We start from the raw sequence: 213,414 nt of genomic DNA, 5'->3' as shown, positions 1-213,414 counted from the left end.
AGTGGTGTTGGATGGGCTGTTGGGTCTAAAGGCTGATAGGTCCCCGGGACCTGATGGTCTGCATCCCAGGGTACTTAAGGAGGTGGCTTTAGAAATCATGGACGCATTGGTAATCATTTTCCAATGTTCTATAGATTCAGGATCAGTTTCTGTGGATTGGAGTGTGGCTAATGTTGTCCCTCTCTTCAAGAAGGGAGAAAGAGAGAAAACAGGGAATTATAGACCGGTTAGCCTGACGTCAGTGGTGGGAAAGATGCTGGAGTCAATTATAAAAGATGAAATTACGACACATCTGGATAGCAGTAACAGGATTGGTCTGAGTCAGCATGGATTTACAAAGGGGAAATCGTGCTTGACTAATCTTCTGGAATTTTTTGAGGATGTACCTATGAAAATGGACAAGGGAGAGCCAGTAGATGTAGTGTACCTGGACTTTCAGAAAGCCTTTGATGAAGTCCCACATAGGAGATTAGTGGGCAAAATTAGGGCACATGGTATTGGGGCAGAGTACTGACATATATTGAAAATTGGCTGGCTGACAGAAAAAACGGGTCCCTTTTGGAATGGCAGGTGGTGACCAGTGGGGTACCGCAGGGTTCAGTGCTGGGACCGCGGCTGTTTACAATACATACTAATGATTGAGATGAGGGAATTAAAAGTAACATTAGCAAATTTGCCAATGACACAAAGCTGGGTGGCAGTGTGAAATGTGAGGAGGATGTTATGAGAATGCAGGGTGACTTGGACAGGCTGGGTGAGTGGGCAGATGCATGGCAGATGCAGTTTAATGTGAATAAATGTGAGGTTATCCATTTTGGTGGTAAGAACAAGAAGACAGATTATTATCTAAATGGAGTCAAGTTAGGAAAAGGGGAAGTACGAGATCTAGGTGTTCTTGTACATCAGTCGCTGAAAGCAAGCATGCAAGTACAGCAGGCAGTGAAGAAAGCTAATGGCATGCTGGCCTTCATAACAAGGGGAATTGAGTATAAGAGCAAAGAGGTCCTTCTGCAGCTGTACAGGGCCCTGGTGAGACCACACCTGGAGTACTGTGTGCAGTTTTGGTCTCCAAATTTGAGGAAGGACATTCTTGCTATTGAGGGAGTGCAGCGTAGGTTCACAAGGTTAATTCCCGGGATGGCGGGACTGTCATATGTCGAAAGATTGAAGCGACTGGGCTTGTATACTCTGGAATTTAGAAGGCTGAGACAGGATCTTATTGAAACATATAAGATTATTAAGGGATTGGACACACTGGAGGCAGGAAGCATGTTCCCGCTGATGGGTGAGTCCAGAACCAGAGGCCACAATTTAAGAATAAGGGGTCGGCCATTTAGAACGGAGTTGAGGAAAAACTTTTTCACCCAGAGAGTGGTGGATATATGGAATGCTCTGCCTCAGAAGGCTGTGGAGGCCAAGTCTCTGGATGCTTTCAAAAAAGAGATGGATAGAGCTCTTAAAGATAGCGGGATCAAAGGTCATGGGGATAAGGCAGGAACTGGATACTGATTGTGGATGATCAGCCATGATCACAGTGAATGGCGGTGCTGGCTCGAAGGGCCGAAAGGCCTACTCCTGCACCGATTGTCTGTTGTCTATAAGATCAACTTAATGCTTCACTCCAACGTAACCCGCCATTTTTCTTTCACTATCGGTTCACTTAAACCCCTAACGTATCTGTCACTACCAGCACCCCTGGCAGTGCATTCCACACACCCACTGCTCTCTGTTGGGGGTGGGGGAACTTACCTCTGACATCCCCCCTATACTTTCCTCCAAACAACTTAAAATTATACCCCCTTAAATTAGCCATTTCCACCCTGGGAATAAAGGTATCTGGCTGCCCCTCTATCATCTTGTCACCTCTAATCCTCTTCCACTCCAAAGAGAAAACCCTAGCTCACTCAACTGGGCAGTTTCCTGGTAAAACTCCTCTGCATTCTCTCTAAAGCTTCTACCTCTTTCTAGTAATGAGCTGACCAGAGCTGAACACAATTCTCCAAGTGCGGTCCAACCAGAATTTTATAGATCTGCAATATTACCTTGTGGCCCTTGAACTCAATTCCCTGACTATTTGAGAAGCTGGTGACGATCACAAGCCCTGTTTATGTGGCCACTGACACCAGGCAGGCAATCTCTGAAGAGTATTGATAACGGCTGGGGTCACCCATTGTGTAAAGACACTGCCCAGAAGAAGGCAATGGCAAAACTCTTCTGCAGAAAAAATTGGCTAGAACAATCATGCTGAAATAGACCATGATTGCCCCCCCCGTCATACAACATGGCACATAATGATAATGATGATGTATAATTGAATTACATTATGTAGTGCAAAAGAGAGCAAAGAAACACTCAGGTAGTGTACATGGGTTCATTGTCCATTTGTAACATCGATTGAGGAGTGGAGGAGCTGTTCCTGAGACTTTGTGTGTGTGGCTTCAGGCTCCTGTACCTCCTCCCTGACGGTAGCGATGAGAAGAGGGCATGGTCGAGGTGAATGGGATCCTTCATGATGGATGCCGCCTTTTTGAGGTACCACTTTTTGAAGATGTCCTCGATGCTGGGGAGGCCGGTGCCCATGATGGAGCTGGCTGAGTTTACAACTTCCTGCGACTTTTTCTAACCCTTTACAGTGGTCCCCTCCGTACCAGACAGCGGTGCAATGGACAGAGTGTTCTCCACGGTACACCTGTAGAAATTTGCAAGGGTCTTTGGTGCCGTACCAATTCTCATCAAGCTCCTAATGGAATATAATCACGGTAGTGCCTTCTTTGTAACTGCATCAATATGTTGGCCCCAGGATAGACCCTCAGAGACAGCAATACCCCGGAACTCATTTATTAACCCTGGCCTTTACTGGCTCCATATTGCGGCAGACTAATTTCCTTCCATCTACAAACTCCTCTATAACTTTGTTGCCCTTACCCCTGTAATTTCTTCCACCCTTGTAGTCCCCTGATCAAACGCAAGTCTGGCTCTTTGGCCTCTGTATTTCCTGCACCCTTCTCAGCCATTGTTGTCATTGTAGTCTGAAAGTCTCTCACTGAATCTTTGCACAAAGGCCAATGGACCACGCACCTTCTTCACCACCCTGTCAACCCGTGCAGCATCTTTCAGGGATTGTTGAACCCCTAGCGAGGCCACGGGCCCTTTAAGCCCAACTAAACATTGCTGCCGCAATGCCCAGCCAAGCTATCAACCTTTCTCCAAATACCACCAGTGAAGAAATGTCTTTTTTTAAGAAAATCTACAGTATGTTACAGGCCCTTCGGCCCATAATGTTGTGCTGACCATGTAACCTACTCTAGAAGCTGCCTAGAATTTCCCCACCGCATTGCCCTCTATCTTTCTAAGCTCACATACCTATCTAAGAGTCTTTTTAAAGACCCTATTGTATCTGCTTCCACCCACCACTCTCTGTGTGGAAAAACTTACCTCTGACATCCACTCTGTACCTGCTTACAAGCACCTTAAAACTGTGCCCTCTTGTGCTAGCCATTTCAGCCCTGGGAAAAGCCTCTGACGATCCACACGATCAATACCCCTCATCATCTTATACACCTCTATCAGGTCACCTCTCATCCTCTGTCGCTCCAAGGAGAAAAGGCCAAGTTCACTCAGCCTATTCTCATAAAGCATGCTTCCCAACCCAGGCAACATCCTTGTAAATCTCCTCTGCGCTCTCTCTATAGTATCCACATCCTTCCTGTAGTGAGGAGACCAGAACTGAATACAGTAAGCCATCTGAACAACACAGAAGCAAGAAGCTGCTACAGTGGATAACAAGGTGGGTTGCAGAGCAACATCCACATACTCATACACCGCTGGAAGGCACTACTTCCTGGAGCGGAGGCAAAGGCTAGACAGTGTCAGTCTGCACAGCAGTGACAGGAACAGCCCTCCAGTCCGATAGAGTATCAGACATAGAGAGGTTCAGTAGCATTAAGTTCTTTGGTGTTAACATACCTGCCCTGGTGCAGGTTCAGGAACAGGAACAGGAACAGGAACAGTCATTACTCTCTCAACTATCAGGCTTTTGAATCAGAGTGAACAACTTCACTTCCCCGTCACTGAACTGTTCCCGCAACCTATGGACTCAGCTTTAAGGACTGGTCATCTCATGTTCTCAATACAGTGCTTATTAATTATTATTCTTTTTTTCTTTTTGTCTTTGTACAGTTGTCTTTTTTGCAGATTGGTTGTTGGGTGCAGTCTTTCATTGATTCTATTGTGTTTCTTGGCTTATTGTGATTACTCACAAGTAAACGAGTCTCCGGATTGTATATGGTGACATATATGTACTTCAATAACAAATTTACTTTGAACTTTGAATGTATCTGCCATCACAAGGAAGGCAAGAATCTATGCTCTGCTTCTTAGAAGTTTGTGTAGATTTGGCATGTAATCAAAACTTTGAAAAACTTCTGTAGATGCACAGTGGAGAGTATCCTGACTGGTTGTATTACAGCCTAGTGTGGAAATATCAATGCCCATGAATGGAAAAGGCTAGAGAAAATGGTGAGTACAGCCCTGCCCATCAGAGCTAATGCCCTCCAGACCTGGAATTCTGAAACTAAAACAGAGACTGTTGGAAACATCCCAGGTTGGGTGGCATCTCATTGAGTCACAGAGTCATAGAAAAGTACAACATATATACAGGTCCTTCAACCCATTTAGTCCATGCCAAAACAATTTAAACTGCCTACTCCCATCAACCTGAACCTGACCATAGCTCTCTATAACCCTACCATCCATGTACCTATCCAAACCTCTATTAAATGTTGAAATCGAGCTTGCATGTACCATATTCTCTGGTAGCTCATTCCAGTCACACATCCCTCGGAGTGAAGGAGTTTCCCCTCGTGTTCTCCTTAAACTTCTCAATTTTCACCTTTAAGCTGTGACCTCTGGTCGTAGTCCCACAAAACTCCAGTGGAAAAAGCCTGCCTGCCTGCATTTACCCTAACTGTACCCCTCATAATTTTGTATACCTCTATCAAATCTCCTGTCAGTCTTCTACATTCCAAGAAATAACCTATTCAATCTTCCCTATAACTCAGGTTCTCCAGTTCCAGCAACGTCTATGTCAATTTTCTTTCAACTTTATTTACATCTTTCCTCTAGGTATATGTGATGCCTCTAGGTATATGTGATGCCACAATTTTCTTTCAACTTTATTTACATCTTTCCTCTAGGTATATGTGATGCCACTTTCTTGATTTTCTTTCAACTTTATTTACATCTTTCCTCTAGGTATATGTGATGCCACTTTCAATGAATTATGGACCTGTGTTCCCAGATCCCTTCGTTCTACCACACTCCTTAGTACTCTACCATTCACTGTGTAAGACCTACCCTGGTTGCTCCTACCAAAGTGCAAAACCTCACCCTTGTCTGCATTAAATTCCATCTGACATTTTTCAGCCATTTTTCCAGCTGATACAGATCCCCCTACAATCCATGATAGTCTTCCTCACTGTCTACTACATCCCCAATGTTGGTGTTATCTGCAAATTTGCCGATCCAGTTAACCACATTGTCATCCAGATCGCTGATATAGATGACAAACAGTAATGGACCCATTACCACAAGTCACAGGCCTCCAGTCAGAGAGGCAACCATCTACTACCACTCTCTGGTTTCTCCCACAAAGTCAATGCCTAATCCAATTTACTACCTCATCTTGAATGCTGAGCGACTGAACCTTTTTGACCAATCTTCCATGTGGGACCTAGTCAAATGCCTTACTAAAGTCCATGTAGACAACATCCACTGGTTTATTTTTAGAGCCTTTCTTCAACAGTGGAACAACATCGGCTAACCTACAATCCTCTGGCACCTCACCTGTCACTAAGGATGATTTAAGTATCTCTGTTAAGATCCTGGCAGTTTCTGCACTTGCCTTCTGTAGGGTCCAAGGGACACCTTGTCAAACCCTGAGGATTTATCCACCCTACTTTGCCTCAAGACAGCAAACACCTCCTCCTCTGTAATCAGTATAAAGTCCAGGAAGTTGATGCCGCTTAGCCTCACTTATATAGACTCTGTGTCTGTCTCCCGAATAAATACAGATGCAAAAAATGCTTTTAAGATCTCCCTCATCTCTTTTGGTTCCACACATGGATTATTATTCTGTTCTTTAACAGGACCAATTTTGACCCTTGCAATCTTTTTGTTCTTAACATGTCTGTAAAACCCCTTAGGATTCTCCTCCACCTTGTCTGCTAAGGCAACGTTATAATTTCTTTTTCAAATGTTGTCTTGGAATTTTTATACTCCATAAGCACCTCATTTGTTGTTTACCTGTGTATACCTGCTATGCACCTCCTTTTTCTCTTAACTATGGACTCAATATCTCTTGAAAGCCAAGGTTCCCGACACCTGTGTCTTTACCTTTTATTCTGACAGGCACATAGAAGCTTTCTACACTCAAAATTTCACTTTTGAAGGCCTCCCACTTTCAGTACACCTTTGCCAGAAAACAGTCTGTCCCAATCCACACTTGCTAGACCTTTTCTGATACCATCAAAATTGGCCTTTCTCCAATTCAGAATCTCAACCCACAGACCAGACCAATCTTTTTGCATATTTACTTTGAACCTAACAATATTGTGATCACTAGATGCAAAGTGTTCCTCTACACAAACTTCAGTTATCTGCTCTGTCTCATTCCTTAATAGCAGATCAAGTATTGCATACTCTCTCATTGCGACTTCTATGTACTGATAAAGAAAACTTTCCTGAACACATTTGACAAACTCTATCGCATCTAGTCCTTTTACAGTGTGGGAGACCCAGTCAATATGTGGAAAGTTAAAAATCACCTACTATAACAACCTTATGTTTCTTGCAACAATCTGCAAACCCTCTACAAATTTGATCTTCTAAATCCCTCAGACTGTTGGGTGGTCTGTAATATAGCCCCATTAACATGGTTATACCTTCCTTATTTCTCAGCTCCACCCAGAATGCCTCATTCGATGAGTCCTTCAGCTATCCTCACTGAGCACTGCCATGATTCTTTCCCTGACGAGTAACGCCACTCTCCTCCCGCTCTGTCGCGTGTAAAATGACAGAACCCCAGAATACTGAGCTGCCAGTCCTGCCCCTCCTGCAGCCAAGTCTCACTAATGGCTACAATGTCATAATGTTGATCCATGCCCTGAGTTCATCTGCCTTTCTTATGATAGATACTTCTTGCATTGAAATATTGGCAGCTCAGGACACAAGTCACACCGTGCCCGACCTTTTTATTCCTGATTTTGTCTGACATCTTACCAACATCTGCCTCCACGACCTCTCCATTAACTGTTCTGGCACTCTGGTACCCGTCCCCCTCCTCACCCCTGTGCAGTAACAGCAAACCTTCCCACTAGGATATTAGTCCCCTCCGTTTGAGGTGCAAATCATCACTTCTGTACAGGTCTCACCTTCCCTGAGAAGGAGCCCAATGATCTAAAAATCTTCTGCCCTCCCTCCCACACCAACTCCTTACCCACGTGTTAAACTGTATAATCTTCCCGTTTCTGGCCTTTCCAGTATGTGGCAATCCTGTGATCGAAACCCTGGAGGTCCTGCCCTTTAATATAGCATCTAACTCCCTGAACTCACTTTGCAGAACCTTGTCACTTTTCCTACCTGAAGTACCTACATGAACCATGACCTCTGGCTGTTCACCCTCCCACTAGAGTATCCTGAGGACTGGATCTGATGCTGAGGACTTGATTGAGCACATCTACATGGAGCACTACCACAGAAAAGCAGCCCCCATCATCAGGGACCCCCACCACCCAGGTCATGCCCTCTTATCACTAATACCATCAGACAATAGGTACAGGAGCCTTAGATTCCACACCACCAAGTTCAGGAAGAGTTATTAACCTTCAACCATCAAGCTCCTGAACCATCGTGGATAACTTCACTCACCTCAACTCTGAACCGACTCTAGAACCTGTCGCTTCACTTCCAAGGCTCCACAATTCCTGTTCTCAATCTCAATGACACAAAAGAAATGTGTCTCTTTGGTTGTTTAACAGTCTTTGCTTATGTATAGCTTTTTCATAAATTCTATTCTATTTCTTTATTTTCCCATAAATTCCTACAAACTATATATTATAATATTATATATTATGTATGTGATATATGATTAACATAACATTTGATAATACATTTTGATCATTTATAATAAATGCATACTAAATTTTATAATAAATTTTATTTTGACTTTATAATCCAGAATTTCACATGCAATCCCGGTAAAGCAGCCTTAATTTCAGTTAATAAGCAGTAATAGAAACTTGGCATGACAATTTCACTGCCAGAAATGCTCAGATGGATAATTCGGAAAATGCAGCAAATTCAAGGGATGTACATTGTCCTCCTTCTCATTCTGGCATCTTTCCTTTCCAGTCCTGATGAAGGATCTCAGACCGAAATGTCAGCTAATCATTCCTCTCCGTAGATGCTGCCTGACCTGCTGAGTTCCTCCAGCACTTTGTGTGTGTTGCTCTGCATTAAATGTTGGCCCTGCCCAAATCTTCAAACAATGAATAGGTTAAAAATATAAATATATAAATAGCTGAAAAAAATGTTTCCTGGTGCTCAAGGCAATTTACCTTTGTTCAGCTGCGAAAGCTTTTGTCTTCAGTGAAACTGTCAAAACATCTTAACTTCAGATCTGGGGTTTCTGCAGTTTTTGCATGCTTCCAGACTGTGTGTGATATGAGTGCAGAGAGTGATAGTGTGACTTTCAACTCAGATGTCTCCGAGCTCTCTGCTGGCCAAAGGCACTGAGCTGAATCCAGAGCAGCACACACAAAATGCTGGAGGAACTCAGCAGGTCAGGCAGCATGTATAGAGGGAAATGAGTGGTTGATGTTTCAGGGTGAGAACCTTCAACAGCACAGGGTCCCATTTCCCTCCACAGATGCCTCTCCATGGCAGAAGATTTAAGCAGAAGCCACGAGTTGAATGCAATTGGGAAAAGATCCCACAGTGGGGAAGGGGGTGGTGCAGGAGGTTGGGATGACCCAGAATTCACTGCCTGGGGGAAGGGGATTGACATTGACTTCGCAAAGGAATGAGCTCAACATCTGAAGCAAAGCAAGATGAAGTGGCAGAACCAGGGAACTTGGTCAACGACCTCAGAACCTGTTGGCCTGTTATGTGGTTTACACTCAGTGGCCACTTTATTAGATCTACTCATTTATACAAATCTCTAATCAGCCAATCATGTGGCAGCAACTCAATGCAGAAAAGCATGCAGCCATGGTCAGGAGGTTCAGTTGTTGCTCAGATCAGATGTCAGAATGGGGAAGGAACGTGATCTAAGTGACCTTGACCATGGAATGATTGTTGGTGCCAGACAGGGTGGTTTGAGTATCTCAGAAACAGCTGATCATGCGCAGCAGTCTCTAGAGTTTGCAGAGAAAGGTGCAGAAAACAAAAAAAATCCAGTGAGTGGCAGTTCTGTAGGTGAAAACACCTTGTTAATGAGAAAGGTCAGAGGAGTGGTGTGATGAAGAGCTCGTCTCAGTGCACAACATGCCAATCTTTGAAGTGGACGGGCTGCATCGACGGATGACCATGAACATATACTCAATGGCTACTTTATTAGGTAGAGGAGATAATTCGTAAAGTGGCCACTGAGTGTATTCCTCTCCATAGGTCCTGCTGAGGTCCTCCAGCATTTGTGCATTGATGTATTGTGTGTTGTGTGTTTCGTCGAGCTGGATCTGTAGCTCAGCCTACTGAATCGTTGCCTTGTGCTGTGGAGGCTGGTTTCTTCACTAACAATGTAGTGTGATTTATAAGAAGGTCAGACTCAATGGCCCACAACTTCCTCTTCCTCTAGACAGTGCTAACCCCCTGCTGGTTCTGTTGTTAGTGACACAAGCTGCTGCTTTGTGTTGCAACCCAGTTGTAATCGGGAAGCTTAGACAATTGTGAGCATGGTTTCAGTCTCAGGCAGAGCTTCACTTGAACCAAGCAGGCATCCTGCATTCAAAAGCAGCCTCCCCAAGGCCTGGCCCATGGGCTTGTATCCTTTGGCAGTCAGCATAATGCTCTACCGCACCAGGGACCCAGGTTCATTTCCCAGCCCTCTCTGTGAGGAGTTTGTACGTTCTCTCTGTGACCGTGTAGATTTCTGGGAGATCAGGCTTCCTTGCCCATTCCAAGGGTTAGAGTCAGTAAGTTGTGGGCATTGGGCAGGCCAGGATGCCACTTGTGGGCTGCCCCCCAGCACACCTTCAGACTGCGTTGGCATAAACAACAAATGTTTCAATATACACATGACAAATCGGGCTAATATTTAAACTAAGCTCTAATTAGTTTAAATGTACATAATCTCAATGTACAGTACATGTGACAGATAAAGCCAATGTTTAAAGTATTCTTTATATGAACAAAAGAACCCAGGGTCCTGGAGTTGAGAGGGAATGGCTTCACCCACTGTGGTGCCAGTGACAGGGACTCTGAAATTGTAAAAAAACACAGTCTAAATCGACCATAACCATCCAGTCTGGGCCTGTCTGATGCACCAGCTGTTGATAGTCGATGTGAGAGTTGGTAAATAAGGGCATTAAATTGCCAGTCTTGCCTACGTCCTGTGCAGAAATGATCTCCCTGTCCACCCCACGGCCCCTTTATCCACAACACTCCTCCTCCCCACCACCTTCCCGGCGATGTGGAGCTAACGGCGCACTTTCAAACAGGGCAGCAGCTCCATGAGAAACTTTGAACTTTACTGTGCTCACGGACTTCTTCATCAAGTTATGGTATTGTTACACTGTTGGTAACTATATGTTATAATTATGTGGTTTTGTCAGTTTTTTCAGTCTTGGTTTGTCCTGTGTTTTGTGATATCACACCGGAGGAAATAATGTATCATTTCTTAATGCATGCATTACTAAGTGACAATAAAAGAGGATTACGTGTCTTCATAATCATCATCATAACCATTTTGAAGTACCCTCACCATCGGGAACATCTAAACCCTTCTGTTGCAGCAACTAAAGGGGACTCAAAACAACAGCTCCAATGGAAACGATCAAATATTCCCATTTCAGCCTGCTACAACTAAGAATAACAATTACATCCAAGGTCTGTACAGTTGATAATGTGATTAAAGAACTTATCACTGATCTAAACTGACAAAAATAGATCGGACTCTGGCCGGCGGACTGCCCCTTTAAGATGGTGGTGGAAACAAGGTTGAAGCTAATGGTGTGTTTAAAAAAACGAGGTTTTTAAATCCCAATGCCGACTACCTTGCTGGCAAACGTACAGTCTCTGGTAAATAAAGGTGAAGGCCTCAGTGGTTGGGTGCTGTTTTCCAGAGGCACGTTAAAAGCTGTTGCGTTTTTTGTTTCACGGAATTTTGGTTAACCCATTCTGTTCTGGACACAGCCATTCAGATTGGTAGGTTCACAATACACAACCAGGTAGGACTGCTGAGTCTATTAAAGCCAAAGGTGAGGGGCGAGGGGATTTGCTTCATGGTCAATTCCTCGTGGTGTACAAAGGTAGAGGTGCTATCCCAGTCTTGTTCACCAGAACCGAAACACCTCGCAATCAAGTGTCGGCCATTTTACCTGTCGCAGCAGATTTCGGTGATCATTTTGGTGGTGGTGTATATTCCACCTCAGGCCAATGTCAAACAGGCTCTAGACGATCTGAGCGATGGTATCATTTTGGGGGATTTTAACCAGGCCAGCTTGAAAAAGTCTCTTAAATAATTACCATCAACCACTCACTTGCAGCACCAGAGGAAACAGTGCACTGGACCAGTGTTACCTTAAGATCAAGAATGCCCACCGTGCATTTCCACGCCCTCACTTCGGGAAGTCTGATCTCCTGGCTGTACTTCTACTGCCTGAGTGTAGGCAGAGACTGAAGACTGCAGCACCAGTAGTGAGGACCAAGAAGGTATGGACAAGGGAAGCACAGGAGAGCCTACAGGACTGCTTTGAATCGGTGGACTGGACTTTATTCAGGGATTCATCTTTGAATCCGGATGTGTGTGCTGCAGTTGTTACTGACTTCATTAAATCCTGTGTGGATGAGTGTGTGCCTACAAAGCCTTGCTGTACATTCCCAAACCAAAATCCGTGGATGAACCAGGAGGTACATTGTCTGCTGAAAGCTAGATCTGTGGCATTCAATGCAGGGGATCCAGGTCTGTACCAGAAAACCAGGTAACACTTGTGCAGGGCTAGTTCAAGAGCGAAGAAACAATTGGAGGTGAAATCAGATGCATGTCAGCTCTAGCAGGGTTTACAGACCATTACTTCCTACAAAGTGGAACCAAATAGCATGAATGGCAGCAAGCTTCAGTCCCAGACGAGCTCAGTGCCTTTTATGATCACTTCGAAAGGGAGAATACAACTACAGCTGTGAGGACCCAGTGATCCTGAGATCACTATCTCAGAGACCAATGTTAGGCTGTCTTTCAGGAGGGTGAACTCCCGCAAGGCATCAGGCCACGATGGAGTACCTGGTAAGGCTCTGAAAACCTGTGCCAACCAGCTGGCGGGGGTGTACAAAGACATTTTTAACCTCTCACTGCTACAGTTGGAAGTTCCCACCTGCTTCGAAATGGCAACAATTGTACCAGTGCCCAGGAAGAGCAGGGTGAGCTGCATTAATGACTATCGTCCAGTAGCACTCACATCTACGGTGATGAATGCTTTGAGAGGTTGGTCATGGCTAGAACCAGCTCCTGCCTCAGCAAGGTCCTGGACCCATTGCAATTTGCCTATCACCACAATAGGTCTACGGTGCACATATTCCCAATGGCTCTCCAGCAGCCTTGGACCAGCTGAACAATACGAATACCTATGCCAGGATACTGTTCATTGACCATAGCTCAGTGCTTAACACCATCATTCCCGCAGTCCTGATTGATAAGCTACAGAACCTGGGCCTCTGTACCTCCCTCTGCAAATGGATCCTTGATTTCCTAACCGGAAGAACACAATCTGTGTGGATTGGTGATAACATCTCCATCTCGCTGACGATCAACACTGGCGCACCTCAAGGGTATGTGCTTAGCCCACTGCTCTACTCCCTCTACACCCACGACTGTGTGGCTAGGCATAGCTCAAATGCCATCTATAAATTTGCTGATGATACAACCGTTGTTGGCAGAATCACAGATGGTGATGAGAGGGCGTACAGGAGTGAGATATATCAGCTGGTTAAGTGGTGTCACTGCAACAATCTTGCACTCAATGTCAGTAAGACCAAAGAGCGGAGTGTGGACTTCAGGAAGGGTAAGATGAGGGAACACAAATCAATCCTCACAGAGGGATCAGGAGTAGAGAGAGTGAGCAGTTTCAAGTTCCTGGGTGATGAGATCTCTGTGGATCTCACCTGGTCGCAACATATTGATGCAGCTATAAAGAAGGCAAGACAGCGGCTATACTTTATTAGGAGTTTGAGGGGATTTGGTTTATCACCTAAAATATTTGAAAACTTCTGCCGATGTACCATGGAGAGCATTCTGACAGGCTGCATCACTGTCTGGTATGGGGAGGGCGTTACTACACATCATTGTGGTAAACAGCAGGGAGTGGTAAAATTAGTCAGCTCCATCATGGCTACTAGCCTCCGAGGTAGCCAAGGCATCTTCAAGGAGCAGTGCCTCAGAATGGCGGCATCCATCATTAAGGATGCCCTCTTCTCACTGTTACCATCAGGGAGGAGGTACAGAAGCCTGAAGGCACACACTCAGCAATTCAGGAACAGCTTCTTCCCCTCTGCCATCTGATTCCTAAATGGACATTGAACCCTTGGACACTACCTCACTACTTTTTAAAACTATTTAACATGCATATGTAAAAATTTATCACAAATATGTATTTATATTAAATATAGATATAACTATTCAACATACATATGTACATACCTACTGTAATTCAGTTTTTCTTCTATGTTTATCATGAATTGTGTTGTACCGCTGCCACAAAATGATCAAGTTTCACGATATATGCCGGTGATATTAAACCTGATTGTAAATCTGACGCCCTCTTCCCATTGCTACCGTCAGGGAGGGGGTACAGGGAGTACAGGGGGTACAGGGAGTACAGGGGGTACAGGGGGTACAGGAAGTACAGGGAGTACAGGGGGTACAGGGAGTACACAGAGTACAGGGGGTACAGGGAGTACAGGGGGTACAGGGGGTACAGGGGGTACAGGGAGTACAGGGGGTACAGGGGGTACAGGGGGTACAGGGAGTACAGGGAGTACAGGGGGTACAGGGGGTACAGGGAGTACAGGGGGTACAGGGAGTACAGGAGGTACAGGGGGTACAGGGAGTACAGGGAGTACAGGGAGTACAGGGGGTACAGGGAGTACAGGAAGTACAGGGGGTACAGGGAGTACAGGAGGTACAGGGGGTACAGGGAGTACACAGAGTACAGGGAGTACAGGGGGTACAGGGAGTACACGGAGTACAGGGGGTACAGGGGGTACACAGGGTACAGGGGGTACACAGAGTACAGGGGGTACAGGGAGTACAGGGAGTACAGGGGGTACAGGGGGTACAGAGAGTACAGGGAGTACACGGAGTACAGGGGGTACAGGGAGTACAGGGAGCACAGGGAGTACAGGGGGTACAGGGAGCACAGGGGGTACAGGGAGGGGGTAAATCTGACGCCCTCTCCCCATTGCTACCGTCAGGGAGGAGGTACAGGGGGTACAGGGAGTACAGGGGGTACAGGGAGTACAGGGGGTACAGGGAGTACAGGAGGTACAGGGAGTACAGGGGGTACAGGGAGTACAGGGGGTACAGGGGGTACAGGGAGTACAGGAGGTACAGGGAGTACAAGGGGTACAGGGGGTACAGGGGGTACGGGGGGGAGTACGGGGGGGTAAATCTGACGCCCTCTTCCCATTACTACCATCAGGGAGGGGGTACAGGGGGTACAGGGAGTACAGGGGGTACAGGGAGGGGGTAAATCTGACGCCCTCTCCCCATTGCTACTGTCAGGGAGGAGGTACAGGGTTCACAGTCAGGTTCAGGTTTACTTATCACATCTACATCGAAACACAGTGAAACGCATCATTTGCATTAACAACCACGTTAACGCAAGGATGTGCCGGGGGCAGCCTGCAAGTGTTGCTGCACGTTCCGGTGCCCACATAACAAGCCCACCACATTCCATAGAACAAGAGGAGAACAAGCCCCACTTCCTTTCCTGCTGAAGGGTCTCGCCCCGAAACATCAACTGTTTTTGTTTTTCCACTGATGCTGCCTGGCCTGCCAAGTTCCTCCAGCATTTTGTGCGTGTTGATTTGAGTTTCCACCTTCTGCAGATTTTCTCCTGTTTGTCAAGACAAATAAGCCTCTTTCCCACCCTCCCACACACAGACAGGACAACATCCAACCCCAGGACAGGCTGCCCCTGGTCCCCCCATCCTAGGCCCCGTATTTTCAGACTCACAGACATCAAGCCTCCGGTCACAGGCTCAATCAGGCCCCTGCCTCACGCAGCTCTGGGCTTTGACCTTCACTTTGCTGACCTCTGGGTATTAACTGCAGGACCTGAGTTTGAACTTCTGGGCCTTGACCCTGGGAGCCTGAAAACCCACACTCGACTATTCTTCCTCTCTGCCATCAGATCTCTGAATGGTCCATGAACCCACGAACAGAGAGGCCCTCTGATGGTCAGGGTTGACCATTGATGTTGCATCATAGCTGCGTACACAAGCCAAGGCAGTCCAATATGGAGAGCTAGCTGTTGCCCAGGCTGTCTGCTCCTCTTCTCCACACTGCTGATGAACCCAAAGGAATGGCAGAGACCGATACGGTTTATCAGCCGTGGCTTTGCTGGAGATGTCAGTCAGCAGTGAACTCAATTTTGGACTGCCTTAGGAAATCCAGCACTAGATATTTCCTTGAGGTTTACTCCCAAAGCCTTCCCCATGAGTGGGTATAGGCACAAGGCAGCAGAGGTTTGAGATCAGAGTTTTCCTTCTAGATGAGCTGCCAACCACAGCTGATGAGCCCCATTTGCCCGGAGCAACTAGTTTTAAGGTGCCAGTAACTCACCTTTGCCCCTCCTCCTGCCAGTGGAAACAGTTCTGCCGGGCTTAGTAGCTAAACCACACGTGAAGGCCAGGAGCCAGACTCGGTGGTCAGAGGCTATTTGAGATGCACACCATTGAGAGCACTTAACAGGTAGTGGGGGCTTATTCCTACTACACCCCCAGGTATGACAGCCTTAAGGAACCAAATCATGAACACAATCTTGGTATTCCTTTTTTGCCTATTTTAAAATTTTAACTTGGAGTAATGTTTATGTACCGCATTGTACTGCTGCCACGACATTTATCAGCAAAGAGAGACCTGATCCTGATTCTTGTTGCTGGCATGAGTTTACCAGCTACACAAACCAGAGACTTTGGTTATCCTCAAGGGTTCTGCTCTGCACAGCTGGATGTGACCTGTGCTTCCCGCTTCCCCACGCTATTGTAGTGGCTGCTGCAGATTTAGCTTCTGTCCCTTGAGTAATTAGCACACAATCACTGGGGAAACTCACCGTGAAGAAATTCAGAGGAAATCAGTTTGCCAAGAGTCAATGTTATCTGCAGCACTCTCTGAATAGTGATTTGTTTTGAATGTTTCATACTTAACATCAGAATTTCAGCACAGAATAGTTCCTGTCCTAAAACTTACCCAATTTAGTAGCTCAGTACATTCCTGTATATTCTGTGTGAAAGTGAAACTACAAGTCAAAGCCACTGGTTACCCTCCACTGTTAACGGGCGAGACGACCTCGTGGCTTCTGTCCTCAGACTGGGGTGGTTTCTGCCCAGGGCAGCAGCGCACACTTGGCTTGGAATCAGGTTTATCATCACTGACATATGTCATGGAAAGTGTTGTTTTGCAGCAGCGGGACAGTGCAATACATATAGTTATTTCCGTAAACACGAGGAATTCTGCAGATGCTGGAGTTTCAAGCAACACACATCAAAGTTACTGGTGAACGCAGCAGGCCAGGCAGCATCTCTAGGAAGGGGTACAGTCGACGTTTTGGGCCGAGACCTTTTGTCAGGACTAACTGAAAGAAGAGCTAGTAAGAGATTTGAAAGTGGGAGGGGGAGGGGGAGATCGGAAATGATAGGAGAAGACAGGAGGGGGAGGGATGGAGCCAAGAGCTGGACAGGTGATAGGCAAAAGGGATACAAGAGGATCATGGGACAGGAGGTCCAGGAAGAAAGACAAGCGGGGGGGGGGGGGGAGACCAGAGGATGGGCAAGGGGTATAGTCAGAGGGACAGAGGGAGAAAAAGGAGTGTGAGAGAAAGTGTGCATAAAAATAAGTAACAGATAGGGTACGAGGGGGAGGTGGGGCATCAGTGGAAGTTAGAGAAGTGGATGTTCATGCCATCAGGTTGGAGGCTACCCAGACGGAATATAAGGTGTTGTTCCTCCAACCTGAGTGTGGCTTCATCTTTACAGTAGAAGAGGCCGTGGATAGACATGTCAGAATGGGAATGGGATGTGGAATTAAAATGTGTGGCCACTGGGAGATCCTGCTTTCTCTTGATGCAGACTGAGAGATCGTTTTGCGACGCAGACTGGGAAATCATTTTGCTACATGCCCTTACACTTCCTCCCTTACCACCGTTCAGGGCCCCAAACAGTCCTTCCAGGTGAGACGACACTTCACCTGCGAGTCGGGTGGGGTGATATACTGTGTCCGGTGCTCCCGATGTGGCCTTCTATATATTGGCGAGACCCGACGCAGACTGGGAGACCGCTTTGCTGAACACCTATGCTCTGTCCACCAGAGAAAGCAGGATCTCCCAGTGGCCACACATGCCGTTCCAGAAGACGAAGCAACCTGTCAGAACGATCTTCACAGTACAGTCGAATCTTCGGTGACATACCCATCCAAATAGCAAGCCAGCCAATTGATCGCCTAAGCTGAGAAAACTGTGTTGGTCAAACCTCTCCCCTAGGGACAGGGTTGAAGAGTGCAAGGTAAATTGGGAGGTAATCAACTAGAATGAGAATTGTGAAAAGCTTCTAAATCAATGGAGAAGGAATTGTGGTGTTGTACCCGCGTGAAATACTGGCACAGAAGGGAGACAAGGTGGGAAACAAAGGGAGGGGAGAGCTTCTGCTGAGAAGGAATATTTTAGATAAGAAGCTGGAGTTAATTTTTATTTAGTTGCTCTTTGCCAAGTTGAGTCGTAACTCCTAAAACTCAGGCAGGACAATGCTGGGGTCAACTGTAGGACAACAATCTACAGAGTAGGGCTCTGAGGAAGAGGTTTCCTGTTTGGCTTACTCTATCTCACCACATCTGGTTGAAAAGTTCACCTGAATTTAATAGCAATGCACTGATGCCTGAGAGGTGTTGCAAGCAGAATCTCTCTCAGTGTTTAATAAGACCATAAGACACGACATAGGAGCCCATTGAGTCTGCTCCACCATTCCATCATGGCTGATTTATTATCCCCTCTCAACTCTATTCTCCTGCCTTCTCCCCATAACCTTTGGTGACCTAACTAATTATATAGATATCAATCCCCGCTTTAAATAGACTCAATAATTTGGCCTCCAGAGCCGTCTGCGGCAAGGAATTCCACAGATTCACCAACCTCTGACTAAAGAAATTCTTCTCTCATCTCTGTTCTAAAGGGATGCACTTCTATTCTGGGGCTATGTCCCAGACTATCCCACTATTGGAAATGTCCTCTCCACGTCCACTCTATCTAGGTCTTTCAATATTCTTCTCTTCCGAATTCACTACTTTCAATATTTGGTCGGTTTCAATGAGATATCCCCCTCATTCTTCTAAACTCCAGCCAGTACAGGCCTAGAGCTGTCAAACGCTCCTCATATGCCAACCAACCCCTTAATTCATGGGATTGTTCTCGTGAATCTCCTCTGGACCCTTCCCAATGCCAGATTGGAAGATTCAAACTCCATTTATTATCAAAGTATGTATACAGAACACAACTCTGATATTTGTCCTCCTGCAGGCAGTCACGAAACAAAGAAACACCTTGGAACCTGTTCAAGAAAACATTGAACAACCAATGAGTGAAAATTAATAAATTTCGCAAACAGCAAAAGTGAGCAAACAACGCACAGAATATCAACGCCAGACCGGGAGTCCAGCTGTATTCAGTTTACTTAGTTCAGCATCACACCGCTAGTCCACTGCGCACCAGTTTGTGTCAATCTCCCAGTCAATCCACTCAAAACCTGCAAAAAAAAAGAGTAACCAGAATCCAAGAACACGTACAATATGAATCTCAAAGTTCCCCAAAATGAGAACACAGCCATGAGCTTCACCAGTCAATCCTTCCCTAGAGTCCTGCACTTCCCTCTGATGGCAGCTACTGAGAGGGAGAGAAGTCCGGTCAAACGCAGGCTGACGACGCTGAACACATGCTGTCCTCCGCTCTCAACCGCGTCGGCTTCAACCTTGCTCGACCCCTCAGTCAGAGAGAAGCAATGGAGTCGATCGTGGGCTCGTGCCTCGTCACCGGGCGTCCAGGCTGTGTACTCCGCTCCAAGCCTCATCGAACTCCCTTGGAGCCAGCAAAGCATCAAATTGCTCAATCAGCTGAAAAACACACCATCAAACTGTAAGTCACAGGTTCCAGTGGCACGCAGCTTCGTCGTGGAATCATATTTGAAAGAAGATGAAATAAAAGAAGTAGCTTCCTGAACTGTCTGCAGGACGTCGCCATTGATTGTGTTGTTTGCTGACGCCATCTTGAAGGACAGCACATCCTTTCTTAGACTTGGGGCTCAAACCTGTACAGTATACTTGACCAGTGCCTCATAAAACCTCAGCATTACACCCTTGGGATGTCCATGGCAAAGCACGCTAGGAAATGGATTAGTGGGGGACACAAAAGACTCTATGGATGCAGGAATCTGGAGCAACACACACAAAACACTAGAGGAACTCAGCAGGCTGAGCAGCATCTGTGATTGGTTGATGTTTCGGGCTGAGGCCTTTCTTCAGGGTTAATGGGCTTAGATGGGTTCCTTGGGGTCACAGATGCTGAAGTCTGCAGCAACAAGCAATCTGCTGGAGGAACTCAGAAGGTCGGGCAGCATCTGCGGAGGGAGAGGAACTGTGAAACCATGCCTCGGTGGGCACTGTGGGGTAAGTTCCTGTGTTGTTTGATTCTATGATTGCAATTAGGAAGTCTGGAGTATGAAACATTTGTGCAGATACATCATTGAATTGAAAGGTGTTGTCCAGAGAGACAGATCCGGGGCACTCTATGTGGAAGGGATAACTCCCGGTGGACAGAGGAGCAGGAGGCCGCATCCTATTTATTTATTTAAAGGGACCGTGCAGAAGAACCCTTCTGGTCCTTAAAGCCATGCTGCCCAGGGATCCCTGACAACCCGATTTAACCCTAACCTACTCACAGGACAATTTGCAATGACCAATTAATCTACTACATGGTACGTCTTTGGACTGTGGGTGGAAACCGGAGCACCCGGAGGAAACCCACACATTCCAGGGGGAGGACGTACAGACGCCTTACAGACAATGCCGGGACTGAACTCTGATTTCCAGAGCCCTGAGCTGCAATAGTGTTGCACTAACTGCACCATTGCCTTGGCACCTCCCCCTCCCCCACATCAGAAAGAACACAGAGGCTCGAGATGCTGGACAGTACAAGACAGCTGGAATTCTGATGGAAAAGCAGGAGGTCTGCTCTGGCTGTGTGGCTGATAATGGAATGGGAATCATCTCTCCAGCTCAACAGTCCTTCAGAAATGTGGGACAATTGGGATAGCCCGAGTCAGAAGATGCAGAGAAAGGGGGGGGGGGGGGAGAGACTGACATTGAGGGTCTGTGAGGGGGGGAGAAGGGTAGAAGAGGTGAAAGCGGAAACAAGAGTAGTGAGGCAAGTGAAGCCTCCAAGTGGCAATCCTGGGGTCGATACACAGAGGCTGCTGAGACCAGGAGTCGAAGTCCAGGGATTGGCAAGTTCAAAGGTTGAAGCTAGAGGTTAAAGTTCCAGGGATTGGTTAAAGCCAGATGTCAAAGTCGAGGGATTGGCGATTCCTGGGATCAGTGAGTCTGGAGGTCAAAGTTCAAGGATCGGCAAGTTTGGAGATCAAGGCCTGAAGATCAAAGCCCCTGGGTCGGTGTGTCTAGAGGTCAGAGGTCTGTGAATCTGAGAGTCTGGGGCCTAGACTGGAAGTTGGAAGCCTGGAGGTGGCCTGTGCTAGGGTTGAAGGCCTGTCTATGTGTGTGAGCGGGTAGGTGGGAAATGGGCTTGTTTTGCTGTTGTTGTCTTGTTTTGTTTTTTTTGTTGTTGCTGCTGCTTGTGTTGTCCCATGTGGGCATCATGGGCATATTCTGTTGGTGCTGGCATGTGTGGCAACACTTGCGGGCTGCCCCTGGCCAGTACATTCTCGGGTGTGTTGTTTGTTCAGGCAAAGATTGCATTTCACTGTATGTTTTGATGTATTCAAATCTGAAGGGTCTGGTAAAATGGGGATAGCAGAACTGTGTTTAGTAAATCCCAAGGCAAAGGGCTCTAATCAGGATACTCAGCACAGTGACATTAAAGTTCACATGAAGCAAACTTGCACAGAATTTTAATGAATAAGATAACCTTGTTAAAATTACATAAACTTTGATCTGCAAACAAATAGCTTTTCTGTTTTTCTTTAATCAAGGTTGTCAGCGAGTTTCTGGCTAGCCGACCTTTCAAATGATACAAAAACATTAGAGTTCAGGTCAAGCAACTTTCTCCCTAAATAAACTTTTCACAATAACCAACTATACTTTTCTACTTCTGGTCAATCTGTGAGCAGGAGGTGAGAGATCACATTCACATCTTACAGCATCCTCCTCTTAACTCAATCTTTTGCAAGGCTAATGAATTTTTGGAACCATTGCTATGAACCCACTTTTAATAATGCTGTCACCTGACGACAGGACAGGAGGCCCTGCCTCAGAAAAGAGCTGTGGCTGGCTGTGTTCAGGAGAGCGGACAGGTGGATGAATTTTAACGTGGTGAAGGAACAGCTATCTGAAGTCAGGGTCCAGTACAAAAAATCTGCTGACTTTAGGTCCAAGCGACTATAACACTTTCGATTCTCAGGGAAGTTAAAGTGTCAGCAAGACCAGAGCCCGTTTTATTTTTGTTCTACAGCCAACTTCCCTTTCATTCTTAATCACCGAAACACGTGTCAGAAGCCATCTCTATATCAGTCACTAACTGCAGTACTGTATCTCAGAGCCTTGCAGTCTTCCTCTCATTTGTCACTGGGCTCGCATAGAAGTTAGCGCAATCACTTTCGCCGGAAGCATGGCGGCATTGCAGGCTGCCCTCCAGTACACCCTCGGACTGTGCTGGTCATTGACACAAACAGCACTTTTCACTCTATGTTTCAATGTACCCGTGACAAATAAAACTAATCTTAATCTTCAGTCAACACACAACAAAGTTGCTGGTGAACACAGCAGGCCAGGCAGCATCTCTAGGAAGAGGTACAGTCGACGTTTCAGGCCGAGACCCTTCGTCAGGACTAACTGAAGGAAGAGTTAGTAAGAGTTTTGAAAGTGTGAGGGGGAGGGGGAGATCCAAAATGATAGGAGAAGACAGGAGGGGGAGGGATGGAGCCAAGAGCTGGACAGGTGATTAGCAAAAGGGATATGAGAGGATCATGGGACAGGAGGTCCGGGAAGAAAGATAAGGGTGGGGGGAACCCAGAGGATGGGCAAGGGGTACAGTGAGAGGGACAGAGGGAGAAAAAGGAGAGTGAGAGAAAGAATGTGTGTATAAAAATAAATAACAGATGGGGTACGAGGGGGAGGTGGGGCATTAGCGGATGTTAGAGAAGTCGATGTTCATGCCATCAGGAAATCTTCAGTCCCAGGATAAGGAGTGGCACGTTTATGAGTGAGATGGTAAACGCTAGGAACTCCCCCATGAGATGTTGAACTGAGTACAGGACAGAGATAGAGACCTGGCACAGCAGGGAAACGTGCAGGAAAATGACCTGTGACCTTACTGAAGGACCGAGGGGCAGTGTCCCTCCCAGCTTCTGTTCCCGCACTCCTTACCAGAACATGGGCTTGTGAGGACTGACTGTTGCACACACCAACACAACAAGTGGCCGCACCAGGAGGAACTCATTAGCTGAGGAGCACTCACAACACGCTGGAGGGACTCAGCAGGTCGGGCAGCATCCGTGGAAACGATCAGTCAATGTTTCGGGCTGGAACCCTTCGTCAGGACTGAAGAGGGAAGGGGCAGAGGCCCTATCAAGAAGGTGGGAAGGAGAAGTTATTTTGTGTTCATTAGCTGAGGAGCCCTTTGGTTTGAGGGGGAGGAAGGTGTTGATAAGGTACAAATTTCCTTGCTATATAGAATGTGCGAGAAGACAGAAGAACACAGAAGCAGGAGAAATCGCTCGACCCTGCCTCACCAGTCAACACAAACTGCCTCATTCCACCTGACTGCATGCAAGGCAGCGGTTCAGGTTTCTGGATCCTTGGGAACTCTTCTGGGGGAAGGTAGGACCTGAACAAAAGGGATGGGTTACATCTGAACTTGAGGGGGACCAATATCCTTGTGGGCAGGTTCACTCGAACTGTTTAAACTAATCTGGCAGAGGGAAGGGAAACTGAGTGTTCAGGCTGAGGGTGGGGCAGTTGGTATACAAGTGTAGTGAGGTTGTCAAGAGTGACAGACAGATGATAGGAAAAAATTACAGTCAGTGGGATGAGTCAAAGTGTAACAAGGGGACAAAATTGAAATAGAACTGAAGGTGTTATATTTAAATGCACACAGTATATGCAATAAGGTAAATGATTTTGTGGCACAGTTAGGGATCACAGGTGTGACATTGTGTGCAGAGTTGTGGCTAAAAGAAGATTATAACTGGGAGCTAAACATCCAAGGATACACATTATATCGAAAGGACAGACAGGTATGCAGAAGGGATGGAGTGGCTCTGTTGGGAAAATCAGAGTACAGTATTGTCAGCGGTTGTGGGCGTCTTGTCTAAGAAACAGTGTGCTGGCATTGGAGAGAGTTCAGAGGAGGTTCGCAATAACGATTCCGGCAATCGAAGGGTTATCGTATGAGGAGCATTTGATGGTTCTGGGTCTGTATTGACAGGAATTTTGGGGGGGGGGGGTGGAGATCTCATTGAAACTCATTGAATGTTGAAAGGCCTCGATAGAGTGGATGTGGGGAGGATGTTACCTATAGTGGAGGAGCCTAGATCCAGAGGACAAAGCCTCAAAATAGAGGGACATCCATTTAGAATGGAGATGAGGAGGAATTTCTTCACCTGAGGGAGGTGAATCGGTGAAATTTGTTGCCACAGGCAGCTGAGGATGCCAGGTCATTGGGTGTACTTAAGACAGAGGTTGATAGGCACTTGATAAGTCAGTGCGTGAGAGGTTACGGGAGAAGGCAGGAGAATGGGGTTGAAAAAGAAAAGGATCTAGAAGGGCCGAGATGGCCTGTTTCAGTGCTGTAATTGTTATATAGGATCAGCCATGATCAAATGGTGGAGCAGACTCAAAGGGCGAATGGCCTAATTCTGCTCCTATGTCTTATGGTGTACATTGCACTTTCTCTGTGGATGTCCATTTTATTCTGCATCGGGATATTCCTCACCTTACTCCAATACACTGATATGATGAAATAATCTGTGTGGATAGTTTGCACCTTTTCCCACTGTACCTCGGTACCTGTGACAGTAATTAACCACTTTACACATCCTCTCACAAGTACCTATGCCCGATTTTCTCCCCACCCCATTCGGTCTGCCCATCAACCACACACTCTGGGTCCCTTTAACTGATCCCCCTCTCCCCTTATCTGGTTCACTCTCTCCTCCCTTTCTCACCAGATTCCTAAATTTTCAGTGTCTTGTCTCCTCTATTAATCGCCTCCCAGTCTGTCTCTACCTCCACCCCTGCCCCTCACTCATCTCTCGCCAGTTTCTGCCTCACCCCTACCTCTTCACGCTGCCCATCCCCTCTTCTCACTCAGAGCTGATGCAGGGCCTAGTCCAAAGCATTGGCCATCTCTCCACCTACACACGTGCTGCTCGATCTGCTCAGTTCCTCCAGCGGCTTGCTGTGTCTTCCATTTCCCAGTCTCTTGAGTGTCAGTCTTATCTCTTCTGTGCCAGCTCCCAGTTCCCCAATCTTTCAAAAACACATTGACTTCCTTTTTAAATATCCCCAGTGATCTGGCTTTCACATCCCATCAGGTCATAAGACACAGGAGCAGAGTTAGGCCACTCGGCCCATCGAGTCTGCTCCACCATTCCATCATGGCTGATTTATTTTCCCTTGCAACCCCATGCTCCTGTCTTCTCCCTGTAATATTTTACTGTATTGCCCTGATTAATCATGAATCTATCAACCTTTGCTTTAAATATACTCAATGACTTGGCCTCTACAGCCAACAATGGCGATGAGTTTCACAGATTCGCCCCCCCTCTGGCCGAGGTCTGAAGGGACATCCTTGTATCCTGGTGCTGTTCTTCTGGCCGTAGACTCCTCCAGTGGAGGAAACTTCCTCTTTCTACCCACTCTATGTCATCCTTTCAGCATTTGATAGGTTTCAAACAGACCCACCCTCATCCTTTTAAACCCCAACAAGTACAGGCCCAGAGCCACCAAACACTACTCATATTTTAACCCTTTCATTCCTGGGCTCATTCTTATGACAAGCAACACACATCAAAGTTGCTGGTGAACGCAGCAGGTCAGGCAGCATCTCTAGGAAGAGGTATAGTCGACGTTTCAGGCCGAGACCCTTCGTGAGGACTCACGAAATCCTGACGAAGGGTCTCGGCCTGAAACGTCGACTGCACCTCTTCCTACAGATGCTGCCTGGCCTGCTGCGTTCACCAGCAACTTTGATGTGTGTTGCTTGAATTTCCAGCGTCTGCAGAATTCCTGTTGTTCTCATTCTTATGAACTTACTCTGGACCCTCTTCAATGCTAGCATGTCTTTTCTTACACGAGGCCCAAAGCTGCTCAGCATATTCCAAGTATTTTCTGACAAATGCCTCAGTATCGCATCCTTGCTTTTATTGTCTAGCCCTCTTGAAATGAATGCTAACATTGTATTTGCCTTCCTCACCACCGACTCAACCTGCAAGTTAACCTTCAGGGAATCCTCTTCTAGGTCTCCCAGATCCCTTTACGCACCTGATTTCTGAATTTGCTCCCTGTTTAGAAAATAGTAAGTACCCTTTAGGGCAAAGATTTACCACCTATAACACTTTCATCCATTCTAAAGTGGCACAATTCTGCAAGTTGGAAGACATTAGGGTAGGAAACCAAACCTGTGGCCAAATGGTGTTGTGCCAAACTTCAGGAGCGTGTCACTTGTACATCCTCATGACCACAAGATTAGAAGGTGGCAGATTGGACGATGGTAAATGATTTCCTTTGTTCAAGAAAGATAATCAGGATAATCCTGGCAATTATAGACCAGTGAGTCTTACTTCAGAGCTGGGCAAGTTATTGGAGAGAATTCCTACAGCCATGATCTAGGAGTATTTGGAGAGGGACAGTCTTTTTCTTTATCAATCTTTTTACTGATGTGAAAGGAACATAAATACAAACAAGAGGAGAATTATCTCAAATATATATATCAAAAACAATACAAACCGAGATTAAGATAGACGTTATCAAAATCATACATATTGTTAAGCTAGTATAAAATATCTAATAAAAAAAGAAAACAGCAATTCTCCTCTTATCAGTTCATGAAGAGGAAAGGAAAAACTTTGAGTTTTAAATGAAGGAAAAAAAAAATCCACTACACTATATAAAAAAAGAAACAAAAAAAAAGGGACTGGACAGTCCATTTTGAGAATAAGACCAGAAAAAAGAAGAAAGACTTTTTGATCAAATCTAAAACTTCGAGAAAAAAAAATTGGAAGAGTAGTAAATCAAATTAAATGAAAATATTGGATAAAAGGTCGCCAGATTTGCTCAAATTTAAAGGATGTATCAAATGTCTGACTTTTATTTTCTCTAAACTTAAACAGGACATAATGGAGGAAACTCCGATTAAAGACCGTAGGTGGATTAGAATCCTTCCACCTCAATAAAGTGGCTCTCCGAGCCAGTAAAGTCGAAAAGGCTATCATACGTTGAGCAGAAAGAGGAATATTTCCTGCTTCAGATGGGATAATCCCAAAAATTGCCATAAGCAAATTAGGTTGTAGATCCAGATCCAAGACTTTTGATAGTATTTAAAAAACATCTCTCTGAAAGTTATTTAGCTTTATACAAGACCAATTAATATGAGTTAAAGTGGCCAGCTCAGTATTACATCTGTCACAAATGAGATTGATGATGGAAAAAATATGTGCTAATTTATCCTTTGACATATGGGCCTGATGCACTGCCTTGAATTGTATCAGGGAATGACGGGCACAAATAGATAAGTTATTAACCAAATGAAAAATTTTACTCCATTGATTATCCGAAAATGACTCTTGAAATTCCGATTCCCAAGTGCGTTTAATTTTATCATTAGATATCACTCATGAGTTCAATAACCATTTATAGATTATAGCTATCAACACTTTTTGAAATGGTTTAAACTGAAAGAGAGCATCTGTCATATTAGGTAGATAAGCAGAAGGGTAATTTGACAACAAACTACGTAAAAAATTCCTAATTTGTAAATATCCAAAAAAGTGCACATTAGATAAATCATATTTATCCACTAACTGAGAAAAAGACATTAAACAGTCCCCTAAAAACAAATCTGAAAAAGTTATCATTCCCTTGGTTTTCCAAATTAAAAAGGCCTTATCCAAAATTGATGGTTTAAAAAAATAATTAAGATGGATATTGCCAGAAAGAATAAAACTACTTAACTCAAAAAATCTACGAAACTGAAACCAAATTCTTAATGTATGTTTAATAATGGGATTAAAATCTTGTCTATTAATCTTAGAAAACAAAAAGGGAAGAGGAGCTCCCAGTAAAGAGGCCAAAGAGAACCCCTTCGCCGAGTTTTCCTCCAAATCCAACCATGAAGGACATTCATGTATATCTGAATAGTGAATCCAAAAAGTAATATATCGAATATTGATTGCCCAATAGTACATTCTAAAGTTAGGCAAAGCCATACCACCATCCTTTTTTAAATTTCTGCAATAAGGGTTTACTCAATCTAGGATTTTTATTTTTCCAAATATAAGATAAGATTATAGAATCTATTCCGTCAAAGAACTTTTCAGGAACAAAGGAAGGAACTGCCTGAAATATATATAAGAATTTTGGTAAAACTATCATTTTAATAGCATTAATTTGACCTATTAATGATAATGTCATAGGTATTTAGAAAGCATTTGTTTGGTGTAGCCAATTAATGGAAAAAATTATATGTATAGAGATCCTTAAAACTTTTAGTGATTTTAATACCAAGATAGGTAAAGTAACTTTTAGCAATACTAAAAGGTACTTGATGATTTGGATCCAAGTAATTATTAATTAGATTAGATTAGCTTCAACTTTATTGTCATTGTGCTGAGTACAGATACAAAGCTAATGAAATGCATTTAGCATCTGACCAGAAATGCAAAGAGTAGAGTTATTTACAAAATAACCGCGAATCAAAAAAAGTACTACAGCACGCAAATATAAAAGTACTGAGACAGTACAATATGGATGCAATACTGCTTAGCGCTGTGACGTGAGGTTCAGCAGGGTTACAGCCTCAGGGAAGAAGCTCTTCCTGTGCCTGCTGGTGCGGGAGCGGAGGCTCCTGTAGCACCTACCGGATGGGAGGAGAGTAAAAAGTCCATGGTTAGGGTGAGATGCATCCTTGATAATGCTTTTTGCCCTGCCCAGGCAGCGTTTATGGTAGATGTTCTCAATGGTGGGCAATTGGGTGCCGATAATCCGCTGGGCAGTTTTCACCACACGCTGGAGTGCTTTGTTGTCCAATACGGGACAATTGCCATACCACACTGAGATGCAGTTGGTGAGTATGCTCTTAATGGTACAGCGGTAAAAGTCCGTCAGTATCCTGGGACAGAGGTGAGCTTTCTTCATGCTCCGCAGGAAATAAAGGCGCTATTGCGCCTTTTTGATCAGGATGGAGGAGTTCAGGGACCAGGTGAGATCATCGGAAATGTGGGCACCAAGGAATTTGAAGCTTGATATATGATTATGAAGACACGCAGTCCTCTTTTATTCTCATTTAGTAATGCATGCATTAAGAAATGATATAATATTTCCTCTGGTGTGATATCACAAAACACAGGACAGACCAAGACTGAAAAAACTAACAAAACCACATAATTATAACATATAGTTACAACAGTACAACAATACCATAACTTGATGAAGAAGTCCATGAGCACAGTAAAAAGTTCGAAGTCTCTCAAATGTCCTACATCTCACGCAGACGGGAGAAGGAAGAAAAACTCTCCCTGCCATGCCTGACCACAGTCCGACTCTGAGTTGTCGGAAAACTTGGAACCTCTGAACAGCTCTCCGACACCGAGTACCGAGCACCATCTCTATCCGAACGATTCGACCTCAATCTCGGTCACCAATAGCAGGCAAAACCGAGGATTTTGAGGCCTTCCCTCTGGAAGATTCTCGATTGCGCAGTAACAACAGTAGCAAACTGGCATTTCAGAAATTTCTCCAGATGTTCCTCTGTGCTTTCACGTCTTGTCTCCATCAAATCAGAATTGTCCACGGCCCCTATTTAACGGATACGATATCAGCAGCCTCAATGACTACAGACCGGTGGCATTGACCTCCCACATCATGAAGACCCTGGAGAGACTTGTTCTGGAGCTGCTCCAGCCTATGGTCAGGCCACACTTAGATCCCCTCCAGCTCGCCCACCAGCCCCGACTAGGAGTTGAGGATGCCATCGTCTACCTGCTGAACCATGTCTATGCCCACCTGGACAAGCCAGCGAGCACCGTGAGGGTCATGTTTTTTGACTTCTCCAGTGCGTTCAACACCATCCACCCTGCTCTGCTGGGGGAGAACCTGACAGCGATGCAGGTGGATGCTTCCCTGGTGTCATGGATTCTTGATTACCTGACTGGCAGACCACAGTACGTGTGCTTGCAACATTGTGTGTCTGACAGAGTGATCAGCAGCACTGGGGTTCCACAGGGGACTGTCTTGTCTCCCTTTCTCTTCACCATTTACACCTCAGACTTCAACTACTCCACAGAGTCTTGTCATCTTCAGAAGTTTTCTGATGACTCTGACTCTAGTTGGATGCGTCAGCAAGGGAGATGAGGCTGAGTACAGGGCTACGGCAGGAAACTTTGTCACATGGTGTGAGCAGAATTATCTGCAGCTTAATGTGAAAAAGACTAAGGAGCTGGTGGTAGACCTGAGGAGAGCTAAGGTACCGGTGAGCCCTGTTTCCATCCCGGGGGTCAGTGTGGACATGGTGGAAGATTACAAATACCTGGGGATACGAATTGACAATAAACAACTGGACTGGTCAAAGAACACTGAGGCTGTCTACAAGAAGGGTCAGAGCCGTCTCTATTTCCTGAGGAGACTGAGGTCCTTTAACATCTGCCGGACGATGCTGAGGATGTTCTACGAGTCTGTGGTGGCCAGTGCGATCATGTTTGCTGTTGTGTGCTGGGGCAGCAGGCTGAGGGTAGCAGACACCAACAGAATCAACAAACTCATTCGTAAGGCCAGTGATGTGGTGGGGATGGAACTGGATTCTCTCATGGTGGTGTCTGAAAAGAGGATGCTGTCCAAGCTGCATGCCATCTTGGACAATGTCTCCCATCCACTACATAATGTACTGGTTGGGCACAGGAGTACATTCAGCCAGAGACTCATTCCACCGAGATGCAACACAGAGCGTCATAGGAAGTCATTCCTGCCTGTGGCCATCAAACTTTACAACTCCTCCCTTGGAGGGTCAGACACCCTGAGCCAATAGGCTGGTCCTGGACTTATTTCCTGGCATAATTTACATATTACTATATAATTATTATGGTTTTATTACTATTTAATTATTTATGGTGCAGCTGTAACGAAAACCAATTTCCCCCGGGATGAATAAAGTATGACTATGACTATTTTCACTAGAGGGTTGTGCACGCATAGCGTGCTGCTATCTCTCCTCCCACCTTACACGCTCCACTACAGTTCCGTTGATGTAGATGGGAATGTGAGTGTGACTCCTGGCATGCCTGAAGTCCACAATGATCTCCTTGGTCTTCTGGGTGTTGAGGGCCAGATTGTTGTCAGCACACCACATGGCCAGGTGCTGGACCTCCTCCCTGTAGGCCGTCTCGTCATCCCCTCTGATCAGACCAACCACCGTGGTGTCCTCTGTGAACTTGATTATGGAGCTAGAACCATGTAGGAAATAACTCACTTTTATGTAAATTTAATTTATACCTAGAAAAACCTCTGAATTCAGAAATTATAGATAACATAGAAGGAATAGATTTCCTAGGATCTGAAATATAAACTAACATGTCATCTGCATATAACGAAACCTTGAGTATTTTGTCTCCTCTCTTAATACCCTGAACAGTGTTAGAATCTCTAAGAGCAATAGCAAGGGGTTCTAAGGCCAAATTAAATAATAAAGGGCTAAGGGGACATCCCTGTCGAGTATCCCTCTGTAATCTAAAATAGGGAGATTTTTGATTATTAGTTATAACAGCAGCCATGAGCGCTTGATTGCTCAGTTTGATCCAGGAAATAAATCCCGGGCCAAGATTAAATCTTTCCAAAACCTCAAATAAGTAAGACCATTCCACCCTATCAAAGGCTTTCCCTGCATCAAGAGAAACAACACATTCAGATTCTTTAGATGGAGAAGAATGAATAATATTTAATAATCTTTGAATATTAAAATGTGAATATCTATTTTTAATAAATCCAGTTCGGTCATTGGAAATAACGGTAGGTAAATATTCTCAAGTCTATTAGCCAAGATCTTAGAAAGAATTTTAAAATCCACATTCAATAGAGAAATTGGTCTATAAGTAACATATTCAGATAAATCTTTATCTTTTTTAGGAATTTAAGAGATTGAAGCTTCATAGAAAGTTTTTGGGAGAGTCCCAGAGGATATAGAATCAGTGAAAATTTGACATAAATGAGGTATATCAGTAAAAGTCTTATGAAATTCCACTGTATATCCATCGGGTCCCGGAGCCTTAGCTGATTGGAGAGAAGATATAGCCCTTGCTATTCCCTCTTGTTTAATAGGTGCATCTAATGTATTCATATCTTGAATAGAAATTTTAGGTATATTCAATTTTTGCAAAAAGCTATTCATAAAAGTAATATTGTCTGAAAATTCAGATTCATAAAGATTAGAGTAGAAATCCATAAATATCTTACTAATTTCATAAGGATCTATGAGGTCTTCGTATCTTCAGGATCTGTCTTCTAGCCATATTTGCTTTTAACTGACCAGCTAATAGTGTGCCTGACTTGTCTCCGTGTAAATAGGATTGGCTGTTGGATTTAAGAAGTTGCTGTTCAATGGGGAAAGTCAAAAGCAAATCATGCTGTGTTTGGAGTTCCACCCTTTCCTTACCGAGAGGGACAGTCAGTATGGCTTCGTGAGGGGCAGGTTGTGCCTCACGAGTTCGACTGAATTCTTTGAGGAAGTGTCAAAATAAATTGACGATGATAGAGCAGTGGATGTGGTGTGTATGGATTTTAGTAAGGCATTTTGATTGGAGTACTGCGCGGACGCAACAGGAGCGTTCCTGCGCAGGTCCAGCCAAAAGCATTTAAAAACCCAGTCTCTATAAAAGAGGGATTCCGCCTGGCAGAGCGGTCATATAGGAGAGGTCATCGTTGGAGTAGTCTTGAGTCAGAGTAGTAAGACTTTGGCTCAACAGGCTTCAGCGAGAACAGACGGAGGCAAGGTAAGTTCATCCTTTATTTCTTATTTAACTCTACAGAGAACAGTGTCTACAGAGCCGGTGTTCTGTTCTGGGTGTCAGTTGTGGGATTTCCAGGAGACTCCCAGCCTTCATGATGGCCACATCTGTGTCAGACACATTGAGATGCTGCTCATTTTAGACTGTGTTAGGGAACTGGAGCTGCTGCTCGATGACCTTTGGCTTGTTAGAGAAAGTGAAACAGGGATAGATGTGTGCTACAGGGAGATAGTCACCCCAAGGCTACAGGAGACAGATAAATGGGTGACTGTCAGGTGAGGGCAGGGAGACCAGCAGATAGTGGAGAGCACGCTTGTGGCCAACCCCTCAACAATAAGTACCCCATTTTGAGTACTGCTGGGGGGGGGGCGGGGTGTGACCTACCTGGGGGAAGCTACAGCTTCCTGTGGCTCAGAAGGGTAGGGAACTGGCAGTAGTGATAGTGTACTCTATAGTCAGAGGGAGGATAGGCAATTCTGTGGACACAAAAAGGAAACACTGATGTCCTTTCCTCCAGGTGCAAGGGTCCACGATGTTTCTGGACATGTCCACAATATCCTGAAATGGGAGGGTGAGCAGCCGGAAGTCGTGGTACATATCAGTAACAACAGCATAAGTAAAAAAAGAGAGAAGGTCATGAAAAAATGAATATAGGGAGTTAGGAAGGAAGCTGAGAAGCATGACATCAGGGGTAGTAATCTCGGGATTGCTGCCTGTGCCACGTGACAGTGAGGATAGGAATAGAATGAGTTGGTAGATAAATGCATGGCTGATGAATTGGAGTAGAGGGCCAGGTTTCAGATTTCTGGATAATTGGGACCTCTTCTGGGGCAGGTTGCACTTGAATCTGAAGAGGACCAATATTCTTATGGGCAGGTTTACTAGTGCTGTTGGTAGTGGTTTAAACTAATATGGCAGGGGGATGGGAACCAGTATGATAGAACTGAGGATGGGTCAGCAGGCTTACAAGTAGATGATGGGTGTAACATGAATGGAAGGAAGGACAAGCCAATGATTGGGTACAAACACAGACAGAGCAAACAGTTAAATTGTAATTTAGTGGCAAAATTCAAAATGGCAAAAGAATGCAGGACTGAAAGTTTTGTATTTAAATTTGTGTAGAATAAGATGGATGAACTCGTGGCACAATTAGAGATTGGTTGGTATGACATTGTGGGCATCTCTGAGTTGTGGCTGAAAGAATGTCATAGTTGGGAGCTTAACATTGAACGATATACTTTGTATGAAAGGACAGGCAGGAAGGCATAGGCGGTGGTGTGGCTCTGTTGGTAAGAGATGGAACTACATCTTTGTAAAGGGGTGACAGAGTCAGAGAATGTTGAATCTTTGTGGGTGGAGTTAAGAAATTGCAAGGATTAAAAAAAAACATTTGGGAATCATATATAGGCCTCCAAATAGTAGCCAAGATATGGGGTTGAAATTGCAAAGGGAGCTGGAAAAGGCATGTAATAAGGGCAATGACACAATTGTAATGGGATCTTCAATATGCAAGGGGATTGGGAAAATCAGGTTGGTGTCAGATCGCAAAACGGGGAATTTGTTGGACGTCTATGAGATGGCTTTTTTTTGGAGCAGATTGTGTTTGAGCCTACTCAGGGAAAGGCTGTCTCAGATTGGGTGTTGTGTAATAGCCCAGATGTTATTAGGGAGCTTAACGTAAAGGAACTCTCAGGAGACAGTGATCATAATATGATTGAATTCATATTGCAATTTGAGAGGGAGAAGCATGACTCACATGCATCAGTTTTGCAATAGAATAAAGGGAATTACAGAGGCATGAGAGAGGAGCTTGCCCAGGTGGATTGGAGGGGAATATAGGCAGGGATGATGACAGAGCAGAGACAGCTGAGATTTCTGGGAATAGTTCACAAGGTGCAGGATAGAAATGTCCCACAGAGGAAGAAGTTTTCAAGTGGCAGGGGTAGGCAACCATGGATGATAAAGGAAGTTAAGGACTGCATAAAAGCCAAGGAAAAGGCATTTAAGGTAGCAAAAGTGAGCAGGAAGTTGGATGACCAGAAAGCCTTTAAAATCCAACAAAAAGCAACTAAAAAGCTATAAGAAGGGAAAAGATGAAATATGAGAGTAGATGAGCCAATAATATAAAGCAGGATACCAAAAGTTTTTTTTAGTTATATTAAGAGGAAGGTGAGAGTTGATATTGGACCACTGGAAAATGATACTGCTGAGGGAGTAATGGGGGACAAGGAAATAGCAGATGAACTTAATAGGTACTTTGCATCTGTCTTCACTGTGGAAGTGTGTGGGAATAAAGGGAACTTTTCTAGTTGGCTGTCGGTGACCAGTAGTGCTCCTCAGGAGTCAGTATTGGGACCGCTACTTTTCACATTGTTTGTCAATGATTTGGCTATCAGAATTGATGGCTTTGTGGCAAGGTTTGTGGATGATTTGAAGATAGGTGGAGGGATAGGTAGTGCTGAGGAAGCAATGTGATTGTAGCAGGACTTAGACAAAATTGGAAGAATGGGCAAAAAGAGGCTGACGGAATACAGTGTTGGAAAATGTATGATAATTTCATTTTGGTAAAAGGAACAATATTGCAGACTATTATCTAAGTGGGGAGAAGGTTCAAACATCAGAGGTGCAGAGGGACTTAGGAGTCCTCGTGCAAGACTCCCAGAAGGTTAATTCACAGGTTGAGTCTGTGGTAAAGAAGGCAAATGCAATGTTGGCATTTAGTTCAAGGGGAATAGAATATAAAAGCAAAGAGATAATGCTAATGCTTTATGAGACACTAGTCAGGCCGCACTTGGAGTATTGTCAACAGTTTTTGGCCCCATATCTCAGAAAGGATGCGTTGTCATTGGAGAGAGTCCAGAGGAGGTTCATGAGGATGATTCCAGGAATGAAGGGGTTAACATATGAGGAGTGTTTGGCAGCTTTGGGCCTGTACTCACTGGAATTTAGAAGAATGTAGGGGGATCTCATTGAAACCTTCTGAATGCTGAAAGGACTAGATAGGGTGGATGTGGTGAGGATGTTTCCTATGGAGGGTTTATTCAGAACTAGAGAGCACAGCCTCAAAATTGAGGGGTGACCTTTTAGAACAGAGGTAAGAAGGAATTTTTTTTAGCCAGGGAGTAGAAAATCTGTAGAATTCTCTGCCACAGACTGCGGTGGAAGCCAAGCCCATGCGTATATAGTCATAGTCATACTTTATTGATCCCGAGGGAAATTGGTTTTCGTTACAGTTGCACCATAAATAATTAAATAGTAATAAAACCATAAATAGTTAAATAGTAATATGTAATTTATACCAGGAAATAAGTCCAGGACCAGCCTATTGGCTCAGGGTGTCTGACCCTCCAAGGGAGGAGTTGTAAAGTTTGATGGCCACAGGCAGGAATGACTTCCTATGACGTTCTGTGTTGCATCTCAGTAGAATGAGACTCTGGCTGAATGTACTCCTGTGCCCAACCAGTACATTATGTAGTGGATGGGAGACATTGTCCAAGATGGCATGCAATTTGGACAGCATCCTCTTTTCAGACACCACCATCAGACAGTCCAGTTCCATCCCCACAACATCACTGGCCTTACGAATGAGTTTGTTGATTCTGTTGGTGTCTGCTACCCTCAGCCTGCTGCCCCAGCACACAACAGCAAACATGATAGCACTGGCAACCACAGACTCGTACAACATCCTCAGCATCGTCCGGCAGATGGTAAAGGACCTCAGTCTCCTCAGGAAATAGAGACGGCTTTGACCCTTCTTGTAGACAGCCTCAGTGTTCTTTGACCAGTCCAGTTTATTGTCAATTTGTATCCCCAGGTATTTGTAATCCTCCACCATGTCCACACTGACCCCCTGGATGGAAACAGGGCTCACCGGTACCTTAGCTCTCCTCAGGTCTACCACCAGCTCCTTAGTCTTTTTCACATTAAGCTGCAGATAATTCTGCTCACACCATGTGACAAAGTTTCCTACCGTAGCCATGTACTCAGCCTCATCTCCCTTGCTGACGCATCCAACTATGCCAGAGTCATCAGAAAACTTCTGAAGATAACAAGACTCTGTGCAGTAGTTGAAGTCCGAGGTGTAAATGGTGAAGAGAAAGGGAGACAAGACAGTCCCCTGTGGAGCCCCAGTGCTGCTGATCACTCTGTCGGACACACAGTGTTGCAAGCACACGTACTGTGGTCTGCCAGTCAGATAATCAAGAATCTATGACACCAGGGAAGCATCCACCTGCATCGCTGTCAGCTTCTCCCCCAGCAGAGCAGGGCGGATGGTGTTGAACGCACTGGAGAAGTCAAAAAACATGACCCTCACAGTGCTCGCTGGCTTGTCCAGGTGGACGTAGACACGGTTCAGCAGGTAGATGATGGCATCCTCAACTCCTAGTCGGGGCTGGTAGGCCAACTGGAGGGGATCTAAGTGTGGCCTGACCATAGGCCAGAGCAGCTCCAGAACAAGTCTCTCCAGGGTCTTCATGATGTGGGAGGTCAATGCCACCGGTCTGTAGTCATTGAGGCCACTGGGGCGCGGTGTCTTCAGCACAGGGACGAGGCAGGACGTCTTCCACAGCACAGAAACCCTCTGGAGACTCAGGCTTTAAGAGAGGAGCTAATCTAATATTTAAGAGAGAAGCTAATCGTTTCTTGATTGGTCAGGGCATCAAAGGATATGGTGAGAAGGCAGATGTATGGGGTTGAGTGGGATTCAGGATCAGCTATGATGAAGTGGCAGAGCAGACTCAATGGGCTGAATGGCCTAATTCTGCTCCTGTGTCTTATGTTGAAAAGGTTCCCCATGGAAGGCTTATTCAAAAGGTCAGGAGGCAAGGAATCCAGGGAAACGTGTCTGTGTGGATTCTGAATAGGCTTGCCCACAGAAGGCAGAGGGGTTTGTTTTTGCAAGGCATGGTGGGTACAGTATGTGGAATGTGCTGCCTGGGCTGGTGGTAGAGGCATTTACATTAGGGACATTCTGCATTTGAAAAGGAGAAGCTAAAGTCAGATATATCAGTATCACAGTGGAGTATTACAGTATTACAGAGGCATGAGAGAGCAGTTCGCCAGAATTGATTGGAAAGGCACAGGAGATGTACATCTCAAAGAGGAAGTAGTATTCTAAAGGCAAGATGACACAACCATGGCTAACAAGAGAAGTCAAAGCCAACATAAAAGCCAGAGAGCAAATAATAGAGACAAAATTAGTGGGAAGTTAGAGGATTGTGAAGTTTTAAATGCCAACAAAAGGCAACTAAAAGTTATTAAGGAAAAGATGGAATACAAAGGTAAGCTGGCCACTAATTTTAAAGAGGATGCCAAAAGTTTCATACATAAAGAGTAAAAGAGAAGTGAGAGTGGGTATTGGACCACTGGAAAACAAAGCTGGAGCGGTAGTAATAGGGGATAAGGAACTGATGGATGAACTGAATAAGTATTTTATATCAGTCTTCACTATGGAAGACACTAGCAGTATGTCGGAAGTTCGAGAGTGTCAGGGGGCAGAGGTGTGTGAAGTTGCCATCAGAAAGTTCTTGGGCCCCTTATCCTGAAAATAATTCCAGGATTGAAAGGCTTGTCATGTGAAGGGTGTTTGATGGCTCGGGGCCTCTATTCACTGGAGAATGAGGGGAGACCTCATTGAAACATATCAAATGCTGAAGGACCTTGATAGAGTGGATCTGCAGAAGGTTTTTCTCTGGTGGGGGATCTACTGTATAATCAGAGGACACAGACTCAAAATAGGTGTCCTTTTAGAACGGAGATGAGGAGGGATTTTTTTAGTCAGAGGGTGGTGAATCTGTGGAATTTGTTGCCACAGGCAGCTGTGGAGGTCATGAAATTGGGTATATTTAAGGCAAAGGTTGATAGATCCTTGATTAGTCAGGGCATGAAGGGAAGCAGGGAGAAGGTAGGAGATTGGAGCTGAGAGGGAAAATGGATCAGCCATGATGAAATAGTGGAACAGTCTCTATGGGCCAAATGGCCTAATTCTGCTCCTATACTTTATGGACATTTAAGGGACTTTTCGTTAGGCACATGATGAAAGAAAAGTGGAGTATTATGTGAGAAGGAAGGTTAGATTGATCTTGGAGTCGGTTAAATGGTCAGCATAGCATCATGGGCCAGTACTGTGCCTTTGTTCATTTCTGAGAAATTCCTACACACATCAGTTTTTCCCTGCCCTTTTAACTATCTTCCTTCGTTCAAGATTCTCCCAAAGCTGTCATGATCCAACAGACCCTTTTATTTTCAATAAGATTATTCATCTTTCTAAACTCTGCCTGTAACAATATAAACAAGATGCCCCGACAAATGGCACTTCCATGGTATCTTTCAGATGAACGCAATTTGGCCAATTCAGTCATGTGTCTAATGGCATTATCTGCACAAAATATTTCATAGTGGCTCTTCAACAGCTTGAAGTATCGGCCACATCCTACAAATTATAAGGAGATAAAGGCTCTGATACCTCTGATAGTGAGAGCAATGTTGGTTCTGAATAGTTGCCAAGAAACTGGTTTGGAATCAGTGAAGAGGTTGGTTCAGAATTATTGCAGTTACACAATTAACTGCAGAATTCGTCAGCAGTGACGCAGCTTTGAGTGCATCCCTGCACTTTGTCGCTGGAACTAACTGTATGCGAATCTTGTAAAGGGGCTCTTCATTTTCTTTAGTCACAGATTAGCAAGTGTGTCAGCACATTCCATGGATTGCTATAATGGCATCTGTTGTTATATTTCAGGGGGCATGAGGCCAAGTGGTTAAGGCATTCGACTAGCAACCTGAAGGTCGTGAGATCAAGCCCCAGCCGAGGCAGCGTGTTGTGTCCTTGAACAAGGAACTTAACTACACAGTGCTCTGTGACAACACTGGTGCCAAGCTGTATCGGCCCTTGCCCTTCCCCTTCCCTTGGACAACATTAGTGTCGTGGAGAGGGGAGACTTGCAGCATGGGCAACTGCCTGTCTTCCATAAAAAACCTTGCCCAGGCCTGCGCCCTGGAGAGCGAAGACTTTCCAGGCGCAGATCCGTGGTCTCGCAAGACTAATGGATGCCTTAAATGAGGGTCAAATTCATCTGCTGTTGTACTGCAGATACCTGATGGACACAGTGGTACAGTGGCAAGTATAATGCTCAACAGTGCCAGTGATCAGGGTTCAATTCCCATCACTGTCTGGAAGGAGTGTGTATGGTTTCCCCCATGAACATGTGATTCAATTTCTTTTCACATTCCAAAGACGTATGGGTTAGGACTGTGGGCATGCTACGTTGGCACTGAACTGTGCAGCACTCGTGGGGTGCCCCCAGCACAACCTTGGACTGTGTTGGTCTCTGGTGCAAAATGATGCATTTCACTGTATGTTTCAAAGTACACGTGACAAATAAAGCTAATCTTTTACAGAAGATTCTGAAGATGCTGGAAATCCACAGTCGCGCACAAGAAGCTGGAGGAACTCAGGTCAGGCGGCATCTATGAAGAGCATTAAAGAGCCAACGTTTTGGGCAGAGACCCTTCATCAGGACCAGGAACAAAGAGGGAAGAAGCCAGAATAAAGTGGGTGGGGGAGGGGGAAGGAGTACAAGATGGCAAGTGAGAGGTGAAACCAGTAAGAAAGAAAGTGTGTGTGTGTGTGTGTGTGTGTGGGGGGGGGGGGGTTGGTGGAAATTAAGTTAAAGCTGGGAAATGATACATGGAAAGGGTGAAGGGCTGAAGGAGGAGGAATAGGAGAGGAGAATGTGGGAGAAAGGGAAAGTCATGGACCAACATGTTAGAATGGGACTGGGAAGTGGAATTAATCATTTTAATTGTTGAGATTTATGCAGTTTGAAATGAAGAAGCTTCCTTTGTAGGTGGGTGGCATGGTATGTTAGCACAGCGGCTAATGTAACACTTCACAGAGTCAGTGATCGAGCTTCAATTCTGCCACTGTAAGGAGTTTATACATTCTCCCTACAGTGTAGGTTTCACCCAGGTGCTGATTTCCAAAGATCAGGGATCAACTGCATTCACCATATACACTTACATATATTAAGAGAATTTGATGTTAACATTCAACAATTATCAAAAGAATTATATAAAAATAAAGTTAGAAATTGAAGTACAGATATGGAATAAAATATGTAGAAATATATGCTAGCAAGGGTTAGTGACTGAAAGCATGGTGACGCTTGCGGGCTCCCCCAGCACATCCTCTGTGTTAATTGTTGACGCAGATGACAAATTTCATTGTAAATTTCTATGTATGTGACAAAGCTGGTCACTTAAGTGCACTGTAACACAGTGTGCAGTTGAGTTCAGTGTTCAGGATGCTCATATCCTTCACACATTTTATCATCTGCTGATCAGATTCAGCTTGCATTGATTGGAAAAGGACACTGGCAGGGATGATACCAGAGCAGCAATGGCTGGAATTTCTGGAAGCAATTTGGAAAGGCACAGGATATATACATCCCAAAGAGGAAGTATTCTAAAGGAAAGATGACACAACCATGGATAACAAGAGAAGTTAAAGCCAAAGAGAGGGCATATAGAGCAAAAATTAGTGGAAAATTAGGGGATTGGGAAGCTTTTAGAAACCAACAGAAGGCAACCAAAAAGTCATTAAGATGAAGATGGAATATGACAGTAAGCTAGCCAATAATATTAAAGAGGATACCAAAAGTTTCTTCAGATACAGTATATAAAGTGTAAAAGTGAGGCGAGAGTGGATATTGGGACTGCTGGAAAAGAATTCTGAGAGGTAGTAATGGCGGACAACAAAATAGCATATAAATTGAGAAAGTATTTTGCATCAGTCTTCTCTGTGGAAGACACTATAACTAGAGAGGATTCTTGGGAAACAGAGGTGGCTGAAGAGATCTTAGAGGCATTAGTAATGATCTTTCAAGAATCACTAAATTGTGGAATGGTCCTGGAAGATTGGAAAATTGCAAATGCCACTCCACTCTTCAAGAAGGGTGAGAGGGAAAGAAAGGAAACTATACGTCAGTTAGTTTGACCTCAGTGGCTGGGAAGATGTTGGAGTTGATTATGAAGGATGAGGTCTCAGGGTACTGGAGGCATATTATAAAATAGACCTTAAGGGAAAATTTTGCCTGACAAATCTGTTGGAATTATTTAAAGCAATAATGAGCAGGATAGACAAAGAAGAATTGGTTGATGTTTTGTACTTGGATTTTCAGGAGGCCTTTGACAAGGTGCCACATGAGGCTGCTTAACAAACTATACTAGCCCATACTATTTCAGCAAATATTCTAGCATAAGGCGTTGGCAGGAGGCAAAAAGTGGGAATAAAAGGAGTTTCTTCTGGTTGGCTGCCAGTGACAAGTGGTGTTCCACAGGGGTCTTTGATGCGTTACATGTCAATGATTTAGATGATGGAATTGATGGCTTTGTGGTCAAGTTTGCAGATGATATGAAGATAGGTGGAGAGGCAGGTAGTTTTGAGGAAGTAGAGAGGCTACAGAAGGACTTAAAACAGATTAGGAGAATAGCTAAAGTGGCAGATGAAATAGTGTTGGGAACTGCAATTTGGTAAAAGAAATGAAAGGGTTAACTATTTTCTAAATGGAGAGAAAATACAAAAAACTGAGGTGCAAAGGGACTTGGGAGTATTTGTGCGGGATTTCCTAAAGGTTAATTTGCAGGTTGAGTTTGTGGTGAGCAGGCAAATGTAATGTTAGCATTCATTTCAAGAGGACTAGAATATAAAAGCAAAGATGTAATGTTGAAATTTTATAAAGTACTGGTGAGGCCTTAAGGAGTATTCTGAGCGGGTTTGGGCCCCTCATCTTTGAAAGGATGTGCTGAAACTGCAGAGAGTTCAAAGGAGGTTCACAAAAATGATTCCAGGATTGAATGGCTTGTCATATGAAGAGTGCTTGATGGCTCTGGGCCTGTATTCACGAGAATGCAGAAGAATGACAGGTGACTTCATAGAAACGTATCAAATGGTGAAAGGTCTTGAAAGAGTGGATGTGGAGAGGATATCTCCTATGGTGGGAGAGTCCAAGACCTGAGAACACAGCCTCAGAATAGAGGGGCGTCTATTGAGAACAGAGATGAGCAGGAATTTCTTTAGCCAGAGTGGTAAATCCATGGAATTCTTTGCCACAAGCGGCTGTGGTGGCCAAGTCTTTATGTATATTTAAGGCAGAGGTTGATACTCTTGATGGATCAGGGCATGAAGACAAATGGGGAGAAGGCGGGAAATTGGAGCTGAGAGGAAGACTGGATCAACCATGATGAAATGGCGGAGCAGACTTGATGGGCCAATGGCTAATTCTGCTCCTATATCTTACGATCTAAATGGAGAAAGAAAACAATACATTGTTGCTTTGAAAAAGTCTTTAATTTCTTTAAGTAGATCTATGACAATATTTCCACATCCATTAAATAATGAGTAATTTGTTTTAAGCCATTTTATATTACAAGAAAATTACTGTGTACTATATAATATTGTACAAAAATATGTCTGTTTACTTATCTTAGTAAATCATCCAGAATATCAGCATTATAGCAATAGGACTTCACATCACAGCAAGCAGTCATCATCTGTATTTTAGTGCAATGCACTGTGGAATAAGACTGGAACTGAGTTTATGCAGCCCTTTTAATTTAGTATCTGTGATTTATTTTGGGTTCTAATTTTTCTCTCCCTCTGCAACCCAGTATCTCCCCAATTTTCTTCCCATCTCGACCAAAGGCTTGACACCAAGTAATGAGCCCAAGTGTCTATGTACAGTGTATGAATAGGTAATTGACTACACAAGGCATCACAGTGTAGCCCAATAACCAACTTGTGCACTTTAAAATGGCAGTCACTGAATTACGAGGATGTTGCCAAGACACCAATGAATTGGTGATGGGAAGAGGTTGGACAGACTAGCTTTCTCTTGGAGCACTAAAGAGGGAATGAGGTTAATAAAATAATAAGGGGCAGAGACAGGGTGGACACACAGTCTTTTCCCCCTAGGGTTGGAGAACTACAACTCATTCCTTCCAAGCCTTTGGTCAATCTTTCAACAAGACCTGATTTTGTGACTGCTTTATGGGCACTGCAGTTAATGTACAAGACAAGATCTGGAATGATTAAATATATTAGTGCAATGCAACCACACTGGAGTGGGGAGAAGGGGGAGAGGAGACCAGAACCCATTGAGGTGCTGTCATTTAGAATGAATTATAAACCATCTCAATGTGCAAATATTTCAGCAAATTTGTTTTTATCTAGCTCGGGCAAAGTGTAATGGTGACTGAGCAACCAGCAGGAATGCGAAGAACTAATGATTATTTGTAAATTTCCAACTAATTATGGAGATACTGGGGTAACTAGCATTTGCACAGAATACTGCCACAGGAGCTGTGCAGAAAGGTCAGGAACCACATTGATCTATTCCTTAATTTTTGCATATTCTGCTGCATCAATAAGTTGTTCAGAAAAATCCAGACAGTATGAAATATTTTATCAGCTCTTCCTTCCAACTTAGTACGACGATAGATTTGGGCTTGTGTTTTAACCAAATGCTGGAACAAGTTTCCCAGGACAATGCTGACCTGTTGAGCACGGTATCCGGGGTTGATCAGTAGACTAAAGTGCATTGACAAATGTCAGAAGGTGGAGCTGTTTAACATTTGACAGTGAAAAGCTATGTTGGGGATGGACACAATGGAGCAGAGTCTGAGGTAATTGCTCTAAATGTGGCACCAACAATGGAGCGCAGGTCAGGACTTGGGCAGCAAGACACCTCCACGAGTTTCGAGGAGTACCCGCACAAGATGGCTGCTACACCATTATGAAATACAGCTCTGCTCCCTGTCCGTCCATATCCCCACCTGGGTATCCCACAACACACTGCAAAATATAGCAGATTAGGCGATGTCACTCCATCTCCTTACCCAACACAGCACTGGGACAATCAACTCCCCTGACGGACACACACACATATACTTTGATTCTTTTACACTTTAAGTTGCATATTATCAAATCATGGTTTATAATATATATATATACATATATATATTACAATTTACAACATATACCTGCCCCCACCCCAAGGCCTGTAATTATATTGCTTTTATTAAAATAATAGTTACATGGTGCCAAGTTCAAAGAAGCCACAGTGACCCAGCTTAACCAGGATTTCAGTAAGGGTGCCACACATTGATTTTAGTGCCTGATATTGACATAGAAAGAGAATTGTGCATATGAAAATAGTGCAAAGTCAAGAGATAACCTAATGATTTGCAAGGCTGTTATACGACACATGCCTGAACTGTCTCTTCCAACACTCTTAAACCCTCTGTCTGATCTGTGTGTTAGCCAGCTACTCAACAGGGTTTGCACAAATGCCAACAAAGTGGCTTTCATCCTCCAGTGTAATGCCAACACTTGTCACTTCTTCATAGGTTAAGGATATACAACTGGACATCCCTGCTGAACACATTATGAGAACCTCCTACGCGTGAGACAACTGTCAGCCCACTGGGAAAGAGCCCCACTGCCAGGTTGGGACCCATTGCTCACACGTACACATTTAAGCCAGAATACTGATACCAACCCAGGAGCAGGAGCTTTTGAAAATTCTTCACTTTCCCTGGCTTTGGTCAATAGAGGACAAGACTTCTATTGCACAGTTCATAGTTAGCCAGGGTCCAATAGAACCCCTCTCACAGTACCTCATTTGGCTTGTCAGAACAGTGGCAATACAATTACAATGTTTCACTGTAGACATGCTTCACAATTTGCAAAGTTATCCTGCAGAATAAAATTTAATTCCCCACGTGCAAAAACATTTCACTAGCCCAGTTAAGTACAGGAAAACACCCAGTTTTTCAAGGTTCAGCTAAATTCTCTCCATCCCAAGTAACTTGTGCTTTCAATTCTTTCCCCCATCACCTTGACAATGAATTTGAAATTGGTTAAATGCCCAATTAACACAGTTGGAGATGTATCATAAGAACTCAATGATATTCCACTAACTATTCCTGGCAGTAACCATTCTGTAATTGAAGCTCAATTCAACTTTCTTGAAGCTCTCCCGGAACCTGTGATATGCTATGAGCTGTATCAATGCTGCCTAGAACTTTTATCTGATCACCACAGCTGTGAAAATGTGCAAAGCAGCTCAAGGGTCAGAATGCGGCCTTCCTGCTTGTGTCAATCGTTTCCTTAATCTTTCTAAAGATTGAAGGTGCAGTGCTATGGGAAGTGTCTTGGTTAATCGTGAAAGGTCATGAATTGCAGGATTGGTCAAAGTTTGATTTTGTTCTGCACTGTACCAATGCAAGTATATTAGACAAGCCAAAAACAAGAATGACCAGAATCTCCCCTGAAAACACAGCATTAACTACATTTCATGTTGGCAGCTACAGCAAAGCTCTGAGTAAGGATTGGTGACCAACTCCTCCAACTTGTAAATAATTTATCGGTCTCATCCATTATTATTGATACATGAGAAAAATAATGTAAATTCTTGAAAAAATTCTGAGACAATGCCCTTGCTTCACTGAGAGAACTGTTGGTGTCAGTGAATCACCCTGAGACAGACTCGATGATTTGGGAACGCCTTTGACCCAAAGTTCTGAACTCCCACTTTGAAAAAGACTTATCCTTACTCAAACCCAGTGATGTTTTGTGCTCATTGTATTTGCTCAGACTCTGAGGATCAACATTTTTCACAGCTATTTGTCACAACTTTAAGCACGTTCTCTCAGGCCAGGAGGCACGAATGGTAAATGGGGATAAATAAACCTTGTTTAAACTGAGCTAATGAGGTAGAAACACTACATAACTGTACGGGACATTTCAAGGCTTCATTTCATGACTCAGTCAGCAGGTACAAATTTGTGAACTTCATGTTCAGAATGGGGAGAGAGGTTCCCAAGTGGACAGTTCTATATCACAGGTGGTTTTTGCCAAAATCATATAGTGAGGGCAAGTACAGCACTTAGACATAGGATAAAGTTTCCTGTTTTCTGTTAAACACTCTTGGTACGTAGAGTGCAGGTCAGACACTGAGGAAAATTCCACTGTTTCGTATACTGCTAATTTACTTCTGCTCCAGGTACAACAGCTTGCGACCTTCAAACCATATTGCCAATTAAACAAATTAAGAGTGCTCTGTATGCTACAGGTGTCCACTGGAATTAAGTGGAGAGCAGACTTTACATTAAATCAGATTTTTGGGACTAGAGGAGAACTCTGATCTTTCCAGATAGACCTGTGTAGGGTACCAAAAGAAGATTCTTAGTCACTTTGTCACCCATTGGGAATATTTCCACTAAATGGTAGAGACAACAGTGTCTCCTCAGCACATGGAATACTTTGAGGAGTGTGGCTCAATGAAGAAGAAACGTGTATCAAATATACTGGGAAAGGTTAGGAGAATGGGAATCCCACTGTTTTAATCACATGAACACTGGATTTAAGCCTGCCTGACTTTGCTCTTTTAGTCATATAAACAAGCATTTCCTTTCCCATGAAGAATGTAAGCCACGTGCTTACAACCAGTGCTTCAAATAAAATAATAAAAGTTCGATCTGAAAATTGCAAGCCAGGTAGGAACTAACATCTATATAAAGTGCTTTTGAGGAGAGGTGTACATCAACACCTAAATTGCACGGTGTGCAATGAATAGGGAGGTGGCATCCTGGGTATCCAAAGTGGTACACTACTCCGTAAGAATTAACAAGCCCTCTCTCCCCCAGCACTATTCTCAAAACCATACACCCACTGCATAGGTGATAAGTTTTGATTTACCGTCCATCCCTTTGGTCACCAATTCAGTCACAGGTTTTGCCTCTTAGAGTCTGTATGGACAGCTGCACAGCCAAGGAATCTTGCAGAAGAAAGGAAGCTGTTGCCTGGATTTGATACCAGACCTTGTCTAAGTATGGGACATGACAATCTCCCTGGGAATACCAAAGATTGCACAGCAATGAGCCACAAAATGAGCTCCATACTTAACCTCTGATAATTTTACTCCCCCAGAACTGCCTGTGCCCAACCTCCGCTGGAAAGCAAAGGTGTTATACAGGAACACTCCCCACGTCTCTGCTGACAGTGTTGGTCTTTGGGTTTGGGCTGCAGAAGGAAATGCCTTTGGATGAACGGGATCAAGATCAGACTTGACTTGCATCCATATGCACTTTCAGCAGGAACAGTTTTGACAGCCCCCACTCTGTCGAGCCTTAATCCACAAAGTTCCAATGCCTCAACACTACAAGTCAGAGAAAGAAGTATAAATTACTTCCAACTTCAGCCACAGTTCAGTGAGGGTTTTAAGGGATGGAAGTTTTAATTTTTTTTTAAAGTGCAAAAATGTTACCCCTTGAAACTGTCACTACTGCTACAGAACTAAATCACTATCAAATATTAGAAAGGCTTCAATTTTCAATCAAAGTGATTAAAATAATTTTCCAATAATTTTCTAAACTGCAAGAAAAAGTCCACTTAATTAAATGACTTCAATGTAACCAAATCACTTGTCAATTTTATACACAATTTTGGGATTTCCTACCATTACTATTCAACCATTCTGACCATATCCTGCAGAGAAATCTGTACCTACCTCAGTTAAGAGCTGTGAAAAATGCCCAATTTCCAGTATTAAACAGTTCAGCTACAAGGGACCATGCCCAGATGTTTCAAATACCCATGTTCCAGATAAAAGCGAGTGTGTGGATTTCTTGTCCATTAGAGACACCTTTCCCTGAAGTCTATGAAAATGATAGATAGGTAACCCTTCATTACTTAGAGGATACTTTTGAACAAAAATATTAGAGGACACTTTGTATTTTCTTTAAAAAAGCCATTCTCTCACTTTGGCCCTCAACATCAAATTCGTCGCAATCCGATTCGGATAAATCCCCGTCCTTCCAGGTGTCAGGAATTCCTTTATAAGATATAATCCCTTTACCATTCTGAAGTGTGTAGACCTTCACCTTGCTAAACTGGAATCCTGATCTCACCTGAAGAACGACAAATATTATAAAAAAGACCATTATAATAAAGGCACAGATGGTTAATGCAAACCATATTGGTACGTGGGAGCCAGTCAGAGGCTCCACAACTTCCTCATCTTCCAGGGGCGACTCTCTGCTGACTTGCATCTGAGGCGAGCAGTTCAATTCAACTTCATTGTAGTGTGAATGAGGAAGGCAGGAAAGGCAGTGATTGGCAGTTAAGCCGTTGCATGTGCGGCAAGAAGAATGACAAGGAAGGCAGGCCAAGACTTTTGGAAGTAGTTCGTTGTTTACGAGGGGACCGTCGATGATTCCTTTGTGAAAACCAGGTGGGCAATTTTCCACACAGCTTTGTTGGTGCAGAAAAAATGCTTCATTACATTCTATGAGAGAAGAGAAATAAATACGTCAGGAATAATTTTAGTAGAGACTGCTTTGTAGCTACTGAAATGGGACAAGACAGAAGAATATAACTACTTAATGCTGGACTGGATATAATGCAAGATCATTCATTAATTTGCCATTCATTTTGGTTCAAATGATCAAAGTTCAAAGTCTGGGGCGTCTCTAATCTTTTCACACCGTAAGATGTAGGAGCAGAATTTGGCCATTTTGTCCATCAAATCTGCTCCACCATTCTATCATGGTCTGATTTACTATCCCTCTCAACCCCATTCTCCTGCCTTCTCCCTGCAACATTTGACTAGTCAAGAATCTATCAACCTCCACTTTAAATATAGCCAATGACTTGACCTCTTCAGTGTCTGTGGTAATGAATTCCACAGACTCACCACATTCTGCCAAAGAAATTTCTCCTCATCTATGTTCTAAAGGAATCATGTTGGAGTCTTTTAAAAGTTGTGATTCAACCAGAACTGTACCAGGCACAGCAAAGGGGATTTGACTATAATTCTGTATCACAATCTTAAATAGCCAAGATTTCAGAGGGTGTTTGCACTTACTATTAATTCTTTGCACTGCTTGAAATAGCAGTGAATAGTAATTCAAGCAAAACCAGTGTTCAGCCTCTGGTGCACATCACTAAAGTAACACTGGGCTGATTAACCCTTTAATCATCATCATGAAGGATCTCACCTACCCTGCTCACGGACTGTTTGTCCCACTCCATCAGGGAGAAGGATACGTAGCACCCATGCCAGGACCACCAGACTCGGACACAATCACCTTCCCCAAACAAGGCTGATCAACCCCTCCACCTACGAACCCATGCCTCCACACCCCAACAACCACTATTTTATCATTTTGTGTCAGTCACCTTACGTACAGACACTCCTGAATCCATGTGCATAAGCTATCTTAAGTATTTATATTTATTGTGGTTTTTTGAAAAAAATGATTGCATTCTTTATCTTGTGCTTCATCAGATCCACAGTAACGATTATTTTGTTCTCCTTTACACTTGTGTACTGGAGTGACATTAAACAGTCTTGAAATAGTATGCTGGAGCATGCATACTTGTCAATGAACAAGTACAACTAAAAGCTGTTACTAATGTAAAACACTGGTCATTGCTCCAATTTATACCCATTAAGCTGGCTGGTTCCCTTTGATGTTTTCCTGCAGTGGTTGCCTTCTCCAGCTCCCAACTTCTGACATTGGCATTTAGAAAGGAAAATAATTAAACCAGTCTGGGACATCATCCAAAAAAAAATTATCAGCATTTAGTTGAAGGATCATTGACATTTCAAGGAATATTGATTTTTTTAATTAAGTGCCTTATTATTTGTTTTTGGGGTGTGGGAAGCTCATTTTGATAAGGATAACACTTCAGGCTTCAGCAATTTACAGACATTCTGCACAAACTTTTAACAAGCCATTTCTCATACTGGAGATAACATCTGCATTTTAAGGCAACACGCACAAAATGACAGAGGAGCTCAGTAGGCCAAGCAGCATCTATGGAAAAGAGCAAATAGTCAATGTTTCAGGCAGATCCCCTTCATCAGAACCGAAAATGGGAAGTAAAATTGAAATGGATGGCCAAAGGGAGATCCTGCTTTTTCTGTTGATACAGCATAGGTGCTCGGCGAAGCGGTCTCCCAATCTACGTCAGGTCTCACTGATATACAGAAGGCCACACCAGGAGCAAAGGATACAGTAGATGACCCCAACAGACTCACAGAATAAAGGCTGATTTATACTTGTGCGTCAAATGTACACCGTAGGGTGACGTGCACCTCCTCAAAAATGTAACTCACGTGTTGCGGCGACGCAGACCGTAACAAGTGTGATTGGTCCACTTGGTAGAATCGCATTCGCGGTTGCTTTTCTCCGCCATGTCTGTACGTTGATGCAAAATAAGTGGTTGGAGACGATAAACCAAATCGTCAAATCTACCTGCCGACATCCGAAAATATTTGAAATGCACTTCCTCGTCCATGTCTCTCACGAAGAAACTCAACACAGTGGCATAGAAACCCCACCGCCAACTAGTGTTTTGGCGGTGAACTGCAGAACAACGCAGACACAACTATACATGCTCGCTACAGCACAGGGCTACGCAAAAGTATAAATCAGGCCTACGGCGTAGCCCATACGCAAAAGTATAAATCAGCCTTCAGTGTTGCCTCACCTGGAAGGACTATTTGGGGCCCTGAAAAATGGTAGCAAGGGAGGTGGTGTAGGGGCAGGTATGACACTTGTTCAGCTTGCGAGCGTAAGTACCAGGAGGGAGGTGTGCTTAGTGGTGGGATCCCATTGGAGATGGTGGAAGTTACAGAGAATTATGTGCTGGATGTGGAGGCTGGTGGGGTTGTAGGGGAGGACAAGAGGAACCCTACCCCTGGTGGTGTGGCGGGAGGATGGAGTGAGGGCAGATATGTGCAAAATGGAAGAGATGTGGGTGAGGGAAGAGTTGATGGTGGAGGAAGGGAAGCCCCTTTCTTTGAAGAAGGAGGACATCACATTAGTTCTGGAATGAAAAGCCTCATCCTGAGAGCAGATGTGGTGGAGACGGAGGAACTGAGAGAAGGAAAAAGATTTTTACAAGTGAGAAGAGGGATAGTCCAGGTATACAAGTGACAGGGTGGGAAGACCTATAGTGCAGGTAATATTAATCACAAAATTTTAATCCCACTCTCAGACTTTTCCCCCAATTAAAAAAAAATCAGATTGAACATGTTTGTTAATTCAGTCAGTGAGTGCTGTCCCGAATCCAGGGTTGGCAGCTATGCACCTCCATCTTCTTCAATCTTGCGATAGCACTGAGTACAGCCTCTCCTCCAGTTTGTTCTCGCTGGCCGCCTTGACACCGCCCGCCGCCGCCCCGCTGAGCTCGAGCCCAAGGCCGTACCGGCCTCCAGCCACGGCCGCTTCTTCAAGCTCGGCCCTTCCTTAGGCGGAGGCCTTGGGCAGGTCCAAGCACACCGTGCAGCCCCCAAGTTCATCATGTCTCTTCTAACCAGGTGCATAGCATACGATTCGTAGATACGTGGTGAGGCTTTAATCTCTTCCACGGAAGATGGCCGTTGGCTCACAAGGAGCTCACTCGCCCTTTGTCAGGTTTTGTTTTTTTTAGTCCTGCTGGGTGTCCTCACACCCGCCTCACCAGACTAGTCCGGTGGGGGAGCCGGCCCAAGTCGCCGACCACTCGACCACAGACCCCGGCCGAGCACCAGGCACCCGCCCCCTGCCAAGTGTTAATTCATACTCCTTTAAAAATGCCTGAGAGCAGAGTAAGGTGTGAAACAGAAAGTGAAAGAAATTAAAATGACAAAAAGGAACCAGTTAACTTCAAAGAAATGTAATCCATATTTAAGGTCACCTTTTAAAAAGCTGCCCCAGCCAAATTTGGCTCAAAGGGATTTATAAACACCAGATTACCTTTGCAAAATGTCTTATCATAGATCATTACAGTGCAGTACAGGCCACATGGTCCACATTTTAACCTACTACAAGATTATCAAAAAATAATCTGTGGGATTTAAAATCTGTTTACAACCCAGTAGTCAGCAGTTTAAAAGAAACTAACAAAGCTATATCTGCAAAGCAAATTCATGGTGGTCAGAATTTTTTAAAGAATGTTAACAGGGTGCACAAATAAAATGAACTTTGAAAAAGATTTTCAAACCATTTTTTCAATTATTTTCTAATGATAAAATCCAGATGTCTCAGTCCCCAAGACTTAGCACAGCTCCGATGTCTGGCTGTGGAAGTGACATAAAATGGAGCTACCTTACTTAAACTGAGGACACTGACACCAGGCCCAGCGTGACCTTAGCACGAGAAAATCTGCAGATGCTGGAAATCTAAGCAACGCACAGAAAATGCTGGTGAACGCAGCAGGCCAGGCAGCATCTATAGGAAGAAGTACAGTCAACGTTTCGGGCCGAGACCCTTCGTCAGGACTAACTGAAAGAAGAGATAGTACGAGATTTGAAAGTGGAAGGGGAAGATCCAAAATGATAGGAGACAGGAGGAGGAGGGATGGAGCCAAGAGCTGGACAGGTGATTGGCAAAAGGGATACAGAGCTGGAGAAGGGGGAGGATCATGGGACAGGAGGCCCAGGGAGAAAGAAAGGGGGAGGGGAGCCCAGAGGAAGATGGAGAACAGGCAAAGGAGTGATTGTGAGAGGGACAGAGAGAGAGAGAAAAAAAGGGGAGGGAATAATAAATAAATGAGGGACGGGGTACGAGGGGGAGGTGGGGCATTAGCGGAAGTTTGAGAAGTCGATGTTCATGCCATCAGGTTGGGGGCTACCCAGACTGAATATAAGGTGTTGTTCCTCCAACCTGAGTGTGGCTTCATCTTTACAGTAGAGGAGGCCGTGGATAGACATATCAGAATGAGAATGGGACATGGAATTAAAATGTGTGGCCACTGGGAGATCCTGCTTTCTCTGGCGGACAGAGCGTAGGTGTTCAGCGAAACGGTCTACCAGTCTGCATCAGGTCTCACCAATATATAGAAGGCCACACTGGGAGCACCGGACACAGTATATCACCCCAGCTGACTTACAGGTGACGTGTCACCTCACCTGGAAGGACTGTCTGGGGCCCTGAATGGTGGTGAGGGAGGAAGTGTAAGGGCATGTGTAGCACTTGTTCCGCTTACAAGGATAAGTGCCGGGAGGGAGATCAGTGGGAAGGGATGGGGGGAACGAATGGACAGGAGAGTCGCGTAGGGAGCAATCCCTGCGGAAAGCAGAAGGGGGGCGGGGAGGGAGAGATGTGCTTTGTGGTGGGATCCTGCTGGAGGTGGCCTTCACACATTGACATGAACTGGAATTTGATCACTGCTGCCCAATCCTTCACTCTACCTGCAGAAGCAGACTACAACCCTCCTACTGCTGACCAGTCAACAGGCAGAGCCTAGTCTAATTTAAATAAAGTGCACTGACCATCAAGAGGCCAGAAGCTGATGATTTTTAAACATGTTAACAACACATCTAGGGATAGGCAATGGGAGCTTGCAGTGTAAATTGTTCTTACATTTTACCAATAGAAGATTTATGTTTGATCAGTTCAACCGAGTCACTTCATCTATTTACTATTAATCAACAACTTCACGAGAACTCGCACCATTCACACCCCTCTTTGCATTGGCAGCACAGCAGTGGAAACAGCGCAGTTTCAAACTCCTGGGAGTAAACATCACGCACAAATTCTCGTGGTCCCAGAACACATTATACACAATCAAGAAAGCTCATCAACACATCTACTTTGAGGCAGCTGAAGAGAGCTGGACTCTGCACATCTATGCTCACATCATTCTATAGATGTGCAGTAGAGAACATCTTAACATGCATGTTAGCTCCTTCAGTTAGTCCTGACGAAGGGTCTCGGCCTGAAACGTCGACTGTACCTCTTCCTAGAGATGCTGCCCGGCCTGCTGCGTTCACCAGCAACTTTGATGTGTGTTGCTTGAATTTCCAGCATCTGCAGAATTCCTCGTGTTTACGTTTTTAAAGTAACTTATAGAATCACTTGGCCTGGAAACGATGACCTTTTGTTGTGCTTAATGGGGCATAAAATAACCATTGTTTTTTCTTGTTTCTTTTTGTAAAGTGTTTTATAAGAGGTGTTAGATGGAGCAAGTTTGAGACCCTAATCCAACACATTCCAATTTTTCCCAGTTTCTCCTGTAGAGGGCACTCCCAGGCAGTGAAATTCAACCTGTTATTTTGTTTACTTACCCACACACACATGCTGAGAGTTCAGTGTTTTGCAGTTGTCTGGCAATGTGATATTTGTAGCTTTCAGCTGGTCATAGTTAACTGGTGCTGTACCATAAAGAACCAGGGTAAACTGCCTCAGCGTACCTGAATAAAGTAATGCACAAAGATTTTAGGTTGCAAAATAACAGCCAGACATCTTTTTAAAAGTACACACTTAAGAAGTTTATAAGAAAATAAAAGAAATTTCAAAAGATTTTTCCATTTTCAAGAAAATAGTCATTAAATGAGAAAGCAATGGAATTGCATCTTGAACACTCATGAAATGTCAGGCAAATCTCAAGCAAGACTTCCTCATCTCACGTTGATGAACACTAAACATTGCATTCAGGATTTTAAGTGCAAATTCAAAGATAGTTCGATGAATTAACATAACCAACTGGGGTGTGGGTTTTTAGGGGCAAGAGGGCGAGAATTAAGTGTTTGGAAGCACGGCAAGGAAGATAACAAGTGAATGCGGATGGGCAGAATGGGTGAGCAAGTAGCAGCTGAAATTAAACAGAATTGTGTAGTGATAGTTTGGCAGAAAGAACTAAGAGTGGCTAAATAACAGCTGTAAAGGCTGAGGAGTAATAGAAGGGTGGGTGGGGGGGTGGGTGTACAGGTGCCCAAAATTCCCATACACTAACACTTTCCATTCTAAAATCAGACAGACTGAAGATCATCAACAGATACACAAAGGTGGGTGGTTTAAGAAATGTTTTCACATGACAAATTCATACAATGTGACAAAAGCCAATTAAGACAAGATTATTTGACAGCAAATTACATAATGGAAAGAATATCAATGGACATCAAGAGATCAGCAGGAAGGGTTGTAGTAGATATCAGTCACAGGCACCATTGTCCCTCGAAATAAGTTATACAGAAGAGACATGGCCTTTAGGGAAGGATTCAGAGACGATACAATGCCTGATTTTGGAAGCACAAACCATAATTATTTAGACCAGGCATGCTCTCCAGTTCTAGAACCCATTCACCAGATGGATTTTCATCCCATGAATGTGTCGTCATGAATGCCCAATCTGTGAATCCTTCAGGTGAGTAGTCACGTTGTCTGCAGGGGATAAAAACAATGCAAATCAATACTTCAGAAACAGCTCCGTCACTCCACCACTCCTTAGCCCTTCTCCACGACCCGTTCTTCCATTTGGAAACATTAAATACCATGTAAATTCTGCAGTGGAATAAACTGTTGACATTTTGGGCTGAGTCACAGTCCTGATGAGAGGTCTCTGCCGGAAAGGTTGACTGTTTATTCCCTCCAATGATACTTTCCGAGTTACTCCAGCACTTTGTGTGTGTGTTGATCTAGATTTTCAGCAAAGCAGAATCTTGTGTTTACATTAAACACTGTTCTCTCATCTCATATCCATTTCCCCTCAATTTCCATCTTGAAAAATTTGCAAATCCAAGAACAAGGAGTTTTATCCTCATCCAAATCCTACATGGCTGCTGTATCGGGGTGTAGAATTGTTAGTTTTGTTGGAGTTTACCTTTCCTTTGCTTGTCTACACCTACCTAAGTAACAAGTCTACAGCAGATGCCATCTCACGGGCTCTTCACACAGCCCTGGAACATCTTGACAGCAAAGATGCGTGCATCAGGATGCCATGCATCAATTACAGTTCGGCATTTAACACCATCATGCCCTCTAAACTAATCAGTAAACTCCATGACCTGGGCATCAATATCCCTTGTGCAAATGGATCCTGGATTTCCTCACTGCAGACCCCAGTCAGTTTGGACTGGCAAAAACATCTCTTCCACAATCCCCATCAGCACAGGAGCACTGCAGGGATGCGTACTTAGCCCCCTGCTCTACTTGCTTTGCACCTATGACTGTGTGGCTAAGCACAGCTCCAATACCAAGTACAAGTTTGCTGATGACACCACTGTTGTGGGCCATATCTAAGGTGGTGGTAAATTAGCATACAGGAGGGAGATTGAAAATTTGTCTGAGTGGTGTAATAATAACAACCTCTCAATGTCAATAAGACCAAGGAACTAATAGAAGACTTCAGGAGAGGGAAACCAGCTACCCATTGGAGAATCAGAGGAGAGGGTCAGTAACTTTAAATTCCTGGGCGTCACCATCTGAGAGGACTTGTCCTGGACCCATCATATAAATATAATTGCAAAGAAAGCACCATAGCGTGTCTACTTCCTCAGGAGTCTGCGGAGATTTGGCATGTCATCAAAAAGCTTGGCAAACCTTTTGATGTGTGGTGGAAAGTGTGCTGACTGGCTACATTATGGCCTGGTATGGGAACACCAATGTCTTTGAGCAGAAAATCCTACAAAAGGTAGTGGATTTGGCCCAGTACATCACGGGTGAAGTCTTCCCCAACCATTGAGCACACTGACATGAAATGTTGCTGTAGAAAAGCAGCAACCAAAGTTCCTCACCACCCAGGCCATGCTCTTTTCTCGCCACCGCCATCAGGTAGAAGGTACAAGAGCACTACCAAGCTCAAGAACAATTACTACCCCTCAACCATCAGGCTCTTGAACGAAAGAGATAACTACACACTCTCCCTTCTGGTGTTCTCACAACTGATGGTCTCATTTTAGGGACTCCTTGTTATTTTATTTCATGCTCTTGTTATTTATTGTCATGTAGTTATATTTGCATTTACACCATTTTTTCTTCATTGATCATGTTTACAGCTACTTTTCTATGGATTTGCTAAATATGCCCACAGAAAAAGAATTTTAGGGTAATTGTGATAACATGTATGTACTCTGATAATAAACTTTACTTCAGACATTTTGAACTTTGAATTCGTAATTTTATATCATCATTACATGTCATTGTTCAGTGAATTTTCCAGTAATTTTGGTACAGTTGCTTCTGTATTTTTCTAGAAATTTGCTGATTTTCAGTAACAGGTGCTATACCACTTGAGCTAACTACTTTGGAATTTTGGATCTCTGGTCTGAGTATGAGATGACCATGAATATATTTTCCTTTGTCTTTCTTTGTTCATATAACATAATAAAATTGCTAGCAATGAATTTTATGCTCATTCTTGACTTCCAAGAACACTTGGCATTAGGATCCAACACCATTTTGATTTGGAAATGGTTCTTTATCGCTGTAAGATTTCAATCCAGGAAATCCATACTCCATGTAGTGGGAGTTTCTTCTCCAAAGTTACTGCTGCACTTCAGCTTAGCTCATCATCAGTTCTCAGAGGCAATTAAAAGTGCCCAATAAGTGCTAGCCCTGTAGTGATGTCCGTAACAAAATGAATATTGTTCAGCCTCTCATTAGAAATCATAGAGCCAAATCCCCTTTGTCAAATGGGCAAACACATTTTAAAACTCTAGAAACTACAGTACAAAATGACAAGATTTTCATTATTCACAGCACTACTGATTTTATGCAATTGCAAATTCATACCTTGGTGCCAGCAGCGTTGACTTCGTTCCCATTGGGCTGGTGAGGTATATAGCCAGGTCTCCACGCTTGCTATAGGATAGTGTGATCCTTGCCTGCACATGCTCCAAGGACTGAATAAAGTTTGGTGTTTGACGGCATGCATCAATACTCTTCCGTATCTCCAATCGGTTTTTAATTTCCCTAAAATGGCAAGCTCAACATCAGACCATGAAATAAAGGAAATGTCACAATATCCTCTGTACCCTTTACACAAGTTGTAAAGAGTAATTGTGGCCCAGTCTCTTGTCAGAGCTGCGGAGAACTATTTACATGTAGGTTGCCTCACCTAGTATAACTCTTGCCTTAAAAATCAGATGGCTGTGGTTTCAAGTCTGAGAGAAGGATGCAAACACAACTTAGGCTGACACACAAATGCAGAGCTGGAGGCAGTGTAACACTCACACAGGCACCCATGTTCAGGTGTGTTGCCGATTCAGGTAGATATTAAAGGATCCCAGAACAGTCAGGAGAACAGCAGGAAATGAAGCTGTAAATATCCAGCCCCATCAAACATCTCCAGAAATTAATAAGTACATTGCCAACGATCAGGATTCAACTCCCGCTGCTCTCTCTGTAGAGAGTTTGCGCGTTCTCCCTGTGACAACATGGGTTTCCCCTGGCTACTCCCGTTTCCTCCCACATTCCAAAGACACACCGGTTAGTACGCTGTGGGCACCCAATGTTGGCACCAGAAGTGTGGCAACACTTGCCGGGTGCCACCGGCACATCCTCGGATTGTGATTATTGTTGAAGCAAACTGCCCATCTCATTGTCTGTTTTGATATTTCCATGTACTTGTGACAAAGAAAACTAATTTTTAATCTCTGCTGGTTGCAAGTTTCTTGATGATTGACTCACTGCCTTGAAGTGCTCAACATTTCAGAGATACTGTACATTGAAATGTACAAGCCTTTTCTTTTTTTTAATATAATTTTTATTGAGTTTTCAAAAAGAATACATGAAAAGAGAATATCTACCCTCCCCCCCCAACCCTTCCCCCCGCATATAAAGTCCTACCTAAGAAAGAAAAGAAGAAAAAAAAGAAGAACCGCCTGGGTGTTGGAAGGTTTCCACATGCTCCATGGGATTCAAAATAAATTTGGTATACTTATTCGTTACTTTCCCCAAGGGACCAAGATCTTTATCGGAGCACTTAAATATGCCATCCTATCTTTTGTAAATAAGGGCGCCAAATATTCAAAAATGTTACATATTTATCTCTTAAATTATAAGTAATTTTTTCGAGTGGAATAGAACTAGCCATTTCATTATTCCAACGATCCATACTTAAATACGAATCAGATTTCCAAGTAACTGCTATAGTCTTCTTAGCTACTGCCAATGCAATTTTTATAAATTCTTTCTGATATTTATTCAATTTAAGTTTTGGTTTTATCCCTTCAATATCACCTAGTAGAAATAATACAGGGTTATGTGGAAGTTGAGTTCCAGTAATTTGTTCCAATAAGACTCTTAAATTTATCCAAAAGGGTTGAATTTTAAAACAAGACCAAGTAGAATGTAAGAAAGTACCAATTTCTTGATTACACCGAAAGCATTTATCGGATAGATTTGAATTTAATCTATTTATTTTTTGTGGTGCAATATATAATTGGTGTAAAAAATTATATTGTACTAATCTAAGTCGAACATTTATTGTATTTGTCATACTGTCAAGACAGAGTCTTGACCAATTTGTTTCATCAATATTAATATTCAGATCTGTTTCCCATTTTTGTTTTGACTTATGGATTCCTTGTTTAATTGTCTGTTTTTGAATCAAATTATACATACAAGAAATAAATTTTTTAATTTTGTTTTTGAATTAAAGTTTCAATTTCATTAGGTTTTGGCAAAAACATTGTTTGACCCAGTTTACCTTTTAAGTAAGCCCTTAATTGAAGGTAACAAAAGAAAGTGTTATTTGATATTTCATATTTATCCTTTAGTTGTTCAAATGACATCAATATACCTCGTTCATAACAATCTCCTATAAATTTAATCCCTTTTTGGTACCAATTATATAAAAGTTGATTGTCCATCGTAAAAGGAATAAGTCTGTTTTGGAACAAAGGTCTCCTTGCTAATAAAGATTTCTGTATTTCATTATCAACATTTATCTTATTCCATAGATCAATCAAATGTATTAATATAGGAGATTCTTTCTTTTCCCGTATCCATTTAGATTCCCATTTATATATAAACTCTTCAGGTCTATTTTCTCCTATCTTGTCTAATTCTATTTTAATCCATGCTGGTTTTCGATCATCGAAGAAAGATGCAATAAATCTAAGTTGATTTGCTTTATAATAATTCTTAAAGTTTGGAAGTTGTAATCCTCCTAACTCAAATTTACGTGTCAATTTTTCCAATGATATTCTTGACATTTTACCTTTCCAAAGAAATTTTCTCACACATTTATTTAACTCTTGAAAAAATTTCTGTGGCAATTGTATTGGTAATGTTTGAAACAAATACTGTAATCTAGGAAATATGTTCATTTTTACAACATTGACTCTACCTACTAATGTTATTGGTGATATCATCCATTTGTCAAGATCTTCTTGAATTTTTTTCAATAGTGGTAAATAATTAAATTTATATAAATTCTTTACATCATTATCAAGTCTTATACCTAAATACTTTATACCATTTACCGGCCATCTAAATTGGGTTGCTAACCGACATTGACTACAGTCTCCTTTAGTAAGAGGTAAAATTTCACTTTTATCCCAATTTATTTTATAACCTGATACCTTCCCATATTCATCCAATCTAGAAGATAATTTATGTAACGAATGTTGTGGGTTTGTTAAGTAAATCAAAACATCATCGGCAAAAAGATTAATTTTATATTCCTCCTGATTAACTCTAAAACCCATAATATCTGGATCAATTCTGATTAGTTCTGCTAATGGCTCTATCGCCAGTACAAATAAAGCAGGTGATAATGGACAACCTTGTCTAGTTGACCTTTTTAACTGGAATGGTGTTGAAATTTGAGAGCTTGTCACTACTTTAGCCTTAGGGTTAGAATTTAAAATTTTAATCCAATTTATAAAAGATGTTCCTAACCCATATTTTTCTAATACTTTAAATAAAAAATCCCATTCTAATCTATCAAATACTTTTTCTGCATCCAAGGCTACTACTATACTCTTCTCGTCCCTTTTTTGTGCCAAATGAATTATACTGAGTAGCCCAGTTACATTATCTGCCAATTGTTTATTTTTAATAAATTCTGTTTGATCCATATGTATTAATTTTGGTAAGTATTTAGATAATCTATTCGATAAAATTTTTGCTATTATTTTATAATCAGTATTCAATAAAGAAAAAGGCCTGTATGATGTTGGTTTCATAGGGTCTCTGTCTTTTTTTGGCAATACTATTACAATCGCTGTTGAAAAAGATTCTGGGAGTTTGTGTTTTTTCTGCTTGACGTATTAACTCCATAAAGAGAGGAAATAATAAATCTTTAAACTTTTTATAAAATTCAGGTGGAAAACCATCTTCTCCTGGAGATTTATTACTTTGAAGTGATCCTAAAGCTTCTTAACTTCTTTTAATGTAAAAGGCATATCTAATCCCTTCTGTTCTTCCGAGTTCAATTTTGTAAGAATTACTTGTGATAAAAACCTTTCTATCTCATTAACATCATTTTGTGATTCTGATTGATATAATTCAGAATAGAAACTTTTAAAGGTTTCATTTATTTCAAGAGGTTTATAAGATATTTTATTTGCACTTGTTCTAATTGCATTTATTGTTTTGGAAGCTTGTTCTGTTTTCAACTGCCAGGCAAGAATTTTATGTGCTCTCTCACCTAACTCATAATACCTTTGCTTAGTTCTTATAATTGCTTTTTCCATTCTATATGTCTGAAGTGTATTATATTGTAACTTCTTATTGACAAGTTGCCTTCATTTTTCTTCCGACATATATCTTTGAGATTCTTTCTCTAATTTTGTAATCTCTTTTTCCAATTGATCTAGTTCTGCCATATATTCTTTCTTAATTTTAGACGTATAACTTATTATCTGGCCCCTCAGATATGCTTTCATCGCATCCCATAATATAAATTTATCATCCACTGAATGAAAATTTGTATCCAAAAAAATTGGATCTGCTTTTTCATAAAATCACAAAAATCTTGACGTTTTAATAATGTTGAATTAAATCTCCATCTATAAGCCACTTCTTCCTTATCAGTCATTATTATTGTCATTAATAAAGGAGAATGATCTGACAATATTCTTGCTTTATATTCCATATTTTTCACTCTGTGTTGAATATGCATTGATAATAGGAAAAAAATCTATCCTTGAGTAAGTTTTATGTTCTTGAGAATAGAACGAATAGTCTCTTTCTTTAGGATTGATTCTTCTCCATATATCAATCAAATTTAAGTCTTTCATCAATGATAAAGTTAGATTTACTACCTTCGATTTTATAACAGCCTTAGTTGATCTATCTAAGATTGGGTCTAAGCAAAAATTAAAGTCTCCTCCAATTAATATTTTTTCATGTGCATCTGCCAAATTCAAAAAAGCTTCTTGTATGAATTTTGCATCGTTTTCATTTGGTGCATAAATATTCATAAATGTCCATAATTCAGAGAAAAGTTGACAATGTATAATCACATATCTTCCCGCAGAATCGGTTATTACATTTTGTATTCTAATTGGTAACGTTTTATTGATCAAAATTGCTACTCCCCTCGCTTTTGAATTAAATGAAGCCGCAACAACACTACCCACCCAATCTCTCTTTAGTTTCTGATGTTCTGTTTCTGTTAAATGCGTTTCCTGTAAAAAGGCTTCATTTTCTTAATATGTGTTAAGATTCTTTTTCTTTTCACTGGTCCATTAAGCCCATTAACATTAAAACTCAAAAAATTCAATAAATTAGTCATTATTCTTAACAAAGTTACTCCAATCTAAAACATTACTTATCTTCTCAACTCTCATAGTTCCTTGGGGAATCTCTTTGAACTTCACCATGTTGCTATGTGTTCCCCTCCCAACCCTCCAGGCAAAAAGAAAAAAAAATAGAATAAATACAAAAAAAGAAAAAACAAAATACCCCCCCTCACTAATGTTGTGAATGAAAAGATACACAACACTACCCCCCTCCATTTTGCGGGTCATGGCTAAAGCCACGCTTGCACACATGATTAGCGTAGCAATTGGTCAGTGCTTTTTCCAGCTCCCCCGCAACAAAAAAAATTATATATATATAAACAAAATTAATGTTACTATTCCCAACTAGTATTCTTCAAATTTTAATCTTTCTTCCCCCACTCGTATAATTAATAATATATTTATATATTCATCCGCCCAAAAATCCAACAAGTCCATTCTTGACCCAGTCTTCATCTTCAATCTATCTCGCTCCCCTGGATTTGTTCTTGTATCTGGTGAATATTCAGAGAATCTCGCACAAACTGCTCCGCTTTCCGGTAGTCATCAAAAAATTTTTTTTCTCCACCAGGCAAAAAAATCTTCAAGGTTGCAGGATAACGCAATATAAATTGATAACCGTGATCCCATAGGATTTTTTTCACTGGATTAAATTTCTTCCTTCTCTTCAAAAGTTCATAACTTATGTCAGGGTAGAAAAAAACTTTGTTCCCTTGAATCATCAATGGCCCTTTTCTATTCTTGGCAGCTTGGGCAGCTGCCTGTAGAATCCTTTCCTTGTCTTGAAATCTTAAGAATTTTATTAAAATCGATTGTGGATATTGGTCATCTTGTGGTTTTGGTCTTAGAGCTCTATGTGTCCACTCAATTTCAATTGATCGAACCTCCTCTTTCATTTGCAAAACTTCCAGGATCCATCTTTGAAAAAATTCTATTGGATTTTCTCCCTCCATACCTTCTTTAAGACCAACAATTTTGATATTATTACGTCTACTGAAATTTTCCAACATGTCCACTTTCTCCAAGAGTCGATTTCTTTCGGAGTTCCAGACAAGCAGATCATTTTCTGTTTTTTCCACTCTATCATTCATATGCCCCATTGCTCTTTCCATCTTCTGAAGCTTCTTATCCATTTTATCCTGTCTTTTCATAGCTTTATTATAGCACATCCTCATATCTCTAAGCTCTGCTCTTACTTTTCTTAGTTCAGCCGCTAATTGCAATAAAGCCTCTTTTATGTCTCCATCATTTCCTTTGCTTCCAATCGCTTCCAGTTCTTCCTCTTCCTCTGTGTTCTCTGCGGAATCGAATTCTGACTCTGAGTCACTTTCAGTTGCAGTGGCTGTCGGTTCTTGTAGTTTGCGTTGTGTCGATTTGCGCATGCGCATTTCCGGCATCTTCTTCCGAGAGACCGCTACTGCTGCCATTGCTCCCTGTTCTATGCCGGAGATAGAATGCATCTTCTCCGAAGGAGATCCAACCTGAGTCTGAGGCTCCATCGTTGCAGTAGGCCCTTTTTTCTTCCCATCTCGCGGCGGCTTCACAACAACAGACTTCTTCTGTTGCGGTTTACGAGCCATATCGTAAAATAGTCTTGCAAAGTTTATAAATAGTTTTCAGACAGTATTTATTAACTTTGTTTTGTTTAACCGGTACTTTGCTGATTTTTTACGGGACAGCTGGATTTACACGTCTCAATCCCACGTCATCACATGACGCCCCCCGCCTTTTCTTAAAATTTAATTGTGTGAATGCTGCAACTTTACTCAAGCCCTGGGGACAGTTTGCAGCCACCCACACACAGAAAGTACAGTAGCTGCATTGCCACTGCACAGAATGAATAACAACTGTGGGAAGTACAAACCTCAACAGTGGTGAACTCAAGACAAAAGCCACATGTCAAAAATCACTTAAGCTTTTGGTTAAGAATTCGCCCCTTTATGGTGTCCACATTATGTTCTTCACCCTGAACACGGCTATCACATGAAGCTGTTAGCAAATTATTAATCAGCAAACCAGAACAATGCTAATGTATTTCAGCAGCTCTTTTTCATTAGAAGTTTGAGTAGAATTGGTACAATTGCAAGAAAAAGTTTGTGAATCCTTTGTAATTACCTGGTTTTCTGCATTAATTACTCATAAGATGTGGTTAGATTTTTGTCCGCCTAAACTGATAACACACAAACAACTGTACTTTTCATGGCTTTATTGAACACAGTTTTTAATCATTCATAGTTCAGGCTGGAAAAAGTATGTGACCCCTTGTATTTATTAACTGGTAGAACCTCCTTTAGCAGCAATAACCTCCATCAAACATTTCCTGGTCACAAACAGAAAATCTGCAGATGCTGGAAATGTAAGCAACACACATAAAATACTGGAGGAACTCAGCAAATCAGGCAGCATCTATGGAAACGACATTTCAGATTGAACCCCTTCGGCAGGACTCCGAGTAAATGCCTGCTGAGCTCCTCCAGCGTTTTGTGTGTGTTGCAAACATTTCCTGGTATTCTTTTGCAAACTTGCGATGTGCAGCATTTTTTTTTTGGAGAGCGGTAGTTTCCCCCAGGGTGTCCTTCCGTGAACACCATTCTTGTTCCAATATTTTTCTTATTGTGGACACACAGAGACTTTAGCAAATTCTGCAGGTCTTTTGCTGTTACCCTTGGGTTCTTTTTCACCTCCTTCAGCAACGCACATTGTTCTCTTGGCATGATCTTCTCTTCCTAGGGAGAGCAGCAACAGCACTGAATTTCCTCCATTTGTTGACAATGTCTGTTGCTGTGGACAGATGAACAACTGGGTCTTTCAAAATGCTTTTGCAGCCTTTTCCAGCTTCATGCATCTCTACAATTCTTCTCAGGTCCTCCGAAAGCTGTTTTGATTGAGGCACGGTGCACATAAACAGATCTTTCTTGACAAGACCATAAGACATAGAAGCGGAATTAGGCCATTCAGCCCGTCGAGTCTGCTCCGTCATTCCATCATGAGTGATCTTGGATCCCACTCAACCTCAGACACCTGCCTTCTCGCCATATCCTTTGATCCCCTGACCAATCAGGAAACTATCAATCTTCGCTTTAAATATACCCACGGTCTTGGCCTCCACAGCTGTATGTGGCAGAGCATTCCACAGATTCACCACTCACTGACTAAAAGAATTCCTCCTTAAATCTGTTCTAAAGGGTTGCCCCTCAATTTTGAGGCTGTGCCCTCTAGTTCTGGATACCCCCAGCATAGGAAATATCCTCTCCATATCCACCCTATCTAGTCCTTTCAATATTTGGTAGGTTTCAATGAGATCTCCCCCACAATCTTCTAAACTCCAATGAGTACAGGCCCAAGGCTGTCAAACGCTCCTCATATGTTAACCCCTTCATTCCCGGAACCATCCCCATGAAGTTCCTCTTTATGCTTTCCAATGACAATACATCCTTTCTGAGATAAGGGGCCCAAAACTGTTGACAATACTCCAAGTGTGCCCTGGCTGGTGTCTTATAAAGCCTCAGCGTTATCTCTTTGCTTTTATATTTTATTTCCCTTGAAATGAATGCCAACATTACATTTGCCTTCTTTACCACAGACTCAACCTGTAAATTAACCTTTTAATTTACAGAAGACTCGGTTCTGTCAGTAATCTGTGTTTTTTTTTAATAGGGCAGGGCACCTCTACAACCAACACCTGACTCCAAATAGCTTTTGTAGAAGGCATTATCTGAGAGGCTCACATACTTTTTCTGAACCTAGACTATGATTGTTTAAATGGTGTACTCAGTATTGAAGCGAAGTAGTACAATTGAGAGTTATGAGTTTAGGCAGATTATGTTTGTCTATTATTGTGACTTAGATGAAGATCAGACCAAACTTTATGAGTAATTAATGTAGAAAACCAGGTAATTGCATAGGGTTCACAAATGTTTTCTTACACCAAGGACTGTAGAGCCGGGCCCTGACACCTCACCCAGTACCAAGGGCAGCAGAGAGCAGCCCTGACAACTCACCCTGTACCAAGAATGGCAGACAGTGGACCCGATACCTCACCCTGTGCCAAGGACGGCAGAGAGGGACCCTAACACCTTACCCAGCACCAAGGACTCAGTCCGAAATGTCGACTGTTTATTCCTTTCCATAGATGCAACCTGACCTGCCAAGTTTCTCCAGCATTTTGTAGGTATTGCTTTGGATTTCCGGCATCTGCAGAATTTCTCAGATTTAAAATGTGCCAACGATAAATGGATGAGATCTTTGAGGCAAATGGCTGAGAAGTTTGGTTGGGGGTGAGGTCAGGGATAACATTGGACCACAAGACACAGGCGCAGAATTAGGTTGTTCAGCTCATTAAGCCTGCCCTGCCATTCCATCATGGCCGATTTATTATCTCTCTTAACCCTATACTCCTGTCTTGGTTTATCAACTCCAAAGTAGCCCAATTTCTTGCTTCCTCGAAGAAATCTGCACCATCTTAATATGAAAGCAACTCCACTGTAGTTTAGGTCTTCAGGAAACTATTAGTTGTATCTGTCTATTCACATAATTGAGTACAAACCAGGAACATTCCGGGCTTGCTCCAAGGATGCGTTAAATCATCATTTAACCTAATCTGAAGAACGTAAACATCTTTGACCATGAAAGCTAGTGGTAATGTTAGATTAACATAATCTACAAAATTAGAAATCATTTGGGGTTCAAAGACTTCACAGTTCTAGCTTTAACGGTAGTGGCACGCTAGTGCAGTGGTTAGCGTAACGCTTTGCAGTATCAATGATTGAAAGATAGGGGTTCAAGTACTGCTGCTGTTGGTAAGGAGTTTGTACATTCACCCCGTCACCTGGGTTTCATCTAGGTCCTCTGGTTTCTGTCACATGCTAAAGACCTATAGATTAGTAAGGGTTAGTAAATTGTGGGCACGCAATGTTGACGCCAGAAGCATGGCGACACTCGAGGGCTGACACCAGTACATTTCCGGACAGTGTCGGTCACATGCTACACTGGCTGTGTGGTAGTGTTCTATGTTTTCTGTGTGCGTGCCCAGTTCAACTAGCTCATGAATGATTGTTTTACTCAACCATCCAGAGAAGAGAATTGAGAACTTGGCACTGAAATTCAATTAGTGAGGCGTGAGGAGTGGCAGCCAGATCTGAGCCTGCTCTGCAATTCAGTGAAGTTGTGGCCAATTCAAAAGGGATATTTAATGATTTATTTCAGCGACGCAGTAGAGTAGGCCCTTCCAGCCATGCCACCTCAGCAACCACCAACAAATCCAATTAACCCTAATCTAACCACGGGACAATTTTCAATGGCCAATTAACCTACACGGTACGTCTCTAGACTGTGGGAGGAAACTAGAGCACCCAGGAAAAACACACGCAATTCACAGAGAGGACGTACAGAGACTGGAATTGAACTCTGAAATGCTTCGAGCTGTAATAACGTCACACTAACAGCTGTGCTACCATGGTGTAGACCAATAGAGTCACTGTTGGGAAGACACTGTTAGCATCCTAACCTGCAACAGCCAATCACAACTGCATTGATATATCTGACTTTGGTTTTTGCAGTTAATACATCCGCCACCAAGCAGGCACACTGTGATGAGGTATCACCAGATGGGATTTGCAGTGCCAGTACTTTAACAGTTCTTGTCCAGTTCACCTATGACAAAAGCTGTTCCATCATTATATGTGATGATTTGGCATTTCATCATATTTCACTTATCATTTGGAAGTTTGATTCATTTACTACTTATTCAAAGCATGTTATGGAACCGAAACAACATTGCTAAGCTGACAAGCAATCCCAGGCTGACTGATTGGTCATTGTTCCTACCAATGTCTCTTCTTCTGATGACGACTTTTAATGGCAGTTGGCGGTCAAACTTAAAGGCGCATTACCACCACCAACTGGTAAAGTTGGAAAGTGGTGTATAGAGTTGGGAAATAAAACCCCTACTAGTTCTTTATCAAGTGAAATCTAAGTTACCCCAAAAAGCTCTATAAATTGCAAATAATGGAAGACAATATTGTGAATTCAATTAAAGTCACTTCCATAACTTAGTGAAGTTTTTAAATGAAAGCCATCAACCCCCAAAGATAGTGGTGAAGCCTGCATGTGCTTTCTGTCAACCTTATACTTTTACAATGTGAAGCATGTGTTCAAGTACAGTATGCCCAATTCTAAGTTGAGTCAATTAATTCCCTCCCTTCTTGTTTTACCCCCCCCTCTCCTATCAATCCAACGGTTCTATGTATTCTGTAAAGGTGTCTCCCTTATGTCCATTATCCCATGTCTTGCCATAACTCTAATTCTTAACGCCACCAACCCCTTAGCTTTTGATTTGCTAATTGGAAGGTCTATATCCACAGCTGAACTTAACAGTTGTTTTGGCCGTACAATCAACCCGCTCATTCCGCTCTACACCTCTATGTACAGGGACCCATAAGAAGGTGACATGTAAACCAATACTTTGAATATGAAATAAAGTTTGCAGAGCTTCCAGCAGTACGTCTGACCTACTGCTAGAATGACCTGTTTTAAGACTAATCAAAACTGAAAAAGAATCTGAACAAATTACAACTTTGCAAGGACGAATTTCCTCCACCCACTGTAAGCCCAAAATGATGGGAACCAATTCTGCTGTATATACTGGTGTGGGTAGCAAGTCATTTCTTTGTAGTTACCTGTAATTCAGGCACAAAAACAGCCACACCAGCATTCCCAGTTAAATTATCTTTTGATCCATCAATAAAAATGGTTAATGTATCACAATAACTTTCTTTAACAAATTGATGAACCAACTCCCAGGCATATCAATATCTTGAATGTTCTTTGGGCAAACCATTCAAATTGTCGCCCTTTGGGATGAACTGTTTGAGTTCTGGGATTTTTGTAGTTGTTTGGTTTTCCTGAATAAAGGTTTATACCGAGTTCCGCCTTTGCTCTGTCTCCTGGCTTTGAGTCTCATCAGTAATTATAAGGCAAGCAAACACAACAAAGCATCAATAATTTTACTCTAAGTTTCTCTACCTCAAGCCTACATTAGACGAAATACCAAACTGTTCCTCACATACACATGTAGTAAGCCAGCAGATAACGAAGACTTTGTAATTATAAAAATCCCTTCAAAAGCATCCAATTTTCCATGACCCCTTAATCTATACAAGCTATTAAATTTAAGGCGAATAGCATAACATTTTGCTACAGGCACACCTTTACAATGGAAGTGCCCGGTAATAAACATTTACTTACTTTGACTCAGAAGTAATCACAATGACACATTTCCGCTGATCTCCAACACTTGTCCAATTTTTAGCTAATGTGACCATAGCTCCAGCATCAAGTAGCCCATATCCATACGAGTGACTGACTGCAAAGGAAGGGGAACATCTCACTGTTAATTTTACAGAAGTAATCTCATCCCTTTAATTAAAAGGTAGCGTAGTGATTAGCGCAAAGCTATTACAGCTTGGGGTGTCGGAGTTCGGAGTTCAATTCCGGCGTCCTCCGTAAGGAAGCTTGTATGTTCTTCCCATGTATGCTTGCTTTTCTCCGGGTGCTCCAGTTTCCTCCCAAAATCCAAAGCTGTACAGTTAGTAAGTTAATTGATCATTGTAAATTGTCCCATGATTAGGCTGGGGTTAAGTCGGTGGGTTAGAAGGGCCTGTTCCATGCTGTTATCTCTAAATTAAAAAAAAATTAAAATAATACAGCTAAACTGACAATTAGGGTTGTACATAGAGAGAGCATTTTTAGAAACCCATAACTATCTATGAAATAACTAGGCAGGGTAGGATGGGAGAGAGAAATAGAAAAGAAACTGAGGTGGAAGGACAAGAATGATTGAGGAGAGAAAAATATAAATTACAAGTCTGAAATGTTGAATATTTTTTAAACCTACTGTAATTGTAAGAGTTTAATTTGCAATTCTATCATAGAACTGGTGAAAGTGTGGAAGAAGCTGAAGGATTCGTTGGATATAGCACATCAAACCTTGCAGCCTCCTAATTTATGTAGAAGACAATAAAATATTATAAGATCCAAAATGACCTCATGGATGTACAGTAGTAAGAAGCTCCACAGCAACATAGCCAAGCAACTCAAAAGGAGCAGCACACACAAAACGGAGGATCTCAGCTGGTCAGGCAGTATCTATGGAATGGAATAAACAGTTGATGTTTCAGGCCAAGATCCTTCACCTCGACTGGAAAGGAAGAGGGAAGAAGCCAGCATAAGGTGGTGGCGGGTGAGAGGAAGGAGCACATGCTGGTGAGAGGGAAGGTGGGTGAGTGAGGAAGGGAGATGAAGTGAGAAGCTGGGAGGTGATAGGTGGAAAAGGCAAAGGGTTGAAAAAGAAGAAATCGATAGAAGAGGAGGGTGGATCATAGTAGACGCTGTCTGAGGTGGAATGTTTTATTTATGAGGAGAGATAGGCGAGTCAGTGTTGTTTTCCTTTAAGAAGAGAAAACTAATGGGGATTTGGAGGGAGAACCTAGAGGGATACAACACCATGAGGGACACCATGGCAAGGGAATCTAAGTCCACAGGGTAAAAATTCAAGGTTAGAAGTAAAAAGGTTACAGGCAATCTGAGGAAAATAAGTTTTACTTAGTGGCTGGAATCTGGAACAGTGCTTGAGATAGTGGAAGTACTCATGCAATATTTAAACAGTATCCAGAAGAACAAATGAATAGCTAAGGAGCAACAAGACTGAAGACTCAGTGTGAATGGGTAGTTGTCAAATGTGTTAATTGTTTAATTGTTAAGCTGCAAAGAAAAATAAATTGTCTGCTTGTATTTTATATAACTAGTTATATTCATGTAACTGTTTAGTATGTTTCCTAGTGGCCAGAGTATGCATTTGCAGTTGCCCAGTGTGTCCCCTAGTGGCTGCAGTTCTTTGTATCACTCTGGAAAGCTCTGGAAGCTTCTCTGGTGCTGCATTATTTGAATAGGAGCTATCTGATTGGCTGACTCTTATCTGCAAAGTTAAATGCAATGTTCCTTGTCTTTGGAGTACAAGAGCTGAACACGTGGTGGCGCCATTTTCTAAACTCTTTTTGCTTCTTTCCCTTCACTCTCCAGTCTCTGTTTCTGTTACTGTACATTTTCAATTTTCTTTGTTCTATTAACGCTTCATAAAATGAGCTCGAAGCAACAAGTTTCACACCTTTTTCCTGACTTCCAAAAGAACCTTGGATTAAAAACATCCGAATCCAACAATTATAGATAAGGTGGGCTCAAAGGCCAGCTTCTGTGCTTCACGTTAAAATTTGGCAGCCAGTCATAGAAAAGAATTAGGACAAGTGCTGAGAAGCCTGGTGAAAGTATCCTGAAGGTTTAGGTTTTTAACAGGTATCAAAACAGAATGAAATATTGAAGTGTGAAGTGAGGAACCACACAAAAAACCTTGCATGTTACATGGAAGAATGGCTTCTCTCCATCCATAAAACATAGAGAACTTATTGCACATACTACTAACATGCTTACAAAAAGATCCCTTAGCAAAAAGATCCCAAGGCACTGCAAGAAAGCATCAGACAACATCAATATCTACAGAGAAGGAAACAACACAGAACTTGATCAAAAACAGTTTATGGTTAGGAGGAAAAAAAAATCTAATAAATGGAACCACCAAACAAGATGTATTTGAAATCCAAAGGAACTTGTTGATTAGTTCATGGGATAATCTGCCAGGCAGACAAAATGGAGAAACATCAGGTGTTCAAGTTGCAGCTGTTTGTACAAGCTTGGGTGAGCTGAACGGAGATTCTCTTCCCCTTGATTTTGCTTTCACTGCCAGGAGCAACCCAACACAAAACAGGTCACATTGTTACCTTTGCGACCAACTCCATTTGTAATCCAGTCGTTGGAGGACAGGTGAGCTGGCTTAGACGTTCGTACTACAAGGTGCTGCATGTCACGCCAGGTGAGATTTTTACTTGGAGGAGAGGAAAAATCACAATGAATTAAATGAGCTTTGCAGTAAACCAGGTTATTTGAGTATGGTTCTCCCCGTAGGGAATTCTCTACTCTATTTTCAATATTAAAAGAACAGCAGCACAGTAGCGTAGCGTTTTACATTGGCAATGATTAGGGTTCAATTCCCACCAATGTCTGTCAGGAATTTGTACATTGTTCCCGCAAGCATGTAGGTTTCCTCCAGGTGCTCTGGTTTCCTCCCACATTCCAAAGATGTATAGGCTTGCGTTAGTAGGTAATGGGCATGCTATATTAGCACCGGAAGCATAGCTGCCCCCAGCAAACCCAAATAATGCATTTCACTGTACGTTTTGATGTTCATGTGACAGATAAAGTTAATCTTTGCAAAGGCATTGCAGAGGATGGAAAAAAACAGCGCAAATCACCTTTTACTTGCTTAAGGCATTACAATTATTAAGAATTGTGTCAAGTGAGTTGGGAAAATAGGCCAGAGGAAAGATTAATATGAACAGAAGCAGATTTTTAAGCAGTTATTTCATCGCGCTCAGCAGAAACTTACCCCAATCAGAAAGGAGGACTCAATGAGCAAGGCAAATCCAGAGTAAAAAGGCAGTTAAGGGAATTATTATATTTTAATGAGAGTATATATAGTAGTACAAGCTAGAGGTAGCAAAACAACTATCTCTTTTCCTGCCCCCAAGGATCTCATGACTAAAAAGTTAATGCGGAAGAAAAACGAGAATAAACTGGCAAGTAATACGATGAATAGATCAAGCGGAGGGTAACTAAGGCAAGTGTTGGATCCCTGGAGAGTGTGACTGGGCAATTTGTGAGAAACCAGTCCATGATTTAAACCAGTATCTTACATATAGTGCAGGACATTGCAAATATTTCAAGAATAATAAATGGGCTATTTTCAAATAATGGAAGAACTTGTAAAAATTCCTGCTATGAGTAACAAGGTATTGAAAAAGCTAATGACTACAGACAGACAAATTATTTTCAGGACCAGAACCCAATTGTATACATCCAAGAGCTTTAATGGAAGTGACTGAGATAATGGAGCTATTTCCCCCCCACCCCCATGTGTTATGGAGTGCCACAATAGCACAGTGGTTATTGTTTCCTCCCACAGTCCAAAGATGTACCGATTAGTAGGTTAATTGGTCGTTGTAAATTGTCCTGTGATTAGGTTAGGGTTGATCAGGGGTTATTGGGCAATTGCGGATCGAAGGGCCAGAAGGACCTGTTCCACAGTGTAACTCTAAATAAACAAAATAAAGTTCCGGAAGTGTTCCGGTTGATTGTAAAATCACAAATGTAACTCCCTTGTTGAAGAATGGAGGGCAACAAGAAAAAACAACCTGTAGGTCAGTTCACTTAATCTCTGTTGGTTGGAGATACTGGAGGCCGTAATCATGGAAGAAACAGCTAGTACAAAAGACGATATGTATTCAAACCAAGTTATCTTGAGTTTACGAAAAGAAACAGTATTTACCAAGTTTGCTAGAGCTCTTTAAGGAAATAACAAGCAGAGTTGATAAAGAAGAACCTATAAATATAGCATATGATGAATTTTCACATGTCATTTGCTAGGGTGACATGTAAAAGGCTGGTGCGTGAGATAAAATATTCAGAGGAAGTGGATTGAAGACTGGTTAACACAAGGAAAAGAGTCAGCTTAGTGTAGCAGTTAGCACAATGCTTTATAGCACCAATGATCACTGATCAGAGTTCAATTCCCACCGCTGTCTGTAAGAAGTTTGTCCGTTTTCCATGTGATGGTGAGACTTTCCTCTGGGTGCTCTGGGCGTTCCAAAGACGTGTGGGTTAGGGTCAGTAAGCTGTGGAGAAGCTGTGTTAGCAGCAGAATCATGGAAACACTTGCTGGCTGCATGCAGCATACCCTCGGACAGTGCTGGTCATGAATGCAAAATAATGCATTGTTTCAATTACTGTATTATCTTTAACTGTCAGAAAAAAAATGGGTCTTTTCAGAATGGAAGGATGTAACTAGCAATTATTTATTAGATTCCTAACTTGGAAGGGACAGAATGTAAATTTGCTGACGACAGAAAATTGTGGGAGGGCACATGCAATTTAGACCAGTTAATGAGGTAAACCCATAAGACATAGGAGCAGAATTATGCCATTTGGCCATCAAGTCTGCTCTGCCATTTGATCAAGGCCGATTTATTATCCTTCTCAACCCCATCTTCCTGCCTTCTCCCTGCAACCTTCACTCTGTCATGGATGGTCCCAAACCCAGCTACAAAAAGTGCAAGAGAAATGCTAAGAGAAGCTCAAAATTCTCATCCCTGTGAGGAAGGATACATCAAGAATATGGGCTATACCTGGGGAACTTAAAATACTGCAGGCCTACCCCATCAAGAAGATGGACTTGATATGGACTGTGTTACTGTGTGCTACAGAACGGTATCGGAGTTGGTGTGCGAAAGTGGTCTGCTATCTAACAGCAAGTGACTGTCTTAGGTGTTTCTCTTGTGATTACAAGACCCTGTTGGACATTGGTAATGTAAAATATTGCAAGTCCATTTCCCTTGTTTATTGGCAAGATAGATGGCGTGAGAGCTGTGTGGCCTTGGTTCTAGCGAGAACGAGGCCTTACACAATGGGCTTGCTTGTTGCAGCAATTCAAGACAGGAGACACCAGGGGCATTGCAGTGCAGCTCCATGCTGGGTTGGGGTTGGGGTGGGGGGGGGGGGGTCTGCCATCCAGTGTTAGATTGGTGGAATGACTAGCTGGGTTGCAAGCGCACATACATACGTTCGTCTGCAGAATGCTGAGAACTGCTTGTTCTTGCCAATAACACTAATGCACCATCAATTTACAAAACATGTCACTCAGGGATTTGGGCTATATAAATATGTTTGACGTGTGCTGTGTACTGTGTTTTATACCTACGCCCTAGAGGAACGCTATTTAATTTGGCTGTATTCATGTTTGATTGAATGACAATTAAACTTAAATTTGAAGTTAAGGAACATGAAAGATTTGCATAGGACAGAGGACCCTAGTGAGCTGCTGATAGTGGCCTATGTCCCAATAGGGGTGATATGCTTAAATTGCATCCTTACTAATCAAGAACCTATCAGCCTCCACTTTAAACATACCCAATGAGATGTAGATAGGTTGACTAAGTGTGTGTATATAAAGTACACGGAGCTAAATGTAGTAAAGCGTGTGGTCCTGCACTTCAGCACAGGGGATGAAAAGGCAAATTATCCCAATGACAAACAATTGTAAATAAATGAAGTACAGAGATCAAGGTGTTCTTGTGTGTGAAACATGAAGTCAGCATGAAGGTACAAAAGGTAATTAAGAAAGCTAATGGACCAATTAATTGCTGAAGGGTTAGAGCCTATAAATAGAGAATCAATGTTAAAAAGGTACAGCACAGTGTGAGGCACACCTGTTTCCTTTACAGTTTTGGTCTCTTTATAATACACACCCTTATTTAAGGTAAACCGGCAATGGCAGCAGTCTAGAATAGATTCACTAGGATCCAGGGATGAGAGGGCTACCCCATCACAAAGGCTTAAAATAGTTACACTTTTATTTCGGGAAGAATAAGGGGTGATCATACTGAAATATCTAAGATCTTAAGAGGTCTAAACAGGGCTAAAGGTCATTGGCTACAGTTTTCCACCTCTACAGGACTTGTTCGTGTCCTAGATAAAGAATTAGACAGGAAAGTCATTGCAGACACTCCCCACCCAAAAAAGCTCCCTTCTGGAAAATGCTATAGGGCTATCAAAACAATAATTCCACACCATTTTAAAAGTTTCTTCCCCCACCCTCCCCCCAGAAGTTAATCATTTTAGTTAGCCCTGCCCCACCCCGCTCTATTACTTCACTTTAAACTACTTTTGATAATACTGTTTCCATTGTAAATATACGCTGCCTGCGCGCACCACCCAATTATACACGTGACCAATTAACCTACAAACCAGCAGGTCTTCAGAATGTGGGAAGAAACCGGAGCACTCAGAGGAAACCCAGCTGGTCATGGGGAGAATGTACAAATGCTTTACAGGCAATGATGTTTTCTTACATGTCACATCAATACACTATAGCAATTTCAGAAGGCTTGTAAATGTACATGGCAATTAAAGTTGATCCTTGATGTTTCCACCAGTGGGAGAGTCTTGAACTGGGGGGGGGGGAAGAGAGGTCATCAGTTCCTGAGGTATGTAGGAATTTTCACTTGGCAAATTGGGACACATCGGGACTCAATACATTTTGGCCCAATTAACCTGTTTCATGGAAATAGTTAAAAGGTATATAAAAAGGCATAAAAAAGACTATCTACATAACAAATTATGTATTTAAGTGAAATACAGAACAAATTAGAACACTACCAATACCACTGCAGTACTATAAAACTGTTCCTAATAGTTATTGGAGAAATTCATTCAGTGTATGCTGCCATGTTCTTTTTGATTGATAGTAAATGAACAAAATCAGTGCAGACACCTAGTGTAGATAATGGACAGTCTTCATACAATGCTGTCAATGATTGCATCCTCTAAATCTTCATTATCATTGTAACATTCAAGATAACTGTCGATACATTCAAATTCTTTGTAGTTTCTAACTTGAAGTAGTAAAATTGTTTCATTGGCCGTTTCAGGCATCTCCGAGCCTGAATTCTTGAAACCGCAGTGAACACTTCTGAATTGTCTTGTTGCTTATTTCTTGCCAATTATCAGTGCCAAAAATCACTGCTTTTTGAACACAAGCATAGGCAACTGATGCCATTTAAAAACTGTTCGCTCTAAGCACAGCGTAGTGTCTAACGGCTACACAAATGCTTGCAACTGATACACGTGACTGACACTGGTTAGAAACTGTTCAGCAACAGTCTTCTGTCCCAATTAAGTGGTATAATGCCCCAAATTAGCAACTGTCCTGATTATCTGATGGCCCACTGTATTTGAAGTGAAGGGAAGATTGGGAATTGAGGTCTATGGGGAACCAACACAAAAGAATTTGAAGCCTGGGTCAGATTATTCACTCTTAGTGTTCCTTGTGATACTACTTGTTAATTTTTTTTTATTGAAAATATCTAGAATTTAAATATTAACACATAGCTCTCTGCAGATGCTAGAAATTTTGAGCAACAATGCTGGAGGAATTTAGCAGTTCAGGCAGCTTCTATGTGGCAGGGGTGAAGAAATAAACAGTTAATGTTTCTGGCCAAGTCCAGAAAACACCAGGACTGAATCCAAAATAAAAAGGTGAAGGGAGGGGAGGGAGTACAAGCAGACAGGTGACAGGTGAAGCCAAGTGAAGGGAAAGGTAGGTGGGTGGGGGAGGGAGAATGAAGTCAGAGCTGGGAGGAGATAGGTGGAAGAAGTAAAGAGCTGAACAAGGAGGAATCTGAAAGGGGGGGGGACACCAGAGGCAGATGATGGGTAGGTGAGAAGGGTGCCACAGTAGAGTAGAGTAGCAATTAGTGCGATGTTATTACAGCTTAGGGCACTGGAATTTGAAGGTTAATCCCGGCACCCTCTGTAAGTAGTCTCCCTGTGGAATGCATGGGTTTTCCCTGGGTGCTCTGGTTTCCCCCACAGTCTAAAGACTATGTAGATTAACTGGTGATTGTAAATTATCCTGTGATTAGGTTAGGGTTAAATCCGGATTGAGGGCCGGAAGGGCCTACTTTGCGCCGTATTGCTAAAGAAAAGAAAATAAAGGGGAACTAGAATGGGAAATAAAACTCCATTCCCCTTTCCCCCTCCCTCCTTCTCTTTTTTGTGTATTCCCCAAAAGGGTGACTGTTTATTCCTCTCCACCGATGCTGCCTGACCCATTGAGTTCCACCAGCATTTTGTGTGTGCTGCTCTAGAATTTAAATAATTTATTAAGACCTTATTAACAAAATGGGGGCACGAAGTATTATGCCGGCAGCTGTCAGACAGAGTCAGGCATATCGCTTACTTTGCTTCCAGCGCAAGAGCGATGATCCCCGCTGCAAGGGGAGCAGAGGCTGAGGTTCCGGTGTGTGACTCTGTACATTTCTCTCTCAGGTCAGTGGTAACCTAAGCAAAAGTGAAAGGTATATGAGCAACCAGACACTCCAATTTCAGTCAGATGATAGAAGCTGGTCAAAGTGCAGGAACACAAATAAAATAGTAGCAAATGAAACAGACAGCAGGTCTGTCTACAAGCTTCAAACTGAAACAATAAACTATCTTTCTTGTTTCAACACGGTTACATTTTCTGCAGTGATCGAAGAACATTCTCAACAATGTCAATTGAGCAGTCATATTCCACTGATTCAAAAGAAGAAATAGGAGCAGCAGTTGGCCACCTGGTCCATCAAGCCTGCTCCGCTATTCAATAAGATCAACTCCGCCCTCCTATCAGGCAGGAGATACAAAAGCCTGAAAGCACATATCACCAGGCTCCAGGACAGCTTCTACCCTGCTGTAATGTGACAACTGACTGGTCCCCTAGTGCAATAAGATGGACGCTTGACCTCACAATCTACTTCCTATGACCTTGCACCTTATTGTCGTTGTTCCTTCCTTCAACATTCAGGACTACCTGATGACCCAGCACTAAGAACAATTTGTACCAAGATTTAGTCTAAGTGGCTGAACACTAGCTGGTATTAATTGGCAACACTCAAGCTTTACACTCCATGGGGTTGGAATGAGATCAAAGCACTTTCATTCTTTAGTCATGCAGCTTTTAAATGGTACCACTGAGATTTGGTCTCATTAGCAAATATGCCTTCAGCATCTTCTAAATAATGTTGTTTCCTCAAAAACATGCCGATTTGGCAGATTTTAAAAAATCATAAAATCTCACTTACCTAGCCGCGTGGCTATTTCACAAACATAGGCTCTAAACAGAGATGGACTGTTTGATCAGAATATAAATTTCAGCCAAATTAACCCACAAGTTAGCAATTCTGCCTTGGAATCCAAGCTAACATTTTTTAAACTCTACAAGCACAATGAAAATCAATTGTTTCATTTTAGAGTCAGAGAACATTACAGCACAGAAAAAGGCCCTTCAGCCCATCAAGTCCTTATGGATCTTAACTGTTGCCTGTTTTACATTAGCTATCTCAATATGGACTGGAAAAATCAAACATTTTGATCCAAATTGCCCTTTTGCTCTGTGGAGGCATTGATTCCCAGGAAGGGCTCTCACTGGATCTATGTTCAATGGGAATTTGAAAGAGGAGACATTTTCAGGCAGATAAATTCATTAAAACTCCCATGATCGAACAGAAAAGCAGTTATAACCTTCAAAGTCCACAGATTCAGTGAAAGGGTGAATGCGGAAGCGCAGTGAAGTCAGCTTAACACAACTGACAATGGATTGTTAACAGTTAAAATACACTTAGTGGTCATATCTCCTGTATACACAATACCTCCTGTACCTGATAAAGTGGCCACTGAGTGCATGTTCGTGGTCTTCTACTGCTGTAGCCCATCCACATCAATGTTGGATAGAGATGCTCTTCAGCACACCACTGTTATAATGCGTGGTTACTTGAGTCCTGTCAGCTTGAACCAGTCTGTCCATTCTCCTCTGACCTCTCTCATTAACAAGGCGCTTTTGCCCACAGAACTGCCGCTCACTGGATGTGGTGCTTTTGCACCATTCTCTGTATATTCTAGATGCTGTTGTGCACGAAAATCCCAGGAGATCAGCCGTTTCTGAGGTAGTCAAACCACCCCGAGTGGCACAAACAATCACTCCACAAAGGCACTTAGATCACATTTCTTCCCATTCTAATGCTTCGTCTGAACAACAACAGAACCTCCAGACCATGTCTGCATGCTTTTTATGCATTGAGTTGCTGCCACATGATTGGCCGCTTAGATGTTTGCATTAATGAGCCGTACAGGTGTACCTAATAAAGTCGCCACTGAGTGTACATAAAGCAATATAACTGAAGACACAAAATAAATCCAAACTCCTTTTCCTTTAAGAAAATACAAATGGCCCGCCTCACTTTTGCTTCAAGTTTCCAGTGTCAAAATAAGTGCTTGTTTAGTAAATGCCTTCAACCATCTCATTCCGAGAATTCCGAAGAAGCATCAAGCACATGGATTCCCAATATATGGCAACACTAAATAACAGGCAAGTGTTCTAGGAATTTCAGTGACATGTTATTAATGAAGTGTTTTGGTGCTCTCAGGAGGCAAAGAAATCAATTGCATTGTAGTGTAGCAGTCAGAGTAACACTATTACAGAGCCAGTGACCCACGTTCAATTCTGCTGCTGTGATAAGAATTTTGTACAGTTTTCCCATGACCGTGTGGGTTTCCTCCAGATACTCCAGTTTTCTCCCACATTCCAAACAGGTCAGGGTTATTAAGTTGTGGACATGCTATGGTGATGCCGGAAGAGTGGTGACACTTGTGGGCTACCCCCAGTACATCCTCGCTGATTTGATTTGACGCAGGTTACAAATTTCACTATGTTGCAATGTATCTGTGACAAATAAAGCTTTATTTAAGGCATCAATCATGAAGGACCCCATCACCCAGGACATGCCCTCTTCTCATTGCTACTATCAAGGAGGTGATACAGGGGCCTGAAGACACACACAATGTTTCAGGAACAGCTTCTTCCCCTCCACCATCAGATTTCTGAATGGTCCAGAAACACTACCTCACTACTCTTTTTCTTTGCTCTCTTTTTACACTACTTACTTACTGCAATTAAACTGTAACTTATAGTTGTTTTTATGCATTGCAGTAAAACAAATTTCATGACATATGCCAGTGATATTAAATCAGATTCAGACTCTAATCTTTTTCTTTACACTTTGGTGATAATTACACTTGAATGAAATAACGACTTACAATCTGCTTTTCAAATTGCCCTCCACTGCTGTACGTGGTAGCAAGCGTTGAGGAGCATGCCTCACTATACCATGGCACATTCCCATTTTGAGTTGTACTGCTGATTGATAGAGTGTAAATGCTGTTTGTGTAGCCATCACAGTTACAGCTGTCACGCTCCCGGCCACCATTTCCAGAGGCCCACACAAAAATCGAGCCGAGACCCCGGCGTCCCTGTGAACAGTGAACCAAAACAAAGCACAATGATGTGCAACGTGAGTCCAAGGTTATAGAACAGATTAAAAAAAGTGATTGGGTATTTAAAATCTTTTCTTGACCCTGCTAATGCATACTTCACTGCAGAACATGCAAGAGTAAAATTCACTTACCTGAGTAATGCCTTTAAAAAAGGCTGCCTGAGCCAGCTTAGCAGGTCCATCCACTGTCTTTCCATCATCTTCTGGACCCCAACTGGCACTATAGATGTCAATGTGCTGAGGATTCATGCTGAGGGACTGGGCTTCCACAGCATCAGTCACCTCCCCATCCAGCATTCGCACGCCTACACAATCCCAAATAATAGATATTAAACAGTTGGATCACAAAGCTTTGGTGACCTAGGCTCAGAGCTTAGTTGCGTATCAGCTAGGTGGGGAAGAGTAGGGTTGAGAGGGATAGTAAGTCAGATACAATGGAATGGCGGGGCAGACTCAATGGGTCGAATGGCCCAATTCTGTTATGTCTTATGGGTGATACAGAATAAATGTAATGAAAATTAAGAAAGCAACAGGAAGACATGAAATATCTGATTGTGTTTGTTACAGATCATTCTGAAGTTATGACATTATAGAGAACATAATTATGGATAAACTAAAATAAGAAACCAGTCATTGGGTGTGGCACATTCTGCTTCTGTCCCATTGAAACTACACAAGGAAACACAATAGATTAAGGTTCCTGCTACAAACACATCATTAAAGGTGTATCCCTGCCACTGAAGGCACAGTCTGGGACAGATTTGCATTGTCAATTGACTTTCTGGTTATTCGTATATTCATGAAGCCTTCAACACTGTGTCAAAAGGAGGATATTTTGGGTGTCACGGAGCCTTTTGGAAAAGACATTAGTATCGAATATTCAAAGAGGTTCTGCTAGTTGAAATTCACTATCATCGTCAATGTGTAATTCTGTAAATTTCTCTGACTACATTCCAAATGTTCAAGTAGGTGATCACAGCAATTGAAACCGTAGGTAGTCATTTATTGTTACGCACAGTGTGTAGACAAAAATGGCTTGAAATAAACCATTATGAAGTGAACACAGATACACCCTGTTACAAAGTATTCAACTTTGGAGATGGAAAGATTGTTCATTTACGAAAAGAGTGAAAATTCCAACAAAAATAGGGCAGACAAAATGTTACATTGGAATGGTGGTACCAATGAACATTCCATTACTCCAGAAAAGCTTCCCTAAAGAAAGCAGGGAAGCCAGAGAGTGGGAGTAGATGGTTGCCTCTCAGACTGGAGGCCTGTGACTAATGGTAATGGATCCATTGTTGTTTGTCCTTTATATCACCGATCTGGATGATGATATGGTTAACTGGATCAGCAAATCTGCAGATGACACCAAGATAGGGGGAGTAGTGGACTGTGAGAAAAGCTATCATGGTTTGCAGCAGGATCTGGACCAGCTGGAAAAATGGGCTGAAAAATGGCAGATGGAATTTAATGCAGACAAATGAGAGGTATTGCACTTTGGTAGGACCAACCAGGGTAGGTCTTGCACAGTGAACGGTAGGGCACTGAGGAATGTGGCAGAACAAAGGGATCTGGGAATACAGATCAATAATTCGCTGAAAGTGGTGTCACAAGTAGACAGGGTTGTAAAGAAAGCCATTGGCACATTGGCCTTCATAAATCAATGTACTGAGTACAGGAGATGGGATGTTATGTTGAAGTTGTACAAGATACTGGTGAGGCCTAATTTGGAGTATTATGTGCGGTTTTGGCCACCCACCTCCAGAAAAGATGTAAATAAAGTTGAAAGAGTGCAGAAAAAATTTACAAGGATGCTGTCAGGTCTGGAGGACCAGAGTTATAAGGAAAGACTGAATAGGTCAGGACTGTATTCCTTAGAACATAGAAGATTGAGAGAAGATTTGATAGAGATATACAAAATTATGAGGGGTACAGATAGGGTAAGTACAAGTAGGCTTTTTCCACTGAGGTTGGGTGGGACTACAACCAGTGGTCATGTGTTAAGGGTGAAAAGTGAAAAGTTTAAGGGAAACATGGGGGGAGTCTTCTTCACTCAGAGGGTCACGAGTGTGTGGAATGAGCTGCCAGCGCGTGGTGCATGCAAGCTCGATTTCAACATTTAAGAGAAATTTGGAAAAGTAGATGGATGGTAGAGGTACAGAGGGCTATGGTCCTGGTGTAGGTCGATGGGAGTAGGCAGTTTAAGTGGTTTTGGCATGGACTAGATGGGCCAAAGGGCCTCTTTCTGTGTTGTACTTCTCTCTGACTATGACCAAGCAACAAATTGGCTCACCAGCTCTGGACATTACTGTCTGAACATTCTAGAGAGGGTCATTACTGAGGACCAACATGAGAAAGTAGTACTAGATGTCACAGAGAAAGTGACCCCAGATGAGAAATGCAAATATTGCTCGAGCTTCACAAGCAGTTTGGACACGCTTTGACTGACAGACTTCAGGAACAGCTCAGGAGTTCAGGAAACAAAGATGCAGATTATTTTTCCATTCCAAGCTGTGAGACATGCCAAGTTTGCAAAGACCAAACCCAAGCCTGCGGTTAGTCTGCCACTAGCATCTGAATACAATGTAGACCTACATGAACTGCAGCAAGGAGTGTGGTACTTCCACATTACTGATGAATTCACACATAAACACAAAGAGACACCCAGGGGTAGGAAAAATCTTCATCCATTCCTGGATAAGTGTGCATAGCCCACTTCAAAGTATTCAGTGATAACGGTGGTGAATTTAATAATGATGAATTCAGAGATACGGCAGAGAAATTTAACAGTGAAACAAATTCATCCGCCGCATACAGTCCTTGAAATAATGGACTTCTGGAGCGACACAATCAAACACTTACTGAGATAATGTTGAAGATAAAAAAAAGCAACAGCTGTGACTGGAATACAGCTCTGTACTGGGCCATTATGGTGAAGAATATCATGCACAATGTACATGGCTATAACCCATATCAACCTGTGTTTAGCTAGAAACCAAACCTTCCCTCTGAACTGGTTGACAAGCCACCTGCTCTAGAGGGCACTACAAGCAGTAAATGGGTTGGGAAACATTTCAACACTGCGTGCACCAAGGAAGGCTTTCGTTGAAGCAGTGTTCAGAGAGAATTCAAAGAGCACTGAGGGAACAGCTCCATACTACAGATGAGAAATATGAGACAGGGGACAAAGTGTACTGCAAAAGAGCAGACTGTACAAAATGGAAAGGTCCATGAGGTTGTCCTTGGTCAGACTGGAGCTGTGGTATTGGTGAGACATGGAGGTACGTACATATGTGAGAGTGCATCATTCCAGACTATGTGAAGCACAAACTGAAGACCAACAGAACTCCATGGAGAATGGCACAGAAAATGAAAAGCACTTACCTGATGCTGTCAATTGCTTGAAGAGAAATAATCACAAGTGCAAAGACTTCAGTCTTAAATCAGGACAAACTGTGAGAATTGTAGATCAAGATACTGGTATCTCACACAAAGCTGAAGTCTTAGGACGAGCAGGAAAGGTCACTGGGAGAAACAAAAGTCAGTACAACTTGAATTACCTAGAACCAGCCACAGTCGCTGGCACTGCAGGGTCAGTCACATTCATGTGTAGACAGACTTCATATTGAATCAAGTATAGGTCAGGCTGGACCATCTGAGAAATGTCAAGATGAAAATATCCTAGTAACTAAAGATTAAACAAAACAGGATTAAATCAGTAATTGGAGAAATAATGGAGTGTTTGAGGAAGTCAGAGAAGTCAGCCAAAGACAATGTCTACAAGATATGTGTACACCCTGAAAGATTCCCTGACAGGAATTATACCAAAAGCACACGTGGTGGCTGGTAGCTTTGAGGAACTGAACGTAAAAGAACTCCAAAAAGACTCATCAACATGTGCAGAGTCACTCCAACTACTTTGCACAGAGATAAGTCAAAAGCATCAGCAACCCTATTCCATGGACATAAAATCCACATTCTTACAGAAAATGGCATTGTCATGTGACATTTACATTCAATCCCCGCTTGAAGCCAGAAGTGAAGGAACACTGTGGAAACTCCAAGTGTGTTAATGGTCTGGCAGATGCATCACTCCACCGGTATAAAAAGGTCCAAGAACTAATGTTGAAAACAGGTGGGAAGATGTCACAAGTGGATCCAGCTGTTTTTTTTACTGACAAGATTCAGAATGTCATGCTATTGGAATACTTGCCTGTCATGTAGACAACTTCATATGGGGAGGACCACAAAACTTTGCCACATAGTCATCCCTCAGCCAAAGTCAGCCTTTTAGGTCGGACACGAGGAACATGATAGACTCTACTATGTAGGGATAGACATACTTGTTGACTGAACAGTACAACTGCACCAAGAAAGCTATATAAGGAATCTTCAAACTATCTGCATGGAATCCTCACATGCCACACAGCAGGAAACTGAAGTTGAGTGACTTAGGTCAAAGATGGGTGGCAAGACAGTGCAGATCTGACATCATGTCTGATGCCTGCAACTTGGCATCCAGCACAAAAAAATGCCACAGCACAAACTTTACATTAGGCAAACAAGATTGCAAAATTCAATCTGAAAAAATAGTCTTGACGTTTCAACAGCTTGGAAAAGACGCTAACATGAGGAATTCTGCAGATGCTGGAAATTCAAGCAACACCACATCAAAGTTGCTGGTGAACGCAGCAGGCCAGGCAGCATCTCTAGGAAGAGGTAGAGTCGACGTTTTGGGCTGAGACCCTTCGTCAGGAAAAGACGCTCATTGTTTTCAGTGATGTTCACTTGGAAACCTTCCTGATGGAAGTACTCAAGGAGGACATTTTATTTTACTGATGGGAGAAGAGGGAAGATTTTCACCTCTTTGTTGGGAATCAAAAAGGATGAAGAGTTGTATGCAGTATGCTGGCGAAGAAACCCATGCAATGTGTGATGGCATTGACAATGCTGTTTATTTGGCCACACTCTATTGAACTTGTCCATGGTGAGCCAAAGAAGAATACTCTACAAATAACTTGTGTCACATACAACTACTCTTTGGTTGATGCCATTAAATCCACCATGTCAGTTACAGAGAAGAGACTTCACTGAGAGATAAGCAGCATCAAGGAACTTGTGCAAGTACAGAAAATTCATCACAGGCTATGGTCAACTACAGAGGAACAACTCGCTGACTGACTCACAAGGAAGGGAGCACCAGCCCTTGTGCTGCTGAGAATACTGAGTGAAGGCCTCTGGGAACTTAAGAACTGTATCAACATCAAGGGTTAGAACCAATTCCCATATCCTAATGGACAGTGGAGTTGATATTTTTAAAATTTTCTTTAATATACATAAAAAGGATGAGAGATAGTTGAGTTTTATTCATTTGGGCTATGTAAGCATTTACTTGGGATGCACACTTTTGCTGTTATTGCCGTTCACACTTATCCTGCTTTGGGCATGTGCATGGGGTGGGGGGGGTGCAAGGGGATAAGAAAATGGCAAATGGCAGCCCTCATGTAATGAACTTGAATGGAGAATGCAAAGTTGATTAAATGAAAATCTTGTCTTTGTTGTTTGAGCATCAATCGGTTTGCTGTGTGAAAAGACTTTTTCCCCCCGTTACAGCTTCCATGTGGCTCGGTTTTATTCAGTCACAACAGTACTAATTTCTATATTCTTATAGGGGATAAACCAAATCTACAGCAAGCACTTAGAGACTCTCAGTCAGCAGATCAGGTAGCAACTATGGAGAGGAATAAACATTTGATGTTTCAGGGTGAAGCCCTTCATCAGGACTGGAAAGGAAGGGGAAGAATCCAGAATGAGAAGGTGGGTGGGTGGGGAGCGTGGTAAAGAGGAATGCACTGGGAGTAATGCACTGCGAGTAATACACCTGGACAAGTACAGTGAGAGCAATATAGCAAGTTACATGTGGAGACAGAGTAATATAAAGGAAGACAAGCTAAAAGCCAGATGAAGGAATATAATAGGAGAAGAGAGTGGAAAACGGGAAGAAAGAAAAGCACCAGAGGGGAGTGGGAAGAAGGGGAAGAGGCCTGAATGGGGAAATGAAGGAGGAAGAGGAGGGGAAAAAATTATTGGAAGTTGGAGAAATCGATGTTCATGGCATCAGGATGGAGGCTACCTAGATGGAATACAAGATATTACTCCTCCAACTTGAGAGTCTGACAGCACTCACTTTAGGAAATGAGAGGGATATTTGAAATAAATTGCAAAGAGCACCAATGATGCAGGGAGGAGTTTAATCAAATTTAAATACAGAGACAACCAAACACTGAGATTTTGCCACTGGATGAGTAAACGTCAGCTATGTCCTGATTCAGTACTTCATCCTGGACATTCCCACATTGTTGGTTACCCCTGAATCACATTTTATTAGCACCTTTAATGCAGTCAAAATACTCCAAATGTGCGTCACAGGGCCACAAAATAAAATTAATATCAAAATATTACGGGAAAATGTCCATAGCTAGGTTGAACAAGTAGGCATCCAGACATGAAGGTACAAAGGTAGAGTTGTTTAAGGGGCATAGGGGCAACAGATAAGGCCGTTCAAGGCACCATGTGTAGGGTAACACACAGAACGCAGGAGGAACTCAGCAGGTCAGGCAGCATCAATGAAGAGGAATAGACAGTCAAGTTTTCAGGGTGAAATCCTTCATCAGGATTATACCATGCAGAGGATGTTAACTACTCCTATCTCTCATCTTTATAGCACAAGGGTAAAACCTCTCGCTATCAAGCAGGCCCCACACTCACAGTGATGGAATCTGCTAAAAATAAAATGGTTAATACCAGAACTAAAACAGTGGTCAAAATTATGGATATCAAACGCCTGAAATGCTCACATTGCAACAGCAACTAGGATAAGAAAATGGTTCTTAAAACAATCAATCATGTTTTATTTTACGGACAAGTGGTACATTCCTGTTTGTAAGGATTAGATTTAATAGCCCTGAGCCTCATTTTTAAGTAGTATGCTGGCAATCATTAACACAGCTTGCACTGAACTGTGATTACAGCAATGTGGCCGAGGCAGGTGACGCCTGAGGCATTGACTCCAATGAACAAGTAACCGGAATAAAGCACAATCTAAAGCAGGACACGAAATCAAAATGGCACAGGATCTTTGAGGATACTTCGTTCTTCTTTTTATTTCCTTTTTTAAAAAAAATATACATTGACTTTGGTGCATTTTAGATAGAGAATACAGGTCATTTGTGCATCCAGGACAAAGTAGCGAGCAGGAAAAAAATCATTGGCAGACACCTCTGACCCTGCAAATGGCCTTTTCCAAAAGCTCCCTTTGGAAAAGTGCTCTAGGGCTACTAAAACAAAAATTTCAGGCCATCTTACAAGTTTTCTTCCCCCTTGACAGTTAATCTGATCAACCATTCTAGTCAGAACCTCCCAGCTACCTTTATCTATTATCCCCAACATTACACTGAAAACCATTTAAACCACTGTTTATAAGGCTGTTTAGATTGTAAATACAGGCAATATTTGTGTATTCAAGATTGTTTAATGTCATTTCCAGTAGACAAATATAAAGGAGAACAAAATGCAGATCTGATCCACTTCCTCTCTGTAGGCAACCGCACCATTGTCGGCGATGAGCTCCGCCACTGTCGTGTCATTGGTGAACTTGACAAAGTGGTTACTTGGGTGTTTGGCCGTGCAGTCACGTGTGAGCAGAGTGTACAGCAGTGGGCTCAGCACACAGCCATGGGGAGGGAGGATCAGTTGTGGGACTGTCTGGGTCTGTTGGTTAAGAAGTCCAACATGCAGTTGCACAGTGGTGCATTTAGACCGAGGAGGAGGAGTTCTGAACACTTTATTCCACATTCATACTTTATCCTCTAACTTTATTTTTATATCTAATTCTTTATAATTATCGAACATTGATCTTTTTTTTGCTGCATATCGTGCCAACACAAGGTGGCAAATTCCTAATACATGTCAATGTTGATCGTTAAACCTCATCATTCCACCCTGCTCTGGGGAACAAACATTCTCCTGGAGCTGCACAGGGATGAAGCTTCACCTGATGACACGTCTCAGCCTGAAACATCAACTGTTTATTCCCCTCCATAGATGCTGCCTGACCTACCTACAGGTGCATTTTTCAGCAGCAGTTGCCAAATCTTATCTCTACCATCTAGAAGGACATAAATCAACAAAAACAGTAACAGCAGTAATCTCTTCAAAGCACCGTCTTGGAAACATTACTGATCTTTCTTCACTGCTAGGACTGAATTTTGAGTTATTAATAGGAATATGTTCACTGCACACCCATTACAGAGATTCAGAAATACTCCAAAGGCAAACAGGGATGGGCAATAAATATTGTAATATTTTAAGGTAAAAGCTTTATTGCACGATGGAACTAAAGTCAGGACTCCAATACAACTGTCCTCATTGGATGCACGTTTGAATGCAGCAAGAAAAAAAAACGACAAAATTCTCATGGAATGGGCTTTTATATTGAACAACAATTTCTCTGAATTTCGGATAGCGTTAACTGATTGTTCACTTCAGTTTTCAAAATGAGTAGAACTTTATTCGAAAAAGAATGGTGTTTACAGAGACTAGACGGCGCAGTGGAAGGAATTACCAGCGGTAAGAGAACAGTTGAACCTACCTCCTATTCTGGCATTATATGCCACCCCCACTCCACAAATCTCATTGTTAGCAGCAGCAGCCACTTCCCCGGCACATCGTGTGCCGTGCCTGTGAAGAAATGGAATAGGAGGTATTTACATGTGTAAATATTTACATTTGCTGAAAAATACATTTGCATACCACTCTTATCATTTCATCCCCTTCAACCTTCAGAGTCACCAACAGCTGAACCACCCACAGATGGAAGTCACAACACAGATAGACCCTCAGCCCATCATGTATCACAGGCCATCATGATAGCAAAGAGGTTTAACGCGACATTATTACAGATACGGGTGTTGCAGTTTGGAGTTCAATTCTGGCGCCATCTATAGAGAGTTTGTATGTTCCACCCTGTGAACCGGACGCATTTCATCCGGGTGCTCTAGCTTCCTTCTACATTCCAAAGACATACTAGTTAATCAATGAATTGGTATTTGTAAATTGTCCTGGAATTAGGCTAAGCTTAAAATTGGGGGTTGCTGGGTGGCACGACTCAAAGTGTCAGAAGTGCCTATTTTGCGCTGCATCTCCATCCATAAGTAACAGCAAGAATCCTAGCAGTGATTCCTGTGAGACATCACTGATTACAGGCTTCCAATTATAATAACCCTTCCGCTCTACCTTCTATCATCAAACTAATCTCAGATTCAATTCATTAACTTGCCAAAGCTGGAGTAGGATGCAACTTTGAATCTCTATCATGTGGCCTTGTTTAAAATTGGACCACATGGCAGAGTAGCAGTGAATGCACCACTTTACAGCCCCAGCTATAAAATCAGGAATCAACTCCGACCACTGAGTGAGGAGTTTGTACTTTCTCCCCATGACTGCATGGGTTTCCTCCAGGTACTCAGTTTTCTTTATTTTTTTTAAAAGACATAGGAGCAGAGTTAGGCCATTCAGCCATCGAGACTGCTTTGCCATTTCATCATGGCTGATCCATTTCCCTCTCAACCCCGTTCTTCTGCTTTGCCCCAATACCTTCGACACCCTTACTAATCAAAACCTTAAATACATCCAATGACCTGGCCTCCACAGCCACCTGTGACAACTAATTCCACAGATTCACCACCCTCTGGCTAAAGAAATTCTTTCTCGTCTCCATTCTAAATGAAAGTCCCTCTATTTTGAGGCTGTGCCCTCTGATTCTAAACTTGAACACTATAGGAAACGACCTCTCTACATACCTTACAACAATCAATAGGTTTCAATGATATTTCCCCTCATTCTTCCAAATTCCAGTGAGTACAGGCCCAGAGTCATCAAACACTCCACAGATGATAACCCTTTCATTTCCAGAATCACTCTCATGAACCGCCTTTGAACCTTCTCCAATGTCCGCCTATCCTTTTTAAATAAGGGCCCAAAACTGCTCACAATACTCCAAATGAGGTCTCCCCGATACCTTATAAAGCCTAGGCATTACATTCCTGTTTTTATATTCTAATCCACTCAAAATGAATGCTCACATTGCATTTGCCTTCCTCACCACCGACTCAACCCGCGACTTAACCTTCAGGGACTTGTGCATGAGGTCTCCTGAGTGCTTTTGCACCCCACGTAGAAAACAGGCTATGCTTTTATTCCTTCCACCAAAGTGCAATACCATACACTTCCCGATACCGTATTCCACCTGCCTTCTTTGTCCATTCTGCTAATCTGTGCAAGTCCTTCTGCAACCTTTCTGCCCCTCAACCTATCTTCACATCCTCTGCAACTTGGCCATAAAGCCACCAATTCCATCATCCAAATCACTGACATACAATGCAAAAATACGCAGTCCCTACACTGACCCTGTGGAGCACCACTGGTCAGTGACAGCCAATCAGGCAAAAGCTCCCTTTATTCCTACACTTTGCCTCCTACCAATCATCCAATGCTTTATCCATGTTGGTATCTTTCCTGTTATACCATGGACATGTAACTTGTTAAGCAGCCTCATGTGTGGCACCCTGTCCAAGGCCTTCAGAAGATCCAAGTACACATCATACACCATTTCTCCTTTGTCCATCCTGCTTGCTATTTCTTCAATTCCAACAGACTTGTCGAGCAAGATTTTCCTTTTGGAAAACCACACTGACTTTGTCCTATTTTATCAAGTGCTTCCAAGTATCCGAAATCTCATCCTTTACAATGAACTCCAACATTGGCTTAACCACTGATGTCAAGCTAACTGGCCTATAATTTCCTCTCTCCTGCCTCCTTCGCTTCTTGAAGAGTGGAGTGACATTTCCAATTTTCTAGTCCTCTAGAACCATGCCAGAATCTATTGATTCTTGAAAGATCATTACTAATGCCTCCACAATCTCTTTAGCTATCTCTTGGACTAACCCTGGGAGGTACCTTCAGACCTTTCAGTTCCCTAGTAATGGAAACTGCACTCACTTTTGTCCTCTGATACTCTCAATCTTCTGGCATACGGCTGGTTTCTTCCACAGTGAATACTGATGTAAAATACTTATCACTTATCAAGGAATACTTATTCCTTAATCCCATTACTACCTTTCCAGCGTAATTTTTCAGCAGTCCGATATTTACTCTTGCTTCTTTTACCCTTTATATACCTACAAAAACTTCTGGTATCCTTGTTGATATTATTGGCGAGCTTACCTTCACATTCCATCTTTTCCTTCTTTACGACTTTTTTAAATTGCCTTCTGTTGGTTTTTAAAAACTTCCCAATACTCCAACTTCCCACTATTTTTTGCTGTCTTTTATGCCCTCTTTTTCACTTTTATGTTGAGTTTGAATTCCCTTGTCAGCCACTATTGCTTCATCCTGCCTTTAGGATATGACTTCTTTCCTATGACTTCCAAATTGGTCCAAGAAACCCCAGCCATTGCTGCTCTACCATCATCCCTGTTAGGTCCCCTTCCAATCAACTTTGGCCAGCTCCTCTCTCATGCCTATGCAATTCCCTTACTCCACATTTGACTTTAGCTTCTCTCTCTCTCAAATTGCAGGGCCAATTCTATCATATTATGATCACTGTCTCCTAAGGGTTCCTTTACCTTAAGCTCTCTAATTAAATCCTGTTCATTACACAACACCCAAACCAGAATAGCTGATCTCTTAGTGGGCTCAACAACAAACTGCTCTAAAAGGCCATCGGGGTCTTAACTCTTGCAGTTTCTTAACTCTATCCACAAAGTTTCTACATCTTTTGATCCTATGTCACCTCTTTCTAAGGATTTGATTTCCTTTTTTTTTAAAAAACCAACAAAGCCATGCCACCTCCTCTGCCAGTATGCCTGGTCTTTCCTTGAATGTTAGCTCCCAACCACAATCTTCTTTCAGCCACCATTCAGTTAGGTTTAGTGAATTGTAGACATACTATGTTTGCACCAGGAGTATGGCGACACCTGTGGAATGCCCAGCACAATCCTCACTGATCGGATTTAACACAAATTTGACACATATTTCACTTCATGTTTTGATGTACATGTGACAAATAAAGCTCATCGTTATCCTTACTTTTTAATCTTTATTATGATAATACTGTTGTTATGTGTCATAAGGTTTCTTAATTAATGTAAACAATATAGATTTATAATACAGTGCAGAACAGGCCCTTCCGGTTCAATGAGCAGCACCACCCAGTAAGCCGCCTATTCAACACTAGGCTAATCACAAGGCAATTTAAAATGACCGATTAACCTAACCAGAGCATCTTTGGACTGTGGGAGGAAATAAGAGCACCAGGCAGAAAGCCACATGGTCACAGCAAGAACGTACAAGCTCCTTCCACACTGCACCAGAACTGAACTCTGAATTTGATGCCCTGAGCTGTAATTATGTCACATAAACGACTACTCTACAACGTATTAATGAATCTTTTGATAGCAAACCCATTATGTAACCTGGTACAAGATGTGCAAGAGCATGGAAACAAGAATGAAATAATGGGAAAAAATATTGGTATACTGAGCATAACATCTAAAGTAAAATGATTTAGATCACACCCTCTCTCTCCCCATTGTCACCGCCATCATCCTTCAGATTCCATTTCAAACAAGTCATTCATTGCAATAACCCACCGGTTATCATTGAGCTGTGTATAACGAGGCTGGGGATCAGGATCATTATTGTTCACATCATAACTGGCACCAGGATCCTAGTACAAGAAAAGAAACAACTGTTTTAGTGATCTTGTCCCTCTGCAAAAAAAAGTGCCTTCCAGTAGGACAAAGACTTTCCTCGTCTTCTGCTGGTACCCAGAACTAATTTATTACATACATAGAACATAGAATAGTACAGCACAGTACAGGCCCTTCGGCCCACAATGTTGTGCCGACCCTCAAACCCTGCCTCCCATATAAGCCCCCACCTTAAATTCTTCCATATACCTGTCTAGTAGTCTCTTAAACTTCACTAGTGTATCTGCCTCCACCACTGACTCAGGCAGTGAATTCCACACACCAACCACTCTCTGAGTAAAAAACCTTCCTCTAATATCCCCCTTGAACTTCCCACCCCTTACCTTAAAGCCATATCCTCTTGTATTGAGCAGTGGTGCCCTGGGGAAGAGGCGCTGGCTATCCACTCTATCTATTCCTTTTATTATCTTGTACACCTCTATCATGTCTCCTCTCCTCCTCCTTCTCTCCAAAGAGTAAAACCCTAGCTTAGTGAGATCAATGAAGGATTTGCATAGATTTGTATGTCAGCATAGGTTAGGAAGTCAACATTCAAGATTGTTTAATCTCACTTCCAGTACACAAGTGTACAGGAGAATGAAAAAATTGTTACTCCAGATCCAATGCAGCATAAGACACAAGATAAAGAGCCCAATAATAAAAGGCACAATAAATATAAATACATCAGATAGCTTATGTACATAGACTGAGTGTATGTCCATAAAGTGACACTAGCTACAGCAGTGTCTGTACATAAGGCGACTCAGGCAGAAAATCTGGTTCAGTTGCATTCTTGAAGTGATTAACTGAATCATGCAGCAATGAAAATTTAATAATCTACTTACATAATTAACTACCAAATCCGGGTGATTTTTCTCAATTCCATCATCCAGGATAGAGACTACGATACCCTTCCCTGTGTAACCTTGCTTCCAGGCATCTTTCACATTCAGGTCACGATGGTTTGAATTATGCTAATTAAAGCAGAACAATACAAAGCTTTATCACCAGATTGATTGTTCACAATATAAATGAAGCCTTTTTGTCCGAGCTTTGCCCTTTCAATAACTATGCTCCAATTTCTAATTGAGTCCTCAGACTCCTTTGCAAAGTTGTTTGAAGATTTAACACTAGTCTAACCATTTTAGTATCGTCCAGTGAAACTTCAAAAAGACTATGGCAGCACCCATCATTAAGAACCCCCATCACCCAGGACATGCCTTCTACTCGTTACTACCATCAGTGTACAGGAGCCAGAAGATGCACACTCAACACTTCAGGAACAGCAGCTTCCCCTTCACCAGATTTCTGAATGGACAATGTACTACTGCCACTAGCAACAAATTTCACAACATATGCCAGTGATATTAAACCTGATTCTGATTCAATAACCTGCCGTCTAATTGTTCAGAAGTCCTGACAGGCTGCTATTGAGTTCACTCATTAATACAGCATATAAACTGGGGGTCCTGAATGGAAAAAAGGGAGCTGGGAACTTGGAGTGCAGCCAGGACACAGACTGTGGGGTGAATACATAGTCGGTACTGTGGCTGAGCTCTGGATTGCCAGGGATGGACACTGTGGGTTGGTTCGCTGACAGAGCTAGGGCTGAGTTTCTATATTCTACAGCAGCGTAGTGGTTAGCATGACACTATTACAGCTCAGGATGCCAGAATCTAGAGTTCTAGTCTGGTGTCCTAAATTTATATATTCTTCCCATGGGCGCACTGATTTCCACCGGGTGCTCTGATTTCCTCCCCCTCCAAAGATGTACAAGTTAGTAGGTTAATTGGTCATTGTAAATTGTCCTGTAATTAGGCCAAGGTTAAATGGGCAGCATGGTTTGGTGGGCTGGAAGGGCCTGTCCACACGGAATCGCTAAATTAAAAAAATAAAAATACGCTTTGGTATTAACAGGATGAAGATCCAATCATCTAGAAAACCTGATGGCTCGGCTCCAAAGCCTCAAGGCTGCCACATCATCAATTTCACTTGCTACTTTATTATCTATGCCAACTTAATTTAATACAAATTCTACCTAAAGTCCTCAAGGTTGATTGCTTCCTCATCACAACACGGGAAACTCGACAATGGCTTCCTGGATTGATGACTAGGGAAACGTTGCATATCTGTTAACAGGCTACCTTGCGCAGATAGCACACTTCAGAATCAGAATCAGATTTATTATCACCGACGTGTGTCAGCAAATTTTTTTGCAGCAGCAGTAAAGTGAAATATAGAAAAATGACCATAAAGTACCATACAAAATATATAAGAAATAAAAGTACAAAAAGAGAGCAAAATAGTGAAGAATTGTTCATGGCCTTTTCAGAAATCTGTCGGAGGGGAAGAAGCTGTTCCTAAAAGACAGAATGTGCCATTTCGGGCTCCTTGCCTCCTCCCTGATGGTAATACTGAGAAGAGGGCAAACAATAAACAGGTTACACTTAAAGACAATCCAAAAAATAATACACAAGAGTGGCTACATAAGGTTTGGTTATGAAAATTGTTTTTAGAACATGTTGAGTTGCATCCTTGAAGTTTTAAAAAAGAAATCACAGTATTCCTGCTGGATCTGTCTGAACTACTTACAAGGTTTAGCACAGTCTCTGGAAAATGTTCATAGACATGGGAAGGTTCAAGGGGTAACGGGTTGTAAACTGACCAATGAAGGACAGAATTACTTACCAGATGAGATAAGGAGATGGTCAAATATTTGGAGAGAGTATCGTGCACCTATGCAGGTGTGGGTGAATCTAAAGCTCTCAACAGGAATCAACGTAGGACACAATTGTATTGGACAAGAAAGCTACAAGTGTTCTGCTACTGAAGATTCTAAAACACATGGAGCAGAACTAGACCATTCAGTTCAGTGAGCTTCTATACTTACACATTGGTCACATTATTTGGTACACCTGGTTGTTAATGCAAATATCTAATCAGCCAATTATGTGACAGCAACTCAATGCATAAAAGCATGCAGACATGGTCAAGAGGTTCAGTTGTTGTTCAGACCAAACATTAGAATGGGGAAGAAATGTGATCCAAATGGCTTTAACCTCGCAATGACTGTTGGTGCCAGACAAGTTGATTTGAATATCTCAAACTGCAGATCTCCTGGGATTTTCATGTAAAACAGTCTCTGGAGTTTACAGAGAATGGTGCGAGAAAGAAAAAAAATCCAGTGAGTGGCAGTTCTGTGGGCGAAAATGCCTTGTTAATTAGAGAGGTCAGAGGAGAATGGCCAGACATGTTCAAGATGACAGCAAGGCAACAGCAACTCAAAAAACCACGTGTTATAACAGTGGTGTACAGAAAAGAACTCTGAACGCACAACACATCAAACCTTGAGGTGGATGGACTACAGCAACACAAACCAACACCGGGTTCTACTCGTGCACCTAATAAAGTGGCCACTTTATTTCAGCACATTGGATCAGTGCAGTGCACAAATTACTACTTACCAGGTACCACTGCAGGGAAAACTTGGGATCATTTGGTTCTGTGTAAATATCCCGCTTTGTTCTTTTTTTCACAACTTGCTGCTCCAGCCATTTGACCTGTTTACAAAGACAAAAAAGGAGTTTATTATCCGTAAACTATCCATCCCTAAATTATATTACAAATCAGCAATTGTTTAACTGGATTTACAAAACATTTGGTGCACAAACTGAATGGGAAGAGGTGGATTTTGGATTCTTTACAAAGAATTCCACCTACATTTGAAAAGTTTACAAATAACATCTTTGTGATTAAGATACAGAATGGTTCACTACTACTTTGTTTCAAGGAACTTCAGCTTTTCACAATTTTTGATATTATTACACATTTAAGTATATATTTTAACTGGAGAAAACATGTTGGTCACATCAGTTAATAGGCCGTAAGACATAAGAGCAGAACAAAGCCATTCAGCCCAATGAGTTTGCTGCCCCATTCCATTAGAGCTGATCCATTCCTTCTCAACCCCATTCTACTGCCTTCTCTCTGTAACCATTGACACCCACACTAATTGAGGACTAATCAACCTCTGTTTTAAATACATCCAATGACTTGGCCACCACGGCCGTCTGTGCTACTGAATTCCACAGATTTCCCACCCTCCGACTAAAGAATAGACCATAAGACAGAAACTGGAACCAGCAGACACAAAACACTTAACAATAAGTACATAAGTCCATAACCATGCCCTTGATACTCATCGACAAGACTAATTTCTTTATGGCATAATTGAATATTAAACTGAGAACAAGAAACAACACATTTGAGCCTTGATCATTAACATTTAAAATCATTTACACATTTTGATATGCTCACCAAAAATTCTGACCAAGTTTTTATACATTGTCTATTCTGAGATAAACCCAAATCTAAGCCACATATAATGGAAATAATGCAAGCATTGTACTGTGCTGGAGCTATGGTATTAATTATTGGTATCACCTAACATTAGGGTAATTCAGAGCCACCACCCAGTGACAAATGGCAGCATTGTACGTGGCATGTGTGCAGTTCCACGTAGATTTCTTTATAAAGTCTAACTCCAGGAAGGTAAGGGCACTGTAGAACTGTGAACAAATATTTGCATGTGATGTAGAGTATCTTTACTCCTTGTCCAAAATAACAAACAACTTTTCAATTCACAAAGACCACCTTCCTAACACAAGTCAGCAGAAATCCCACAGCCCTACTTGTCACCCAGATCATGTTTTTTCTATTAGATAAATATGGGCTGATTAGTAGAACTGTTGGCACAGAGGTTTTCTACCTCAGTGTTTTCTTTCCCCCACTATTGCTGAAAATTCCCAATAATTCCAACCAAATCACTTTCTTTAATATTTGAGATTGTTTTGCCTACCTTTCCTGTGACTTAGGCAGAAGCTGCACGTCTACAAACTAAAACTGTTACCTATAGGAATATAGCTCTTCGTTATGAAGAACTTCACTTAACATCTATATTATTTATTTAAGTAAGTGAATAATTAACATCCATTTTTATAGGTCACAAAAACAATAATAAAATTAAATATGAAGACAAGGACTGAAATAAACTGATCATGAGAACCAAGCTAATTTAAAAATCAGTGAACTGGAATAAGTCAGCTATTAATAAAAAGCTAAATCCATTTTTCTTTTACCATAATTGCATTTAAAGTTTCACAGTTAGATCTCATGATCCCTGCTCATTTAAGCTTATAACAGACAGAAGACAATATTTTCTATTGATTCAACTGCTTAATATTCATGTGCTGCATGTCTGAAAAATCAAAGTTTCACTATCTGTCCCTGAAAGTGGAAAGCAGTAATGATGTGGTGTGTTGGACCAAGTGGCTTATCTTTTGATTCTGCCCACGTGTGGCTGTAATCAAGCACAATATAGGGAATAAAACAAGACTGAACTAAATACTTAAGGTCCATCCACTGGACTTTCGGGTTGAGCACAGAGTGAGCAGGTACCTGTGAGTGTGCCTCCCGATTTTTATTGAAAATCTACCTGTTTATCTTTGCTGCACCACTTGAGATAACTGAATACTTAACACTGTGAACAACCTGGGATGTTGCTGGACACTGAAATTGCGAATAAAATGCACCTCTGAAGTAAAATTAGGGAAAAAGACAGCAAAGCCTTAAAGCCTTGAGCAAGAAAGCTGATGTTACAGTTATGGTGCTGTTGCACGGTGCTGGGCCTGCGCTACCTGATGGCCTCGAGAGGTGTCGTTTAATACTTCCTATTGACATGACACAAGCAATGCATTCTGCCCTAAAAAGAGAACATGAAGATGCATTGTCACCAGTGAATGCTACCATGGAAGAAATCATGTCTTATTATGAGTCGCACGATGAATGCATTCGTGAGGTTGAAGACGGCCTAAATGATTATAACGACCGACTGGTGAACGTCAAAGCCGCCACTGCAGCGTTGCAGAGTGAAAACGCATTTCTGAAGGGGAAGCTAGATGACCTCGAAAATCAGTAACGGAGATCCAATTTAAGAGTGGATGGCATTCCTGAAAATTTGGAAGGTTCGGACCCTGTCAAATTTATGACCGAGTTTTTTGACGAAGTGCTGGAGACAAATTTCTTCCCAAGGTCTCTCATGCTTTGGTGTGCTCACCAATTCAGGCCCAAACCATCCGGCATCCCTGAAGCCAAGCAAACGAGACCAAGAATGTTCCAGGTTCTCTTTCACTACTTTCAGGATAAGCAACGCATCATCAGTAGACAAAAGCAGGAGATGTATTTCTGTGGGCATCGGGTGTTTTTTTTAAATGAGGATTTTAGTACGGAGCTGAGGGGAAAACGAGCAGCATTCAAGGAAGTGAAATCCCTGCTTTACAGGAAAGGGGTCAGGTTCGGCCTCTTGTACCATGCCCGGCTCCAGGTCACCCATGAAAGTAAAAAGCATTATTTCGATACACCAGAGGCAGCCAAAGAGTTTTACCATTCGCACTGGGGAAAAGAAGAATGAGAAGAGCAATGACTTTTTTTTAAGTTATTCATGCAGCATTAATGGGGCCTTCCATCGAGATAAACTGTTAATTTTCACAATCCACTTCTTTGTTCATTTTTTCCAGTTTAATTTGTGGATCGCAACTGGGTTGAACTGTTGTGCTGTGGAATCTGATTAACAAGAACTTTCAACCAGCAAATGTAAATATTTGGGATTTGCATCTCTGGCGTTTAATTTCCTAGTTTCTTGTTTTTAATGCTTTGCTTGGCCTGTGTTATCTTTAGCCTATATATATCAAAGGTAGAATAAGTGGTGTACAAATTTTAAAGAGGGGATCCACCCTAGATTAGATTGAAAGTTTTGGTTGTATGGGGAACGCTTTAGAAGTTTTTTGTTTGGTACTGCCTGCGATCATCCTCAGTAGGGGAGGTAGATCTAGGTTTCGGGGGTTAATTGTTTTTTTCTTGTTTGTTTAAAGGGGTGGGGGAAGTGTTTTGGGGGATTACCATGGCAGCTTATTCTCGTGTGTTATGGATTGGCCAGACTTTCTTTTCATTGTGCATTATTGTGTGCAGCTTGTGCCCTAGCATCGTTTTGGATTGTAGGCCCTGTGTGCCTTTTGATATGGTTAACGTGGGTGATTGCTGATGGAGGCCACCCTGTGAGGTTTATTTCTTGGAATGTAAAGGGGCTCAATGGTCCTGTTAAAAGAGCTAAAGTTTTCCCTTATCTGAAACAATTAAAAGCAGATACACTATTTCTACAAGAGACACATTTAAGAGCAGATGACCATAATAGACTCCGTAAAGCATGGATTAGTCAGGTTTTCCATTACAGATTTAATAACAGGCCCAGGGGGGTAGCAGTACTAACCACCAAAAGAATGCATTTTACACCATCTGATGTAATCAGTGACCCTATTGGTCGCTTTATTATAGTCTCTGGATCTCACTTTCAGATACCTGTCATTTTGGTAAATGTTTATGCCCCTAATTGGGACGCTGTCCACTTTGCGAATAAGGTTTTGTCATTAATGCCTAACCTGAACACACACCAGCTAATCTTTTCAGGAGATTTGAACTGTGCTATTGACCCATTGCTTGATAGGTCTAGCCCTAGGGGAACTTCTAGTATGGCAAAAGCCTTCTCGATGTTTATGCAACAAAATGGTTATATGGATCCTTGGAGATTTTTGAATCCATCAGTTAGGCAATTTTCTTTCTTTTCTCGTGTTCACCACGCCTATTCTAGGCTAGGCTATTCCTTGATACCAATGATTAGACAAATTGAGTACACTGCTATTGTTATATCTGATGACTCGCCTGTGAAACTGGACCTATGTTTTCCTCTAAACATTAGAGAACGGCCTCTGTGGAGACTTGACCCCCTTTTGCTTTCCAATGAGAAATTTTGCCATTATATATCAGCTAACATTGATGCATTCTTTGAGACTAACAAAACTGAGTTGGTATCGTATTCTTTACTTTGGCAAACTTTAAAAGCTTACTTGAGAGGTGATGATGATCATCATCAAATAAGGGGTCAAATAACATCTTATACTTCACATGCCAATAAAGAGCGTAGGAAGGAAATGCAAGTGTTATCGCAATCTATTTTGGACCTGGATAGGCAATATTCTAAGGCACCCACTGTGGAATTATATAAAACCTGGGCTGATTTGCAAGTGAAGTTTAATCTCCTTCTACAAACCTATCAGAACAATTAATTCTTAAGACACGTAGCCTCTATTATGAATATGGTGACAAGGTGAGCTGGCTTATGGCTCATCAGTTGAGGCATCAAGCTGCATCACGACTTATTCTCCAGATAAGAGACACGCACCAAAACTTGACAAGCAATCCAAAAGAGATTAATAACATCTTCACAGCTTTTTATTTCTCTCTGTATACCTCAGAGTTTTCCCTCAGATATACCAAATATGGAACTTTTTTTTTAAGATAATTTGAAAATACTAACTCATGAACCAGAGGAGGTGGAGAATTTAGATCAGGCTCTTGGGCAGGAAGCAATTAATAATGCTATTATAGCTATGCAGAGTGGTAAGTCTCCAGGCCCTGATGGTTAGCCAATAGAATTTTATAAGAAATTTAAGGATAACCTCATACCGGTCCTTCTAGAAGTGTTTCAGGAATCTTTGGAGAATGGTTCCTTACTCCCTAACTCTTTCACAGGCAGCATTTAGCTACTTCTTAAAAAGGACAAGGACCCGACTCAATGTGGGTCATATTGCCCCACCTTACCTTACATGTGGATGTGAACATTTTGGCTAAAGTGCTTGCGTGCCATTTAGAACACCCCTTTCCCAAGATAATCTCAGATGATCAGACAGTTTTTATTAAAAATCGCCATTCTTTTTTTTTTAATATCCATCGACTGGCTGATGTGGTTTATTCACCCAGTGCCTCTCCGAGTCCGGAGGTTGTTATCTCCTTGGGCACAGAGAAGGTGTTCAATAGAGTGGAGTGCGTATACTTGTTTAGTGTTTTGCAGAAATTTGGATTTGGCAGAATATTTGTAGCCTGAGTTAAGCTATTATATCACTCGCCTTTAGTGTGCATACAGACGAATTATTCTCGATCTGCCTATTTCCCATTAACACGAGGCACTTGCCAAGGCTGCCACTGTCCCCTCTTCTTTTTGCAATTGCAATCGAGCCTCTTTCTATTGCACTTAAGTCAACTACGTTATTTCAAGGTGTTAGGAGAGGGGCCATGGAACACCGCGTATCCCTATATGCTGATGACCTTTACTTTATGTTAGCGACCCTGCAGGTAGTAGTCCTGCTATTGTGTCATTATTAGGTCAATTTAGAGCCTTCTCTGGCTATAAACCGAACCTTCAAAAAAGCAAATGCTTTCCCATTAATAACTTGGCCCTAAAGATCCGACAGGAATCTTTGCCTTTTTCTTTATCTCAAGATGGTTTTGTATACCTAGGAATACACGTTACTCGCTCTTTTACATCTCTGTTTGAAGCTAACTACAGGCCTCAGGTTAGTCAAATGAAGGCTGATTTTGAGAGATGGTGCAGTTTACCCCCTACTATAGCTGGGAGAATTCAATCAGTGAAAATGACTATACTTCCTAGATTTTTTTATATGTTCCAGTGCTTGCCAGTTTTCCTATCCAAGTCATTTTTCCGGTCAGTCGACCAAGCTACAACCTCCTTTATTTGGGAAAATAAGGTCCCAAGGGTTAATAAGCGCATTCTCCAAAGAGGTTGTGACATAGGTAGAATGGGCCTTCCTAGCTTTATTCATTATTACTGGACATCGAACATTCAAAAGGTATTATTCTGGCTCCACCGGCCAGATATAAACTGGTGCCTGCTTGAGACACGGTCTTGCCACTCCTCGTCTCTCCCAGCTTTAGTGTATTCATCCTTGCCATTGAAATTCTCTCAATTCGCATCTAACCCAGTCGTGCTCTCCACCCTTAAAATTTTTAATCATTTTCGCTGCCACTGTAAGTTCACATCAGCTTCAGTTTTGGATCTCATTCATAGAAACCATCTATTTCCCCCCCACACTCGATTCGGTTTTTAAAGAATAGGGCTTGAACGGACTTACGTGCATTAAGGATTTGTACACTGATAATATATTTGATAGGCCGTATCTTGGGTAATGATGAGTTTGAGTACAAAGAGGAAATTAAGAACCTGGTGGCATGGTGCGAAGACAATAACCTATCCCTCAATATCAGCAAGACGTAGGAATTGGTTGTTGACTTCAGAAGGAGTAGTGGACCGCACGACCCAATTTACATCGGTGGTGCGCAGCTTTAAGTTCCTCGGGGTCAATATCACAAATGACCTGACTTGGTCCAACCAAGCAGAGTCCACTGCCAAGAAGGGCCACCAGCGCCTTTACTTCCTGAGAAAACTAAAGAAATTTGAGCCTGTCCCCTAAAACCCTCACTAATTTTTATAGATGCACCGTAGAAAGCATTCTTCTAGGGTGCATCACAACCTGGTATGGAAGTTGTCCTGTCCAAGACTGAAAGAAGCTGCAGAAGATCGGAACATGGCACAGCACATCACACAAACCAATCTTCCGTCCTTGGACTCACTTTACATCGCACGCTGTCGGAGCAGTGCTGCCAGGGTAATCAAGGACATGACCCACCCAGCCAACACACTTTTCGTCCCTCTTCCCTCCGGGATAAGGCTCAGGAGCTTGAAGGCTCATACGGCCAGATTTGGGAACAGCTTCTTTCCAACTGTGATAAGACTGCTGAACGGATCCTGACCCGGATCTGAGCCGTACCCTCCAAATATCCAGACCTGCCTCTTGGTTTTTTTGCTCTACCTTACTTCCTATTTTTCTATTTTCTATTTACGATTTATAATCTAAATTTTTAACATTTACTAATTTTTACTATTTTAATTATTTTTAATGTTTAATATTTTTAATACTTAATATTTGTAATCCAGGGAGCGGGAAGCGCAGAATCAAACATCGCTGTGATGATTGTATGTTCTAGTATCAATTGTTTGGCGACAATAAAGTATAAAGTATAGTACTGATGACCTGTGCAGTAAATATGGTCTTCTGCATAATACGCAAACACGAGGAATTCTGCAGATGCTGGAAATTCAAGCAACACATATCAAAGTTGCTGGTGAATGCAGCAGGCCAGGCAGCATCCCTAGGAAGAGGTACAGTCAACGATTCCGGCCGAGACCCTTCGTCAGGACTAACTGAAGGAAGAGCTAGTAAGAGATTTGAAAGTGGGAGGGGTAGGGGGAGATCCAAAATGATAGGAGAAGACAAGAGGGGGAGGGATGGAGCCAAGAGCTGGACAGGTGATTGGCAAAAGGGATATGAGAGGATCATGGGACAGGAGGCCCAAGGAGAAGGAAAAGGGGGAGGGGGGAAAACTCAAAGAATGGGCAAGGTGTATAGTGAGAGGGACAGAGGGAGAAAGCAGGATCTCCCAGTGGCCACACATTTTAATTCCACATCCCATTCCCATTCTGATATGTCTATCCACGGCCTCCTCTACTGTAAAGATGAAGCCACACTCAGGTTGGAGGAACAACACCTTATATTCCGTCTGGGTAGCCTCCAACTTGATGGCATGAACATTGACTTCTCTAACTTCCGCTAATGCCCCACCTCCCCCTCGTACCCCATCCGTTATTTATATACACACATTCTTTCTCTCTCTCTCTCTCCTTTTTCTCCCTCTGTCCCTCTATTTATACCCCTTGCCCATCCTCTGGGTTTCCCCCCCTCCCCCTTTTCCTTCTCCCTGGGCCTCCTGTCCCATGATCCTCTCATATCCCCTTTGCCAATCACCTGTCCAGCTCTTGGCTCCATCCCTCCCCCTCCTGTCTTCTCCTATCATTTTGGATCTCCCCCTCCCCCTCTCAAATCTCTTACTAGCTCTTCCTTCAGTTAGTCCTGACGAAGGGTCTCGGCCCGAAACGTTGACTGTACTTCTTCCTAGAGATGCTGCCTGGCCTGCTGCATTCACCAGCAACTTTGATGTGTGTTGCTTCTGCATAATAATTTTTTTTTTAAATACCTACAGACGCGCCACTTTGTCAAGGAGAAATTTCACTCTTTTCCTGATCTACCACCTGCTATGGTGTAGGAAAAAGTCATTCTTAGCTTTAATGATAAAGGGCTGATCTCTGTACTATACTCTCAGCTGATGTCTTTGGGAGTTCAAGATCTAAACAAAACGAAGACTAGGTGAGAGGATGACCTTGGTATGGATCTGGCCGAGGAATATTAGGCAAAAGCATTGAATAGGGTTCATTCCTCGTCATCGTGTTCTAGACTGGGGATCATACAATTTAAAGTTTTACACAGGGTACGTTTAAATAAAGCCAGACTTGCAGACATATACCCTGGGACAGACACTGGCTGTGACAGGTGTTCCTTCTCTCCGGCTGGTTTAATATATGCATTTTGGTCTTGCCCTCGGCTTGATGGCTATTGGGCACTGGTTTTTAAAATTATCAGTGAGGTTTTGGGGGTGACACTGAGACCTTGCCCGCTTATAGCTGTATTTGGTGTGGCAGATGATGCTTTGGGTTTAAATGCAAGCCAGTCAGATATCATTGCATTCACATTGCTTTTGGCCTGTAGGAGAACCTTGCTGGTCTGGAAATCTGCCACTCCCCCATCTGCTGCTGCTTGGTTAGAGGACGTAATGTTTTCTCTGAAACTAGAAAAGATTAAATTTACTCTGAGGGGGTCTGTGAAAAAGTTCTATTCGAAATGGGGACCTTTCTTGTCATATTTCGGGAGTCTTAAGGAATTACCTACAAGTTGAGGGCATTTGATTGTACTCGGGCTTTTGCCCCCTTTTAAATGCGCATATGGTTTACCTCATAGGGCGGTTGATGCATTGTAATATGAGTGTACTCTGGATCGTCTGACGTGTTGTGGATGTGTGTGGGCCTTCGTCTTGAAGGAATGTGGGGGTACGGCTGTGAAATGTCCGTACTTGTATTTGTGAAGTGTTGTATTGTAAATATATTAGCTGCCATGGTATGTTCAGGGAGGGCGGGCGAGGGGAGTTTTGTTTAGGGGTAAGGTAGAAAAGAAATTTAAAATTAAAAAAAAAAGAAAAAAATGATATCCTCTTCAGAGTCTTAGCACAAAACGTCAACTCTATTCCTTTCCATAGATGCTGCCTGACCTGCTGAGTTCCTCTAGCATATTGTGTGCGTTGCTCTTGATTTCTAGCCTTTGCAGAATCTTGTGTTTATAATGCACTTGTCTAACATTTTATTGATTTAGCTTGCATAAGAGAACTCTCTGCTTATCAAAGTCATAGTCATACTTTATTGATCCCGGGGGAAATCATATCCCTTTTCGAAAAACAAAAATTACTTTGAATCTCATAATCGCCTGGACCAATCTCTGCTTGCTGCTACCCATCTCCTCCGTGCTATGCTTCCTAATTTCCAATCACCATGTGGCATTAGGGTCCAATGTACTTTGTGGCCACTCTCACCTGCAACTCTAATAATGGACTCTGTTGTGTCTCAAGTCCAGATTTCATTTCAGGGCTTCAGGGCAGTAGCTGGCAAATACCAATATTCTATTCCAGAACACACTTGGTACACAAAAAAAGTTGTACATCTTACAGCATGAAGTCCACAACTGGTCAACCACTTTTGATACATTAACCCATTGTGAACTTCTTTTCAATAAACGTTGACAGTGTTAGAAGACAGAGTCATGACCCCTCCTGGTTATGCAACCCAATGAGATAACTTATCCTGGCCAGATGCAGTCTCACCAACTTTGTCCCCACCCTGTTTTTTGTAGTCCACGTTTACAGAAGAACATTTTAGAATTCACCTTGAAACAGACTGATCTTTGTATGAGCAGATAACAGTGTCTGCACTCGGAGTTGGTTCTTTTCTCTATTATTTCTAAGAGATTATGAGTCTTGTAATCTTGGTGAACCCATTATGGGCTTCTACCACTGAAGTATTACTTGATAAATAATTTTATTTTGGTACTGGCAGTGATGATTAAGACTACAAAGAAAACTAATCAGTATGAATAAATAACAAAAGAACAATTGTCTGACAAAATTGCAAGCACTGATATGAATCGCTTCTCACTGCATTTTACAGTCAAAATAATAACATTTGCAATGAAGGTAGAAGAGACTCCTCCATGTCTTTCCCAAACAAGTTAGAATGCATACATGACTTGAAATCAATCAAGCAGTTTGCTTCTATCATTTACTGCCACAGACACAAGAGATTAATTCTCAGTGATTGTGCCTGTAAAAATATGCAAGACAAATTGTCACTCTCCCACGGAATAGAGTGCAACTTTATGCTCACTGCCTGAAATGCTTCAAGATCGTCTAAGATGGCAAAGGTGGTCAATGGAAGACCTATCCTGGCAAAGGAACTGTAATTCATGTCAAAACTTATTGACGGTTTAACTGACACCCAAATCTCTACTATAGTTCATTACAGCAGCCAAAATTTGTCTTAACAGTTTCTTCCAACAGCAGCAAGCTGCTTGGAAAGAAATAAGGCATTTGTTTGGGTTTCAAGTGCTGCTCATATAACTTCCAACGCTTCATATCCACCTGCTGCTGAACTATTGACATTGCTGCGAACGTTCTGTGATCACAGCAGGAAACAGTATGTGAGACTAGTACTAGGGGACACAACTTCAAGATTCAGATTTAGGATGGAGATGAGCAGCTTTTCCCAGAAAGCAGTGAACCTGTGGAATTTTCTACTCAGGGAAACAGTAGTAGCTACCTCGTGAAATATATTTAAGAAACAGATAAGAATATTTGCATAGCAGGAGATTTGAGAGTTGTGGGGGAGAGGCAGGTTACTAAAGCTGAGCCCACAGCCAGATCAGCATTGATCTTATTGAATAGCGGAACAGGCTCGACAGGCCAGATAGCCATCTCTGGCTCCTCATACTTAAGTTATTCTGGAAATTCAGGTGATCTTGAACAAGTGGTGCTGATCCACTAAACTGGCTGGTTTATAGAGAAGGTCTTTGTCAGTTGCACCAACAGTGAGTGAAAGGACAATAGGAAGACGAGCCAGAAGGATGGGCTGCAGCTTCCTCCCCGTGAGGACAGTAAGCTCTTTCTTTGGAAGATCTTCCATAGGACCTCCAGTGCCTTAAGTCTTGAGCCATTCATCACTACCTTCTTGGGTACAACCTTATGGAAATGGATGTGAGGAACACATGTATAGTAACTCATGAAAAGTGCATCTAGTCAGCACAGGTGGGAAAACTGCAGCCACTTAGTTAAATGCCGAGGTTTGAGTTAGCCATCAGAATCTGAACCGCAAGTTTACAAATGCTCCTACTCATTATCTGCTGATTTTCGGATCTGCACTCAATTGGTTCCAGGCCCCAGCAATCATCATTTTTATAATATAATGCTCATAAAGAGAAAAATTGGCTCCACAATGAATACATCGGCACCCCACTGTACTCATTGGGAAGTTAATCACAGTCTCTATAAATGTAATGTTCCATTTCTAGACCACGTGGTCAAAGAGTCTTTGTTTGCACATTCGCATCTTGCCATTTTAAAAAGATCACTGCTTACCAGCTTTAGTACAATTCAAGGGAGTTGTTAGCTCTTTCAGTTATTTAAGTGTTTTTAATGTGTTTATTAATGAATATTAATCTCTTTAGAACATTATTGGCCACTTCTCTCTTTATTTAGGAAGTGTATTGAGTACAAAGGTGAATGCCATGCTTCTTGACATCTTTGGGAAGTCTGTGCTCCTATACCAGATGGAAAATGAGGATTCATGAGGATCTTGTGAACCCAATGTAAATCCATTTGTTACCTTAGCTCAAAGTAATCTTGTCTCCTTGTGGATTGGACAATAGATCCTCTGCAATCATGCAGTTTTTGCACTTGCAAGTCTTCAGCAATTGATGGCCAATTTGCCAGCACACAATTTATTTCACAAGGAATTTCACTGCACTATGTATATGACAAACTAATCTGAATAATATAATATAATCCAGGAAAAAACAAATAAACATTTCATTATGTGCTTGTTTATTGATTTTAAGTATTAATGAGAAGATATAAGCACAGAGCAACACACTCAAAATGCTGGAGGAATTTTGTAGGTTAGGCAGCACTGATGACCTGATGAAAGGTCTTGGCCTGAAACATAGATTATTTATTCCACTCCAGAGATGCTGCTTAACCTGCTGAGTTCCTCCTGCCTTTTGTGTGTGTTGCTCTCCATTCCCAGCATCAGCAGAATCTCGTGTTTGTGAAAGGTGGGCCCATGTCTGTGCAATGCTATTGGAGGTAAGGAGTTGTGATTGAACCTTGCTATGTGGCAGAGAAAAATGAACCAGTACTTCAACATGAAGGGTACCTCAAGACAAGTTTCATACACACAGTCATCCATCACTCATTTATGAGTATCACTCATTATTCCATTTTACCCCATCACCGTGAAAATACCATGCATACATTTTACATTATGGCTCACTACATAATTGATGGCGATGGATTGTACTCCTACAAAATGCTGGAGAAACACATGAAGGGTCTCAGCTCAAAATGGCAGTCGTTCTTTCCCCTGCAAAGATGCTGAATTCCTCCAGCGTATTGTGTGCGTTGCTCAAGATTTCCAGAAACTGCAGAATCCCATGCCTCTAGCTTGCACTGCTGACAGTTTCACTTGGTCTCTATTTCAGCCTGACAAAAATTAGCATACTTAATCTGGTTCACAGATGATTTTGTTAATCTGTTTATTTTAATTAAAACAAGATAATATACAATAATGAAAAGACTACACACAACAAAACGTGATGAACATGCTCCGTTTTCACATTTATCAGCAGACAAACAGTGGATTTACAACAAAGGCAAAGAAAGCCTTGCTCTTTTCACTTGCAAATCTCACAGCAATGTTTGGTGTGTATTGTTTGCCTCTGCCAGCTGCGTCCTGCTGGTATGTTCACAGGGAAATAAATCGACTTTGTGAAGCTTTGTGCTTCAGATGCAACCCATCCCATAAGGAAACAATAGGTTTCCTTGAATAACTTCATTACCTCACCATCTAATTGCATGGGGATGCTAAATCAATTACTGCATACTAAAGCACATAAGTTACCCAGAAAAGCCAAACAGTAAATACAGTGGATTCTGGTTAATTGGGACACATTGGGACCAGTACACTTTGGTCCAATTAAGTGGCTGCCCCAATTAGCTGAAGTTTCATAGAAAAAGGAAAAGTAAAATACAAAATTAGTAATAATCAACTGAGTAACAATGTATATAATTAAATGAAATGCAGAACAAATTAGAACTCTACCTCTACAGTACTATAAAACTATTAGTTCCTAATAGTTGCTGACAGAGGTATTCATCTGTGTTCTTTTGATTGACTGTAAATGAACAAAATCAGTGCAGACACGAAGTGCAGATAATGGACTGCCTTCATATAATGCTTTCAACAATTACATCTGCCAAATCTTCATTTTCATTGGAACATTCAAGCTGATTGATGATACCTTGGTAATTCCCAACTTAAGGTCATGAAATAATTTCACTTTCACTCCCAGCCATTTCTGGCACCTCCAAGCCTGAATGCTTGAAACTCCAGATTGAAAGAATTCGGAATTACCTTACGGTGTATTTCTTGCCAACTATCAGTGACAAACATCACTGCTTTTTCAACACAAACACAAGCAGCTCCTGCTATTTAAAAACTGTTCACTCTAAGCATGGAGTAGTGTCCAACAGCCACGCGAGTATGTGGCACGCTCGTTAGAAGCTATTCTGCAACAATCTTTTGCACCAATTAAGTGGTTATTTCCCTGATTTAGATTTTGTTCTTTAACAGTCATCCCAAATGAACAGCTGACTCAATTAACCGGAATCCACTACTGCATTCATAAACACAAGAGATGTTGAAAATCTTGAGCAACACACAAAAAGTACTGGAGGAAAACAGCACATCAAGGCCGCATCCGTGCAGGGGAAGGACCTCTGCCTGAAATGTCGACAGTTTATTCCCCTGGGGGCAGCACAGAAGTGTAGCACATGTGTAACACTATTGCATTCTCTCTGCTGTCTTTGAGGAGTTTGTACATTCTCCTGTGACCACATGGATTTCCTCCCACATTCCAAAGACATGTAGGTTTGGATGAGTGAGCTGTGGACTTGTTATGTTGGCACCAGAAGCGTGGTGACACCTGCAAGCTGCCCCCAGCATAATCCTTGCTCATTTGATTCGACGTAAATGACACATTTCACTATATGATTTGATGTACATGTGAGATGTAAAGAATCTCTATTTTAAAACACAAGATATTCTGCAGATGCTGGAAATCCAGAGCAAACCACACAAAATGCTGAAGGAACTCAGCAAGTTAGGCAGCATCTATGCAAGGGAGTAAATAGTCAATGCTTTAGGCCAAGGCCTTTCACTTATCCTAATAAAGGATTCCAGTCTGAAACATCGACTTTTATTCATTTCCACAGATGCTGTCTGACCTGCTGAGTCCCTCCAGCGTTTTGTGTGTGTTGATCTCCACTTGTGTGTTGTAGTAAATATTCAGAAGACCTGAATCACCTCTTCTGGGTTACAATTCCAGGGGCTTTCATTGCCAAGTAGCAATTATTCAGAAGTGCTGACAGTCTAACTCTCTGCCAAGCTAAATCTCTTCTCAAATTCCACATTCACAGCACGATAACCAGTAGTAGTATTCTTGGTAAATTTTTCTCAACTGAACATCAAAAATCGTAGCAACCAACCACTGTGCCTATAGAGAGATCAGTCACCCACTGATGAACGAGAATGAGACCTGGCAACAAGATCTGAAAATGGTGGACAAACTCAGTAGACTACACAACACATGTGAAAAGAGAAAAGGGAGTTATTATTACAAGGTTGACAAGCAAAATAAATTGAAATCTGAAGTAAAAACAAAATACTGTGAAATACACAGCAAGTCAGGGGGCATCACTGGAGACAGAAATGGGGTTAACTTGATGACTCTTCCTTGAAAATGTTGTGGAGATATATGCAAACACAAAGATTAAAGATTAGCTTTATTTGTCACATGCAGAGAAATGTGTCATTTGTGTCAATGACTACAGTTCAAATGTGAGCTGGGAGGGGCTTACAAGTGTACTGAGCTTTCAGCGCCAATCCCCAACTAACCTGTACATCTTTGGAATGTGGGAAAAAAAAACCGAAGCAACAGGCAGAAACTCACATGGTCAAGGGCAGAATGTACGAACTTCTTACAGTGATGTGAACCAAACGCAGGCAACACACATCAAAGTTGCTGGTGAACGCAGCAGGTCAGGTAGCATCTATAGGAAGAGGTACAGTCGACGTTTCGGGCCGAGACCCTTCGTCAGGACTAACTGAAAGAAGAGCTAGTAAGGAACCAAACCCAGGTCACTCAAGCTGTAAAGAATTGTCCTAACTGCTATGTTACTGTGCAATGCCTGCCTTTTTAACCTCTGCCTTTCCACCATACAGTAATTCTTCACTTACACTTCTAATTCATTGAATTTGCTACTCATTATATGGTCACCTCTGCATTTGATTAACCAAACAGACTGGGTAACCAGTTTTTAGACGCAAGCTATTCAACTTTTAAGCTCCAAATCACCTGTCTTTACTGGAACAATACAGGAGGGAAGAGTGAGATAAAGGTCTATATGAGCTCCTAGGACCAAGCCCTCTTTTGACTAGGCACTTCAGTCCTCACAACTCAAAAGTTCAATAATTTCAGTTAACAGACCAAAGACAGTTAGCGATGGTGGGGTGATTTCTTCATGGATTATCACCTTGTCATAAAAGAGAGGCTTGCGAGTTTGATGCTGCCTGGAGCTTAGCTCCTGTTAGTGTCACCCCTGGCATACAGTAGGGGGGTGGAGGGAGGGGAGGAGTTCCAAACAAAGAGCAATCCAACCAAGATCTCAATGGTGGAGCTGGTAGAAGATAATATCACCGTGGCAGTGAAAGTGGAGGAAGGCCACAACAGCGAAATGTCCCCAGTTGTCTTATATTCCATGCCATAGCATCTTGACCCTTGATCTGTCAAGGAATGTATCAGAAGCTGCCCATGCATCAGCTTCCTCACATTAAACAAAGTCAAGTACAAACATTCTCCATTAAGGGAATATCATACTTGGCTTGAGTGATTACATCTACAACTGGAGTGGGTAATTAAAGTGTCAGGCGAATGGATATAGCCAAAATACCTCTGATTTCTCTGATGTTCAGTATGATCAACAAACGCAATAAACTATAAAAAGTGCAAGTGAATTGCTGCTTCACTGTAGGACATTTGGGTTTTTGAAAGGTGGGTGGGGAGGAGACAAAGAGGCATATTTACTGTACATCAGCTTCCAAATCACATAGCATTACTCCAATTCAAGATACTGAAAATTTCAAAGAATTGTCATCTCACTGGCTAGAAAAAGAATGCAATAAGGCATAGTTCAATTTTGAAACCACACATCATCAGTAGAAACAATGGTACATAACAAGCCTTTGTGTGAGTTACTCCTAACCCAACTCTGCCTGGCTGCGAAAGGAGGAGGGTTGAGTAACCCCATCCCGTAAAACCCCAGAGCTACAGAAAGGCAAACAGAAGCTACAGAGACATTGCCCCGGGCGAGGAAAGAGAAGATAGGCTACACCTGGGGTAAGTTTAAATACTGGGCATTCGTCAGAGGATTCTGGCGAGCTACTATCGGTGGCCTATGACCCAGTAGGGGTGATGAGTTTAATTAGCAAGCAAGTACTCCTAACCTGCTGACAGCATTATTTACCACATTCTGAATGCCATTTGGGCGTATCTAATTCAACTTCTTCCAAGAGACACTTAGAAATGTGTAACGCCCTGGTTCATATTTTTACTACTATGCTGTAGTTATTTCATTCTAGCAGTTTTGTAAGAACAATCTGTTCTGCTTTCAGCCTTTTTGGGATACTGTTAAAGATGACGGATGCTTAGGAACGTGTGTCATCCAATTAGGATGGTGGAACTGGGAAAAGGTTCTAGAGAACGTGGGGGGGGGGAGAAGAGGTTTTGTGAGGGAAACTAAGCTTGGTCTTTGACTTTGTTAGCGGGAGATAAGGAGAGAAGCTGGAGAGAACTGGTCGCAGGATTCAATCCAGTGGGGATGCACGATTCTATGGAACCGAAGGTGCTGAGCCCTACCGAGGATCAGTGAACATGGTTTTTGGAAGATTTGAGCTCCAACATGGGCAAATTTGACTGTTTAATTATAATGGGCTCCTTTTTTTCCCCTTTCTTTCCTTTACTAACTCTTTGGTTAAGTTAATGTTCATAAATATACTTTCTTAATAATTATATGCAGTGAGAGATTTAGTTCATGACAGGCAATTGCCGGGGGCAGTAAATCACACAGCATTCACACAAACTGGAGGTTGAGTGGGCGAGACAGCCCAACCTCACGAATTTGGCGGGACCAAAATCGTACAAACCTTAGACATATGAAGCTAGAGAAAGATGGGTTTTTTTTTAACAGCAGAGTTCAGTGACTGTTCGCAAGGGGCTAACTAGCCAGATTTCCAGAGGCGCCCAGAGGGCTAACTAGCCAGATTTCCAGAGGCGCCCAGAAATATCGGTTTCACATGAATAACAGATTCTATAGCTGGAATTGTACATTGCAGTGCCAAGCATTTCAAAGTAACTGGGCATCAAGTGGATGCTTGAACTGAGAAGCTGAGCTCTAACCCACCTCTATGTTTTTGGAGACTCAAGGTCACAAAGCGATGGTGTGAAGCAGAAACGGACAAGCAGAATTTAGTCATCCATTACAGCTGGACAACGTGCCTTGGAGCACAAAGGTGAAGTGTTATGAGTGTTAAAGTTACAGTTTTACCTTAATTCCTGATGAAACCTGAAGGATTAACAAGATGCAATTTGAGAGTGAAGGTGCATGGTAACACCAGCCCCTACCCTAAGCTTGCTGGTTCACCAAGTCACACACCAGCCTGACTTGGAACTGTATCACCATTCTTTTTCTTGAGCAATGAAGTGGGAATACCTTGCCTAGAATGACAGCAGCTGTGCAAGGTAGCTCAGCAACACCTTTTTAAGGGTAATTACATGAGTGATAAATACTGGCTTTATTCGTGAATCCACATCCTGAAAAACAGGTGAAGATTTTTACCACCTACCTCATGTAGTCACACATTCATTGGAAATGGTTTAGTTATTCTATCATGTCTGTCCATGGCCTCCTCTACTGCCATGATGAAGCCAAACTCAGGATAGGTGAACAACACCTCATATTGCTTCTGGGTAACCTCCAACCAAACAGCATGAACACTGATTTCTTCAACCTCCGGTAAAACAGTCCCCCTCCTTCACTTTTTTCCATTCCCCATTCTGGTTCCTTTCTCTTCATCTGCCCATCATCTCCCTCTGGTTCCCCCCTTTCTATCACTGTCCACTGCCCTCTATTAGATTAGTTCTTCAGCCTTTACTCCATCTCTCTCCCCCATGCACCTGGCTTCACCTATCACCTCCTAGCTTGTACTCCTTCCCCTTCTCCCACCACCTTACCCTGGCTTCTTCCCCCTTCCTTTCCAGTCCTGAAGAAGGGTCTTGGCCCAAATGGTGGGCTGTTTATTCCCCTCCACTGATACGCTCTGATCAGCCAAGTTCCTCTCGCATTTTGTGCGCTGGTTTAACTTGCAACTCAGTTACAATGCTGGATTTTTACACTGGGATCTAAATTATAGCAACCACCCAGACTAGCAAGAAAACAATACAGCAACCAAGTTCAATCATACATGTTTTAAATGACTCAGGATCAGTTACCAACTGAGTTGCACTGAAACTGATGCACATGCACTCAAAGTAGGAGCAGGAGGAGAAGATGGCGGCACGACGCACCTCGCAGCGGCCACTCCGGTGGTGATGTCTGTTATCTGTCAAGTAGGGTGCCGTGCACAATCCTGATTTGATGGAGACGGACGTGAGAACATGGAGGAACATCTGGAGAAACTTCTGAAATACCTGCTTCGCTGCTGCTGCTACTGTGGGGTCCAGAATCTCCGGAGAAGGCCCCGAATCCTCGGCTTTGCCTGCTGCTCGGTGGCCGGGGCGGGGTCGAGGCACACGGCAGAGGATGGTGCTCGGAGAGGCTGTATCTCAGGGGCTGGTCAGAGGCTTGAAGTTTTTGGACGGACTCAGAGTCCGCTGCTTGGAGGTTCATGGCAGGGGGAGTTTCTCCCTTCTGCTGCCTGTGTGAGATGATGAGTCGATCGGGACTTTGAGACTTTTTTTTAAAACCGTGCCCATGGTCTGCTCTTCATCAATTTATGGTATTGCTTTGCACTGTTGTAACTATATATTATAATTATGTGGTTTTGTCAGTTTTAGTCTTGGTTTGTCCTGTTTGTTTTGTGATATCATTCTGGAGGAACATTGTATCATTTTTTAATGCAAGTATTTCTAAATGACAATAAACGAGGACTGAGTGTCCTCATAATCTAAGTAGGAATATTCAAGCCAGGTCACTCAGTAATTATGTCTCATTATTCAGTGGGTTCCCAAGAATCTAAATGCATTGCACCACTGGTAACGCTCAGCAACTCTTAAAAATTAAACTGTTTTACGCACTCTATCAATACAACCTGTGAGCTTTTGGGTAGATGATTCATTTACACTTAAATGACTCTGGCCACCAATCTCCTGTTTGACAAAGTACTGTGGATTAAGTTCACAACAATGCATTTCCTAAAAGCTGTGAATATCGGAATACTAGCCAGATGCTGCGGATGGAAGTGTGAAGTTTACAGGTAGTTTTGAAGACAGTCTTATCTGTACTTTATAAATATTAATTGTCCTCCATGTTAGCACGTAAAATACTAAATAAATATATTGTGGATTTGACTTGCACTCCTAAAGGCTGTGAGTACCAACCCAGACACGTTGGCATCGGGAAGAAAGGATGAAGTCCGAAGGTGTGATGTTTTGTATGTAGCTTCAAAAGGAAGCATTGTCTATGCATTGTCTATAACTTTGTAAATAGCGATTGCCCTTTGTGTTTAGCATATAAATATCGAGCCCACATTGGGCTAGCAGACCTTTCCACCGAAAGCGTCTCCATCCCCTATGATGCCTGCTGTATCTTGCTGTGTTGAATAAAGAAGCTGCTTTGTATCTACCAGTAACTCTGTCTCTTCGGTGATTTCATCCACGCTATAACATAACCTGAGACTGATAAATATATGATTGTATTGCTGAATATTTTCTCTGAAATTAAAGGGAACATAGTCACATTTTCATTAATTTGTGGAGCTGCATTAAAGTTCATGCATTTCCATCAACACAGCACAGGCCCAGTGGTCCACGATGTTTTGCTGATCTTTTAACCTACTCCAAAATCAGACTAACTTGTCCTGCCTACATAACCCTCCATTTTTCTGTCATCCTTGTGTCTAAGAATTTCCTACATGACCCTAATGCATCTGCCTTTATCACCACCCCTTACAGAACATTCCATGCACCCATTACTCAGTGTAAATAAACTACCTCTGACATCCTTCCTTCAGTTTCCTCCAATCACCTTAAAATTATGCTCCCTCATATTAGCCACTGACACCCTGGGAAAAATTCTTTTGCTATCCGTTTGATTTACGTCCCTTAACATCTTGTACACCTCTTTCGAGTCATCTCTCATCCTCCTCCGCTTGAAAGAGAAAAGCCTTCCTTCTCTAATCCAGACGGCTTCCTGGTAAAGCTCCTCTGCACCTTCTCTAAAGCTTCCATAACCTTCCTATAATGAAGTGACCAGAAATGAACATAATACTCCAAGCGTCATCTAACCAGTTGCAAAGAACGTGGACCCCAGAAATAAACTAATTCATAGGTATTTAGAAATGATAATAGGAAAGTGACCCAGACTTGGTCCATGGCCTACCTGTTTTGCTAGCCGCAGTTTGTTGTGCTGGTACTTATGCTGGTTTACTGATCGTTTCACTACTCCTTGATGCCGAAAATGATAGTAATCATCAAAGATCTGCAAAAGAAACATAAAAGTTCTAACACCAAACCCAAAAAAAAACACCAGATCAAAATATCAAGCATTAAAAGAAAAACACATGCTTGTTGTCAAAGTAACCACCTGAGGCCTCGATGTCACAGAGAATTAAGGCAAATTTCTATTTTGGCTGATCATAATCAGGGAATGCCGAGACAGAAGAGTGGCCAACAAAAACAAATGGAAATAGTGTAATTCACAGTGCTAGCTTCTGTATGTGTATATCTGACAAAAGATTCATCAACCATCTCCAAATCAAATAAACTGGATATTTAACATTCTTCAACTGGGTATCAAAAAAACTTCTATTGACGTCTGGTGGAGAGTGTACTGACTGGCTGCATCACAGCCTGATATGGAAACACCAATGCCCTTGAATGGAAAACTCCTACAAAAAAGTAGTGAATATGGCCCAGTCCATCATGGCAAAGCCCTCCCCAACATTAAGCATATCTCACAAAACTGTCGCAGGAAAGCAGCATCCAACATCAAGGACCCCATCACCCAGGACACATTCTCTTCTTGTTGCTGCCATCAGACACAGGAACCTTAAGACCCACACCACCAGGTTTAGGAACAGTTATTACCCCTCACCCAGCAGGCTCCTGAGCCAAAGGGGATAACTTCACTCAACTTTATTTCATCATTGAAATATTCCCACAACCTATGACCTCTCTTTCAATGTTTCCTCATTTCATGTTCTCAATATTTATTGCTTATTTATTATTATTTCTTTCTTTTTGTATTTGCAGTTTGTGTCTTGCACACTGGCTGAATGCCCAATGTGGTGCGATCTTTCATTGATTATATTATGGTTATCCCATTATGGATTTATTATGCCCAAAAGAAAATTAATCTCAGGGTTGTATATGGTGACATACATGTACTTTGATAATACATTTTGCTTGAGCTTTATAGAAAAATGCAAACTACTTTTGTGGCATTGATAGGATTGATGTTTGGCTTTCCTACTGTGGTCAGCACCTGATTGTCTTGCGTCAGCGACACTTCTATATTGTGGACATGATACAGGACTACAAAGGGAATCACAACTGACATCAATTTTCATTTAGGTCCACATCTAATGCACACCTAAATGTTATTGGTTACCCATTACTTAACAAACAAGGCAGACAATAACCCAAAAACCCTCAAAAATGGCAGCACTATGCTGCAGGATGAAGAAATGGAATGCCTGCATAAATGAGAAGACTATATAGGCAACATGCAGCATCAGAATTTAGCCAACTTACTGATGGCCCTGCAAACCTCTTTTCAGTGAAATTTATCTGCCTGAACAAATACAAAACAACAAACAGCACATTGGGCGTGTATGCCAGCTTGATTCAGACTTTTAAGGAAAAAGAGAGGTCTGGGATCAAGAGGTTGTTATGAAAAAAACTGAATTATTCTGTTTTTGGAGAAGTTCTCCCTTTCTACTAGTCTTCAATGTTTGAATAAACATCTCCACTTATTTGCATAAGACAGTAATTAAGGTGTTGGGGCTATTGCAGTAAACTATGAGTTTAAATAGGAGCAAATTTTTCCATTGAATTCGATGAGTTTTAACTGTGAATAAGAAATTCTGAATATTGTGTGAAATTTGTGGAGATAAACCAAATAATCAAAGGGAGAGACAATCAAACAAAAGCGTACAATTAACCTGGACAAAACAGGTTATGTAGTACGAATTAAATGGTCCAGAGTGAGGAACTTTCGTCAGAGGGCACAGCTGCAGAATAGAAGTACGTCCCTTTAGGACAGAGATGAGGAGGAATTTCTTTAGCTGGAGGGTGGTGAGTCTGTGGAATTCATTGCCACAAACAACTGTGGAGGCCAAGCTATTGTATATATTTAAAGCAGTGGTTGATAGGTTCTTGATTAGTGGGGGAGTCAAAGGTTACAAGGAGAAGGCAGGAAAATAGGGTTAAGAGGGAAAATAAATAAGCCATGATTCAATAGTGGAGCGGACTCGATGGGCCAAATTACTTAATTTCACTATATCTTACAGTCTTATCTTCAACTGGGTGTATATACATCGCGAAACTTGACTTGCCAAAGGGTGCATATGTTTTGGCTGAACAGAAGACCATGTTAAACCTGAATAGAAGTAGAGGAAAGGTATTGGTGACCAAAGATCATAAGATCTTGGAGCCATTCAGTGAATTATTCTCATGAACCTTTTCTGGACCCTCTCCAATGCCAGAATATCCAGAAGGCATCTATAACTGCTCACATGTTCATATGGGTTCTTTAAAAATGCAAATTGAATGCACATTTATTAGTGATGACTTTATTTTTAGTAAATAGTTTAATAACTAGAATTACGTGCAGCTTTAACTTCTACTCACTGAAGACTAAGCAGCTCACCCCTTTACTCATTTCCGGTCCTAGATTCGTGACAAACCTTTCAAGAAGCTTGAAAACTTAGTCATACCACAGAAGGCTGTGGGGCCAAGTGTTGGGAAATGGGATTAGTACAGATACGCATTTGCTAGCTTGCATTAACTTGGTGAGCTGGAGGGTCTGTATCCATCGTGCATGATACTAATACATTCCGGTCACCACGTCACAGATTTTTTTTATTTAATTAGAGACAGAACATGGTAACAGGCACTTCTAGCCTAGTGAGACTGCGCCGTCCAATTACACCCATGTGACCAACTAACTTATTAACCCGTATGGCTTTGGAATGAGGAGGAATTTGGAGCACCCAAAGGAAACCTATGCAATTAAGAGGAGAATGTACAAACTCCTTAGAGAGAGGACAAGAGTATTATTGCCATTGGTTTGATATCAAATAATGACCAATTTATTTTCAATTCACAGCTGAAGCAGATTTCATATTGACCGCTTGAAATGTTTGTGACGTTGCATTTTTCAGAGTCCATACTTTACCAGAGTGCTTATCTGTTTGGCTTATCTTCTGCGACTGGCACTTACAGCATACATTTACTAAAGGAATGGACACCTGGTTGGTTCAAGTAGCAAAATGCTCCAGAACTGAAAGTGTGGAAGGACCCCAGGGAAACATTTTTTTAGAAAATGGTAAAATCTATATTTTTTGACACCCCAAATTGCAGAGAATGCTGCAGTCTAAATGGCCTAACTTTCTGAATTGGTTAATAAATTGGCACTGTCTATATGTCCACTAGCTGAGATGTGCAGAACCAGCAACTTGTGATGGAACACACCAAGCATACTTTAGTAAATACCATTGTTCATTATCCTGAGGATTTGAGACCTCACCCACAACCTGAACTACCCTGCAGCTAATAACCAGAAACCACCAACTTGTTCTCAAATTTATCTTCAGATGACCTCTCAAACTGACATTTACTCAGCCTCATTCCCAGAGAATTAAATGAACAAAATATCTTTGAATGAGATTAACTGGATTGGTTGAAAGCTCCAAACCAGGAACTAGAGCATCTGTGCAACACACACAAAATGCTAGAGGAACTCAGCAGTCCTGGCGAAGGGTTTCAGGCCAAAACACCGACAGTACTTTTTTCTCCCCCATTGATGTTGACTGGCCTGCTGAGCACATTTTGTATGTGTTGCTCAGATTTCCAGCATCTGCAGATTTTCTCTTGTTTGTGACTGGAGCACCTGTGCTGGTAATTCCATTTAGTATTGAGGAAATACTGCATTGCTTGTGGAGCCATCATTGAAATGAAACACAATACCTCAATTAAACTCAAAGGGGAAGTTAAAAGTTCTACTTGCATTCCATTAAAAAATAATGTTACAATCATTAATCCTAAAGAGAGACGTGATTTAGCTAATTTGCTACTGTGTGACTTAAGCAAGATTTAGTTTTTGCCTGACCAAGAACAAAACTATACTTTAAAATATTGCCGGTGAAAGTATTTCCTGGGGATTTGATAAACACAGTATGAGTTACTCTTGTAATTTATATGTACCTGCACTAATTCTTTTCTTAACCTCACCATTCTAATTCTGGATTACACAGCGAGGATAAACAGTCCTCTCAGTGCATCCCACTATGGGTCTAGCATTACACCAGTAAATAATGTCAGAGCTCAGAATAACTTGCCAACTACAATATTTATAACAATCATACTTCCTGATCTGCCCTTCAAATTTAAACCATTGTGTTGACACAAAGTGAAGTACAGAAAAGTTCCTCATCTCATTTACTGTGGTAAAACCAAGCAAAACTGCACCTGTCCATTAAATATATTGATCATATTTGCAGAGAACTCAAACTTCTGACAGACCTACAATGGTGCAATCACCATGCCTTGTTTGCACTGATGACTGTCAGCAGGGCACAGCATCACCGATCACAAATTTCAGAAAGTAAGCCGAACAAATAAGCACTCATGTAATGCCTAGAGAGTCCATGAATTCAGAAAAATTGAACCATCACAAATATTTCACATGGTCAATATGAAACCTGCTTTGGTTGTGAACTGTCAACATCAAGGACACTCACCATCCAAGCCATCCTCTCTTCTCACTATCAGGAAGGAGATACAGGAGCCTGGGGTCCCACACTACCAGGCTCAGGAACAGTTATTACCCTTCAACCATCAGACTCCTGAACCAGTGACTCCACAAGCTATAGACTCACTCTCAAGGACTCGACAATTCAAGTTCTCAGAATGATTTAATTACTTTATTATTTGCACAATTTGTCCTCTTTTGCACATTGGTTGTTAGTCAGTCTTTGACACAGTTTTTCATTGTACTTCATTTTCCTGTAAATGCCTGCAAGAAAATGAATTTCATGGTGACATATGCGTTCTGTGATAATAAATTTACTTTGAATTTTGAAATTAAATTGACCATTATTTGACATCAAACCAGCATCAGTTTCTAGCAGGATTCAAGTTAAATAAGACCAAATGAATTTTGAATTTAGGGTAAGAAAACAAATCAAGGACATTGCCGTTTTCTGCAGTAGTTCCTGCCTCTGCATTTTATCAACAAAATGAAAATCTCTTGAGTTTGACAGAAGTATGCTTGAAGTAACCATATACATCACTATAAATATTGCAAAATACAAGGTATCCACAAAAGGGATTATACCTTCTAGCTTGTACACGTTCCCTCCCTCACCTTCTTGTACTGGCTTCTTCCTGATGTACTGTACTGTTCTTGTACTGGCCTTTCTAGTCCTGATGAAGGGTCTCAGCCTGAAACCTTGACCATTTACTCCTTTCCAGAAATGCTGCCTGACCTGCAGAGCTTCTCCAGCATTTTGTATGTGTTATACGATGCAAGCATTGTTTCTTGTTCAAAGACTTTTCAGATGTGGGGTCACTATCTGAAGCATAGACACCTTTTCCCAAAATTGAACTCAATGGCAAAATAAAGGAAGTGGAAGATTTTAGAGCCTCCATATCTAGATCAGGGTAAAGGAAGATGCAAGGGACTGACAGTGACACAATCATCTCTAGTTCTCATCACACTGTTTGATATCTGATCACAATGGAAAATGCAGCCTCAACTTCATACCTTATCTAAAGTTTGCATGATAAAACACTTCCTCAGAATTTCTCAATTTGGAAGGTTTCACCAATAACACAAGATGCAATAAAGTACAGTTGCCACACTTGAAGATCAGGCTTCTCCAACTACAGAACACATGACTGGGCATACGAGTTGGGACCTCATGTTACCACATCATGTACAGGACATTAGTGAGGCCACACTGGAGTACTATGTGCAATCCTTGCTGTCAAGCTATGTGAAGGATAAAAATCAGGTTTATTATCACTGACAAATTTGTCGTTTTGCAGCAGCAGTACAATGCGATATACAAAACATACTACAAATATTAAGATATACGAAATAAGCTGTGATAAGAGAGCAAAAATAGTGAGGTAGAGTTCTACATTGGATTTGAAGTAACAATTATTTTATTCTACTTAACAAATGTGCACTGAAAATGACTTTAAACAATGTTGAATCTTCATGGGTTGGTTCATGGAACATTCAGAAATCTGATGGTGGAGGGGAAGAAGCTATTCTTAGAACATTAGGTGTGTGTCTTCAGGGTCCTGTATTCCTTCCCTGATGGTAGCAATGAGAAGAGGATATGTCTTGGATAGTGAGGAACCTTAATAATGAATGCTGTCTTTTGAAGGTTCCTCGATGCTGGGGAGGCTAGCGCTCATATGGAACTGGCTGAGTTTACAACCCTCTACAGTTTTCCCAATCCTGTGGAGTGACTCCTCCATACCAGATGAAAACTGTGCACAAAAGATTCACAAAGATGTTCTACCAGCATTGGAAAGCTTGAGTTTGAAGGAACACCTGGATAGTCTGGACTTTGTTCCCTGGAGGCTGAGAGTTTATATAAATATATAAAATCATGAGGGGCATAGATAGGGTAAATGGATATAGCTTCCAACCCCCCCCCCCCCCGCCACCCCAAGGATAGGGCAGTCTAAAACTAGAAAGCAATGTTTGTTCATTTGCCCATCGTGCAACAATGAGAACCGCTCCGGTCATCTCTGATTTCTAGGTTCCACCGATTTGCAAATGGCTGGAAAGGACAATCCATACTCAGTTTTTTTTTTGCAATGTGGACAACAGATGACAGCCACATTTGGTTAGGGGTCACTGGCTCAGGCTCTCCTGGCCAGCCTAAATCTCTCTGCTGCAAATGTCACTGCACCCATATGGAGGGAGGAGTGCCACTCAACCAGATCTTGGGTGATATCATCCCACATATCTGAGTTGATGCCAGGGCATCTTTACAGTGTTTTTGGCCTCCATGGGAACACTTTCCTTTCAGTAGTTTAATGTAAAGTAGTCTCTTGGGCAGCTGATGGTCTGGCATACAAGTTCTGTGGCTTGCCCAGCTTAACAGGGACTGCACCAGGATAGTGTAGGCACTGGGCTGGTCCACCTTGGTAAGTACCACTGTCAGGGATTTTGTCTTCCAATTAATGTTGAGGAGCTTTCTCTGGCACACTGTGTGGAAATGGTTCAGTTTATTGGCATGTTGTGAGTACACTGTCCAAGTTTCGCAGGCGTAAAGCAGAGTGGGAAGAACTATGGCCCTATATACCTTCAGCTTCGTCTGTAGACTTATGTTTCTTCTGTCCAAGGGTTGGTATGAAGTTTGACAAAGGCTACACTTGCTTTGGCAATCCTGTTTACCCTCATCCTGGGGTTGAGTCTTTGACTGTTGATTGCCATGTTTGGCTCAACACACTACTTCCCTGGAACTGACTTCAGTATTCTTGGTGTTGATAGTGAGCCCAAAGTTGGTACGTGCATAAGAAAAATTGTTGATACAGTGCTGCACATATCTTTTGACAGCATTGAGGGCACAGTCAATGAAAATGAAGTCTCTGATGATGTCTGTCACAAATTTAGTTTTTGCTTGGAGCATCCTGAAGTTGAACAGCTTCCCTTCAGTGCAGAATCTGATGCCGAAGCCTCCATCACTGACTTGGAAGGCATCAGTCAACATGGCAGAAAACACCAGACTAAATAGCGCTGATGTCAAGATGCAGCCCAGTTTAACCTCATCTGAGACAGGGAAGGGCTTGGATGATTCACCATTGTCCTGAACTCCAGCATGCATTGCTGTACCATGCTGATGAATTTCCTTGGGCTTTCGTACTTCAACATGATCTTCTATGATAGATTTTAGGTGAAAAAGGAAAAATTTTAAGGGAACATGAGGGACAAGTTTTTCCACAAAAAAAAGGGCTGTGGGTATGTGGAATGAGCTCCCGGAGGAAGTGGGTGAGGCAAGATCAATTGCAATCTTTATGGTACAGGTTCAGGAAAAGTTTATAGGGATGTGTACCAAATACAGGCAAAAGGGACTAGCTGGGGTAGACAATTTGGTTGGCATGGACAAGTTGGGCCAGAGTGCCTATTCTTGTGTTGTACAACTCTGACTACTACAATAGCTGATGGGGTGTACAATTAAACGGTCACATCTGCCAATGGAGTTTTACACACTACATGGGAATTTCCTGTAAAGAATTAGCTACCTATAAAGTTCAGTTTTTAGTTATTGCAAATCCAATATTGAACAGCACACTCTCCTTCACATTACTCCCTCAAATCTTCTTTTAACCTTCTATTCCTATGTCTGCTTGTAAAACTCAAGCTGCTATCAAATGACTACAACTTGTCTGAATTTCTTCCCTCCCAATTTATTAATCATCAGCTTTGCTGGGCTGTAGTATGGATACCCTCCCCCATCCTCCAATACGGACACCCTCCAACGCAGTCACCTTCCCCTGCACTCAATTTGAAAACATAATGGCAGAGTGACAACTTGGCAGAACTCACAGTCTTCAAGTAAATGTGAAATCAAGCGTTATACTATAACATTGAGCATTCAACTGAGTTCCAGCATTTCAATGACTCATACACAAACCCAGAGAACATGCACCTCCCTGAAAAACTACTTTGTCCCTGAAACCACGAACTTGACATCTTTTAACATTTTCAGCTTTCACTCCATAAGGTGGCAGTGTATTTTCCTCTGAATTTCAAGTGAGAAGCAAGAACATGATTTTTGGTCTTAATTCTGTTTCTAGTGAATCAACAAGCATCTGCCCTTATCCTGACCTCTGCAACCAGAGCAGTCGCAGTTTGGAAAACAACTCTGAGATGTTCTGGCATTGTGAACACGAGACAGGAACAGCCACACAAACTCTCACGGCTGCTCTGCCATTCGACAATTCCCACTTCCTTCAATCCCAAAACTGTTAAGCACTAAACTTCTACAGATATGTGGTGGAGAATATACTGACTGGTTGCATCACAGCATGGTATGGGAACACCAATGCTCTTGAAAGCAAGATCCTATAAAACCTAGTGAATAAGGCCCAGTCCATCATGGGTAAATCCTTCCCCACCATTGAGCACATCTACACAGAACACCGTCCATCAAAGACCCCCGACCCACTCAGGCCATGCTCTCTTCTCGCTGCTGGCGTCAGGGAGGTGGTACAGGAGCCTCAGGATTCACATTACCAGGCTTAGGAACATGAGGCACTTGAACCAGTGGGGATAACTTCACTCACCCCATCACTGAACTGTCCCCACAATCTATGGACTCACTTTCAAAGATTCTTCATATTATGTTAGAAACATAGAAAATAGGTGCAGGAGTAGGCCATTCGGCCCTTCGAGCCCGCACTGCCATTCAGCATGATCATGGCTGATCATCCAACTCAGAACCTTGTATCTGCCTTCTCTCCATACCCCCGATCCCTTTAGCCACAAGGGCCATATCTAACTCCCTCTTAAATATAGCCAATGAACTGGCCTCAACTGTTTCCTGTGGCAGAGAATTCCACAGATTCACCACTCTCTGTGTGAAGAAGTTTTTCCTCATCTCGGTCCTAAAAGGCTTCCCCTTTATTCTCAAACTGTGACCTCTCGTTCTGGACTTCCCCAACATCGGGAACAATATTCCTGCATCTAGCCCATCCAATCTCTTTAGAATTTTATACGTTTCAGTAAGATCCCCCCTCAATCTTCTAAATTCCAGCAAGTATAAGCCTAGTCGATCCAGTCTTTCATTATATGAAAGTCCTGCCAACCCAGGAATCAATCTGGTGAACCTTCTTTGTACTCCCTTTATGGCAAGAATGTCTTTCCTCAGATTAGGGGACCAAAACTGCACACAATACTCCAGGTGTGGTCTCACCAAGGCCTTGTACAACTGCAGTAGCACCTTCTATGCTTCTAACATAAGATGAAGAATCTTTGAAAGTGAGTCCATAGATCGTGGGAACAGTTCAGTGATGGGGTGAGTGAAGTTATCCCCACTGGTTCAAGTGTCCTGACGAAGGGTTCTGGCCCGAAACGTCGACCCATCGTTTCCACTAATGCTGCCCAATCTGCTGAGTTCCTCCAGCGTGCTGTGAGTGTTGCTTTGATCCCAGAATCTGCAGATTATTTTGTGTTTGCAGTAGTACCTCCCTGCTCCTGTACTGGAATCCTCTTGCTATAAATGCCAGCATACCATTCGCCTTTTTCACCGCCTGCTGTACCTGCATGCCCACTTTCAACGACTGGTGTACAATGACACCCAGGTCTCGTTGCACCTCCCCTTTTCCTAATTGGCCACCATTCAGATAATAATCCGTTTTCCTGTTTTTGCCACCAAAGTGGATAACCTCACATTTATCCACATTAAATTGCATCTGCCATGAATTTGCCCACTCACCTAACCTATCCAAGTTACCCTGTATCCCCTTAGCATCCTCCTCACAGCTAACACTGCCACCCAGCTTCGTGTCATCCGCAAACTTGGAGATGCTGCATTTAATTCCCTCGTCTAAGTCATTAATATATATTGTAAACAACTGGGGTCCCAGCACTGAGCCTTGCGGTACCCCAATGTTCTTGATATTTACTGCTTATTATTCTTGTCTTTTGTATTTGCAAAGTTTGCTGTCTTTTGCACATTAGTTGTTTGTCTGCCCTGTTTTGTTGCAGTCTTTCACTGATACTGTTATGGTTCTTGGATTTACTGAGTATGCCCACAAGAAAATGAATCTCACGGTTGTATATGGTGATATATATATACATTGATAATTTACTTTGAGCTTCTGAACAATATCCATAACTCCAAGGGAAAGAATTCTACACTTCTACAACTGAGTGAGGAAATTTCTCATCATTTTCTTTAATAACTTGCTGAACCTCTTTATATACAAATTGTTATAGAAATACAAGCTTATTCTTAGGATGTTAAAAATTCTGGTGCCATTTAGGTGGAATATTAAACCATAAAACCACAAGACATAGGTGCATAATTAGGCCATTCCACCCATCAAGTCTGATGTGCCATTCCACCTGAGTCTGATGCGCCATTCCATCATGGCTGATTTATTTTCCTGCCTTCTCCACATAACCTCTGACACCCTTACTCATCAAGAACCCATCAACCTCCCCTTTAAATACACTCAATGACTTGGCCTCCACAGCTGTCTGTGACAATGAATTCCAAAGATTCACCACCCTCGGGCTAAAGAAATTTTTCTGCATCTCTGTTCTAAATGGACATCGCTCTACTCTGAGGTTCTACCCTCTGGTCCTAGCCTCCCCCACTATAGGAAACATCTTCTCCACATACGCTATCTTGGCCTATTAAGGTAACACTTTAAATACTGTAAACTTATCTCAACACATTAATGTACACAAAACACATGACATACGTTAGTGATAATAAACCTGATTCTTTGAAAAACAGATAGTCAAGGTTCAAACCCTATTTTCCCATCTCAGATTTGCGCATAGTTGCTGCAAATGGCCTCCGGGAAGAACGTCATTAAAGACTCTTGCTCATGTTCCCAATCCAATGACCATAAAAGGAAATATCTACGTCAAGTAACATCTGCATATGTCTGCACCTCAGGCTCAGCTATCATTATCTGCATCAAATAGCATTCACAGAACATTAATGTAGATGATAGTTACATTGAAGTGTACTACTGTGCCAAAATTTCAACTTAATCCTGGGATAACAAAACTGAAAAGGGAAAATTTTTGGAAAACTCTAGCAGTCACCTGACAGTCACATAGCAAGTTTAAGAGCATCGCTGTTGATCTTGTGGAAGGTAGGGGCAGACAACAAAAATACATAAGCACGAGATTCTGCAAATGCTGGAAATGCAGATCAGCACACACAAAATGCTGGAGGAACTCAGTCCTGATGAAGGGCTTTGAACTGAAACATCAACTGCTTATTCTCTATAGATGCCTAGCTCCTTCAGCATTTTGAATGTGCTGTGTTAGACATACGAAGCACTACATAGGCTCATTACTAATCAGCAGCACAATTCAATAGTGGCCTCAACCTTGCAGAGACTATTTCAGCATCATCCCAAGGTGACCAAATGGGATCACTGCTGCTTGAGCTTGTAGATCTTCCGGTAAACCTTTCCCCTTTACTTAAGATACAAAGTATAATTTCCTATATTTATGTTGAAAGCTCCCTCTTAGGTTGAACAGGTTAAAGAGGTTAGTGTAAGGGGATATAACTCCATTTCTGAATCCACATGAGCAGCAACAATAGATATAACATTTTAAATTATTTGGCTCTTTCCTACTTTCCAAATAGTCTCAGTATTTTCTTAAAGCAGTCAAATTGTAGAAAACTTAAGCAAATTGCAGATGGAAAATGTTCGTTTATAGATAGATGTGAATATGCAAGACCAACAACACTTCCAGACATCTCTATGTGAATTTGGAACAGCCTGCTGGAAAACTCAACTCTGGTAATACTTGGACTAACTTGAAACAGTAACAGCCTATCCCAATTTAAGGTTCTTTAAAAACATACAAATGGATTGCAATTTACAATAATATTGGTACAATATTAACAAGCTATTCCAAATTCATTGTTATACTCAGTCATATCCAGGTTAATGGCTGTATCAAAATAAATGAAATTACACTGAATTCTGAAATTATAATGATCACATTCTCCCCATTGATTGCAATTAGTGATATGAGCCACGGATGTGAAAGCCCTAGGAATTGCTGAGAAACACACCAGTGTTTGAAAACACATTTTTCCTTTTATATTGTAATATTTTAATAGATCCTTAATGCCAATCACATTACTGCACACTCCACTGAGTTCCTTATTCCAACAATCCAATCATCTTTTTATAGTCGTCAACATGAGGAATTCTACAGATGCTGGAAATTCAAGCAACACACATCAAAGTTGCTGGTAAACGCAGCAGGCCAGGCAGCATCTCTAGGAAGAGGTACAGTCTTATAGTATTTCTAGACCTGTACATTTAACAACTGTGGCTTGTTGTGAACACCATCTCACTACAATTTTACTCTCTATTTACACTTATTATAATTTATTCTATATTTTGTTTTGCATTGTACTGTTGCTGCAAAACTCAAATTTCACAGCATACAAAGTTCAAGTACAAATTAAATTTATTATCAAAGTACATAGATGTCACCATCTACAAACCCTGAGATTCATTTTCTTGCAGGCATTCACAATAAATACAAGAAATACAATCGAATCAGTGAAAGACCATCCCCAATAGGATGTGCAAAAGATGACAAACTGTGCTAATACAACATGAAAAAAAGCAAAACAATAATAATAAGTAAATCAGCAATTAGTATCGAGAACATGAGAAGAAGAGTACTTGAAACTGAGTTAGTAGGTTGTGGGAACAGTGCAGTGATGGGGTGAGAGAAGTTATCCCCACTGGTTCAAAGCTTGGTTGTTACAGGGTCAGTGATATTAAACCTGATTCTGATTCACAGTTCACTCTTAGCATCCTTTATACCATCCTTCTTTGCACCCAATGTGAATTTTAATTTCAATTGGGATAAAAATTCACAACAGCCCACAGTACACGAAGAAGAGGAGTACTTGAAACTGAGTTAATAGGTTATGGGAACAAAACAAAGGGAAGGCTGGACCTGTCAATATTAAACTGAAAATTGCTGAACTCAGACCTCTACATAAACATGCATGGCATTCCATGTGCATTTTTTTTGTCCACTGAATCACAGTTTTGAGACACCATCTGTGGCCATTACAAAAATAATTAACCAAATTCTACTGTTTTCAGAGAATGTTTAAATGGTTGTTGATAGGGGAGATGAAGCATTTGTGTCACTGTTCTCAACCTTGGTAACTGAATTGCTGCAGAGACAAGTCTGGATTCACCTAAAGTAGAAAAATGTTAATTTGCTGGATTAACCACCCCTGCCCCCCCCACCCCGTGAAATGACATTCAAGCAGGAAACTCCTCTGCATCTGACTCCTAGCTTCACTTTAAAAGTCTGCAGAGTAATATGTACCATCAAGTGTGTTTAAACTAAGGAGCGACATCATTCTTAGCTTCAATAATGTATCAGACACATTCAATTCATCTTCACGTTGCGGGCAAAGTTGAGGGAATGTGCAAACTCAGATTAGTCACACTCTTAACCACAGATTAAATTTCTTCCAAATCCTCGCCTCTACGCCCACTCATTTGGGGAAAAGAACAGAAATGTCATCAAATTCAGAAAGTTGTGCAAACACCCCACATCTGTGAGGTAGCTGTAGTTACTGCTTCAGGCATGGACGTGCATGCCTGAAGCAACCTGAATGCTTCTCTTTTCCCCACCTGGTGACATCTGGTTCCACCACTAATCTGATTCTACCCATCACACACCTGCCTCTATTTCCAGCCATGTTCATTTCTTATATACTAGCTACCTGCTTCAAACAGGCTTCAGTTATACTAGTGCCCAAGAAGAGAATAAGAGCATGGTGACCTGCCTCAATGACTATCGTCCAGTAGCACTCACATCTACAGTGATTAAATGTTTTGAGAGGTTGGTGATGAAACGTATCGACTCCTGCCTGAGAAGCGACTTAGATCTGGTCCAATTTGCCCAGCAGAACAATAGGCTCACAGCAGTTGCCATCTCATTGGCATTTTACTCAACCCTGAAACATCTGGACAGCAAAGATGCACACATCAGGATGTTCTTTATTGACTACAACTCAGCATCTAATACAATCATCCCCTCAAAACTAAATCTATAAGCTCCAAGACCTAGACCTCAATACCTCCTTGTGTAATTGAATCCTGTGTTTGCTCATTTGCAGACTCCAGTCAGATCAGATTGGCAACATCTCCTCCACAATCTCCATCAGCACAGGTGGATCACAAGGCTGTATGCTTAGCCCCCGTTCCACTCACTTTACACTTATGACTGCGTGGAAAACACAGTTCCAATGACATATGCAAGTTTTCTGACAACATCTCTGTCATAGGCTGAATCAAAGGTGGTGATGAATCAGTATACGAGGGAGATTGAAAACCTGGCTAAATGGTGTCTTAACAATAACTCCTTACTCAATGTCAGCAAGACCAAAGAGTGATTACCGCTTTCAGGAGGAGAAAACCAGAGGTCCATGAACCAGTCCTCAGAGGATGAGAGATGGAAAGGGTTGACAATGTTAAATTCCAAGGTGTTATTATTTCTGAGGATCTATCCTGGGCCCAACACGCCAGTGCAATTATGAAGAAAGCATGGCAGCGCCTCTATTTCCTTAGGAGTTTGCAGAGATTCTGCATGACATCTAAAACTTTGATGAACTTAATAGATATGTGGTGAAGAGTAAATTGATTGGCTGCATCACAGCCTGGTATGGAAACACCAAAGCCCTTGAATGGAAAATCCTACAAAAAGTAGAGGATACACTCCAGTCCAGTAAAGCCCTCCCAACCACTGAGCACAGCTACATGAAATGCAGTCGCAGGAAAGAAGCATCCATCCTCAGGAACGCTTACCACCCAGAACATGCTCTCTTCTGGCTGTTGCCATGAGGAAGGCGGTACAGCAGCTTTAAGACTCACACCTCCAGGTCCAGGTCTCAATCAGCAGGCTCTTGAACTGAAGGGAATAACTTCACTCAACTTCAATTGCCCCATCATTGAAATGTTCCCACAACCAATGAACTCACTTTCAAGGACTCTTCATCTGATGTTCTTGATATTTATTGCTTATTTATTCATTATTCCTTCTTTTTCTAGTTGCACAATTTGTTGCCTTTTGTACTCTGATTGAACATACTAGTTGGGTGGTGTTTCATTGATTCTGTTATGGTTATTATTCTATAAATTTTAAATATGCCCACAAGAAAATGATTCTCAAGGTTGTATATGGTGATATATATGTACTTTGATTATAAATTTACATTGAACCTTCTCTAGTCTACACTTAATCTTGACCTAAACCATTAAACACCTCTGTCTCCAAGATACTGGTTGGTTCAAGCACCCCTCACACAAACTCTTCTCCCTCCTGCCACCTGGCAAAGGTACCGAAGCATTCAGGCTCTCACAACCAGACTGGGCAACAGTTTCTCCCGCCAAGCCATCTGACTCCTCAATACGCAGAGTCTAGACTTACATCTACATCATTTATTATTATATTGGAATTTGTCCTCTACTGTGCCTATTGTCTAGTTTATTAATTACTATACTGCCCTGCACTGTTTTGTGCACTTTATGTAGTCCTGTGCAGGTCTGTAGTCTAGTGCAGTTTTTATGTTGTTTTACATCGTCTAGTGTAGCCTTGTGCTGTCTCACATAGTCTAGTGCAGTTTTGTGTTGTTTCATGTAGCACCAAGGTCCTGGAGGAACATTGTTTCCTTTTTACTGTGTACTGTACCAGCAGCTTATGGTCGAAATGACAATAAACTTGACTTGACTTGATCCACTAGTTTAGTGAATGCTCCAGATTCCAGCATCTGCAGTCCGTATCTCGGTGGGTATTGATCAATTTGGATGAAAGACTCCAACCCAAAACATTAATGAGACTCTCCCTTAATGGATGCTTACAGATCCAATTTATACCTTCAACATGTCTCACTGTCATTTAAATATCCAGTGTTAGTATGATTTTCCCCCTATGGGTAACAATCCTTTTTTTCTAATTCATACATCCACTTTACAATACAGTTTTGTTAATAGTTCAAGCCTGGGAAAAGTGGAATTCAATTCCCGAATACTTTTCACCAACTTCTCCCAATACACAAGTTAGGACTGATTGGTAACAATTTAATTCTGTACTATAAATTCAATTCAATATTATTTTTTATTGATTGCATGGTTTGTTCTTTTTATCCACACGTTGGATGTTTGATGGTCTTTGTTTTGTGTTTTTTTTGTGGATTCTACTGTTTCTTTGTTTTATGCCTGCATACAAGATGAATCTCAAGGTTGTGTATGGTATACATACTTCGATATTAAATGTACTTTGAATTTTGAAATTTAATGATCAACTGCTGCCAGTCCATGACTTCCTGGCAACCATATTATGAAGAGTTTGGAAAATTTTTGAATGCTATTAGATTAATTGCAGTGCTGTATCTAAAGAAACAAATGGCAAACCTACACCACAAAACTAAATCTGATATTTTCACCACTGGTACAATTGTCTCAAACCATCAAATTTGAAAAGTAGATTTGCTAGCTCCATTGTAAAGCTTCTGGGTACTTCATGTTTGACATCTGAGAGAAATCTGAGCCACATTGGAATAGTTTTATCAAAATAATACTATTTTTGTAGAGTGCTTCACAAGTTTCGATGAAACTGAAATTTGCTGTAAACAAATTTAATTTTGCTCCGTTAATTTTTTTATCTACAATTTGTAGTGCGTCTAATTTTCTGACCAGCTCCTCACCACTAACTTTGAAACATTACATAACATTTTTCTGTTTTCAAAAAAAAAAAGAAAGGATTGTTTGAGTTTATTTGAGCTAAAGTTTAAAAAACCTGAACCAATTTACATCAGTACATTGAAGGATCAGGTCAAAGCCACGTTAAAACAAACACAGAACATAGTCTGCAAACTGCTGCGGTTTATGTTTAATGTCTTGGTCACCCTTTGTATGATCACGTTGACACATCTGCAAACATGCAGACAAAAAGCCATACTGGCTGCAAAGCACACTCCTCAAAAACGAAGAGCAAAAACATCGTACAGTTCAAAGAGATTAGCTCTAGCATATTTAGATTTTAATGCAGTTCCTCTTGCTCTCACTCAGCATAGCATATTAATGCCTTAGGTTAAAAGGTAGTTAATCTCATCCCCTTGGCAGTAAAACTAAACTGTACCACAAACATTTCAGCTCTGCATTTGTCCACTTTGATTACAACTGGATATTTAAATCTTCAGGCCTTGAGGCCCTCCATTGTGTACAGCAGAGACTGATACAGTTTGGCACCAGCGGCATCGCAGGAGTTGCCAGTCAGCATTGAACTGAATGCAGAACTGCCTTAGGGATGCCAGCTCCAGATTCTCCCTCTGAGTTTACTCCCAAAGTCTTACCCATGCGTAGGTATAGCCACAAGGCAGCGGAGGTTTGAGATCAGAATTTCCCTTCTCTAGTAATGGGAAATAATCACATTTCCATCATTAAATGTTGCCCATTTTCCAATGTTGATGGAGATGGAGATGAGGATTTAATAACTCCCAAACTTCCTTGTACTAAAAGTAGAATCTATTTTCTCCTGCTGCTTTCCTTTTCTGTCCTCCCAAGTCTTGGTTGTGGTGATTAACTCCAAAATGAGAGACCAATCTTGCTTTCCCTCACACTGGCAAGGAAGAGGAGACTGGCTGTAAAAACATTTACCTTCAGAGGAAATGTATTTACTGGGAACCCTTGGTCAAGGCTAAAAATTCACAGCAGAGGGTCACAAAATGACAGTAACAGCCCACCTTCATTGCTTTCGAGATGACAAGAGTGCTGTTGCCTTGAACTACAACACTTCTTTAGGTGAATGCAATTGGTAAGGACTCAGAATGCACAATGAAGAAACCATGATCAGGTTTCAAACGCACAAATGCTAGAGGAACTCAAGGTCATGCTGCATCTATGGAAATAAATAAAGTTACCGTTTGAAGTGTCTCAGCCCAAGACATCAACTGTTTAGTCATTTCCAGTGACACTGCCTGGTCAGCTGAAATCCTCCAGTATATTGTGTGCGCACCTCTGGATTTCCAGCATCTACAGAATCTCTTCCATTTATCAGATTTTCAAGTCAGGATGATGTACAACTTAGAGAAATTTCAAGGGGTGGTATTTCTGAGCACCCTTTGCCCTGGTCTTTCCAAGTGGTGGAAAGGTTCTATAAATCTTGCTGAAGTAGCTTTGGTGAGGATCTGAAATCCATTTTACAGATCGGGTTGTAAGTGTATACATTGGTGTTGAACTGATGGATGTATACACACCATGCTGATTTAGGTTAAAGTGTTATCAGAACAGCACTCATTCAGGAAAAATATGAACATCACCAGGGAACAACTTGATGACATGATTTCTCCGAGAGCCAATGATCAGAGGGCAGCTATGAACTGGATTGAATTTGTCTCATATTGTGGGAAGAATGCACTTGGGCAATTTTTGATATTCTCAGTCAACAAACAGCTACAAATAACTAGGATCAGGCTGAATGTTTGAACATTGGTTAAACTTAGCCAGCTCCATCATGGGCACTACTCTCTCCACCAATGAGGACATCTTTAAAAGGCAATGTCTCACAAAGGTGGCATTCATCATTAAGGACCCCCATCACCCCCTTCTCATTGCTACCATCAGGGAGGAGGTACAGGAGCCTGAAGACACACACTTTATGTTTTAGGAACAGTTTCTTCCCCACTGCCATCAGATTTCTGAATGGACAATGACTCCATGTACACTACCTCATTATTTTTGCACTACTTAATATTGCTGCAGCAAAACAATATTTCACAACATATGCTAGTGATAATAAACCAGATTCTGAAACTCAACTCAGCTTGACAGGCATTAGATACAAAGACCCTGTTAGCACACATCTATGTTTGAAGCAATTTCCAAATTTAAATGAAAATCCAAGTCAGAGTGAACACTTTGTGACTCTTCCACTGAATGCAAATAGCAGCGTGGTTACAAAATTTCCAAGTTAACAGCACAGGGCCAGCACCACGTGCTCTAAAAGCCAAAAACGTCCAAGTTGACCCAAATATAGTGATGAGTGTTTAAACCTAAGTTAAGGAGCTTACAGAAATTGGTTGCTGCAAGAGAACAGTGTCTATTAGAATGGCAAAAAGTCTTTATCACGCTTGGCCTTTAATCCCATAATTGCACAGTATTTGAATTCAGAATTAGGTCATAGAAACATTTTCTTGCCCACCGTGGAACAGGGTCAGAGATGTTTACTCTTCAATGCACAAAACTATTTTTGCATGCAGGACTGCAGTAATGCATGCGGAGCCATAACCCTCTGGCATATTACCTTTGGGGGTATTGAGGACGTTTGTTCCTTCCTGGCCATTCCAAACTCAGTGTAACTAAATACTCTGAAATTCATCAGTTCCACTTCAGTTATGTCCGCAACTGTGCACGAATACATTGGAGCAAAAATAAACTTATTACCCAAGTATCCAATGCTAAATTTTATATTTACAGGTAAACAGATACCTTCTAAAGAAACCAATGCTCAGAACTAACTCATAACCATAATGCTGGCTTAGCACATTTCCTTTAGAGAAATGCAAAACCAACTTACCATATTTGCTCTTGAATAAACAGAGACTTTTAGCAGTTCAGAATTTTACACAGTGAGTAAATGAGTCACAAAGACCATAAGTTCTAAGTGTGACTGCCACCTTAGCAAGCTGGAGGAGCAATGACATTTCTTTCTGTTGAGTTGGAACAGTGAAGTTAGGGTAGGATGAGGTAAGATGGACAGTGTGTAATAAATAGGCTTTACATGGTAATAGGGCACTCTTATCAGTGACGCAGCAGGAAACGTAGCATTTTCTGAGGAAGAATTAGTCATATCCTGCATATATTCCTGCAGTCTAGTGACCCACCAACATATATTTGCTTCACTACTGATGACTTGATGAGTATAGACTGCTTTCAGTTAAGTGAGAGGTCGGGTAGAAAGGGACAAGGTAAAGACAGTAGAGGTGCTAAAAGGAAAATCTGGCACAACAGAGCTGATAGAAGTATCTGTTGAACATATTAACAGCTTTTAAGGTTTTATTTCTAACCTAGTACATTGCTGAAGCAACAAGCATCAACTTCGAGGCTCTCCACTGGTTAGGATCAGCCATGGGCCTCTTGTCCTAGCTGTCATACACAAAGCAGTATGCAAGCCAGGGTACTACAATATGGAGAGCAAGCTGTTGCTCATGTCACAGGCTGCCCCTCTCCACGCAGCTGATAAATCCAAAGGAATGGCAGAAACTAATACAGATTGACACCAGCGGTATCACAGGAGTTGCCAGTCAGTAATGAACTCAATGTCGGACTGTCTTGGGGACACACAGCTCAAGATTTTTCTTTGAGGTTACTCTCAAAGCCCTTCACATGAGTGGGTATAGTGGCAAAGCAGTAGAGGTTTGAGATCAGGAGTTTTCCTTCTCCTAGATGAGCTGTCAACCACAGCTGACAAGCCCCATCTGCCAGGAGTAACTGGTTTTAAGCTGCCAGTAACCCGCCTTTGCCCCTTCTCTTGTCAGTAACATTAACTTATATAAATGAAGTCCAAGAACCATCCTGCTAAAATGATTTGTAAACAATTGCCAGGTTAAAATAAGCAGAAAGAAACTTTTGTTAACCACATGTTAGGTTGGAAACAGCTAACATAAATGAAAAGACAACACTGTTTAAATAAACTTGAGAATTACAATTCAAAACATTTACTAAGATCTTATCTGAAAAATGAGCTAGATTTTAAATTCCAGGGAAAACGTGCATTAAAATCAATTTGATAAACAGAAAAAAGTTAAGACATATTGCATGGGATGGAAGGTGAAAGGATAGTGTGAAGGGAAGAGAGAGAACCTGAAAAATCAAGAATGAATTGGGTGATTGTAATCTACAGTAGGTATTACAACTCATTTATATATTGACAAAGTAAATTTATCATCAAAATATGTACATGTCACCATTTACTACCTTGAGATTCATTTTCTTGCAGGTATTTACATGAAATAAAGAAATACAATAGAATTAATGAAAAACTACATTCAAACAAAGACTGACAACCAATGTGCAATGTGTAAATTGTGCAAATAAAAAAATGCTGAGAACATGAGATGTAAAGTCCTTGAAAGTGAGCCTATAGGTTGTGGAATCAGTTCAGTTATGGTGAGTGAAGTTATCTATGTCAGTTCAGAAGTCTGATGGTTGTTGGGTAATGACCATTCCTGTTAGGGCAATTTGACTACCAAAACCTGACTGCTAAATAGTCAAACTATTTTTGAAATTAGAGAGATAACTGCAGACAGTCCTCTGGATACTGAAGGGATCAGTTTCTGGGAACTACAAGTCAATTTTTCCATAAGTCAGGAATGCACATCATATGGTATGGTATCATATCACTCTCCATGCACTTCCCAAGTCATTTCACTGAGTATTCAACATAGCATTAGGCATCATTAAACCTATATACGGCAGCCAGCTGTTAATGAATACTACAGCGAAAAATTCTTTACAGATTTATGGGAGAACTTGCATGAGGTCCAATTTCTACAAGTCAGATCTTCTGTAAGCTGGGTAGCCCCTGTTTTCATGCAAGGCCTTCAACTTGCAAGGCACTAAGTGACAGCATGAATAGAGGTATGTCAATGCACCACAGGCTGCTAAACCATCTTCACATCAAACAGCATCTTTGGGGCTTTAAAAGTTCCCAATACATTTTTTCAGGACCATGAGAGGTTGGAATTCCGAGGTTCCTGAAATTAAAATCTGCACAAAAGAATTTAGCTGCCAACATACATGACCTTTACAGGCATGGAAATAGTAGAAGACTGGTACACAAACAGGGAGACATTAAGAACAAAACTCACATGGAAGCTGAGAGCACCATGAAGGCATTGAATGATTACATTGCATCTGCTTTCATCATGGAAAATGATGTTAATATTACAGCAGAGAAGTTAGTTGGTGCTGGTTTTATTAAAAGTGGATAGCACTAGAAATATTACAAAAGTTAACCAAGCTTCAAGCAGATAAGGTGCAGGAACCAGATAGGACATTTGGAATTTTAAAGGATAAAGAGGAGGACATTACAAAGGTACTGATCATAATATTCTAAGATACTTCATCTATGAAGCTGGTCCCAAAAGACTGGAGAGAAGCAAGTGATGCTGCCTTAAACAAAAGGATAAGCCAGCAACTGCAGACTTGTTCTTTTAAAGCTCAGTGGGGAGGAGAAACTGACCAATGACAGGACTCATTGTCAACTGGAGGAAACTAGATTAGGAGATTTGTTTGAGAAATAGTGTTTTAGCAATTTCAATATAAAGTTTCACTAATTTAATAATGAAGATAATGCAATCAATTTAATGCATATCAACTTCCTGTAGGCTTCTCCAAAGGTGCCACGTGTCAGGCTTATTAACAAAATTGAAGCGGATGAGAAAAAAAGGAACAAATTGGATACAAAACTGGCCAACTAATAAAGTGTTACAGTTGCTTTTCAAGCTGGAGGAAGGTGATTAATATTGGGGCCATGCTTTTCTCCGTCAACATTAATGACCTTGACTTGGAAACACATTGGGCAGCTTTTGTGAATTTTGTGAATTAGGGCATAAACATGCTGATAGACTAAGCTGACACACGGGAGATAAAGTTTGATAGAGACAAATGTGAAGTGATGCATTTGGTCAGAAGAATAATAGGTTAAAGTTTTAAAATGGTTCAGAGAGCAACCTGTACATGTGCAGAAATCATTGAAAAGCAAGGCAGGTTGAGAAGATGGTGAACAGGACATTTCTGGCTTTATTCAGAGCTGATGTGCAATCATTGTCTAAACACAGGTCTAGACTCAGAGTTCAATTCTGGTAGGTGTGTGGGCATTAGAGAGGCCAAAAAAGCTGATAAGAATTGTTTCAAATTTGAGGGTCTACAGCTACAAGGATAAATTAAAAATGCTGGGACAGTGCTCTTTGGGGGAGGCTGAGAAAAATGCGCTGTGGAAACAGATTATGGCTTAATTACGTTTGCATACACACACAATTTCACAAACTGCTTACCTTGTGTTTAAGTTAACACTGGAAGTTTCTCTCATATGCGAAATTCCAATTTTACACCACAGAAAATTAAACAGTTAAAACTTAAGGCTGTAAAAGTCATGGACCTACTAAACATTTTCACAGAATGAAACTAAAATTTAGTAGAAAAAATTTCAACTGAGCTGTACCACATTTGCAACTACCAAGTTACTCTAAACAATAGATTTGTTTTCTTTGAAATACAAGAACATGAAAATTTGACACCAGGCAAATTCCCTCACTATAAAATCAAAACATGGCAGATTTTGGCTTAAGTTACATTCATGACAATAAACTCTAACAATACAACGTCAATCTATATCAAGTTCATGCAATGTGAACAAACAGCCATTTCTATCAGCCAGTCAATGATAAGCAAGCACGCCTCCCTGAAAGAAACCTTATTGCTTTCAACAAATGAATAAAAAAAATGCAACCATTGTCCCATAAATATAATTAGTTACAGAGGCTGTTGGTCAAGACTAGTAGTATCACAAACACAAGAGAGCATCACAGACTAGTAGTATACTTGAAATCATTTTTTTAAGATTTCCAAATTAAAAATTGGAAATATTTAGCTGAAATTCAGTGACAGAATTCGAGTTAAATAATAACTCACTTCTAACATCAAACTAACGTTGATAGCTAAATTTATTCTAATTATGGGTTAATTCATACAAATAACTTAAAAATACAAAGGTGGCAACTGATTTAATGTAGCAGATCCTTTGAACCAATTCCAGATATGAAGATTAAATATGAGATTTTGATTTTCTAGGCAAATAACTTTGGCTCCAACACCACCTTTGTTTCAGCAGCAGCCTGCATTAATCGCCAGCTTCAAAAATCAATCTTTGAAGAAGTTTCACTCTGACTAACTCATCAAAATCTCACTCCTTCCAGCAAGTAGGTAGGACAAAGAATGCATTGCAGAGAAATTTTTAAATCTACACAGAAACTGAGTTGCTGCCTGTAAAGAGTTTGTATGTTCTCCCTGTGACTACATCAGTGTCCTCCCACTGTCCAAAGACATACTGTGTAGTATGTTAATGAGTTGTTGTAAATTGTCCTGTAACTAGCTCAGGTTAAACCGGTGAGTTGTTGGGCGGTGCAGCTTGTTGGGGAAGTGTCCGTTCCCATGCAGTAGCTCTAAATAAATAAAACTCCAATTAATTGCTCAACTCAGTGCTGTGATCTTTTACACTTACAGCAGAAGGTAGTCATGAGCTGTCAGAACTCCCTTACGAAATTATTCTTGAAAAAACCAGATTTGATGTATAGACTAGGATTACTTCTGCTAAAATAATAAACTGCTTTTAAAGAGACTCCGAGACTAAGCACCTTGTAGCAGTAGTTTGAAGTGTAGCAAGCATTCACAAAATAAATCCTGCTGGGTTTTACATTAATTCCTATAATTCAACAGGAAAAACAAAAATAAAATGCATCGCGCCCTCAAATTCACTCAAGCAGTAGGCAATAAAAACCTTAAATAGCATTTTTGATAGATTTTTTCGAGATTGCAATTCAACCACAATTCTACTGATTTACAGATAACATAATATCTCAAAAGACATGAGAGAAGATATTAAGTTTCCACATGAATGTTTTTAATAGTTTACTGATTAAGGGTATTCACAAAGAATGATGTCAAATGTTTATAAATCAGACTTTAAAAGAAGACAATTTTGTCTTGAGCCTGACAGCATTTATTTCAGGAATTCAATCATTTCTGTGAATCTCCAGAGTGAACACGCAAATGGGTGCAGCTGCTGAGTTGATATGACGTCTGAAAATTTGATACCATGAAAGCAAAGCAGAACTTGCACAAGACAGGATGCAATATTTTCATTATGTATGTAATCCCACTGTTCGATGGGAGTCTAAATTGTTATTTTTCTTGCAGTTTAACCTTCTTATGCTTGCTTATATAATCACTAGTTTGTAATTTTCAGTGAATTTTCATTCATCATAGTGTTGCTGGTTTTGTATTTTTCTAGTAGCTTGTGTCATGCCATAGACTTGACAGTCTCATAGGTTGGTCATAATCACTGTATACATGGATATCTGAGTTTGGTTTTTGTTCTCTCACTTTACCCCCTCTCTCTACAATGGAATGATCTGGCTATTGTTTCTTTGTTATGAACACTGAATAAAATGGCTGTAACCATGTTTTCTGCCTCATTCTTGACTTCCAAAGAACCTTCTGGATCAAAGCATCGATGTGCAAGTTTTTAAAAGTTAATATGATTTCAAGTTTACAAATGAAGGCAACAGAGTCATACTTCATGCGAGTTCTAAATGAGACCTGCTACATTATCTTACTAGATAACCTATAGCACCAGGTAACAAAGATAGCTTTTCTCTTTTAGACTGTCTTTAAGGTTTAGCATAACAATGTTTTTGATTCTAGGGATTTCTCAGGGTTGTTATGATGCAGAAAATTAACCACTTCTTTCCATGGATACAGCTTCATCTGCTGTGTTCCCCACTTCCACAGTGTTTTTATTTGTTTGTATTGTAATGCCTTCTACTCATGGAAAATGCAAATCATGACTTTTTGCAGGTTGAAACTTGAAACTGGTCCGATATACCCATTTGGCAAAGACAGTGAGGTAGGTCCTATTTTAAAGTAATTCAGTTGTTCAAATTTGATCTACAAGATAATAATTAAGGTACTCCACCAGCAGATAAACTTCCAATAATGTTTTTTCTTGCCTGTCACGACCATCTCATCTGTTGTGCACAAATTGGCCATTTCCTACATTTTATTAGTGATTGCACTTTGGCTGAAAGTACTTGTGATGGCACAGCTCTAAAGGTTGATACAGAAACTCCAGCTTTACAACCGTCACTTCTAGCACAGAACAAGGACTGAAACGTGGATTCCCCAACATCAGAAAGTTACTTATGGTTATAGGAGATTTCAAATTAGGAGACATTTGGATTTTTCCATGAAGATTACTATTTGATACAAATGCAAATTTGCATTTAAAGGTCAAAAGCATCACAAAAATTGTTCATTCAAAACAACAGCAAACTGCTGAGTTAAATAGTTAAAATGACTAACAGAAAACAGCCTAAATATTGCAACAGTAACAAAGATATTTCTGTTCAAAAGTCACTTTGCTTTTAGGATACAAAAACATTTGACAAAATGGAAAATGTTCAGTCTCAATATTTTTACATTTTAGTTATCAATACACGCTAAATCTTTGGAAGCATTACTAAAAAATTAAGGAATGAATTGCAATTTTTTTTCCATTAAACCCTAACATTGATTTATTATGTTACTAAAAAGAGCTTTTTGTACATTAGCCACATCCACAAAGCTAATTAATGATGTGCCTGATTGCAATACTTCACATGGTCTACACTTAAACCTTAGTGCATTTGCTTGTAAAAATGTTAAGAGAAGGGAAAGTGTCAAGGGTTGAAGGTTGCAGAGTAAAAGATTACCATGAGCAATTTGTCACTGAGTTATCTGCAGCATGGTGAAAATGCCAGATTTCAGACATTGCCAAGAATATTGTATGGGAAAGATCGACTCACGAGGAAGCACTACGCACAAAAAGAACCAATCTCAACAGTGAGGTAACAGGTACTCCAACCCACTCAGTGTGGATCGGCATCAGGACTACAAGTCAAAATTATCAACTTATGAAATCAGAGCACTGCTTTCAATTCTTGGACAGAAGACATGCAGATGTGTTCAAGCCAGAATTTTAAACTTTGACAAAGAAACAAGTCCATAGTGAACATTGGCAGAAGGTCATTCAATATTGACATGAACAAACAAGATATCTTGTACATAATCTACACCTATGAGATTACAGAGTTCTGTGCAAAAACAAGTGCATAGAACAAACTGTGTGGACATTGTATTATCTTATCCTACTAGTTAACAACAGTCTGGTTAAACAGACATTTTCATGGACACTTCAGGCAGTAATCCAAAACAGTGAGTGCAAGGACCTTTGGTGTCCCTTGAACTCCAATTTCCATGGCAACCAACAATCACCCACACAAGGTTGTTTCTCTTGGTGCATACTGGATAAACATTCCAGGCCCTGAACTCTTGGAACACAGTGTCCCTGCAAAGCTGAGAAATATTTAATTGCACATATTGCATTGATTTTCCTCAGTTATTCTACATTAGTTTCTAGCGATTAGGAGTTCAACTCGGAGTTCAACTCTATCCATTTCAACTTGTTCAAAATCCTTCAGTATTACATTTTTTAAAAAGAAGCATACAAACCCACACCAGAAGGGGAAAAAATGCAAAATCTGGCAGCTCAAAATATTGTGCTTAACTTTCAAATAAAACTATAATGCAACAAATTCTGCAAGATCAAACATTTCAGTATTTTACAAAAATAGCATTAAAATGATTATGAAGAGTATACATGGTGACTCTTGTACACACAGAGTGGACTGGGGCTGGCCGATGGCAAATAACCTCTTCCTCAATGTCAACAAAGGCAAAGGTTATCGATCAGGAGAACTCGCACCATTCACGCCCCTCCTTCGGTGGCACAGCAGTGGAAACTGTGAGCAATTTCAAACTCCTCAGAATACACATCCCGCACAACATCTCATAATCCCAGAACACACTCTCAACAAACAGGAAAAGTCACCAATGCGTTTACTTTGAGACTGGAGAAAGGTGGACAATGCACATTTATACTCATGTGCAGTCCAGAGCATCCTAACATGCTACATTACTGTACGACATGGAAAACTGCACTGTGGCTCTACAACGCGTAGTCAAAACTGCCCAACTCATCACTGGCACCACCCTACCACTAACAGGGACATAAATAGGAAGGTGCCAGTAACATCATGAAGGATCCCACCCACCCTGCTCACGGACTCTGCCCCACACCCACCAGGGAGGAGGCTACATAGCATCCACACCAGGAACACCAGACTCGAAAACCAGTTACTTTCCCCAAGCAGTAAGGTTGATCAACACCTCCATCCATTATCCCACTCCTCCACACCTCCAACTTTATCATTTACTGTCAGTCACACTAAGTAAAGGTACTCTTGCATCTAGCATCACTTTATGGACATACAAGTAACGCATATAAGCTATCTTATTTATATTGATTGTGTTTTTAATTGCTCTGTTTCTTAGTATGTTTTCTAATGCTGCATCAGGTCCAGAGTAACAATTATTTTGTTCTCCTTTGCACTTGTGCATGGGAAATGACATAAAACTACCTTGAATCTTGATGTACCCTGCCCCCCATGCAATATCTGGTGTAAAATGTGCAGCTTTTGGAACAAAAAATAAGTAGGTCCACGGGGAATCTGGAGAACATGACAACCAGTATCAAACTACTGTTGGACTTAGAAGTCAGCAACTTTCGTCTTGTAACAATGCTCTCTCTGGAATTTGTAAAGATCTTGCCGTTTGAGGTTATTATGAATATTATGCCAAATGTAACTTAGAGTGGAATCACAGAATAGAGAACATCAGAAGGAGATTTATCACTGACATGTGTCATGAAACCAGTAATTTTGCAGCAGCAGTGCAATACATTTTTTAAAAAACTAAGTTGCAATAAGACATTACAAAAAGGGAGGTGGTGTTCAGGAAGCTGCTGGTGGAGGGGAAGAAGCTGTTCCTAAAAATCAGACCCAACAGGAATTTTGTTTAATGCAAATCAGTGATTCAACACAAACAAAATATCTGCTTGGCATACTTTCTCTGAAACTTGATGTACTGATCCAGTGCCAGCTACGGCGGTAAATTTCTTTGCTGGCTCCATAAATCTTATAAATGCACAAAAGGACAGCCATTCATCAACAGCTAGATGATTTTTTAAAAAATCTTCCTGACAGAAATCAATCAATTTAACAAGAAACAGCAAGACAGTCCATGCTAAGAAATCAATTGAGATATACAGCTGATTCAAAGGGCTTCAGAACAGAATAATGTTCATATCTGGCAGGGTGTGAAAGAAAATCACATTAATGTGAAGAAAATTACCAAAGTTACAGAGAGCAGGAACCAAGGCAATGAAGGGGAGAACAAAAACTATTTGTGGATTATTTTAAACACTGAATGTGCAAAACATTCCACTGCTTTTTACTTTTCTAGAAATTACACATTTTGAAAAGTTTATTTTTGTTGTAAAAAGCCATCAGTTGGCCTCAATAGTCTTTTGCTGAGCAGAAGTTAATTATTGACAGGGTTTCCAAATTCAATTCACATAGACCGGAAGAAGCTGGAGGTCTATGAGCCAGTCCTCATTAGGAAAATAGAGGTGGCAAGGGTCAGTAGTTGTAAATTTCTTGACATTAACATACCAGAGGATCTCTCCTGGGACCAGCACACAAACGTCACCACAAAGTAGACACAATAGTGTTCTACCTTCTTAGAAGTTTGCATAGATTCAACATGTCACCAAAAACATTGACAAACTGTTAATTGGTATGGAAACACCAATGCCCAGGAACTGAAAAGACTACAGAAGGCGGTGGACATATCTCAGCCCATCACAAACAAAACTCTCCCCATGAATGAATACACTTACATGAAGCCTCACCACAAGGAAACAGAAGTGATTGAAAACCACGCCCAGGCCACCATATAGAACTTGCTAACAACAGGAATTCTGCAGATGCTGGAAATTCAAGCAACACACATAAAAGTTGCTGGTGAACGCAGCAGGCCAGGCAGCATCTCTAGGAAGAGGTGAGTTGACGTTTCAGGCCGAGACCCTTCGTCAGGACTAACTGAAGGAAGAGTGAGTAAGGAATTTGAAAGTGGGATGGGAAGGGGGAGATCGGAAATGATAGGAGAAGACAGGAGGGGGAGGGATGGAGCCAAGAGCTGGACAGGTGATTGGCAAAAGGCATACGAGAGGATCATGGGACAGGAGGTCTGGGAAGAAAGACAAGGGGGGGGGGGACCCAGAGGATGGGCAAGGGGTATATTCAGAGGGAGAAAAAGGAGAGTAAGAGAAAGAATGTGTGTATAAAAATAAGTAACAGATGGGGTACGAGGGGGAGGTGGGGCATTAGCGGAAGTTAGAGAAGTCGATGTTCATTTATTTATTCTTATTTACTCCTCAATCGTGACCCCACTAAGGAGCACCAGGCCATTGTCTCCCACACCATCACCGACTTTATCTGCTCAGAGGATCTCCCATCCACTGCTACCAACCTTATAGTTCCCACACCTCGCACTTCCCGTTTCTACCTCCTACCCAAGATCCACAAACCTGCCTGTCCTGACCGACCTATTGTCTCAGCTCGCTCCTGCCCCACCGAACTCGTTTCTGCATACCTCGACACGGTTTTATCCCCCGTTGTTCAATCCCTTCCTACCTATGCTTGTGACACTTCTCACGCTCTTAAACTTTTCGATGATTTTAAATTCCCTGGCCCCCACCGCTTTATTTTCACTATGGATGTTCAGTCCCTATATACTTCCATCCCCCATCAGGAAGGTCTCAAAGCTCTACACTTCTTTTTGGATTCCAGACCTAATCAGTTCCCCTCTACCACCACTCTGCTCCGTCCAGCGAAATTAGTCCTTATTCTTAATAATTTCTCCTTTGGCTCCTCCCACTTCCTCCAAACTAAAGGTGTAGCCATGGGCACCCGTATGGGTCCTAGCTATGCCTGCCTTTTTGTTGGCTTTGTGGAACAATCTATGTTCCGTGCCTATTCTGGTATCTGTCCCCCACTTTTCCTTCGCTACATCGACGACTGCACTGGCGCTGCTTCCTGCACGCATGCTGAGCTCGTTGACTTTATTAACTTTGCCTCCAACTTTCACCCTGCCCTCAAATTTACCTGGTCCATTTCCGACACCTCCCTCCCCTTTCTAGATCTTTTTGTCTCTGTCTCTGGAGACAGCTTAACCACTGATGTCTACTATAAGCCTACTGACTCTCACAGCTATCTGGACTATTCCTCTTCTCACCGCCTCTTGCAAAAATGCCAACCCTTTCTCGCAATTCCTCCGTCTCCGCCGCATCTGCTCTCAGGATGAGGCTTTTCATTCTAGGACGAGGGAGATGTCTTCCTTTTTTAAAGAAAGGGGCTTCCGTTCCTCCACTATCAACTCTGCTCTTAAATGCATCTCCCCCATTTCACGTACATCTGCTCTCACTCCATCCTCCCGCCACCCCACTAGGAACAGGGTTCCCCTGGTCCTCACCTACCACCCCACCAGCCTCCGGGTCCAACATATTATTCTCCGTAACTTCCGCCACCTCCAACAGGATCCCACCACTAAGCACATCTTTCCCTCCCCCCCCCCCTGCATTCCGCAGGGATCGCTCCCTACGCGACTCCCTTGTCCATTCGTCCCCCCCATCCCTCCCCACTGATCTCCCTCCTGGCACTTATCCGTGTAAGCGGAACAAGTGCTACACATGCCCTTACACTTCCTCCCTTACCACCATTCAGGGCTCCAAACAGTCCTTCTAGGTGAGGCAACACTTCACCTGTGAGTCGGCTGGGGTGATATACTGTGTCCAGTGCTCCCGATGTGGCCTTTTATATATTGGCGAGACCCGACGCAGACTGGGAGACTGCTTTGCTGAACACCTACGCTCTGTCCGCCAGAGAAAGCAGGATCTCCCAGTGGCCACACATTTTAATTCCACATCCCATTCCCATTCTGACATGTCTATCCACGGCCTCCTCTACCGTCAAGATGAAGCCACACTCAGGTTGGAGGAACAACACCTTATATTCTGTATGGGTAGCCTCCAACCCGATGGCATGAACATCGACTTCTCTAACTTCCGCTAATGCCCCACTTCCCCCTCGTACCCCATCTGTTACTTATTTTTATACACACATTCTTTCTCTCACTCTCCTTTTTCTCCCTCTGAATATACCTCTTGCCCGTCCTCTGGGTCCCCCCTCCCCCCCCCCCGGTCTTTCTTCCTGGACCTCCTGTCCCATGATCCTCTTGTATCCCCTTTTGCCTATCACCTGTCCAGCTTTTGGCTCTATCCCTCCCTCTCCTGTCTTCTCCTATCATTTTGGATCTCCCCCTCTCAAATCCCTTATTCACTCTTCCTTCAGTTAGTCCTGACGAAGGGTCTCGGCCTGAAACATCGACTGTACCTCTTCCTAGAGATGCTGCCTGGCCTGCTGCGTTCAGCAACTTTGATGTGTGTTGTATATAGAACTTGCTACTACCATAGGACAGGAGTATAGAAACATTGAGTTCCACACCACCAGGTTCAGTAGCAGTTATTATTTACAACCATCAGGCTTCTTAACGTGAATAACTTCACTCGCCTCGGCTCTGAACCATTTCTACAACCTATCATGTTTTATTTGCACAATTTGCTTTCTTGTAATTTGTCAGTTTTATGTATAATTTTTAAGTATATTTTACAATATTCCCTTCTTCCCCAGTAAATGCCTGAAAGAAAATGAACTTCTAGGTAGTGTAGGGTAACATACAGGCACATTGATAATGAACTTACTTTGAACTTCGAAAAATCTTAGCTAGCTGACTTTGCAACATCGCTTCTAGTCCCCCAAAATTCTCAGCCTAGAGTTCTCATTCTCGCATTGCAATCCTTTTTATTTCCTCTCACTTAACTCTCTGCAGACTCCTGCAGCCCACAGCCTTCCAATAGCACCCAACCCAACTTCACTCCTTGCCCCACTTGGTGACTATACTGAGTCATCTCTGCCCTTTCTAGAGCACGTTTCCAAAATCTCTCCACTAGTTCAGCTTCCTCTTCCAAATATCCACCTTTCTGACTATGCTCCAGTGAATCCAAATTGAGTCCACTTGCTTCCTTTAGGAAAATCTTTGGAACTTTGTAAAAGGCATCATATAATAATTGGTGTTATTTGCATAAACAATATTAAGCATGTACAGTACTAAATAGTACTAAACGGTACTTCAGCCATGAAGTTTAGCCATCTTCCTCTCTCTCATTGCAATTCTATTGCCAAAGAAAACCAGTATTCACAACCCAACACATCCTGAAGAATGCAAATTCTCACAAAACATTCTGGGGCCCCTGAAACTCTCCTCCAGAACAAGCTTTGGGAGAGACAAATGAGAAGGAGAAAAATAATCAAAAAGAAATACATTTACAATGCTGGAGGAACTCAGCAAGCCAGGCAGCATCTGTGGTGGTGAACAAATAGTTAATGTTTTGGACCAAGACCCTTCAGCAGGGGATTGCTCAAGATTTTCAGCATCTGCAGAATTTCTTACGTTTGTGTTTGGAAGAGCTACCCTCAATTATGTTTAGATCACTGTATTATATCCAAAAAGTACAATGATAGAAACTGGCCCAACATTACCAAATGATCACATTATTGAAGACCATAAGACATAGGCCATTCAGCCCATCATTCTACGTGGGCTGATTCAGTATCCCTCTCAACACCATTCTCCCGCCTTTTCCCCGTAGCCTTTGACGTCCTGACTAACCAAGTACCTATTAACCTCTGCTGTAAATATACCCAGTGACTTGACCTCCACAGCTGCCTGTGGCAATGAATTCCACAGATTCAACTGCCTCCAGCTACATAAATTCCTCATTTTTGTTCTGAATGGATGAGGTCCAATTCTGAGGCTGTGTCCTCTAGTCCGAGGCTCCCCCACTATAGGAAACATGCTCTCCACACCCTCTTATTATATTTCTCTGCTCCCTTTCCCCAGAAGATGACATGATTTTACTTTGTCTTTTTACTTTCTGGTGGGCTTGATGAGTCCCAATATCTGAGGTACAACTATATAAACAGGGAAGTCTGGAAGAAGGTGGTAGGATTCAGTTAGTGGCAGCAGAATATAAGGCCCTCCACTGGTCGGGGTTGACCATGGATGTTGCATCCTAGCTAGATATGGAGAGCAACCTGTTGCCAATGCAGCAAGTTCCCTCTCTCTTCACAACTGGTGGATCTAAAGGATCGGCAGAGATGGATACAATTTAGCACCAGCAACTTCACAGGAGTTGACAGTCAACATTGAACTCAACTGTAGGACTGCCTTTGGGATTCCAGCTCCCGATTTTTCCTCAGGGTTATCTCTCTGAATGGGTAAAGCCTCAAGGTCTGAGTCAGTTTTCCTTCTAGATGAGCTGACACGGCTGACAAGCCCCATCTGAAGGAAGGGACTGGTTTTAAGGTGCCAATAACCCACCTTTGCCCTTTCTCTTGTCAGTAGCAAATGCTCTGCTGGGCTTAGTAACTAAGTTACATATAAAGGCTAGGAGCTGGACTTGGTTGTCAGAGGCTATTTGAGATGGAAGCTATTGGGAGCATTTAATAAGGCAGTGTGAGCTTATCCCCACTATCACAGAACAGTAGAACTGACATAAAACCCAAATATTTATTGAAGGTGGAAATTAATTCATTCAAGGCCCTCACACCTACCACTCTTCAGAGTCACACTACTTTGTAGCACAAAAAGAATGACTCATTTCGAGATCTCAATGCCTCTTTTCACTGACATGGATGACTTTTCCATTTTCGAGAATTTGACAGCATCTTTCTGTTCAATGAAAGGGAAAAGTATTTCAAATGTAAGTCAGAATCTGGCAAATGCCGCAAGTGCCAAAAGTGAAGTTTCATTAGAAAGCAAGGCCCCTGATGATGATTATTTTGTCCATAAATTGTAATGCCATACAGTAGTACAGTTCAGGCAAATACTCAGCTGCAGTGGTTAAGGATAATTTCTCCATTCCCTTGGCTCAAATAAACTCCAGACCTCACACTAAACAAACTCTTTCAATCCTTAGATACACAACAGCTATTGTACTACTAAAAATACCCGTTAAAAAATCGGATATTCCCTTACAAAGTGTTTAATGGCTTCAAAGACTAAAGTAAACACTGAAAAAAGCCAGTGTGGATAAAGAACCCTGTGAGAGCCGAGTGAGGATTGATCATTCTAGCTGTACTTGGGGTTTTCACAAAACACTCCCTGCACCTAATATATTACTAATGAATTAGTATCAATTCAAATATATGAAAGTTTAAAGATCAGGCACTCAATGGCCACTTTATTAGATACGTCCAATAGAGTGTCCACTGAGTGTATGTTAGTTATCTTCTGCTGCTGCAGCCCATCCACTTCAAGGTTCAACATGTTGTGCATTCAAAGATGCTCTTCTGCACACTCCTGTTGTAGCGTGTGATTACTTGAGTTACTGTCACCATCCTGTCAGCTTGATCCAGCCTGGCCATTATCCTCTGACCTCTCTCATTAACAAGGCAGTTTTTTTTGCACCATTCTCTATAAACTCTAGAGACTGTTATGCTTGAAATTACCAGGAAATCTGCAGTTTCTGAGATACTCAAACCACCCATTCTGGTACCAACAATCATTCCACGGTCAAAGTCACTTAGATCACATTCCTTCCCCATTCTGATGCTTGGTCTGATCAACTGAACCTCTTGACCATGTCTGCATGTTTTTATGCAGCTAGTTGTTGCCACATGATCAGCTGATTAGATATTTGCATGAATGAGCATGAAAGTGGCCGCTGTGTTTATTTTATGTTTCACACAAGTATTGGTTTTATCAGAAATGAAGGCGGAGCTCAGGAGAGATGTTGGCGTCTAACGGTGACTCCTTCGCTTGCATCTTGGGAAACAGCTATTTCTACCTTTAATATCTTTATTTTTGCCTTTCAGGGTTCTTTTGAAGACCCTGCCCTGGAGTTCCACACAGGCTTCGGTTCTTTGTGGGAATGAGACCCCTTCTTGCGGTTCCACAACTGGCCATTATTCAACATGCCAAGGGTTTGGCCTGAGAATCTCGATCGTGTTTGAAAGCCTAAGATCTCGGGGATCTGGAGACAGGTGGATCAAGGGTTGGTGTCACAGCAGGAGACTCGTGTGTTGTCGGGGAGACTGGAAAATCTTTCAATGTGGGCCCGAAGACCCGAGGTCTTTGCGATCTTCGGACACAGAGCTTGAAAAAAAGCGACAAAATGGACTTTTTAACATCGTAAACCAGCAGGTTGTTGTTATATCTCCTGCTCGCTGTGAAAATGGGAAACACCTCCCTCTCCCTTGCCAGGGAGAGACAGAACCTTTGGTTTGTTGATTGTCAGATGAAATACGAAGCTTTTGGTCTGTGTCTTCGCTATTGCATAGCACACGCTTGGGCTCGGTGATGGTACCGATGCTCTTTTTTTTGCTGGTTGTGGGAGGGGAATTGTTGCTTGCTGCCGCTTACTAGCCGGGAGGTGGGGGGGGGGGAAGCTGGGGGGGGGGTACTTTGGGGTTCTCACGTTTAACTGTCGTTCATTCTTTGGGGCACTTCTCTGTTTTCATGGATGTTTGCGAAGAAAAAGCATTCCAGGATGTATATTGTATACATTTCTCTGACATTAAATTTGACCTTTGAACCTTTGAATTTAGGACGTGAAAGTCACATCTGCTGCAAATTTATGTGATGTGTAATCAAATCTACTCCGCCAACATTCAACCCAACTATGACCAAGGTCCTTTTCTTACAACTTTACTCAAGGTTCATGCCATTTTAATGGGCACCTTAGACCAGTGGCTCCAACATTCCAATTTACACTGTAGCAAGTTCTTAAGCTGATCCAATGCATTAGAAAAAAAATAAGCTTATTTTAAATTTGAAGGAATTAAACACGTTATTTGAGGCTCAAACCAAAAACTGAAGCAACTGTGAATCAACAACATCCAAGGGGGAAAAAAGATTACTTTATTGGTAACAACGCACACAAAGTACAGAAGGAACTCAACAGGACAGGACGCATATATGGAGAGGAATAAAGAGCCAACATTTCAGGCCACGACCCTTCATCAAGACTCTTCTTGGTATTGGGACTGCCCCACCATGCAAAATGTACATTCGCTCTATCACTACTACAGCTGCAGCATGTCCCACCAAACCACACTGCTCAACTTGCAGACTATCACCAAGGCCAAGGGGAACAAATGTACAACAGTAGCTGATGGTTCATCTAAGTCACACACCAACCCTTTATCGTCATGGGGTGTAAACCTTAGAGCTGCCAATCCAAAAACACACCACAGTATTGTTGAATTAGGGAGTAGAATTGATATTTTTCTTGTAGTTTAGCTTTTCTATGCTTGCTTTATTGTCTATCTACTTATTGAGATACGGTGCTGGATAGGCCCTTCCAGTTCACTCATAAGCATGTAGTTGTTCAGTGTGTTTTCTAGTAATTGCATTAGTTACTTCTGTATTTCTCTGGAGACTTCTTAGTTTTCAGCAGCAGCCATCTCATCACTTGAATCTAGCTATTTTGTAGGTTAATTATTCTCATTGGAATTTTTGTTATCTCTAATCCAGGTATGAGACAGCCACAACTGCTATTTCCTTCTTTTCTTTGTTCTGTCAATGTAGAACAATTAAAACAGTCAAAGATTAGCTCATTTGTCATACCTACATCAAAACATACAGTGAAATGTGTTGTTTGTGTCAAATCAAATCAGCAAAGATGATCTCTTCTTTCAGTTAGTCCTGACGAAGGGTCTCGGCCCGAAACGTCGACTGTATCTCTTCCTATAGATGCTGCCTGGCCTGCTGCATTCACCAGCACTTTTTGTGTATGCAGCAAGATCATGTCAGGCAGCCCTGTAAGTGTTGCCATGCTTCTGGCACTAATATGGCATGTCCACAACTCACAAACCCGATCCATACATCTTTGGAATGTGGGAGGAAACCAGAGCACCCAGAGGAAATACACAGTCAGGAACAGAACATGCAAATCCCATACAACAGTCACTACCCAGAGAAACATGGCTCACACTTTCCTAAAATTAAAGGTGGCCCCTTAAAATGATCACCCCATCTGTCTTCCCAATGTAGACAAAACAGCAAATACAACAAACCAGAAAAACTTGTTTCACTCAGTGCTCAGGGCTTTAAAAGGTAAGAAGCAATGAAGAGATGAAATCACATCTCTTACCCTTGTGCAGGAAAGCAGCATGGGATGTTACACAGGGTAACCCACCCATTAAGAGAACAACCGCCTAAAAATCCAAGTTGTATCACGTCTGCAAATCCAATGTAAAATTCTGAAAAAAACTTTACACTTGTTATCAATCACCAAAAATTCCTCTTGAATTCTGTGCTATCTCTGGCAGCTGACAGCTATGCAGAACCCCACCTTCTCCCGTTTCCTTAGTTGGAACAAGCTACAGGATAAGCTCCTTAGTACAATACAAAACAATACCACAGCGGCATAGACCTAAACAATCTGAAACAAGTGCTTCACATTCTGGACAATAATGTTTGGTTAAAGATTCTTGATTGGTCAGGGCATGAAGGGATTCGGGGTGAAGGCCAGAGGTTGGGGCCAAGAGGAAAATTGGATCAGCCATGATGAAATGGCGAAGCAGACTCAATGAGCCAAATGACCTAATTCTGCTCCTATATCTATATCTTAAGGTCTTCTCAATATATTATAGAGAGAGACAGAATTTGGGGAAAAGGTTATGAAGGAAAGTGTTCATGTCACAAGATTGGTAAAATTGTATCAGGCCATAAAAAGGCATCCACTGTAGTGGAAAATAGATTAGCTTTTTCTTCAATTGTTCTAAATTATCCTCTGCCACACATCAATAATAATTAACAAGCATATCTCTAGCCTCAAGGATACCTAAATATGTTTCAATGATATTTTAACAAAACATTTAATGTAGCAAACATTTTCCCCATAATTTGCATATTCAAGTTTAAGCCTAAATGGAGATGTTTCCTATAGTGGGAGAAGCTAGGACCAGAGGGCACAACCTCAGAATAGAAAAATGTCCCTTTAGAACAGGGATGAGAAGCAAGTTCTTTAGTCCAGGGGTTCCCAACTTTTTTTTATGCCATGAAGCCTTACCATTAATCGAGAGGCCCATGGAGCCCATGTTGGGAACCCGCTTTAGCCAGTGATGAACCTGTAGAATTAATTCCACAGATGGCTGTAGACACCAAGTGACTGAGTATACTTAAAGCAGAAGTTGATAGGTTCTTGATCAGTAAGGGTGTCAAAGGTTACAAGGAGGAGGCAGGAGAATGCGGTTGAGAGAAATAATATATTAGCCATAATGGAATGGTGACGCAAATTTGATGAGCTGAACAGCCTAAGGCTACTCCTGTGTCTAAAAAAAAAATACCTTTAATAACCAAGTGCAGAGTTAGCGATGTCAAGGAAGTTTTCGACACCAACTGAACTAAAGAAACTAGCTGACGCTACACTCCATGAAGGCAATGCTGAAATTCACCCTCATCTTCGGTTTGTCAGTTCTGGAAATGTTAGATCAAAAAATGTTGATGCTAGTCCCAACATTTGCTAATAGTGCTGAAAATCATACCCAATGTGCCTATGAATAGAAAGAATTTACATAGCAATTTATGAGGAAACTCTTCTGTCTCCAAGAGGAAAATGATGGCAATGTGCAGAGAACCATTTCTGAAGACAGATACCATCATGAACCAAATAACTTACTATGGAATGGAGGCTAAACTATTGATTGACATCAAGGATAGCAAACACACCCAAGAAGCTCAAGTCCAAATACCTTCCTGAAAATATTAGCTGGGACTTTGTGGGCATTTGGTCTTTACAGGATCTTGACCCGTTCATGTCATGATTATACTGTGTAATGTTATAACAGCACCAGCGACCCTGGTTCAATTCCCACCACTGTCTGTAAGAAGCTTGTACCTTCTCCCTGTGACCATGTGGGTTTCCTCCAGGTGCTCCAGTTTCCTCTCGCAGTCCAGTTTTACCTATTAGTAGGTTAATTGGTCACATGAGTGTATTTGGGCAGCACAGGCTTGTTGGGCTGGAAGAGCCTGTAACGACACTACCTCTAAATTTAAAAATAAATAAAATACAAAGTGAATCGCTGCATCTCCTGTAGCTAACTGTTTCCTGTAGAGCTAAAAGTGAAACACTGGGAAAACAGCATGTACAATAAAAGCATACAGACTTCATCTAGAGGAAAATCTTCTGTTGTCTCTGGGGTCTTGATATTAGTAATGGAAGTTACTTAGAGAATATTACATAAAACATAACTATAACCTCACATGAATAAGATTACATGAAGCAGAGCAAGAGGTAGTTCATGGAAATTATACATCCTGACGCGGCATCAAACAGTTGTACCAAATTACTCTTTCTTCTTTGCCATACAAGCAAAGCAGTAACAAATTCCATTGATTGAATATGTTAATATGCTGGTCAGCATCCAAGTAAAACTTCTTTAAACATTGCAATTGAATTAAGATAATTTGCAACATCTCAATTACACTCAAACACTGTACAAATAAGGTGGGGCGTCAAGACAATCTAGGTGCCAAATCATACAGCTTTTGGGATATTCTTATTTTATTTACAGATACAGTGCAGGAAGGTCTCTTCTGGCCCTTCAACACACATCATCCAGCAACCCACCAATTTAATCCTAGCCTAATCATGAGACAATTTACAATGACCAATTAGCCTACGAACCAGTACGTCTTTAGACTGTGGGAGGAAACCGGAGTTCTCAGAGGAAACCCATGCATACACGGAAAGGACGCCAGAATTGAACTCCATCGCCCCGAGCTGTAATAGCATTGTGCTAACCACTATGCTACCAAGGCGTCCAGTTAGTATGCTTTTGATGTTGTTTTGTTGTTGTGCTCTGTGTTGTTCTGCCAAGAACTCTGGGCATGCTATGTTGGTGCTGGAATGTGTGGTATAATTTTTAAGTATGTTCAGTTAGTTTATAACCTAACTGAAGTTTAGGTGAAATAAGACCATAAGACATAGGAGTAGAATTGGACCAGTTGTTTCATTGAGTCTTCTCCACCATTTCATCATGGCAGATCCATTTCCACTCAACCCCATTTTCCTGCCTTTTCCCTATAACCTTCCATGCTTTGACTAAACAAGAACCTATCAACCTTCACCTGAAGTACACCGAGTGACCTGGCCTCCACAGCAGCTATGACATCTTTAATCTTTCACAGCTCAAAATGTGCCACAAACTCCAAACAAAGAGTGGCTGAATACAAAATCATACACAATCCAGCAAGGCTGGAGGAACTCAGCAGGCTAGACAGCATCTATGGAAAAGAGTACAGGTCCTGCTGAGGGACCTTGGCCCGAAATGTCAACTGTACTCTTTTCCACAGATGCTGCCTGGCCTGCTGAGTTCCTCCAGCATTTTGTGTGTTGCTTGGATTTCCAGCACCTGCAGATTTTTTTTCTTGTTTATGAAGGGAAATTATTCAGCAGTTTTTTACTTCCCAGTGATACTGGTCAGGTTACAGAACTGTCCTTCTCATGCGCTGGACTGCACTCTAATTAATGCATTGAATCTTCAACGCTCCTTTGATATTAGAAGCAAGTCAGAAGGGAGTCTGACAGTTGCAAATTACATCTCCTTAAAAATGTTTTCACTTTATTATTGTGCAATTGAAAAGACCTCTTGGGGTTGGGCAGAGCAGAAGTAGGAGGGGAGAAACATAGCAGAGGAGGTACAGTTAACAAGCTGTAGATGCACACAACAAACTTACAGGAAGCACCTGTGCAAATAAACACCCTGTATTTAAATAATAAACGGGCATTGTTCATGACTTGCTTGAACTTGCACTCGATTAAGGTTTTGCCCAGATATGAAGTCCACACATAATGTGTGTACATTCCGTACCATCACTTCACAAGTCCTGCCATCAAAGATCAGTTTCATTCACCATATGCGTTTGCATGTATTAGGAACTTGCTGTGGTGTGTTGGTCAGGGCTCAACATACAACAAAAAAGAATAAAGAATTATATAAAGGATAAAGTTAGAGGTTAAGTGGCACAATGCTTTACTGATCCAGATTCAATTCCCGCCACTGCCTGCATGTTCTCCCTGTGACCACTTGAGTTTCCTTCCACAGTCCAAAGATATACCAGTTGGTAGGTTAACTGGTCATTGTAAACTGCCTTGTGATTAGGCTAGGGTTAAATTAGGGGATTGTTTGGGGGGGGGGGTAGAAGAAAGGAGTGCAGCTCAAATGACTGGAAGGACCTAATTCACCCTGCATCTCAATCAATCAATAAGAAATAAAATCTGCATAAACACCATCATGTACTTACAATGTCAACACCATTATAAAAAATGGTTTAAAGAGACAACAGTGCAGTGACTGGAGTAATAGATAGGAGCTAACCAGAATGGTAAATCAGATTAACTACCTGGGGGAAGAAATTTCTAAAATGGGGTTTAGTAGCCCTATAGCACTTTCCAGAAGGGAGAGTTTAGAAAGAGCCATTTGCAGGATGAGTAGTATCCACAAATGATTTTTCCTGTCCTTTTTTTTTTATTCCAGCCGCATACAAGTCCTGCAGTGATGGTGGACTGCAGCCAATTACTTTTTCTGCTGACCTGACCTCACCAACATGTAAAAATAGCAAGAGAAAAAATAATGTTAAAAGAATGGGGTAAAAGAAAAGTGGTAAAGAAACTGTACAGACTCATTAAAAAGGTTTTAAATGTACATTAAAGATCAGTTATATCACAGTTCAACTAACATTTCCATAAACACAAGCTTCAAGATTTTCACATGTATATTTGCATTCACAACTAACACATCCAAAAATATGCAGGGGGTAGCCCGCAAGTGTTACCGCACATACCAGTGTTAACATAGCATGCCCACGACGCTCAGCAAAACATCACAGAACACAAAACAAAAACAAAACAAGTCCCTTTCGTCACTCTCACACATACACACACACACACACAGTTATTTAACTCTAGGCAGCCAACTTGGGGACTCAGATTTGCAGACATTGGGCTTCTAACTCCCCAGCGGACTCACAGGGATTCTTAGACTCTGCTCTAGCCAACAACGACAAAATATCAAAAACAAAGCTAGCTTCACAATTATATTTAGAAGGACACTTTTAAGTTGTTATGGCTGGGGTTGGTAGTGAGGATAAACGCCCACTTACCTATTAAATGCCCCCAACAGTATGAGTCTCAAATAGCCTCTGACAACAAAGCCCACCTCCTGGCCGTCATGCATGGCTTAGCTACTAAGCCCAGTGGAACTGTTTCAACAGACAGAAGGGGCAAAGGCAGGTTACTGGCACCTTAAAACTGGTTGCCTCAGGCAGATGGGGCTTGTCAGATGTGATTGACAGCTCATCTAGAAGGAATATTCTGATCTCAGACCTCTGGCAACTTCATGGGGAAGGCTTAGGAAGCAAACTCTGAGGAAACATGCAGCTGGAGTCCAAGGAGTTCTACATTAAGTTCAGCGCTGTCTGGCAACTTCTGTGATGCTGCTAGTGCCAAACTGCACCGGCTTCTGCTGTTCCTTTGGATTCATCAGCTTCATGCAGAGAGAGAGCCTGCTACATAGGCAATAACTTGCTCTCTATACTATACTGCTCCGGCTTGCGTATCACAGACAGCTGGGATGCAACATTCATGATTTACCACGACCAATGGAGAAACTCAATTTTGAATCACTTTTTTAAAAATCAGTTTTATATCTGCCACATGAAGAAAACCCATTGGGCTATTTTAAGGGATTCTGGACCTGTATTCACTGGTGTTTAGAAGAATTAGGGGGGACCTATTGACATCAATGGATCTGGGGTTGAGAGAGTAAACAGCTTCAAGTTCCTCAGCATCCACATCACTGAGGGCCTCACGTGGTCTGTGCACACCGGCTGGGTGGTGAAAAAAGCACAACAGCGCCGCTTTCACCTCAGACGGTTGAGGAAGTTTGGTATGGGACCCCAAATCCTAGTAACTTTCTACAAGGGTACAATTGAGAACATCCTGACAGGCTGCACCACTGTCTGGTATGGGAACTGTAAGTCCCTCAATCACAGGACTCTGCAGAGAGTGGTGCGGATAGCCCAGCACATCTGTAGTTGTGAACTTCCCATGATTCAGGACATTTACAAAGACAGATGTGTAAAAAGGGCCCTTAGGATCACTGGGGACCCCAGCCATCCCAAACACAATCTATTCCAGCTGCTACCATCTGGGAAGTGGTACCACAATATAAAAGCCAGGACCAACAGGCTCCTGGACGGCCTCTTCCACCAGGCCATCGGACTGATGAACTCATGCTGATCTGAGTGTACTCTATATTATAAATTACTATGATTACACATTGTACATTTAGATGGAGATGTAATGTAAAGATTTTTACTCCTCATATATGTGAAGGATGCAAGAAATAAAGTCAATTCAATTCCAATATTGCAAGGCTTAGATGGACTGGATGTGGAGAGCATGTTTCCTAGTGGGAGAGTACAGAACCAGAGGCCACAGCTTCAGAACAGAAGTACACCCCTTTAGAACAGAGATGAGGAGGAACTCCTTTAGCTAGAGAATAGTAAATCTGTGGAATTGATTGTTACAAACGGCCGTCGAGGCCAAGTCATTGGGTACATTTAAAGCGGAGTTTGATAGGTTGTTGATTTGGCAGGGCATCAAAGGTTACAGGGAGAAGGCAAGAGAATGGAGTTGAGAGGGATAAGTCAGTCGAAATGGAACAGCAGAGCAGACACAATGAGCCAAATGGCCAAATGATCTAAGAATTAAGTCATCTTCAAAGATAACAGTGGTCTTTTCCACTAAAGTACTTGCTTCAAGAATCTTGCAAGCTAGTTTGGAAAAATTCAACTTTTATGACCAACTGATGTGCAAAGAAACTCCACCATGGACAGACCCAAGCCTGGCTGCGAGAAGTGGAGGGTTGGGCATGGGGTTAGCAACCCCATCCCATATAATGATGGCTCTACAGAAACGTCAGAAGCACCAAAGACCACATCCCTGGGAGAGGAAAGATCTTCGAATAAACAAGCTACACCTGGAGACATCTTGAAAGATCGACCCAGTACAGAGGACTGTGGCAAGCTGCTGTCGGTGATCTATGCCCTAGTAAGGGTGAAGGGCTCAAGAAAAAAGATGTGCAAAGAAAACTGAATTGGGGTCAGATGCTTCCTGCAATTGCAACAGAGCAATAACCAATAACTCCTGCACACATGCAGAAGTACTGTAGAACTGCTTGTATTCAAAAATATTTCCAATCTTGACAGAGTGCAGACCCAAACCACAAAAATATTTTGAAAATTATACAGCTCACAGGTGCTCAGCACAGGGTGGGTTGTTTAAATGTTCCACAAATATGTATCTATTTGCTCACTTTTCCTTTTGATGAAGATCTTAAAATAGTGTTGACTCTGTGTGATCTTTCTTTGCACAAATGAGTTGTTAATTTGGGTCTTTGCACTGATAAAAGATAAATACAGCTTTCCTTTCACAAGGTTCCCAAGTTCGTGCAAAAATTCAGGAACATTTAATGGATAATACTTCACACAGTGAGAAGGTAATCCAGAAGCAAATATTTTTCAAGTTGCACAGCACCGAACTGTACACCTCCTGTATCTAATAAAGTGGCCAGTGTATGTTCATAGCCTTCTTTTGCTGAAGATCATCCACCTCAAGGTTCAACGTATGGTGCGTTCAGAGATGCCCTTCTGCACACCACTGTTGTAACATGTAAATTTGACCATTCACCTCTGACCTCTTTCATTAACAAGGTGGTTTCACCTCAGAATTGGCAGTCACTGGATGTTTTTTTTTTATTTTTCCACACCATTCTCAGTAAATTCCAGAGACTGATGCGTGAAAGTCCCAGATCAGTAGTTTCTAAGATACTCAAACCACACCCTCTGGCACCAACAGTCAAAATCTCTTGGATCATATTCCTTCACTCAACACAAAGCTGTCATATAACTAGCCTTTAGGTGAAAATGATTTACTTGGCATGGAGAAAGGTCAGATCTCATACCTCCCTGGGTCAACTGAAACTTAATAGCTTAAGGGGAGAAAGTAAGGTATTTTCCATGTGTGGACAGTAAAGAACATGAAATTACTGACTTTTCTGAGGTCATTAGTTATATAGAGTATTTCAATGCTACAAATATTCATTTCACAAAAGCTACAAATTGCTTCTAGAAGCTACTGAATTACACATTCCAAAGACAATTAAGGACACCAAATTAAACTACAAGTGTGGGGGGAGAGTGAGGTGGTGGCTTTACATCACCACATTGTACAATGTACAAAGTAGGACCCTTTAAGAAACAGAACTCTATGCTATCAACATGCTAATAAAACCAAAAAGTCAACAAGAAAAAGATTCAATAAACATGAGAAAAGTATACTAAATAGACATTCAAAAATTGAGACAGTTTATACTAATCTTTATGATTGCAATACAGACATCAGAATTAGAATCAGATTTAGTATCACTGGCATGTAAAGAAATTTGTTTTGCAGCAGTAGTACAGTGCAATATATTAAAACTAAATTACAAGAAATTTATCTGATATATATATATATATATATATATATATATATATATTTAATAAATTGTGCAAAAAAGAGCAAATAAATGGTGAAGTCGTGTTCATGGGTCAGTTCATTCACCACTCAGAAATCTGATGGTGGTGAAGAAGAACCCGTTCCTGAAATGTTGAGTGTGCCTTCGGGCTCCTATACCTCCTCGCTGATGGTAGCAATGAGAAGAGGGCATATCCTGGGTGATGAGGGTCCTTAATGATGGATGCTGCCTTTTTCAGAGATTGCTGTTTGATGATACCCTTGATGCTGGGGAGCTGGGTGCCTATGACGGAGCTGGATTAGTCTGCAACTTGCTGCAGCTTTTCCGATCCTGTGCAGTGTCCTCTCTATACCAGATAGTGATGCAACCAGTTAGAACGCTCTCCACAATAAATCTGTTGAAATTTGCTAAAAACGTGTACACCTATAGAAATTTGCTGTAGAGATATGCAAGTAAGATATCTGGCTTATGTATAGTGGAACAGCTGCACGTTTGTGCTCTGCAATTCTTCCAACAACTTCCACTTATATTTTTGGCCAGCTTACCTTCAATTTAATCTTTAGTCTCCTTGTGGGTTTTTAAATTGTCTTCTGTTGGTTTTTAAAAGCTTCCCAATACACTAACTTCCCATTAATTTTTGCTCGATTATATGCCCTCTTTTGCTTTTATGCTGTTTTGACTTCCCTTGTCACCCACGGTTGTCTCATCCTCCCATTACAATACTTCATCTATAGGGTGTATCTTTCCTGCGCCTTCCAAATTCCGCCCAGAAACTCCAGCCAGCCATTGCTATTCTGCCATCATCCCTACTCATGTCCCCTTCCAATCAACTTTGGCCAGTTCTGCTCTCATGTCTCTGTAATTCCCTTTACTCTACTGTGATACGAATACATCCGACTTCAGCTTCTTCCTCTCAAACTGCGGGATGAATTCTATCATATTATGATCACTGCCTCCCAAGGATGCCTTTACCTTAAGCTCCCAATTAAACCTGGCTCATTATGTAGCACCAGAATTGCCTTTCCCCTCGCGGTTTCAACCATAAACTGCTCTAAAATATCATCTCGTAGGCATTCTACAATTTCCCTCTTGGGATCCAGCACCAACCTGATTTTCCCCCAATCTATCTGCATAATGAAATCACCCATTACTATCTCAACATTGCCCTTATGACATGCCTTTTCTACTTCCCATTGAAATTCATAATCCACGTCCTGGCTACTGTTTAGGGGCCTGTATAAAACTCCATCAGGGTCTTTTTACCTTGCAATTTCTTAACTCTACCCATAAGGACTCAACACCTTCCGACCCTATGTCACCTCTAAGTATTTTATTTCACTTTTTACAAACAGAGCCATTCCACCCCCCTCTGCCTACACAGATACATCGTGGTATTCAATCTGCACATGGGTCAAACTTGGAGTGAAGCCACAGAGGCATGAATATTGAATTCAGAATATTTCTGAAGTGAATTTCTCATCATTTTGCAGCTGTTCACCTCATTTCACATGGATCTACCTCACAGGACAGCACTGGACTCACCCGACAAAGCAATCTGATGCAACCTGCCCTTTTATTTACAGCCCATTCAGTCAGGTATTGACCTGGTGAAAATTGGATTGTAGCTGCAGAGAAATCTAAATGATACACTTAATTCATTTTCATATACTATATTTCAAAATTACAGCCTAGCAAAATATGCCAAGTAATTTAATAAGCAGTTGTCGGCCACATTTCTAACACGTGATTTGGAATTGGTACAGCTTGTGACAAACACCACACAGCCAAACTAGGTGAACACAGCAATGGTGGTTAAGCAATAGACATATAGTATGGAGACAGATCCACACTGACCATCAACCACCCATTTACACAAATCCTACATTGACCCTCTTCATGTAACTTACCCCATTCCCAGATTCTACCAGCCATCTGCTCACTTCCTAACAGCCAAATAACCTACCAACCCACGTCTTTGCAAAGAGGAAACCCACATTGTCACAGGGAAAACGTGCAAATACTAATGCAGTCATATTACACATTGTATGATTGGGATCAGCTTTATTTGCCTCATGTACTGTACATCGAAACAGAGTGAAAAGCGTCGCATGTATTAGGGATGACGTGGGGGTAGCCTGCAAGTACCACTATGCTTCCAGCACCAATGGAAAATGCCCAGAACGTACTAACCCTAACTTGTACATCTTTGAAATGCAGGAGAAAACCAAAGCACCCAGAGAAACCAACACGGTCACGAAGAGAATGTACAAACTCTGTACAGACCTCTAATTTCCCTTTAAGAAATGTACTTTTGATGTACTGTCTAAATGAACTAGGAAATTTACCATCTATGGCACCTCGGGGTGGAGAAATATTGACCATTGCTGGAAGAGAGGGCACTGATTAAAGCAAAGCTTGAGAGTGGAAATCTAGCCTTTGTTCAGCCCCACTACACCCGGCCAGACAAGATTCCCCACCTGAGCCCATCCCAGCACGCGCGTGCACACAGACACACACACACACACAAATCTGTGCTCTTTGCATATTGGATGTTTGCTGGTTTGTTTTTTTTTTGTGATTCTATTGCATTTCTTTGTTTTCCTGAGTGCCTGCAAGAAAATTTATCAAGGTTGTATATGGTATACTGTACACACTTTGATAATTCATTCTTGGTATTAATGGTCAAATAAAAAGCAAGGTACTTCACATCCGAAGTTTCTCCGGTTAGCCGACGATTTCCCTCCACGCCTCTCTGACGTCGTGGGCAATTGCATACAAGACAAGTTACAGCAGTGGTTTGCCATTGCCTTCTGCCGGGTGAGTTTCCAAAGAGATCACCAGCTCCTAACCCAGCACGGATGGAAAGCGCGCAGGGGAGCGGGCTGACTGGATTCGAACCCGCGACCTTTCGTCCCAAAGTCCGACAGGCCACCAGCCAGATCAGTGATCAAATAGCCTGGAAAAATTAAGTTTTCAGTTAAGGCTATTAAATATAAACTAAATAATTAGGACTCCTTGAGCTAGATTTGTGATGACTAGATTTTATTTTATTCTGATGAACAAAATTAAACATTTAATGTTCCAAAATAAAGTCTGACTTAGCATATTTATGGCTTCAGCTAATTAAGTTCAATTTAACAGAGTTTTGAAGGGCTGAAATGAATTAATCGTATAGTTCAAATCATCTCAGTTCTCCAGCATTTATGAATTTCCAATTAGTAGAATGACCTCCAACCTCTTGATCATGTCCCTATCAACTTAAGGGTTTCAATTTACCATTATTTATGTATAGCAAAAGGGATCTGTTCCAACTCATTTCCCAACCTAAAACTAAGTGAATTAGATGTCCCAAAATGCCTCTCACTATTTAAGAACACGAATACAAGTCAATGTAGCAGCCATTCAGTGAGATCATGGCTGATCTCAGCCTCACTTTTTTTATCCTAATATTTTAAAACCTATCACACGCCATTATAAATACTCTTAAGTAACCAAGCCTCCATATCCCGCCTGGAAGAAGGATGCCATAGATTCAATTCATTCTGAGCAAATAAAAGTTCTTTATCCTTAATAGTTAATTCCTTATGAGATCACCCATTGGTTGGAGACATCCTTATTAGGTGAACATTATCCCTGCATCAACTTTGTCAATCTCCAAGAATTTTGTATGTTCTCATGAGATCATCTATATCATCTAAACAAAGAACATAATCGAAGTCTACTCAACATTTCCCCACACACAAAAAAATACAATGGCAACAACACTCCGGCATGGAGAAGAATGGATCTGACTGGATTTCTATGGAGCTTACATGGACTTGTTGGCCTGAGTGGCTTCCCACAAAGAATCTCTCCCTATTCTCTGTGAACATGGACAGAGTACCTGGTGGAGGAATGCCATTGATTGTACATGATTGGGGATTTCTGCCTTCATCTTTTCAGGCAATGATTTCTAAAGGCCAGAAGTATTCTAGGTATCTCTCATCCTTCTCCAACTTCTATCTATAATACTTGGTTACCGGATTTCTTACTAAATTACAACACATTAATTTGTTAAGGGTTTTTGTATAGATGTATTTAATATGGTGAATACGAGGAAGAAATTGGAAGGCTAAGAACCAATACAGATAGGAACACAAAAGGATCACCAGCACTCAAGTGTTGCATACCCTGTTTAAATCTAAACACCAAAGGATTTGATCAATTTCTAAGGCTGTATTAAAGTTTTCATATTTATGAGATTGGACATACTTCGGTTGCTTTCTCTGGAGTGGCAAAGGCTGAGGGGGAAATATGATAAAGATTATAAAGATTACAAGAGGCATAAATAGAGTAGACAAACGTTTTTTTCTCCCCGGGCTGAAATGTCTAATACCAGAGGACATGCACTTAAGGGGTGAGGGGGTAATTTCAAAGGAGATGTGAGGAGCAAGTTTTTATTTTTAAAAAAGAGTGGTGGATGCCTGGACCACACTGCATGGGGCTGTGGTAGAGGCAGAAACATTAGAGACTTTTAAGAGAAGTTGACTGAGGAATATGGAAGGATATGAACGTTGTGTAAACAGAAGAGATTAGCTCAATTGGCCATTTGATTACTGATTTAATTAGTTTGGCACAACATAATGGGCCGAAGGATCTGTTCCTGTGCTGTAACATTTTATGTTCTACGTTCTTTAACTATATTCAGCACAAGTTATTTAATTGACAAATCTACAAGTGATCTTTTGATCACAGAAATCTTGGTATAAAGGAAACTGAAATAATGCTCCAAAGGAAAATGATGAAAATTCTTCAGGCTCAATAACAAGGTATTTTTCTGATTAGTTTCTCATTGTACCCACACTTTAAGACACCAACAAAAAACATTCAATATATTAGAGAAACAACGAAAATCAAACTTTATTTAATAATGCAAAGTTACCCAACACTTTAAACACTATTAAGATTTACACAGTTAAAGTTCATATCCCAAAGTCCTGAAGCTAAAGAACTTCACCTTAAGATAAACCAGCTAACCCAGTTTGATTACAGACAAATTACGCCCATCAGAAGCACTGCTTTCCAATTCCAACACAAGTTCAAATACACCCCAAGATACACCCACATAGCCACAATCTATCTTTTGCTGAAAAGATGCATTGCTGATCACATGAACCAGATTTCTAGCCAGCAAATGGAAAATTACTAAAAATGGAAAACTTCCTCGTTTGCATTTTGCAAGTAATAATCATGTGGATTTTTCCAGCCAGTATACAAAAATCCCAAACCTGCCAAATGCACCAAAATGGAAGGGGATAAAAGCCCTCAATGTTAACAGCAGGGAGTGCTGAACAGTCACTGCATTGTCAATAATCAGACCAGCTGGAATTTAAACAGCAAGCACAAAATGAATAGGTAATTCAAATTAATAATTACGCTACAGTTACACTCTGTGAACTGAAACCTCAGTGATATCCCATTTCAACTGCCCTACATTGGGCAAATTAAAATACTCTAGTCTCCTCTTAATATGCCTTTCACTGAACATTCTGAAGACCTATATGTTTAACCTTGCAAGAAATTTGCTGTCCTGGTTTTATTTCCATAATTATTTGATCCTAATAACCTTCCTCTGGGAAACATTTGCTGCAGTACTTCCTGGCGCTGCAATCATTTCCCCAGTCTGAGCAGACAGGGATTCCAGTGTTGTACAGAGCTTATTTAGGTATCAAAATACCGCAGGAAAAAATTAATTTGTTCATGCACTTTAGAGTTTCACTAATAGATGTCCTGTAGGATTCTTCACCATCACATCCAATTGCTTCCACTGGTTCTTCCTGCAGCTCAGATACTAAGTGCATTTCCTTTACCCTAGCTTCTACTGAAAGTGGGGGCAGCACGGTAGCTTGGTGGTTAGCGCTTCACTTTACAACACCAGCTGTAAAACCGTGGTTCAATTCCTCCTGCCATCAGTAAAGAATTTTAAGTTCTCCTGCTTTCCTCTGAGTGTTCCAGTTTCCTGCCACATTCCAAATACGTACGGGTTAGGGTTAGTGAGTTGAAGGCATTCTGCATTGCTGCTAGAAGCATGGCAACACTTGCCAGCTGCCCCCAGCATAACCGCTGATCTATTTTGATGCAACATTTCACTGTGTATGTGACAAATTAAGCTCATGACCGTGAGGGCAGAGATACAATTTTTTTTTAAAGAAAATAGACCAATAACTTACTGCGTACACAGAAAATTTTGAACTCAAAAGAAAAAATATATAATTTCCAAGCAAAGAACTGAGATACTAATAGGGAAAACAGAATACAAGGATAACTGAAGAAAAGCTAGATAAAGACATGCACTTGTTATGAGAGCTCCTGACAGACAAGCGTAAAGGAGAACAAAGCAATTGTTATTCCAGATCCAATGCAGCACAAAAAAAATAAAGAATTCAATAAGAATAATAAAAACACAATAAACATACATGTATAAGACAGCTTTTATAAGTAGATTGATTGTATGTCCATAAAGTGGCATTAGGCACAGGAGTGTCTGTATATAAGTTGACTGGCAGGAAATAACAAAGCAGAGGTGGCTGGGGTGTGGAGGGGCGGATTACATGTGGAGGTGTTGATTGGCCTTACTGTTTGGGGAAAATAACTGTTATTGAGTCTGGCAGTCTTGGTGTGGATGCTACGTAGCCTCCTCCCTGATGGGAGTAGGACAAAGAGACCATGAGCAGGGTGGGGGAGATCCTTCATAATCCTTTTCTGTCATTTTCTGTGTGATGGTGAGCAGGCTGGTGCCAGTGATGCATTCGGCAGCTTTGAAGAGCTTTCCTGTCTGCTGCAGTCCCGTTTCAATACTAAGTGATGCAGCTTGTTAGAATGTCCTCTACTACACATCTGAAAAATTACGCGAGTATGGATATGCAAAGTCCAGTTCTCTTCAGCTTTCTCAGAAAGTAGAGGCATTGGTGAGCTTTCTTGATTATGGAGATTGTGTTCTAGGATCCTGAGAGACTGTGTGATTTGAGCTCCCAGGAGTTTGAAGCTGCTGTGAAGTTAGGAAAGGAAAGGTACATCGCATCCAGAGTTTCTCCAGTTAGCGGACGATTTCCCTCCACGCCTCTCTGACGTCGTGGGGAATTGCATACGAGGCAAGTCACAGCAGTGGTTTGCCACTGCCTTCTGCCGGGTGAGTTTCCAAAGTGATCACCAGCTTGTAACCCAGCACAGATGGAAAGCATGCAGGGGGGCCAGCTGGCTGGATTTGAACCCGGGACCTTTTGTCCCGAAGTCCGACGCTGATGCCACTACACCACCAGCTGAGTCAGTGAAGTTAGATCAAGGTAAAAGTGGCAGAGGAAATAAAACCAATATTGTGCTTGTCTCTGGGGAAGACACAGATACCCTTCCAGTAAGACGAAAGAATGAATGAATGAGCTCAATGAAACTGCTACTTGCAAGGGGGAAAAAAAACTGGGATTTAAAGGTGATAAGTTCCCAGGATCTGCTAACCTGTTTCCGAAGGCTTTGAACAGTATGAAATAAGGAAGTGTTGCATAGATTCTAGAATGGCTCCCAAAGATTAGAAAGAAATGTCCTTGAAAAGGCAGGAGAGAGTAAACAGCAAAGCACAGACAAGCTATGTTGATTTGAGTAGTACAGGAAATGTTAGCATAGGAAATAAAGGAAGTGGCGATGTGGCACTTCAAAAATAATCTTACTGGGCAGAGCAGAGAACTAACAAAGCAGAAATTATGTTTGACAAATCACTCACAACTGACATAACAGTTAAGAGTGGCAAATCTGTGGATATGATGTATTTGGGCTCTGAATACCTTAGATAATAAGCCATTGAAGACATGACTCGAATTAGATAATAGGGCAATTTTTTAGCATGGACTGAAGGTGAACTTATGGACAGAAAACAACAAGCATTAATGGATTGTTTTCAGATTAGGTGACTGTAACAGGGTGCTACAAGTTTCATTGCTGGGCCCCAGCTATTCACCAAGTTCAGTGATTTAGCCAAGGGGCCAGGCTTGCCAATGGCATCATGACTTTCAGGGAAGACACAAAGTAGCATCAGGGAAGATACAGACAGGTAGATGAATAGGTGATGACATTCAATAGGTTACGAGAAAAATTGAAGTCATCTATTCTGGTAGAAAATGGAAATGTGTAGCATTTTTCTTTAAAATGACATATTTGAAAGGTGTTGGTATTGAGACGGCCTTGGGTTTCCATACACACAAATCAGTCAATAAGGACAGCAAAAAATTAAAATCTAAGGTATCACACATCAAAGTTGCTGGTGAACGCAGCAGGCCAGGCAGCATCTGTAGGAGGAGGTGCAGTCGGCGTTTCAGGCCGAGACCCTTCGTCAGGACTAACTGAAGGAAGAGTGAGTAAGGGATTTGAAAGTGGGAGGGGGAGGGGGAGATCCAAAATGATAGGAGAAGACAGGAGGGGGAGGGATGGAGCCAAGAGCTGGACAGGTGATAGGCAAGAGGGATACGAGAGGACCATGGGACAGGAGGTCCGGGAAGAAAGACGGGGTGGGGGGGGGGGGGAACCAGAGGATGGGCAAGGGGTATATTCAGACGGACAGAAGGAGAAAAAGGAGAGTAAGAGAAAGAATGTGTGTGTAAAAATAAGTAACAGATGGGGAACGAGGGGGAGGTGGGGCATTAGCAGAAGTTAGAGAAGTCGATGTTCATGCCATCAGGTTGGAGGCTACCCAGACGGAATATAAGGTGTTGTTCCTCCAACCTGAGTGTGGCTTCATCTTTATAGTAGAGGAGGCCGTGGATAGACATGTCAGAATGGGAATGGGATGTGGAATTAAAATGTGTGGCCACTGGGAGATCCTGCTTTCTCTGGCGGACAGAGCGTAGGTGTTCAGCAAAGCAGCCTCCCAGTCTGCGTCGGGTCTCGCCAAAATATAAAAGGCCACATCGGGAGCACCGGACACAGTATATCACCCCAGCCGACTCACAGGTGAAATGTTGCCTCACCTGGAAGGACTGTTTGGGGCCCTGAATGGTGGTAAGGGAGGAAGTGTAAGGGCATGTGTAGCACTTGTTCCGCTTACACGGATAAGTGCCAGGAGGGAGATCAGTAGGGAGGGATGGGGGGGACGAACATCGACTTCTCTAACTTCCGCTAATGCCCCACCTCTCCCTCGTACCCTATCTGTTACTTATTTTTATAAACACATTCTTTCTCTCACTCTCCTTTTTCTCCCTCTGTCCCTCTGAATATACCCCTTGCCCATCCTCTGGTCCCCCCCCCCGTCTTTCTTCCCGGACCTCCTGTCCCATGATCCTCTCATATCCCTTTTGCCTATCACCTGTCCAGCTCTTGGCTCCATCCCTCCCCCTCCTGTCTTCTCCTATCATTTTGGATCTCCCCCTCCCCCTCCCACTTTCAAATCCCTTACTCACTCTTCCTTCAGTTAGTCCTGACGAAGGGTCTCGGCCTGAAACGTCGACTGCACCTCTTCCTAGAGATGCTGCCTGGCCTGCTGCATTCACCAGCAACTTTGATGTGTGTTGCTTGAATTTCCAGCATCTGCAGAATTCCTGTTGTTTACATTTTTAAAATCTAAGGTATGTTAGCTTCAGAGAGATAGCGGTGAAAACAGAACATTTAACCCACCAAAAGAGTGCTAATCAAACACTCATTTACACTAGTCTACATTAAGTTCTTTTTTCTTCTCCCCATGTTGCTGCTGGTCATATTGTTCTGCTAACCATTGTGGGCAAACTATGTCTGCACTGCACTGGAATGTGCAGCCACACTTGTGGGCTGTCCCCAGCAGATCCTTAGGTTGTTGAGGCAAATAACGCATTTTACCTGTTTTGATATACATACAATAAATAAATGAATCTTAAACAATTCTGCCCATATGCTAACATTCACCTATACATCAGAAGTAATTTAGAGCAGTCAATTTATCTATCAATCCACATCTTTGGGATATGGTAGAAAACTGGAACACTGGGGAAGGGGAACACACATGGTCACAGGAAGAACGTACAAATTCCACACGGCAATACTCCAGGTAGGAGTTCCCTTTTTTTGATACCATGAAACTTTACCATAAACAAGGGGTCCGTGGTCCGAGAGATTGGAAACCCCTGCTCTAGGGTCTCTCGTGCCTGAGGCAGCAGCACTACAAATTATGCCACTCGCAACCCTTTAAGCTTGCCCCCTAATCCTTTAATATGTGGACTGGACATTGAGAGGAAGTTTCCTATAGTGGGGGAGTTACAGCTTCAGATTACAAGAACATCCCACTAGATCAGAGGAGAGGAGGAATTTCTTTATCTTCAGGGTGGTGAATCTGTGTAATTAATTGCCACAATCAACCTTGGAAGCCAAGTAATTGGGTATATTTAAAGCAGAGGTTGATAGGTTCTTGATTAGTCATGATGACAAATGTTACGGGGAGAAGGTAGGTGGGGTTGAGAGGGAGGATAAAACAGCAGTGATGGAATGACAGAACGGACTCAATAGGACGAATGGCTCTATTTTGCTCTTATGATTAGAGGCCAAGAAATGTTTTACTCCAATTATATGGGCTCCCTGATGAGTCCTCATCTGGAATAGTATGTGTATGGGTCTGACCTTCCAATCCATGTGACAAGATACCCAGAATGATTCTTGGGTTTCTCTTTTGACAGGATATATCATACAGGCTGGGTTTGTTTGGAGATAATAGGAGACCTCATTACCTTTAAGGCTGAGAAGGTAATGCAAGGATGAGATATCCCAAGCTAAGTTATCTGGAGTTAAGGATCATGTCCCAAAATAAACTGCAGGACAGGGAGGAAATTTCTTCACCCTAAGGGTAACAAACCAAAGGGGCTGCCGGGGCAAAGTTGCCGTGCATATTCAAGATAGGTGCATATACTTTTGAAATTTTAAGGGAAATGAAGAGGTCTAGGGTCGGTTCAGGAAATGATGATGAAGTAAAACACAAACATCTGCAGATGCAGGAAATCTGCAGCTACACACAAATGAGCTGGAGGAACTCAGCAGGTTGGGCAGCAATGGACAGTCACAGTTTCAGATTGAGACCCTTCATCAGGGCTGGAAGAAGGGAGATATCTAATAAAAATAACGAGGTAAAATATGCAACCATGATCTTATTGAAATCTCTCTTCCTGTGCCTCTTTCTTGCATTTTTATATTAAGATCCAAATGAATAAGCTTCCTTTTATCTTTCATAAAACACTACATCAAGTGAAAGTCACCAGCTGGTAAATTTTGACAGTTTGCACCCTCCTGACGCAAGTTTTTATTAAAACCAGTACTTATAATAGATTATGTGGTTAGCAAGCTATCAGACTTGGAAAAAAATAGTTGGACACTTCACTAGTATTCACAGTATCAGAGAATGTCTCTTCAGTTTTCTTAGACAACTTTACAACCATGAAATATTGAACTGTACAACCCAATGATTTAAATTCCTTACAACCTTTGCTCCTGCTCCCTTCATATAGATATAAGCAATGTGCTGGCATTGAAGAGGGTCCAGTAGTTGTTCATGAGAATGATCCTGGGAATAAAAGGGTTATTGTGCATGGAGCATTTGATGTCTCTGGGCCTGTACTCACTGGAGTTTAGAAGAAAGGTAGAGTGTCTCATTGAAACTTATTGAATATTGAAAGACCTAGATAGAGTGGACATGAAGATGAAGTTTCCTAGGACCAGGGGGCACAGCATCAGAATACAAGGATGTCCCTTTAGAACAGAGATGAGGAATTTCTTTAGCCATAGGGTGGTGAATCTGGAATTCATCACCAAAGACACCTGTAGAGGCCAAGCTATTAGGTATATTTAAAGTGGAGGTTTATGGGTTCTTGATTAGTCAAGGCAAAGGTTAAGGGGGGGAAGGCAGAAGAATGGGGTTGAGCGAGAAATTAAATCAGCCATGATGGAATGGTGGAACAGACTCAATGGGCCAAATGGCCCAATTCTGCTCCTATTTCTTATGGCATTATAATCCACACACAGAATCTGTTTTCTTCAATAGATTGCTAACCTCGAAAGCAATGTTATATCTGCTGTACAGCTGCACAAATCAGGAAGCCCCAGGTTAAAGGCTTCCCCTTTGCTATGTATGCACAAAACAAGAATGGCAATGGAGTAGTATAATTACACGCTTTTACTCCGTCATGTTAGTAACGGTACACGCTGGGCAACCTGCCATGTGGGAATGATGGACTAGGCCTGCTGAGGTGAAAACACGCACACTCAAAAGCTCCGGCTCACAAATGCAAGTGCCTCCAGCACATAGGAGAGCAGATCGCGCGGTACGCACACTTCCAACATTCTTGCAATTGATCTGATATGGTTCAGTTACCATCTCAGCTGACATGAATAATTATGGCTTGGCTGGAATAACAGGTAATTGCAACCAGTGGAACTGAACCTCAGCATGAGGCAGTCCACTTGCAGGGCAGGAATATTGAACGTTGTTCTATTGGATATACATTACAGAAGCTGACCATTTGACCCAGACAGGCAGTAAGCACTCGCGTATCACTCAAGTATCACTTCCCCTTTCATCTAAATCTAATCATTTGACCCTCTATTGTTATTTTTCATATGTTTCTCCTGCTTTCCCCGAAATGCATTCATACAATTCACAAATCATTCTGACACATTCTTGCCACTCTTGAGATTAGAAGTCTTTTCTGAACTTTCTTGTGGATTTCTCGGAGACCTCCTGCAGAGAAAGCCCCGAACTTTCATCTTCCCCAAAAGTGGAAAAATATTTTCTAAAGGCTCAAATCAAATCAACAACCTAAAGTACATTATAGATCAGCTTCTAGAGCCTTTTCGCAATATGCAAAACTCACAATTCTGCAAGTCTCAAATCCTCTCCATATTCTCAGCAGATGTTGAACACAACTGTATGCAGGACGCCAGGAGTTCGATATTAGCTTAATAGAACACCTCCAAATTACAAAACTACCCCTCATGACGTTAATCTAAGCACTTACTTCCCACCCTTCGTGGCACTTAAGAGTCACTTAGTAAACTGCTAAATCACTGTAAAAAGTGACCATTTCCTTAGCTGAACTTGAAGTGTTGAGGATAGGAAAGAACTGAAGACTATTTCATCAATTATAAATCATATTTTCTGTAATAGCCAGAATTCTGCTCACACTTTATCTGTTTTTGTTCCTAAAAACTCGGGAACACTTGGAGATACTATAAAACAATGTTTCAATAAAGTAAAAACTTGCTAGTATTAGTATGCAAAACTACATCTCATTAATGGCAAACATAACAAAAATCCACGACATTCTAGCCCAGTGTGTGACAGACAACAGCAATAAAAGATTACTTGCAGAATAAATGCTCCTGTCATGGCCAGCAAAGCAAATGTTACCAGTTGTTTTAACAGCAGGGTGAAATTTTACTGTAACAGTTGAAATATAACACATACACGTGGTTACAATTAAAACCAAAATGCCACATCATTGTTAGGTGCAAAAGGAAAACACTGTCATTCTGATTTCACAAGAAATTTCCCTTTTTAAAAAAAACTAAGTTTGTGCTCTTGTATGCAAATCTCCTTCCCCATTTGCCATCATTAAGAAATTAAAATTCACGTAACAATGCAACGAGAAACACTGTTTATTACAGTCCAAATTTATTTGAAAGTTTAATGTAAAGGGAATAAAATAGTGGAGAGTCCACCTGAACAGTTGTTAATCATGTGGTTTAAGGGACTCCCAGGTGGACCAAATTTTATACCTGAAATATATAGTAGCCATTTTGGAGTTAATCACATTGTGCAGAACTGTAGTCACATGTAGTTCAGACTGGTTACAAGCACAACTTTCAAAGACCTAAGGGAAGCAGAAAGGATTTTCTGAAATTATAGTTGCAATTCCTGATACCTTTGTTTGTTTATAAACATAGGAGCAGAATTACGCCATTTGGCCCATCGAGGTGCTCTGCCATTCAAACATGATGGATCCCTCATTCCCCCTTCTCAGCCCCACTCCGCGGCCTTCTCCCCATAACCTTTGATGCCATGTCCAATCAAGAACCGATCAATCTCTGTCTTAAATAAACCAATGACCTAGCCTCCACAGCTACCGGTGGTAACAAATTCACCACCCTCAGGCCAAAAAAAGTCTTCACATCTTTGTTTTAAATCTTCTGATGTTGTGCCCTCATCCTAGATTACTTCACCATGGAAAACATCCTTTCCACATCTACTCTAGCTAGACCTTTCAACATTTAAAAGGTTTCAATGAGATCCCCCTCCCCATCCTTCTAACTTCCAGCGAGTACAGACCCACAGCCATCAAACGTTCCTAATAACCCTTTCGTTTTTGGAATCATCCTTGTGAACCTCCTCTGAACCTTCTCCAAAACTATCACATCTTTTCTTAGATAAGAAGCCAAAATCTGTTCACAATACTCAAGGTGAGGCCTCACCAATGCCTTATAAAGCCTCAGCATCACATCCCTGCTCTTGTATTCTAGACCTCTTGAACTGAATGTTAACATTGCACTTGCCTTCCTTATCACCAACTCAACCTGCAAGTTAACCTTCAGGGCTTTCTTCACAAGGACTCCCAAGTCCATTTGCACCTCAGTGTTTTGGATTTTCTCCCCATTTAGAATCTCCCATCTGTTCCTCTGACTATTGAGACCCCTATCATTACCGCTCCCTTCTTTTTCCTCATTCCCTTCCGCACCACAGATCCTGTGTCACCAATTACTCCATAACCTCATCCTTAACAATTGATTTAAGCAGATTGCAATCTAGCTGTGATGCCTGGAGCTGGTTGGGGTATTTGAAGTGTAAGGTTACTTACTTGGCACCTCAAATATGTTCCACTATTTCATGACCACAGAACCTACACTCAGAGACCAATTTATTAAGTACAGAAGCGGAACCTAGTGTGGTCTTCCACTGCTGTACCCCATTCACCTCAAGGTTCAACGTGTTGTGCATTCAGAGATGCTCTTCTGCACACCACAGCTGTAACACATCGTTATTTGAGTTACTTTTTTCCTTCCTGTCAGCTTAAACCAGTCTGGCCATTCTCCTCTGACCTTGCTCATTAACAAGGTGTTTTTGCCTATGGAACTACTACTCACTGTATGTTTTCTGGGGAATTTTTTTTTGGCACCATTCTCTGTAAACTCTGAAAATACCAAGAAATCAGCAGTTTGGGATGTTCAAACCATCCTATCTGGCACCAACAATCATTGCATGGTCAGTCATTTAGATAATTTCTTCCCCATACTGCTGTTTGATCTGAACAGTAACTGAACTTCTGACCATAGCTGCATGCTATTGTGCATTGAATCGCAGCCACTTGTTTAGACATTTACATTAACAAGGTGTACCTAATAAAGTGGCCACTGAGTGGAAATGCAGGAAATTTTCATGAGGAATCAAACTCTACTTGAAAAAAGATTCAAACTCTGTTCCCACCAATTGCTGAAAACAAGTTCCAAACCCTCAGTAGTTATCAACAAAAAAATATATGCTTCATTTTGTGTTAAGCATCTTTAAACAATGGCCCCATTCTGGATTCTTCCACAAGGAAACATGCTGTCTACACCCCACCCTGCCAAGACTCGTTCACAATGAGAACGTAAAAGCAAAATTAGCTCAAATAAAACAAGCTGTGGTTTGCAGATATCAATATGCTATATCAGCCCAGGAAATTGATACTATTAAACAGAAATATTGTCAAAGTATTAAAGTATTATCCATAGAACCTTAGAACCATAGAAACTACAGCATAGAAACAGGCCTTTTGGCCCTTCTTGGCTGTGCCGAACCATTTTCTGCCTAGTCCCACTGACCCGCACACGGACCATATCCCTCCATACACCTCCCATCCATGTATCTGTCCAATTTATTCTTAAATGTTAAAAAAGAACCCACATTTATCTGGCAGCTCATTCCATACTCCCACCACTCTCTGTGTGAAGAAGCCCCCCCTAATGTTCCCTTTAAACTTTTGCCCCCTCACCCTTAACCCATGTCCTCTGGTTTTTTTCTCCCCTTGCCTCAGTGGAAAAAGCCTGCTTGCATTCACTCTATCTATACCCATCATAATTTTATATACCTTTATCAAATCTCCCCTCATTCTTCTATGCTCCAGGGAATAAAGTCCTAACCTATTCAACCTTTCTCTGTAACTGAGTTTCTCAAGTCCCGGCAACATCCTTGTAAACCTTCTCTGCACTCTTTCAACCTTATTTATATCCTTCCTGTAATTTGGTGACCAAAACTGAACACAATACTCCAGATTCGGCCTCACCAACGCCTTATACAACCTCATAACATTCCAGCTCTTATACTCAATACTTTGATTAATAAAGGCCAATGTACCAAAAGCTCTCTTTACGACCCTATCTACGCCACTTTTAGGGAATTTTGTATCTGTATTCCCAGATCCCTCTGTTCTACTATGCTCCTCAGTGCCTTACCATTAACCCTGTATGTTCTACCTTGGTTTGTCCTTCCAACGTGCAATACCTCACACTTGCCTGTATTAAACTCCATCTGCCATTTTTCAGCCCATTTTTCCAGCTGGTCCAAGTCCCTCTGCAGGCTCTGAAAACCTTCCTCACTGTCTACTACACCTCCAATCTTTGTATCATCAGCAAATTTTCTGATCCAATTTACCACATTATCATCCAGATCATTGATACAGATGACAAATAACAATGGACCCAGCACTGATCCCTGTGGCACACCACTAGTCACAGGCCTCCACTCAGAGAAGCAATTCTCTAGTACCACTCTTTGGCTTCTTCCATTGAGCCAATGTCTAATCCAATTTACCACCTCTCCATGTATACCTAGCGACCGAATTTTCCTAACTAACCTCCCATGTCAAAGGCCTAACTAACTTTGTCAAAGGCCTTACTGAAATCCATGTAGACAATATCCACTGCCTTCCCTTCATCCACTTTCCTGGTAACCTCCTCGAAAAATTCCAATAGATTGGTCAAACATGACCTACCACGCACAAAGCCATGTTGACTCTCCCTAATAAGTCCCTGTCTATCCAAATGCTTGTAGATTCTGTCTCTTAGTACTCCCTCCAATAATTTACCTACTACCGACGTTAAACTTACCGGCCTATAATTTCCCAGATTACTTTTCGATCCTTTTTTAAACAACGGAACAACATGAGCCACTCTCCAATCCTCCGGCACCTCACCCGTAGACAGCGACATTTTAAATATTTCTGCCAGGGCCCCTGCAATTTCAACACTAGTCTCCTTCAAGGTCCGAGGGAACACCCTGTCAGGTCCCGGGGATTTATCCACTTTAATTTTCCTCAAGACAGCAAGCACCTCCTCCTTTTCAATCTGTACAGTTTCCATGATCTCACTACTTGATTCCCTTAATTTCCATAGACTTCATGCCAGTTTCCTTAGTAAATACAGACGCAAAAACCTATTTAAGATCTCCCCCACTTCCTTTGGTTCCGCACATAGCTGACCACTCTGATCTTCAAGAGGACCAATTTTATCCCTTACAATCCTTTTGCTCTTAATATACCTGTAAAAGCTCTTTGGATTATCCTTCACTTTGACTGCCAAGGCAACCTCATGTCTTCTTTTAGCCCTCCTGATTTCTTTCTTAAGTATTTTCTTGCACTTCTTATACTCCTCAAGCACCTGATTTACTCCCTGTTTCCTATACATTTCATACAACTCCCTCTTCTTCTTTATCAGAGTTGCAATATCGCTGGATAACCAAGGTTCCTTATTCCTATTCACTTTGCCTTTAATCCTGACAGGAACATACAAACTCTGCACTCTCAAAATTTCTCCTTTGAAGGCTTCCCACCTACCGATCACACTTTTGCCAGAGAACAACCTGTCCCGATCCACGCTTTTTAGATCCTTTCTCATTTCTTCAAATTTGGCCTTCTTCCAGTTCAGAACCTCAACCCTAGGACCAGATCTATCCTTGTCCATGATCAAGTTGAAACTAATGGTGTTATGATCACTGGAACCAAAGTGCTCCCCTACACAGACTTCCGTCACTTGTCCTAACTCGTTTCCTAACAGGAGATCCAATATTGCATCCCTTCTAGTTGGTCCCTCTATATATTGATTTAGAAAACTTTCCTGAACACATTATACAAACTCTAAACCATCTAGACCCCTAACAGTATGGGAGTCCCAATCAATATATGGAAAATGAAAATCCCCTACCACCACAACTTTATGTTTCCTGCAGTTGCCTGCTATCTCTCTGCAGATTTGCTCTTCCAATTCTCGTTGACTATTGGGTGGTCTGTAATACAATCCCACTAATGTGGCCATACCTTTCCTGTTTCTCAGCTCCACCCATAAGGATTCAGTAGACAAGCCCTGTAATCCGTCCTGCCTGAGCACTGCTGTAATATTTTCCCTAACAAGCAATGCTACTCCCCCACCTTTCATTCCTCTGCCTCGATCACATCTGAAACATCGGAATCCTGGAATATTAAGCTGCCAGTCCTGCCCCTCCTGTAGCCAAATTTTACTAATTGCTATAACGTCATAATTCCACGTGTCAATCCACGCCCTCAACTCATCCGCCTTCCCCACAATACTCCTAGCATTGAAATATATACACCTCAAAAGATTTTTACCACCACTCACAACCTTTCTATTAGCGGATTTGCTTGAACTTTTAACATCATTTATTTTCACCCCAGCCACACTGTCAGCTCTGGCGCTCTGGTTCCCATCCCCCTGCAAATCTAGTTTAAAGCCCCCCCAATAGCACTAACAAACCTCCCTGAAAGGATATTGGTCCCCCTGTCCCCCTGTAGTTCAAAAACCTTTTGTTGCAAAGTTACACCAGCAATTAGTAAATTCTAACAAGTGTACACCAGGAGGTATTTTTAAAGATAATACATCAAAACTTAAAAGGTACCGGTCCATTGGACCATTTCAGTTGCAAGACATCCAGAATGTCTAGTTTATGATTGTTTCAGCCGGCTCTTGTTGTAATGAACTTTTTGAAGTTCATGTAATTTGATTATCAAAGTACAGAAATGTCTCAATATCCTGAGATTCATTTTCTTGTGGGCATTTACAGTAAACACAAAGAAACGCAATAAAATAAATGAGAAACTGCACACAAGATGGACACAACCCATGTACCAAAGACAACAGACTTTGCAAATACAAAAAGAAAAAACAAACAAAATAATAGTAATATAAATACTGAGAACATGAGATGACGAGTCCTTGAAAGTGAGTCCATAGGTTGTGGGAACAGTTCAGCAAAGGAGTGAGTAAAGTTATCCCCACTGGCTCAAGAGTCTGATGGTTGAAGAATAATAACTGTTCCTGAACCTGGTGGTCCTGACAACCCTGTACCTTCTTCCTGATGGCAGCAGTGAGAAGAGAGCATAGACTGGATAGTGGGGTTCCTTCATAACGGATGCTGCTTTCTTGCAAAAGCACTCCATGTCAATGTGCTCAATGGTGTGGAGAGGTTTACCTGTAATGGACCAGGCTGTATTCACTACTTTTTGTAAGCTTTTCCATACTAAGTTCTGTTCCTTCTCCTCTTACCTACACAGATATATGACATCTGATGCCGTCCATCACTGAGCTTCCACCTTCTTGTCCGCATCTCATTTCCACCAAGGACAGTAAACACTCTGTATGGCATCTCACATCGGGATGTCTGAGGCCCTTCCTACCACCTCTACTATCACCTTTATTCACCTGGCCAAACTCAACTGCATATCACTCAACCTCTGCAACTCCACATTTTCCAAACCAAAGGTGTGGGTGTGGCAACTTGCAAGGGGCCATGACACAGATACACAAGAGACTCACTTGCTGATGCTGGAACCCAGAGTAAAACACACAGAAAGGTGGAGGAACTCAGCAGGTCAGCATTCCTTTCCATCAGGGGTTCCCAATCTTTTTTATGCCATGGATCATTACCATTAAGCAAGGGGTCCATGGATCTCAGGTCAGGAAACTGTCTGACCTGATGCAACTCCATGACAAGTTGTAAATTTACATCTTCCCCTTAATTCCTTGTAGCTCACACCCAACTCTTCCCTTTCTGGGCTTTTCTGTTCAGACCAGGAGAAGGTTAGTGCCCAATGTTATGTCCACAATTTCCAGTCACACTGACAACCTTCCTGTAAGGACTTCATTTCAATCTAAGAAGTTCTACCTTCCCTGTAGCACATTTTGATAACAAGTGCTTCAGTGAGGTTTTTACTTTTCCTTAATTATTGTTTCTCCTTTATCAGGGTTGGTCAGACTGTCAGCATCTTTATACTTACTCTCAGCCCTTCTCCCACCTACAGCAAGATAGGTTCTTCACCCTCACCTTCCACTCCACCAGAATATGCCTTCAGTGAATTGCCCTCTGTAGCTTACACCGTATTTATTTACGGGTACAGAGTAGAAAAGGCCCTTTCAGCATCCCCCAGCAACTCACCTATTTAACCCTATCCTAATCACAGGACAATTTACAATGACGAATTAACCTACTAACTGATACACCTTTGGAACGTGGGAGGAAACCCATTCATTCATGAGAACGAACGTACAAACTCCTTACAGGTGACATTGGAATTGAATTCCACCACCCTTAACTGTAATAGCACCATGCTAACCACTATGCTACAGTGGTGCACCTTCAACTATCCACAAGCAGATATCCCCTTTGCCTCCCAGCATTCTGAACAAACTAATTCCTCTGAAATACATGCTTTGCTCTTGCATCACTTCAGGGTGCAATCCCATGCAACCATCTCTGCTCACCATCCATGCACACAAACAGTCCTTCCAGGAGCAGTTCATTTGCACTTTTCTACCAGTGCTTGCAATAGGGTGAGCATCCCTGTTCAGTGCCTGTACTTCCAGTCACACTTATTTACCATCCCACACTCACTCCAATCTCTCATTTCTTCATATAATGTTTCAAAGAAGCTCAACTCATGTCTTTGGAATGTGGGAGGTATTCTGTTATTTCATATTCCCAATAGTTCCACAACTCGTCACATTGTTTTTCATCCTGACTGTCGAATCCCCACCAATACACAACCAAAAGCAATTGTATTACCTTGATAACCATAGGTCTGCATTTTCCCTAAGAAATTCCCATTGCTCCTTCAACCCTTCTCTCTCTGCAACTCAAACCTCTTTCTTACTTCTCCAGTTATTTTGCCCCACTGAACCTTCCTGATCTGTGGGAGAAATCCCAACATTTGCAGGTTTTGTTTTCCAATACATTAATACAACTTTCCAAGTTAGTTTGGAATATTTGATACCATTAAGTATTTTTAAAACTAAGAGACAGATTTTTTCAAAAGTGCAGCAAAAAAAAATTTCAATGAGGACTACTTTCAGCTCTACCACTGTGTGACAATGCACATTAGAAACCAACTGTTTCAAGCTCACCACATCTCCTTCCTGGTAAGTGGCTATTGTTTTTAATTGGGAACCACTCCTGAGGTTACAGGAAATAAGCACTGGCTTTTTGTTTAACCTAGAAATGTGAACAGCAATTCGGACTTCTGAAGGGTGGGTACTGAGCAAATAAAATAAATATTTATATCTTTTCTCAATTCACCAATTTTTGTCCCCCCCCAGTACAAGAAGTCTTCTTATCCAATCTGCATGCACAATCTACCCCACCCTAAAACTCAAGTTAAATATTTATAATTGTATTTTTGGAAAAGTTTGCCAGTCTTGGTTATTTGTCAGTCTTTACATATGTATAGCTTTTCATAAATTCTATTGCATTTCTTTATTTTCTGTCAATGCCAGCAAAAAAATGAATCTCAAGGTAGTATATGATATGTACATACTTTAAAAATAAATATACTTTGTTTACTGGCTAATTTGGCATTGTTGTGCATGAGATAAAGCAATAACTTACTGACAAAAGGAATAAACTGCTATTTGCCAGCTCAGCAGACTGTTACACATGCTGCAACTATCTATCCTTTGGTCTCAGCCATTTACAAGCTGTCAATGATTGAGAATACTCACTCAGGATGCTAAACTAATGGGAGCATTAAATATAAGCTCAATAGTCTAAGGGGCTTGTAAGTAAGGAAGGTTACAGCAGATGCCATATGAGTAAGGTGAGGTTATTCACATTTGAAAACAATCTTTAACAGTTATTAACTGGTGAATGTTGTGCAGAGGAATGGGCGTATTGGAATTGCAGCAAGTTAGCTACAGGTCGACCTTCTGTAATCCGGCACCACTGGGACCTGAGGAGTCCCGGATTAGTGAAAATGCCGAATTACAGAAGGATCACATTAAGCAACAGCTAACTGCCTCATCATACTTTTAAAATATCAAAGGATTCAAAGGTTCATTTAATGTCAGAGAAATGTATACAATATACATCCTGAAATACTTTTTCTTCGCAACCATCTACAAAAACAGAGGAGTGCCCCAAAGAATAAACGACAGTTAAATGTTAGAACCCCTAAACTCCCCCCCCCCGCTCCCCTTCCTCCCGTGCATAAAGCTGCAGCGAGCAACAATCCCCCCTCCCCACTGGCAAAAAATAAAGCGCACCCACTACCAGCACCAGCTAAGTGATAGCGAAGACACAGACTTGTAGTTACCCCAAAGACTGCATTGCACTCGCAATTACTGAGGGAATCCTCGTTAGTTTCTTTTCCTCCACTTAGTAATATGCTTACATTCAGCAGGTCGCCACGTCTGATTTGAGGTCATAGGCAGAAGAGAACAGAACGCTGGCCGGGCGACGCCAGAAGGCAGTGCGCGACTGCCAGCAGGCGGGCGAGAAGGCAGACTGACCCAGCATGCGCCAGCTCCCCTGCCGCTGGCAGGTGAGACAGGCGGCCACGCCTCATGCAAATGATATTAATAAATGCAGGAAAACAAGCAAGAGCGCGCCAACACGTGAACAGATCTAGTGCAACCAAAACAATGCGCAGCAGATTGGTACAGGGTCCTGGAAAATTTGAAATTACAGTTGTGCGGAAAATTTGAAATCAGTGCGGATTATCGAAGGAACCGGATTACAGGTAGTCGGATTAGTGAAAGTCGACCTGTACCAGGTATACTTAGCAACAAGGAAAACAAACTGAACAATGACACATATGGAATTCAGAATGAGTAAATTTACTGTCAATGTAGAGATCCCACTGGTGAGACCACACCCAGAGAGTTTGATGCCATTGTTCCACCATCCCCAAGGAGATTACTAACGGATTCACAAGACTGATTCTTGAGATAAGGAGATGAGGCAAGGTCAGGAAGACTAGAGATTATTGGAAAGAAGTTGTTTCACTGAAACGCCCAAATGCTTGAGATGCTGAGAGATTACTTTTTGTGTGGATGATGTTTTTAATTGAGGCCATAGCCTCAGGGTGATTGACCACTCTGAGATGTTAACTGCATTTGCAGAGAGCTGTGAATCTTTGTAATTCCCCACCTCAAGCACAGATAATCAAGTGTTTGATATATTCAGTTTTGATATGTAAACTTGCACACAGTGGGTATCACAAGAGCACACACACAAAATGCTGACGGAACTCAGCAGATCAGGCAGCATCTATGAAAATGAATAAACAGTCAACACTTCAGGCTGAGATCCTTCATAGGGACTGCAAAGGAAGGGGGAAGAATGAGACAGAATAAGGTGGTGGAGGGAGGGGGAGGAGGACAAACTGGAAGGTGAAAGGTGAAGCCGGGTGGGTGGGGGAGAGTGATGAAGTAAGAAGCTGGAAGGGTGATAAATGGAAAAGACAGAAAGCTGGAAGAGGAATCTAATGGGAGAGGAGAGTGGATCATGGGAGAAAGGAATATCCATGGGGAGATGATAAGGAGGAGAGAAGAAATAAGAGGCCAGACTACGGAAATGAAGAAGAGGGAAGGAGGAGGAAGGTACCACAAGATACGGGAATCAGGTGTTTTAATGGCAGAGCAGGTGAAGTGTCTTGGCCTGAAACATCGACCGTTTATTCATTTCCATAGATATGCCTGACCTGCTGAGTTTCTCCAGCAGGTTGCTCTGGATTTCCAGCATCTGCAGAATTCCTTACATCTATGATTCTAAAACCTAATTCATAATCCTCCAAATGGACCACAGCCTTGTTGTGGATTGGAGGCTTACGTGCCTCAATGACCCACAGAGCAATGTTGAGTGCAGTCGGGTCCTTCTGCTTTAGCTCTTGGTAGGGTCACCCATGCCCAATGAGTCAAAGAGTAGAGGCCAGGCTGAGAGTGGTCCACCAGGATTGGGAGTTCAAGCTAACAACCCTGGCATGTAAAACAAAACTGTCAGAGAAACAGCAATGAAGAATCCTGAGTGGCCAAGGACAGACAGATGGAGGATCTTCACTGGTGCTCTAAATGCTAGCAGGGTAATGGGCAGTAAGTTCACATAAACATGCTTGGACAAATTGGTGTCAGCCTTGGCTGAACAATAGGACCCTAGTCCATGAGTGTTTCTGGATTCAAGTTTACTCCACAAAGCTGACACTAATCGAAACAAACACTTTCAGCATCGACAGTTCTGCATTATCAAGGACTAATCTGTTAAATGACAGGACATCAGATTTCTGAACAGACAATAAGCCAACCCATGAACACTACCTCACTGTTTTTGCTCCCTTTTTACACTTCTTAAATATAAATCTTATTGTAATTCATAGTGATTTTTAAATATTGCTCCATACTGCTCCCGCAAAATAACAAGCGATAATAAACATGAGAAAATAAAATGTCAACATAAATACTTGTGCAATGATACATTTGCTGTTGAGAAATCAGAGCTATCAATAGTGAAGACCCAGGCATCATGCGAAGAAAACCCCCAGAAATGACCAAAGCTCCAAATCCTGAAGCCTGAAATTGGTCCAAAGCTATGCACCAATGTTTGGGAAATATGAAATAAAGTTAAGGTTAGGTTTTTTTCTCCCAATACACAAGGAAGTGTGTACTCTCTCCTGGCTGCAAAGATCACTTATTGCTATCTACTTCAAGTAAAATGGATTCTGCAGTTATTTGGGCAATAAAAAGTTCCTTTATTGTTTTAAAAGTATTTCCACACATTGTTTACAAAAATTAAGTGAAGATCCATTCTGTGTACACACCTCTGACAATGCCAACATTTTAGGTCTGGGCACGACTGCAATTTGACAGTGAACAGCTGATTGGGCTAACTCAATTTCCTCAGTGACAACATGAACAAACAGATTACAGGCAAAGATATGGAGAGACTGATCATTAGGGTCTCAATTCCTTTTGTGGGTTATATTTGCTAATTTCATCATTAAGGCTGGTTAAATCGCATTAAGCTTTGGGTGGCAATTCCTCAGGGAACAACCACCCTCCCTGCCCTGTTGTGTGCTTCCATCTACAACACTGGTACACTGCAGCAAAGACACTTATTAACTTGGAGTAGGCCCTTCTGGTCCTTCGAGCTGCACTGCCCAGCAATCCTCCAACTGAATCCCAGCCTAATTACAGGACAATTTACAATGACCAATTAACCAACAACTGGTATGTCTTTGGACTGTGGGAGCAAACTGGAGCACCCGGAGGAAACCCACGAGGGAAGGATGCCTCTAACCTGACCTCCTTCTTCAGATACTGGGCTCAGCATTATGTACCAGGAAGGAGTTGATGCACTCTGAGCCAATGGGCCAGAGACACTTGGTATGTGATGCAGAATCATTTATTTATCATACATACATAAAAGCATTATCTCAACATACCTCATTTTTGCTCTCCTTTTGCACAACATATTTATTTTTAATGTTTCCTATTGTAATTCATATTTTTTTAAAAATTATATATTGCAATGTAGACGCAATACATCTACATTGGGATGGAGATGTGATTCTATCAAAGCAGGTGTAAGGTGTTTCTGTACTCCGCTAGCCTGCAGGTCACCCTTGGGCAAGGTGTAGCACCAGATTAGTCCTCCGATCAGGGTCATGTGAGCCATGGGTGAAGGTGGTGGATGGTCATATGAGCAATTCCTGGATATGTGAACTCCTGACGTCAAGCAAACAATCTCCAAAGAGTACTAATAATGGCAGGGGCCACCTATCTTGTAAAGACACTACCCAGAAGGCAATAGCAAACCACTTCCGTAGAGAAATATGTCAAGAACATTCATGGTCATAGATCACACTCAACCCACGTCACAAGACATGGCACCTAATGAACGAACAATCGCAACATACTGCTGCCACAAAGCAACATATTTCACAACATTTGCCGGTGATATTAAACCTGATTCTATCATGCAGTAAAGTGTGTTGCTCACGTTAACTACCAACACAACCCAAGGATGTGTTGGGGACAGCCTGTAAGTATCACCAAATATTCCAGCTTTGTGGCCTTGAAAAAGCCACCTAGCACAACCTCATTCACGTGAATGGAGTTGATCAGCTGGAAGAAAAAGATTGAAGCATCTGTTCCCTCAACTAATATTTTCAAAGTAATTTTATTATGAAACTACACATGCATCACCATACACAACCCTGAATTGATTTTCTTGCGGGCATTTACAGTAGGCACCAGTATAATCAAAAAAACTACATGGAAAAATGGATAAACAACCAACACGCCAAAAAACAAATTATGTGAATACAAAAAGAAAAAAAATAATAAATAATACTAAGGACATGAGTTGTAAAGTCCTTGAAAGTGAGTCCACAGGGTGGTGGAATCAGTTCAGTGCTGAGGCGAGTGAAGTTATCTATCCTGGTTCAGCAGCCTAATGGTTGAAGGGTAATAACTGTTCCTGACCCTGGTGGTGAGAGTCCTAAAGCTCCTGTACCTCTTTTCTGATGGCTGCAGCAAGATAGCAGGCCTGGATGGTGGGGTCTTTGATGATGGATGCTGTGTTAATATTTTTAATATAAAGCTAAATCTTCATTAGTTTTTATTTAAATAATTTAAACTACAATCTATTTCTACTGTTTTAAATATCTACGTTCAGACATTTAGAAAGAGTTTAAATGGTAAAGCAAGGAATCAAAAGGCTATCAGGGCAATCTAAGATAGTGGCCCTGAACAGTCAAACTGATCACCGCTGGAATACACTGCAGTTGGTGAGGCCTTCAGTGGGATTAGAGCTGCAAGGCTATAAAGGTTGATTAAGTGGAACGAAGAATGCACAAAGTGCGGAGTAAAACAAATTAAGCATGATCTAATCCAGTATTCTGGGTCCAAAGGAATACAGGTTCGAAGCAAAGGGATTTTAATCGTTTCCAATAAAATGGAAATATTCCACTAGAGTTAATCCATGGGAATTTAATCTTTCAGGGTTTGACAAATACATGCAATTCAGAACATTCTGAAAGCTGTTAACACAAATACAGATGAAATTATCAAACATTCTTACTGACATGGTGTGACGTTTTTCCCCTCAATGTCACAAACTGAACTGTTGTTCAAGGGTTCCATTTTTTGCCTCCACTTCATGAAATAAGGGACTTCAACGGAAGAATTGCCAGCAAAAAACATCAAGTTTTTTCTAACAACATGCTAAGAAATCAGACTGGGATCAGAATTTCACATTACAAAAACTAAGTAAGTGTCAAAAATTTGACATAAAAACAAAATGGTTGAAATACTCTGCTGGGCTGGGCAGTAAAGAGACTGTGGGATCAGAAACAATAAGCTTTGTACTTCGTGGATGAATGACACCCATCAAGAATCTGAACCCGTGAACATTACCTCATTAATTTGCTCTTTTTGCACTACTTTTATATATTCTTATTGTAATTTATTGTAATGTTTTACACACTGCTGCCACAAAACACATTTCACAGCATGTCAGTAACAACAATCTTGATTCTGATATTAATTAGTTTCTGTTGCAGAAGTACGTAAAAAAAAACTTTACTATTTTATTGCGACTAACCCGAAACAAATCATTTACATATAGATTTGAAATGCAGTGTCCCGCTCGGTGGCGCAAGGATATCAGCGCCGGACTCTGGAGCGAAGGTTCCCGAGTTCGAATCCAAGTCGGGTTGAGCGTCGAGCTAGCAACTCAGCCTCGTAAAAACAAGTATAGCTTGCTACGGAAACACCGTCATGACAGTGCTCCACTGCTGAGTTAAGGGCTATTTTATTCTTCTTCTCTTGAAATGCAGTAAACAGTTCAACATTATATGCATATACAAGTACATCAGCACAAAATGGGACCTCATTGAATGGAGCAAATTTATTGGATTTGAAATACTACAATCAGGAAAGTAGACATTGTCAAAGTGCAGAGCCACACATTCATCCAATGCAAAATGGCCTCTTCACAATCCCACTGCACAAAGCCGATTGATTAGCATATTGTTTGAAAAAAGTCAAATGTGGCCTGGGGCATAATTAAATCTAGAAAGTGAAGATCTAAATGTCAGATGCTCTGCTTAATGAAGTAGAAATTATTCAATAGTATGATAAAGTACATACTATTTGAAGATGACTAAACTGTAATTAGCTTAATTAATAATAATTGTAACTCTGGAATTTGCAAAGCATTTCCTCGGGTGAAGATTTCAAAAAGAACAATGACACTGTTATGGAACACACTCAGAAACACTCCTTAGAGCCCTGAATCTAGCTAACGTACAAGGAAGTCAGAGGCAGACCTTCTGGAACTGATTGCAATCCATGACAAAAATTATCTTCTATCACCAGAAACATACATTCTCAACTTTCATGAGTTGTTGCACTACTCCCAATGAAAAACAAACTACGGCAACGGACTCACCCCACCTCATTATTACAGACCACTGGCTTCAAACAGGTCCTTTGACTGATAACAAGCAGAAGTTGAGAGTTAAGTGTAGCCTGACTCAAAGGAGAATGAGGTTTATTGCAGTTTATCATCTGGACCTCCTACCTTGGTTATTGATGTTAAAAACTTATTACATTCATTCACTCCCCCATTTTCTGCCCCACAGACAACATGCAGCATCTGACAAGCTGAAACTCAGAGGGAAGAACATCTGAGTGCCCACTTGTGAACTCCTTATACTGTACTGTGGAGGTCCCTGTGGTATAACAGATGCCCTTGGACCGCAACATAATGGCTGTGGTCACGATTACCACCAGACATCAGTAAAACACTCCAGTGTGGCACAAGCAGAAAGCCAGTTGTCTCACTCAAGTATTAATGCATTGCCAAATATGACAATGTTTCAATTTCTAAAATTATGACATGCTGATGGACAGCAGACAGCACTAAGTATCACTGCTTAGAAAACTGCTAATGCTTTCTTGCTTCTTTGAAACATACAAATCACATTGACTCCACAGATGCTGCCTGACCTGCTGAGTTCCTCCAGCACTGTGCATTAATCAAAAATAAATAGCTCCATAAAGTATATTAAACCTTTACTAAATTGCTACTGAAGCACCACAAATAACATGGTGAAAATAAATACATTCAAAGAAAATGCATTTCAAGAGCTTCAATGTTCTTAAGTGTCTTTTAATTAATGTGTTTGATAAATTTTATTTAATCCTTTTACTTAAAGCATTAAAGCTGCTAGGCACTGGTTTTAGGGCAACTTTGATTTTTTAAAAAATCACAGCAAAATACAAATCCACAACTTCAATATAAAGCTGACCTCAAAGAAACTACATTGATCAAACTGTGTCTGGGTGGTGTTGAGCATACTACAGTCTTGACAAATCAGTTGTTACACTTCTGGAGCAACTTTCTGTACATTTACATCACTAGGTAGATTAGATCAAACTCCACAATTGGACTGCCAGCACTGTGAGAAATTTATTACTCCAAAAACAATTTAAACTGTCAAGATACATTGTCCATTTGGGCAGCAGCAAGCAAGCTGCTTGGAGGCTCGGAGGGTCCAGGCGCTTCCGTGGGAGGAAAAGAACTGTCGACGTTTCAGTTGGTGACCCTGATCATCAGTGGATGCTTTCAGGCAAAACGCTTCAGAAAAAAACTTCCTGTACCTTAAACTCTCTTTAAACTATACCCTTATCAGCAAAATACTATAAACAATCAAACAAATGTATATCCAAGACGGAAGTACATAATCAACGATCATAACATATATAATTATTTATGATTATCAGTCAATCATTATTTGATTCTTTCATGCTTAACAGCAAATTTGAACAGGTGGGTGAAAACTAAAAGCAAACTCTTTTTTCCGCCCAGATTACAGAACCACATTGCAATTGCAGCCCCATAAAGGGCGCAGATTACGGCCTCAGGACTTGGAATGTAAAATTTCAACCATTAGTTACGCCAGCGACACACACATAATGCTGGAGAAACTCAGGACAGGCAGCATCTATGGAAGAGAGTAAACAGTCCACGTTTCGGTTCGAGACCCTTCATCAGGACTGTCCGAATGAAGGTCGTCGGTTCGAAACGTCATTCATTTCCATAGATGCTGCCTGTCCTGCTGAGTTCCTCCAGTGTTATGTGTGTGTCGCTTGGATTTCCAGCAGCTGCGGATTTTCTCCTGTTACGCAAATCGCTTACTCACTGGTGGCTCGAAGGCAAAATCATTTTATCAGAGTTGCTCCCCTTCCTAAATTGTGTGATACAGGATGGGCGGGTTGGGGTGCAGACTGAACGAAGCGAAAAAACATCTCCCACAAGGAATCATTGCGAATATAAAAGGCACTTCTAGAAACGAGATGAATTAGTAATGACCATTTAAAACAACTCATGACTTGTGTCAGTTTTCTGTAAACAAGTTAATTACTGATTAGTTTTATAATGGCCACTTCCATTTTGCTTTTTAAGAACTTCTACCCAGATGAGCCCCAAGTAGGAGTGACTGTGGCCGGTGCTGCCGTGAAGGGGACAGCGGGCTGAGTAGGGGGGTCCGGGGCTGGCAGATGTCAGCGCTGCTCGGCGGGGTTCCGGCTCAGAGCCGGGGCTGCGGGTCGCCGTAGGCCCACCGTCCCGGTGGAGTGCAGCTGCCCGGCAGTGTAGGGAGAAAGGAGGGGAGGCGGCGGCAGAGAGCGTCCCCATTTCACCGTCACCCCACCCCCGGTCCGGTCCGGCCCGGCCCGGCCCTGCGGCCACTCACCTGGCCCAAGTTGATGAAACCGTGCTGCCGAGCGATCCTCTCCGCCTGCTGCGGGCCGCCCGCCACCTGCACGGCCCAGGTGTTGGTGTAAACTCTCGACACGACGCCCGCCACCACCGTGCCCGCCGCCAGCAGCGCCCACAGCCACAGGGCGGCCCCGGCTCCCCGTTCCATTGCCGCTACCTCCGCACTCCGCAACCGCCACCCGCTCGCTCTCCTTCCGGGCCTCACTCGCCACCTCAGCCACCCGGGGAAGAAAGCCGTCAACCCTGCGAGCTCAACGCCGGCTGCCCATGGCGCCGCTCCGGCCGCCCCCTCCCCGCCGCCCCGACCCGACCCGACGCCCCGCCCCCTCCGGGTCGCCGGAAACGCGTCAGCCACACACAGCGCGAGACGGCGGCGCCCGGCCCGCCCCTGGCCCCGCCCTTGCGTCGGCCACGCCCCCGGCCCGGCCTCCCCGCCCGCGGCGGCCACGCCCACTTTGACCATGACAGGGAGCCTGTGCGGGAGAGTTTGTGAAAGTGTAACTGGGACAGCTCCACTCTCGCCACCTTCACATTCAGTTCTAATGATCACACAGCCAAACAAAACACGATAAAAACATGGTTAGATGCTACCAAGTAGAGGGCAATGGCAATGCCTTGGCCAGTTGTGTGTTGTAAAGCCTCCAGGGCCCCTTCCATCCTCACTGAGCGGGGTGATACTTTGTCTCCGTCCACATAACGAGTCGACTCCAGTGTGTGGTCACAAACTGGCTGCAGTGGATGACCGTGACTTCTGTGGTTTGTTGGGCCCCTCACTGCCGGTGAAGCGCTGCACAGCCGCCTTCCTGACGGTCGGATCTCGCTGTAGTCCCATCCGCCGGGAATATCTACTGTGAGTTCAGGCAGGGTCCTACCTCACCGGAGTATGAAAGCCCAACCACAAATGAGTGAAAATCTGCAGATGCTGGAAATCCAGAGCAACACACGCGAAATGCTGGAGGAGCTCAGCAGGTCAGACAGCGTCCATGGAACAGTCGACATTTCAGGCCGAGACCCTTCATCAGGACTCACTGGAGTATGAGGCCCAGCAGCTACCCCCACCTGGTTGAGCCCTCTTGTCAAAGCGGTGCACCACTGTGTGGCCACTGCCCCAGGCAAACAGCTGCTTGGACACAGCTGAGAGCTGAGTGTCCGGTGGGGAATGAAGGTGAGTGAGCGGCCCCAGAATGGACATGACAAGCCCTTTCACCAGGGTGCTACCCCTCCCTGGACCAGGGTGTCTGCCCACTCCAGTCATGGTTTATGGAAATGCACTTCATTTCTCCAACGGAACTGTGCGAGACAGTCTCCCGAACACTCACCCGGAGAATTTCTCCCACCACCCGCTCCTCCACTGGTCCCTCAGAATGCAGCGCACTTTGTGACAGGTAACCAAAACTGGAGCTCTCCGTGTGTCTCAGTCCACCTTAACGCCCCCCCCATCTCTAACCTACTGTCCCCACCCTGACAATCCACCTTAACACCCCCCACTCAGTCCACCTTAACACCCCCATCTCTAACCTACTGTCCCCACCCTGACAATCTACCCTCACCCCACCATCTCTAACCTACTGTCCCCACCTTGACAATCTACCCTCACCCCATCATCTCTAACCTACTGTCCCCACCCTGACAATCTACCCTCACCCCCATCTCTAACCTACTGTCCCCACCATGACAATCTACCCTCACCCCATCTCTAACCTACAGTCTCCACCCTGACAATCTACCCTCACCCCCATCTCTAACCTACTGTTCCCACCGTGACAATCTACCCTCACCCCCATCTCTAACCTACTGTCCCCACCCTGACAATCTACCCTCACCCCCCATCTCTAACCTACTGTCCCCACCCTGACAATCTACCCTCACCCCCCATCTCTAACCTACTGTCCCCACCCTGACAATCTACCCTCACTCCCCCTATCTCTAACCTACTGTCTCCAGCCCCTGACAATCCACCCAATCCCCTGACCATGACCCCCATCACACTCCACGTTCATAGGACATAGATCATCACAAGACAGTACCTTCAGCCCACAATGTTGTGCTGGTCTTTTAACCTCATCCAACCTAACACTCCCTCCCATAGGGCCCTCCTGCCTTTCATCCATGTGCCTATCTAAAAGTCTATTGAAAGTCCCTAATGATTCTGCGATTACCGCCACATGTGACAGTGTGTTCCACACACACACTACTCTCTATGGGGGGGGGGAAGACCCACCCCTCTTCGACATTCCTCTAATCACCTTGAAATTATGCCCACTCATATTAGCCATTTCCACCCCGGGAAAGAGTGTCTGGTTGTCCACTCTATTAATGCCTCTCATCATATATGCTGTACCTCCATCTAGTTATCTCTGATCCTCCTTCACTCACTGTTTTAAAATCCTTGCCTTTAAACATCCCCATAACCCTGTCTCTGAAATCTCCTTCAACTTCACAACCATCCACCGTTTATAACAGAGATGTCTGAAGAAACACACACAAAATTCTGGAGGAATTTTTCACCCAGAGAGTGGTGGATATGTGGAGTGCTCTGCTCCAGAGGGCTGTGGAGGCCAAATCTCTGGATGCTTTCAAAAAAGAGATGGATAGAGCTCTTAAAGATAGCGGAATCAAAGGTTATGGGGATAAGCAGGAACTGGATACTGATTGTGGATGATCAGCCATGATCATAGTGAATGGCGGTGCTGGCTCAAAGGGCCGAATGGCCTACTCCTGCACCTATTGTCTATTGTCTATAACTAAAAAGGCTCAAATCTCTGTTTACTCTTTTCCATAGATGCTGCCTGACCTGCTGAGTTCCTCCAGCATTTTGTGTGTGTTCCTCTGGACTTCCAGCATCTGCAGACTCTCTGTGTTTATAAATCACTGGTCAGCTTTGCGTTCCAAATGGACTTTTTGTCTGGTAGTAAAGAAACATCACTCTTTCTTAAATAGGTTGGCTCATCATCCATGCTTCCTATTTGAAACAGGTTTTTCATCACAAACACGAGAAAATCTGCAGATACTGGAAATCCAAAGTAGCACACACAAAACGCAGGGCAGGCAGCATCTATGGAAAAGAGTAAGCAGTCAATGACCTGGGCCAAGACCCTTCTTCAGTCCTCGTCCTGGAAGGGTCTTGGCCTGAAGCATCAACTCTTTATTCCTCTCCAGAGATGCTACCTGACTTGCTGAGTTCCTCCAGCATTTTGTGTGTGTTGCTTTGGATTTCCAGCATCTGCAGGATCTCTTGTGTTTATGAGACACCCTTCTGATTTCGATTCAGATTTATTTTTCAGCTGCACTGTTAATTGAAACATACAGTAAATGTGTTATTTGCATTAACAACCAGCACACTCAAGGTGCTGGAGGCAGCCTGAAGGTGGCGCCACCAATTCTGGTGCTAACATTGCACGACCTCAATACTTGGCAGAAAAGAACAACATAAGCAATAAGTACAAAACACATCAGCAAAGCAAGCTGCTTTCACACCCCATCCACACACAGACAGGCTTCCAGCCCCAGGACAGGCCGCCTCAGGCCTTCGGGCCTTCAGTTTGTGGCCCTGGGCTCTCAGACTCTCAAACATCAGTCCTCCAACTTTGGGCTTCACCCCTTGACACGCCAGTCACGGGTTTGACCTTCAGGATCCATGGATCTGACCTCAGCAACCCGGGCTCTCATGACCTCGGGCCTCTACCTTCAGTCTGCTACCTCAGGCCTCACTCTGCTGTGGACTTAGATGTTCAGCTTTGCCCTCTGGACTTTGCCGACAGCTGGGTATCGGCCCCCGGACTTAATGATCACGGGTTGAAACATGTGGTCAGGAAACAACAGCTACACTCCAGAGATTCTGCAGATGTAGTAAATACAGAGAAACACCTCCCACACCTACAGGCCATCTTGTATTTGTGAAGGTTTTTCCCACTTGATGATATTGCATAACGAAATTGCACAGTGATATGTTTGGTACTGATTTGGTGTAAGTTATACAGCAATATGTTCGGTAATGGGTGGAGGTGGCTTATTTGGTGTTTCATAAATGCAAGTTGTTGTTGGATCTTGAAGTCTGGCCACATAAGAAAAAGTCCCGTAAAACCGCCTACATCTGGATGGGATTAAGTTGCTGCAGCTGTTTGCCTTTAACAGCTGTTGGGACTTGGCAAAATTCCACGAAGAACGATTTATCAGCAAACTCTCATAGAATTATTTATCCTCTGTGTGTCTTAGACATGTTGTTCAGTTTAAAATTGTGCACCATTGTCATTGGTCTAAAGTTAGATTGGCTAAGGTTAATAAAGATCTTGACCCAATGTGTGACAGATGTAAACAATTCCTGGCTACACTCTGCCATTTGTTTGGTCATGTCCAAAATTAGTAAATTTCTGGGGTTTGATTTTTGAAAGCTTTTCAAAAAATTTTGGACAATTAATTACACCATCTTGGTCAGTAGCACTATTTGGAGTGCCTTCTCACAATGTTAACCTCAGCAAATTCCAAACCGATCTCATCGCTTTTTGTTCACTTCTTGCCAGAAGGCTCATCTTATGCAAATGGAAAGACACTTCCCCTCCAACATATGGACATTGGATCAAAGATATCATGTACTTTATAAAATTTGAGAAGACCTGCTATTCAGTCAGGGGCAGTCTGCAAGATTTAACACTACTTGACAACCTTTTTTAAGTTTTGTCAAAAATATGGATGTGGAAAAAATTATTTGACTGCGTAAGGTGCTCTTTCTTTATATGTACACTAGGCCTTTGTATCTATTTTTGACTGACCTGGCTGGTTCTATTTGTTCTTGTTTATTGAGGTGTGGGGGGGTTCTTTTTGTAACTGGTATAAAATGGTTGGTTATATTATAACATATGTTCTGCTATTTTTCTTTGTTAATAAAAATACTTTGATTTAAAAAAACTCTCTTGCACTACAGTGACAAGAAGACCTCCACAGTGAGAACATCATATTTTACATTCACAGAAGCTGAATCAAAAGGGTTCTAATATTTATTACAGTGTTCATAAATACTGCACGTAATTCCATTCTAAAAGCCTGCCATTGCACTCAACACTCCCTCAGCATGTTTAATATGGTGTAAAATGTACAGAACACTCCAAGGACTGTCACTGGCCAGCAAAAAGCTCAGCCTGTTAGGAAAGCAAAAAGTGTATTTCTAATAGGGAGCCGTTGCTTCCTTCACCTGGTGAGGGTCCCTCACACAGTTCAAAGTAAATTTATCATCAAGGTGTGTATATGTTGCCATACGCTACCCTGAGGGTAACTTCTTGTGGGCATTCACAGTAGATCAGAAATACAGTAAAGAATCAATGAAAACCTACATGTCAGGCAGTGTCTATCGAGATGAGTAAACAATCGACATTTCAGGCCGAGACCCTTCTTCAGGACTGGGAAGGAGGGGGCAAAATGCCGGAATAAAAGAGTGGCGGGTGAGGGGAAAGGAGGGTAGCTAGAAGGTGACAGGTGAAGCCGGGTGGGTGGGAAAGGTAAAGGGCTGGAGAGGGAGGAATCTGATAGGAGAGGAGAGTGGACCATACGAGAAAGGGAAGGGGGAGGTTATAGGTGGGTGAGGAGAATTAAGGGGCTAGAGTGGGGAACAGAAGAAGGTGGGAGGGGGAGGAAAAGTGTTGTTACCTAAAGGAGAAATCGATATTCATGCTGTGAGGTTGGAAGCTGTCCAGGCGGAATATAAGGTGTTGCTCCTCTACTCTGAGGGTGGCCTCATCTTGGAACAAGAGGAGGAAATGGATTGACAAGTTGGAACAGGAGTGAGAATTGGAACTAAAACGTTTGGCCACCAGGAAGTTCCGTTTTTGGCTGATGGAACAGAGGTGCTCAACAAAATGGCTCCCCAGTTTATGACAGATTTTACTAATACAGAGAAGGCTGCATTGGATACGTTAGACGGCCCCAGCAGATTCGTAGGTGAAGTGTTGCCTCACCTGGAGAGACTGTTTGGGGTCCTGAATGGAGATGAGGGAAGAGGTATTCACAAGAGTGTAGCACCTTGGCCCCTTGCAAGTTTAGAAAAAGAAGACAAACTTTGCAAATTAGAAAAAAAGTGAGAAAATAAATATACAAAGAACATAAGTTGTAAAGTCCTCAGAAGTGAGTCTATAGGTTGTAAATTTAGTTCAGTGTTGACTGAGTGAAGTTATCCACACCAGTTCAGGAGCCTGATGGTTTAAGGTAATAACTGTTTCTGAACCTAATGGTGTAGGACAAAGGCTCCTGTACTTCTTTCCTGAAGGCAGCAGTGAAAAGAGAGCATAGCCTGGATGGTAGTGGTCTTTGATAATGGTGCTGCTTTCTTGTGCCAATGCTCCTCTAAATGTACTCAATGGTGCAAAATATACAGAACACTTCAAGGAGCTATAAAGGCTGTATGGAAAACAGTGCATTTTGGAAAAGTGATAGATGGCGTTGGTTGCTTCCTTCACCTGTTAGGCCTCCCTCACACAGATCAGCAAAGGCCAAGAGTAACAGAGCCAAACAGTCCCTCTGGCCCAATGGCTCCACACTGGGCATCAAATAGCCATTTATGCTGACCTCAGGTAACTCTCCCCGCTTCCCAAGATCTTACCACACACCTCCCAACTCGCAGCGGAAGGTGATGGCATGGTTAAAAGGCATAAAGCATATTGTCCTTCATTAGCCAGAGGATTGAGCTCAAGGGACACAAAGTAATGTTGCAGCTCTATAAAACCCTGGTTAGATCACACTTAAACACACATCAAAGTTGCTGGTGAATGCAGCAGGCCAGGCAGCATCTCTAGGAAGAGGTGCAGTCGACGTTTCAGGACGAAGGGTTCCATTAATCTTTAAGTAGGTTAAAAGATCAGCATTACATCGTGGCCGAAGGGCTTCTACTGTGCTGTATGTTCTAATGCATAGAGACCAATTAACTTATCAACCAATGTTGACAGAGCTGCCAGAGGAAGCAGGTACAATAAGAGACCTGTGGATATGTTCAAAGATAAGAGGGATTTAGGGGCATCTGGGCCCAAGGTGGGCAAATGGGACTAGCCTGGAGGGCATTAAGAGTTGAAATAACAGTTGGGCTGAAGGACTTGTTTTCATGTGACATAACGTGACTACGGCAAACCTCAGAGCAAAGCAATTTTACAGAGAATGCAAACAGGAAGCCAAATTAGGGCAGCCATCCTGAAATGTGCACATTCCACAGCCAGTAACTAAACATTTTCAGTGTAACAACGGTGTGCACCTCAAACCCATCGGAGGCAGCAGGGCTGGTGGGGATTGTGGGGGGAGGGGCGGTGGGGAAGGGACGTGAAGCAAGGCTTAGGATTTTAGAAGCACTTCCAAACTCCCCATCAACTCTCGCACAACTCTTATTATTCCTTCAGTAATTTTCTGACAAGATAGCAGCATGCTCAATTGCAGCTACTGCTACTAGGTCAACCAAATGTCTTTTGTAAATGTACTTTTTACCATTACAAGACCCCTGCTGGACATTAAGAATTTAATGTACTGCAAGTCTAGTGCATCAGCGAGTTACTTACTGGTGGAGAAACTGAAGGAGCTGGAATTAGCGCGGCCCGTGACAGGTGAGAGGGTTCTGGTTGAAGTGTGTGCCTCAGACCAGAGGAGATCTCTGTGATGCAAGACTTCATCACACTCAGTATCTCCATGGAACTTCTCATGTTGGAGGGAAGCTTGAGAAAAGGACTTTGATACTGGTGAGGGTAGAGGTCCTCCTCCCTCTGCAGAATGGAGGGCGAACTCTAATTGTCCTTATACAGTTCGTTAAAAGAATTGATGTCCAGGTGCCAGACACAAGTCAGAATCAGAATCAGGTTTAATATCACTGACGCATTCTGGGAAACTTGTTGTTTTCTGGCAGCAGTACAAAGCAATATATAAAAATTACTATAAGAATACATAGAGCAAAGAGAGAGCAGAATCGTGAGGGAGTGTTTATCAGTTCATTGTCCATTCAGAAATCTGACTGAGAGAGGGGAAGAAGCTGTTGAGTGCGTGCCTTCAGGCTCCTTGATGGTAGCAGTGAGAAGAGGGCATGTCTTGGGTGGTGGGAGAGGGGAGGTCCTTCATGATGGATGCTGCTTTTTTTGAGGCATCGTGCTTTGAAGATGTCCTCAATGTTGGGGAGACTCGTGCCCACGATGGAGCTGGCTGAGTTTATAACCCTCTGCAGCTTTTCCTGATCCTGCGCCGTGGCTCCTCCGTACCAGACCGCGATGCAACCAGTTCAAATGCAGGGTACATCTACAGAAATTTGCTGGAGTCTTTGGTGATATACAATGTTTCCTCAAACTCCTCATGAAACATAGCCGCTGTCATGCCTTCTTTGTAATTGCATCAATATGTTGGGCCCAGGGTAGACCTTCAAGGATGTTGAAGGGCTTGAAGCCCTTCCTTTCCACTACCGACCCTGCAGGGGTGGCAAGGCTGACAATGTATTCCACCTACAGTCATGTGGGCATTGCAACAAGTCATTGGGCAGGAGGTACAGGAGCCTTAGGTCCCACACCACCAGGTTCAGTTATTACCCTACAACCAAGAGGGTCTTGAACCAGCATAGCTAACTTCACTCACCTCAACACCGAACTGATTCCACACCATATGGACTCACTTTAAAGGACTCTACAACTCATATTCTCAGTATTATTTATTTACTTTTTAAAAAATTTGTAGATTTGCATATTTGTCTTCTTTTACACAATGGGTGTCAGTTTTTGTTAGTATATAGTTTTTCATAAATTCTTCTGTATTTCTTTATCTTTCTATAAAAGTCCACAAGAAAATCAATCTCGGGAGTACATTGTGACATGTATAGACTTCAATAACAAATTTACTTTGACTTTGAAGTCATCAATTTGTGCTTTTCCAGATTCAGAGGGGAAGATCCCAATTTGGGAATGAAATTGTTTCCTACAACGTTTGCTGTGACTGCAGAAAGGAGGAACAGTAAACTTGTGATTGCCAGAAAGACAAATAAAATAACTTGTGTTTCTTGGCTGTACAAATCCTGGAGAAGCCAACAGACAGAAGTGAGCAACGCAAACAAAATGCTGGAGGAACTCAGCAGTTCAGGCAGCATCTATGGAAATGAATGAACAGTCAATATTTTGGGCCAAGACTCATCTTCAGGAGTGGGAAGGAAGGGGGAAGATGCCAGAATAACAATGTGGGGGGGGGGGAGGAGAAGGAGGACAAACCTGAAGGTGGTAGGTGAAGCCAGGTGGGTGGGAGAGGTAAAGAGCTGATAGGAGAGCAGAGGAGAGTGGATCATGGGAGAAAGGGAAGAAGGAGAGGCACCAGGGGGAACTGATAGGCATGTGAGGAACATAGGTAAAAGGGCAGAGTGGGGAATAGAAGAAAAGGGAAGGAGGGTGGGAAAAGAAAAAGAAAGAATTACTGGAAGGAGAAATCGATGTTCATGTCATCAGGTTGGAGGCTACCCAGACAGAATTTGATGTGTTGCTCCTAATCCCTGGAGTGGCCTCATCATGGCAGAAGAGGAAGCCATGAACACATTGGAATGGGAATGGGGAGAGGAATTAAGATTGTTGGCTACCGGGACATATTGCTTTTGGCAATGGAGCAGAGGTAGGCAGGCAGCAAGGAGAGAGTGAGCAGTGGAGTTACTGAAAGAATCTAACCGTTCCCCCCCCCCCAACACTTCCTCCCTACCCACTGTAACCCAACAAAGACACCCTATTGACATCAATGGATCTGGGGTTGAGAGGGTAAACAGCTTCAAGTTCCTCGGCACCCACATGACCGAGGACCTCGCATGGTCTGTACACACCAGCTGTGTGGTGAAAAAGGCACAACAGCGCCTCTTTCACCTCAGACGGTTGAGGAAGTTTGGTAATGGGCCCCCAAATCCTAAGAACTTTCTACAGGGACACAACTGAGAGCATCCTGACTGGCTGCATCACTGCCTGGTATGGGAACTGTACCTCCCTTAATCGCAGGACTCTGCAGAGAGTGGTGTGGACAGCCCAGCGCATCTGTAGTTGTGAACTTCCTATGATTCAGGACATTTACAAAGACAGGTATGAGAAAAGGGCCTGAAGGATCATTGGGGACCCAAGTCACCATACCACAAACTGTTCCAGCTGCTACCATCCGGGAAATGGTGCTGCAGCATAAAAGCCAGGACCAGCAGGCTTGGGGGAAGCTTCTTCCACCAGGCCATCAGACTGATTAATTCACGCTGATTTGAGTGTATTTCTATGTTACATTGACTGTTCTATTTATTATAAAATATTATAAATTACTATGATTGCCTCTGGCACAGGGTCTGGCCCTGTGGCTCAGAAGAGTAGGGAAAGGAAGAGGAAGGCAGCAGCAAAAGGGGACTCTATAGTTAGGGGGTTAGACAGGCGATTCTGTGGATGCAGGAAGGAAACACGATGGTAGTTTACCTCCCAGGTGCCAGCGTCCGGGATGTTTCTGATCGCATCCACAATATTCTGAAGTGGGAAGGAGAACAGCCAGAGGTTGTAGTACATATTGGTACCAACGTCATAGGCAGGAAAAGGAAGGAGGTCCTGAAAACAGACTACAGAGAGTTAGGAAGGAAGTTGAGAAGCAGGACCATAAAGGTAGTAATCTCAGAATTACTCCCTGTGCCACGTGACAGTGGGCATAGGAATAGAATAAGGTGGAGGATAAATGCGTGGCTGAGGGATTGGAGCAGGGGGCAGAGATTCAGATTTCTGGATCATTGGGAGCTCTTTTGGGGCAGGTGTGACCAGTACAAAAAGGACGGGTTGCACTTGAATCCTAAGGGGACTAATATCCTGATGGGGAGGTTTGCAAAGGCTATTAGGGAGAATTTAAAGTAGGATTGCTGGGGGGTGGGAACCAAACTGAAGAGACGGAGGAAGAGGCGGTTGGCTCACAAATAGAGAAAGCTTGGAGACAGTGTGAGAGGGAGGATAGGCAAGTGATAGAGAAGGGACGCGCTCAGACTGATGGTTTGAGATGTGTCTATTTTAATGCAAGGAATATTATGAACAATGCAGTTGAACTTAGAGCGTGGATCAGTATTTGGAGCTATGATGTTGTGGCCATTACAGAGACCTAGTTGGCTCAGAGGCAGGAATGGTTACTTCAAGTGCCAGGTTTTAGATGTTTCAGAAAGGACAGGGAGGGAGGCAATAGAGTTTGGGACGTAGCACTGTTGATCAGAGATAGTGTCATGACTGCAGAAAAGAAGGACATTATGGAAGGATTGTCTACTGAGTCTCTGTGGGTGGAAATTAGGAAAAGGAAGGGGTCAATAACTCTACTGGGTGTTTTTTATAGACCACCCAACAGGAACAGGGACATCAAAAGCGGATAGGGAGACAGATTCTGGAAAGGTGTAATAATAACAGGGTTGTTGTGGTAGGAGATTTTAATTTCCCAAATATCGATTGGCATCTCCTTAGAGCAAGAGGTTTAGATGGGGTAGTGTTTGTTAGGTGTGTTCAGGAAGGATTCTTGACAGAATATGTAGATAAACCTACAAGAGGAGAGGCTGTACTTGATCTGGTATTGGGAAACGAACCTGGTCAGGTGTCAGGTCTCTCAGTGGGAGAGCATTTTGCAGATAGAGATCACAATTTTATCTCCTTTACCACAGCATTGGAGAGAGATAGGAACAGACAAGTTAGGAAAGCATTTAATTGGAGTAAGGGGAAATATCAGGCTATCAGGCAAGAACTTGGGAGCATAAATTGGGAACAGATGTTCTTAGGGAAACGTACAGAAGAAATGTGGCAAATGTTCAGGGGATATTTGCATGGGGTTCTGCATAGGTATGTTCCAATGAGACAGGGAAAGGATTGTAGGATACAGGAACCGTGGTGTACAAAGGCTGTTGTAAATCTAGTCAAGAAGAAATTAAGAGCTTACAAAAGGTTGAAAAAACTAGGTAATGATAGAGATCTAGAAGATTATAAGGCAAGCAGGAAGGAGTTTAAGAACGAAATTAGGAGAGCCAGAAGGGATCATGAGAAGGCCTTGGCAGAAAGGATTAAGGAAAACTCCAAGGCATTCTACAGATATGTTAAGAGCAAGTGGATAAGACATGAGAGAATAGAAACAATCAAGTGTGACAGTGGAAAAGTGTGTATGGAACCAGAGGAGATAGCAGAGGTACTTAATGAATACTTTGCTTCAGTATTCACTACGGAAAAGGATCTTAACGATTATAGGGATGACTTACAGTGGACTGAAAAGTTTAAGCATGTAGATATTAAGGAAGAGAATGTGCTGGAGCTTTTGGAAAGCATCAAGTTGGATAAGTCACCGGGACCGGAAGGGATGTACCCCAGGCTACTGTGGGAAGAGAGGGAGGAGATTGCTGAGCCTCTGGCGATGATCTTCGCATCATCAGTGGGGATAGGAGAGGTTCCAAAGGATTGGAGAGTTGTGGATGTTGTTCCCTTAAGAAAGGGAGTAGAAATAGCCCAGGAAATTATAGACCAGTGAGTCTTACTTCAGTGGTTGGTAAGTTGATGGAGAAGATCCTGAGAGGCAGGATTTATGAACATTTGGAGAGGCATAATATGATTAAGAATAGTCCCCAAGTAATGTTATGTCTTAGTCTGGAAAAAATTAGAAGCAGAGCTTTTGATCCCTGATTTGATTTTGAGAGAATGTAGGGCTCTTTTGCTAAATATTATCATATAATTTGAATCAATTTACATGGTTTCCTTCCAATTTTATGTTATGTAAATGTGATTTGGCGGTTGTTGTTTTCATTTTCTTCTTTTATATATATATATATATATATATAAATGATATATATCATATATATATCAATGATATAAATCATATATATAAATGATTGTAAGATGTATTGCTCCGGGAGTTGGTTCCTAATCGGTTTTTTTCTCTTTTTTTTTGTTTTATAGTTAGTAGCATTTTTAGTTAGCTGGGGTTTTCTTTTTTCCTTCTTTTTCTTTTATAATTTTTTTTTCATTAGCATATGTATGTTTTTTCAGTTTTATTAATTATATATATACTAATTTGTTGAATTTCTGTATTTTATAGCTGTAGAAGATTATATATTAATAAAAAGATTTAAAAATGAAATAATTAAGAATAGTCAGCATGGCTTTGTCAAAGGCAGGTTGTGCCTTACGAGCCTGATTGAATTTTTTGAGGATGTGACTAAACACATTGATGGAGATAGAGCAGTGGATGTAGTGTCTATGGATTTCAGCAAGACATTTAATAAGGTACCCCATGCAAGGCTTATTGAGAAAGTAAGGAGGCATGGGATCCAAGGGGACATTGCTTTGTGGATCCAGAACTGGCTTGCCCTCAGAAGGCAAAGAGTGGTTGTAGACGGGTCATATTCTGCATGGAGGTCGGTCACCAGTGATGTGCCTCAGGGATCTGTTCTGCGACTCCTACTCTTTGTGATTTTTATAAATGACCTGGATGAGGAAGTGGAGGGATGGGTTAGTAAATTTGCAGATGACACAAAGATTGGAGGTGTTGTGGATAGTGTGGAGGGCTGTCTGAGGTTACAGTGGGACATTTATAGGATGCAAAACAGGGCTGAGATCTGGCAGATGGAGTTCAACCCAGATAAGTGTGAAGTGGTTCATTTCGTTAGGTCAAATATGCTGGCAGAATATAGTATTAATGGTAAGGCTCTTGGCAGTGTGGAGGATCAGAGGGATCTTGGGGTCTGAGGCAATAGGACTCTCAAAGCTGCTACACAGGCTGACTGTATGGTTAAGAAGGTATACGCATCGTAGAAGGAGATGAGTTATTAACTTCAAACTTTCTGCATAATCACTCAAAGAGTTGAACTACAGGTACATGTAACAAGAGCTGTATAACTCATCTCATTCTACCTTAGGCCACAAACTTATCAATCTCCCCTGCCGTGGACCACTTTCTGGAGGTCCAAGATGCTGACTTCTACAAAGAAGGGATCCGTATGCTCCACGACCTCTGGCAGATTGGCTGGAGTTGTTCAGGCGGGCTTAAACTAATTTGGCAGGGGGATGGGAACCAGAGTGATAGTACTGAAGATGAGGTAGCTGGTTTACAAACAGAGGCAATGTGTAGTGAGGAGAGGCTGGTGATAGGGCAAAATTGCAGTCAACAGGATGAATTGCAATGTAAAAGGCAGACAAAATCAAAACCGGTGAATGGTGAAGGTTTGAATGTTCGCAGTATACGGAATAAGGTAGATGAACTTGTAGCACAGTTACAGATTGACATGTATGATGTTATAGGCATCACTGAATCACGGCTAAAAGATTATCGCTGGAAATTTAATTTCCAAGGATAGACACTGTTTTGAAAGGATAGACAGGAAGGTGTTGCTCTGTTGGTAAAAAATGAGATTAAATCATTAGAAAGAGGTGACATAGGGTTAGAAGGTATTGAATCATTGTGGGTAGACGTAAGGAACTGCAAGGATGAAAAAAGAGCCTGATGGGATCGTATACAGACTTTGAAACAGTAGTAAGGATATGGTCTACAAATTACAATGGGAGATAAAAAATGCATGCCAAAAGGTCAATGTTACAATAGTCACAGGAGATTTCAATATGCAGGTGGATTGGGGAAATTACGTTGGTGCTGGATTCCAAGAGGGGGAGTTTCTAGAAAGCCTATGAGATGGCTTTTTAGAGCAGCTTGTGGTTAGGCCTACTAGGGGATCAGCTATTCTAGATTGGGTGATGTGCAATGGACCAGAATTGATTAAAGAGCTTAAGGTAAAAGAACCCTTACGGGAAAGTGATCATAATATGATTGAATTCACTCTAATTTGAGAAGGAGAAGCTAAAGTCAGATATATCAGTATTACAGTGGAGTAAAGGAAATTACAGAGGCACGAGAGAGGAGTTGGTCAGAATAGAAGGGAAAAGAATACTGACAGGGTTGACGGCAGAGCTGCAATTGCTGAAATTTCTGGAAGCAGTTCGGAAGGTACAGGATATATACATCTCAAAGAGGAAGAACTATTCTAAAGGAAAGATGGCACAACTGTGGGTAAGAAGAGAAGTCAAAGACAACCTAAAAGCCTAAGAGGGCATATAATAGACCAAAAATTAGTGGGAGGTTAGAGGATTGAGGAGCTTCTAAAAAGCAACAGAAGGCAACTAAAAAAGTCATTAAGAAGGCAAAG

At 42.1% G+C, this 213,414-nt stretch overlaps 1 protein-coding gene and 1 non-coding gene across 2 annotated transcripts; both read right to left on the bottom strand.

The window, feature by feature from the left end:
* Positions 1 to 43,250: 43,250 nt before the first annotated feature.
* Positions 43,251 to 198,580, bottom strand: LOC140211921 (furin-like). Its single transcript, XM_072282136.1, has 15 exons — positions 198,247 to 198,580; positions 120,172 to 120,270; positions 98,745 to 98,840; positions 96,126 to 96,254; positions 95,182 to 95,258; positions 91,122 to 91,210; positions 82,601 to 82,773; positions 82,233 to 82,445; positions 79,342 to 79,442; positions 73,271 to 73,374; positions 70,686 to 70,803; positions 58,480 to 58,659; positions 56,006 to 56,130; positions 55,035 to 55,160; positions 43,251 to 49,262 (listed from the first exon to the last, which is right to left on the bottom strand). Exons 1-15 carry the CDS (start codon positions 198,418 to 198,420, stop codon positions 48,694 to 48,696), a joined length of 2,373 nt encoding a protein of 790 aa, XP_072138237.1. The 5' UTR covers positions 198,421 to 198,580; the 3' UTR covers positions 43,251 to 48,693.
* Positions 198,581 to 198,840: 260 nt separating this feature from the next.
* On the bottom strand, positions 198,841 to 198,972 carry LOC140212265 (U6atac minor spliceosomal RNA). The gene has a single exon (XR_011889678.1). It is a non-coding gene; the product is annotated as a U6atac minor spliceosomal RNA (small nuclear RNA).
* Between the last annotated feature and the right edge of the window lie 14,442 nt (positions 198,973 to 213,414).

Source organism: Mobula birostris, chromosome 18, assembly GCF_030028105.1.
Source record: "Mobula birostris isolate sMobBir1 chromosome 18, sMobBir1.hap1, whole genome shotgun sequence".
Classification (NCBI taxonomy): Eukaryota; Metazoa; Chordata; class Chondrichthyes; order Myliobatiformes; family Myliobatidae; genus Mobula; species Mobula birostris.
Note: the sequence above shows the minus strand (reverse complement) of the source record. Positions and strands in the feature narration are given on the sequence as shown.

Bases quoted from the DNA above. Each gene is read 5' to 3' on its own strand.
- LOC140211921 (XM_072282136.1), bottom strand. From the start codon at position 198,420: ATGGAACGGGGAGCCGGGGCCGCCCTGTGGCTGTGGGCGCTGCTGGCG. The intron at 95,259-96,125 runs GTAAGTAGATTA...TTCTTGTACTAG, and splicing joins CGGATTTGGTAGTTAATTAT to GATCCTGGTGCCAGTTATGA. The intron at 91,211-95,181 runs GTGGGTTATTGC...ATTTCTTCACAG, and splicing joins ACACAGCTCAATGATAACCG to GCACGGCACACGATGTGCCG.